The sequence below is a fragment of the Numenius arquata genome, chromosome Z, assembly GCF_964106895.1.
Source record: "Numenius arquata chromosome Z, bNumArq3.hap1.1, whole genome shotgun sequence".
NCBI lineage: Eukaryota > Metazoa > Chordata > Aves > Charadriiformes > Scolopacidae > Numenius > Numenius arquata.
Genome location: NC_133616.1, coordinates 25,035,337 through 25,307,641, shown reverse-complemented (window position 1 = coordinate 25,307,641; position 272,305 = coordinate 25,035,337). Strand labels below are relative to the sequence as shown.

General features: G+C 44.0%; 8 protein-coding genes across 13 annotated transcripts; 1 reads left to right on the top strand and 7 right to left on the bottom strand.

Annotated features, from left to right (window-relative positions):
* Positions 1-28,770: 28,770 nt before the first annotated feature.
* On the bottom strand, positions 28,771-41,368 carry MTX3 (metaxin 3). Of its 4 annotated transcripts, none has more exons than XM_074166064.1 (9): positions 41,236-41,368; positions 40,650-40,719; positions 39,047-39,123; positions 35,101-35,193; positions 33,873-34,055; positions 33,647-33,723; positions 32,619-32,776; positions 32,116-32,204; positions 28,771-30,695 (listed from the first exon to the last, which is right to left on the bottom strand). In XM_074166064.1, the coding sequence occupies exons 1-9, from the start codon at positions 41,314-41,316 to the stop codon at positions 30,585-30,587; spliced, it is 939 nt and encodes a 312-aa protein (XP_074022165.1). In that variant the 5' UTR covers positions 41,317-41,368; the 3' UTR covers positions 28,771-30,584. The 4 variants fall into 4 exon arrangements, with proteins under 4 accessions (XP_074022165.1, XP_074022166.1, XP_074022168.1 ...); XM_074166065.1 differs by having other exon boundaries at positions 28,771-30,721; positions 41,236-41,343; XM_074166067.1 differs by lacking the exon at positions 32,116-32,204 and having other exon boundaries at positions 28,776-30,695; positions 41,236-41,342.
* A 4,816-nt stretch (positions 41,369-46,184) lies between these two features.
* THBS4 (thrombospondin 4) lies at positions 46,185-85,244 on the top strand. Of its 2 annotated transcripts, XM_074166585.1 has the most exons (22): positions 46,185-46,272; positions 50,453-50,656; positions 54,743-54,990; positions 56,751-56,856; positions 61,673-61,755; positions 62,351-62,402; positions 63,743-63,915; positions 67,064-67,201; positions 67,834-67,911; positions 70,746-70,898; positions 72,273-72,377; positions 72,607-72,714; positions 74,150-74,309; positions 74,980-75,098; positions 75,663-75,715; positions 77,729-77,922; positions 78,224-78,402; positions 79,662-79,710; positions 79,810-80,006; positions 80,502-80,674; positions 82,914-83,053; positions 85,026-85,244. In XM_074166585.1, exons 1-22 carry the CDS (start codon positions 46,185-46,187, stop codon positions 85,085-85,087), a joined length of 2,862 nt encoding a protein of 953 aa, XP_074022686.1. In that variant the 3' UTR covers positions 85,088-85,244. The 2 variants fall into 2 exon arrangements, with proteins under 2 accessions (XP_074022686.1, XP_074022687.1); XM_074166586.1 differs by lacking the exons at positions 46,185-46,272; positions 54,743-54,990; positions 56,751-56,856 and adding exons at positions 55,980-56,003; positions 59,709-59,711 and having other exon boundaries at positions 50,539-50,656; positions 62,351-62,406; positions 63,780-63,915; positions 85,026-85,228.
* A 13,097-nt stretch (positions 85,245-98,341) lies between these two features.
* SERINC5 (serine incorporator 5) lies at positions 98,342-139,547 on the bottom strand. Its single transcript, XM_074166555.1, has 12 exons — positions 139,386-139,547; positions 126,332-126,499; positions 114,035-114,213; positions 113,648-113,730; positions 110,623-110,716; positions 108,832-109,043; positions 107,925-108,020; positions 104,880-105,006; positions 103,152-103,218; positions 100,250-100,289; positions 99,429-99,576; positions 98,342-99,129 (listed from the first exon to the last, which is right to left on the bottom strand). Exons 1-12 carry the CDS (start codon positions 139,410-139,412, stop codon positions 98,982-98,984), a joined length of 1,389 nt encoding a protein of 462 aa, XP_074022656.1. The 5' UTR covers positions 139,413-139,547; the 3' UTR covers positions 98,342-98,981.
* Positions 139,548-149,761: 10,214 nt separating this feature from the next.
* Positions 149,762-180,045, bottom strand: CDK7 (cyclin dependent kinase 7). 2 transcript variants are annotated; one of them, XM_074166063.1, is made up of 12 exons: positions 179,893-180,045; positions 179,571-179,630; positions 178,261-178,294; positions 167,701-167,768; positions 165,734-165,802; positions 164,021-164,131; positions 162,671-162,789; positions 161,531-161,630; positions 159,586-159,672; positions 155,570-155,719; positions 153,748-153,895; positions 149,762-150,285 (listed from the first exon to the last, which is right to left on the bottom strand). In XM_074166063.1, exons 1-12 carry the CDS (start codon positions 179,950-179,952, stop codon positions 150,269-150,271), a joined length of 1,023 nt encoding a protein of 340 aa, XP_074022164.1. In that variant the 5' UTR covers positions 179,953-180,045; the 3' UTR covers positions 149,762-150,268. The 2 variants fall into 2 exon arrangements, with proteins under 2 accessions (XP_074022164.1, XP_074022163.1); XM_074166062.1 differs by lacking the exon at positions 149,762-150,285 and adding an exon at positions 150,771-150,972 and having other exon boundaries at positions 179,893-180,038.
* An 890-nt stretch (positions 180,046-180,935) lies between these two features.
* On the bottom strand, positions 180,936-186,154 carry KGD4 (alpha-ketoglutarate dehydrogenase subunit 4). Its single transcript, XM_074166651.1, has 4 exons — positions 186,085-186,154; positions 185,209-185,272; positions 182,156-182,358; positions 180,936-181,209 (listed from the first exon to the last, which is right to left on the bottom strand). Exons 1-4 carry the CDS (start codon positions 186,121-186,123, stop codon positions 181,192-181,194), a joined length of 324 nt encoding a protein of 107 aa, XP_074022752.1. The 5' UTR covers positions 186,124-186,154; the 3' UTR covers positions 180,936-181,191.
* A 140-nt stretch (positions 186,155-186,294) lies between these two features.
* Positions 186,295-193,894, bottom strand: CENPH (centromere protein H). The gene is made up of 9 exons (XM_074166787.1): positions 193,761-193,894; positions 193,600-193,655; positions 192,870-192,918; positions 192,038-192,112; positions 191,303-191,359; positions 190,473-190,536; positions 190,136-190,187; positions 188,799-188,962; positions 186,295-187,211 (listed from the first exon to the last, which is right to left on the bottom strand). The coding sequence occupies exons 1-9, from the start codon at positions 193,871-193,873 to the stop codon at positions 187,119-187,121; spliced, it is 723 nt and encodes a 240-aa protein (XP_074022888.1). The 5' UTR covers positions 193,874-193,894; the 3' UTR covers positions 186,295-187,118.
* An 836-nt stretch (positions 193,895-194,730) lies between these two features.
* Positions 194,731-198,400, bottom strand: CCNB1 (cyclin B1). The gene is made up of 8 exons (XM_074166140.1): positions 198,380-198,400; positions 197,619-197,939; positions 197,219-197,401; positions 196,679-196,837; positions 196,066-196,302; positions 195,497-195,637; positions 195,128-195,238; positions 194,731-194,841 (listed from the first exon to the last, which is right to left on the bottom strand). Exons 1-8 carry the CDS (start codon positions 198,398-198,400, stop codon positions 194,731-194,733), a joined length of 1,284 nt encoding a protein of 427 aa, XP_074022241.1.
* A 2,345-nt stretch (positions 198,401-200,745) lies between these two features.
* On the bottom strand, positions 200,746-220,947 carry SLC30A5 (solute carrier family 30 member 5). The gene is made up of 16 exons (XM_074166296.1): positions 220,757-220,947; positions 220,375-220,497; positions 218,171-218,237; positions 216,770-216,855; positions 215,276-215,363; positions 213,487-213,574; positions 212,166-212,242; positions 210,915-211,085; positions 210,023-210,311; positions 209,438-209,646; positions 208,196-208,353; positions 207,416-207,545; positions 206,041-206,260; positions 204,433-204,659; positions 202,377-202,505; positions 200,746-201,759 (listed from the first exon to the last, which is right to left on the bottom strand). Exons 1-16 carry the CDS (start codon positions 220,828-220,830, stop codon positions 201,589-201,591), a joined length of 2,307 nt encoding a protein of 768 aa, XP_074022397.1. The 5' UTR covers positions 220,831-220,947; the 3' UTR covers positions 200,746-201,588.
* Between the last annotated feature and the right edge of the window lie 51,358 nt (positions 220,948-272,305).

The window sequence follows — 272,305 nt, the reverse complement described above, 5'->3', positions numbered from 1 at the left end:
GATGTTTGGAGTAGGAAGCACTGTGAGGAATCTGCGTGGCTTTGGAACAGTTTCTTCTTGCAGTGATTTAACACTGAGTTCCAGCTCTCCCACCAAGATGAGCCAGCTACTCCATAGCAGCCTGGATCAGATTCTAATCCTGCCACATCATCAGTCTAAAAAGGGAGAAAACAGCCTTATTGGATTGGCTAAGCTTTAAATTAAAATAGATGGAATGCTAAAATATTGCAAATGCTTAAGCAGTAAAGTGAGGACAGGATAAAAATGAATGATTTCAGAAACCAGCACTGAGAGAGAAAAAAGAGCTCTTAAAGAAACCCAAGAGCATAATATGTCATACCTACCATAAAGAAAAATAAGCACTAGGAAAAGGAAAACATATTATTATGAGGATAAAAGGAACTGTGTTAGAGTGATTGTCTGCAGACTACAACATCAAAATTAGACTAAATAATTTCTTTTCCCAGAACTTCAAAAGAGCTGTTTCCTCTACATGAGTAATGTGTTTACCAAATAATTTCTTGGGCTCTTCATTACTGTGCCATTGCAGAAAGGAGCTCTGATTTTTTTCTTGGAAGCCAGTATTTGCCCAAGTAACACCTGAGGCTTCCCATGAGCCATCAGTTTCTCCACTGTACATTAGTGGAGAAATCTGACAATCATAGTCTGGTAATGCTCATAGGCTTGTAGAAAGCTAATTAGTGTTTCCTCTTTGCATGTGTTCCCAAATGACTGACCTTTATAACATATAATACAGGTCGCTGTGAGCTAGGAATTCATGCTGGGAAGTTAAGGTGGATCCTCTAGCAGCATGGGGATGTAGCAGACTCAAACAGCCATCTCATTATAGTTCATGTGTTTATAGTAGTCAAATGAGAGCATTTAAAGGAAAACACTTAAATAACTAGTTCTAGAGACCACTGAATATCCCCTGCCTAGTAGAGCAGTCTTTGAAGTTAAGACATAAATAACCTGGATGGCTAAACTATACTTGATATGACTGGATAATCATTTGCATGTGCGTAGCAGCACAATGTGTGGATAGCTCTTGCTTTTAGAAAGCAATTTGAATGGGCTGATGCTTCTGAATCACATACCAACCAGTGAATAGCTGAGCCCAGAACAACAGCAAGAACGAAGGGGCAAATATGCTTGAACACCACTAGCTCCTGGTGTGGCCATCTAAGAAGACACACTGGAGGCTCAGAACAAGGAGAAACTGCCTGATGAATGGCTAGCGAAGACAGAGAGTGTCATAGTAAGCATGCTTAACCCAAAGTGGCTAGTCTGATTGAGTACTCTCCTAACTCCTTGTATTGCTGTTGTATTGGATTAGACTGCCCCAGGGTCCATGCTAAAACCTAGAACTGCTCATCTTTTTACCCCTGTGATGTGGCAAAACCTTGCAAGTGACAAGGCTCCTCTGAGTATGAGCCTCTTTGCACACATGGAGTGGGGGAAGCTTACTCACTTCTCTTTTCTACTTCTGCAAATATGCATCCCCTTTGTGAGCTCTATTCATTTTTTTCTTTCTTTCTTGGCTCTGAATTGTGCCAAGAAAGATGCTCTCCTGCTGCAAACCCCCTTCTGCCTTGCATCCTGCTGTGGTTTGCCCTTACTCTGTCGCATCCACCTAAGCTAAGCAAAGGCGGGAATAGACGAATAGGATCATGCAGACTTTCTCTGCCATGTCAGCTTTTAGTTGTTACCCATCTACTTGATCTAAGGGGTTGTTGTGGCGTTTTAAACTTCATTTCACTATCTCCATAATAGGAAGATATTCTGGCCATAATTTGTAATAAAGAGGAAAGGAGAATTTCAGTTTCACTTTTGAAACAACCAGCAATAAACATCTATCTGGATTCCCTATTGCTTCTTACACCAGCCTAATGGAGCCAAAATGTTCAAAATTATTACCTTCTCTTCCCCTGATCTCTTGCTCTGTGTTGTGGCCAGCAGGTAATGTGGTCTGCTGGGAAGTTGCTTTCTGAGCACAAGCAGGGAAAACTTGAGCCTGAAACGAAATGTTCCTGCAAACATTTGTACCATGGAAAGGGCATCAGCCCAGACTCACGTTATCTAGAATTTGTGTTAGAGTTAAGCACGGCTAGAAGTGTTAAGAACAGCATCTTGTATTTGTTGTATTTAGGACAAACGTAAATGTATACAGTGTCTAGATTTCAACCTTTTTTATTCCACTATTTGGGGGCATTTTGACCAAGCCTTTCTCTTTAGGAATGCTACAGCAAACTCAAGGTCTGTACCATCTCTTAGTTTGCTCCCTGCAGGAATGTTCCTTTCCCTCAGCCACCATCCGGTTGCTGGTTGGATTTCCTGCCTTTGCCCTTTGCTTTTTACATATTGAATCCCATCTGGTCATACACCTTAAAAATGTAATGTGTTAGTGTGCTAGTTGTCTTTATACCACGCAGAAGGTATAAACATAGGAGAAATACGTGACCTGGATTTATAAGCTGTCAGAGGGAGAAGATGACAAAGTACTGGAAAAAGATACATGCAGGCAAATAGATATGGAGTTATTCTGGGCCTAAAAGACACATGGTTGATAGCAAGTGGTCTCAAATTTCATTGAGGTAGTTTCAACTGATTTTTAAGGAGGATTGAAAGGACTAAGAAACAGGAAATTTTTGGCAATTCAGATTTTTCAGACCTGCAGAAGGTAGCAGAAATATAAGGGAGAAGGAACTTTTTTTTGCACTTAATGTATTTTAAAACCAGATTTTGTACTAGACTTGAGAAAGTGACAGACTGCTCAAGAGACTCTATAACGAGAAGATGCAGGGATTTCTCAGGAGGTCAAGTTCTGCCTTCTTACTGGTAATAAATGTATGGAAAGGCTAGATTTCATTGCATTTATATACCTAAATTTCACTGTGTCAGTCTGGCAACAAATAAAGCATATCCCACAAAAGGCTGTGCCAGAAAGATCACCAGTGAGTATTCCAGATACTATAAGATACTAGAAATAGAAGCAATAGAAATTGCAATTTTAAATCTGGATACCCTCTCAGATCCCTAGGCTTTATTGATAGACACCTAGTGGAAAACCTGGGAGATTACCGACACTGTGGTCTGGAATCTGCTGAGGAGTTTAACCATAGTACAACCTACTTCTTGATAATCATAGAATCATCTAAGTTGGAAGGGACCTTTAAGATCATCGAGTCCAACTGTTAACGTAGCACTGCCAGAACCACTGCTTAACCATGTCCCTAAGCACCACACTTACCCATCTTTCAAATACCTCCGGGGATGGTGATAATGACTGCAGATGTCCACATCAGACTGCAGATAACCACAATGTGATTTTATTGCATGGGAGACTGCACCAGTCCTGACACACTCTTAGCAGTGACACTTCAGGTTTCACCCATTTTGGATGTGCTCTTCCCTTCAGATATCAGTCATAAGCCCTAGGAATAGTAGTTAGCTTTTCTGGATGATGTGCATTTCTTTCACGTAATTCTAGTCCAGTGTCCTCAATTGTCTTCTGTGTTACAGATGTGATGGTTTTCCTTACCTAAATGTCATATGTATAGAGCTTCAGTCCCTTCTTGGTGTTAGAGAATTTCACTCCTTTGAAGAGTTTCTGAAGCCCCTGTGACACATTGATATTGTACACAAGCGAGATTCATGCCAAATGGGCAATATAAAACCTCTGCTCTATTGCACTAGTCCCAGTTAAATCTGTACAGACTTTGTACAAACCTAGCACGTATCTTGCCTTTGCAGCTTGTCAAGGGTTCTGCATCATCTTAGGTGAATTATCTGCCCCTCAAGCTATGGAGAAAAGTGACCTTAAGCTACTCCAGTCATGGGCTCAGGTTCATCTTCAGGAAAGTTTCTGAATTTCCTGTTATAATCCAGCTGCCATAAGCTTTGCTTTGAATATAAAATGGTATTGCAGATACCAAGCTATAGATGCCACCTCTCCTGAGGAGTTATGCTATTCAGCAGTGATCTCAAGAATGATGCACTGATGACCTTTGCTTGGGGTCTATTTCCTTTGCTTTGGTCTACTCCATCTTCCAGTGAGGTTACTCCTGTTTTTCTGGTGATGTGACGGACCTCACCTTTCACGGGCTTTTCATCACAGCTGCTTCTACCCTGTTCCCAGATTCAGAGCACCTGTTCCGTGTACATCTCAATGCTAAGAGAGTCAGATCCCAGGGCAAGTTCCCCTCATTACTGCTATGTGCTTACTTCAGACTACCTGCTTCACAGTTAGCAAAGACATTTCTGTTTATTTTTCTGAACTATGGGCACTTTTCTCATTTCTTTATAAGCACTTTATCGTGCCTTTGTGCCTTCCAGATAGTGTAAAGCTTGATATCTGGCATTTTATTTGTTCTCACTTCATTCAGAAGCCATTTCAATTAACTACTGGAACAGAACTATGCAGTGCTGAATCTTGTCTCTGCTATTGCAGTAACCTATCCCATTCTGTCCCCTCTCCCATCCCGCCACACTGTGAGGTTGACTTTTCCCCGTAGCTATTTGTGTTGGCACCCCAGGCAACAGCATTTTAGCCCCAACACTCTTTCCAGGTCAGGAACAGCAGGGAGTTTTCCTTCTGACTGCTTCTGATAGTTTCCTACAAGGTAGAAAGAAGAGAAGTGTGTGCTCTGAGCTCCCAAATGGGCATTGATTTACACATTTGGAGTTACAGGTCTAGACAGCCATTTGACTAATGACATTTTGAAAGTGCAAATATGCTTTTTTTTTTTTCTTTTTTTTTAACTCGACGTTCTGTCATCCTTCTCAAGCAACAGACAATCAAAATGTCTTGCAGGTGGGAGCTAGCTCCCATGGCCTCTGGGCATAATAGGTTAACTATTTTTTTTTCAGATCTAATGTTGAGAAAGCTGTGTTGTACCTCTTAACACAGCTTCAGGGGTGGGCGCTTTCAGGTCAAGTGCCCAGTTGTAACTTAAAGTGTTATTTACTGTCTGTATAGAAAATTAGTGTAAGAAGACTAAGTAAAAGACCCTGTTGAAAGGGGTGTAGGATTTTATTTTACAAATCTCTGTGTAACTTGCTTCTACCCACTGACACTCTCACACACACATTGTTCAAAGCAGCAGAACTTACAGACAAGTTTCCTGACTGTTTTCTTTCCCAGTTTTGGATATCTGTGCAGCTGTGGTCTGTTGTCCTGTTGGGAGAGCTGGAAGAAGAACGGCACGTGCACCAAGCTAGATTTCTGTTGTCATCCTCCTGGCACCAGAGCGTAGCTTTATCAGAGCACAGTCCCTCTGCTCTTGGTGTAAACAACACATTCTTCTGTGTTTACCAGTTTTATCGCTTACAGTCATGTCCTTAGCTGAGTACAGGCCATTCTTTTAACCCTCGCTTTTTTTTTTCTCATGCTTTCATACCAATTTTTCCACTTTACCTTAGAATTGTAATATTTCTGTTACAAATCTCTGCACCTTCCAGTAAGTATCAGGATAGCCTGGGGGTGGAGGTTTTCAAAGAATACCATATGGCAGGTTTTCTCACTAAGTGTAGTCCCGCATCACACACTAATGCCAATACAACTCCACTCTGGGTACCTCACTGGTACTTGTTTTCACAAAATATTGAGCAGCATTTTATATTCTTTAAGAAGCCATACATTCCTGATATTTGTGGAAGGTGCTAGGCCTGGAGGAGGATGGTCTATTCCAAGAAAAACAACTGAAAATTAATTTGGAGACATGTGCCAGTAGGAAGCCACACTTCAGGTTTGCTCATTTGCTCTGTACCTCCAGAATTGGATTCTCTGCTGCAGCTTCAGCCAGGATGTGAAACAGTCCATGACTGCCTTTGAGATGAGACCAGCCTGGGTTGAGACCAACAAAACTCATTCCACATGCATCACCCAACTGTCTCTGGAGGGACAGGCACGCTGTGCCATCTGCTGTCTCCAGCCCAGCAGAGGCACGCCAGTAATTTTCAGTAAACAGAAACGTTGGAGTGTACAGGGAGTAGTAATACTTTCAATCTGTTAGCAGAGCTTTCTTCGTTCTTTAAGATCTGTCCTTTTGGTTTCTTGCCTTAATCTTTTGGGAATCATCACTGGGCCTGTCTTTATTTAAAAACTGCTCCTGTTTCTGCTGGTATGTGTGTAGAAGCATATTTCTTTAACACTGAGCTCAAAAGATCTCATGGATAATCTGCTGAGCTTCCAGAGACTGTCATGATGAAGTCCTTGTGAGACATGTGCTCCAAAGACCTTACATAAAAGATACACATTTTTCTTTTATTATGAATAAAGGTTACAGAAGAAGGACTCTGACACTACGTATAATGTAAGTAAATAAATTACATACAAAAAAATTCTAGCAGTGTAGTTAATCTATGGTTTTGTATAAAAACATATTACCTTTATTAGCCCTAAAAACAAAATTAGAATCATCTGCAGGATTTTGCAGTGGTTCATTTAATTTCCTGTTTTCTGAGTTATTTGACTTCTAAATCATGATTGTTGAGGGGGATTAGGGGGGGCAAGCATCTACTGCTTTTCTTTGAAGATGATACAGGAAACTCGGGAAACTTAAATTTCAAAGATTAGCCAGTTCATAAGAGGAATTTATTTTACCAAGTCCACGTATTTTCCAAATAGTGAACTGACTCTTGACAGAGCTGTGGCGACCAGCAGCCTCCATCTGTTTTGAAAAAAAAAAGGAACAGATAATGTTCTTCCCATATGCTGAGGGCCAGGAAAAAGGCATATATAAAATGGTTGCGTAACACTGTCAGAAAATAGCCACCTGCCACCTTTAACATATCAAAATAGTTGAGGTTTTCTCCCCCCCACATTGCTTCCCAGTCCCGCCTCCACCCCAATGTAAAGAACAGGTCTTCACTGATGAGTTTTTGCCCATCAAAGCATTGCAACTGTTTTCCTTCCCACACCCCAAACCTAGAGCCAGAAACCTCCCCTTCAGGGAAACACGAGTATGCTGTTGGGGAGAAGTGAAGCCATCACGTTAGGCTCGCCCACAGAAACATCAGTAAGGGGTTTAGCTCCCAGCCTGCAGATCCTCAGCAGCTCTGCCCTGTCCCTGTGGAGTCCCTGGGCCCATATAGACCACAGTATCACTCCCATTACTGGACTCCAGCTAATATGCCTTCCTTTGGCTGCTGGAACGCCTCAAAAGGGAGGCAACAAAAATGCAGCAACACGAATGGGCCACATGTAGAAGCTAATCCTGATCACAGAATCTTCTTGGTTGGAAGGGACCTTTGAGATCATCGAGTCCAACCAACAAAACAAAACAAAACAACACAAAAAAAATGATGAGGGCTTTGAAAACATTCACATGGATTCCTCTTAACGGCCTGATGCAGCAGAGAAAAATCATGGTGTCCGTGCCACACATAGCCTTATTTCTGCGTCACCTGCTCCCAGGGCCCCATAACACAATCTTGTGATCCATCCAAGTTTCAGGGTTAGGAGGCAGGAGCACGAGCACAATCTCACAAACGCGATTCAGCTCCCCTCCAGCTGCTGAACAGTTTCAGCAACCACCACCTCTGAGCAAAATAAACCTTTTGCAGGCTAAAATCAGAAATTATCCAATGTGACCACCACTTGGGATGTCGAGGGAATACCCTAGCTTGCCCTATTCCACAAAAGCCACACTCCTGACTCAAAACACACCCTTCTGCAAGGCTCTGTCTTTGCTCCTGGGGAAGAAAAGCAGCCAAGGAAGACGAAGTCCCTGCAGAGAAAAGCTTTTATCTAACCTCAAAGGAAAGATGTCAGAGAGCAAAGGATTAATGAGCTCATTAGCAAACAACTTGCATGCTGCTACAGACAATAGCAATATCTGATTTCAGGCACTGAAACCTTTTGATTCCTCTCTTATTTGTAGGCCAGATCCCTCGAGCTATCTGCTTCCAGGACCAAGCCTTAATTGTACGGCTGAAATGCAGGCCTAGTGCATGCAGATGAACTGTAGTTTCACGAAAGCTGAGCCAGGGAAGCTGCAAGTGCCTCAGTGCTGGAAAGTCAGATAAGATGCTGTGACCAAAGTCCAAGCTTTTCTAAAACTGGGGCCAGAGAAGTGTCCTGAATTAATTTCAGCTTGCATTGGAGCAGACTAGCTGGAAAACCAACCCTCTCCATTTTACAGTTTCTATGGAGGTGGAACCACCACAACATTGTAAAGAGGTCCCAAAACCTAAATATTCTCCCTATTAAGAATACAGTGCCATATTTCTGCTTGAATTTATCACACCTCAACATCTGGCCATTAAATCTGCCTATACCATTCTCTGCCAGAATAATGACTCTTAACATCCTATTTCTGTGCCCTTGCAAGTATTCTTAGACTGTCAGCAAGCACATCCAAACCCCTCTTTTTTGCTAAGCTGCAAAATTTGAGCTCCTGTAGTCCTTTACTAGAAGGCATTTTCCGATCTGTTAATCATTCCTAGCTCTGCTCTGACAGCCTCTAATCCACCAGCATCCTTCTGCATCAGGAGCCAGCTGAGCACTCCAGGATTTGCACCAATGTCAAAGACAGACATGTGGCAACTTCTTTGCAGCTGGATGCAGGCCCGTTTTCTCGTCCTCCTTTGAGCCCTTGTGGGCCACATGTCACACAGGGAGCTCGCAGTTTGCTGAGTGTCTGCCATGACCCCCATCCTTCTGCAAACTGCTGGGATGAGCTCCCTTTTTCTGCAAACCTACTCTATGCTTTGCAATCTTCAATGGATGATTTGCCATTTAGCTGTATTTAAATGTACTCTGTTTGCTTACCCCACACAGTCAGCCTGTCTAGGTTCCACATGGTTATATCTTTATTTTGCACTCCTTTGCATTTGGGGGTATTTTTTACCATCTGTGCTGCTAACAGGCAGTGTGATAGAATATAAAAAGAGTATTAGTTATTCAGTCCAGGAACTGCAGGGAGGGTGACTACTCTTCAGCTCCTTCCTTCCCTTTTTTTTCTCTCTCTTGAAGCTGCTGCCATTTTGGCCAAGCATAAGGACTGTTACAAAGGAGGACAGTGTGTAGTAACGCAGATGGAGAAGGGGTTGCTATGGTTTAGAGTGAATGTGGACACAAGCCAGAGCCTCTCCTCAGCACTCGCCCCCACACAGTGCATGGACACAGCGGTGGCCACCTTACACAGCTGAAGCATTTGAGCTTCCTCTGCAGGTGCATGGGGGTATGTTTTAACCCAGGTGACTGGTTAGCCACAGCAACTAACCATGTGAACTCACCAGTGCTGTGCTCACCCAGGCTTTAGGAAGCCCCAATAGGTTGCCATGACTGCCGTGCTAACAACATCCGAGCCTGTCTCTGCAACTGGCTTAGCTTCAGTTGTGTGTTATATACTCAGAGGCCATTCTGGATTCAGAAATGCTTTATTTTTAAGCTACTAAACACCTTGCAGAATTGGAGTCTCTAAAGTATACCACAATGTCTTTTCTCATTTGCCATTTGACTACCAAAGGAATTAATTAGCATCAGCATGAGTGTAAGAACTGTGGAAAGCAGAATGAGCTACATGAACTTTCTCAAGTCTGTTCAGCTCCCAGAGAGAACTCATCAGAATTCATCCAAAATGTCATCCTTGGTTTGCTTCTTTCAGAAACCTATTATTCCTGTGTGTTTAAAATGATCCTGTGGATGTGCTGTTCATCTGAGCTAATTAAAGCCTGTAGATTAACAGGCACATTTTGCTCCTTTTTCTATCAACAAATGCTGGAGAGGTTATATGTGCAAAGATGTGTGGTAGATCTTGGGGTTGTACTATGACAACTTTATTTGTAATAAAATAGACAGATATAAGCTGGTACTGTTTATTGCAAAACTGATTTTAAGTATTGTTTTTTATTTTGATCTTTCAGTAATAACCTAATCATTTTAATTCCAGGAAGGAGTAAGGAGGAATATATTACATTCTCATCTTTTAAAATAGTTTCGGCCTTACACAACAGTTAATATTGAATATGTTAATGTTATCATTTGGTTTATTATCTCTTTCAAATATTTTTTAGCCAGCTCTTGATATAGTGTTTTTTATTAAAATCTCAAGAGTGTTGTGATTTAACCCCAGCCAGCAACTAAGCACTAGGCTCGCTGGACAGGCATTTATTATATCTCTGCCTTTTAAATCTCCAGTGACTGCCTAACTAAATCTATGGCTTTGAAAACCCACTCTTTATGCTGTGTAATGGGTTATCAAGCAAATGAACCCATGAAGAAATCTAGTCTGGAAGGTGTCACTGTATGCCCTATTCTCCTTTTTTATTGTTGTCACTACCTTCGTAACACATTAAAGACTGCAATAGTTTGAATGGAAATACTATTGGAATGGAATGGAAATGGCTATTTTAACAGCCAAACCTGGAATATTGCACAACCACATTTCTGTTGAGATTTAAGAAGACGTTTAATTTTTCTTGTGTTTAGGTATTGGTTCATCTGTGATTGTCTATTGTTATCTACAATTTGGCCTGCTGGCTGCAAGCCCTTTTGAAAACACAAGTATTGTTCTCTGCTTGGAGCATGGATCAGCAAAGGCTGTTCCCACAGTATATATTAAGACCATATTGGAATGAAACGTCTGCGTAACAAATTAGATTTATAGACAGATGGATAAGACAGGCAAATAGATGAATTGGGTAGAGATTCAGTCCCAGTTGACATATGTTGAATCAATATTAAAATAGCTGTGTTAAACCACAAGGCTTTTACACTGTGTATGTTGACAGGAGTTAATGGGTGGAGAACGAAAACAAGATTTTTCTAAAGCAAGGTAATGTCACGATTTTTTCAATTACAATCTGAGTACCCCAAAATGGACAGCATTTGCTATTTTAGAACATACAGTACTGGTGCAGGTTTGCCAGGTTATCCTGTAAATCCAGAGCAAACAGCTTATAAGCTCTGGACAAAAGGAGACTAATGTAAAGAAAATCCCGTTGCTCCTAAAACTGAGAGCAGCTGCTGTAATAGATGCAGGCCTTCTCCTTCCCGTGGGTGGGTGGCACGGGAGAGGGGGTGTTGAAAGAGGTATCCTGAGACAGGTTGGGCTGCTTGGCACCAGCCGTCAGAGGGAGACGCATTGCCATGAAATGACTGACACTACTACAAGCTCCTACCTCTTTTGGGATGTGACTCATTTAATCAGAAATTCCTGCTACTGCAACTTTATTCATGGCAGCAGGGCCCAGAGCATCTGCTAGGCTGGGGTCCTTTTGCACTAGGCATTACACAAAGTTATAGCAAATTATAGACCCTGGGACTGATGGCCCACTCCTATTGCATTCAAGAGGAACTTTATCTCTGGTGCCAGTAGGAACTCTAGCATACCTTTCCATATCAGCCCATGCATGTCCTTTGTAGTATAGATCTCAGGTTCAATGTATTGCCCGAGACTTGGTCTCAGTAAGGTGGGCAAAACCTGTGAGAAATAATGGGATCAGTAGCCGTGCTAAGGTAAAGAAAACAACTAAGGGGCAGGAAAAGAAGCAGTAGGTATCTGAAGATGAGTTTAAACCATTACCAGTACTTCTGCATTAACTTAATAAGCCTGTGAGGGATTTCCATCAGAAAAGACTTGGACCCCAATTATCACATTTTTCTAGGGTAAAAACAAACAAACAAACAAAAACCACAACCAACCAAACCAAAAAAACCCCAACCAACGTAAGAAGCTATGGGTCTTAAAGACCAGTTTTCTGGATTTGGGGATGCACAAATAAAATTAATTATCCATCATCTTAACCACACAAATTCAACACTGGTCAAATTATTCCTCTTTCCTCTTCCTCATGAATGTAAACCAGTTTTAAAAGCAGATGCACATTGCTATTTGAGTACTTTGCAAACATCTGGTGGTGATCAGAGGCCTCTGTGTCAGTTAATCCAACTCACAGCTGGATTAATTCTAAGAAAAATAAATATCTTCCATGGCTACTGGACTGTTGAGCCCCTGAGGAGCTGGGTAAGAGTGAGGAAGGTTAATTAAATTGCCTGTGTTATCAGTTGGCTGTACCTTACAAAAGGGACAGGCGTCCTGATCCCCCAGTCCTGTCCGAGTGAGGTGGCTGAAAGTGCCTTCATCTGGGCTTAAGCTGTCAGCAGGTGTCACACCAGAGGGCAGCTGGTGGTCTAGAAATCACTTCTGCCGTGCACTGTAGTATCATGTCCACCCTCGTGCAGAGCCAGGGAGTAAGTTTGGATCTTTAAAAGCAAAAGGGAGCTCAGCCCACCATATGAAGCACAATCATCTCCCACAGGAGAAGTGGATTTCTGAGGCCAGACAGAGACAAGCACTATCTGTTTTGAAGAACCAAGCCTGCAGTGGACAAGTGTGAAAAACAAGCTATGAGAGCTAACTACCCTACCTACAGCTGCCAGGTTTGAGCCTCTTCTGTGGATTGCACATCTTGGAGCAGAAGGGCTGGTTGGGTTGGAGGAGGGTGAGATCTCCACAGTCAGCAGTTATCAATATTAACCGCCATTTCAATGGTGACTTAATACTGTTACAACAGTGGCTCATCACCAGCTTCTCATTCTGTGTGAAGTGTTGGGATCCTAGAGGGTTGTTCAGGTCTGGTTTTATTCTGCCAGGGTAGAATTGGTATAGGAAGGGTCTTGAAAGGCCTCTCTTAGTTTATGATGTCAGCCTTAGCCCTTGTACCACCTCCAAGGAAGAAGATCAGAGCTGCTGCAGGTGATGGAAAACCTGCACCTTACAGCAGATGAAATAAAAAAGCAGCTCATTATTTTGATTATGGGGGAGAAAATGTGGAGCTGCTGTTAACTTTGCCCAAGTGGCTTATTTGGGTCTTCATCCAGTCAAGAAGCAACGCCAAGAGGAAATTCCAGCAGAAAAATCATGAGCTCCCTTTTTCAAGGCATCTTGAGTATATGACAATACTCTCACGCTATTTTTTGGGCTATTTTGTACTGGGAATACTTTTGAGATATAGTACTGTCAAATGAAGTACAGCACACAGAGCTGGTGAAAACTCCAAGCATAACAGAACAGCACACAGCCCAGCGTAGGTGGCATTGTACACAGGTATATGTATGTCTTCTTATTGTAGCAATTTCCAAACAGTGGGGTCGTGGAGCAGCTGGTTAGCTTAAGAGGTGATAATCTTTAAATGCTGAGGTAGATAGATAAGATTGACATGTAGCCATGTTGATTGGGAGGGGTCTTTGTGCCCTGTAAAATCTAAAATCTCATGTTTCTCACCATCTCCTCTAATTTAGCTTTCTATGGAGGGTTTTAACAATGTAAGAAGTAATTAGAAGTAAATATGGAGGTTTTCTCCATCTGCTCATATTTTAAATCCACAGTTGGTCAAGCCAAGCACACTGAATTTGCAATAGGTTTTACTCTTTGCCATGTGCAGCACAACTCATCTAAAGCCTCATCTAGGGAGAAGGTTTGCAGGAGGAGGCAGTGAAACTGCCATAGCACTGATCCCCAGACCCCACTGAGCCCTGCAGGGTGATGAACAGCGGGACAGAGCGTTTTCTGGCAATGGAGGCAGAGCATCTCTGTTGCAGGAGAGACTGGGGAGCTCTGGGCTGGGGATGGGGGAATGAATGCACTGGGTGCAGGGAGAGGGCTGCTGTGAGGCTCTGCGGCCACAGCCAGGCAGGGCAGGACAGGACACCACTGCGAGATCTGCCACCCCATCCTCCTTTGCTGCTGAAGAACCCACTAGCTCCACAGTTCAGCTGCAGTGGTGTCCAAAGCAATCCTGACATGGAAAAAAAAAAAAAAAAAGAGTATTTTCCTTTCCTTAGTTCAGTGTCCTGTCAGGTTAACTAGACTGGAAAGACAGGCTTGTCCTTATGAGTACTGGCCTGTATTTCTGTCAGAGAAATGATAAGGGCTTATAATGCAAAAGCATATACTTAAGATCACCTTATGAAAACACTTTGATTGCCTTTGCAGTTAGTGTTAACTTTCCAAAATTTCAAAAACTGCTGATGTTTGAGAAGTTTGATGTTCTTGCCTGCGGCAGGGACACAGCTGAGTGGTTTTGTTTAGGAGAAAGCAAAGGGTGTTTTTGTCAGAAAATGCTGAGTGTTTATACAACAGTCAGCCGTGCTTAGATAGCACATCTGCTTTTTCGGAGACTGGCAGAAATGCAGTCATAGCACCAATATTTTGTACCCAGAACAACTTGAAAAAGGGAAAAAAAAACCAAACCGCGAAGCTCTCCACCTGGAGGGAAAGGCTGCCTGACATAACCACTTGTCTCACAGGACAAGCCCCACTCCTGTCCACAGAACGGGGCAGCCTTCTGGGAACAGGGGAGCCTCCAGAACCCCTCTGTGGAGATTTCCCCAGCAGCATGAAGAAGAGACTAAGTAGACAACAGGGAATTCAAAATATTTGCCAAGAGCCCTTGGAAAGCTGGGCACTATCGGCTTCAGGTGTGGTGCCAGTCATTCTTTTTTCTTGACCGAGTAACATGAGCCTAAGGAAAGCATTACTGCTGTTTAAATAACAAGCATAACTTCAAATTGCTCTGAAACATCTCTGGTTTCCAAAGGACTGCAGTAGGAATATAGTTTCTGTATTCCTCAAGAAGTTGTCTTTCCACTTGATAAATTCTTCCTCTGTTTTTTTCCTTAACAGTTTCTTTATTGCACTTTTTCCTCTCTTTTTTTAGTCTGTACGCTGAGGCACGTCTAAATCACACCAGTGGTCTATATCATTTCCCACCAGAGCACAGTTAGCCCCAAGTCAGTTTAAGCCCAGGGTCCTGCAAGCGTACGCCAAGAGTGTGACCTGCCTCCTGATGCTGTGGACCAAAAGTCCCCACAAAAAACATCACAGAGTTAAATGTTTATTTGCCATCAGGCCACATTTCTCAGTCTGCATGGAAAAGGGTGTCTGGGGTCCTGTTTGACCTCCCAGCAAAGGTCTGATCCGGGGAGGATGGAGATCCCTGCCCAGTCCATGAAGAGAGTCAAGCGAATTGAGACATGCCTAAACTCCCAACCTGACAACCCATAAAGTGCATCCTCCTTAAAGTCACAGTGTTACCCAAGCCTCTCTGATACCACAGGGCCATCCAGATCGTGGAGCAGAGCCCTGCAGTGAACAGTGCACATTCTGGGCACAGAGCAGCAAAGTTCAGCAGGCAGCTGGGTCAGTGCTTAGGTGAACTGGGGCTTTTCTGGAAACAGCTCAGAAAAAAAGATTAATTTTTAATCTGATTCTCAGTCAGTAGGACATGCTCTCCCTAAGGAGAAATTGTGACATGTTATAATAGCACTCTCTGTGCACTCTCAGAAGCCCTGGGGACCTCACCTGGGGAAGGCAGCTCTGCAGTGGAGCACAAAAGTTGCCTTTGGTGTTTTTTTTTTTTAACCCCTGTGCTACCTAGGAGGTGATCTCTCTTTTCTTGAAGTGAACATTACCAGAAGCAGGAAGGCAAACTGGGAAGAAAACAGAGCAACACAGAGGCCACTGCTTATATCCCCCAGGAGGGAGCAAAACTGTGCAAACCCAGTGAATTTTAGCTGCCAATTTGTGAGAGCTTATCATGCTGGTTTTGAAATGCTGTGAGGCAGGGAGGGATGTCCACATCTCTGGAGGAACAGCCATGGAAACAGGAGACTCCGTCTCACAGAGATGCACCGGTGTGCAGTGGCTGAGTGGCCTGGATCTGCAGCAGGAAGGACTCCAGTATCTCACAGCCTGGGGTGCAGCTGTGTGCACAGCCCCAGCCTATAATTAAGCAGTGAGCTTTGGTTGTCCTCTCTCTGACAGTCACTTGACTATACCTCAGCTCCTCGCTGTGTGTGGTGTGTGTCTTGCAGCTCTCCGCCACACTGGGAGGTTGATATGGGTTTTCCAGGGCTGTCAATACTGGCTGTGTGTGCCACCATGGGTGTCATTTAGATGTCTCCACTGTCCATGGGGGATGAAGATTAGAACAGAGATGAGATGAAGGCAAGATGATATCTAGGAGCAACAACATCTAAAAACCCCCATTAAGAAGGATCTTAGCTGTGTGCTCAGCACCGCCCCACATGCTTAGCAAGCTGGACATAGACATACTGGCCCAAAAATTTCACCATGCACGAATCCCGCTGTTGTCATGAAGCCAGAATGTAAATCTGCATGATCATACCTATGCTCAGCATTTCAGTGGGAGGAAAGCCCAGGTTCACCTTGGTCTTTTTGATTTCCAGGGAGTAATGTGTTGGCCATTATGTCAAAGAATGTCCAGGGTTGCCTGCTGGTCTGGCCTGCTTAGCATCTGGGTGAGATCCACACTTTGAAATGGTTCTGCAGTGGGTTCACTCTCACCTGCCAGAGCTGCTCCAGCAAAAGAAGCTCAGTGTTTAGTAAGCAGCAGAGCATGGCTGCCTGAGGACTCTGCGCTGTCTTTTGGCCACGTACAGACTTCCTCAGGCGCTGCTGCCCCCCGGGCAGTGCCTCCACCTATCCTCCCTCCAGACTGGGAGCTGCTAGAGTTTCAAACTATTTCAGCTGGACTGCACCTGTGCAAGCTAGTAATACTTAGGTCAATAGCAATGATCCCATCACTTGTCATCTCTTGCAAATGAAATAGGAGAGTATCTGGATGAGAGCCCTCCAAGGATGACTTGCGTGCTGCAAGCTGTGGTGGCACTGGCTGACTCAGTAAAGTTGGCTTTGAAAGAGCCTGATGGGAGTGTGATGCAAGTGATGCCGTCTTTGACATGAGGCATGACAGAGAAGTCCTCACCGCTTATTGCTGTTCCCGTTTCAGGAGTGCCTTTCTGTCCATAGGAGTGAGTGTCTAGTAAAGCTTTTGCATCAGGATTTTAGCTTGGATTTACTGGCTGGGTTCCAATTCAGGCAGTTACCATCTACCTCTGCAAACTTTCCATGCTGTTTCAGTTGGCTACAGAATGATTTTTCATTTCATGTTCAAATCTGATTTAAATAGTTACTTCATACACTTGAACAATTCCTTTATTTCACACCCAGTGGTGGGTGAAAGGATGTTATGTAGCATATACTTGGATCCACTTTGGTGAAAGCTATTACCATCGCTACTGGAGCTGCAACACCGAACAAATCCATGCTGAAGGGAGCAAGCCAGCAAAACCGGAAAATACTTCATTGTAAAACATAGCGTAGGGCTTATGGGCTTATAGTGTCCTACTCAATACACCAGCAGCTCATGACAGAAATCTACAGTAACTCCAACACATTATTAATAGTAAATGTTTAGTTCTTGAAAAGGTTACTCATGCTTGTGCTAACCATAAGAAATGAGATCTCTCTCCACTGAAAACAAGGCAGTTAAGCACACAGATGAGTCTCTGCAAGTGGCCAAACCCCATTCTAGATGCCTGCAATTTCCTGACACTCTGAAAGGATGGACTCCTCCTCAGCTACTCGAATTACCTCATTTCACCAAGTAAACTTTTTTCTTCTTTTATATTCCAGTTGTTGAAATTCATTTGCCACCCTCTGCTCAGAACCCTATTTATCCTTTTCCTCCCACTTTTCAGAACTGTCATGGTTATCAGCTCAGCAATGTGCAATGTAGATTCTTGAGATCTGATGTCATCTTGCTTGGCATATGTTACACCCTCAAATAAGCTGTTGTGCTGAATAATGTACCATATGTATATCTCCCAGGTCCTCCCAGCATTGTGAAGGCTTATCAGGGCTCTGATTGTGTGCCACTTAAACCTTGTTTTTTGTCCTTGTTGTGTAGAGCTTCCAAGTCTGGTGTTACCAACAGAAATAAAATCCTCAGCTCACCCTCTCTTCTGTGCAGCATGCTGCTCTGCCTATCAAACCCTGAAAAGGTTCTGGGAAAAGCCTACTCTGATGATCTTTTAAAGAAAGAAATTGCTCTTGCTGATGTACGCCCACTTGTCCTTTAACACTTGAGGTGCTGCTTTGGGTGGGTTTTTTCTTGCGTGTGGTTTGTGTGCATGTAGGTTGGGAAGTGGAGCAAAAAGAAAACGCAGCAGTGAATTTCAGCCTTCCACAGGAAACTCAAGAGAAAGAGATTAAGACCCAAAATGGTCTTCCTATAGGGGTTCAAATGACACACTAGGAGGGGGCAGTGCAGATCTAGTTCAGCTCACCAGAGACAGTGTGGAGCCACTTCCTTGGAGGTTTTTTGGGACTTGGATGGACACAGCCCAGTCCAACTTAGCAACAGTCCTGCTCTGAGTGGGGAGGGACAAGAAACCTCCAGCAGCCCCTTCCAGCCAAGACTGTGGTGGTTCTGTGTGCCAGAGGCTGACCACCCTGATCTAGGAGGCTGCAGATCGTGATGTCAAGCCTGGGGGAAGGAGAGGAGAGTGACCCAGGATGGTCAGAGAAAGTAGGGTGGTACCACAGTGCTCCTGCTCCAGCTGTAGGCCATACCTGGGTTCCCTTGAAATGACCCTGCAGGAAATGGTCCCCACCTGGAGACAACAGAGCAGATAGCCACTCCTGCTGATGACCCCTTCCTCCCTTTCCCCAGAGGCTTGGGCATCCTGTCACAGACATCTCCCTGCAACCAGCCCTGAGTGGGGCTGCCTTGCCCACTGCACAGCACTCTCCCCACCAGCTGTGGGTACATCTGGGCTCCTCACGCCGAGCCAGGCGCACACCAAGCACCTGACACCTTTTCTGCCTTCTGAAAGAGCTGTACAAAGAGCTGACCCAGGATGCTTCTGTGGTGCAAGGGGCTGCAAGCGGTGTGACAGCACACCAAGTGCCTGCTCAGACAAAGCCTTTTATTTTAAATTATGAGGTCTCTAAAACATCCCATTTTCAGGGAAAATTCTGAAATGTCTTTTCTTGGAGGAACACAATAATGAGTAAAGTAGTGCTCTCTAAATGTTACTCATGGACAGAAACATCAGCTCTAATGACCCACCTTCATTTTTTGAGTTTAATGGTTTTCACATACATGTCATTGGCATCATGTGTATAAATTTAAAGATTTTGAAGCCATTAAAGGAAACTGGAGCCTGATCACCATTGTGGTATCTGCTTTGCAGTTAGCAAAACATTCTGTTTTTCCTGGATCCCATTTGCACCCTGGGAAAACACTAGGAACAGATGGTTTACTATCCAAGTTTTACAAGTGGTTCAAACAGGAGTAGGCACCCTGCCTGTTGCAAATGTTTATAGAGGTTAAGCATAATCAGCTCCTGCTAGTCCCTGCCAACTGCATTAATTAAGTTAGTGGTGAATATCAGGAAAAAGCCTAGGGAAATACAGTTTTATGAAGATATTACTTTAGCCTACACAGTATTTAAGATCACAGCTAAAGAGCTGACATATATGAAAGAGTGCCATGTCTAGAGCAGAGATTTTACTTTTCATGTTAGGTTATTTACCAATGCCAGTGACTGGCAAAATAAATCTTCAGTTTCATTTCACCCTGCAGATGGGAAAGGCTCTTACAACAGTTGCTGGTGAGAGGTACTCTATCTGGAGTGCTTTTTCATTAATGCTGATCTACTAGCACAGAGGGAGAAGTAATGGGAAGGTTTTATTTGCATAGTGGTTCTCTGGGGCAACTGAAAAGGTATCTGTCTTCGGTGTTCTTTCTTTTGGTCAATAACAGTTAAACTTCATACATCTCATTCTTTCTTTGAGAAGACAGTGTGAGAGAGATGCTATTCGAGATTTACAAAGCTCAAATTGATAAGGAAACCTAGGACCCCATCTTCTTTAACCACATTTGAAGTGCAAGCCAACAAGAAGGTCTGTGTTTGTTCTATGATTTTTATGTATATTTGATTTCTAGGTGTATTTTTCAAGTTCAGCAAGAGCTGTACATCAGCAGAGACCAACAGTCAGTAGAATATGCAGTCTAATAGTTTTCTTTGTTAGTCATCCAAAGTGAAAGTTCTAATGAGTAGAACACTCTCCCTTGCAGGTGAAATATTTTCATAGCTTCCTCTCAATACCTGAAAATGTGGAAGAGCTTCTTTATGCTGTTACAATCAGCATAACAGCTCATTTAGAAGCCCAAACAGATTTGCTCAGAAATCAGTACGACTCATGAAGTGTAAGGTATAGATTCTATTTCATTAGTCTGTAGGAATATTGACCTGGATGAAAAGATTTCACATTAAATAAATGCCACTAGCAAAGAGCATCCATGCTACAAATGGAGTTTTAAATTTGGAATTTGGAGAGAAGTGGTATAGTGGGCTGTAGGTTGCAAACAGGTTTTGTTACACAACCTTTATACTGTCTTTCTAAAATTAAACCATAGGTGTTAATAGTTATAAAATGCCCTATGTATGGTATATTGGTTGTTTATAGGGTTAGTGATTCAGCAGAAAAAAAAGCCACTTTTCTGTGTCAGTACTGAAATAATATGACACCTTGGTTTCCTTTTAGGAGACAAAGCCTAGGGCCTGATCAGCTGGCCTCATTTACATACAATGCATCTTTGTTTAATAAGTATTGAATTTTAATATAACTGAGAACTTGACTTTTGGAATCTGAACAGAATCAAAGTGCATTTACTGCTCGTATTGTGACAGCCAGCGTTTTATTTCCTGGGAAAATCTGCAGTCGCTCTGCTCAAGGCTTGCCGAGAGCCGAGACTAGTTGTTGTGACAAGGCATCATCAGGTTTGGCACTTCCACAGCAACTGAAGTTCTGCTCTTCTTTCCAAAGCCTTAAATACTTTAAAATACCTCTAGAAAAAAACACAGCTCTGCCTCATATGCTTAACTCCTCAGGAAGGCATTCGCAACTATATTCAGTTTTTGATGAAGGAAGAGGTTTGGAAAGGAAGGAAAATAAAATTCACTCATGCTCTAACACGATGTTATAACACTAATGTTATTTGAAGAAATTCAAAGGATGAGTATTAAATCATTATGAAGTAACAAGAGAAATGCTTCTGTCAAGAAATAATCCTTTTGTTTCTCTGTCTGAATCATTTTGTCAGAAGGCCCAGGTAATTCTTACCATTAAATGTTCCGGAGTAAAAAAAATTACTGTTCAACAAAACACAGAACACATGGTTTAGAATATCTACCTGATTGTTCTTTTGAGGAATCAGCCAAAATTTCAACTCTCTGGTACTCTGAGTACCTTTGTCTTGCGCCAAAGTATTTGGAAAAGAATACACTTTTAGCATGAAGTGCTATAGCACACCTTGGAAAAGTCAGGCGTGGGATTACAGGTTGCTCTAAGTGATGAACGTGCTATCAGGTCCTCATGCAGGATCCTTTCTTTGTATTTGTGTACATGCTGCTTGCTGCTCCAAGTCTTTCTTTGACACCAGGCTCCCAGTATGGTAGCCTTCTTCAGCTCTTGTTTTGTAACTTCTGTGGAGTGATACTGTAAGCTGTAAAACAACTCCTTTGCTTTCACCATTGATGGATGGATAAAGTGATTTCATCAGCAGCTAGGCCCTCTAAGGGCAGCTTGGGGGTCAGTCTCCAGCAGTGATGCAGCTGCACATCAGGCGGGGAGATACAGAGATCAACCTTTGGAAAACCTTGTCACATGGCCCAGTCTGTGGCTCAAATAGACATAACTAGGCATTAGAGACTCTTCTCTGTCTTGCTTCAGTGTACAAGTGCATCGGTGAGGAGATACCAAAATACAAGTAGAAACAGTGTAGATAAGTGCATGTGGTTTTGTAAGGATAATATCATGTGCTGCAGTTCCAAGAAATAATATTGTCCCTTTCAAAAAGCTTTCCTCAAGGTTTGTTCCTGACCAGTGATGTCAGAACTCATGTCACTTTTTTCTGAGGGTTAAACAAGAGAAGCACATCCATTCCTTTGCTAAATTGCTTAGTTCACTACATCCTCATCCGTATGGTAAAGGAGAGCCTATGACAATATCCTATTCTCCTTCCAAAAGTGAACACCCCACCAGGCACTGTGGGGTACCTTCCTGTGATACAGCTGTCAGGTGATTGGGAAGGTCCTGAAAAATGGTGAAGAGCAGAGGAGCACAAGCAGTTGCACAGCTTGGTCAAGCTATTCCGTCTATTCAGTGTTGATGTTTGACCTGTGACAGCACCACAGGCTTCTGCAAGAGTGCACCAGGAAAAAATTGATTTTGTGAAAACATGGGAGGGGAGAAAGTGGGGGCAAGTTAATATATCTGTCATCAGATGTAGTCAGAGGAAACAAGTAGGCAAATTAAATACAGCTATATCAAATTAAAATTACTCTATATCAATTTTTTCCAGGGTGTGCCACCTTCATAGGCTAAATTACCTAAATTTTTGCAGGAATTGTCTCAAACCAAGCCCCAGGGAGACATCTGGTAAATGTACACCTGAAGGAAGTATTACTAAAGCTGAAAACACACAAGAAAGTCATTAAAGCCTTAGACCACACTGAACTGACTGAAAGAGAATGCAAAGGATATTATTTTTAAGAACTAGCAGCTAATAGCTTAATGAAAATCAGATGGTTTGCATCCTGTGGGTAACTTCCAGGAGCATAGCCTATTTCATGTCATTCAAATGGTCTTTGGAAGAAACGTGGTCTGGTTTTGTTCTGTACCATCTCCCTTGTGGCAACACACAATTTCAATCGTGCTTAAACAGAGTAGCAGACGCAGTGAAACAATGTGGGCTCTAAGGTTGTCTAAAACCCTTCATGTAGCCTGACAATTCGGAGAGTAGATGTCATTCTGGCGCTTACTGTTTCTTTCTCCAGGTGTACAACTTGTGTTACAGGATATAAGACACTTCCCTCTATGCCAATGGACAATATTTTTACTCAAATGGTGAACAAAGCACCTCTCAAAACTGATTTTTCTTTTATGTCAGACTTTGCCAGGCACAAGAAACCAGCAGGCATGCAAGAATTCTGGGTGCCAGAACTGTGAGTTAGAAACTTGAGAGTGGAAAACAGAGTCTTACGCAGATGCGGGCAGGACTTTTCTACGAACACGTGCCCTTACTGTGAAGGAGGTAAGGAAATCTTACTTTACTCTGCCAGATAAAACAGCAAATTCATACTCTGCAAAGGTTTTCCAGGCTACAAATCACTTTAGAAACTTGGCATGTGCTTAAACCCAGCTCTGGAAACCAGCCCCTCGTATTTCTCTGGAACACCCACCTCTCCCTCAACCAGATGACTCAACGAGCACCCAGGAGCCTCCTTCCAGGAATCTGGCCCACTCAGAAACCCAGCAAAGATGCATTGGTAGTAGCCGGTGCAGAGGACTGACATCATCTTGATAAAAATATGAGAAGAAACTTCTTTACGGTGAGGGTGACAGAGCACCGGAACAGGCTGCCCAGGGGGGTTGTGGAGTCCCCTTCTCTGGAGATCTTCAAGACCCGCCTGGATGCAGCCCTGAGTAACATGCTCTGACATGCTCTGGGCAATCCTGCTTCGGCAGGGAAGTTGGACTAGATGATCTTTATGGTCCCTTCCAACTCTAAAAAATTCAGTGAAATTCAGTGAAAAGGGAAAATGCAGTGGGCAGATACTCTTAACAAAGTCTACACTGACCATTAAATGAAAGGCCCTAAAATTGCCATGGACTCCAACTGTCTTCCATTCCAACTGTCTTCTTTTCTGTTAGGAGAAGAGAAGAGACTTCTGCCCCCACTTTGCTGTCACTGATACCCCAGCTTCTCTTGTTTAAGCTGTGTGTCATGCCTGGTTCAGAGTCAGCGCTTGTCACAGCTATGGGTGAGTTCCTGACGCCCAAAGACAAAGACAGGGCATCTACCTTTGGCCAACCAGTCATTAAATCCCAGGGCAAAAGCTGTAAAAGCAGTGATGGGAGCATCCTGACATGTGTTGGAACTTCCCAAACCAAACCTGGTAAGCAATTACATGGGGAGTTGGCAGCTTTAGGTTCAGTCCTCCTCAGGCTGATGAGACAGCAGGAGAGCAAACTGGCACAATGCCAGCACCAAGACATGCCAACATAAGTCAGGGGCTTTCTACACTAAATTGACTTAAGTGTGCCTAAGTGTGACCTATGGCTGACCTGAGAGAAAGCTAAGCTGGTAATATTAGGAGAAATGTGGGTAATGCCCTACTCTTCCTGCCGTCTTTCACTGGGGATCTGTAATCCCGTCTGGCATTGTCCTCCCTGGACTCTTTGGTGGCATTTAGTGCCTGTAGGACAGGGCTGAAAACAGCACAGAGCCCTTAGAGATTGCTCTCAAGACCTGCCCGTTGCTGGAGGTGGTATCTAGCAGGTACTGTGCCTCCCACAAAATGTTCTTCAGGAAAAAAAAGTAAGCCTTCTGCCTGCTTCAATTCTTCTGAGCACGTCACTCTGTTGCTATGTTCTCCACAGTGGGTGCTGCCGATTGCCAACACCATTTCAACACTTAGTCTTCCCTCTGTGAAAACAGCTACCTGGCTCAGCTAAAATAAGGAGACCAGATAAACAGAATAATCCTCGTGATCTGCTAAGGAAGCAGATAGAACAGATGGGAAACTGCTTTCTTACTCCATGGAAGTCAGGGGGATTTCTGAGTTTTTCATATCCTGCACTGAGGGAACAGGACCTTTCACGGATTTTTGACAAAAATAAGGTATCTCTGCCCACTGCAGAAAAGCTTCTAATCCACTGGTTCGGACACTTCCCTAGAGCTGTGGAGCAGCCAAAATGGGTTCTCACATTCCTTAATTCACAGCAGAGAGCTGAAATCCCTCTCCCACATAATCAAAGAGTATCAGCTATTCCAGGGAAATTTGTGCCTGTTCTGTATCCATCAGTTCCCTTCCCCACTCTCCGAATTCCTATCTGGGTGCGAGCAATCTTTCCTACCCAAACCAGTACCTTTTTCAGAGAATCTATAGGTTTCAAAAATTTGCATTTTCCAACAGCAACAGTTTCAGCAGAGCATGTGTCACTGGCCGTGGAGGTGCTGCAGCCCTTCCTCTTCCCCAGGGCTGCTGCTGAACAGTGGAACCTGCTACTGGAGGAATTTCCGGAGATGTCTCTCACTGTGGTCACAACTAAGAGCAAAACTTGCTGGGAATTCCTGACCTCAACATATGCAGCCCATTTTCACCAAATACTGGTCTTGCCTTTTAACAATAAGAAAAGCTTTCTCCTTTTCCTTTTTTTTCCCTTTTTTTTTTTTTTTTTTGTGGGCTTGTAATAACTCTCAGAACACAAAGACACCCCATAGCTGGACTCCACATGAAAACCTAAAGACTTTCCCTTCAACATCTGACTCTTTAATCTATGGCATTCAAGTGTAAGTTAAATATAAATTGGAATAACTGATTGCAGGAATGGAAAAAACATTGAAGAAGGAGACTTAAGATTTAAAATAAAAACAACTAAAATGCATGGGGAAAAGAAAATCAGCCACGTTTGTTTGAAACAATTAACTAAATAAGCAATAATTATAAGTGCCAAAACCCTGTAAGAACATGGGTAGGCGATAACAGCTATGTTGAAGTCAGCAGAGAGTGATGCCTCAAAGGTAAGAGGGCAGACTCAGGGACACTGTTTGCAGCACAGTAAGGACAACAGCCTGTTTCTCAAATAGCGAAGGTCAGCTCCCGACACAGCCACTATTACCGCTTGCACAATTGTTGTTGTGCCAAGAGTAAATCAGCTGGCAGCAACTGATAGGTGGTCGTTCGCTGCAGCAAGTGACAACACAAGGGAAGCTGGACTCCCACCTCCACCACTCGAAGATTGCCTTGGGTAAGCCATAGCTCTGCCGAGACTCACACTGCCTTGTGTTCGCTCTCCCTCTCTCACCTCTGTGCTCTTGGAAACACAAACCGTGAGGCGTTTGTGTGAACTGGCAGGCTGCCTCGCCACTCTTGTCAAAACGGCTTGGCAAATTTGGGCTCAGCACCGGATGCCTACACAGGGACTGCTTCTACTTAATGAGCCCGCTTGATACCCAAGGCATGCAACTTCTCTGCATTCTTGGTTTAACTGAAGGACCAGGAACATTCTGTATTTTGATAACAGTAAATCACCAACAGACCCCACATGCAACACTTCAACATTGTAAAAATTTGGAACATTCATGTTGAAAAAAGCCCCATGTGGTTTTAGTGAGGGAATGAGCAAAAGGGAGCTGAACAGGGCTGAGGAACAACCTTGCGCCGTACTCTGATTTACTGCAAGATCTTACTTGCTGTGGAACTAAAGCTGTCCCATCATTGATTCCTGGTGTCTCACCTTAGTTTTTAATTACCCCCAGAAAATCTTGCTCAATCGGTCTTGCACTGAGGCAAACTGGCCAAGCACATTACAAGGAATTTCTTTATTTTTCAAAACCTGCAGCAAGTCATTGGATTTCCCCCACCTTTTGCCCACAAGAGCAGTACGTTGTGTCTAGTGAAGCAGAGTCCTTCACAGTCCCGAGTACTGTGAGACTGATAAATCTCTCAGACAACAGATCAGCGAGGGTGAAAGCAGATGCCCCTGATGCTTTTCCCTTGCTAACCTCTTCTTCCCTTCTCCTTCCCGGTTTCTCATTCCAACCTGATCTGATTTCACCTGGGACATGGGATCTGCTCCTAGGAGCTTTGCTCCAGATGGAAACAGCAAACCAGTGGGATACAGGGAACACTGGACCTCCTTTTTCCTTCCTTTGTTTTAACTCATCCCTGAGATGGTGCAAAAACTCACCTGCCTTCCTGGGAGCTGCCTCTGATACAGAGCTCTGCTCCAGAACAGGCTGCTCCTGGCCCTCCCCGTTGCTGGGCAGGTCTCTCAGTGCAAGGAGGAGACCATTACAGCACAGCTTGGCTTCTGCCCTGCTGCCCAGACCAAAGAGACAAGGACCCACAAGAGCATTAAGCTCCATGTCATCATCATTCCTGCATGGCTGTCACATAGGCTAAAATGCCTGGACCAGCCAGGTGGAAGAGAGTGGCTTTTCCACTGGCAGAGTTCGGGCTGAACGAGACGATGGCCAGACACCAAGTGGAAAGCTCTGGCTTTGGTGTTTGACCAGCTCAACCTTCTGCATGGCTCCTCAATACACCTGCCGCACTGAAGGGCCTGGTGCTGCGCCAGTGCTCTAGCGAGGGCACCAAAACCCATCACCTCCCTGGCAGTCGTTAGCACCAGGTGGGAGTGTGGAGCATTTTGCCAAATCAGGCTAACCATTAACTGCAGACAAAAACGATGTGTGAAACTGGACATTTCATTTTTTTATGCAGTGTCCTGTCAACACACTCTTTAAGTATGTTAGGGATTGGACAATTTGTTGCCAACAGCACAGAGCAGGCAGATTTGGGCTACGGCGTAGTTTGTCAGGCTAATGTAAAAAGCTGCTTGCAAAAAAGTACTATGAATGTACTATGAAAAGGTACTATGAATGGTTCCTGCTGCAATGCCAAGAATGATAGATACCAAGCAAGAGAGGACACATACTCGAGTGGGTCTGGAGAACATTTTAACTGTGAATCAAATACAATTGGGTGTTCTTCCTTAATGGAGTGCTAAGCTACATTAGCAGAAGTGATGTGACTTTGCCAATGCATAAGTGTATATAAAAGCCTAATGTAACAACATTTTCAGAGAGGGGAAAAAAACATTTTTAAAGCTATCTTGGAAATGTTAAGTAGACCGTATTTGTAGCAATACATTCATAACATTTTTCATCTTATTTCTTCAGGAATATACACATTCCTATAACCAGCTGAAAGGCACAGAATAGCCTTAAAAGTACCTGCAGATATGCTTTTACCGTGAGATTGCCTGGGAGCAGGGGTGTTAAATTTGCAACCTGGTGGAGTGGTTCACCCCACTTACAATTGGCAGCTTCCTCTACGAGGGACATGGTGGCAGGCTGGATGAGTTGCTCTGTTCCCGGCCACCACCTTCCAAAGGGAAAGCAGGGAGGAGGAGGAGGCCCACCAGCTGCCCAGACGTCGAGACTGCAGAGCAGCACCAGCTGCTCTGCGCAGGAACCAGGCTGCACACAACCGTCTCATGGCCCCACCACTGCTTCTTGGCCAGAAGGGCTGGCCCCTTGTCTTTGTGGACCACCCGCAACCTCCGGCGCTGGAGGAGAAGCCAACCACTGCAGCAGTGCTCACTCTGCAGCAGAGACAGGGACGTGAGGATTCCTTCACATTCAGCAGGCAGGCACATTTTCAGGACTTGATTCACTTCGCAAATTTAGGTATCTGAGATGCATTGCACCTAGATCCCACCCTCCTCCACTAGCCAGAGAAGGAGCTTTGACTACCTCAGAGGCAGGTAGCTACGCTTACTCAAACCCACCCCACCGTGGACAGCACTAATTGCTCAGCTTCAAAACTCAGGCACACAAAATGTGCAAGTAAAATAATGGGCAAGTCTGAGTTGTCAGGCCAGATGACACTTCCCACTTAGGAGTTTGGTTTTGAATTCACCTAGGTAAAAAGTGAAAAAAGGAAGAAAGTGCACAACTGTGCAACCTCACTGGTTGTCTGGGATGGTGTTTGCTGTGATCTCTAGCCCTGCTGTCATCTGCCATCCACTGAATGAAGTTACTTGGGCATTGCCTTGCCCAAGTTTTGCTGTCACACAGCTCACATTTCGTAAGATTAGAAAAGCTGTGCTTCCCCATTCCCCCCTTCCCAAATGCAGTTGTGTTGAAAGAAAGGATTGGTGCTGAAATGCTGTGATTAAAATTTAAAATCTGACCTCACAGATATGCTAAATTATTCCAATTTCTTGGTCTTGCACTCAGCAGTTTTTCATTTTCTTTTCTTGGTTTTGTTTTTTGTTTTTTGTTTTTTTATGGACAAGATAAACCTTTTCACAAGGAAAAAGAAAAAAGGTCAAAAAACCTGACATAATTTCCATAAACGACACTACCAAAACTCCACTAAAAATCCAAAATTTTAATCTTGGAACAATGACCTTTTTACAAAGATATTTTAAAGATTGAGTGTACATATTCACAAAAGCAACGAGCTAAGGCATATTGTCCATAGCCATGTTTATAAATTAAAGACTTTAAAAAGCCGTGTCACTTGACCTCATTTAAACCTTGTCAAGATACAGGCAGTAAAAAAATTTTAAATGCTAGACTTCCTTTTACATATAGTGGACTGTCGGTTTATACAATTATCATGAGTATGAGCTAGATTAATTTCAAATCACCGAAACAAATACTCTAGTAGGAGCATGAAGCTTAACCATTAAAGTGCTCATTAGAAACCCAACATTTCAATTACAATTAAGAAATGTTAAAGATATTACATTCCTTATGTATCGAGTCTGAAAGTACAGTATGTACACAATCTACAGTCTTGTCTTTATAAATAGGAAATAATTTATTTATATATCTCAAACATGACTAGCAGTTGAAGGGAAGCTGAAAGATTATTTCAATTTGGCCAGAAAAAGGAAAAAAAAACTCAGAACAGTCATCCCATACATACAGGTATCAGAATTCCGTATCCCAAGCACTGCCATTTTGGCCAATCTCTTTGACTAGACCTCTTCCATCCACTCACGAAACACCTGCCAGTACACTGCCAGTAGAGAATTACAGCATCTCTCTTCTCATGGAATTGCCTGGGTCTCTAGAACTGGCAAGGCTGCTGCTAAGAGAAAACATAATGAGACCTAAGTTCCTTAATTAAACAGAAGAAACGCACTGCAATGTATTACAGTTTGCAGAGATAAAAGAACTCTGAACTAGACTGTCAAACAATAAAAATTTGGATGGTTTTTATTTTAGTTTTTGAATTAACTGTAGTGCTTGTAAAAAAAATGAGACAAAATTAATTCAAAGGCATCTGTGACAAATTTAAAAGCCTCCATCAGCTTTCTTATAAAGCCCTAACCAGCTCTTTTCAATCCAGAGTCGCAATATGTTTGCTAGTCAAGTCTCTTGTCTGACAGGAGCTAATCAAATCTCTCCGTCTCACAATCAGTCCTCTGTGATTTTGACTTAAGAGTTTTGCAGCATGTAGTATTAAGCTGTGCACAGATTAAGCTTGTTCCACGCAGGTCTAATACCAGGTACCTCTGAAACGTTACCTTTGTACATCGTTGTACTTCCCACAGTGCACATGCTTTTCAATGATCCCCTTCAAAGAATAACATGACAAGTTTTCAACAATACAAACAATCTTAAAACACAAGACCCAAGAGTGTTCATGAAAGTACAATAAAAAATTATTTAACTTCCTCTCACTGCTTTTCATTTCTCAGCTGCCATGAAAGCCAACATTCTATTTTTTTTTCCCCCAGTCTTTTCACCGATTTTACAGCTGGACTTTGTAATTTTCAGACAGATACAAGAGTATACCCACTCACATACAGTAACATGATTACAGTAAAACCAAAGCCACAAAATAAAGTAACAGTGAACATTCCGTAAGCGGAATTTTAACTTTTGGTCAACACTTCTCCTAGGCTAAAAGCAAAAATATGCTGTACAAAATCACTTTAACATCTGCAAGAATAAGCCTCTTGTTTACTTTAGCCTCAGCTTAGTGTGTGGTCAGCCTGAACTATGCAATTTCTTAAAAGAACAGGTAGATAGGAGATTGTAAAGCTATATTTCTTCCCTAGTTGTACCCATTAGCAGATTCTTCCCTTGCAAAACAACATTCATGTGAAAAAATGTACTGTGGCGCTCAGAAGAGTTGAAGGCAAACAGATGTATATGGGCAACAAAAGCTGTCAAGGTGACAAACGATTCAATGGACTGCTTTCTTCTCCACCTGCAGCCAACTTGAGGGTTGTTAGCTTTCGAGGGGGATGCTGAGGACTCTTACGAAGGTTGTCGTCCATCTGCAGAGAAATAATGAGAGCCGGATCTGGCAAACAGTAGAATATAGATTATACAGTTAGTCTATTTGTCAGGGCTGCCATCCTTAATGCTGGTTTGGGGTATTTTTCACCCTGTTACTTCAGGCACAGCCAAAACTGATGCCTTGGTTCCTTTCCACTCCCAAATAAATGCTTGGGTTAGAGCTGCTATTCATTCCATTAGCATAGGGTGCATCAAACCCAGGGCAAATAGGTGTGCTTCTGCTCAAATCATTTCAGCAAGACTACTGAAGAAAGCAATATTGCTACCTTTGTCTAAGAGGTCAAAGTTTCAATTCTGTGCAGCAGCCAAGTGCAGCTAGAAAGCAGATCAAAAGTCAAACTGCCAACATCAATGGATGCTTTTGCATGTTCAGCAGCTTGAAAGAACAAATCTTTTTCAAATCAGAAATGTTCTGGAGGCACTGCACAAATTTAGATTAGTTTTCAGATTTCGGAAAGTATTTAATAAAGAACTTGTGATGAAACCTTTTCAAAGACAGGTTAAAATCAATCTCTAAATATAAAGATTTTACATTTTCATAGGAAATCAATCTAATGCCCTGTGCCTAATGTGGTATCAAAAAGAGTCTAGTTACTACAGAATAAACAGAATCACAGAAGACAGCACAGTGGAGATCTTCAGAGGTTGTCTAGTCCATCCCATTCCCTCAAGGTAGGATCAGCTTTACCTAAACCATGCCTGACAAATGTCTATGTAACCCATTCTTTAAAACTTCCACAGCCAGGCTTCAATACCACAAAAAGGAGATACAGTCAATACCTAATGCTACAGAAACTGATCAGAGTTAATGATCTATATCATACACTGATCTTTTTCAGGAAGAAATGCTTTCTATCCTTCTAGTTAAAGCATTCTGCCTGCATCAGAAGACTAATTCTTCACAAGTATTTTTCACATAAGTTTTATAGCTTTTGATATGTTGCCTTAGAAACAAGTATAAAGAAATAAAAGCTAGAAGTCGAACAAAGAGGACAAGGAGTGACTGTAGGTTAGTGACTACAGCATTCATCTGGGAGCAAGGAGAGCTGGTGATGGGCAGTAACTTGGAGGACCATTTCTGAGTTTTGATCAATACATTTGCATGTTCCTCTGCTGGAATGTACACTTGCAGAAAGATACCCTTCTTTTGTTTGTATGCACACTGTCAAGACAATGTTCTTTTGATGGTAAACAAAAATACTTTTTAAGTACAAGACTCCATTAGTTATTCCTTTCAAATGACTAATATTCCTCCCTCCTCTCTACACAAAGTAACCCACTAGAAGAGAAGCAATTAAAATGAAATGTCCACTGTATGGTTGCAGTTGCCATGCAAGAATATCTGTGAACAAGTAACCACAACGAAGCAGGAAAATTACAGACTGAAGCAAAAGTAACCTTTTCAATCAAGTTGGATTCCTTATTTACAAGCTGTGTGAGTTTCTGCAGATTAGCATCTGCTGTATCCTGTCCAGCTGGAGAATGGCCTGGAGAGTGAAGGCAGAAAGATGAAGAGTGAAAGGGTATTTACGAAAGCTTTTAAACCCCCAAAAAATAAACCCACACCGGAGAGAAAGTTCATGCAGTATTTTTATCCTCAGAAAAATTTCAGTGGAAAAGCCATTCCATGTGAGAAAAACAGGAGTGCTAAGCATGAGCCATATCACAGATACAGGTGTGTTTTGCCAATGATTGACAGTCTAAAATTGAGTATTAACACTTGCTTTTAATTTTCAATCCTTTCTGCACAACTGTGGAAATTTCTCTACTTAATTTCCCCACAAAATCTCTACCATAAACTACATAAAATCTAATTCTGCCTTGGCTCACAGACGGAATCCTGGAGTTCTAATTCAAACAAGGCTACACATGACAAAAAGGGGAAAAGAAATACAGCTTACCTGAGACAGTTAACCTGAAGTAGCAAGTTAAAATATCATCACAGAATCTACACAGATTGGGAAGCTGTTTCAAATGCTCTTGTAATTGTACTCTGGGGAAGCACACTTTATAAATCGGTGCAAGGAAACCAAACACAAAGGCATCCAAGGTGGTAGGCCTGAAAAGAGTGACAAAAAAAAATACCAAAGTGACTGAAGTAAGACATTAAGACACCCACAACGTAACCGTTTTCTGTGTATGTCAAATACAACCCAGGACAGAACACAGCTCTTCTGGCATTCCACCTTTTCATATCAATCTGGTAAATGCTTTGTACAAGCTATCTACTGATTTCAGCACCTCTAAACCAGAGACATGAGGCCAAGCTGAAACAGCAACTAATGGCACTAAAATCCAGTCACGCTGTCACATACACTGACAAACAAGCCACCGTAAAACACATTTCTGGCACCACAAAAGCCAAGCTGTATGCCAGGGGACTAGGATCCTCTCTCATGCAGTGGTCCAACTTCAGTGGCTGGAGCAACAGATCATCCTTTTTAGGATCTGTTGGCATTATGTTGTTGGCAAGACCTGCTTCCTGCTCTGTGCACACACCACAGGAAGAGGAGTGTTCCTGGAGCTATACCCTCCTTCCATGCAGGCAGTGGTAACACCTCAGGCTAAAAGCATTTTTTCTACATACAACCACAGGAGGTGACATTCAGTGGCTAGAAAAGCATTCTTAATGCTACACTAACTCATGAAGCACCCCACATTTTCTTAGAAGCTGTAGGCAGCATCTGCCTCTCTGTGGAAAAATACATGAGAAGGGAGACACCACATTGCCTTAGTTCAAAGATCTTGTGCCCTGTTTGCTCATTCAGATTTATCTGAAAAGCAGAATGAGAGACATGAAAATACCATGCAGCACTTTTAACATTCTGGCAGCTTAAAAAAAAAAAAAAAAAAAGTTAAAAAGTTTGTGTTCAGAGAGTCATGTGGTACCTGTTTCATTAGTCATTAAAAAAAAAAAAATTACACTCACGTATGTCCAAAGAAAAACTGGGAAGTCCCCAATCTCTTCGACAGGAGATTTAGGCACTCCTTGGCATCCCTGTATATCTGATGAGACACAAGACTGTCTAAGAGCCCTACGTGTGGCAAGGCTAACATGCACAGCATCGTTCATCATTTGATGCTGTGCTAGACTGTGTTTCACTTCTTGTCTTTGACAGCACCAACTTAGAAATTCTTTACTACACAACACACACCTGTGCTTCCACTTCAGTCAGACTGTAGAGTGGAGGCCCTCCCCTGGTCAGCAAGATCCTGTTCAGCGCTTCCCTGGACATCTTTCCAGGCAGATAAAACCTCAGTGGGAAGGCAATCCTTGAGGCAAACCATGGCTTTGTCACACTGCAGTAATTTTCAGCCTCAACCCAGAAAGTATGCAGCTGTATCAACACAAGGAAAAATATGACTAGAATTTAAGCAAAAATAGTAGACATCTCTTAAAATTTTTATGTGCAAGATCTCTGTCAGAGAAGCACAAGCACTGGGAATTACTATAATTTAAGGCAATGAGGCTCCAGAAAGAATTATACTAATCCTTTGAGTGTAGGAGTATATAATTAAGGCAATAGCTACCCTCCACCTAAAAAAAACCAACAAGTATAATACACAGACCTATATACACATGTATAAAATTACATACACACTCATGTTTATGTATGTGTATATATATGCACACACACACTGTACATAGAAAATACATTACAAAAAAAAGTTGGAGACATACAGGATCAGGTTTGACCTTTATAGAATTTTTTTTTAATTTTGTATAAATCTTAAAATATATTATGAAATGATGAATGCGAAACCCTGCGGGCCAGATGAAGAGGCTAGCCTATGGTAGCATCTGGTCAGAATATTTTTTCCTGTACAAACTGAAGCTAAAGTCATTCAAGAGATCCAATGTCTGGGGATTTTTATAGCTGTAATGTACTTACACTAAATTGGTGAGGGCATGGGGCTACATGTTATTTAGAAATGAAAAATGAAACTACTGATGGGTATTTTAATTTCTCAAAAGTTCTAACTGAACAGTTCAAAAGGCTTCCACAGTTGTGCACCACATATCAGACATACCACATCTTACTCCAAGCTTTTTCAAAATAATCAAATGAAACAAAAAACGGCTGCAATAAGCTGTTTTCAGGATACTGTTTCCCAAAAAGCATCTAAAAGAAAAAAAAACATCCCTAGGTGACCTTTTAAAATGTCTTTCATAAATTATTATTATTACTTCACACCCCACAAACACACACTTCTTTCATTTTCTAAAGTTCCTAGGCAGTATTTCCAAAATTGGACTAAAAAAGCAAATACATTCAAGCCAGGTCTATGGCTGAGAGACTTTAAAGTCTCTCCCACTGGGCGCCTCCTGCAGCATTCACTTCCAAAAATTCTGACCATTATAAGGTATTTCTCAATACTTACCAGAGCAGGAAGCAGCTTCTCTTCAAGCAGTGCAATATATGCCAGTGTATCAGCTCCTTGTTTTGCAGACAATTCATAATCAGCATTATATTTCTATAAATTTAAAAAAAAAAAAAAAATACTACAAATAGTATTACACAGAACTTCCCAAAAAGACAATCCAGTTGCTTCAAACTTAACAGCTATCAAGCTAGTAAATGTAACAGCATTTTTGGGACAGAAAGCATGCACTCACTAGAATTTAGTCCTTCAAGACAGCTACGTCAAACCTCTTAGCATTTCCCTTTTCCACTTTCCCATTCTCAGATTTCTGGGCTTCCCCTATGCCCAAAATAACTTGTGTCTCCTTCTCATTGCTTTCCAAGCAACTGCCCAGTGATACAGAGGCAATTTTTCAGTATTTAGGGATGTACCAAATTTCTAGCAAGCCTCCATCTGGCACTTAACCTGGTGTAAACATAAAAGAAAGGCAAGCATTTCCATCTTTTGCTTTTAATTACCATTCTAAAAGTTTAGAAACTGTATGCTACCAGTATAAGGGAGCAAATGCACAGCCAAATTAATGCACTTACAGCTGACCAAGCTTTTAATTCTGACACTGTACCCTTTTAAGGTACATTAACAAGGCTGATATGTGGTTTGTTTTTTTGGGGGGAGGGGAGATTTGCTTTATGAATTTAGAAACAAAAAGTCAGTGCTGACCCTAGATATCTGAAAAGAAAGCGTATTATTCATAGAATCATAGAATGGTTAGAGTTGGAAGGGACCTTAAAGATCATCGAGTTCCAACCTCCCTGCCATGGGCAGGGACACCTCCACTAGACCAGGTTGCTCAAAGCCCCATCCAGCCTGGCCTTAAACACTTCCAGGGATGGGGCATCCACAACCTCCCTGGGCAACCTGTTCCAGTGCCTCACCACCCTCACAGTAAAGAATTTCTTCCTAATATCTAATCTAAATCTCCCCTCTTCCAATTTAAAACCGTTACCCCTTGTCCTGTCACTACACTTCCTGACAAAGAGTCCCTCTCCAGCTCTCCTGTAGGCTCCCTTCAGATATTGGAAGGTTGTTATGACGTCTCCCCAGACCCTCTCTTCTCCAGGCTGAACAACCCCAGCTCTCAGTCTCTCCTCATAGGAGAGGTGCTCCAGCCCTCTGATCATCTTCGTGGCCCTCCGCTGGACCTGCTCCAACAGGTCCATGTCCTTCCTGTGTTGAGGACTCCAAAGCTGGACACAGTATTCCAGGTAGGGTCTCAACAGAGCAGAGTAGAGGGGTAGAATCACCTCCCGCGACCTGCTGGCCGCACTTCTCTTGATGCAGCCCAGGATGTGGTTGGCTTTCTGGGCACATTGCCGGCTCGTGTTGAGCTTCTCATCCACCAACACCCCCAAGTCCTTCTCCTCAGGGCTGCTCTCTAGCCATTCTCCGCCCAACCTGTATTTGTGCCTGGGATTGCCACATCCCAGGTGCAGGACCCTACACTTGGCTTGGTTGAACTTCATGCGGTTTGCACGAGCCCACCTCTCAAGCCTGTCCAGGTCCCTCTGGATGGCATCCCTTCCCTCCAGTGTGTTGACCGCGCCACCGAGCTTGGTGTCGTCGGCAAACTTGCTGAGGGTGCACTCTATCCCACTGTCCATGTCCCTGACAAAGATGTTGAACAGCACTGGTCCCAGTACCGACCCCTGAGGAACTCCACTCGTCACTGGCCACCAACTGGACATTGAACCATTGACACAACCCTTTGAGTGAGGCCATTCAGCCAGTTCCTTATCCACCAAGTGGTCCATCCATCAAACCCATGACGTTCCAATTTTGAGAACTGGATGTCGTGCGGGACAGTGTCAAACGCTTTGCATAAGTCCAGGTAGATGACGTCTGTTGCTCTGCCCTTGTCCACCAAGCCTGTGGCAGTATCGTAAAAGGCCACCAAATTTGTCAGGCACGATTTGCCCTTGGTGAAACCATGTTGGCTGTCTCCAACCACCTCATTATTTTCCATGTGTCTTAGCAGAGATTCCAGGAGGATCTGCTCCATGATCTTGCCAGGCACAGAGGTGAGGCTGACTGGCCTATAGTTCCCTGGGTCTTCCTTTTTTCCTTTTTTGAATATTGGGGTTATGTTCCCCTTTTTCCAGTCAGCGGGAACTTCACCAGATTGCCATGATTTCTCACATACGATGGAAAGTGGTTTAGCAACTTCATCTGCCAGCTCCCTCAGGACCCGTGGATGGATTTCGTCAGGTCCTGTGGACTTATGCACCTTCAGGTTCCTTAAGAGGTCTCAAACCTGATCTTCTCCTACTGTGGGCAGTTCTTCATTCGCAGAGCCCTCTGTTTTTGCCTTCCGTGACTTGGGCAGTGTGGTAAGAGCCCTTGCCAGTGAAGACTGAGGCAAAAAAGTTGTTCAGTAGCTCAGCCTTAACCATATCCTGGGAGGCCAGGTCTCCCATTTCCTTCCGGAGAGGGCCCACAACTTCCCTAGTCTTGCCTTTATCCCTGACATATCTGTAGAAGTTTTTCTTATTGTTTTTTATGTCCCTGGCTAGATGTAGTTCTGCCTGGGCTTTCGCTTGCCTGATCTGGTTCCTGGCCACTCGGACAGTTTCTTTATATTCTGGGCATTCTACCCGTCCCTGCTTCCACCCTCTATAGGCCTCCTTTTGGGTCCTGAGCTTGTCCAGCAGTTCCTTGTTCATCCACGCAGGCCTGCTGGCTATTTTGCCTGACTTCTTTTTTGGAATGCACCTCTCCTGAGCTTGGAGGAAGTGATCCTTGAATGCCAACCAGCTTTCTTGGGCCCCTCTCCCCTCCAGTTTTTTCTCCCAGACTACCCTGCCAATCAGATCTCTCAGGAGACCAAAGTCTGCTCTTCTGAAGTTCAGGTAGCTTGCTGCACACCCTCCTCGCTGCCCTATCAATCTTGAATTCTACCATTTCTTGGTCGCTGCAGCCGAGGCTACCCTTGAACTTCACACTCCTCACCAGCCCCTCCTTGCTGGCAAGGACAAGCTCCAGCACGGCTCCTTTCCTCATTATACTATATACTTTACACTTGAGTTATACTTTAACTTAAAGAGGGTTTTCTTTTCCAACATTAAGGGATCTTTGGTATTCAAATGGCTATGAAACTTCTGAATTTTAAAAGAACTCTCTAAAATCTCATCTCAAATGCACAGTTTTCAGATTCTGTTTTTCTCTCCCCAAAGATTTAAAGTTTCACTAACATGGCATTCATCTGATAATCTTCTTGACTAGGCAGAACCTGAATTGCTAATGTAAAGGCAAAACAGTGGGCTGGAGGACCATCTTAGAAATAAAAAGATGCTGCCATGCTTTATTAGACATCTTTGTAATTTGTGAAAAGAAATCATAGCTTTATTCTTTGTGAATAAAATGCTAAGAGATCTGCAAAAGGCAAGTAGAGTTGGCAACACAATAACATCATGTGCATCAATAAATGCTTGCAGACATTTTTACGCTACAAGCTATAGAAAAACTACATAGATTAAAAACAATGCTGTATGTATTATCCTTAAAAAAAAAAGGGCACTCGGAGACGATTACCTGCTTAAGCAGGTAAAATCACATGTCCCGAACTGTGATATCTGAGGTCTGCAAAGCCATAACATAACATTGATAAAAGTGTTATGATTAAGAGCAGGGTGCTCAGTGAGAAACTGCTCAATTAAGGCCAGTTTGTTGTCCTTCTCAATGAACAGTTTTCTCCTGGCTATTTTTAAATCTTTCACATAACTAACAATTAAACTTTCAAACAGCAATCTGCTATCCAGCATTTTGCAAGTCTCATGCATGTATGAAAAACAGGAAAGCTCTAGGTCTAAACTCAGTTCCAGGTTTTCAGAAGCCTCTATCAATGCATAAAGGGGACGTGTAGAATCACTACAAGGCAGGGAAAACAAATCTTAGGAAAGAGACCTACCTGCTTTCTTAAGAAGTTTAATATTTTTGCTGGCTGAGAAATAACAATGTCTTCTGATATCAGGACCGGCACATCTCCTAGAAGGCATAAATAATATAGTCAACAATGTATATGGATGAGTTCTAACACAACTAGAAAGCAATCAGTCACTTCATCTACTTTTCTTTTCTCCATAGCATGCTCTGATCTTCCAAATATGTATGCGTAAAGGATGCTTTACATAGCAGGCGAGTTCCATCAAGGTCACAAATACATTTAATGTATTGTGGCCTTCACTAACAACAATACATAAAAAGGGGCCCACATCAAATCAGACTGAAGCCAATGTCTTCCGCTAGATTTATGGTACTTTGAGAACCAGGCCACTGGATTTCAGACATTCATCTTAAAACAACAATTCCAACCCAGTCCAGCTGCCCTCTCAGCTCATTCACCTCTGGGCCTCTCCTTCCTTCTACTCCAGTTTTTCCCCTGCCCTTCCGCTCCAAATCCATTTTAACCACCTGTTTTCTCCAGCCTTGCTACAACTACTGCCCAAGCCACCACTGTATAACCATGAACTATTGCAGAACAAAGTGTTTCCCTTCTTCCAGAAGCTTACTGATCAGCCTTTACTAATCAGATTTTTATATCAAACACCGTAGAGTGTAAAATCTCTGTAAAGGACTATCTTATAGCCCCTTTGCAACATAATTGCCACACATAGTTGATACTTTAATAGTATTTAGCAGCGCAGTCATGTTAGACTATCAGCAACACTTACTATTTGGATTCTTTTTTAATGGATTTTATGTATTTTGGCTGTGAAGAAAGCCACTGAACTTTTGGCAAGTACACCCAGCTAGTTCTTGGTATTTTCTACTAAGAGAAAACAATACACTGAAAAGCAAGAATCAAAGGCACAACTTCTTGCATGGACACAATAATGCCTAAACTGATGATGTGGTAAGTGTAAATGACAGAGTACTTTAACGCTGCGGTGATTTTACCTCTCTGGAATACACCAAGACAATAACTTAAATGCTGAGCAAACAAATAAGCAATGATTAGAAGTATCCAACATGAAAAAGTCTGATACCTTATACTCAGCTTCTCTGGCAACTGGTTGTTAGTCAACCTCTAACTCAGCCCAGTACTAAACATCCCAGCTGGTCCAAGCTACACTCTCCAAGCTCACATTCCACTTCAAACTGTGCCAGCCCATTAAATCACAGAGAATTAAAAAACACCATTTCCATACATGAGTCTAGTTCCTACCATTATACATATGCAAAGTGCAAAAAGCTTAAAAATTTGCTTTCACTCCACCATCAGTTTAGACTGCCTGACAGAAACACTTGGCACCACAGCTTTGTTGACTGTCTGCTGTTTCACCCGTACACGTTTTAATAACGTGTTCTTTGAGGCACTTTATTTACATCTTCCATTATTTTACCCCCACAAATTCATCACCCTTGATCCTGTAAAGTCATTTATTGACATATCGTGAAAGCAGGCAGCCTTCACGGTGGTGGGTTACACTCATGAGCACAAAACCAACGCAAATGCAAAAACTGGACCCCGGTATGATTACAAGACTGAAAAAAAAATGCGAAGATGGTACCTTTCGGAGCTCTCCAAGAATTACTTATAGTATTCACTGTCAGGGGAGCACCAGAAAATTTGGCATAAGCCTGCAATAAAGATTGTGGGGAAAGAAATGCAGTCACCATGTGCAAGAAAAGCCTAAGACAGCACCTTAAAAGTTGTTTTATACAGCTTCGGACACTGAAGACCGACTAAAAGCAAATGCGCCTGCCAGCGCATTTGCTTTTAGTCCGTCTTCAGTGCCCTGATGCGTTTCTAGGACAAGCCGCCTGCCAAAGGCCGAGGCCCCGGAAGGCTCGACGCCCTCAGCAAGGGCAGCGGCCATCCCCGCGGCTCCGGGGGCCAGGGAGGGACGCCCGACACCGCGGCCAAGCGGCTCCCCGTGAGGAAAAGAGCCGGGGGGCCGCCGCCTCGCACCCCCGGCCCAGCGCGGCGGCGGCGGGCCCCTCACCCGGTACCGGCCCAACGCCTCAGGGCGACAAGGGCGGGCGCGCCCCTCAGCGGCGCCGCCTCGCCCGCGGGGAAGAGCAAGGCAAACCCCGGAGAGCTTTTCCTCCCTCCCTCCCTCCCTCCTGGGGCGGGTGGCAGCCGCCGGCCGTTACCATGACGGTTAGAGACTCCGGGTGCAGGGAGGGCAGCCCCCAATCGCCTCCCCAGCAGCTCAGCTCCATGGGAGCCGCCATCTTGTCCGCCGTTCACGCGCCGGCCCGGGAAGCGCGGCGCTGCTACCCTCGCATGGCGGCGCCCGAGCACCGCCGGCCGTCCCTCGGGAAGGGAGAAGGCGGCGGGAGGGGCCGGTGCCGTCCCCCGCGCCCATGTAAGGGTGTCCTGCCCTCCCGCGGATCCGCTGCCCGGGTTGCCCAGGGGCGAGGCGTCGCTGAGGGAAAAGGGCGCGAAGCCGCTGCCCGGTGAGGCAAGGCCGCCCGCCCTGAGGTGGGTGTTCCACCTTCCTGGTGAAACAGGGCGGCTTATGCTGCCGCATGGCTGAACCCCAGCCCCCTGGGCACCCTTGTTACACACGGAGCTGTGCTTTTCCACAGGAGCAAAAAAAATGCGGCTTTCGATCCCAGGTGGGGAGCAGTCGTCAGCATATTTGGCTTTAAAAAATAAGGCACTCTGATCATAGGGTACCGGTTCTGACCAGGTTATAATGATAACCCGCCCGTTCGGTGTGGTTGGGTTTTTTTTTTTGTTTGTTTTTGTTTTGTTTTGTTTTGTTTTTTGTTTTTTTTAGTTTTTTTACTGTGGACCTTTAGAGGCATCAGGTTGTCAGCTGTTTCATTTCAGCGTTCGTGCAGGCGTGCCAGAGCACAGCTAAATAGTAAGTTAAGTAAAATGTTTCCATCATTCCCACACAAGGAAAAATATCACATGCTGACTTAAAAAAAAAAAAAAAACAAAAAAAAACCAAACCAGATACCCCCTCCCCCGTCACCCCCCTTCCCAAAACAACCTGCACTGACTACCTTTATTCAGGTCTGTGCATAAAGAGACCAGAAGGGAACGGCAAAGCTCCATCTGTCCTCCCCCGTCCCCTCCTTCTACCCCCCTCCCTTCCCCCGTGGTTTCAGGTCTGCATGAAATTTGTGGCAGAAAGTGTCATGCTAAAAATCTATGACACCGATCTGAGATCATTCTTCTCCAGTTTCGGAGGAACATGGAAGAAGAAACGTATCTTTTTTTTTTTCCTCTGAAAAACACAACACTGGCAATGTTAACAGTAGGAGAAAATTGTTGGTTTGTTTTTGGTTTTGTTTTTTTTTTAATGGCTATATTACATTTATCCCTGGAATAAGGTACGTAAGTTACATATTTCTAAGGGCACTTTTCTCCTCTTTTCCTCCCTGCAAGGACTAGCTACCTTCTAGTCAGTCTGTCCAGGTACTTTGGCCTGTTCACTGTGTGATCACCTCGCTGAGATGTGCAAGCTCTGGAGGCAAGGGTAGCTCTTAACAGCTGTCACCTTAAACATCTGTTTCTATAAGGAGGATGAGCCAGCTTATGGCTGTTCTTAAGGCTGCAAGAAAGCTTAGGAGGTAAATAAGAGAGTAGACTTTCTTTGCATTGCCTTAGGGCCCAATTCATCTCTGTTCTGTTGTGGAGCCACAAGCAAAGATGGAAAAAAAGGCAACCTGCATCTTCCCTCCCCCACCCAAAAGCTCTTCAGGAACTTTTTCCTCTTGGTTGCCTGAGTGGAATTCCTATTAGTGTAAATGCAAAGTAAATAGGTGCATTGAGAATGGATATATGCCTTGACTTGAAAACCCGGGGCTTCGATTTGTGTTTCTGAAAAAGCAAAACTTCTGAAACCTGGGTTTGAAACCTTACGTTCTACAAAATTTTTATGAACATGTGGCAGGATCAAACCCAGAAGTATCAACATTAATATGGGAGGATGTGGGTTAGAGCTGATACTTCACTTGCATTAATACTTCTGTGTCTTAATTGCACATGAATCCTTATTTTTAATCATCCACATAATTGCATAACAGCGAGTCTCCGATGCATATTAGGAGCAAAATATGAAAGCTGAATTTAGGATCATGAATCTACTTCCCCTACCCCATTACTTGGAATTTGACCAATTACGGACACTTCTGTAAAGCAAAATACATAATGTTGGCAGCTTCTCTGTATTCTGCATGCTTAGAATTTTCTTGATTTATGTAAGGCAAGCAGAAAAATTATTTCAATGGTTGAGGTTTACTTGCAGATCCCATATAAAAAATTAAAGTCTTATATTTCTGTAGGACACTTCCTTACAAAATGATACTGGCTTTATGAAAATTTCTTGAAAACACAATGTCCAATAATCATGTTTTGATTCTTATCCAAGACATTAACCTCAAGTAAGTTAAGCTGGAGTTTGTGCTTCAGAGGATACACAAGAGTGAAAAGGCAATAGCTGGTATTCCATTTTTTTTACTGACAATGACAATTAGAAGGTCAAATAGCCCCTTCCAGACAGCAGATAAACATTATAATTTGTGAAAATCCCTTAAAGAAGGTTGTGCTTGAGCACAAAATCCCCTTCAGTCTGTAACATACTCCAATAATAAAACTCAGCACAGAAACGAAAACTGGAAAATTTGCAGTAACCTTTACATGTACTGGCTGAGTTCACCTAACACGGACTTAGGCTTCTTGTTTGTATACATTGTGGACTGGATCCCTTCTGCTATATTGTATTGTGCAGCACAGTCTGTTTGCCAATATTTCTTCCACGTGCATTCTTGGTGAATAAGCGGGAAGAATAAGCAGATGTAGAGCAAGAACTGAATATGGCCCTCACAAATTTAACACTAACTGGTATATAACGCTACAAGCAAGATCCTTCTCCCATGGGGTCCACCAGCATCAGTGCAAGAGACTCCTCTGTAGTTAAAGCAGAAGTGGAAAATGGTAATTAACATTATTTAATAAATATTTTTGACAGATAAGGGACTTTTTCAAGAAAACACTTGGTATCTTTTGATAAACTCACATCATTTACATAATAAAAGGTTGCAAATAATTGATGGTGTTCCTTCAGATAGGTGAAAGCAAAACTTTATTATCCTTTTATTCTTTTTTTTTAAAACCTGCTATAGTCACTGAATAATATGGAACTGTGAAGATTTTGCAGACCATGATACTTTTGTGTCGGGCATTTAAGTCTGTGTGTTCAAAGAATGCTCTTTGGTGATGAAGGGCTTCTGCTTATTAGATAGTAGAGCAACACCAGCGCTGCTCTATGCCCATGAATTGGCCTCCCCAGCATCTGTGCTGTCTCCGTCCTTTAGGCTGGGGACGAGTTTGGACTGTGACTTCTCCCCAGGGAGGTTGTGGCACCGTAATTCCTTCCTTCTTCCTTTTTTTGTTCCACGTCCTTGTCTCCTATTCTGCCCCCCTTCAGCCTCCCTCTTCCTCCCGGCTCCATAGTGCCCTGCACCCGCTGTTCTGTTTTCCTCACTCCAACCCTGCAGCTCTCTGCCAGCCTGCCGACACCACCGCCTCACCCTGCCGTCTCCACTGCAGGGGCAAGGACGGCGGGAGTGAAGCCGGGACACACTGGATGTGGGGGAGCACCCTCCGGCCTGCAGATAGCGTACGTGCCATCATGCAGGGAGGGCAACTAAAGGGCACGTGAATACAGGCCATCTGAAGGTATCTGAGAATCCCACCGGGCCTGTGTTGGAGAGGAGCCTGCTCCGGTGCTCCGTGCAGTGTTGGAGCTGCTGGGACAGAGCCTTTGCAGTCCCCAGCCCTGCAGCCTGCTGTGTCTTGCCTGGCATACAATGAGCCCCCCCAGGGGCCGTTCTCTGCCGTGCTCGTTAGCTGAATACACCAAGCCTGACGTAACTGAACATTAATCAACACCACTTTGCTCACCTAACGTAAAATTTCCCTCCTATTGTTGCCCTTCCTTTTATGACATAAATAATATCAGACAGCTGCAGCGATTCCAGCTGTGTGCTGGGTAGCAAGCTGTGAGCGGGCCAGCCAGGGCTTCCTGGGTTTCTTCTGATGTGACAGTGGTTCATCTGTGTGGATGAGGCACAGGACAAAGAGGGTTGGGAAGCCCACTGCGTGCTGTCAGCTCCTGAGTAGGAGAAGCGCCTCACAGCCCTTCGCCTGCCACAGGGTCCCGTGGGAGACCCTTCCTTTGCAAGCAGAAAGCACAGGGTGGGGGTGGGGGCCAGAGCGTGGTTTGATGTGGGCATGGAGCAAACTGGTTGCACAGCTGCTCAGCCCCAAAGGGGCTTGCTTGCTTGCTCCCATGCTTTCTGAACATCAGCAACCCAGAGGCTGGAATTTTCTGGACAAACAATGGGATAATGATGTCCTGGGGGCACACACAATGCTGAAAATTGTTGTAGTTGAAAGCAGATTTCTTTTTCTTTTTCTTTTTTTTTTTTTTTTTTTTTTAAACTGACTTTGGTTAAGCCACCAGGTTTGATGGTTTGTTAAGACAAGGAACCTTCTTCAGTAGCCTCGATCCAGTCAGTTGGATCCCTTCCGATGCTCCCCAGCTCTCTAAATGAAATGGAAGCGCAGATGATACGTTCCACTCTTTGCCAGTCAAGAATCCTCTAGAAACCCAGTTTTCCCCCGTTTGCAATCTGCACGGCCCCTTTTGGTGACACTCCTCAGTGAGGAAAAGGGGATGAGTTAAATTCCTACCGAGCCCACAGCATCCCCATCCGTTTTGAATTCAGTGCCATTAAACACGTTTCAGTGTCCAGGGCTCCAGCCGGGATCCCCCGACAGGTGCAGCTTTTGCTGGACCTCACCGAGATCTCCGGCTCTGCCCGGGCTCGGACACCCCCACCGACCCCGCTCCTTCCCGGCCCGGGCCCCTTCTGTCCCACCCCACACCTCGCCCGTGCCCCGCCGCGGCCCCCCGACGGCACGGCGCGGCCCCCGCCCGCCCCCAGGCCCGGGGCAGCCCCGGCCAATGGCCTGCCGCCCTCCCTCCCCGCACCGGGGGCCGCCTCCGTTAAACGGCGGGGCCCGGAGCAGAGAGGCGCGCCGTCCTCCGCCGCCCTGCCCGCCCCGGCCCGCGGCCGCCATGGGGTGCGAGCGCGGCGCCGCCCTGTTGCTCCTGCCACTCGCCCTGCAGCTCTGCCCTGGCCGCGCCGCCCCCCCCGCACCCCGAGGTAAGGGCACCCCCTCCCCACCGCCCCTGCTCCTCTTGGGCTGGCAAACTTTTCTTGCCCCTCTTCCATTCATAGGCGGGTTCGGGTTTGCAGCGCCCCGTCCCCTCCGCCGGGAGGGCAGGGAAGCGGGGCTGGGGAGGCGCCAGCTCCGCAGGTGCGAAGGGAGACGGACCTGGAGCTCCGGGAAGCGGTCGTGGAGCCCCGACCTGTGATTTGCCCCGCGGGAGCCCCCGCCTGTGGTTTGCCCCGGTTCGCGGTGGGAACCGGAGGAGGTCGCGGTGTAGCTGCTCCATCAATCACCACCCCCACCTCCCCCTAAAATCAGCAAAAAAGTGGCCTGGTTTTATATGGGTGCTGGTCGGTGTGTTGAACGTCTGAAGAGCACTTTTTGAGTTGCAAGTGTTCGTAAATGAGAAGTGAATTGCTAAGCTATGAAAACTCGTCGGGAAAACCCTACTTCATAAAGTGCATAAGAAAACGGGTACCTTCTAAATCCAGCATTACTTTGGCAATACTATGCACGTAGTAAGTCAGGCTGCTTCTACAGCATGCATGAAGTGAGGGGTATTGCTCTCCAGTAGCAGCTTGTGACTGGAACCAGCTCGGCCACTGAGTGCAGCATTAATGTAACTTGGTAACACTCCAGGAGCCTTAGAGCTGCTCCTGGTTCTCTCTGCATTTTTAACACTCTCCATTGTCTTCCGAAATTATGTTTGACACTTTAATCGGTTATTCCTTAGTGAAGCAGATCTAAAAGGGAGCCAATCAGATTAATTTAGCTGCATTTCCAAAAGCCTTTATTAAAGTCCTTCTTGATGTAAAAACATTTCAGAAAATTCTCATATTGAGAAGTAGGGTATTGCCATATTTTAAAGAAAAGAGGCAGACTTCTGGCTTGTTAGAGGTAGTGGCCAGTCAAAGACCCCACTGTCAACATGTGAAATTTTCACCTTCTTACCGTCAGTAAGAAATCATTGCAGGGGGTAGGGTTTCACTCCACGTGTCTAAACCATCATTAATTATCTTGAAAAGTGCTGAACAGCAGTGGAGCAGTGTTTAAATTTGAGGTTATTATGGTTAGCTGTGACTGGAGGAGAACCTTGGAGAGTGTCAAAAAGCTGGTGTGACGTGGCAGGGGAATTAAGGCAACGAAAGAGTCTTTTATTTTGAGCTCCATCCTCTGATGTGCCACTGATTTCATTCCTCTGTGCCTCCTCCTCTGATGGCTTCCTGTTGTGTCTTCTAGCTCCCATCTAAAGAGCCAGACTTGATGTTTTGGGGTAGATCTCCAAACAGTAGTTTGCCACTGTCTCAAGGTGTAGCTGATCCCTTGTTATTATTTTCATAGGACAGCAAGCAGCTCCCTTCTCAAAACCACAGAAAGCAGGTGGGGGAGAGAATTCTTGGTCTGTCTCATGCGTGGGCTCAGTTTAGCCCCGGTGGGTGTGCACACACACGCCTGTGCTCGGAGGCATGCCTGAGTCCTCGCTCTCGCTGCAGGGATTGAAACCAGCTGCTTGTGTCTTTCAGCTTCAGCAGTCCTTTTCTATCCATTTGTTTTCAAGTCTGCCTTTCCAGGGGGAGGAAAGAAAAAATGAGATTCTTCTGAAAATGAATTCTGAAATCCTTGTGGATCTTTTTTCTTCTTGTTCCTTCCAAACAAGCAATTGTCTGTGTAAGGTCTAAGAGCTGTCTCTCTCTGCCAACTCTACTAAGAATGTAAAATGAGTTTTCATAACCCTATTGCTCTTCTGCTAGCCACTTCTGCTGGCATGTGTGTAATTTCGCTAAAGGATGGATCTGGTCACGTACTGCGTCTACATGCTGGTCAGTGGAGATATTCCCAAGAGAGGGTTCAATAACATTATGTTGAAGGATCTGGTTGAGGCAACATGCTTTATGGAATGCAACTACCAAACCAATTTGAGCATTCATTTAAATGGGCAAATTTCAAAAACTTCAATAAATGTTTTCCATAAGGTTACACAGAAGTTTACCAAGAGTTCTCCCATATTTTTAAGTGTTTGACTCTAGCAGAGATTAATTAGTCTCACAGGAATTGATATAAAACCAGCCAATAGACCTAGAAGGACTGGCCAAAATATATAGCTATACTTTGTGCTGTCAAAGAGTTAAGTACTGTATTGTGGTGCTGTGGCTGAGAAGACTCAGCTGTGTTTTATGAATTATTATTTCCTGCAAAATGCTGTTGTACAGAGTTGTGAGTGGCATTTCAGTCTCTTGCTTGGGCAGTTGCTTTGCTCTCGGTGCACTAAATAAAATACCCAGCCTTTTTCCTCTGCTGTCTGGGTCACTGGTTTCAGGGTGAGCGGTGGTTGTCCTGGGATGCTGTAAATCTGAACTGAATGGAAAAAAAAAATGTCCCTTGGCGAGGTCCATCTCAGATACGTGTTTCTTAGTTGTTTGACAACAGTATTACAAGTACTTGCAAATCAAGGGCCTGATTCTTTTTCTACTGTGTCCTGAAAACTCTCAGTAGAGTCATGGGATTCTTGGACCCAGTACAAGTGCAGACTTAAGCGATGATCTGTATTTCAATGGTTTAATGAGATGAAGGGAAAAATCTCTTCATTTTTCTATTTTGGAAATGACATTAGTGTCTAGGTGAATGGATGCTCCAGGATGAGCAATGGAAGCAGCACAAATCCAGGCCCTACCTAATATAAGGGAACAGGGTTTCCCACACGGCTGTGTGTTGGTCTGTGTTCCCATGTCATTGTTCTCTGAGTGCTCCTTCAGTCTCCTCCTGCTTGTAGCGTATGGAAACACTGGATTGGTAGGATGGCTCTTAGTCAAGGATTGCAGTTTTGAGGTCATGCTGCATTGAAAAGACTCATCTGCAAAGTTCCACCATTTTTTGGCCTGGGAAACTAAACTTAGTGGTACAACTGAGGTCTTGAATCCAGGTAAGGTACAGCATGCTCTCATGTGCCATTGCTGTCTGCCTGGTGTTAGGGCTCTTCTCTGGTGCCAGCTCTAGAGTATTGTGCTGGGCTGAGAGGGAAAATATGGCCCGGCTATGATAGGCCTATGGAGTGGCAGTGGTATACAATGGTTAAATATACCCATATATTTAAATATCACCTGTGCATAGTCATTTATCAGACATTATTGGAAGGATATAATATATATACTGCTTTAATAGCAGTGGGTTGATATAGGAGATTATCAAGAAATCTAGTGGAATAGTTTACAGAGTTTGGAGACATCATGGATTTAGGAACATCTTGTTGTTTCAGTGCCATAAGGGGGATAGCTGACATACGTACTAGTATAATGTTACTCTTTGCTGATGCATTGTGCAAAAAATTAAAAGAAAAATTTGAGACAGCTTTCACTATGCCTTCAGGGTTTTTTTTTTTTGGTTGGTTGGTTTTTTTTTGTCAGGCCTGTCTTTCTTTGTTATCCATGCCAGAAGGGAAAGATGAGCCTTATTTATATAATGTATCTTCTGAGAAGTCAGTGAAGTGAGAAGGAGGTTATGAATATCATATTGCTTACCTGGCTTTTTAGCATTTTAATTGGCGCCCTGCAAATGCCATCAAAATGGTTCTTAGGATAAGTACACTAGAAATTTTTCTGAAAGTTTTGATACTGGATCCTCAGTCTGATTGAAATGTAAACACAAGCATCTGAATTTATGAAAGCAGAAACAGTTTAAAAAGCTTTCTGTTGAGGTGCATTCTCAGAAGAGAATTTTAGAGATCTATCTGAAAATATTTGAGTACCTCAATTTGAAGACTAGATATTTCTGTGTTAGTAGTTTATCGATAATTCCTTTTAAAAAAAAAAAAAAGTTGCTAAAAGATGATCAGTTGCAACAAAAGCTATATATATTGATAGAATCACAGAATGGTTTTGGTTGGAAGGGAACTTTAAAGATCATCTAGTCCGATCCCCCTGCCATGGGCACTAGATCAAGTTGCTTAATCTGCCCCTGCCAATGTTAGGGGAGTTGGAGTAGATGATCTTTAAAGACTATCCTCATATTGTGAATTTTCTTTTCATGTTATTTATTTTAGGTAGGACAACTTGGGTTCGTTTTAAAGTATCCATATGGAAATATCAAAGAGTCCACAATCTCCAATGGGTGGCTTCAGACTACATTCTTCTTTGCTTATTATTATATTTAAATTGTTGAAATTTGCTTATTTTTCAGTTTTTGACCTTCTTCCATATTCCAACAAGAGAGTGGTAACAAACTTCTTGCAACAAGCACTTGGTGATCCTATGCTGAATGAAGTATACTTGCTCTCAACTTTCAAACTGCAGCCAAAGAGCACAGCCACCATATTTGGCCTGTATTCATCAGCTGACAACAGCAAGTATTTTGAATTTACGGTAATGGGACGGATGAATAAAGGTGAGTTGTTTGCAGTAGGTTGGGGAAAACAAGTGTTGGATCCATAGTTATTGGTGTGTCACAGATGCATGTTTAAAGCTGTGTGATTAACTTTTGTGCTTGAGTCATTCCTGTCACCTGCTATCACCCCTTAGGACTCCACCTCGCAAGATAAAAGCGTTGGTAACATCCCCTGTCACGCCCCTTCTCTTTCCTTCCTGTCACTGCTCTCTCCTGCCCAGGGGAAGCTGACCTGACAATCAGCTGGTATCACCTCTCTGAGCAATGCTGAGAAAGGAGGGGAAAAAAAATGGAGTATGGAGAAAGGAGTCAATTTGGTTTTCTTTTTTTCTTTTTCCCCTTGGGACAATCACTGGTTCTTATTACTTAGGAATGTGAGGGACACACGCACATGCTGTCTCATGCATATGAAAGGCAGGTTCTTGTTCTGCTGACCCTGGAGGTTAGATGTGACTGTGCAAGACAAACATTCCTGGCACTTACAAGATCTTTTGGGTGAATTAAGGTGTTTGTTCTCCATTTATAAATCAATTAATTAGGAGTCAGAGTAGGAACTTCAGGAGACTTTTGGAAATGGAGGGCTTTCATTGCTCTCTAGAACAAATCTAGGATATATTGCAATTTTAAAGTTCAGTGAAAAATTATCGATTGATGTAAATTATTGTTGCTCCATTGACTTCACCAGTGCTATGATAATTTGCTGCTGCAAGTGATGTAATCGGGCAGCTGAGTCCAATATAGTGAGGAAACTCTACTGAAAAATTTCAATTTATACATAGGAAAATTATTCTATGTGCTGAAGAAAAGCACACCTTTTGCTTGGGAAATGTAGGGGAATGAGTTAGATAAAACATTGGTAGTTTTATCAGGTCTGCCAAAATCCTTCTGAGATCGGAAATCACAACTTCTGTGCTATGTGTTTGTTGGGGGTGGGTAAGATGTGGACACCTTATCAGTAGTTGTCATCCAATCTCTAACACTGATTTACCTAATTGTGAAATAAATGACAGATCACACATACTCCCTCTCTCCCTCTCACATGCGCACAATTATGTGTGTATATGTATACACACAAATATTTCTATATACATATGATTTTGAACACATCAAATGTTTCTCTGGATTTTAAAGAATACCTGCGTGCTTGATGGTTACTGATATGCTTAACCTAACAGATTTAAGAGGCTTTCTGGTGGAAGGTTACAGGGCTTCTTTTGGTTTGTCCTCAGTATGCTAGTGTTGTATTTGAGACATGTCTGTGACAGGATGGTAGCATATAGATAGGCAGCATGAAGAAAGTTGTCCTGTCAGTGACCAGCGTTGAGTAGATGGGGGCATCTCTAACCTACCTGTGTAAAGGACTGATTGAACAGAGGGAGGCTTTTTGCAGCAAGGCTGTTCCATGGAGGTCTCTTTGCCTCCTTATTACTTTAGTGCACCTTGTTTGAGGCATATGGCAGCGTGCAAGTAGTAGGCAGCGTTTTCACGTGTGATTACTCTGGAAGTGTCAAGCATCCCATATGGCTACTTCATGCGGTAAGTTAAATTGCATCTAGGAGATCGTCACATGAGATGAAATTATGGAGCGTGGGGGCTGTTTGTGATCTTCTAGAGACCGGAGATCATCACTTAAGAGGTGAGCCAATGTTGGCATCTAATAAAAATGCAGGGTCTAAATATCTACCACTTTGGAAGGGTGCATACATGCGTAGTGCTTCCTCTGCATGGTATTTCCACTTATGCACCCAAATCTGATCTAAGTATACCAAAGCAGTGCCACGTTTGAAAGCTGTGTTCCAAAGGGTTTGCTCATGTTCTGGTTTTGTTGTGGTATAGCTGATAGTAAAATATTCATGACACCTAAATGTTTTTAAAGCACAGGTCTGCTTTACTGAGTACCTGCTTAACTTGTTCTGGTTAGACCAATGTGCATTTCGGAGGAGAATAGCATCCATGGGTTTCTTACCCTTTTTGAACTATTCCTGTATGGAACAAATGGCGGTAGATGCATAGAAGTGATATAACAACAATTCTGTGAAGCAGTTCCTATACACTGACAGAATTAGTAGTTTCACTGAAAACCTTTTTCTTAAACAGGTGAGCCACTTACTCTCATGAGCGTCAGTGCAGAATATCCTAGCAGCAAACATGTAATGTAGGGGCTTGGATGAGTTAAATCTTACCAAGGCAGAGGCTGTGGTCCAGCAAAATCTCCCTTCAAAAGCCTACTCTAGTTTACCAGATGGATATTTGGCTTTGGCTGAGGCAAGAATACTTGATATTCCTTCCAAGCCAGACTGCTCCTTGTCCTAAAACTATTCTGGCAGGGTCCATTCTGGGCCCTGCCACCAACTCTTCTGTCTTTTTCTAGCTTACTGCTGCATTTGGTCACTCTGAATGCAGGGCCCAGATCCAAGGAGCTTGCTTTCATATAACCAGGTGTGCATAATATTCACATAAGTAAAATGCCTGCAACGTACTCTGTCTTGCCAGGTCTTAGAGTTTGCCAAGAAATGCTACCTTTCAGTAAGTTGCTGGTGACCTCATGCACCTTTGCGGAAATCTCAGCTCTGGCAGTGTTTTGACATAGACAGCAGTGAAAACATTCCTGATATTGATCGCAGCTGCCGAGATTTTAGCACTAGTGTCGACTTTAAAGATGGAGACATACCCCACCTTGTTCACGCTGGTATAAATCCGGATTCTTTTAATCATTAGACTGAGCACTTAGAAAAATACTGGGGAACATGTACCCAGTAACTGAGAAAGTCATTCACAAACAGAGGTATCGCAGCATCAAAGAGGATACACTAGTAATGGAGAGATGGGAAGATAATTTGTTAAATTAATAGAAATGGGATGCGTTCAGTAGGTGTTACTGGCTCTGAAGCTAATAACAGTTTTCCCCTCCACTATATCCACAATTTTTTATTGACCTCAGGTTAATGTAGGTGTTTCTTGAAGGTCAGAGTGTTTGTGAGCTCTCACTTGATGCAACAGTAGCAGCCCTCTCTGAACTGTGAACAGATGTTCACAGGAGCCAGCACTTAGCTGTTCAGGTGCCCAGCGTCTGTGCAGCTTGACTTCTCAATGCATGTAACTTATCATGAGGAAATAAGGGACATGAAGGTTGGCTATCAGCAGGATTTTTGAAACAAGGTCTATTTAACATTATAGAGTAGTCACACACTGGCTTGATGCACTTGGCTCATTGCTTCTGCAGATATGCATTCAGAGAGCCAGGGAGAGATTTTGTGGGGAGAACAAGCTAGCTGATCTAAGAGATTTAGCTTGCAGATCCTAGCTTACAGATCTAATTTCCTTAGGAAAGAGACATTTTTTCAATATTACGCAGCATGTAAGAGTTTTGTTTGTCTGCTCTTGTGTTTTTTGATGGTTCATTTTCGTTCATTTTACTTCATAAAATGAGAATTTGTTGCATGAATTATCAAGTAGGTCATTCACTAATGCCATAAAAAAGAGTTGAGAGGGGGCTTAGTCATCTTCAGGGGTGGAATATGTCTTTTCTGCATTATGCTTTGTTTTTACTTACTATTTGTTATGGAGAAATGTAGGTTATTGGCTTGGAATCATGCTTCCTTTGGTCGTTAATGATGCATTTGGGTACAATGTCAGACAGCTTCACCAAATGCAATATGCATCACTGAAACTGATTTTTCTAGTTGTACATTTCTGCTACAGAGTATTTCTAGGGCTCTCAGATACCTACTTGCCCAAGTGCTGAGTTCAGGCTGTCAGCCTTACCTTTACCACTTGCATTTTAGCAGGCTATGCCCTGTGAGGTGACGTTGGTGAAGCCAGTTAAAGCGGCCTGGACAATGCAGTGGAAAGCACCGTGCAGGCAGCAATGCTTTACAAATAGGCAGTCACTCAAGAGTCCTGGTAATCCTGCTCTGAGAATCGATGTCCCATTTATTGTTACCATATATATCTGCATATGGGATGCATTTGCAAAAGCTGACATGGAAAAATACCAGAGCAATTGTAAATTTCCATAGGATCTTCCCTGATCAGCCTTGGGTTATCTGCTACCCTCTGACAGTCCTTCTGTGTATTTTGTGCTAGTGGTGTTGCGCTATCTGAAGAGCGACGGGAGGCTGAACTCGGTGATCTTTAGCAACATCCAGCTGGCTGATGGCAAACCCCATGCTGTCATCTTGTGGCTGAGTGGCCTGCAGCAGGAATCAAGCACAATTGAGCTGTATCTGGACTGCCTGCAAGTAGGTGCCATTCAGGACCTGCCCAAAGCATTCTCAGCGCTGTCTCAGAGGTCGGCAGCAGTGGAGTTGCGCACTTTCCAGGAGAAGCCACAGGTGAGTGGGAAAAACTGGGAGCAGGCTGAGCACTTAGAGGGATCACCAAGGGGTCCTCTGGATCACTGACTGAATCCAAACCTCAGCCCTCGCAGCAGCCAAGCCCTGTACAATGCTGCTTTGGTAATACTTGAGTATTAACTTGTGAAATAAATGTAAAATAGAAGTTCCCTATGGAACAGGTGAAATCTTAGCTTTGTTTAACCCAGTGACAGTTATGTTGTCCCAAAGCAGTGTTGTTACCCAATGTGCAGATGCCAATATACACACAGAGTAGAGGTATTATCTATTTAAATAATTTCTGCAGAGATGGGTGCTAGGTGGTGATCCACAAAGCTAGCACAACAGCCTACAAACTCTTAAGAATATTTATGCAGTTCAAAACACAGAAATACACACCCTTAATTATAATTATTGTTTAGTACCTTATCTTAGCAGTTTCTATTCATTAGCACAGTCTCTCGCTTTCATTTAAAGTTACATACAAGATCCTTTAATTGGTGCGTGCATGCTCCAGCACCATGGTGGGGGGTAGTTCAGTTCAGTCTCTAATTGAGTTGGTGGTTGTGGTCTCCCACTGCCACCTTCACCTTTCCCCCAGTTACTGCAAATCTTTGTTGACTTTATGCTTTATGCAGCAGCTGAATGGTTTTCAACTGGTTTTGATGCCTCCTGTGGGGGGTTGTTCCCTTGTTATCAGCCGCCTGTTCTTCTTCAAGGGTATATTCATTAGCAAGGCATTTATTGTTTATACCAAGTGTCCAGTTTCACAGGGCCTTGTAACCTTTTTACAGCTCTTTGCTCTACCTTCTAAAATATATTTTACCTTTTTAAAAGTACATTCTATCTTCTTAAAGTACATCAGTTATGCTATTCACTGTAAACCCAATTTTTATCTTATTAAAAAAAAATAAATTAAAAATTACTGCCTCCTTCACATGAGTCTAGGTGTTTCTTGGGGACTGGACTTTTTGCAAGGACTGATGCAGTAAGGGCAGCTCTCCATCAGCTTCGTCGAGCTGCCAGTATGAGCAACCCTTGGCTGTATGTGTGGCTTTCCTCTTCATGGTAGGCCACGTGGACTAAAAAGACAAAAGAATGAGGGGACATTCACATGGTGCAATAGTCAAACCCCCATCTGTTTGACTACAATAGCTTTTCTTCCCCTGTCTGCCAGCCAGGGGTTGGCAGATAGCAGTCCAAGGTAAACAATATCTTCCACAAGCATCTTCCATCATCATTAACACAAAATATGCATTAGAAGGTTCAAAGGCCTTCTGCTCCCAAAGTTGCCCCCTTGCTTTGTTTCATTGCAGGCATGAAAATGAGTCCGTTTATATGGAGAATCACTAGGGTGCCCACATTTCTGACATGAATGTAAACCTGTTCAGGGGAGGGGATGAGGAAAGTCTGATTTGGATTCAGTTCAACAACAACAAAAATCATTCTTATATGCCACAGATATAAAAATATGTGAATTTCCTGGTATGTGAGATCATATGAATTGGAATAGTAAAAAAAAAAAAAAGGTTCAAAATAAAACCACAGGTATGTGAAAATCTGCAAGGCAAAGATTAGAGATTTTATTACAGTTCAGATGCTGATGGGTGGTCCTGAAGCGGATGGTGCAGGAGCTCTGCATGCTTAAGAAATGGACAACCTCTCTAAAAAATTAATTTACTTTGCCTGATATTCCACTTTTTTCCATTGTTGTACCAGAACTGTGAGCTCTTTGGTTTTATTTTTCCTTGTGAGTCCAGGATACCCTGGATGAGCTGAAGCTCGTAACTGGAGGAACACTTGCCCAAGTGGGGAACCTGCAGGATTGTTTTCTTCAACAAATTGAACCTATTCCTCAGTATGCTGGTAAGGACTGCAACTAGGAATTAAAATTGTTCCTTAGGATACCAGTGCAAAAAAGATAATGTTATGAATATTAAAAATGTGGAGAAGATCTATAGACAAGTAATAATAATTGTTTGACTGAATTTACAGCCATGATAACTTCCTGTAAATGTTTTAGAAATAGATCAGTTTGAAGATAAAACAGTCACTCCTGCTGGTGATAAAGCAATAAGCTGTTGTCCTAGAGAAGGAGGAGTCTGTGGTGATTAAAAGAGGCTTTTTAGTGTACTTTGGAAGACAAACTTCTGTGATTGTGATCTGTTTGTGTCAGCTTAGTAATATTTTAAGTATTCCTGTTGTAGACAGGAAGTAGTCCTAGATGTGATACACTGCTACTAGCTTTATGAAAATAGGTAGATGGATAGGGTACCAAGACCTATCGTTGTACTTATCCTCATGGCCGGTATTCACATTTTGTTGATCACTGGAGTATTCGGAGAGAGGAGGGACAAGGCACAAAGAAGGACACGGGAGGCTGCAGAGCATGTTGGAGCTACAGCTACAGAGGCTGAGGGTCTGCATAGGAAAAGCCATTGCAAGCCAGCCACTAGTCCTGCTGCAAGTTAGCCAAGGCTTTTGTCACCTGCTGGATGGGAAATCTGCTCCAAAACCAGTTCATTTTCTGCCTGTGCTAAGCATTGTGGAGACAGAGTGGGGAACAGGGAGGAAAGAAAGGAGCTGAGGTTACTGGGATTCCCACACATCTCCAGGGGTGGGGTGCAGTCACCTGTGATGGGTGAGGGTGCTCTCTAGCATGTCAACACAGCAAACCTGGGCTAGACTGACACATCTGTACCCCTTCTTAGTCCCTGTCGATCTGCCTTTCTGCTGCAGGTGTGAGGGGAAAAAAATGGGTTCAAACTGTGCATGCTGTATGTTAATATTATTGGGGGAAGGGAAGTGAGTATAAGATTTGAAATAGGATCCATGAGAAGTTGTTTCTCTCACACCCTTTCCTGTCCCTCCGTCAAACCCAGACCTACAGCATTGCTAGTTTTGATTAGAATAGAGACAAGATACACAAATTTTTTATGAGAGCATCCTGGGTACATGAATGCAGGCATCAGTGGTGTGCAGTGATAACAGTCTGTTTTGCCTTTTAGCTAGGTGAATTCTCAGTGGAATCCTTTAAGTGGAATTAGTATCATGTTAATAATAAAAAAACAACTCACATGAACATATTCAAAGCCTACATAGTAAAATCCACCAAAGGAAAAGGTGCAAATGTTCCAACAGCAATATTAACTCAGCTGCCTTGCACTTTATATATGCTTCACGATGGCCTTTTAGAGGAGCAATATATCAGGTAACCACACTTTTGCCTTTAGCCAGACAAAGATGGAATGCAAATGTTTAGCTGTATAGGGGTGTGAGACCTATGTATCTAGGTAAAAGCATGTGCTTTCATATTAATTAGAAAATCCTTGGGAGAGCTTTAGGCCTAAATAACTGTACATGGCTTTGACTGTGTGCCTGGTCATTGCTCACTGCTGTGGCAGCAGCATTCCCTCTGTGTTCGGTCTGTGAGGCTGAGACATCTAAGCAGTGTAGATGAGAATATGATGGTCAGGCAGAAGTTGAACATGTGCATTTGGAGCTTACTGTATGGGTAGGAAAATAGTGGAAGGTGCACTGGGTTTGGTAGATCAGATTAGTATGCTGCATGTAAGAATTAACACAAAATCATACAGGTCAGAAGGGATCTTTGGAGGTCATCTAGTTCCTGTAGGGTACCTGAACCTGGTGTAGTTTAAAAAAAAAAAAAAGCTACGTTGTGCTAGACCAAAGGTTCTCTTAACCTAGCTACTGTTAGAGACAGCATGCCAGTACAGACCCAAGGGCAAGAGTGGAGTTATGGTGTGGTTTTCCCTAAATACTTTACTGTTCTCCAGCAGGTCATGGTGTACAGAGCTCTTTACTTGGAGGTGGAATTTTCATGTTTTGTTCTCAATATGTGTTTCCTTCGATTAATCCGTCCAGTCAGTTTTGAATGCATGACTGAGAATGTCTCCTGGCAAGAAATCCATCATATGTCTGAGTAGATATCTCCTTCTGTTTACTTTGAACCTGCCTCTTCATAATTCCACATGCAACTTGTATATGCAGCTTCCTTGGTGGAGAATTATAGGCTGCCAGGAAACTGTTTTCTTGTCAACTATCATCCATACTTTAATCATGGCTGGATCTCTGGACAAGTAACCACAATCTCTCTGAATGACGCTTGAGGACTCTGACTTTGCTGGATGGGGGAAAGTGGGGTGCTTAAGCCAGTATTGCTCCCAAGAGAGCTAGAAGAAGTATCTATGAGGCCTTTCATGGTGACCTGCAGTTACACAAGCTAGTGTTTCTGCTTTGCCCTGCCTGGGCCAATTAGCTGTGCAGTGAAGCTGGTTGCCTGCTCTAAATCTAAGGACCTGAGCTGGAACAGGTTGTCTAAGGAAGTTGTGGATGCCCCATCATTGGAAGTGTTCAAAGTCAGGTTTGACAGGGCTTTGAGCAACCTGACCTAGTGAAAGATGTTCCTGCCATGGCAACGGGCTTGGACTAGATGATCTTCAAAGGTCTCTTCCAACTCAAACCATGCTGATTCCATACTGCAAGATCCTGGGAACAGAAAGACAGGGTAGCTCCCTGATATGACCTCAGGCTTACAGAGAATAAGCGCGTCAAGTGACATCAGTGCCCCATTGGACAATAATTCTTGAGATCTGTTTCTGAATTTAATTACTGCTGTGAAAGCCATTCTGTTGCTCAGGTTGTTACTGACTCAGAGTATAGGCCTAGGCACTAGCTGAACTGGGGAGATGCCTAAGTAGGTGGGGTGCAGATGAGACTAACCACATGGTAGGACCAGATAACTCTATAGCTTCAGGCTGTACCTTTTGCTTACTATGCTCCCTCCTGGGAAAAGTCACCCCACAATATACTGTGGACCAACAGCCCCCTGAAAAGCCTCTCTGAGTTCTTACCACAGATCCCCAGTCACTCTGCTGCAGGTGGGGCCTACCATAGGACTTGGCTTTAAATAGAAGAGGAAAAGAAAAAAGAACAACTACAGGAAGCCATCTGTTTAAGCTCTGCTGTTTAAATTTGCAAACAAGATGTGTAGTTCATAGCAGTTTAAGCTGTTTAGTCCACCTTAAAGTTTCACAGTCTGCAAAACTTAACTGTACAGAATAGATCTGGTTTTGATTTAGATGCCAGCCAACAAACAGCATCTGAAATCTTCAGAATTTTTTGCAGATCTCAACCAATAATGCCTAAACCATTCTTTGTTTAAAAAACCCAAGCAAAACAAGAACAGATGCCAGCATCTGTCCCATCAGCCTGCATGCCAAGTTCCACTATGGGATTCTGAAATACCCATGATACTAAGTCCCGTTGCCTCCTTTTTCCAAATAAAAATAAGACAAGGTTGGGACTAGAACAGAGACAGGTTCTGGAACAGGTGGTTCCCAAGTCTTTAAACTTGTTTGGTGTTTTGATGAGAATATCTGAAATGAAGAAAACGTAGTATATGAGGAGTGGGATGATTCCCACTAGAATGTTTGGAAACAGTTAGACATGCTTTGAAGTACAAAACAATGAGGTAAACATTAAGAAAAGCATTTTTCATATAAGCTTTCAATACTTGCAAAAGTAACACATGAATAAACCTCCCTGAAGCCACTGGGCACAATATCAAAATATCCTGCCTGCTTAGAACATAAAAGAGCATATATTTGTGAAATTTGTTTTGACATACAGACTTAGACAAGTAAACAAATAGCTGCTGGAGAGCTACAAACTCAGAAGTGAGCTACAAACAGAAACTACTATGACCTACTGTGCAAGACAGGCTGTCTGCTTCTCCTCTGTCAATAGGTCAAAACTAATGTTTCATTTAACAGATAAAGAGCATCATGTGAAGATCTTGGGTCAGTTCTGGTCCTTCCCTATGGCTCATTACAGATGTAACTTTTGGTCTTCTCTTAGAGGTCTTTAATTTGTTGCTTGGTATAGAGAACTGGCTTTGGTGTGAGTTCATAGAATGTTGAATAGATGTTTTGCGAGTCCATACAAATTCTGCACCCCTAGAAGCATATACAGCCATGAAACTTGTGTGCAGCTGCCTTTTGGAAGAAAAGCCAAATGACTATGGTGGGTATTAAAAGCACTGTTTTGGTCAGAGCAGGCCATCTTGATGCATGGTCGGAGCTGCACAGTGAGCTTGCTTAGAAAGCTGGGTAGCTTCACTTTGAAAAGTGTGCAGAAATCAGTTGTGGTGACATGGAATAAACTTATGGAGGGTGACTTCCCACTGTATGCACAGATACTTCATATCCCTGCCTTTCCCTCCTGTCCCAAATGGTTTATCACAAAATCCAGTCTTAAAATCCTAAGGTTTCACTTAGGGTTGCTGGTCTCAGGCTTGGGGGGAAGCAGTAATGCTGGCAGCATTAGTTGTCAGTGTTGTTAGGCCTAACTAGAGAACCTTGACGCTGAAATAATGGTAGAAAAATCACACTCTCTGTGGAGGGGTTTCTGCTTTGCATTTTTCTGTGGTATATGGTGGAGTTCAGTTCAGGAAAGCCTTGAGTTCACGCAAGCTACTCTATAAAAATTTGGAGCTAGGTACTGTGTTTGCTGTAAGGATTCCTACAGAGCTTAAGTAGCAGTAATGTCTGTCTTCCTCAGCTCTTCACTGTGTTTCCATCTTGTAGCTCAGAAAACACTATGACAAATTAAGGAAAGTTATGTGCATTGTACAGTCTTTTTCATTTCTGTTTCCCTGCAGGTGATTTTAATAGGCAGCTGATGGGTCAGATGATGCAGATGAACCAAATACTTGGAGATGTGAAAGACCTTCTCAGACAACAGGTACTGTATAAAGACTTCAGCATGAAGTATCCCGAATTTGCCACTTTTGATAGAGTCAGTGCAGAATTCACATAAGCAATAAATTCCTGTGTAGAGTTCATTGCCTCAGAGGCATGACACAGTGGAGAAGAAATAACCGTATAGGTCCTGTTACCCTGTGCTCGCTCTGGAGGGTTGAATGTGGGAGTGTAGGGGACTTGCTTATTCCGATCCAGAAAATCTAGTGCCTTTAGTGGAGAGGAACTAGAGTAGCCACCCTAGCCCACTGTGATAGAGGTAGGTCTGTTACACAGGACTGAAATTGCATTTGTCCCACTTGCTGGTGGGTGTCAGAATGGGAATTGCTGGTGGCGCATGCTTTTAGTTAAGCATGTCATTCTTAAAGATGCTGTTGTTGAAGGCTGAACTGAAGTACAACACTATCACTGTCCTTAATTTTATGGAGTACAAAGCGGATCTCATTTCAAGATAGGGTACCTAAGTTACGTGGTTTGAGTGGCATCTTGGGGGGAAAAATGATAATGGTTTTTCTGGCATCCAGGTGCAAACTGGACCTGTCTGTATCCAAATAATGTTTATTTTCTATAACCTTAAGGTCAAAGAAACAACTTTTCTGAGAAATACCATAGCTGAGTGCCAAGCATGTGGTAAGTATTCCTGTTATTGCTTGTAAAAGGCAGCCAGATGAGATGTATAGTTGTTTTAAAACTAATATTGATTGCATCAGCTTTATGTGGCTTCTAGGAAGTACTTTTAGAAAAAAATATTGTGTCCGAAGTTCTAGATGTATTGGATACAAATTTAAAATAGATTTTCATTAGAGAGAAAGCTTTCAGTTTCCATAGACCTGACAATCACCTACTGGAGGATAAAACCCTGCTAAACCAAGCAGTACCACTCATTCTGTACTGTCAGTTCTCTCTCTGTCACAAATCTGTGCCACATGTTCCTCGGGAGAGGGACATTGCCTGCCAGATGTCTCATGAGCAATCTTAGTAGAAGTACAAGGCAGGAATCATGTTCTGCTCTAGCTGGTATTGTCAGTCTGAGGAAGATCCTGTGCAGTCAACCTGAAAGCTGCCTGGTTCCGAGTAGGCATCATTCGGTTAACAGCAGTAGGACCCAAAATGTAGTCTCCATCTTTTCCCTAAATGAAAGAAATAAGTGGTCTTTCCCAAACGCCACTGCATGGCCCTCCTACACGACTGACAGTCAGGACACGCATGCACTCAGTATAAAACCTTAAACTCATCAGGCCTTCCAGTTGATTTCTTCTCCCAGTCTGTTTCAGCCTCATCAAAACTCAAGTTGAGCTCCAGCCAGGTTAACCTTTATTTGTAAGTGCCAAAGGAAAAGCCTTTAAATCCTGCAGTACTAAGGTTCATCACCTGCCAGAGTCTTGGAAAACCTTGCTTTTCCTCAGGGCTGGTCTCTGTGCGCCTAAGCCAGTGTACCTGCATATCCTGCTGCGTGTTTGTGGGCTGCCAGCTGCTGCTTCTTTATACCCCTTATTTGTAGACTGGCAGATAGGCTCTTGTGAAACCATGGCACTGTTTTTCTAACAAAGTGTTAGTTAGACTAACACTAACAGGTAGTGTTGCTGTTTTAGCCAAAGAAATGTCTTGTACCATCATGCTTGACTCCCTTGGGCCATCTGAGGTCACTGGCTCTCAGAGCCTCTTCCCTTGGCCAGCAGCAGATCTATGCTGGGACTAGCCTCGCAGGAGGGCTCCCATATGTAGCCAGGAGAAGCACATGGGCCTAACAAAATAGCCTTAATTTCCCCTGTCTGGGGACACAGCAAGCTGCTGGGCCGTTCCCAGCGTGAAGTCCCTTCAGCCACAGCACAGCTGGTAGCAGCGCAGTGCAGAAACACGAAGCCCCTGCTGCGCAGCCTCTTGGGGGTCTCTTCAGAGCGCTTGCCAGCTGAAAGCCATGATGGATGTTTCTTTCACTTGCTGAAACTGTTGTTCTTTTTGCATTAAAGGTTTGGGAACTGTGAATTTTCCGACTCAGCTGCCTAGGCGCAGTAAACCCAAATGCGAAGTTAATTCCTGCTTCAGGGGAGTCAGGTGTGTGGAGACAGCAGAGGGATTTCAGTGCGGCCCCTGCCCTGAAGGGCTGACGGGAAATGGAGTTACCTGCTCAGATATTGATGAGGTAAAATAGTGACTTTCATTGAATTGAGAAAAGGAAAAAAAAAAAAAAAAAGGCACTAAAAAGCAACTGTTTTATGCATACCAATGGGTTGCTGATGCTTGCTGTCTTCAGCATTTGCTGACTGCTTGCAAAGTGAATATTAATTCATTCTGAGTTGATTCTGCCTCCCTGTTTTGCTGTTGCTGCAACTTTATGAAGATTGTATGTGTGAAAACTTGAAATACCCTGGTGAGTTGAGAAGTCACTTAAAGGAGTTCAATGTTTGGAAAAAAACCAAAATAAAACCAAAACCAGCCAAAAGAAGCTTTTGATGTAGTTGTTTCTATTCCCCAAGAAGATGCAGTAGCTTCTGTTACAGGCAGAACTGCAGAAGCACTTCTTGTCAGTATGGGCTTTGTTTCTTTAAACTGTAGTGCTCCTGAACCGGCCTTGGAGACCAAAGTCTTCTCTTCAACCCAAACTGCAAGCCATACTTTTGGCCTTACCTTTAAAGTCTATCAAAGAAAAGAAACATTTGTTGTTATTGTTCCTTCTGCTGCTTGTGGTGAAAGCTGGTAATGTTGACTTAAATCTATTTTTTTCTTGTGGTATGTGTTAGAAATTCAGAGCTTGCTTGTATTGAGGACTGAGTTAATAAATTTACAATATCTTAAACAATTAAAACCTGTGTTAATTGGAATGTGACACTTAGTCAGAACACAAACAACAAAACCACTTAGAGCTTCACTGCATTTTTTCTGTGTGATTATTTTTGCCATTACTCTCTAGTGATTTTTGTGGAAAAGCACCTGGATGTAGTAGACCAAGGAACCAAGAGAATTAGGTCTTTAACTGTGCTTATGGATAACGCAGTACTACCAATGTACCTGCCTAGTGATGTAAAACAGCAAAAGCAATTCCTTTTTTTTCCCTCCTTAGCCAACAAGAGATGTGCTTTGACTGCTCTTTTGGTTTACTCCCTCCTGTAGGCCATTAGCAGAGAGGATGCAATGTGCCCAATTTGTGTCTGTCTGTGAAAAACACTGGGAAGAGAAAGTGGGTTGAGTGTGGTGGTTTCGTGAGTTGTAGGCGATGTCTTTTGTTTTGCCTCACATGGTGTGGACTGTGTCTGCTGCAACAGAAGGTGCAAGAAATGGAGATGAAGCTCTAAAATGTGAATGCAAGAGGTGAAGCTGAGACAGCTGTGGTGTGAGTTTCGTGCCACAGACAACTGTGGTGAGAGACGCAAGCCAATCCTAGGTGGAGCCCTCCAGTACAGATGGGTTCCACCTCCTGAGCCATACCCAGACTGAGGCAAAGTGTGGCAATAATCTCCTCCCTGCCGTTGGGAGGGTTGGAGCAACTCTACCCATAGCAGCAGTGGTGGGAAAGCAAATCAAGACTGCTCTGTAGCGGCCCATAATTAATGTGGTTTTCTGTGAGCAATCAGGCTCTGCCAGTGGAGATTCACGTGCCTTCATGTTCCTGCCACTGCTCCACATGGCAGACCTGATCTTGTATTAGAAACAGCGAGGAGATTTTGCCAAAATGGTGTCACAGAGGTGCAGTCTTGCTTGTGTGAGGTCTTTGTGTAAACACTGCTACTAAAATGCCACCTAGTCTGGTGCGGTTTGGTTCACCGATAAATATCACCTTTAACAGATGGATTTTCACTTATGGTTGTGCAGGGGGGAAAAGGAGATAATAAATGGCAATAGCTTTTCATTGTCTAATAAGAGGGGATGTGTCATATTATCTGTTTTCCTGAGTTGGCTAAGACTAAGAAGGAAAGTAATTTTTTTTTCAAAAGCTCTTTAGGAATCTGTTCTGGGAGAGCACCTTTCTACTGAGTAAACTATTTCTGTACTTCCTAATTACTGGCGTTTAAAAAGAAGTTCATGTACAAATTCTGATAAAGACAAATCTGGAAGCTTCCTCACTAAGAGGTGCCATTGTCTTTTCTGAGGCGGTTAGCATCTCTGCAATATGCTTGCTCCTTTATTCGTTACCAGTTTGAAGACATTACGTTCATATGCTGATGCCCTGTACCTTGGGAACTGCAGCTCTGTTCTGTCTACAGTGTACTTTGAGTGCCCTCTGCTGCCTACAGTAAAAAATCCACAGCAGATAAGGAGCAGAAAATGTCTGTCTGAGGTTTTACATTTTCCTTAGGCTAGTTGTGGGCCTACTTCTAACAAATCTCTCCATCAAACATGTTTTGATATTAAACATACCTTTTCTTTCTCCCTTGTGTGCGTGTTTGGTTACAAGTGGTATGTTTGTTTTAGGTGGGTATCTTCTGCCTTGTTCGCCCTCCATCTTGCAGATGTTTTGTTAGCGATGGAGGCGTGGGGGAAAAGGCATATTTTTAAAACTTTTTCTTTCTCATGTTTCTTATATACTGTTGTCTTTGACCCATATGCAGCATGATGGGATGTTGACGTTTTCAGTACTCTCACAAATATTAGCTAGCAGCTAGTGTTGGTGTTGGAGGGGCAGCAAACCGGGATGTTGTTCTCAAACTGGCGCCCACCAGGCCAGTGAAATGGGTCACAGCCATTCTGTAAAACCACATGAGGTAATGAAGCCAATGGTGCCTTCCGGCCAAGGGTGATGCTGTGGGCGTGTGGTATCTTTGGAGAAGTGCTGAGGGTTCTTTGTGGGCCTCTGGTCTAGAAACGTGTGGGTGCCACTGACACATCACTGCTTATCTTTAGGTCACTTCTGACTATGAGCTTTGCCCAAATTTAAATGAGGGGAAATGCTGCTGCCACTTCTGTGTGTACAAAACACAATTGCAGGACCATTCTGTGGGCTGGAGTTAGGCGGCTCTTCTGATACTGTGGTCTGGACCCTTCCAGGGGGCTCTCAGCCTCCGAGGGAGCGAAACCTGCCCAGCAAAAGGAAGGACTGGGCATCAACTACAGTCTATAGGGGAAGATGCAAATGTTAACTTGAATTGCTGAGATAGCTGAAGACCTACTGGAGTCAGAAATACCTGCAGAGCCTGTTTCCTCTGTAAGCCAGCTCTGAACAGAAGACATACAGACACTGCATGTAGCACTGCCTTTGACTGAGACATCTGTCCACATAGTTGGAGCCTTTTCTCATTCTGGAGAATGTTCCTGAAGCACGAACGTGTGCTCGGTTCATTTTTTTTTCTTTGCAGTGTCGTTACAACCCTTGCTTCCCTGGAGTGCGATGTGTGAACACTGCTCCAGGTTTCCGATGTGAGGCCTGTCCCCCAGGATATACAGGACAAACCGTGCAAGGGATAGGACTCAGCTATGCCAAGAGCAATAAGCAGGTAAGTGACGGCTTCCCTGCAGCAACTGCCATTGCAAGATGTTGGTTTATATCAATGCGTCTGTATCGTATTTTAGTTATATGTCAGTCATTCCATAATTGCCGTGTGCAGTTAGGCAGAGCTCAGGGTGCTTCAATTAGAAGATCTGAGTTGGGTTTGCTTGTCTTTAATGGGAGCATTAAGAGTCTAAGACTCAGGATGAGTATGGAGACAAGAAAAAATACTGTTGTCTTCATAGGTATCTCTGATCAGTTTTAAACGGGGCTCTGTTGATTTTTGTAAACTGGCTTTGAACTAGGAGAAGCATGATAGAAAAGGCTTATTTTACTGTAATTTTTTGCATGTTCCTGTAGCATCCTACAAGGGCAACATAGTTCTTGTCTTAAATCTTGTGGACAAACCAGAAGCCCATACTAAGATTGAATTTTTCTGTATCACACTGTCTCTTTGGGGTTGATATGTGTCTGGAGATCCATTGGAAAAGTAGCCTATAGGTATGTCTGCACCATTCTGAGAGCAATTTCAGGAGAGGCTATGGCTCTTTTCTAGACTTAAACTTTGGTGGCTTTTCTTCAGACTTGGATCTCTAATTGACATTGTTTTTATTACATGTTAATTTGTGTTATTGCTAGGTCTGCTTAGATATTGACGAATGTCAGAATGGTGGACTTGGACTCTGCGTTCCAAATTCCCATTGCATAAACACTTTGGTAAGGACCTTTTAATTTGTGGCTTTAAAAAAAAAGAAAAAGATTGTTTTAAAATTCTGTGAGGCTAGGATTTGATTTGTGGCTCTGACTGAAGAGCAGAACAATATAATTTGTTTGTTGGCTTCATCTAAACCAAAGAAACCTTTCCTCTTTCCCTGAATAATGCTAAAAAATATAATCAATACTTGCTTTGTGATTAACATGACTATCTGAGCTGTATATTACTTTCCCTGAGGAATGGCAGGAACTCTTCTCTCCACACCATCTGGTTACGTTTGTTCATGGGTATGTTATTGTGAGGAACCTGCTTTGAAAGATTAAACCTTTGCTTCCCCTCTTTTCCCACATGGGAACTGCTGCAGCAAGCTGTTCCCTGGGTACTACTCTTCTTATAGGTGTAATGCCTTCACTTCATAAGGGTATTTATATATTATCAGATGTCCTTCTCAATAAGTACAGCAAGGAGAGCTGCAGCTGGGACAAACGCTTTTAATACTGACACCCCTGGGTCCTTTTCTGCCAGGCAGCTCTCCAGCCACTCTTCCCAAGCCTGTAGCGCTGCATGGGGTTGTTGTGACCCAAGTGCAGGACCCGGCACTTGCCCTTGTTGAACCTCATCCCATTGGCCTTGGCCCGTTGATCCAGCCTGTCCAGATCCCTCTGTAGAGCCTGCCAATCCTCAAGCAGATCAACACTCCCGCCCAACTTGGTGTGATCTTGCAAACTTACTGAGGGTGCACTTGATCCCCTCATCCGGATCATTGATAAAGTTACTAAACAGAACCAGCCCCAATACTGAGCCCTGGGGAACACCACTTGTGACTGGCCACCAACTGGATTTAACTCTATTCACCACAACTCAGCCTCCCAACCAGTTTTTTACCCAGCAAGTAGAATGCCCGTCCAAGCCAAGAGCAGCCAGTTTCTCCAGGAGAATACTGTGAGAAACAGTGTCAAAGGCTTTACTAAAATTCAGGTAAACAAGACTTACAGCCTTTCACTCATCCACTAAGTGGGTCATCTTGTCATAGAAAGAGATCAGGTTGGGCAAGCAGGCCCTGTCTTTCTTCACCTGTTTGTCCTATATGTGCCACTTATTCCACAGTCAAATACTGTTCTGCTATAGCTAGCTATACAGAGCAGGCTTTCTCCGTAGCAAGAAAAGTGTTAAAAGTATCCTGCAGATGTAAAAATAGTCCTTTTTGTAGCTAGATTATTGTTGAGGCTAGCAGTAGTGTTCAAAGAGGTATGCTTTCCTTGTGAATAATCTTGTTTTTCTAGGACTGCTTTCACTGTTCGATATGTTTCTATCTTTTTTTTTTCCTTTCCTTTTTTTTTTTGTTTAATACCTAGAATACTTCTGTCACATGTTGTATCCTATTGCATGACTAGACATGACTAGTCCTCTTCAGGAGGCCATCAGGCGCTGTTTGCAGAGGGCAACAAGTGGCCTGCCATCTGTCAAAACAGAGCAGTGTGCGTTTTTTACTCCTGTCTCCCTTTAGAAACAGTTTGTTCTGGAAGTGCTGCCTTAAAGGTTATTTTAATGCATGCCAGGGCTTGATCTAGGACAGAATATACTGAGCAAATTTAGCAGACTCCAGAAGATATTACTCTGGCATCCGTTAGGAGACAGTGCACAGGCCTGTATGTTTTATATAGGCCATACCAGTTACGTGGCCCAGTGATTATTTTACTTTTCAATCATCTGTGTATCTTCATCTTCAGCCTGAAAGTATGCAGACAGCACAGAGTTAAATTTGGAATGAAGCTAGGAACAGAGGACAAAAATAATGCCCCATTGGGTAGTAAATGTATCTCTCTGTCATGGTGGACTGGGACGATCCTGACAGTTCCTCCAATAGGCTTTGCATGGGAAGATTGAAGTTTTGTGAAGCGCCTCAGTTTCACAAAGGGATGGATGCACAAGTTTTTCAGAGATTTGCCTGTTTCTGTTGCTTGACATGTAAAAATAGTTATTCTTTGTAAGGAAAAAATACTGTTTTCCATTAACTTTTATGTCATAAGTTGCAAATCTACAAGTATGTGAGATAGAGGAAAGAAAGCCACGTAAGACCCCATCTCATCAGCACTTATCCATTCATATCTCATGTAGTGATTGTCCCAGCACAAACTGAGATTCCTTGGCTTAGTTCCTTTGCGTTTGTTTACCCAAGAGTGGCACAACTATAAAATATATGTGTATGCATCTAGGTAAGCCACTGCGAAAGATTATGTGGATGTTCTTATTGCAATATAAATGAGGATGACTGTGTCTTCAACTCCTGAATTGTTTTATGAAGAACATCATTTAGCTCAAACTGGCTTAAAAGCATTTAAGTTAAAAAAAAAAAAAAATAGGGCGAAGACATGATGAACTTTCTTGTCTCTCTTTGATTAAAAGTTGTGCCCACTTGAGTTTATCTAAACTGATGGGTCTGCTTTACACTGAAATGAGAGCATCCAGTGTGGTTAAGCAGGTGCTGCTTAGTATTTTACACAAAGCTTTGTCTGCCTGGAAGCAGCTGAGAGTGATGCTGGCAGGGATAAGGCATCATGAAGAAGCTTTTGCTGCTACATGACTTTTGTCTGGCTTAACGAAAGACTGGTCTAAACAGGCAAGAGTTGAGCGTATTTTCCAGCATGTGCTGTGGAAACTGAACCTGCATTTCATGTAGAAAATAAAGTTTGCTCACAGTGCAAGAGGTCTCAATGGATGAAATACTACACTTGCACAGCACAAGCAGTGTGACATGAATGTTGCTCACGTGCTTGTTTTAATAGAAAAATGAGTCCTGTTAAAAGGCTGGCTAGTAACTTCTTGTTTTTTACAGGGATCTTACCACTGTGGCCAGTGCAAACCAGGATATACAGGAGACCAAGCCAGGGGATGCCAGGCTGAGAGGAGCTGCAGAAATCGAGCCCTCAATCCATGCAGCATCCATGCTCGTTGTATTGAGGAGAAGCGAGGAGAGGTGACATGTATTGTGAGTTCATAAAATCATGCATTTGTATAGTGAAAAATAGCCTTTTTTTAGGCTGGAAGTCAGAAAGTCTTTGTGGTCTTTATATAAAGTTGGGTGTTTTAACTAGATTGTGGCACACTGGCCCAGACCAGCTACGAAAATAATCAAACTGAGTCTGTCTTGCAATTGTTTCCTTCTTGCTTCTGTGTCTGTAAGACAGCCATTCTATTGTACCATATTTACTGTGTCTGTGTAATTAGATCTTTTGGGAATGGCTTTTATAGGCTTTCTACAGTCTCCTCAGAAAGTGCTGTCGAGTGTCACTCTACAGAAAACATCACAAGGGCAAATTCATCTCCTGGTGCTCAGCTACATAGCTGTGGGTAGGGATCCTCCCTACACAGCCAACGTGTCTGTACTTGCATACTGGTAGAGATGGTATTTTTCCAAGTGAGACCACAGATTCTAGGCACAGGTAGGCTTTACTGTGCTTCCCAGCCCTGGTAGCAGAGGAGCACCAAGTGGCATATGAACTTTTGTTGCAAGAGTCTAACTGAAGTGTATTACTTAGTTTTAACAGCTTGCAGGGGTATGCAAGAGGCTAATCCCGTGTCTTAAATTTGGATACAGTGCATGCTTCTGCTGGCACTTGCTTTATTCTCATTTTCAAGTACATCTGTTTCAAAGAAGAAGAATCTAGGATATTTTAAGCCTGTGCTGTAATGGGAAGATGCCTAGGTACTTGTGTTAGGCAAGTCCTCATTTTAAGGGGAGGCCAGAGTTTGGCATGCAGTTCTATGTCTGTATATTCAATGACAATACAAATAAGGCATTGGTTGAAGCAATCCAGATTTAATTGTCTAGGAGAAACTTGTGTACAGATGCACTTAATTTGCTGATGCAAACTTAGTAACTGTTAGCTCAGTTTTTTCTTAAAACTTGCTCTGGTTGCAGATATTTTCTAGAGATAGTGAACAAAACAGTCATCCCATCTAACCGTGGGCCCTTTGCTGAGATGCCAGCTGCATATTCTGCCTAGGTCCCCTCTTTTTTTTTTTTTTTTTTTCCATCTGCAGGTGAGGAACCAAAATTGATTCCTGACCAGCGTCTAAAAGAAATCTATAGCTCCCACTGAAATCATTAGGTGTTGCAGGCATACATTCCATTTAACACCAAGTCTTAGCTCTTTCTAGCTGTGTGTAGATATAGAGAGCTTGAAACAAGGATTTTCTTTCCACTTTGAGAGATGTTGAAGTATGCCTCATTGTACTTCAGTGTCTGTCCATGCCTTCTGTATGTTAGGGTTTTCAGGATGGATGTGGAGTTTCCATCTTGAATGTTGCTACAGTGGCTCGTTAACCTTTTGGTAGTACTACCATGGTGTTTCCTTGATAGTGTGGCATTGGCTGGGCTGGTGATGGTTATATTTGCGGAAAAGATGTTGACATTGATGGCTACCCTAATGAAGAACTCTTATGCTCTGCTGAAAACTGCAGAAAGGTAAGAAATTCTTTCTTAATCCTGTAATAATTCAGAGCATGAAAGGCTGAAGAGTGGAAGAAACATGACTACATGTATTAATCTTTTTGCAAGTTATCAAGTTCCTCTGGATAAATTGTATTTAATTTCATTAATTGATAAATTAAAACAATAATAGAAAAAGTCATTAAAATTGTGAAGACATCCAGTTTACCAATAGAAGACCAGACATGTCTCATTTTTTGCCTAGGACAATTGCAGATTTGTCCCAAACTCTGGACAGGAAGATGCTGATGGTGATGGGATTGGAGATGCTTGTGATGACGATGCAGATGGAGATGGCATTCCCAATGAGCAGGTGCTGTGTATAGATCAGGGTGCAGGGGTCTGTGCAAACAAAAGGGTTTCACTTTACTGCAATAGGCAGTGATTTTTGAAATCTGGCTTACTACTATTTGCCAGAGATTATCCCATACCCATCATTGTCTTTTATACAATAGTTGTTGTTATAAGATGTAAAAACCCCAGGCTGTCTCACCCAGCCTTAAATCCCGCAGTGTGTGCTCTACTGTTATATTTTAGCATTGAATTCTAGCGCTTTTTGTATACAGAACTTGTATTCTTCTGTCATGCTCTCTCATAGCATGGCCTTCAGGAACATTACTTGCATTAGCGTCTTTCTTTTTAAAGGGCAGGTTGACCTGACATCACATTCCATGAGGGATCCAAAACCCACAGAAATTAATGGTGTCTTGCCAATAACTTGAAAAAGCTTTGAATCATGTTTGCAAAGTAAAAGAGGTTTCCATGTGGGTACACTACTGCAGAACTTATCAGAGAATAAATTCAACCATAAAAGCTCTTTTGTGTTCACCCTGTATTCTTACGTGCCCACTGTTATTCTACATTAAGATCCTTCTGTGATATTGCTTAATGCACTCCCAAAGAAGACAAGAAGAACACTCTGTCCAGAGTACAAATGTCCTTGTGGGGCTAGGGCAGACTAGCAATCACAGAAGGTCTGTCTCAGGCTGTTTTGCCACAGAAGCCAATCCTGGTTGCTTGAAGCAACTTGCTTTATTACTGTTCTGTAAGAAAATACATTAAATTCTCCTTCAACTGTAAATCTATATGCAGGTTCAACACCTTTGCAATCAAGTAACTTCTGTATTGATGCTAAACCTCCATGTGTGCAAGAGGATGAGGCCATGGGTGTGCTAGACAGGAGAGTAACATTTACAACACTTTGAAATAAAATTTTCACCACGTGTGTCCTGATAGTCTTAGAGTGTCAATAGCAGCTTGATCGACGAAAAAACCCCAAACTTGTACCTTTCTTCATCAAAAAATCACGTTTTTACAAGTGTTTCAGCTTTGATTTGAATCTCTACCAGAAGGGGGCAACCGCCTTTCACCAAGAGCATCTACAAACAAACTCTGTCAGGATCTGTGAAGTGCAGCTTTTGAGAAGGACCATGTAAGAAAGCCAGGGCACCAAAACAGGTTACATCACCATGAGTGCTTCCCAAATGAGAATCAGAAATCAGACTTACAAATAAAGCTTTATGATACTGAAACTGTTTAGTGTTCCCGTGGTGTGATTCAAAGCAGAGCTTTGAGGGAGTCGGTGAAATTGCATCCAGAGATAATATTCACAGAAAATGTCAAACTGCTCACAGTAGTCATTTTTTGTGAAAGCAGGAATAAGTACAAGAGTTATATAAGTCCACTACAGTAAAAATTAAAGATTCAGGGCCCAGTTCATATCTGATTTGGATCTGTGTCTCTTGCAGGATAACTGTGTCTTGGCTCCCAATGTTAACCAGAGAAATGGTGACCAAGATATCTTTGGAGATGCTTGTGATAATTGCCGCAATGTCCTGAATAATGACCAGAGGGACACAGATGGTGATGGGAAAGGAGATGCTTGTGATGATGACATGGATGGAGATGGTTGGTAATTCTTCACTTCCAGCTTCTCTGGTGGTCTTGAAACTTGTTCAGAGTGTGCTGTGTGTTAGGAGATTTCCCATCATCAGCTGCACATTGTCTTTCTTTGTGAAACCTGTGTTTGGAATCCTTTTCATTTAGATTAATATATATCTTTTAGCCTCTGTTGGAAGCACTGAACACTGTGACAGATAAACCAAGCCACACTTCATGTCATTCAGTAATTTCTTAAAGGTGCAAACGTGTCCCAGAATACCCAGCTGCTGCCTGTCCCAGATGCCCAAAAGCTACAGAATGTATTATTTTCATTCCTGTAGCAGGCTTGAAAGCAGTTAAAAGATCACAACCCTTCAAACGTAATAATGAAAATTAAATGTCCCATCCTGTAAGCTGATACAGGAACAGGATACAGGAGCAGGACAGAATGAATTGTGTGTAATAAATGAAGTGTGTGTGGTGAGGTTGAAAGCTGATCTTTGGCAAGATGTTCCCAACTTCTATTAAATGAATGGATGCACATGTAAGAAAGATCTGCTGTGCAGGCTTATAATGTCATTGCAAGATGAAGTAGTTGCTGAAAAGTAATAGTGTCTTTATTGTTCTTGATGTTTATGTTGTCCAATAACAAATATGGGAATTGTCTTTAACTAACATCCAATCCACTTTTCGCTAGGTATTAAGAACCTTTTGGATAATTGCCAGAGGATCCCTAATGAGGACCAGGAGGACAAGGATAATGATGGTGTTGGTGATGCCTGTGACAGTTGCCCTACAGTCAGCAACCCAAACCAGGTTAGCAGGCAGAAGGAAAAAATACCCTCCTTTAGGGAGAGGGACTGCTAAGGTCCAAAAGGATGGAAGAAAATGAGGCAGCCCATGCAGCCACAGTGTTTATCTTTTAATAATAGGCATTCAGTAAAGTTTTATGGAGCTTCAGACTCTCCTGACTTTGAAAGGGGAGCCACCAGGTGTATTCTTATAGCTTGAAATGTTGTTAGCACCTCTGCCCTGCCAGTATCTTCCACTGTCATGCTCTGAAATGTGGGTGCGCTCCAGTCCCACAGAGTCCAATGTCAGACTGTACACAATGATGTGATTTAGTTATATTTGCTATTTCTTTAGTTACGGCAAAATCCTGGTGTCTTTATTTAGCAAAACTTTCACTGCTCCTAGGTGGGAAGTCAGCGACTCTTTTCATACATTTTGAATTCTGATTAAGACCCTTGTGACTAAGAAAAATGCTGGAAGCACTTTATTTTAATTGTATTCGATTTGGTTGCGTTTTGGTTTAATACTGCCATTTTAATAGATGTCCTCAGCAGCTGATACTGGAACTTTCTCTGTTTCCTTTTGCAGTCGGATGTTGACAATGACCTAGTTGGAGACTCCTGTGATACCAATCAGGACAGGTATGCTGTGTTGTGGCTTGTGACAGCAGCAGGGAAGTGGAAGAGGCTAGTCTTGAGCTGAAGCATGCTACTGATTCCTAGAGCTGTAATCCCTCAGACTAGCCTGGATTTAATTCCAGTACCTCTTCAAAGAGATGTTATTTCAAAAACAATGTTATGATTTATGAGCCTTGTTGGTTCACTTCCCTGTGGCAGTACAGTTATGGAGCCCTTCACCTTTAGCCCCACGTTCACACAGGCTTCCTGTGAGTTCCTGTGGAAGTGATATTCAGAGCAGTTCTCTGGCTGTAAAACCCAGAGCACTGCTCAGAGCTTCTTAGTGAGGTAACGTCTTTTTTTCTTTTCTTTATTTGTCATTCCATTTTTCTTTCTTTTTTTCTTTAGCAGAAATTTCACAGTTAAGGGCTGTTATGCTTTTCAGTAAGAAGCTAGTGTTTCAGAAACAGAATTTTATTATCAAATGTGAAACGTTTGCAGAAAAACCCCTTTGCTTTAGCACAGCAAGAGTGGCAAAGCTCCTCTGTGGCTTTTACATGCCCTGAGCACTCAGGGGAGCACGTCCCATGACAAACTGATAACACCTGGCTGGAAGCAACTTCTGCATAACCAGCTTTGGGGGTGGCAAGTCCCCTGCCCCATGCTCCTTACAGCAAGAGGAAAGGGATGTGATAAATCCTGTGCTGGCACAGCATTTCTCCAGCCGCAGACAGCTGCAGGGTCTCACCCCAGTGCCGCTGGTGGGTGCTGATGGCTGGGGCTTGGGAAGCCTGCTTCCCATCTCCACAAGGAGTGTTCCTGGTCTTGACCATTAGCTGCCAAGGCCCCCAGCTGGGAGCTGTTTTACTTTTAAGTGGCTTTTTTCCTGTTTTAAAAAAGCACATTTTCTTTTTTTCCTCAAACCTATCTAATGTGTATGAAGCATCGCCTGGTTAGAAACGCTGTACCTCTGCCTGAGGTTAATCTTGCAATAGATATAGGTGCATGGTCCTCATTGCATTTTATCTCAAGAACAGGCAGACATTAGCTGATCTGACCTAAAATTAAAGCACCTTTTCTAAGCAGGGAGAGCGAGGTGGGAATATGCATAGCTATAAGCTGCAGCACTGCCCTAATTTGGCTGCATGTCACTTCTGCTCCTTTTTGCTAGGCAAAAAGCTACTGAGGGGAAACATGCCTGTTTGTCACCAGAATCCATTTTGTTTACGGTGTGTGTACAAAAAAACCCTGACTTCAGGCCATTTTTTCGCACAGATGCCCTTAAATGTTGGTGTGGAAGAAACAATGCAGCCACCCCATAACTTCCCAGAGCCTTTCCTGTAGTCCATGTCCCTGTTCCTAGTGACTCTTCACTGTAACAGCTGATGCAGCCACGGGCTGGAGGGGTGTTTGGGAGCTACAGACTTTCTCCTCATTTTCTTACTGCACAGCTCCCCTGTGGGACTGCAATGTAACAAAACTTGCTGTGCAGGAGGGTGAAAGTTGTGCTTATTTTTAAACAAGTGTGATTTCAGGTGCTTATGCAGAGCCTCCTGCAAATTTTCATTCACGCTCACCACCTGCATGTTGATGAGCACCAAGACACTTGTGGACAACATGTGTGACAAGGGACACTACCTGTTGGACTCTTTCTGTCTCCTGGGTGCCTTTTGATTGGTGACTCTGCGCTTGTTGGATGTGCCTTACACGGCCTTTTGGAGTGGATGTTGTTTGGGATCCTGGGCTCTGGTATCTTTTCCCACTCCATGCAAGGCTTCTCTTTCTTTTCCTTATCTGAGTATTTTTATAGCTCGAGGCTTAGTCTTCACCTTCCTTCCACCTTGTCATACAGTCTCTGTTTTTTCCTCGTCTCCTAGCTGTTCAGCCACCTGAGTGACACCAGGTCGCGGTGCCCCACTGGTCACTTTCCAGCTCCAGGGATGTCTCCAGTGTGTTTCCTCCTTCAGGAGCCCGTGCTGTCACCCGTGCAGGGGCAGGAGCTGATGTTGCCATTTCTTTTTGTCTCTGTGCTTGCAGCGATGGTGATGGGCACCAGGACAGCACAGACAATTGCCCCACCATCATTAACAGCTCCCAGCTGGACACGGATAAGGATGGGTTGGGTGATGAGTGTGATGACGACGATGATAATGATGGCATTCCTGACCTCTTGCCCCCAGGCCCTGACAACTGCAGGCTGGTCCCCAACCCAGGGCAGGAAGATGACAATGGTAAGATGGGCCTTCAGGAGACATTTCGGTGCTTAGGTACTATACCTTTCCCCCAAAATTACACATGTGCACCGGGATCCGACACAGCCACCACGTGGGCATACACTCATCCCAGCAGGGCCCTCAACACACAGGGGCCCTTTAGCCAAGGCAGAGGCCCTCAGGTCCCCTCCTCTCGATAGCCCCTCAGCTATCGAGGCTGAAACTCCACTTGCTTCTCAGATACCTTGATCCAGGGGCTCAGCCAGATGTGGCTACTTGTTGCACCATAAATTTGCTTTCACTCCTCTGATGCATTCAGGTGATGGAGTCGGGGATATCTGCGAGTCTGATTTTGACCAGGATACTGTGATTGATCGGATCGATGTGTGCCCTGAGAATGCGGAGATCACCCTGACAGACTTCAGGGCCTATCAGACAGTGGTGCTGGACCCAGAAGGGGATGCACAGATTGATCCCAACTGGGTGGTTCTGAACCAGGTAAAAATACACCTGGTCTTTCTTACCTGTCTGAGAAAGATCATTTAAAAAACACAGTAAAACTGTCTCTGTAATTGCTGGAACTCTGGCAAACAAGTGAAAAGTGGAAGCTGTTGGCTGGTTGACTATTTAGAATCACAGAATCATAGAATTGTCTAGATTGGAAGGGACCTTTGAGATCATCTAGTCCAACCATCAACCTAACTCTGATAAAAAAACCAAAAGAAAACCATACGCACACCCTCTCCCCCCCCTTACTAAACTATGTCTCTAAGCACTATGTCAGCCCATCTTTTGAAAACCTCCAGGGATGGTGCCTCAACCACTTCCCTGGGCAGCCCATTCCAATGCTTAATAACCCTTTCAGTGTAAAAATTTTTCCTAATATCCAATCTGAACCTCCCCGAGCACAACTTGAGGCCATTTCCTCTTGCCTTTCCTATTTTACAGGAGCTATAATGAAGCAACTTTCTTTTAGCATACAGTAGCTTGAAGCTTGACACTCCTAATAATCTAAAATAACTGCAGGCTGGTCAGCTTGTTCTGGGTGGATTTCATTGCTGCCAAGAAGACCTGAGACTTTTGTGTCACGCTATTGAAATACTTCTGTAGCAAACGGTTTCATGAATCCTTCCCAGAATTTGAAAGTCTGACCTGGTTTATAGCAGAGCATTTACTCATAGATGGAGTCCAATAACTGTTATTTACACTAATGAATTTTAGCCTTCAGGAGGCTAATGTGTTCTGAGTCACAAGGAATGTGTAATTAACTCCCACTGCCAAAGTCTCTGCCAAGCCAGCTGAGATATATACACCTTCCTTAACCCAGTCCTGGCAGTCAGTTTAATCCCAAACTCCACTACCAAATTGTATGAGCTAAGCCTAGGCAAAGGTCTCTTCCCTCCCCAGATCTCTTTCCTGCCTGTCCCCTTCCCCAGTTGCATCGTCAGTTCTGGCCAGGTTCGGTGATTTCCAGAAGAAGACTGGGGTCAGCAAAGAAAGTATCAGGGTACCAGTATGGCCAATTCTGCAAAGGGAAAAGAAAAACTCTTCCTGAGTCAGGGCACACAAGCAGCCAAAACGTTAGTATTTGATTATAGTTCTCATTTTAATTCAGAGCTACAAGTGTTACAGACACGCTGTGAGCAAACAGAGGAGATGGATGAAGGGGGTGCTATAGAGGGAGGCCCGAAGAGTCTGCTAGGCTTAGCCAACCCAGCTCATCACACACGCTAACCACCCTGAATTTACTCTTACAGGGCATGGAAATTGTGCAGACTATGAATAGTGATCCTGGCCTTGCTGTTGGTATGTACCCTCTTCTGAGATTCAAGTTTCACAGCAGAAAACTCATAGTATGTGAACGCATTTTCTGCAGACCTGTTTTTAACCCGTGCGTATCCTCAGGTTACACAGCGTTCAACGGCGTTGACTTTGAGGGCACTTTTCATGTGAACACGGTGACAGATGATGACTACGCTGGCTTTATTTTTGGTTATCAGGACAGCTCTAGCTTTTACGTGGTAATGTGGAAACAGACCGAGCAGACATACTGGCAAGCAACTCCCTTCAGAGCTGTTGCAGAGCCCGGCATTCAGCTAAAGGTACTGGTCGTGGCTCCTAGCTGGGGACACAGTGGTCGCCACAGCCTGGCTATGCCACCTTGCTATATGTTGGCCATGCCTCCCCACCACCTGACTGCCGTGGGCTAAGCCGTTGCTCCCTGCACTGGCCAAGCCATCCCATGGCATGTCAGCCGTGCCCCTGACTGCTGTTCTCTCCCAGCGTCAAAAGGACTGTCAGGTGCCTGCCACACAGTCCTGATAAATGGCACCATTTCTTAAGGAACTTCATCTCCACTCTTGGCTCTGCTCATCAGCTGGAGCATTTAGTCTCTGCTCACGTTGTGCTCTGACTGTAACTGGTCAAATTGCCTCCTTCTCCTTGGTCCAGGTTGCTTTTCCAGGCAAGCAGTGGCTGTGCTTATGCAGAGAAGTTGGGGGCTTGTGAACAGGAGGGAGGGTGCTCCTGCAGACCTGCTGCCTGCTACAAAAAGACTTAGAGCTCCTGGAAGTGACATTTCTCTGTTATTTCTGCAGGCTGTGAAATCCAAGACAGGCCCTGGCGAGCATCTCCGCAACTCTCTGTGGCACACGGGGGACACCAATGATCAGGTCAGGCTGCTGTGGAAGGACCCCCGAAATGTAGGGTGGAAAGACAAAGTCTCCTACCGCTGGTTCTTGCAGCACAGACCCCAGATTGGTTATATCAGGTAAGAGAGGAAAGGGTAGATAAAGTCTGCCTAAACTCTTGTTTCACAACACCTAATTCAGATGATAATCTGAGGATTTATAATATGTCTGGGATTTGCACTGATGAAGCCTTATAACAGGTTGGATTTTTGAAATTCAGCCTGCAATTCTTTTCCTAGGAAAGACAATTGTTTGTAACGGAAGTTTTCTACCATCTGGCTGTTGTAACTGTGCCCTACTCCAATAAGCCCTGTTCTGGCTTTTAATACCTTGTTTTCCAAGCTACTACTGGCAACTGATCTGAAAAAATGCATTTCAAAATTTTTTAATTTTACTCTCTTTGGCATATTTTTGTTGGAATTATGATAGTTTACTTACATATTCCGGGATAACAGAATTAATAAAAGTTCTCCACTTAAAGGTTGTGATCCTAACTAAGATAAGTAATTAACCTGATGTGATAGATTTGAGATTACATAGCATATATTCAGAAAGTTTGTCGAAGTTTTGTAATGTTATGTTATCTATTCTTATTTTGGTGGGGTTTTTTGGGAGAAAAAAAGTTATTTGAAAAAAAAAAAAATCACTGTTAAGGAGGGAAGGTTTCACTCTGCAACATCCAGATCAGCAGGAGATCTTACTTGCAGATCAAGGTTGATGTTAAAATGCAAAAAGTAAACTGCTCGGGCATCATCATCTCAGGTTTTGCAACCTTGTAATAGTACAGAAATACAGGCAAAAATCAGTTTTCTTCAAAAAGTCACCACCTTGCAGTTGAGATGCAGAGCATTATCTTCAGCAGTAATTGGAGTGAGCATGCTTGACTTTATGCTAAAATGGATTAAGAACACTTATACTGTCAGTTATTGTGTCCCAGCCACAGGGCAGTAGTGAGTAGATCCTGGGTGGCAACCTTTCTTTAGACCAAGCTGTTTGTGAAGCTGCTTCATGAGTAAACATCTGCCCGCTGTTGCAGTCTCTCTAGCTCTCTAGGCCAAATTAATGCCCCTTGCAACTGGGAAAGTTAATGAAGTCAGTGTCACAAAATCCTTCAAAAACTAAAGGCAGCCAGGCCTAGAGCGAGCCTCTGCCAGCTCTCCATCCACATCTCGCTGTGGTCTGTTTAGGCCTGATGCCATAGACCATGATGTGTCTCGCAAAGGTTTTCTGAGGCTTCAAGGAAGCCTAGGAAAAAGTCACTTGAGCCAGCTTCTCCCATGGAAATTTGAAAGACAAGAAGTTCTATTCATTGTACAGATGCTTTTGAACTGCCTCAGCAAATCAGGAAATAAACTCGGGAACATAACAGGAATTGGTTTTGTTTTTTTCTTATTTTATGAAAAGACACAGGAACTTTCTTTCCCTTCACAACTCGCTGTTTCCTTCCATGTCAGAACAGCAGCATGTCCTCATGCAAAACAGAGCCCTCCGGGTTCATCATCCTCTAAGTCGCTTGTCCAGTACCCCAGGGGCTGTGGACTTGGTGTACATGGTGCTGCAACAGCTCAGCCAGCTCTAGCGTGGTCCCGCTCAGCCCTCACTACGGGGCACAGGCTGGGGAGCTGGCAGGGTGCAGCCATTCCCACAGCTATTGGGGAATTTGCTGATAGCTTTTCTAACAAGAAGTTGCTAAATCATCAAAACTGTTCCTGGAATTAATCATGTTCGCATTTTTAAAAGAAATCTCGCAGTCAAGCTTAAGATTCCAAATGGTCTGTTTGAAACTTTTCCTATTAAAAAAGAAAAAAAAAAAGGAAAAAAGTTAACTTCAAACTGTGTGAGACGATATCCATCTGGCCCTCTTCAGCCCGTCTAATCTGGTTCTCCCTTTCTCCTATAACCATCGACTGTAGAAATTTTCAAGAGTCAAACCTCTAAGCCTGACTGACTACAGGGGAAAAAAATCTAAGGCTTTTGTAGGATGTGTAAAAAAACAAACAAAAAAATAAAAAAAACCTAACAAAAAAAGGAAAAAAGAAACCAAACCAAAAAACAAAACAAAAACATACCCACAAACAAACAAAAAAACCCCAACCACCACCAAACCACCCACCCACCCTCCCTGCCCAGCTCTTGCCAGCGTGCAGCATTGCTCCAGCCCCAGCCCACAGAGGAGCTGTCTTAACTGCTGCTTCTCCCCTGGTCTAGGTGGGAGGATAGCATGTCCAAGGCTAGAGTCACCATGGATAATGAAATTAATTTTATGAATGTTGCAGTCCCAGAAAAGACATAACAGAACTTCTGTTTGCTTTCATTAAGGGCAAGATTCTATGAAGGCTCTGACCTAGTGGCAGACTCTGGTGTCACTATAGACACCACCATGCGTGGAGGACGGCTTGGAGTTTTCTGCTTCTCTCAGGAAAACATTATTTGGTCCAACCTGAAATATCGCTGCAATGGTAACGTTGCTTTTATGTCATTTTAGCTAACAGCTAGCAAGTGACCATGAAGAACAGGTAGTGTGGCTGTTGGATTAAGCCATTTTGCATCCTTTCCTTTGCTTTTCATTTACGAGTTATTCACAGCTGTGAAACACCTCCCCTGACACCAGCAGCACGTTGCAGCCCAGCCAGACGGGAGCTAACACCTCACAACCGCTCCTCCCAGGACAGCCACTCTGCTGCAGGGACTGTGCCAACTAAGTAGTATAGCTGTCATCAGAGAATTAGAAACGTTATTTAAAACCAACCAACCGTGAGAGCTGTACACGCACAATATACTGAGGCCATCATGTGTGTAGGATGCCTCGAGCTCCGAATACAAGGCGAAATAAATCTGGAGAGCCAGTGGGATCAGTCACCAGGTCTCAGTGTCACCCGTGTACTTGCTGGTTGCTCCTATCAGTGGTAGGAAGAGATGCCCTTCCTCCCATGGAGTCTCCCTTCTCAGGCTCTGTGGGAGCAGGCTGGCTCGCTCCTCTTGAGGTAAGAGCCTTGCAGCTTAGCCCTGATCTCCCGCTGTATAGAATAACGCAAACCTTGGTCGCTCACACAGAAGCTGATCACATCAGGGTATTTCTGCCCTGGCAGCTAGCTTGAAGTGGGGCTGGAGGGGCTGCCCCCCTTCTCTCAGCATCACCCCCACCTGACCAAGGCAGCCTTAGGAAAATAAGTTACCAGTCAAGTTGGAATAGTTTCCTTTTATGCTCTCGGTGGATCCAAGATGCCCATCCCAAGTCTGCAGTCGACACAGGCGCTGCACAGCTAGACCCTGGCTCTATGGCTGCTTCTGGTGATGGACCCTGGTTCTTGGGCACTTGGTACACCTAGGCTGGTGCTGGCAGGTCATGGTTAAACAGGGGAACTTCTAGACAGTGGTGCTTACAACTAAAAATTACTTTATAGGTCTCAAACAGTATGTAGTTTCCCAGAAAGCGTGTCTCAAAGCTGCCACTGAAGCCACAGATACTTTCCAGGCTGTGAGCAGGCAGTGGCTTTGCTGCAGGTGCTGCAGTAAGTCAGTGAAACCCACTCAAAGTGGGAACTGCCAAGTATCCCTGCTTTCATTTCAGACAAGTTCCTACATTTGCAGAAAAAGCTTGAAAAGAATTTTCAAGCCTCAAAAAAAGAAATTACCAACAAAAAGTGAAGGACTTAACCCTTTTTTCTATATACTGTGTGTATTTATATAGTTACTTCTTTTTTTCTAGTTTGGAGTTACCTCTCCTGCATCAGGGTGGACATAATCAGAGTAAAGCTGAGGTCACGCAGTTGAGCTTTGTTGCTGTGGCTCCATCTTTGGTCTCAGCTTTAGCTCTACGGTTCGCTCTGTGGCTCTCCAGATAAAATGTTCTGGGAGCTGGCAAAGGCACACCACAAGCTCAATGCTTCGGACAAACAGAACTGTAGTTACTCATGACATTGACCCATCTCCATTTCTGCCAATTCTGAAGTTTTTCTACGAGTTGCTGGTGGCCCTTGGGTTAACGTTTCTGTCCCTCCTTGTGGCATGGGAAACCCGTGACAGGGAAGTTAGATTAGGATATGTGAGAAATAGAGATGCTGACGCCAGAAACATGTCTGGGGCGCAGAGCGAGACAACCACCTTTTCTGCCTTTCTGGTCAGTGTTTATAAATAAAAACATAAGAGAGAAAGCCACAAAGCTTTTGGTTGGAAATGTAATTTGAAGATGGACAGTGCTGCGTTATGGGCTGGCACTGCAGCACTTGCTGTCTTGTTGGCCTCTCTGTGCTTTTCAGTGGTGTATAGCTAAAACTGAAAACACTCCCAGTTCATTCTTAGTGTTTAGACAAAGGGGAAAGCATGTTACCTTAAAAAAAAAAAACAAGAGTACATGGGTAATTCATTAATTTAAGTGCTCCTTGATTTTGTCAGAAGAGACTAAACTTTTGCATATTTTCCTGTTTTCAGACACCATCCCAGAGGACTTCCAAGAATTTCAAGCTCAGCAGTTTGGCGTTGGGGATATTTAAGAAGTAATGCCAAACTAACATTGCTATTGCAAACAATATATTTTAAATCCTTATATGATTGTTGTTGTAAGAGTGTACACCGCAGCTTGTTCTCATTGATGTGACTGTCAGACTTTTTTTTTTTTTTTTTGTATAAAAGTGAAAATTAAAAGGAGACAAAATAGACTGAGGCTCCATTTGTTTTCAAATTTGCCCTAAAAACTAGGGAGCAGCATGTAATGGAGTGACACTTGCTTAAAACATGCTCAGGAGAAGTTTGAATCTATTGCCATTTTGGATTCAGTATTAAACAGAGTGGGGTTGTCCCTCTGGAACCTGTCAGAAACAATAGGTCGCATCTGGGCATGAAGCGGTTGGGCGCTGCCTGGCCAAGCCAAGAGCTTCTTAATGCCTTTCTAGTCCTGCTAGGAAAAAGTTTTATCTCCTTTAGAGCAGCAAATTCCTTTGGAGACCTCGTTACCTCTGGCAGACCCTCCTTTAAGAGCTCTATTAGACTTCCCTGCCCTCCCACTCCCAGAAAACAATGACTAACGCTATCACATCCTGTAAAAGCAAAAAAGCTGACTGCAGGGCATTGCAGTCACGTCTTATGACTTGCACGTGACTAAAACCAAAAAAGACACATGGAGAGAAATGCAGAATCACCAACAGAGAGAAAATAATCCTGACTCACACACGCAAAGCTTGGCTTTGACCCGCTGTCCCCACTCAGAGCCGAGCTCTCTCAGCACGTACTGCAATCTTAGGAAAACAAGTCACCAAGTTAAAAACCCGAAACACTGAATTAAGCGTTAGTAGCTATGAAGAAGGGACGGGAAAACAAAAAGCCAAAAAAAATTGTGTCACAATGCACTCCATAATTTGAAGTATAGAAAGGTGTTGGATGCTGTGTGTGTTTCTACTTCATTCTTTTTGAAAATGGAGCTAGGAAAGGCAGGGAGGACATGCTCCAAGGACAGCTGAAGAGAAGGATATTGCAGCCTGTAGAATAATTACTTTAAAAAGGACAATGGGAAACAGTACTTCAGCCTGGGGGAAGGGAGAGGGAGGAAATACACAGAGGGGGAATACAGTGAGGGCTTTAAAAATCAGAAGTAGCCCTGAGAAAATGAACAGCCATGGCTCTTTCCCAGCACAAGAATACTGGGGAAATGCTGAGTTAAATTATCAGGTGAGAGCATCGAAACAGAAAACCTCAAGTTTCCTGTTCTCAGTACAATAAAAATACCCTTAAAATTTATGGCGCTATCAGAGGCTTGGGCTACAGGAAGAGGTTTCACCCCAGGCTTGTCCACCATTGTCAAGGCTTCTGGGAGCAGCACAGCCCTGGGACCTGTCCCACAAGGGGGAGTCCCACAGCAAAGGGCTTGATGCAGGAGCAGTCCTCTGGCACGGCTCTTCATCATGAAAGGTCCTCCAGGTTCAGTCCTCCTTTCCCCTTGGCATCACAAAACCCAATTCTACTCACCAGGTTTCCAACAGGGGCTAGTTACTTTGTAGCAACACAGAGGGTATAGTCAAATTATGCTTAAAAGATGAGAAAAACCCCACACAGTGGGTGCGCCATAGCTGGGGAAGGCCTGGCCTGCAGTGCATGCGTTTTGCACTGGGGGGACGTGTCTCACAGAATCACAGAATCACGTGGGGTTGGAAGGGACCTCTGGAGATCATCTGGTCCAACCCCCCTGCCAGAGCAGGTTCACCTAGAGCAGGTTGCACAGGAACTTGTCCAGGCAGGTTTTGAATGTCTCCAGAGACGGAGACTCCACCACCTCCCTGGGCAGCCTGTTCCAGTGCTCTGCCACCCTCACTGTAAGGAAGTTCCTCCTCACGTTTAGCTGGAACTTCATATGTTCAAGTTTGTGCCTGTTTCCTCTTGTCCTGTCACTGGGCACCACTGAGAGAAGACTGGCCCCATCCTCTTGACACCCACCCTTTAAGTATTTTTAGGTGTGGATGCAACAGGCCTGGCCCACCCTAACCTGCTTGCGGCTTGTGCTGGTCACAGCATGACAGCACACACCAGCTCCATCAGGCAACATGACCACAGCCAGCCTCTGAACCCCTGCCAGCCTCCAAAACCCCACTAGCCTCCAAATACCTCCCCTGCCCTCCCCCCGTCCGCTTGCCACCTCCAAGCTTGCCCATTTCCAGGCTCCCTCCCAGTCTACACCACAGCCATTGGCCACTGGAGGCTGGAAGATGAGCTACAGGCTCTGGCTCTCATGCTGTCAAAGGTGATTGCATGAAGCTGCTAGCTTCTAACCTCCCCCAACAGAAAACCTACTGCTTGCTCAACTGGTGGCTGCAGAAACCAGTCCAAGCCCAGCCAGCCAGAACTTTTGTTTCAGAGGGTGCTGTTGGACCTTACGCTGGGAGGCTGGAGCTCACTATGTCTGCTGTGTTGACACACCAACTGCCGGGAAGCCTGCAAATTCAGGAACAGGGAAGTCTGGCTGTTGCAGACCAAGATTAGCCACATGGTCATAGTCCAGCCTCGGGAAAACTCCCGCCCCTCATGTTTCCATCAGAGACCGTGCAGTCCCCGTGTGTGCGTTTAAACAAGCTCCTCTTGCACCACCACCTCTTTCTGGATTATTGTGCAACGCAGACAGAGCTCCATGTGTGGCCTCTGGCAAGTGAAGAGGCTGCAATCCCACATCTTTAAAACCGAGGATGTAGTTCTCTCCTGCCCCCGCCGCCTGCGCAGCTGGGCTGCGCTCAGCTGGAGCACCAGCTGCAACTGCTTTGGAGTTTAGAGTCCCGGGGCTCCTGCGAACCAGGGTTGAACGTCTCACCACAGGTTACCTCTTTCCTGTGTGCTAAAAACACCACAACAAACACACTTCAAATGCTTCTGTTCCCTGAAGTAGAATAGAATAGAATAGAGTATTTCAGTCGGAAGGGACCTACAGTGATCATCTAATCCAACTGCCTGACCACTTCAGGGCTGACCAGAAGTTAAAGCACGTTGTTAAGGGCATTGTCCAAATGCCTCTTAAACACTGACAGGCCTGGGGCATCGACCACCTCTCTAGGAAGCCTGTCCCAGTGTTTGACCACCCTCTTGGTAAAGAAATGCCTCCTCATGTCCAGTCTAAACCACCCCTGGTGCTGCTTTGAACCATTCCATGTATCCTGTCACTGGATCCCAGGGAGAAGAGCTCAGGACCTCCCTCTCACTTCCCCCCCTTCAGGAAGCTGGAAAGAGCTCCTTGTAGGACATACCTTCCAGCCCTCTCACCAGCTTTGTTGCCCTCCTCTGGACGCATTCAAGGACCTTCACATCCTTCTTAAATGGTGGGGTCCAGAACTGCACACAGCACTGCAGGTGAGGCTGCACCAACACTGAATACAGCGGGATAATCACCTCTTTTGACCAGCTGGGGATGCTGTGTCTGATGCACCCCAGGACGTGGTTTGCCCTCTTGGCTGCCAGGGCTCGCTGTGACTCCTATTGAGCCTGCTGCCCACGAGCACCCCCTGGTCCCTCTCTGCAGGGCTGCTCTCCAGGCACTCCTCTCCCAGTTTATACTTGTGCCTGGCATTACTGCATCCCAGCTGCAGGATCCAGCATTTGGACTTGTTAGATTTCATCCCGTTAATCATTGTCCAATGCTCCAATCTCTCTAGATCCCTCTGCAGGGCCTCCTGTCCCTCGAGAGAGTCAACAGCACCTCCCAGTTTGGTATCATCAGCAAACTTGCTAATGGGGCATTCAACTCCTGCATCCAGATTGCCGATAAATATATTGAACAGAACTGGCCCTAGAACTGAGCCCTGAGGAACACCGCTGGTGACCGGCCACCAGTGAGATGCAGCCCCCTTCACTACAACCCTTTGAGCCTGGCCATCGAGCCGGTTCTTCACCCAGCTCACTGTGAACCTGCTCATCTCCTGGTTTGACCATCTCTTGGTTTGAAACAGCAGAAGAGCACATCCTGCCAGGACCCCGCAGGGTGGGGTGAAGGCAGGGGTGGGCGGACCGGCGGGAGGCTGCTGAGCGAAGCCATTTGGCTCTCGCAGACCCTCAGCACTGCTCAGGAACTGCTCTCTGCCTTGTACCTCGGCCAAAAGGCACGGCCTCCCTGCTTTGTGCACCAGAGTTGTGCGGAGAGGAGCAGCTGCCACTCATTCAGCTCAGTCAGCAGTTTCTCATAACCACGAGGAACCGGTGTCCTGATGGGTCTGGTCAGTGCTAGGGCAGGGGTGCAACCAGCACCGGCAGCCAGAGCAAGGCAGAGCAGCCGGCAGGGGCTAGAACAGGACTCCATGACAGCCCAAACACAGATCGTGAGAAGCAAGAGACCAGGACCCACGGAGACGCAGCACTTCTGACTAGGTGTCAGATTCAGCAGCTGCCTGCTCCACCATCTGGGGAAATGAGGAAAAAAAAAAAAAAAAAAGATCAGAGACCCTTGTTTCAAACAACTGCACAGGCTGCAGTGCTATACTTGGCCTGGAAAATACTTCGTTTGCACTGTCAGAGGCATCTGATACATCTCAGAGGCCTGGGCTGGATTGTACAGAGCAGATGACACCACGGACAAATCTGTGCAACCTGCCATCTTCTGAGATCATGCTCCGGAGGAGTACAAAAATAACATGGACAGCGAAGCCATGTAATGTTCCACAGGCCAACATTTTTTTTGGTAAACACATACAAATGTAGTGAACAAAAAAGGTCAACCAACTTACTTTTACTGGCTCAGTAACTGCTTAGCTCATATATTGATATATATTTGAAGTTCCTCCTAGAATGAGTTGACTTTCAACTTTTATATATCACAACAATTCGCTTTAAATGTAAGAAAAACTTTATTGGTCCATTAAACATTAAATCTATAACAATACATTCACTCAGTATACAAAAGGAAGTATCTATAAAAACCATTAACATGCTTCAAAAAGGCAAAGCTGTTGACTATTTAACAATTAAGATCTCACAATTCTGAAGTTTTTACCAATCCTTAAAAGTCAAAATGTTACAGTTACTACAGATCACAACACACGCAGAAAATGTTAAATAAACTAGCAAACTGCCACTTCACTGGGCTACAGCTTAATAAAATAAAACCACACATACACACCAAAAAGCTCCCTTGAGATATTAAGGACCTTGAAAAAGACTAATTAAAAACCCCTCACCATTAAGAAAAAGTGTTTACATTTTGACTACTTTGCATCCAGTTTTCGAACATGGCATATACAAGACCAAACACCACCCACTGGTGGTAAACAAAAAGCTGACAGTGAACCTATATGTTCCTAGTAGGTATTTTCTCATCTTGTATATGACAAGTTGAACAATTTTCTCTCAAAGTTAATTCTCCTCTCTAAGTTTGCACAGATGTCCAACGACACCTAAGCACCTGGACATCTATCAGTAAGAGGAAAAATAGAGCTACAGTATCAGTAACAAGACATATATCCCCATAGGTTTCCAAAATTCTTCTTGGCTTCACAGCGAGGCTTCTTTGGCAAAAGCACGGTGGCAGCGATGAACCCCGCAGCTCTGGCGAGCAAAAGCCCTGGAAGCTTTTAAGCTGCTGGAGCAGTTTCAAAGCTGACGACTGTGGCGCTGAAGAACTTTGTGCAAACGGCTGTACGCTACAGCCCTGGCAGCTATCAGACACTGGCAATCGGGGGGAAGCCAACGTGGCTTATATCCGAAATAAATTCCAACTTAAAAAAAATACCATTATTGAACAGGTGTGGAATGAGTCAAAACCAGGTTTGAGAAAAAAAAAAAAACAAAACCAAAACTGGACTTAAGATCTACTTGCAACCTGCTGAGTTTATTTGGGCATTAGAAAGCAGCCGTCATGCCAGTCTCCCAAAGTTTCGTCTTCGCATCCTGGGCAGTGAGTATGCATCCCCATCCTGGGGCACTCCAGTGTTCTGCCGTCAGGATGTTGAAAAAGCAGAGACATACCAGTTCCCAAGCTACGTATATCCCATTACAAGCACAGAAAGCCAAAGCTTTCTAAGCACTTGACCCCTGGCATTCCCTCATGCAGTCATGTGAGACACTCAGTTCAAAGTACTGTTTACAAAACTGAAAACACAATGTAAAATGTCAGGGTGCTGATTATGTGTTTCCCTCCCACAAGAACTTGTAGGCCACTTCAGTAAACAAAGAAGCAGTTTTCACAGAGGAAAACTGATCCATATAAGAAATTACGATCCTTGACTTTGCTTCAACACTGCAAGTTGTCCTGCTATAAAAAGGCAAGGATCGACAAGACCTGGCAAAGAAGTCTTTGCTAGTTTCTAGCACCAAAGACATCCAGCTTGACTGGAAGCAGAATGGGAGCGAAGCAGGTTTGAATGCCTTTAAGAAACAAATCCAAGGAGAAGAAGGCAAATAAAAGGAGGAGGTACAGCCCACAAGCAAAAGACATTGCTTCTAAAGCCCAGAAGGAAAGATGAGAGCAAAATTTTAGCTGCAGATTATCTCATTCATCTAGCCACACAGGTGGTATTTTGCTTCATCAACTTATTTAGGAGAAAAGCCCAATAGTTTATAGCACAAATTCTTTATAGCATGCTTTGTGGATTATTTTGTTACCAATCTATTCAGAGATGCCAGTGACACTGTGGGCTGCTAGCCAAAGTTCAAGCAGCGCTATCTTGAGTTCCAAAATTTTCCCGATGCATTGGTCAACACCAGAGAACTGTTAAAAAACAGCTTTTTTCGCAAGTGCAATGGTTGCTTCATTAATAGCAACGTTCTAGCCCAGAACTGGCTGCACCAGTGGCTGATGAAGCAGTTACATGTGCATACCTTATAATCTCAAAGCGCTTCTAGATTTGTAAAAAGGTGCTAAAACACAAAATAAATAAATAAATAGACATGCAGTGTTTATGACCCTGTGAGGGGATAAAGCCCTCTCTCTGGACTACGCAGACATTAGCAACACTGAATTACCCGTTTCAGACAAAAGTGGCCCAACTCAGCCAGGATTTACCGAATTAGTTGGGCAAGTATGAGATTTTTCAATCTCATGGAAATGCTTGAAGTACAAAGCTAAGAGTATCACGGACGTGTAATAACTCTGATGTGTGATCACATTGGAGTTCCTTCGTTGGCATCCAGCTGCCAGGGCTGCCTGCACATTTTGAGGAACTATATGGTAAATAAACAGCAAACAAGCATAACCATCTGCCTTCCACACATTCTTCGTAAGGGTTTATGGTCTCATTTGTTAGTCCAGCTATTTGGATTCAGAGCCTTGCTCTGAATTCAGAGCCATCCTACTGATTTTACCCCAAACAAGAACCAGTCACGATTGTGGCTCTCGGTTGCCTTTATAAGAAAAACTAGAATTGTTCCAGTCTCAGACAGCAGTGCAGCAGAGAGGTTCTAAATAACCTTTCTTGTGATAGCAAACATGAAAAATGAGGAAAATGCCAATAAAATCGTTTCACCTTCGCAGCAGAACTAACTTCTGTTAACAAGGTCCCTTCCTCCAAGAATTCATTAAACGATAGCGTTGGTTTGAATTCAAGTTTAACTACAGGAAACTTAGTAGAGGACTTGTTACAAAGACAGGAAGAGTAGAGAACAACAGCTTCCTCACATCACACAGCCCCAAAATACTCAGAGCCAGAAATGCTGCACTGCTCACTTACGCCTGGGGACAAATTCAAAGAACAACTGTGGCACAAGGCGTAGACATTGCACAGCTAACCACCACCTCAAGCAGAGCAGTCACCGGCGCTTTCAGGTATAGGGACAGAAAGTTAACCCTTTACAGTTGAAATGTAAATGTCAGCAACAACTAGTCATTTATTTACCAAAGCATCAGGCTATTTGTGAGTTTTCCCAGTTCATCTTCCACTGTGCAGTAATAACCGATCAGCCTCATCCCCAGAGGTTTGTCAAGCACAGATTATTTGGTCTTCCACATGCACCACGGGTCTGACCGTCTCTTGTACACACCGGTGTAACGTACAAGGCAGCACCACCCAGTCACAGGCTCCGTCCAGGTTTTCCAGTTCCAGTGCCACCTGGATTATTAGCTGTCACAGCAGTGGGTATGAAGGCACTTCTGAATAAAAAGGTTTTAAAAGCTTATTAGCCTGAACTGTTTGGAATCTATGAACTGGGCACTGAATCCTAGACCTCAGTCAAGGATTTTACTAAGCGATTGCATGTGGAAGTTTACAGTACAGATTTTACAGCGAATGCTAAAGCTGTAACATTTGCCTGGCCAGTAGGAAGCCATGCCTCACTGAGGAACTAGAGGCTTTGCACACCCAGGTGCCACCAGTTACTGATTCCTTACAAAGGCCTGGAGATCCATATCTGGATCTTGGGCCACAGCATGGGCACACAGGTCCTCCAAGTTATTTTTGGGGTCTTTTCCCACAATGTTTGCTCAGAAGCAAAGCAGTGTATGTACATTCCCACCCAATGTACACCCACAGACTCAGATGCTTAAGGTCAAAAGTTGGTGGAAGGGAAGGAAGGAGCAACTCAGTGAGGCAAGTGCTGTGTATGAAGAATGGACTCATGCCTCACTGTGGACTTTCCTCTTACAACCCTGTTTCCTCTGTGCAAAACCTATCTCCATAAATACAAACTACAGAAAAGTGAGTACAAGGAGGTGCAGAAAGTCCCTATGCAGGCAGATAATGCCTACATAAAATAAGTGTTTTTGTAAACAAGCATGAACATCCATTGGCCAACGTAAGTATTAAGATTAGTCAGAGGAAAGGATGCAGCCAGAAACAGACGTATCAACTTCCGGCTTCGTGGCTGGTGCCATCATGAGAGTTTTGTCTTTTATGACAATGGGAAATTCTTCAATGACTATAGCCTGCTAGGTAGGGATGGGATCCACCTGCCTAGAAGAGACAGGACTGGACAGCTTGGTGAGGTGGGCTTTAAACTAAAGGACTCAGGGGGGCGGGACCCAAAGTGGCAACGCTCACACCACTGCAAGCAACTGAGGAAGAAGCCAGACCAACCAGAGCAGCGACAAATGGGTCACTCAAGCAAGCTTCGGATCAACAGAACCTGGTTCTTATAGGTACCTTCAACTACACAGACATTTGTTGGAAGAACTACACAGCAGCTCCTGGAACATATAGAGGACTGCTTCTTCATACGAGTGTTAGATGTGCCAACCAGGAATGAGGCTGGACTAGCTACTCACCAACCAAGAAAACCTGCTTTGACATATCTGTGTTAGCGATAGCCTTGGCAGCAATCACATTATTGCGGAGTTTGGGATCCTGCTGAGCATGTTGAAGGTTAGTAAAAAGACACAGTTTTTAGGTTTCAGAAGAGCAAACTTCAGCTTGCTCAGAGCTCAGCTGGCAGGGATTCTGTAGGAAGCTTCCATGGAGGATAAAGGAGACAGTGAGTGCTGGAAGTTTTTCAAGAACCCTCTCCTGGAAGCACAAAAACAGGCCATCCCCTTTAAAGGTAAGGGAAGTAGGTGGAGCAAGAGACCCCCTTGGCTTAACTGTGAGCTTCTCAAAACCAAAAGAGAAGCACACCAGAGATGGAAAAGCAGACCAATACCTGTGGAGAACTACAAGGGCATTGCGATGACCTGCAGAGATGCAGCTGGAAAAGAAAAAGCTCAGCTTGAATTGGAATAGGCCAGAGATGTCAAAAACTCCAGAAACAGAAGGAAAATACTGGCCCACTGTTAAATGGGAGACAATGCTGAAACAGCAGAGGTTCTCAACACTTTCTTCACCTCTGTCTTTACCAGCACTGTCAGGACCCAGGCCTTGGGAACAACAATCCAGGTTGATGCAAACACAGACCCACCACCAGCTGGTGTGTGAACTATTACAGGAGCTTGACCTCTACAAATCGATGGGCCATGACGATACCCACCTAAGTGTGTTAAGAGAACTGGCTGATGCTGTTGTGAGGCCGCTCTCCATAATCTTTGAGAAGCGATGGAGAGCAGGGGCCATCACAGAGGAGTGGAAAAAGGCTAACGTCACCCCCATCTACAAGAAGGGCTTAAAGGAGGGTCCAGTAAACTATAGGCCCATTAGTGTCACTTCAGTCCATGGGAAAGTTACAGGTCCAATCCTCCTGGGGGCTATCACAAGCTAAGTAAAGCAGGTGATTGGGAAAAGTCTGCACGTACTCATCAAGGGCAAATCATGCTTGACAAACCTGATCACCTTCTATGACAAAGTAACCTGCTTGGTTGATCCGGGGGACATTGTCTACCTGGATTTCTCCAAGGCTTTCCATATGGTTCCCCACAGCCTCCTCCTAGAGAAACTGATGCCTTACACTATAGACAATTGGTCTGTGGAGTGGGTGGGGAACTGGCTGACAGGCAGCACCCAGGGGGTGGTGGTAAATGGCTCAGACCGGCAACCTGTCACAAGTGGGGTTCCCCAGGGATCGATGTTGGGCCCAAAGCTGTTTAATATCTTCATAAGTGATCTAGATGATGGGATCAAGTGTACCCTGATGAAGTTTGCTGATGACACCAAACTGAGTGGGGAAGTAGACTCCTTGGAAGGGAGAGCCAACCTGCAGGAAGACCTGGATAGGGTGGAAGAGTGGGTGAACAAGAACCTAATGAAGTCAAAGACACGTGTAAGGTCTTGCACTTGGGAAAACATAATCCAGGAGCGCAGCACAGGCTGGGATCTACCCAGCTGGGGAGCAGCTCTGTGGCAAGGGACCTGGGGGTTCTGGTGGACAACAAACTCAAAAGGAGTGAACCGCGTGCTGCTGCGGCAAAGAAAGCCAACAGGATGCTGGGTTGCATCGGAGATAAAGAAGTCATTATCCCACTCTACTCAGCGCTTCTCAGGCCACACCTGGACCACTGTGTTCAGTTTTGGTCCCTGCTATGAAAAAAAGATGTGGACAGACTGGAGAGGGTCCAGAGAAGGGCCCTCAAAGGACTGGGAAGCCTGCCATATGAGGAAAGGCTGCGAGAACTGGCTTTGTTCAGCTTTGAGAAAAGAAGGCTTAGGAGAGACCTTATCAGCAGGTTCCAGTATTTAAAGGGTGGCTACAAAGAACATGGAGACTCCCTTTTTACAAGGAGTCACATGGAAAAGACGAGGGGTAATGGGTACAAGTTACTCCTGGGGAAATTCCAATTGGACGCAAAAGGAAAATTTTCCCCAATGAGAACAATCAGCCCTTGGAATAATCTCCCCAAGGAATTGGTGGATTCCTCAACATTGGACACTTAAGGTTCAGCTGGACAGGGTGCTGGGCCATTTTGTCTAGGTTGTGTTTTTGCCAAGAAAGGTTCGACCAGATGATCCTTGAGGTTCCTTCCAACCTGGTATTCTGGGATCATCCACACTTGTGATTGGGGTGCCTGCTATCAGAACCAGAGAACAGTTACCATTCCCTGCCTTATAACTTGACAAAGTGCATGCCTTCTTCTTTAGAGCTCCTTGTCCAGATTTTTGTTATAAAAAACATGCTTGGTTTCTCACAGTACAACACATACATCACTAGAAAGCAACTCCTGTGAGCCTCTATACTTCAGGGAACAGCATTCACCAAGAGCCTGGACTATCTCAACTGTAGCTCACAGCTCCAGCACTGGACTGAGATTGTTTGTTAGAATCACTGCTATGAGTTAGGTGGGACAACTGTTCGTCATCATTGCACAGCCCATAAGCTCTTATCTTAGAGATGGGACAGATAAAGGCTTCTAGATTGTGAATGCATTAACAAATTCCTTTCTCTGCTGCAGAAGGATCTGCGTGGCTGGACTCCAAATGCAGTCAGAGACACACTGACAGGCCCCCATGGTAGCAGAACTCTTGGCAAGATCAGAACCTCCCAGCAGAAGCAAAAGGAAATAAAAAAAAACAAACCTGCCTCCCACTCCGGAGCTATTTGTTGCTTTTCTAACTCAATGTCAAAGCTAAGCTTCAACTGCTTTCTTTCCCCTAGGTGCAATCAAGAAGAGCAGCAAGAAAGTCACCTCTGGACAGACTCCTCTTTCCCTCAGGTCTCATGACAGATGTATTTTGAGGCTCCTAATCACTGGGGTAGGTGGCAGAAGTATACAGGACTGCAGACCTGTAGATTTCGTTTGAGGTATGAGTGCATGCGGCTGGGAAGATCACACCCCTAGCAAGCTCCAAGCAGGAGAGAAGCCCTAGGATAATACAGCAACAAGCTAAAAATGGTAACGCACACAAGAGCAGAACTGGGATCTGTTATGTTAGGATTTCTAACCAGGTGTGCATTAGGCATCAATTATTGCAACAGAACAAATAAGGCATGCAGTTACTTTGGCCATCTCACTGGCCTCTAGGTTGTGCTTTTCTTTGCTTTGCAGAAAGCATTGGGTGAAGACTTAAGGCTCAGTCCTATGTCAAAAAAAGAACTGCTAAATCGGCTGATTGTGTTAATATCCTGCATATGACACACTGTATGTATGTATATATATAGAAAGAGAGAGAAGACAAAACCTCTGGGACTAGCATAAGTTATAAAGTCATCCCACTGGAATGTAGATAACTATAGTGGGTTCAACCTTATTCAGCACTTAGGGCATCTGAGCTGTTGTTCTACCACCAAATCATCTGCTTAAAGCAAATAAAAGTGATGTGGTATGGTTTAATATTGTCAAGTCAGTCATTTGTACTAAGGCAGCTGCTGTTACATTTGTGTCTTCTGGTTTTGTATTTCTGACTGCTTATCCCACTGCTTGGAATAGGAGTTCTCCAAAAGAAGTTTAGTCTCCATTAATGGACTGGTTGGCTAACTCCCTTCCCAACAGCAAAACATCAACAGAGGAGTATAAAAATATAGCAGTTAGAAAGAATACTTTCCAACCAACACACAGGCAGAAAAGGAAGATGATGTGCTATATATAGTCCTTTTCTGACCATCACTGCATTTAAAATATTATAAAATTAGTAATGGAAACATAACTGAAAATCCTGGGAGATCTTTAGACACAAGCTGAAACAGCAGGGCAGAAAAGTAAATGAGCACCCCACTTTTAAATTTAACAGCAATTGGCAGTGCTCTTGTAATATAGCATTTTCTCAACACCAAACATTCTGAATAAAGAATGTACCGTATCTTAAATCCCTGTGCAGTACACACAACTTGCAGTTTAAGTGAGCTGGCAAAGCAACGTTGGACAAAATTCAGAGTTTAAGAATTTGTGTGTAGAACTCCCCTTCTGTTAACAACTGGACCAGATCTGAATTGCATAAAATATTCAGGTGCCTTTTAAAGTTATAATAGAATAAATACTCTAATATCACTGGTACATTCCTTTCTCAATCTAGGTACACAATAACTTAATATATTTAATATTTAGATAAACAATTTTTAGTAGATGCTTTGGCAGTCAAATTCTTACATATTCTCTATTTCTACAGAAGTATTTAGTTATGTTTTTGGAAAAAATTATCTGGATACTACTTAGAGGAATTAGGTGCTGTACAAAACAGCAGTCCAAATCATCACTGCAAACTGTAAAAGACACAGTTAATAAAAGAATATAAAAAGGAATGCATATTTGCTATAAGATACCCAACATTCAAAGGAAGGAAGTAGATACATCTGCACCATGAGTTTTTCTTTTCTTGCAAATGAAGCCAGAGAAAGATTGTCAGTTATTTGAAAAGGATTTCACTTATTCCAGTTCATGCAACAACTGTGTTTCCTACACTCCACACATCAGCGTTACAAAGTTTTGGAACACTTTTATTCCCTTGGGCAATGCTTGTTCATGACAGTTAAAAAAGGTAAAAAGTCTTTGATCATTTGTCTAGTCTGACTAAAAAGTTACTAACTGGTACATTATGATAAGTGGGCAACAGGTGTTTCCTCATTACAAAATGACTGCTGTATTTTATGTGTAACAGGGAAAAAAAAAAAAAGAAAAAGGCAGAAGGACCTTCTGAGTGTTCACACTGAGAATTCTCTGGTTGGGCAACAGAGTGGAGCAATAAGAGTCCATAAGTACAGACAGACACAAACCCAACAGGAGACCATCTTAATCCAGAAGATGGACCAGGTTCCGGTGAAGAATTTTTCGATCTGAGCACTTTCGTAACTGTTAAGGAAAAAAAAAACAACAGCAATAAACTCACTATTTTTATCTCAGACTGTAGTATCCTCTCTTTTTCCAAGGGGGTGACTGACTTCAACTAGGTTAACCCAGAGACAAAGCAGGGGAGAGCAGCCCTTTATAGAGCTAGGTCTTTCTCAAAAATTGCCTGGGAAAGACTTGAAACATCTCTTCCAGCTTCTTAGTTAAGAAGAGGAGATACACTACTGGCAGAAGTTCCCGTTCATATCTCCCCATCAATGCAGATAGACATTAATTCCTCAGCTTTAAAGAAATACACTTACTGGAACCAATGAGTTACTGTCATCATCACGTAGAGCGAAGCCAAGAAGAAAACAAAGTGGAAGAAGGCATAACTGTACACTGTGCCTTTCTTCTCATCGTAAATCACAGTCTGGCCTCCCCTTTTTTCAATGCGTTCTTCAGCATCACCTGTAAGAGACAGGAAACAAGAAGGCCTTTGCAAATTTAATGAGAACTGAAAGCAGCAGCTGGCTTAATGAAGAACAGTGCAAAACATCTACGGTGTGATTTAGGAAAAGTGTGATGCAGAGCAACGCCTGAATATCCCTTGCCCTCAGAGCATGGGCCTAAAACCTTTAGTAAAAGAAGTTGGACTGCCACTGAAATCCTGCCTTCTATCAGCTTCCTGGCCTACTGACTAGTTTTTGAGCATTTGGGCCATTTAAATTGCTCTACCTGTACAATATTCTTCTGGGAAGTCCCAGCTGATAACCTTGATTGTACCACCTCTGCAAACAGGACACTCCCTTCCTAACTCACTCCTGCACTGCAGTCTCTGCAGAGCTGCTGAGCCAAAAATCCAGCAGTCAGTTCCACCCACAAGCACACCAAGAGCAGAGATTACTCTTTGTATGTTGCAGTAATTAAGTGTCCTTTAAGGAATTAACTAGCCTGTTGTTTTAAAACGGTATTGTTATATCCCTTGCTTCCTTCCCTAGCCTAACTTTGATTACTTCAGCTGCTCCAGTTTCACATGCTACAGAATGAGGCTACAAGCAGCTCTCCATCTGCAAATGTGTCCTTACTCTCTTGGCTTTGGTGTGAAAGCCACAAGTGAGGTAAACTGTGAAAATGTAATTACCGTCTCCGTCAGGCAGGCAGCAAAAGCAGCAACGAGCGACCTGTGGGACAGACAACAGGAAGGGTAAGAGTCCGTGCTACAGCAAAGAAGCAGAACAGTTGGTGAAGGAAGGTCTGTTTATGTCTACGTTACAGACACTAATTTAGAGAAGTCTGGTTTGTATTTCCAACCAGCATAAAACCCAAATTAGGATTTACCAAGCTGTTCATAACAGCAGTTCCTCCTAAGCTCCAGAAAAAACCTACTCAGTAAAATCTGGAGCTTAGATTAACCAGTCTTGAAGAATTACTTTATCCATTTTACATAACTCAAGGTCAAACACTGGTGCAAATAATCATGACAAAATTGTGTTCAGAGGGGCCTTGCTTCTTCAGACTTGTATCGAAGTGCTTTTTAAATAAAAAAATTCTCTACTAAAATGAAAGTATAAGTAACTTTTAAAACCCTGCTGCACAGGCTGGAAATCACAACTGCACAAGTCAGAAATGTACTTACCTTTGCAAGAATTTGCTGAAATGGAGCCAGAATGAGTACAAGCAGAACAAGTAAAAGCAGAAAGCTGGTTTTACTGCTTTAGTTAAATGAAGATTTTCCTTTTTTTAACTGATGGAAAAAGGAAAGCTGAAATGGACACTTCTTGTGTTGAGCAGTAATATAAATGGGAAAATGGTGCTGAGCATCCAATAAACATGTAAGTAAGTGCATTTTCTGCACGAGACCAGAGTACAAGTCAGCACTTTCTGTAGTGCATCATCAATATTATTTGCTCTGATAAAATCCTATTCTGAGATTTATTTTGGCTGTGGTCTGACCGAGATAATGAACCCTGTTAGGAAAATTCCCTTTCCTAACTCTTTTATCAATCAGTCTTTATAGCATGAAAGTGTATTAACTCTGTTAACATATATTAGTTCACAGTATAGACTGCAATGTCATAATGTAATGGAGTTTTACTGGAGACTGGTATTGTTCATGCTTAAGTAAAACAAAATAAAGGACAGCCCTGCCCTGGAAATAAGGACTTTCCTTCTTGGAAGCCTAGAGCTGTCCATGAACGATAAAAGGTACCCCTGGATAATCAAGACAATGCCAGCATTCTCGCCCCTCTAACACATCTTTGAAACCCTCCCAGCATCGTAGGTAAGTAATTATCACAAGACTAACTCCAGGGACATCTGGATCAATAGACAAGAAGCAAGAAAGCTTCAAAAAAAATAGTTGCTTTGCAAAGTTTTACTATGACTACTAAATGGTGGTGTGGGTGTTAGTTATTAGTCAAATGCTATACCTGAATGCTTCAAGGGTATAAGCACCCTGTGTAAAACCACATTCAGGGTCCCCCAATTTGGCAGGGACACTTCATGCGCAGGAATAAGTATTTACCCTTGTAATGCTGTACTTTGCATTCTAGCCTCTCCCCTTGGTCAGCACGTGCCTGTTGCAAGTTTTCTTAACACCCTCAAAAGTCAGATAGCAAGCCTTTAAGGTAAAGTGTCCAACAGAAACATCAAATGGCAGTTTTTACCCTGCGTGTGATTACGTGTACTCCCTGGATTCACAAACTCATTAGAAGCCAAGAAAGCTCACTCTTTTTTAAGAGACTGGCCGCAAGTTTAAATAAAACCCTTATTCCGTATCTCTTTCTACTGCTGTGCCAAGCCTCACCGACAGAGCCAGCCTGAGCTCCCCTCGGGCCACACTCTTGTTCTGAAGCAAATGCTGCCTTCCCTCAAGCTTTTTTTAATCAGTCGCAATTAAGCCCTTGCACACACAGAGTGATGCAATTAGCAACGCTGGCACACACACTACTAGCCCCTCGCAAGGCTCAGTTGTTTTCGGCACAGAGGCTGACAAACTCTCTGTGCACCACAAGCGGCTGCAGAGCTACGTTCATGCTCCCGCCCAGGAGACAAAAGGCCCTCTGCCGCAGGGAAGGCAATCAGAGTGCAATTAATTGCTCTTCACCAGCCATTTCTTTACATTCAGGTTCAGCGGCTCTTGTACCGCTCTCTAAAACCAAACGGTCTGGAAATAATCCCCTTGGCAAGCGCTGCGGCCGATGAGCCGGGCCTTCCCGGTGAGGGGGCGGCATGCAGTGTCCATGCTGTGCCAGCTGTCCCCCCCGGCCTGCCCGCAGCCCTTCGGGCAAGACCTCCTATGACCTCCTATGGTGTAACGCCGCAGGGTGGGCCCGATGGGCGGCTGGTTTCTCTCCAGTCCCTGTCCCAGCCTCCACCTCCTCAGCACAGGGCGGGAAGGCCCAGATCTTGCCCCCGTCACCAACTGTTACTGAGAAAAAAAAAAAAACCTCACTCGTTTCCCAGCGTTTCTGGGTGTTCCCAGGATAAGGCGGCCAAGAAACAGGCAGGTGGAATGAAGAAACCTGTACTGCTGAAACAGGGACAATAAATGCAATCCAAGATTAAATTATAGGCAAAAAGAAAGGAAGTACTTGTATGTGGAAATAAAAATAAGAGATAGGTACTCGGGATCATAGTCGGTTGCTATGAGAACAAAGGCAACCAGGACTGAAAATGCTCAAGAATGCCTCCGCTTCTTTATCTGATAGCTTCCCAGCAGACTTTTCCTTTAAATGAGAGGACACAGGCTTGTGTGGAGCACAACAAGATTTACAGGAAGTCTGCAAGACATTAAATAAACTGCAAGGGCAGCAAATTACTTCGGTACATAAAGGCACCTCCACGGGACCAGCAAGAGCTGCAGAAGCGTCAATGTGGACAAGAGTTCTAATGAGTCCATACCCAGAGAGGCACACAGCACGCAGGCTACCAACAAGCTTTTGTTTTCTCCTAATTACAGATTACTTAGCCATGAAAACAACAGCAAGAAAAGCAGATGAGGAAGCCTGCACAGAAATCCTGCGGGAGGAAGCAGAACTCACTTCAGTTTCAGGTGTTGCATATATTCCCCTCAGAGCCTCTGAGCTTGCACGTGTTGTTGAGGTCAAACTAGGAGGCAAAAGAAGACAGTGTCAAAACCCTCGGCGTAAGTATAAGCCCAACAGGGCAATTTTTCAACACCACAGCAAACGTAAATAGTCTACTCCCTTGTCTAAGCTAAGCATTTGCCCGGATATAGCATCAACACTGAGCATGTGAAACGTCTGTCCTGCACGAGTACAAACCAGCCTGACAGACAGCCACTGGCCAACTCAGACTGAATCATCAGCTTAAAAGTAGGTCACTCCTCAGAAGTGGTGAATTCATCACCATCAGACAGAAGCAAACAGCTAAGTGCTCCAATTTGCAATTCAAAAGAGGATCTCCCCGGCTGTGCAGAACCAATGCTTTTATATTAACTCCACAGCCACAACTTCGGCTCAGTATTTCTGTAAAGCCTTTGCCAGCAAAGTAACAGCTCACTGGCAGCAGCCAGTTTTCAAAAGTAAATTACCAACCACGATTGCCAGTGTACCAGTTGCTGGAAATCACTTCATTGCATGACTGTAGTTGTGTGTGGGGTACCCTTTCTAATTTCTTCTGATTAGAAACATTTCTTGCCCCCGTCTTCCCCTTTCAGCATCTGTAATGCAAAGTTCCCATTACCCACAGGGAGATGTGTGTTAATGCTTTGCTGTGCACACTGAGCCTTAGAAAGCAGTACTTCAAAACATTCCCCTTGAAGGCCTTCTTATCTTCCCAGCTACCTGATGCACTTCCCCTGCAGGCTATGTGAAGGTTGCCTGCATTCCAGAAACACTTTCCTGAGGCACTGGAAGTACTGTTCTAATGGGAACTAGACCCACGACACGAGATACATATATCTGATATAAGAATTAAATGGAACGCGTATGCATATTTGATAGCAGAAGAGCAGCTGTGGTACCTCCTCAGAAAGTCTCTCGGTTTCACTTCAAAATTATGAAGGAGTTTCCGTATGCGGATTTTAAGTCAGAAACAGAACCTGCTCAAAAACCCGCAGCAGACAGGTAGTGCTGTCTCCTGGCAACCCGCACAGCCAAAACAAGTGATACATCACCTTTCAATCATCAGCAACTCCCCCGCTCCCTGTCCCGGAGCATGACGTTATTTATTGATGTGAGCTGCAATAATATAAGGCGAGCATCACGACTATACGGGCACAAACAGATTTTTTTGGAGCAGGAAATTGCTGGCAAATCCTGATAGCGCTACTGTGCACATCACTTGTTCAAAGGAAGACCTAACCTCCCCCAAACAATTTTGTTTGTTTTAAAGACCCTCAAGCCACAGCCATAGCCTCTGCCAGGAGGCTATAGAAATTACAGATAGCTTTTTTAGATGGACATAACTGCACAGAGTTTTTCTTATAGGAAGAGTAAATACAGAATCAAAGCACCCTGAAACTGTTTGGGATCATGGACAGCTGGAAATTTTTTTCCCTCCACCTCTAGAAGTAAATTGCTCTATTTGGTTTTAATGAAAAACATTAGTTTCAAAAATTATCTTACCTTTTTTTTTTTAGCTAAAACATCTAACCATTCTGAAACTAAGGAGAATATGAACCTCCCAGCTCAGTTCTATCCTACTTCTCCCTGTTACTTTGTCTGCACGAGGCCTGCTCTAAGACTTTGCTAGTTGGCCCACAGCTTTGCATTTACAGAGAGGTAACTGCAAACCCCCAGACTTACCAAGAATATAAAATGCAGCCAAACAAAATGGTAGTACCCAGGCCAGTAACTAGGTTTTCATCTCTGTGCAGGCCTTGGCTAAATTCAGGGACGCAGATTGTGATGTTCTGATTGTTTTCATCCAGGACTTCACAAAACAAAAGAAACAAAGTGAACAATTAGCAAACCTCATTTCACTGCATTTTGAAGCAGTTTTCAGGCTGACAGTTTTCAGCAAAATATTTTTATTACTTCAGACACTGTGTAGGTACATTTCAGTGGTTTCTATCTATCTTTTAAGATCAGAAGAAAAAAATTATGTAAATCTGACCTGGCAGATTCTGTGTTTTGGGCAGAACAAAATAGCAACTTGGTAAGGTACTAAAATTTCTTGTTTGACCAGAGCAGACACAGACAAACAAGGAAAAATACTGTCTGGTGAAGTAAGAAATAATAAGTTGGAAGTTTACCAACACTTCACCCAGGACTACAGAGTCATATAACACTGAGATAGTACAGACCTGAGACCACAAATTTCTTTGACCGCAGGCGTGCCTTGGGGACAACTATGAAATGCATAGTCAGTGGAAAAAGGTGGTGTGTAGCCTGCCCTGTTCTCAGACTGATATACAGAAGACCAAAGAAAAGGAGATGCACCAGTTAAAGGCAGGTTTTATCTCAACAGCTACGAAAATACTACTTCTAGATCCCTGAAATGAAACCAGTTCAGTCCTAGATGTTCCAAGGTGCATCTGGCTTTTTGGTGTCTTCCTGGGGTCAAAGCAAAGCAGAGCAGTAGCCCACAGCATCACTTCCAAACAAGAGATTACAGCTGCACCTTATCTCAAATCAAATACTAGATGATCTCTAGAGGTCCCTTCCAACTCTGAAACTCTGAAAGAGCTTTCTGAGACAATGCTGTTTTAAGGCAAACTGTGTTCCCATCTTCTCCTTCCTTCCATCATCCACTCTGGGACAGCACAACTGTTTGTAGGGGCAGAGGGCAAAACACAGCAAAGGCTACACCCAGGTTAAAAATAAACTCCAAGTCAGTCCCCTGACCTGGTGGGGGAGGCCCTCCAGGGCTGCACAAACAGCAGAGACCGTGCAAAGGTGGGAGCAAAACAAGGAGTAACAAGCCTTTATAGAATCATAGAAGCATTTAGGTTGGAAAAGACCCTTAAAATTATATCAAGTCCAACCATTAACCTAACAACTGCCAAGTCCACCACTAAACCACGTCCCTAAGTGCCACATCTACACGTCTTTTAAACACCTCCAGGGATGGTGACTCAATCACTTCCTTGGGCACCTTCCTGTTCCAGTGCTTGACAACGCTTTTGATGAAGTAATTTTTCCTAATATCCAACCTAACCTCCCCTGGCACAACTTGAGGCTGTTTCCTCTTCTCCTCTAACTTGTTACCTGGGAGAAGAAACCAACCCCCACCTCTCTACAACCTCCTTCCAGGCAGCTGTGAGAGCGATAAGGTCTCCCCTCAGCCTCCAGACTAAACAACCCCACTTCCCTCTGCTCTAGACCCCGCAACCAGCTTTGCTGCTCTTCTTTGTACACACAAACAAATGTGCAGAATCCCCCACCTGCGTCCGTCAGGGACACATCCGCAGGAAAGCAGATCCACTCTTTGGCAGGCCTTTGAGCTAAGTCTGGCACCAAAAAGCTAAGGCATACTGTGATAAGCGTGGGTTCAAGCGTAGGTTTGCCCATTCCTTCTAAAGACATCTGAACGCTGGGTTTTGGGAGTTGCAAACAAACACTTGAAGCTTGCATTTTCTTCAAGCCTGGTTTGCAAGGTAGCTGATTTGCAGGATGGCCAATTTGGAAGTCCCTCCTTGAGGAATGAGTCAACATTAGGTAAGTTCACGGCAAATCAGAGTGACAGTGCATGGGACACCTTAGCAAGTGCCAATACCCCATACATTCTCCAGCACATGCCACTGCAAAAGCTGCACATGCCAGTATGCGGGTCCTTATCACACAGACAGGGGTGAAAGGAGCCTCTGTGAGAGCAGATGACAAACAAGACAGTTCTCTGGCTTGGGAAGACAAGGAGGAACATCTGATTCACGAGGTCTGAGAGAGTGTGTGTGATGCATACTCTGACAAATACAATAACCACACTTGCAATACAAAGAAGAAGAATCAGAGCATTCACTTGACTGCTGAAGGCTTTGACTGTAACAAGCATAAAATAGCACAAGACCAATGATTTAATATCATACACCACTTTCTTTCCCTTTTTTCTTCATTTTTTTTTTACAGTGTGCCAAGTCTTATGAGTAATTCAGATGCCTTCTAAATTAACTTCTATATTCGTTCAAAACCACAGCTTAAGCTCTGTAAGCAAATCTTCCATCTAAATACTGTCTGTTTTTCCGTCTTAGCTCTAGAATACATTTGTGTGTATGTGTCTGTGCATACACAAGTGTGACAGAGAGAGATTCTTTCCCCCATCTCTCCCCATTCTTCTTAGGAGGTGTCTGTAAAAACTTCTTCCTGCCAACAGACTTACTTTCCTCTAGTTATTGTTGTTTTAACTACTCAACGCTAAAAGTTGAGCAATAATAAAAAAGAGTTTTTTAGCATTACTAATTTGAACGAGAAAAGTATTCTGTAAGTGAAAAGAATGCTCCCTGTCCAAATAGGTGATTCTAATGGTTATGGAGGAAAAGGAAACAGTTTGAGCTGTGCTTGTAAAGTCTTGCTGTGGTTTTGTAGTGTAAAGAACTTAAAACTCTAGGGAGTTCCCTACTTGCAAAGCCAATGGTTAGAAGGCAAGTAGAGTCCAGGAACTCTGCTGAAGAAGAGCATCACCTCAAACAACTGCAACGTAACTAAGTATTTAAGGTACACGGAGAGTGTCAACTGCATGGTCTCTCTGCAGCACATTTATTTTAAGTATTTTGCAATTGCTTCTGCATACACCAGAACAGACCAAACCCAGCACACCTATATCCCTGAATTTGTTAATTCAGGTTTGCTAAATTCTTGCTTTTAATACATGGCACGACTAAAAGAATTTACATAAAGCATTAGATAACTTACTAGTTTCTGGTGGCTTGCTGGATAGTGCTGAGAAAGTGAGGTACATAACGTAGCAGCTGATAACTCCTGACTGCAGCAAACCAGAATGGGGCTGGCCTTTAAAAGAAAGAGGAAAAGAAGTTATTTTTGCAGACGTTTCAAAAAACTGAAAAATTCCTATCCCTTAGGAAACAGCACACTAGTATCTTTCAGAAGAGAAAAGTATCTTTTACCTTTTACTTAAAGCAGTTCATATGTCTTTGAGGCAGTTTAGATATATTTCCACTGGCATATAAAGAGAAAAGAGTCTGTCCTTTAGTTCTGCCAGCTATTTTAGAAAGGCATTAAAGACTACCACGTAAGTAAAGAATCACCCCCCTGCTCTCGCCAAAAGCACCAGCTTTCCAAAAGCTATTGACCAGCTGCCATGATAGTTTTATTTGCCTGTAAAATTTGTGTTGGAGTCACTCAGATTACTATTTCGAGGCCCAATGTATGCAAGATACTAACAGCACACATAAAATAAACCGAAGGATGAAATACTACTGTCAACTCCTCCAGACCCAAACTTTACAGGTGGTAAATCACAAGCAGTCAAAAGTAAATGGTACAACAGTGGTGAATGAGTTTGACAGCTATTACCTCAACTGCTAGCGCTGCAAGAGTCGTGTGAGCTCCACAACACGTTACCAGCCATCAGCACGTGAGCCTTCTTTACAGTATGACTGTCTGATGGGACGTGCAAAAGGTCTCACACCTGCAGTATTAGCAGCTGAGCTGATGACAGCACTTCACAGTGTAGATAAAGGGACAGGGGCAAGAGCTCTGAACTATCATGAGACTTTCTGCCCGAAACACGGCGCAGCCTCCAGACGCACAACTGTGGCAGCACCAGAAACCCAGGAAGAGAAGAGGTCAGTGGACTCACGATTCTGGACACAGGGCGATATGGCCACCAGCGACACAAAGAGGCACAGGCCACCGTTCACACCGATCAGGACCTTGTTGTACATGCAGCCCTCTGAGCGTGTGTAGAAAAGAGCCATGAGGACCAGGGCTGCCACAGCAACAGAGTACAAGATGAGAGTGACCAGGGCCAGCAAACCACTCCACATCTGCTTGTGGTTTGCACCTGCAGTCCTGGGGAGAGAGACAGACAAGTACGTTATCTTTGTCTTCCCTTCCCCAAAAAGTAAAATTCTAATAGCGGAATAGTTCATTCCGCAAACACAGAAGACAGTGCTTACTTTCCTGAAGCATGTGTACGTCACTACACCAACAGAGGCCCTTGCAAGGTTCCTCCCATGAAACAGAGGGAAACATTTCTTAGCATTAGTGTTTATCTTCAGTGTTATCTTGCCCAGCTGTTTCTGCAATTATAACCCAGTGTGACTCCCAGAACTCCTAGTCTCTTGGATCAGCCCCATCAGCGCATCTCAGCTCAATGCTTCAAGGATTTTCTCAGCAGGAACTCGGAGTCCCCCAGGCTCAGCTGGTGAGCGGCTCTCCTCACTCAAGGACGGCAAAGGCACGTTGTGTGGCATGGCCTCTCCTCTGCCCCTTGTGCTACATTGACAGTTTTACTACCCTTTTGCTCAAAAAGCCTTGTTTCCGTTTGGGTCTATCTCGTCAGTCTCCCTCAGCTAAAGCGTGGTCCATCTTGTTTTCCTCTCTTCACCTTCCAAACACCTCTTGCAAAGATCACTGGGTTTTTTAGGAGTAGTAACTAAAAGAGTTGTTTTGGCACAAAGGGACTTTTGGTGTATGGAAGGGTTTTTTTGGTGGTGGTGTTTCATTCTGTGGAAACATGACTTATTTTAAAAGAATATCTAAGGTAGAGTGTGCTAAAGTTAAATGCGACTGCTGGAAATCTTTCATCCATAGAAAAGCACCTACTGTAATTAGCAGTAACAATACCTGTGGTGTAAGGAGATCTCACCCCTACTCCCTGGAAAGAGGTATCTAACAAAGCCCAAAGGTTTGTTGTTAAAACTCTTTCTTAGCAGTCAGTATGCTAACTAGAACAAAAGAGGATTGCAAAGGTTCATAGAGGAAGAAATGAGACAGAAAGGGTGGAGGTAGGAGTTCCTGCATATACGTGGGAGGACAATTTAAATATTTTAAACTGATGAGAGGCTCAGGGCTAGGAAGGTAAGAGCAAACATGCTTAAACCAGAAATGAAGTCAATGCCAGAATGGGGTATATGTGGGTTCATAATGGAATCTTGCATATTTAGATGAAAGCAGAGAAGTTGAACAGAAAATAGCAGTTCTCATGTAGAGAAAAAAGAAATATTATGTGCATTAAGCTGACACAAAAAAGCAGAATTTACCGGTTTACATCACTGCACTCAGTTTCACTGTTACATTTTGCAACTCCAGTTTTATTCTCTTGCACCACTCTGTTTCTTAGCAGGCATATTTTCATATAAAATATAAAACAACTTAAAGTAAGAGATTTTTGATTCCCAACATGCTTGGAAGGCAAGCAACTCGGGTTAAGAATAAATAAGCAGAGTAGAAGTGAATAAGCAAGAAACATCTCTGCTGGGGAAGAAGAAAGTGGCTGAAGCAAAGATGAACAGCTCTAAAAACTGACATTAAAGTATCTTCTTTCAGAAAGTACACCCATGCTACTTTTAAATTCTTTGTTACAAGAAATGTATTGTTCAGGAGTCCACCAGAATTTTATGCAAATAACTACTTGCCCAACACATACCAATTTTTATTCCATTTGTGTGCGAACTCAACAAGCAGGATGAGCTGAATGGCAATGAAAAGGAAACCTCCTGTTGCTCCCACGTAGCGCCAGGCTGCAAGGCAGAGAGGCAGAAAATAGGTCAAACTGCAGTTGCCTTTCCCTTGAGATAAAATGGAATTATTGTCTATGCAGTGAAGCCATTACGTGGTTTGAATATCTCAAGCCCACAGATGCAGCAGGAGATGAGAGATTTCAGCTAAAAGTCCATCCCAGCTAACTCAAGATTAGCTTCCTGATAATTCAGGATGCAACCTGCTACACTTTCAAAGCAAGCCTGTTAGGACATTTACTGAGTTTCCCTAACCTAGAGGATTTTTGTGGAGCCTATGAGTTACTATATTCAGACAGAAAATACTGAAACCTTTATTCGTGAATGGCAGGAGGGAGGTGGTATGAAGGCATTTCAAAGGAATCTAAACCCTGAAATTGCAAGGTACTGGAAACCTGTACTAAAAAGGGCAATTTCATCCCTTACAGATTCCAGTACCACAGAAAAACAAAGGTGGGGCTTATCCATTTACAAGTGCTGTCCCCAGCCACTCCCAAGGAGACGGGAACAGCTGGTATTCACTGACTAGTTTTCAGACAGGTTATTTGACTACTTAACCATTGACCTACATAGACTATATTTGTGTAGCTGTTTGGATACTTGGGATAACAGATCTCTTATGTGCAACACCTGAAGCCTCTGAAGAAATACGGTTACCTATTAAAATGTTTAATTGTGCGTGCAGCTTGTGCTGCTGTGGAGGGCATGGCCTATAAATTACTTTGGGTGTGCAGCTGATTTCAGTGAAGAAGGCCAAAGAAGTGCATTAGCGAAGTTCAGCCATATCCTACCATTGTGTTTTCCTTTGGAAAAAAAACTTGTATAAGTGAAGTGGAGGAACAGACCAGTCAGGACACGTTATCCTTAGCAGATGATGTAGAGATTTATTTTTTTTCTACTGTGCCATAAGCTCATTATTTGAAAGTAAGCAAAAATGGCATTTGTCTGGTTTTACTAAATGTATTGCATGCACTGGATAAGCATGCTGTTCTTCAACAAACAAAACAAAAAAACAGAAGAAGTTAGCATGTAAAAAAAAGTATATAAAAATAGGCTGGGAACAAGGTTTCCATGTGTGTTTGGGAGAGGCAGAGTAGGAAAAAGCAGACCACCAGTGGAGTGAGCAATGAAATAGCCAGACTCTCAGGATCTCCCACTGCCACAGGCGGAACACTGTGGGCTGTTTTATGGATCCATCATAGATAAAGGTTAGCCTGGTCAGTGTGGATTTAACATTACAGCCCACACAAACCTCGTGCTTGCACGTAATACTCCTCCTCCACGATTAACAAACTGCTAAGCATGGGAAACATGGAAAGAGTTTTTTTTTAATTTTTTGAGAAAAACTAAGAAAGCTGGGACAATGCTCAAAAAGCAAAAAAAAAAAAAAAAAATAGTGCAAGTTTCTTGATTGAAGGAAAAAAAAAGGGGAAAAAGAAACCACACGATATGCAAATCATCTGTAAGTCTCAAATTCAGGGGCTGGCTGGAGGACAATTTAGTGGGACGTGCAGAATACAGCTTTATACAGAAAAGTGAAGAGCTAATTCGGTGAAGAAGGCTTGTTAGGCTGTATCTCCACCCTAGATTAGACTGCTGTTGAAAAACAGCACTCTGATCAGCACAAAAAGTTGTTTCCTCTTTTCCCCAAACACTTCATTTCTTGATGGCTTTTCACCGTGAAAAGGGTCGCTTGCAAAGATAACAGGCAGTCTCGCTTGCTCATGAGTACAATGCATTGCACTGCTACATCTTTCTAATCCAAGCAGCGATTAGATACTAAGGACAAGCACATACAGCCATCTGGTGACTTTGCAGAGGGATAAGAAGCCCTTCACTTCTGGGGCATCAGACTGAACCAGGACCAAACAGACAGCTAGTAAGACCAAGAAGCTGAATTATGCATATCAGTGGTTTACCTGAAGTGTTTTTTACCTTAGTTTCCCTAAGCACTGTGCTCAAAGTATGTCTGCCCACTCTCTTCTCTTCCCTCATGTTACTCCTTCCTCTTCCCCTTTTAAACACCCCGGCTAGAGGAGATTGGTGTTTAAAACACAGGCAACCACGCAAGATTTAGTGGACACAGGCAGCAGACACAACTGCTCCTTTGCATTACTTGATTCCATCCCTTTCCACCCACCCAGACTCAACAGCTTTAGGGTTTACAAGTACCTGGCAAACTGAAGAGCACAAACTCTTCTCGGTATTACCTGGATTTTTGCTCCTAGCCCACAAGAGGCCTGTGAAAAGTCGCTCCCCAGTGCCGGCATTTAAGCACTGGGCCAGTACCAGGATTCCAGTGCAGTGCCACGGTGTCTTCCAAAACTGTGAATGCTTCAGGCACGGCAGAGTGCTCAGCAGAGCACTCGCAACATGCCCCAAGAAGTCTAATTTTACCTTAATGCATTTACTCCACCAGCCTGAAAGCTAACAACACCCCAAATTCTTTTGCGGCTCTGCAGGTTTCCAGGCAGCCACCAGCAGTGCCCAGCAGGTCACCGTGCCCCCCTGAGCGCTGGCACCTCTCCACCACGCTGCACAGTCCCCGGCTGCTGTGCTACGGCAGGGCCACTTGCACAAGCCAAACTAACAGGCGACTCTGTGTTCTTGAGTGAACAATTTCTTGTGCACCATTACAGCTCTTAAAGAATTTGCAAGAAAGACAGCGCCGCAGTGGTATTTTTACCTATCCAGCTGGTTCTGCTCTTGGTCAGAAAAAAACCCATGCTCTTTACTGCACATTCACATGGAGACCACATGCTCTGTGCACAGAGTTCCCCCCAAAACAACTCCGAATATTCCTTTTGCACCTGGGCTATACTGGCTTTACTTCAAGAAACATGGCAATATTCACGTTGATCAGACCTTTAGGATCTGTAACCACGCACAAAGTAGCACAGAAGAAAGCACCATAACGAAACAAGAAAGACGTACCATTGAGGAAAGTGTCCTGATCAGGAATGAAGAAGGCTCCCGAGCACATTGCTGCCAGAAGTATGAGTTTAATAAGCCAGAATCTGGACAAAAGGAGGGGACAAAAAAAGAAATCATCTGGTTGTAATAGGAATTAGAGGTCTTCAACTTAAGTACCATGAGAAATCTCTATTTCAAGCCCAACAAGAGAAAAAAGAGCCTTTGAGGACTGATCGCCACTTTAGTTAGTTTTCACTTGATTGCATTACTTCTGACAAAAGCAGTAAAATCAACTTTTGTTTTGTTTTGTGTTTTTTTTTGCCTAGTACTACACCCAACTGGGAAGTAGGCAACACAAACCTGTAAAGAGAAGTGGAAATTAGTTAAACAAATCAAGCAAATACTCACCCATTATGAATGTATGCTCGGCAGCTTTTGCTGCTGTTAATTTTGATGGTGAACAAGAAGAAAAAAAAGAAGAAACAGGCCATTCCAAAACAGACTTTGTACACCGCAGAGTATCCCACCAACTTCTCGCACATCTCGCCTGCCTGAATACCCTTGCACATCTGTTTGTAGAAGGGAATCTGAAAAGCATAACACGTTACAAGCCGTCAGATAGGACACAGGGCTCCTCATAACCACGTATGTCTACGTCTACGTACCACCGATTTTTCACTGGCTCCATTTAACACTTTCACTTTTGATAGCCCTCAGCTTGGATTTAAGGGTTCAAGGGACGCAAAGAAATCTAAACCACAAGGGGCTGGAGTATTCCAGAGCCTCCACTCTCAACTCCTTCCAGATGCTTTGGGGTACAAGTCCACCTGCCTTTCCTTCATCTCTCTTGGCTTAAGCCACCCCTGCTCCTTACTGCTTATCCCCTCACTCTGGGACCCTCTCCCTTCTTCCCATGCTTTACAGCAAAGACTTTGATTGCTTCAGTATTAGCCACACCAGTGTTTTTACCAGCCGAAGGGGCATAAATGGGGCTGCAGGGCAGGAAGCTCTGGCTTGTGCTGCCCTTGGTGGAAAAGCAGACTGAAGCACACCCAAGAAGCACAAGGACAGCAAGCCCCCTCCCCTCCATCACACCCTGTGACAGGAAGTTGTGCCAGTTGCCCTGATTTTGTTTTATATTAACAAAGAGGCAGGAAAATTCCACCTTTCTCTTGACTCATTAAATATTTGCCTTTGAGGCCTTGCTCTTGCCGCAAGAGAAAAGCAAACAGCTGCACATTCTGGCTTCAGTTTCACCAGGCAGAGACAATGCTGCGCACTCAAAAAAGCAGGTCTATGTGGCCAGGACCCACTCCTGTGGGGTGCCTCTGTGCAGACACCACCCCCCGCTGCCAGGGAGCCATTCAGCTGCCCAGAAATACAGGCGTTTAATTAGAAAACCACTGTTCTTTTCAAAGAAAGAAGGGCCTCTCTGTATGCTCACAGCCCTCAGCTGAGGCTGGTGAGACCAGTCGAGCAACACGTCAAACCCTCTGGAGCTGATCACTGCTACCTGCACAGGTAACTGGAGAAGGCAGAAGACAATGTGTACCAGGACACAACATGCACAAATAAATAACTCAGGCAAAGGAAATGGGAACTGGGCTTCAGAAAGCGTTCAGCCAGGCCAGATTTTGCTTAGGAAAAATACACAAAGATTGTGGACAACACCATCCCTGAACATTTCCAAGAAATTGGCAAAGGTAGGAGTCTCTCCTTCCTTCAGCATGCAGGTCAGTACACGAAACCAGGACAGTGAGAGAACAAACAGGACCCAAGAGCAAGCGATCAGGCAGCGTTCCCAGCTGGGTAGAAAGCCATCTGAGATGCAGGAAAAAAGGAAGAAACATAAACTGCTGGCTTCCAGCCACCAGGCTCTGAAAGCCTGCTTCCCCCAGCAGGGCATGCAACCTCCTCTCCCCTGCCAGCAACTCAAGCCAGTCAGGAGCTCAACCACCCTCCTGGCAATTTCCCTAAAAGAGCAAATATTTTAGCAGCTCACAGCAACACTGTGTTGTTGTGCTAAGGGCAGCAAACCTAACTACGGTAGCAAGCTGATCCTAGGTGAGCTAGAACCAGCCCAGGAGATGAAAGGCAGGTCTCAATGCAGCTGCGTGGTGTTACAAGAACAGATTGAAGCTGGGCCATTCTGAGATGCTCTTTCAGAAGTAACTCAGAGATGAGTAGCCACTGTCTAAAAAGTTGGACGGTGAACAAGTAGCTGTGGCTAACTCGCATCCAAGAGTTTTTAGAGAGCTCCTAAGAAACTGTCCAGAGCATCAGCCATGCCCTTCATAGCTCTTGAAGGGCAATGAAACATCAGATCATGCAAATGTGCCAACATTCAAAACGAGCAAATGGATTGACTGGAATAATTAAGAGACCTATCAATGCCACACTGATGCCAGGGCAAGCCAAGGGGCCACAGCAGTGCCAGGCAAAGCAACTGGGCCATCAATTAATGCTTTCCAGTTCTTTGCCTAAAATAACCATCAGACAGCAGAGATTAAAAAGATGCATAACACTAAATTAACAGTATTTCTGAGAAAATGAGATATTTGTTTAATATAGATGATAGTACTGACCAAGGAGACAGATTTCTGTAAAATCTATACTTGGTACCAAGCAGCATTTTGCTTATGAGAGTTAGAGAACAAACCAAAAAAATACCATGGAACTTGATGAATCGACTAGCTAATTAAAAACAGGTCTCTGGGTAACTGTAAATGGGCATCTTTTTTAATTGCATAGGTTTGTACAGAGATCTGGATGGGATTTTTGACCCTATATGTTCTTTTCTCCATTTAGTAGTAATTTTCTTATGGATCTGGCTGAGAGAAAATGGATGGATTCACAAGAACAATAGCTCAGTTTGTGCCTACATAAGGAACAAAGGGCTCAGCCATCATGTAGAACGCACAACACCATGCAGTAATAAGTGAGTTCCACAGGAATAGTCCTGTGAGATTGAATGCCCTTTTTGGAGACCCATGATCCTGAAGGAACAAAACAAGAATAAACCCAAACTCTTGGGAACCCCAGTAGATAATAAACATAAGCACAATGCTGGGGACAAAACAGCTGATGTAATGAAAAGTGCATGTTTTCGTGAGAGGATGGTCTGCTGCTGGGAACAATTTATCAAGGCCTACGTGACTTCTCCACTGAAAGTTAAAAATGACTAATTTTTTATGTTTTAAAATTCTGTATCTCTGAAACATGTCCAGCTGCTGAGCAACCTGCCCAGCCTATGTGATTTACCAGACTTTCCATTTGCTGGGTAGTTTTGCCAGCTGCGAAAAGTCATGGATTAGTTATTTGCCAAGTTTGATATAGCGGAATATCTACTTTTAACCTTTAAAAGCAACGTAAGCTAAATTATTTGGTCTCTGCGTAGGGGACAAAACATTCTTGCTGCAGAAACTCAGTATGTGCTCAGATAACGTAAACACCTCGGTTGCTGCACAAGCGATGCTGTTATCGCAGCAGTGGGTAACTTTCCAAGCGCAGTGAAACCCTTTGAGACAATGGCAACATCGACAGAAACAGGGACAGGCTGCCCTGAACGCGTGTTCAACACACGGAGAGCTGCGGGTGCCTGAAATAAATGCAGTGCAAGAAGAAAGCCCACACGGCCACACCGTGTCCAGGCTCCGGCCGGCTGGGGCTTGGCCACCTCTGAGGCTGGGTCTGTCTGCACCCAAACGTGTGAATGCAGGAACAGAGGAAATAGCACCAGAGGGGGAACAGAAAGGAAGAAGTGTGTAGAAATGGGCCTGAAGAGCATGAAGGAGACTACTTTCGTCCGGATGTCCTCATCCAACAGAGGGAGAATGTGGCAGATGAACTTTGCTATGGAAATGGAGGAAGCATGAAAGAAAATACGTGTAGATGGGGAGACAAGGGCAAAAAACCCAGGTAAAACTGCCTGTTTTGAGCAGCTGAGAAACAGAATAGAAAACCAAAAAACAATCAGCCCAAAACACAAGCCATCTTTCATCTATGGCTAAATTCTTATCAGAAATAGGCAATGGGCATCTGCACTTAAAAAACTCATTTTTGGTAGCAAATTTGGGTTTTAACATCATACAATGCAGTTCAGGGCGATGATATAAAGCTGGCAGGGGAAACACACCTGAAAGCATGCTCTGCCAGAACATGTAACCATGTAGAACTGAAATGCTTTGACACAACTGAACTGCTTTTTACTGGTGTTTGTTTTCCTGAAAATATCTTTTTAATTTTTCATTTCATTATTTAAGTAGGATACAGATATTTTCAGGATGAAACCACTAGTTTTGAAACAGCTCTACCATTAAAAATTTAATTAAAAAAAAATCAAAACATTATTTCAAGAGACCAAAAAATTATTTCCCTTTTCTTCTCTCAATTATGCTTTGAAAGCCTGTGAAATGTAAAGTTTTGCTTCAACAGAACATTTATGAGTACAGCTGTACCTATTTTTCAAAAAACCAGAATAACTGAGAAAAAAAAAAAAACTGGATCAAGGCATAGAAACATTTCTTCAAGTTGGGTCCTGCTTTGCTTCAATTTTGGAACAGAGTCAAGTCTTTAAAGCATTTTGTGTAACTACATATTGGTCTTTTCTGTCTTTCTGTCCCGATCACTGGGGCTCTCATGTCTTGATGCACACTCTACCACTCTACCCTGCACACTCTGCACCTCTTTTGCCTTGATACACAACCTTGCTGCTCTGAAATCTATTCTACATGCTACTACTCAAAATATTTTCCTGGTCAAAACCACCCATTCCTTCCCTATGCCCTCTCTACTGACTCTTGCTTCTTGCCCAGAGATCAAACATAAACGCCTTCGTTTCTTTGCACATTTGTCAGAATTTAGCCCTTTGGGGGTCTCTCCCTTGGTGTCCTGTGGGCACAGGAACGGCTCAGGATATGGGGAAGAAGAGTGAAAACAACAGTGAACCTCCCTCCCCCTGCAAAAGACCCTGTTCAATTCTGAAGGCTCAGCACAAAATACAATGTCCTCAAAATGCTGCTGGTCAGATTAGGAGCCGAGGTTTTGAAACTCCACAGGTACTGTGTCCTCCCACTAAGACATGGTTTCATCTACCTGCCAGCTTTGGTGAGGATGTGGAAGTTGAGCTCCCTGAGACAGTGCCTCATTTTTCCAGCCATGTTGCAGGGCACAGAGCAGGTCCTCAGCTCTGGGCTGGCACCTGCAGAGTCTGGCACCTCAGGAACTCAAAACCTGTCCTAAACGTGTTTTAAGAGACAGAATGCATGACTGTGGGGGTAGATAAATACTGCAAAACAAAGACAAACATTTTTTAAAAGTTTCTGTTTAAGGTGTCCGTAAGAGATGTACATTTGCTGTTGCTTCCTCTCAAAATTACAATACATACTCTTAGAACTACTTTAGACCTGGGAATTTATAGCCAATCAACAAAAAAACCCCCTCACTGACAAGGGATAGATTCCTTTCACGGAACATCAGCATAAGTATTTGATCTCTAAACTGGTAAAGCAGACACACAGTTCCCTGCCAAGATTATGTCTCCATAAAAGACTGCACTAAAATATTAGATTTTAATTTTTTGTTTTAATACAAAATTTATAAAATTCTAATTAAAATTAATTAAAGTTCTCTCTCCTCTCAAGAAAGAGAGGGTGAGGTCCTAGAAGCATTATGCAAAGTGCCTGCTTACATTCTGGCTGCAGGAGCTAGGAGTGCTCCATGATCCATCCAAAAGGAAAGGAATCAGTAAGTGCCCAGCACTTTCAAAACACAGTTCATCATTGGTAAGTCTGAATAAATATTTTGAAGGTGCACTCTATTACAACTGGGCTGAATTAGCTTCAGGAGTCTTTGAACTTTTAACAGCCCCGAACATAATTATTAAATTAGAGAGCAGACAAAGAAAGCCTACTTTCAGATGGTCCATTTCCCCATTCAAAGACATCAAATGCTCTAAATTAAGAGAGTGATTATTTTTCCACTTCACACTAACAGCTACTCTTTGTGCCATTTCTTCCCACACTGAGCTTTCAAGACTATGAACTGGAAAAGAAATTTGGCAATACTGAAAAGCATGTTGTTGAAGGCTTCTTGAATCACTTTTCTGTTGGATAAAGAGCGAGTATTTTTTGTTAGGGATACAAGCTGCATTAAAACCACACTACTGATGGAAAATCACAGAATCACAGAATCTTAGTGGTTGGAAGGGACCTTTGAGATCATCGAGTCCAACCACATTAAAAAAAAAAAAAAAAACAAACAAAACACAAAAACACACAAACAAACAAAAAAACACAACACAAAACCAAACAAACAACAACACCCCCCCCAAAAAAAAAAAAAAAAAAAAAAAAAAAAAAAAAAAAAAAAGCAAGCAGCATCCATCAACTAAACCCCACACACAACACCCCACCACAAACCAACAATCCCGGGCACTAGAGCATGCCCTGAAGAGCCACGTCTACACGTTTCTTAAATACCTCCAGGGATGGTGACTCCACCACCTCCCTGGGCAGGCTGTTCCAGTGCTTGACCACTCTCTCAGTAAAGTAATTCTTCCTAATATCTAATCTAAACCTCCCCTGCCGCAACTTCAGACCATTTCCTCTGGTCCTGTCGTTATTCCCTTGGGAGAAGAGGCCAACCCCCGCCTCTCTACAGTTTCCTTTCAGGTAGTTGTAGAGGGCAATGAGGTCTCCCCTCAGCCTCCTCTTCTCCAAACTAAACATGCCCAGTTCCCTCAGCCTCTCCTCATATGACTTGTTCTCCAGACCCCTCACCAGCTTGGTGGCTCTCCTCTGGACACGCTCCAGCACTTCAATGTCTTTCCTGTAGTGAGGGGCCCAAAACTGAACACAGTACTCGAGGTGAGGCCTCACCAGTGCCGAGTACAGAGGCACGATGACTTCCCTGCTCCTGCTGGCCACGCTATTCCTGATACAGGCCAGGATGCCGTTGGCCTTCTTGGCTGCCTGGGCACACTGCTGGCTCATGTTAAGCCGGCTGTCCACTAACACTCCCAGGTCCTTTTCTGCCAGGCAGCTTTCCAGCCACTCTTCCCCAAGCCTGTAGCATTGCCTGGGGTTGTTGTGACCGAAATGCAGAACCCGGCACTTGGCCTTATTAAACCTCATCCCATTGGCCTTGGCCCATTGGTCCAACCTGTCCAGGTCCCTCTGTAGAGCCTGCCGACCCTCAAGCAGATCAACACTCCCACCTAGTTTGGTGTCATCCGCAAACTTACTGAGGGTGCACTCAATCCCCTTATCTAGATCATCAATGAAGATATTGAACAAGACTGGCCCCAAAACTGAGCCCTGAGGGACACCACTGATGACCGGCCGCCAACCAGATTTTGCTCCATTAATCACAACTCGCTGAGCACGGCCATCCAGCCAGTTTTTTATCCAGCGGAGGGTACACTTGTCTATGCCATGATTCTCCAGTTTCTCCAGGAGAATGCCGTGAGGGACGGTGTCAAAGGCCTTACCAAAGTCCAGGTAGACAACGTCCACAGCCTTCCCCTCATCGAGAAAGCGGGTCACATGGTCATAGAAAGAGATCAAGTTGGTCAGGCAGGACCTCCCTCTCATAAACCCATGCTGGCTGGCCCTGATCCCTTGGCTGCCCTGCACATGCCTTGAGAGCTCACTCAGGATGATCCTTTCCATGATCTTTCCCGGTACTGAGGTCAGGCTGACAGGCCTGTAGTTTCCAGGATCCTCCTTCCGGCCCTTCTTGTAGATGGGCGTCACATTGGCCACCCTCCAGTCATCTGGCACCTCTCCTGTTGACCAGGATTGTTGATAAATAATGGAGAGAGGCTTGGTAAGCTCTCTTGCCAGCTCCCTGAGAACCTTTGGGTGAATGCCATCCGGCCCCATAGACTTATGCGTGTCCAGGTGCATAAGCAAATCATTAACTACTTCCTCTTGGATTACAGGGGAGTTGTTCTGTTCTCCATTCTTATCTTCCAGCCCAAGAAGCTGAACACCCTGGGGGTAGCTGGTCTGACTATTAAAGACAGAGGTAAAGAAGGCATTAAGTATCTCAGCCTTCTCCTCATCCTTGGTTGCAAGGTTTCCCCCCGCATCCAGTAAGGGATGGACATTCTCTGTCACTCTCTTTTTGTTGATATATTTATAGAAACTTTTTTTGTTGTCCCTTATATTAATGGCCAGGTTGAGTTCTAGCTGGGCTTTTGCCTTCCTGATTTTTTCTCTGTATGACCTAACACAATCTCTGTACTCCTCCCGAGTTGCCTGTCCCCTCTTCCAAAGGTGGTAAACCTTCCTTTTTTCCTTAAGTCCCATCAAGAGCTCTTTGTTCATCCAGGCCGGCCATTTTCCCCGCCCTTTAATTTTGCGCTTCATGGGGACAGCCTGCTCCTGGGCCTTTAGGATTTCCCTCTTGAAGAGCGTCCAGCCTTCCTGGGCTCCTTTGTCTCTCAGGACTACCTCCCACGGGACTCTCCCAACCAGGGTTCTGAACAGGTTAAAGTCTGCCCACCGGAAGTCCAAGATGGAGGTTTTGTTAATCCCCTTCCTTACCTCACTATGAATGGAAAACTTAACCATTTCATGATCACTAAGCCCAAGACTGTCTCCGACCTCCACGTCCCCAACTAGCCCTTCTTTATTTGTGAACAGTAGGTCTAGCAAGGCACCTCCCCTGGTAGGCTTACCTACCATTTGTGTCAGGAAGTTATCCTCCATACACTCGAGGAACCTCCTAGCCTGCCTGCTCTCTGCTGTGTTATATTTCCAGCAGATGTCTGGTAAGTTGAAGTCCCCAACTAGAACAAGGGCTGGCGTTTGCGAGACTGCAGCCAGCCGCTTATAGAATACCTCATCAGCCTGCTCATCCTGGTTGGGTGGTCTATAGCAGACTCCCAGCACAAAATCACCTTTGTTAGCCTTCCCTTTCACCCTTACCCATAAACACTCCACTTCTTCATCACTGGAGTCTATCTCTATAGAGTCAAACAACTCCCTAATGTACAGAGCCACACCCCCCCCCCTCCTTCCTTGCCTATTCCTTCTGAAGAGCTTATAGCCACTTATTGCAGCATTCCAGTCATGACCATCGTCCCACCACGTTTCCGTGATGGCAACTATGTCATAGTTGTCCTGCCGCACCATGGCTTCCAGCTCATCCTGTTTGTTGCCCATGCTACGTGCATTAGCGTAGATGCACTTGACCTGGGCTACTGATTTCACCCCCATCTTTGGCCCTTGACACTCAGGTTCATTACCAGCAGGCCTGGTTTTATCCCCATCCCCCTTAACTTTCGGCTTAAAGCTCTGTCCGTGAGCTTTGTTAACTCTTAGCCTAGTACCCTTTTCCCCTTCTAGGAAAGGGTTTTCCCATTGTTCTCTAGCAGTAATTTCTAAACGTCTATCACCTTTCTCTGATGAAATGTCAGAGTGTGAGTCCTCACTAATGTGGCCTCCTTCAAACCGTGGCATGCTTTCCTCAGGCTTAATCTTGACAGGCCCAGTTATCTCCCCTTCCCCCCTCATATCTAGTTTAAAGACCGGTCAATGAGCCCTGCCAACTCCTGCCCCAAAATTCTTTTCCCCCTCTGGGACAGCTGTGTCTCACCTGACAATGGCATGCCAGGTGTCTCATATAGCCACCTATGTTCGAAAAACCCAAAGCCCTGCCTGTAACACCAGTCCCGGAGCCACAAGTTGATCTGTTGCCTCTTCCTATCAATTTCTTTATTCACAGTTGCCACTGGTGGGATAGAAGAGAAGACTACTTGTGTTCCTGACCCCTTGAGCTGCTGCCCTAAGGCTCTAAAATCTCTTTTAATTGATTTCAGCCTCCTCCTACCCATTTCATCACTACCCACCTGAAATACTAACAGGGGGTAATAATCAGAGGGGTTTACTAGGTCTGGGAGTTTGTTTGTCACATCCCTGACCCGAGCCCCAGGGAGGCAACAGACTTCCCTGTGTAGCGGGTCAGGGCGGCATATTGGTCCCTCTGCCCCCCTCAACAGAGAGTCACCCACAACTATGACCTTTCTCCTTTTCCTTTTGGAGCTAGTGGTGAAGTTGGGTCCGCTGTGACGTGTACTTTCTGTCTTCTCTAGTCTTGGTGTGCCATCCTCCTCTCCATCGGCCAGTTCCTCCTGCAGGACTCCATACCTGTTCTGCAGGGGTAACTGGGAAGCTGGGAGAGGTTGGGAGGGGACTCGCCTGTTTCCCCGAGCAGTGACCTGTTTCCATTCCTCCTTTTCTCTGAGATCCTCTCCTGTCGCTTGATGAGAAGAGGGGAGAGGGTCCTCCGATTTACACGGGGCCTCAACCTGTTCCCCTACTCTCAGGGAGTGCACCCACCAGTCAATTTCTCTTTCACACTCCCTGATGCTCCTCAGCCTCTCCACTTCATCCTTCAGCTGGGCCACCAGGTAGAGCAGATCATTCACCTGTTCACATCTTATACAGGTGTTGTCTCCGCTACCCTCCATTGCCAGCGCCAGGCTCCGGCACTCTCTGCACCCAGAGGCCTGCACACCCATATGTTTGCGTGGGGCCTCGCTCTGGGTACCCACAGCTTTCCTAAACATAGCCTTCGATCTGGTAGCAACCATAGCTGAGTCCCCAGGAGCGACTGACCTTACCGTGTACACCAGTAGAAGCACTGGGCCCGGCCGGTACACACACACCAGCTCCGGTTGCTCCCTCCGTGCTCTGTGGGCAGGGACTAGTCCCTGCCCTCCCTGACACCTTTTATCCCCTGGAGGTGGGATAAACCGGGGGTGGTGGCGGCTCCGCCCAGGCTCGCTCAGCAGCACCGCCCCCCCAGCTGACAGCCCCCAGGACAAGCAGGGGCCTTGTCCCGGCTTCAAAAAAAGCCCTAAAAAGAGCTTCTCGTCGGCCTTTTCCGCTACAGAACCCTTCCCCAGCGCAGTCTTACCTGCCCTGAAGCTGGTCTCCGTGGCAATGACCGTTTGGCACGTTGATGGGTCGTTTAAAATGACCGGGGGTGGTGGCGGCTCCGCCCAGGCTCGCTCAGCAGCACCGCCCCCCCAGCTGACAGCCCCCAGGACAAGCAGGGGCCTTGTCCCGGCTTCAAAAAAAGCCCTAAAAAGAGCTTCTCGTCGGCCTTTTCCGCTACAGAACCCTTCCCCAGCGCAGTCTTACCTGCCCTGAAGCTGGTCTCCGTGGCAATGACTTTATGAAATTTGGATATGAGCTTGTAATTTGTCTCCCACACTTGAGTTCCTTGGGTTATTCACTTTATTGCCAAGCTAAGCATCTAGTGAGTCAAAGTAATTCCTGGCAAGCAATTTCAGCACGCACACGTTGAACAGTTTTTAAGTCGTGGCTCACGGCAAGCACCATGTCTGTAGTGGGTGCTCTTACAGGGCTGCCAGCAACTTCTGGGTGCTGTGGGTAAGAAGGTGGATAACTCAATCAAAGCACTATATAAATGAAAGAAAATTAGGACAGAATACACAAAGAGGGTGCAATGGGAAGAAAGAAAGGTGACTGGCAGCAGAGCGCGGAAACCCTCAAACTAGCCCCGCTGTAAGCCCTCTGGTTCATCTGTCTTCCAGGCACAGGGTGGTACCACCAGCTTCTGGATCCAGGAGGCTGGGGAGGGAAGTCCTTCACAGACAACTGAAAGTCAAGCGCAGAAGGTAAGCAGGGCATCAGCTTGACCAGAAGCTGGTTAAATGAGGGCACAGCCCGAACTGTGCACCCAGCGGCACTCCCTCTTGGGAGAGCAACACAAAACAGCCAGGTGCCCACAGGCAGCAAGGGAAGCCTTCTGAACCTCCAGGGCAAGCGCATTCACAACCTCAAAGCAGGCCTGACACTGAGTTTGGTGCAGAAACTTGGTATTTAAGAATTGAGCAATCCAGCCATTGTTCCCTCTACTTGCAAACAGATTTCTCATCTTGTAGTTTGTAGAGGCCGAGAGAGAGGATTTGTAGTACCGAGAGCAACTTGGCTGGCTTAAGAAATCAAACCAAAGATGTGGTACAACAGGTCTAGTGTGTAACTGCAAGCAGGCTGGTGAGCATTTAGCTTAGGAAAATTATATTAAGACTCTAAAAGAAACTTCAGTTTTAAAATCTAGTTTTAGCCACAGCTCCCTTCATGCTTTTGAAGCTTTTTAATTAAAAAGACAATTAGAGATGAACAATATCTGCTGTGGTTAGAGGCCATGTGAACACGATGACTCAGCGCAGACTGAAGAAAACCCCTTGTAAAGGATCTGCAGCATTGTGCATTGCAGTAGTTTGTCACACAACACCAAGAACACAGAATTAAAGTTAAAAAGGCAACACTTGAAGAGTTATTTTCTAATTTGCTGCTTCTGCTACTAAACAAGTTGCCAGAGATGAACTCAACATTAGACTGAACTGATTTGTTCTACTACAGCATGTTCCCTAACAGCCTCTAGTGACACTACCCACACAGCAGACCTGGGACGGGCTCGCTGCAGCGCGTTTCCGCACAACGAAAGAGGAGGAAGGCTGCCAGTCCTGTGATCCTGGACTCTTCCTGTTGTGAAACACACTCGATGGGTGAGCAACTGACAGGAAGAGGCTGGGCATGGAAAATCATCCTGTCTGGGTTTGGAAGAGGATGGGTGGAGGGAACTGACCACCGCTATACATGAAGAGCGGTAGAAGGAGCCCCCTTTCCTTCCAGGGGCAGCGGTGGGTTCGGCTGTCTTACTTACGTGCGTTTTCATTTCGTTAGCTACTGTTGTTGACATCATGATGCAACAGATGACAGTCACCAGGATGAAGTAAAGCGCATACATGAAGCGGGTGCTGGTTGACTGCTTTATCTTGGGGCAGCATTTGCAGCACAAGGAACAAGCGGCAGTACCACAGCAGCAGGCCAACTGGAAAGCAAGACAAAAAACACAAGTCATTCTACCACCGCCTTTAGGCTTCTATTGCAAAAGTCAGACATGGAAGCTGGGAGACTTGTGTAAAACTCTAGAATTTCTTAAGTCCTCTCGTCCCAGCTGAGCAGCATTTACGTGGAAGCAGACTGTCTTGTTTATCAAAAGTCATTAGTTTTAGGCACATCAGTTTCTCGCTGTCCCACACGCTAAGGATAAGAGCGAAGAGGATAAGGAAGAACCATTCCCAATTCCTTAATCCTGCTCTTTGCTATCTCTGTGCAGCTCGTGGTCCTGACATGTTTCACCCAGCAGAACGGGCATTACAATGGCAAGGCTCTATTTCCTGCAATACATTCTCCCCCCTCCATAGTAAAAAAAACAAATCTGCACAAGAAGGGCACAGACCCCAAAACTGTTTGCTTTTAACACACAGACAAAACTACTCTGTTTCTAAGACAAGCTGGAGGTTTTGTTTTAAAACAAGCTGTACAGATCCATTGCAGTTCACCAGAACCGTACTGTCCTTTTTAATGTACCTCTTCTGGTACCCACACAGACGAAAATTTTTTTTTTTTTTTTTTTTTTTTTTTGTGAAACAGAACTTTTTATACTACTAAAGACTTTGAGGAAATTAAAGGGTGGAGGGAAAACTGTTTAAGCCATACTTTGGGATGGTTGTGCTGAAGGCTTTATAAACAGACAACAACTACAAAAAAAACCCCCAAACAAACTCAAAACAACAAACAAAAAACTACACTAACAGTTCTAGATATTTTGGGCAGTAGAGAAAAAATCTGGGAATACTCGGCTTACTGCAAACAAAGCAAAAGACAGCTGAGCTTGAAGGACCCAAAATACACCAGCACCATCTTGTACTGAAGAAAGCTAGAGAAGAAATGTAACTTCACAGTTATGTAGACACACTTTGTAAATGTGAAAGCTGTGATTCCCCATACAAGATGGCAAGGAAAAAAATCCAGAGCTGCAAGGAAAATAATACCAAATCACACTTCAGCTGATACTGGCTCCAATTTTTAAACATTATTAAAGACAAAATTCCTTATGTGCTTTAGTTCTTTTCTACTTCTTGGTGCAACTGAGAATCCACCAAGATAAAAACCAAGATGCATAGCAAAAAGCACATAATTGTCCTATTCAACATGGAAAAAGGTACTGAATAAATCCTGAAAGGGATCCAGCTGGATGCTCATTATTTCCTTGCTGTCGACAGTATTGTTAACTTTCAAAGAAGCTGCGTTCACCTTCCCTACCTTCTGCTTTTAGAAAAGCCATATGTAAAAATATAAATATAAGCCTTATCTTTATACATAAGGCAGCACTGTCCTTGGCCAGGCCCTTCCTTGCAATAGGCAACAGCTTCCTATGGCTCCCGTGCTTAACTCAGCAGGCAGCCAGCAGCAGGGAACCTCTCTTCCAGGTCTCATTGCTGCAGATCCGGAGCAACCTCACCCCTCAGCACTCCCACTTTTGAGGGGCTCCCTGTGGCTAGTGTGAGTGCAGGGGCGGTCTGCTGGCAGTACAGGGGCTCAAGCACACCAAGGATGCTTTTTCCTGGTGTTTCTTCAGCCCTCGGAGGGGCTGTGGGGATGTTCAGAGGACCCTCCTTGCTTTCTAGCAAGCAGTTGTACAAGATGGATGGGTTTTCTCAGCCCTTGCCAAGGGATTCAGAATGCACAAGTGGCACATTTGAGTCATCCAGGCAAACTTCACTCCCTTGTATGTGCCTTCGGGCACCAAACCACCCCGTGCCATTTTCCTCCCAGGTCACTTCTTCTTCTAGCATCAGTGACTGTCTGACCTGCAGAAAAGGGTTTCACGTGTGTGTTTGCAGACACACACAACTTCACGGGGTCTCACAACCAGACTGGTTGATGAAAGACCCCAAATCCTTTTGAAGAAGTGTCTTGAAAAGATTCCCAGCTTATCATTTCCTTGCCATGACTATCTGCTGCATCGTCCAAGCACAGGCTTCCTGCCTTCAGCCCCCACGGACAGGGGGGCTGAAAGTCACCTCGCCTTGCTCCACAATGGCTTTTCAGTTTGCAGAAGACACAGAAAGGGGACAGTCCAACCCTGCTCCTACTCTGCCCTTCACTGAGTTCACCGCCGGATCTCACGCCAGAGGAGAGGAGGGCTGCAAAGCACGCAGCTGCTAAAACTGCTGCTGCTGCGGAACAGAAATCCTCCCCAAAACACACAAAGCTCCCACTGTGGGCAATAAACAGAATGGGCTCATGTTGGCACCAAAGCTGGAAATTAAAAATACTACGTGTATAAACACATCATACAAGTATACTTTCAAAATAGAAGGCAGTGGTGAATGAATGGCAATTTTATTTTTCATATGTAGTGAAATCAAGTTAACTTTTACAGCTTCAACCACAAGTCCAAGAAATAGGGAAGCTATGGCAAGTTATCGATTCAGCAAACAAATGGAATAATAACATTTCAAAACAAAAACACACCAGAAAAGTATAATCCCTGCGCTTCAGAATTATGGACAAAAAAATTTAAAAGAGTAGGACTAAAGGTTCTTTCAATCTGTATCAGCCAGATCCAAAGTATCCATGATGAACTTCAACTGCTGGCCGTACTTACCATAATGTTAAAATCTATAGCACGGCAGTAAAAAAGTATGCAGCTTTGGCATTTTTAAGGGGAACAACATTTTCCTAAGCCAGGTGCTAGAGACCTCTGCCAGTGAAACTTCATCCATGTCCAGCAACGTGTCTGCTATTCCAGTCCTGGGTCCCTGGAGCTACTATTTAAGGCAACAAATACTTAAATAGAATATACAGCTCATTTATGCATTGTTTCACATTACTTAAAAAGATTTTAATGATAGTTTCTAATATTGAGCACATACCATATAAATTGGCAATATTTGTGAAAAATACCAGTGTTACCATCTTTTTCCAGATACACTTCTTTAAGCACTCTGAATAGTTGTGGAACCCATAGAAAGTTGGTCAGGTTATTCAGCCACAGTCCCAAATTTGGTGGTTGGTTGGGTTTTTTTAAACTCTGGTTATGACTAACTACATTCAAGGGTGGGCCGCAATCAAATAGGTGTTATCCAAAAATAAATGAACACAGTCTCTGTCCCAAGGAGTAAGATGCTGCCCGCAACCTTCTGACCAGAGGGGTTTCAAAGATGTTATCTTTGGGTGACAGGCTTCAAAGCCCATCTCTACAACAAGTTCTCTGTCAAAAGGCTGTGGCTGATGTACAGCTAAACTACATGGTCCCTGTGATGCCACGTGCTTTACCGTGGCCATGGCCCATCCTGCCTCGTCTCTGCCTTTGGACTGCAGCGAGAGCCTGCCCAGGGACTCGGGACCCACCGGTGCCAAAGAACACGATGGTAACAAATTCTTCCCGCGTTAAAAAAACAAACAGGCTTTGAAACAAAGCAAGTAAGGTCATAAATCTTTAACAGATTTAGCTTATCATTAAACAAAAGCTCCTCCAAAGGAGGGGTTGTACTGAAGGACGGCGCTGCGTGGTTTTGAGGACAAAGACAACCCAGACAGCCCAAGGTCTGTGATAGCTTCTGGCAGGCAGGCCTTGAAAACCCTCGTCTGGACCTGCAGAGCTCCTTTCAGATCTCCTGTGATCCTTCCTAGTCCTGGGTCCCCAAGAATCCAGTGCACCGGCACCCGAAAGCCAGGCCGCTGTGGCAGGACCCTGCTGCGCTGCAGCGGGTTCTGGCTTCCAGTCTTTCTCATCCAAGGGCCCCCACAGGTCAGGCAGCACATGCAGCACCCCCTGTATGAACACCACAGGCTGACAACAATTACAAGCACTACGTAAACATTCGTGCTCTTCACAGATGCCTGCGATCAGCCTCACACTAAGCCACCACCACGCCAGGTCTCCACAACGTTGGAGCCTCTTTCGGAGCCCCGGGAGGGTGCAGTGCCAGCCCGCCTGAGACCCCGAAACCTGACAACCTACTGCCGCTGAGAACGGGCTGCGCTGCGATTTGGCCTGCCTGGATGATGGCTGACTTGACGGGGCTTCACAGCAGCAGCTGTGGAAAGCTGCTTGGGAAATTCTTCTGTTAAATATATTCAAAGTGCGGTTTCACAGGCAGCTCTTCTGGTAGCCAGGCTGGCTTAACAGCCTTTCTCCTCGGCCGGTCACTCCCTCCCTCCCTCCTTCCTACCCTGGCACCAACCTTCAGTACCCCCGACAGCTGTTTCTGCTGCTGGGAGCGACCAAACAAAGCCAGAAGAAAACCTGCGAAGTCTTCAAATGGGCGAAGAAAAAAAAAAAAAATATTTTTTTAAATGTATTTATTATGATTTATTATGCAGCAGCAGAAACAGTTTTACCATTTCAAGTGAGGGCAGAGCGGGGAGAGCGGAGGTGAACGCCTCGCAGCACTCCAGCGTGCTTTGAGCCTTTTCTGAACAGACGTTTCAGTGGCATTTTCCTACCAACTCCTTCGATTTGAGTGCAGGGGAACAGTAATTTTTACATCCGCACAGTAAGGAGCAAAGGCAAGCAGAGTATATAACAGATTTACCCCAGTGCAAACCATTTTTCCAAGTACAGGCAAGCCTGGGCATATTTGCACCCTCCCGTCCCATGCCAGCCTGGGGAGTACCTACGGTTAACAAGAGTTAGACAAGCTAACAAAACGGGGTAAAAGCAGGTTTACCAACTTGTGCACGTGCTATCAGCTCCCGACAGCAAATACTCCACCAACATACACTTAACATCTGCCACACACTCAAGCCTCGATTTTTGCAAGCTGCGATCCGAAGTGATAAATCAGTGGAATGAGGTATGACGGTAACGTTAAGCACACATAACTGTTTACATACAAGACTGTGAAGTAAAGTCAATGCTTTTGTACAGACAGTTACATTTTTAGAAGGTATTTTCCAAAGACGTTTCCAAAAAAATCTCTAAGGTTCTAGAAAATATTTGGCGTAGCCATTAAATCAAAGTGAGGAGTTTCAGGATCTCTGCCCAAAATAGCGTATGGTATTTTTAAAATATACAAACCATAGGGAAATATCAAGCTTATCACAACAAAGCACTCTTCCTTTTGGGAGTCTTCAGCAGAAATGGTAAAAATCAAAGGGAAGAAGAGCACTTTAAAAAAAAAAAAAAAGGAAAAAAAAAAAGGTGCATACTTAAATAAAAGACAGATTTAGCAGCCTTTCACCTCCTCCCTCCCAACTGGCCACCCGGCCGGTGCGGCGAGGAGACCACATGCCTCCCGGCCTGTCCGCCGAGCACAGGAATGTGCCTTGCTGAAACTTCTTTTCACGGGGGCCTACAGCGGCTTAGTTTTTCATGCACTGCTTGATTACTTGACTACCAGCATTATCCGGGCCGCAAGATCTGCAGACAACGCGGTCACCGAGCTGTTAACGGCAACGCCTATCAAAAACGCGCCCCAACCCCTGCACTACGCTTGCACCTCCAGGCAGCGTCCCAGCAGGCTGGAAGAGCAAAGCAGCCACCCCTGCGTGAATTACTCCCTGAAGGGGCTACACACCTACCCTCGGACTTCTAGTTTTCAGGGAAGAGCCCCTGGCAAGCCACAACCCTTTTGTTAGGGTGCTGCTTCGTGAAAACAACAGATGCCTGATGCCAGCTGTCCCAAGCATTAGGAGCTGGGCTCAGGCTACTCTTCACAACCCCTGCTGTTACCCACACGCGTTTTGCAAAGGTTTCTTCAACATGATGCTGCCGTGGTTTGTCCCTGTGAAGTCATTAAATTCACCCAAGAGGCTCTATTTTGTCCTTTTCTCTGACTTAACCAGCTTCTCACTGCTTCTTCTGTAATACTCACTCACCACGTGGCTCAAGCCAAGAGGTTTTGCGACCGGCATACCACTTCATCAACTGACGACCCATTTTGGGGAGCACACCTCAGGCTCCGTGTGAACTGTGCATAATTAAAACCCACTTCCGAGGAGCGTCAGGCCAGCCCTGGCGCTGCCGCGACACCGCTCTCCGGAGAGGCTTTCCTGCCCCGAGCTGAGCTTCCAAAGCGAAGGGCTTGTGCCCGGCCCCACGGGGCCGAAGCACCACCCGGCACTGAGCAGCCCAAAAGCCAGGTGAGAAAAGCAGCCTCCAGGACAGCTACGCCGAGAGCCGAAATGGGGGAGAGCTGAAGTTAAGCTGAACTGAAGATGACGGGCCTCTGTCCCCGCGCTCAAACGTTACTCCGTGGTGACTCAGCTGAGCATTAGTGGATAACGTCACCGCAAAACGTCTAAATTACAGGCTGCCCAACTGCTCTTCTCCCGATGATTTTGGAAAAATCAAGACAATTTTTTTAGCCTGACCTGAGCCTCACAGTGTATCACACCACCCAGCTCCCCAGCTGTACAGCGATTTTCCTTTGGCTAGACCATCTGGATTTGACAGCAGTATGAGGTGGGCTGTCTGTCTCCCTGGCTACTTACATCTATCATTAAAAACAGAAAAAAAACACCCCACTTTTAATTTGTCTGCTGCAGTTTCCAGGCTGTTGGAGAGGTTTTCCTCACTAACTGAGACAGCCTTTTAATTACCTGGTCTTTTCTCCCTGATCATCAAAGGAGGAACCCAAACCATTTACCCTCAGACTCGTCTGAAGGCTTTAAGACTTTTCCTCCGGCAACCTAAGCTGTTCGGGTGGGGTTTTTTTCCTGCATCCCCTCAAATTTCCCCAGCCCCTCCTACAGAATCACGGCAGCATCATCAGCCCAGCAGGTCACCCCATTCCTCTCCCCCGTGCACAACTGGAGAGGGGGTAAGACCCTGCCCCGCAGCACCCCACGCTGTGGGAGCATCCTGCCCTCCCTGCACCTTGCACCTACAATCAGCCAACTGGCTGTACTTTATAAAATAAGTGTATTTTATTTGCACTGAGGTCATGCCATCTGGGTTACGCCACCTTCACTAGATCCCTCCACTCTGCCAGTCCTCCCATGACACCTCTGGGCTTTCAGCAGGAATTTTAAATATCCCCTCAAGTCACTGATGAAAACAGGCAACTGTTTTCAGTCCTGAAGCTCCTTTGCATTGATCCCTTGATGACCTTCACCAAAAGCAACCTCCACTGGGTGACAGGCTCAACTGTCCCTTCGTGTAGTTTCACATTTCATGGTTCTCTCATCTGCAGGTTGTTCCAGCTCATGCTGCAGCCACTTCTCTGCCTTTCAGAGCAGAGGAGCTACTAGCAGAGCAACTGCAAGATGAAAGACAAGTCAGCAATGGCAAAGTCTGACAATTTGAGGCCATCGCTTTCTACAGCCAGCAGATTTTCTCCAGGTTAGCTCTGATGTTGGAGACCAGGACTCTAGAGGCAGAATGGTACTTTTGATACTGAGTACAAGCAGACTTTAAGGCAGGGGTAAGAAGACATTAACACTTTGTGACAAAAGCCAATAAATTTATACCAAACACTAACTATTTCTTGCCATCTCTTGCGTACGCCATCTCTAATTGCTGGAAGTTCCAATCACTGAACTGCAAACATCAGTCCCAACATAGTTATCACTAATTAAAGCGATGATGAGATTGCTGGGTGTGTCAGGACTCACTCCCTTCAAAACAAACACGGAGCCACCTTCCCACAGCTGCTGTCACGGGTAAATGATACAGTCCCCACAGCTCTGGCTGGCTCGGTCCCTCACTGCCTCACGCTGCAGCACACGCAAATGTTGAAGCCTGTGTCTTGGGTGACCTAACAATGCAGTAGGTCAAAATTCAACCAGTGGAAAGGTCAATCCCAGTCTAAAAAATCTAGGAGGCCAGGCATTTAACATGTCAAAAAATATCAGAGCCCCTCACAGTTGAGAAAGAAATGGAAGTGCCATTAACCTGGGTATGAGAAGGACCTTGGAAGCAACTTAAGGTCCACGCGTCTTCACATGGCTAAACTGAGAACACCATCCAGCCTCACTGTGTGTGTGGGTGACAGCAATCGCCAGCTCCAGACGAGACCATCAGCTTCTACTGCAGTCCTAGCTCAGGCTTTCATTCGGCTGTTCCCCTGTGGTACAAGTATGTCTTGTACCTGCAACTGCGAGTGCTTCCATTGTAATGAAATTCTCAGTAACAGAAAAAACACCTCGGAATACCTATGCCTGCAAAAATTAAAAGCAGCAGTAGGATTTATAACCTTCTGCAGAAGGGTATCCCCTTGCCCTTAAAAGTGAAGGCACTGCTGTTATACTGCCTTCACTCCACAGCTGTAGAGCCAGGGTATTTAAGCTGTTTCTTTAAACCCACAATACAACCAACTTGCGGAATGTGAGAGGAAAAGGCTATGAAAAAATAAATTAGGCAGCAATGGGAAATTAAGCAGAAATGAGAAAGACTATCTTGTGCCTGGAATGAAAAAAAGTATCTTCTGCCTCTTTAACAGTGCCAGGGAAAGGACTCCAACCCTGCGGTGCAAAGTAAAATGATACAATACTTACAGGATCTCACTGTCTTTTGGTTGCTTTCCCTCCCTTTCTAATCACTTCTGGATCCAGCAGCAAATTTTATCCAGCTATGGTACACAGATGGGGGCCTCAAAAATACTACTTTGTTACAACATCCTTGAAAATAGGCAAAAGGTTTAGCAGAGAAAAATGATATCTCAACCCTGAGCAAGGAAAAAGCTGCAACACAAGTTCAGTATTTATTAGAATCGACGTAAGATACCAACCTCAATGGACAAAGCTGTAGAAAACGTGGCTTTGCTAATTCAGTTGTTCAGGCAACCGTTTGTTTAAAACAAAAATTCCATGTTTCTGCCAACAGGGAAAAAAGTCCTTCCCCAGTCTGTTTTTCCTAACTGCATTTAAAAAGTGGAGTAGACTAGAGTACTCCACATCAGACCCCAGACAGCTCATTTCATCTTCAGCCATGATTAACGGTGGAAAAGCAGCTGTGTGACAGGGGGAAGACCCACAGCTAAATTTCCCTCTTTTTTTTTTTTTTTTTTTTCTTTTTTCAACTGACTGGCTCAGGTTAAACACAATAATCCAAACCCTTCTCACCCAAGAAGACCATTTGCAGAAGGAAAGACGTGTCTTGGGGAGAAGGATGTGGAGCGGAGCCAGGAACGCCACCAGCACCATCCCACCGCGCTGCAGCACATCACACCACGCACGTGCCCCAGCATCCTCAGAGGACACAAACCCAGACCAGGATGACAGAGCCACCCTTTTCACCGTGCGATGAAAAGAGGAGACCAGGAGTATGATTGCAAGCCCCCTTCTCAACCTGCAGATGCAGACAGGCAGTGCCAGAGAGGCAGGCAGCTCCAGAGCGCACGGGGGGCTTCCTTCCCTTGTTCCAAAAGCGATGAGCCCCAGAAGTCATTGTCTGAGGCCAATCTTACCAATAAAACTTTCTTTTTTTCTTTTTTTATTAAATCCCTCGGAATAGGAGGTCTGGGTGTAAAATGAAAAGCTGATAGTCTTAACTTGCGGCACATCTTACTGCATTTACTACATCGTATGATTTCTAAGTGCAGAACAGTATTAAAGAAAGCACTCAAGATTTAACAGACCTACAAAAATAGCTTTATAAGCTTTAATAACTACCATTTCTAATTGAAAAATCCATCTTCTTGAATGACCCAGCTACAACATACTGCCCCCCAAAAATGAATGTCAACTATCTACATTACATTTATTTAACTCTGGAAAAAACATATTCATTGTAATAAAGATTTTCCGCAACAGCTGCTTTTCTTAACCATGATCTCAACTTTATTCTCTTGAGAATAACTACTGAAGAAAAGCCAAATGTAAAGTCCTGTTTCCTGTCAATTTAAGCAGATGTTTTTATGTAATCAAAAGCATTGTGAAGGCCTGAGCCAAACTGTATTCTCACTGCATTCTCAAAATAGGTCTTCCAATGAAACCTTAGCAAACGAAGAAACGTTCAGCAAATTTATTACAGCTCAGAAACCTAAAAATTGCAATTCTCTTCAAAACAGGGTTGTAAGTTGCCCAATAAAAATCCACTGCAGAAATTAAAGTTTATAAATGGCCAGGTTCCTTGAAAGCAAGTTCCCAGGGTGTACTTGGCAAGGATACAAGTCACACAGTAATGTTAATTGCGATTATTTTAAATAATTTTTGAGTGTAAAATCAGTATAACCAAAGTACACTGAACTTTGGCAGCTTGCTGCTGTATCCTTTAACAACAGGAATTTGGGCTGCGAAACCTGAATGTATTTATTCTGACAGGCACCATCAACTAGATGTTTAACGTGGTTTTGCCCAAAACCAAAAGTACCCATCGCTCATCCTCTACTCCACACCAGGAAAATCTGCTGGCATTACAAATGGAGAAAAAAAAATGGATAGGCAAGTGATGTTAATTCACAACGAAACTTTGATACCAGCTACAGACATCCACACATGAGAATTACACTTTCACAGCTCAGAAGGACAATATCAAAGTTCTCAGTCAGCTCTAGGAAAGCGGATCCACAGAAACATAGAGGCAGATATATAAGATATATACAGGGCAAAAATACTTCATACAAAAAAACCCCACCCCTTGGGATATCAAACCATTAAACTAGCTTATTTTAGGGGAAAAAGGAGGGACCCAACATCAGTGTTGTTTTTCAGGACTCGCATAAAGTTCCATCTTTCCTCAAGCACATCACCTCTGTTTCTGGGGGCAGGGCTAATTTCATCTTCAGGGGAATATTTAAGGAGAAGCCAAATTCCTTCTCGATTTTCCAGCTTGATTAACAGTACCATTAAAATGCCTGAGAGGGCTGGGTTGAGGGAGAAGGAAGAACTTCTATCCCTTTTGTTTTTCTTGTGTATTAATTTTGTTAAACAAACATCCCCTCATCAAGGTTGGAATAAATCAAGTCATGAAGGCAGAGACCATTTTTCCTTTTGAAAAAGTTACATTGTGTGCTATCGAGACTTTTTTTTATGCCATTTATCATCTTAACCTATAAAAAGTTTATCCACGCTAACTTTGCTGGTATAACTCTAGCAATATGCCATATTTAGCACAGATAAGTCTTACATCAAAAATAGTGCTTGAGCCAGCAGAATACATATCCCCAAGGCATTGCATAATTTTGGCGCTATGACTGCATCCACTTTAGGGCTTTTGCTTTGGCTCCAACATCACTAAGGAGTTCAGTTTATTTACAGACTCCGAAGTGCCACATCAGTGTCAGTAAAACACGTTACTGCCAGATATTACTACGCGGGGTAGAACCAGCGGCTTTAAGAGTGTCTCAAAGTTCGGTCACGCTGAGGCCATGCAACCACACAAGTCCCACAATGGTTTCACCCTCTTGGCATTGAGTTACTTCTCCAGGAGCTACACCACAAAAAGCAATGAAGATGCAAACAGCCACGAAACACTGCAGTAGCAGCACCCACTAACAGCACCTCGTTGAGCTGCTCCAAAACTTGTTCCACACCCTGCCAGAATGCACGTGAAGCAGCAAGTCAGGGACACCCCCTGCTTTACTGCTGTCCCCCACGACCGCCCAGGGTTGTCTGGCGAGGCGCAGGGGACCTCCCAGCAGACAGGCATGTGGAGGCACGCTCAGGGACCCTCCCGGCCCGTGGAAGATTGAAAGAACCGTAGCCAGAAGACCAAACCTAGGCTGGGATTTCAAGCTTCAGGGAAGATCTGAGATTTTTCCCAGGCGGTTCACACAAAAGCAAGACGTTCACACAATAATCAGGTGCTGAGGGTGGGCAGAGTGCCCAGTGAAGAAATACCAATAGAACTAGGGCTGTAAGGTGTTCAAATATGCAAAACAGGATTAATTGCTCACTGGCTAGTCTGTTGCAGAGAGGACAAGTGGTAACAGGTTTCTGTTGCAGCAGTGGAGATCTGGGAAAATGAAGGACAAAATAAAGCGCCTGGGGGAGATGCGGTCTACCACCAGGCTAGAGAGACAACTGGTAGGAACAGAAGTCCTTCCCTTGAGTGCAGCCAAGGAAGAGATCCAGACAGGGCCTCGCGACCACCCTTCTCCAATTCTACGGCCCTTCATCCATCAGAACGCACTCAACCAATTCCGTGGCAAGATGTGGAGCACCGATTCACCACCCCACGGATGCTGAAGGGCGCAGGTCCCGCACTGCCCTCCATCACCGCTTGCTCCCATCTCTCACTCTCTCTGCCAGCACCTCCACTTGCCAAACCCTTTCCACAAGCCAAATTTTAAAGGAGTTTGTGAAGGGGTCCGAGGAGTGCCAGGTGGCCAGTGGCTAGGAGAGAAGTCAAGACCACTCCACTTGTTATACTTACGGAGTCTCATCTCCCCACCGCCAGGCACCAACGGCAATTAAAATAACTGCCTCTCCTAGCTTTAAGTGACCTGTCACCCCTGTGGGAATTGCTCCTTGCAGCGCAGGTCTCCGGGAAGGCTCCCCTCCATGTCCCTGCCTTCCCCCGCATCCCACCGTCCCAACACAGCCCCCGGGGCGGACGCCCTGGTCAAAGCCATCCTCCGCTGCCCGGTCCTCCTCCCGCAGGAGGGGAATGGGGGAATTCACCCTGGGAGCTCCGCCAGGGCACCGGGATAAACACTTACAGTGCCGGGCTTCACCCGCAGACCCCCCCCGTTCCCCCTTCCGCAGCGCTGCTCTTATTTGAACGCCTCCATTCGCCGCGGCAGGAGGGGTCCGCTTCCCCGGGGGCGAAGGGGCAGCGGCGGGACGCGGCCCACCGGCCGGCCCCTCTCCCGTCCCAGGCTCTCCGTCCCCCGCGGCGTCCCCCGCCGCCACCCGGCCCCGCGGGGCGCTCCCCGGGGCCCCCCGCTCCCGGCAGATCCTCGCCCGCCCCGCCGCAGGGGAGGCTTGCGGGCCCCGCCGCCCGCACCTGCCGCCCCCCCCGCGCCCCAGCCCCTCACCTGGCCGGCGCAGCACGGGGCGGACATGCCGGCGGCGCGGCGGGGCCTGTCTCCCTTGCTGCCTCCCTCATGCGGCAGCGGGCAGGGCCGGGCTGGGGCTGGGCAGGGCAGCGGGCCGGGCGCCGCGGCGGCGGGCGGAGCGGTACCGGCACCGCCTCTGCCCGGGCCGCCGGCCGCGACGCCCTCCCCTCCTTCAGCCCGGCCCCGCCGCCCGGCTTCCGCTGTCGTCAGGCGGCGCGGGGCGGGGGGGACACACCGGCAGCCGCGGGGGCTCCGCCACCCGGTTGTTGCTGCCGGCAGCGGTGGACCTCGGCTGGCGGCCTGCCCCGCCGGAGCGGAGGGCCGCCCTCCCCGGGCCAGGGGACACCCTCCGCAGCTGGCGGCGGCCGCCCTCGCTCGCCCCAGCCGGCAGAAGCGGCGTTTCCAGCTACAGCTGCGGGATGCGGGGTGGATCCGTGCGGGACCACCCCCCCCCCCCCCCCCGCCCCCGGGCTGCCCTGCTGTCAAGGACAGCGCTGAGATCGCCGGCCTGCCCGTACACCCTCTGAAACACCTGTGTTTCAGCGGCTGGAATTTGACAAACTCGCTGAATAAGACAAATAAACATGATCGTAAAAAACCAGGAATTAAGTGTGAGTTTAACGCCGCAACGCACCAAACCCCGGGTTCAAGCGGTTTTTCCGAGTCCCACCTTCTCCACCTTCTCCGCCACCTTCGTGGAGAAGTGGTGCGCATCCCAAGGGCAGCTCCAGGGCTCTGCTGTCCTGTAAGGAGCCAAGGTCTTCCCCGGTGCTTCCGAAATCCTTTCTCCAGCATCCCTTGCTAGGAGCCAAGCGTAGTACTAGGTGGTCACTGAGGACTTCTCCGCTTCCTACACGATGACGGGATTTCTTTGCTATTGTGGACAAAACCACCAACAGCAGCAACGAGGGTCTGGGTGGAAAGGCTCCCCTGGCCTTGTCAGCTTTGTTGCCGCTGTGTGTCTGCACTATAATATTTAACATAACTATTCAGAACTTTATTTCTAGTCTTAAACTGCCCTCGCTTTAGGAATTGAGTGCAGCCAGAAGCTATCGGCCTGCACACAGGTACCTGCGCGCAGGTAATGTAACGTAGCTACACCCACCGAGAAGGAAAGCAGTATGGATTGCAGGATGCACTGCGTAAAACCGCTTCCTCTTTCCTCGTGTGTGCAAACAAACGGAAAGTTGATGCATTAGGAAGCAGATCATACGATGAATCAGCGTTACATAATTTGGTGTTATACTGGGGACCGAAGAGACCAGAGTTACCACAAGGGTGGTTTATAAAAAATGGAGATGTGCTTTATTTTTAATGGTGCTCTCGCACCTGCATATACTCAGCTAGAGACAGGGTATTTACTGCTGTCGTAAGATTAACTCTGTCAACCAGATGGTGATTTAGCTGCTAAGGACACCAGCTTGTGGGCATCCTGGAGGACCACACCAACGGCTCAGGCACCAATGCAGCTGACGCTCCTGCTCTGTAGCAGCAGCAAAAGCCCCAACCTCAGGTGGGTGAGGTCTCCTCACGTGAGGACTGGGGGTTGGGATCTCAGCACACCTTCTCTGATTTAGAGCACCCCAGAGCCCTGGGATGTGCACCTTCGCTTTTTGAGTGAAAAATCCATCACCAGAAAGGCTTGAACTTTCCTGCTGTGTTGCTGGCAAGCATCAAGCAGGCTAATAGCAAAGCAATGAGCAGATGTTACTGCATGAAAAGAACTGTCACTCTGAAACTGTCCATGCATTTAGAATAAGGTTTACCCATCAAATACATATTCTGAAATCAAAGAAGGCTGTTGTCTTGCCCTAATCTGATTTACTGGCCAGAAATCTTCAACCAGTAATTCCTCCCCCAAACTGTTCCTTTTGGCAGGGTAAAGAGTGCCTCTTTTGAAGAGATGCTAATTGTGATGTAGGGCTTTCAAGTGACGAGGAATCCATAGCATCAGTAGAGAAAGGCAAGACACTTTGGCCTTGCTCTGTATAAGGAATTTTACAAACACAGATTTACAGAGATTTAATGAGTTGGGCAGAATGGGAAGAAAGAGTGGCCCTGTAGGAAGTAGGACAGCCAAGGAGTACCCAGAACGGAGTTAAAACTCTGGTCTCAGTCCAGGTGCCGGGGAGCGAGGAACAAAGGAAAGCGCTCGGTTAGAAGTTGTAACCATGTGACACTTCCCAGAAAAAAACCTGCTGAGAAGCCACTGGTGCCCTGGAAGGAAGCCGCTCTCCTCACTCGGTGTGCAGGTGAGCAGAGCAGAGTAGCAGAACCTGAAGCCCCAGAAGCTTGTTGCTCCGAGCCACTTGCCTTCAGGCAGGCTGCAAAGCTCTGTCTGCAAGACATCCAGCCCTCTTTGATACCCACCAGTGACCTTCTGTGGCGCGTCAGCTTTTCTCAGGCCACCAGGAAAGGCATTACCCTTGGATCCCAACCGCAGTTTCACTTGCAGATGTTGCACCTTTACATGCACCCCCAACTTTACTCATTCCCAACTCATTTCTACATGGATTATTGTAGCAGAGCCAGAGGCTCTCACTGTCCCCCTTCACTCTGAGAAGAACGCGGTATTACTACCTCTACAGAGAACTCAAAAGATGTCAGTGGTGAAGCAGAAAGCTTTTTGGCAAAGCACAGGGAAATCATAACTTACCAGGAATGCTCAAGGACTCTGTGCTTCCCCAATACTCCCATAGTATGAACCAGCTCAGTGTACTTTAGGGTAAGAATATTAGAAATTGTGCTGTTTTGTTCACACCTTCTGAAATGAAGCTGCAACTTGGAATGCTACTTTCAATGTTCTGTAATTTCAAGATTTTTCAGTAATTAACGGATTTTGGTTTGTGCCAACTGGCAAAGAGAAGAGCACAAAAAGTCTGTATCCAATGAGAAGGAGAGATCTACCACTTGGCTGTTTTTCAGGTGAAATGAAATACAGAAAATCTTTGCAAATGTAAATGCAATTAGAAAGAAAACAAAACCAGATTGTTACACATCATGGTGGCCACTTACATAAAATTAGTTCATTTTTATAGTGTAAATTTAGACTTTATATGCCTGTTAAAATACAAAACATGTAAAATTGATTTTTAGGTAAATGTATGTCTTGCTCGAGCCTCATAATTAAACACCAGTCAAAAATGTGGTTATGGGAAGGAGGGGAAATGTCTATACACGTGCATGCATGTGTTCTTGAAAACCACCACTCAGATCCAAACTGAACCTCTTACCCAGCTAATGACCTAACTGCTGTGATGTTTGCTGGAATGGTTTCCTGTGGAAAAGGTTTCCCAGTAAAGGGGAACACCATGCAGAGGTGTGATCAGACAGTAAAAATAATTTATTTACCCCCTAGGAGTTTTACTGGTGTGCAACTGCAAAGACCATCCCCGTTCTTGTGGTCTAGGTGGCTGCAGGCCATAATAAACTCATGACTTCCTCAGGTGTTTTTTCCAAGTACGCACCAGCACCTGGAATACGGACCACTTCTCCCCAGGTCTTCCTAGGTAGCCAAGGGCTTCCAGAACCTTGGGACATCTTCTAGAAGTCAGCGTATCTAGGAATCAGGACCAGCACAGCACAGCACAGCACAGCTGTAGATCTGACAAGAACCAAGTGGGAGCAGCTCCGACAGACACCAAGGTACATCCTAAGCAGTCGCAGCATCCCAGAGGTGTATTAATCCTTGGCTCAGTGCAGGAAGCCCATGGGCAGGGCCCATTCCAGTATCTGCCAAGAGCACCAAGAATGGAGTTCTTGGCTGCTACACCTTACTGCTTTCCATCTCCAGTTGCTATTCTGCTTAAAAATAAATAAATACACGAACACATTACAATAATGGCTGCAAAGAGTCCAAGGACAGTTAGAAAACGAAGTAACTTTTATGCCATCTTTTGATGTTTGAGCTTTTAGGATCTAAGCTCTTAAAGCTGCTGTTAGCCTCTCTAGGGACTGGAGACCACATCTCCCAGCAGCAGCTTCCGAAAAAAGCGTTGGTTGGCTTGGGAGCTAGTTACAGACTTATGTACTGCCGTATTCACTACTGCTGTAATGGGATGATCGCACCTCCAAGGTTGTGTGTGGAGGGTGGAGGGAAGCACACAGAGCACCTTTAATAGCATCGAGTGCACTGAGTGACCTGCCAGTGCAAGGCAGGAGCAACCTGCAACTAGAGATCTCAGACAGGGTGTGTCGTGGTTTCGGCCGAACTTACTGAAACCAGACCGACAGATAGCCCTTCCCCCCCCCCCCCCCCCCCAAAGAGGAGAGAGGAAGGGAAAGAGATAAGGAGATTTAGAAGTTTAGAATGAACTAAAATACTTTAATGAAGAATTAATATTAAAATAAAAATAAAGAAGAAAATAATGAAATAGATACAATATATACAAAACCATATCAAGCTCCCAGGATGACAGTCACGTCACCGGCAGGCACTGGGGAAGTCCCAGACTGGACTCGGCGACGGATGGGAACTGGATTCCAGCTCTGGAGTCAGGAACACACGGATAGGGATCAAAGACAGATGGACAGACAGAGTCCTCTCTGGACGTCGGCCATCGCAGGAAGGGGGCTGACCCTTTGATCCCTCAGCTTTTATACTGAGCATGGGGCAGATGGGATGGAATACCCCAGTTGGTCGGGTTTGGGTCACCTGTCCTGTCCACTCCTCCCCACCGATGCGACCCCTCTACGTTTTTTCCGTTTCCGACCCTCTAAGGGGGCAAATAACAAAATTGGTTGCCCTTGGTTGTTATAGCAATAAGTATAAGCAAGGGCCTCCCTGCATACCATTCCTTGGCATGGAGCACAAACATTGGGCTTATCATTCTGGGAACGAGCAGTTTTCTCCACAATATGCCGTTACTTTCAGAGAGTTAGAGGAGGCCTAGCTAGGATGTAAAGTTACAGAACAGAAAATTGGTTCGGTTTTACTTCAAACCGGGACAGGGTGGAACAGAGATTGTCAGTGCATGTGGGGCCAGACACGCATATGCAACTGGTCATTCCAGAATATCAGGTTGGTCAAAATGCTAAAGGGTGGTATCTCCCACTATATCTTTATTAGTGTTCCATAATTCACATTAATCTTTTCTAGCTAGTAGTAGTAAAACAAAAAAAATCAAAAGGAAAAAAAAAAATCCATGCACTTAAGTAGTCACATTTGGTTAGATTCTGATCAAATGAAATGTTTTATATCACTTGTTGGACTTGAAATAAAGCATTTCATAGCATTTGAAGATTTCAGTATTAAAAACCCCACAAGGCTGGTAGTTCCAGGCAAATTTACTTAAAAAACCCTTTTGAGAATGATAGTTTAATAAATTGGTTGCTTAGTTGTTTTTTCACTCCAACGCTAATTGAAAGTGGATTAAAATTTGCATTGTATATCAAGGAAATGCACCAACGAAACCCTTCTGAGTAGATTAATTTTTGTAACCCGAGTACAAAAGAGTAATATTACACAGCTTTGCACTGAACTCTCCAGCTGATGCATTTGCGGGCTCTTTGTTGACCCTTTTTAGCACAATACTATGTACTACCAATTATAAATGTCGTTCTTTCTGATCTCTTGGCAACTGTACGCTGTGTAGTTTTCCGTGCCAAAGCCAGGTTTCTATTACACGATGTCTCAGGTGTCTTAATCACAGTTAATACCTTTACCTTACAAATAAGTGCCACAGACATTTGACTCAGGTGGGACTAAGGACACCTTGTGGTAGGAGAAAAGGAGACAGCAGCGTTCCCCAGCCCGTTTGTGCATTTCTGGCACTCAGGTAAGCAGCGGGGTGTCATCAGGTGCTGCCGCCAGGCACTAAGTCTCACTGGAGTTAGTGAGGGACAGATGGAGGAAGGGGAAGCCCGCGTGCCCCCACGTTACTAGGTAAGGTTAGTGTAAAGGGTCTTATTAAAGAAGTTCTGCGAGAACATGAAGTTGAGCAGGCTCAGGCTGTGTGCTGAGAGACAGACCAGTTCTCCGTCCTTACAAGGAGCTTCAAGCCGGCTGTGAGAGACAAGCGTTGGGTTACCGTCAGACAGTTGTTACCGCATCCGACCATCTGCCTTGTTTCTCTGTCAGACACTGCCTCTAGTGGCAGGGAAAACTGAACCGCTTGTAAATCAGCCTTTCAGCTTCTGCAGGTGTTTGGGAGACTGAAATTGGTTTCTACCATCACATATAGAGATACAAAACATGGTGGTACTGTCTTTCTGCACTGCTGGCTTCCTGAGGATGCAGATGTGAGAAAAATCAAAGGAAGCTCCTGAACCTATTGGGTAAGTTTCAAGTAGCAAAAAAATGACAGTATTACATTTGTCAGCCCACTAGTAGACATCTTCAGAATTGCCAGATTGCAACACTTTAATTATCTGTTAATTTTCTTTGTCAGTGAACTTCTTCCTTAAAAAAAAACACAAACCACCCAAGAAAGATATTAATTCACGGATGGCGTAAGTATTCTTTGAATGTACCTGCCTACCACCCTGTCCCAAACTGGAGTTTTCCCAAAGCCAAAGCTTGTAGCTCACGACCTGTTGACAAAGCTTAGTGTAACTGTCTGTCCCTGCTGAAGTAGGACGAATCTCTCTTAGCACACAATAAACCATATTCCACTAATGCTTTCCAATTAAGAGCGAAATGCCCTCTTCTCTTCCTCACTTCTCTGCATACCATTCTGTTCTTACCACAGTAGTGAATGCTGTTGGTATGAAGGTTTCTGGGCTCAATATGAGCCAACAGCACTAGAGGAAATGGTCACAACGCTGTCGGCCTCCGTGCCGACCACACAGCAAGCCTCCCAGAAAATACTGGCGCAGGACCTGCCTGCCTGTGGATTTGATTCTTTGGAAGGAAGAGACAGAACTCCGCCTGCCCCCTCCCCCCCAGCTCCCTGTCTTTTTATTTGAAAGAATAAAATAGAACTTTTCTGAGTAAGTTTCTCACAAATAGAAGGAAAAAAAAAAAAGAAGAAAATACTAGAATTGAACACAGAGATGATATGAACCTAGTTGAACAGCATCAAAACTAAGATTTTATTCCAGCTCTACTTGTGGAAGCCTGAACGTGAAAAGTTGGCATTACAAGGTGAATGAAGTCTGGCCAAGCGGAGTTCTCAAGCTAGCAAGCACAGAGCTGCTTCTGGAGTCTTCCCGCTGGTGGCTACAGGAGGAACAAATCTTATCCCCAGCAGGTCTTCAGGAAGGTAAGAATCAACAGAAGATTCTCCTAGGCAGTGCTGTATTTTGGAGCCAAAAAGAGACTGCACAGCCTTGCATGTCTTTTCCCCAGCCTCTCACGCTACTGGGTACCAGCAAGGTGTATGCCAAAACACAGCCTGCCAAAGGTGTTCAAAGCACCTGGTTACGCCTCCAAGGAGTTTCTCCACCACAACTCGACAAGCTAAATCCAGATCTATCCTTGTTTTAGCCTGTGATTTTGTTACAGTCATCTGGAAAGAATGAATACCTTACCTCAGAGACAAAGCTGATGCAGTTGAGTATGAAATGCAAGGGGGAACAGAGGGACTAAAAGACAAGCAAGCCCTCTTTGTAACAATCCCTCCCTTCTCTCTGAGAAGCAAATGAGTATTGAGAGTCATCACAGGTAAAGGAATAACTCCGTAAAGGAATAACTGCATTGGAGCACATGGAGCAGAAACATTCATGCACCAGAAGAGATGGCTGAGTAGGAGTTTAGCAAACAGCGTATTGAAGTACTGAGGCCTGAACAATAGGCCTTGAACTAAAGCTGACCACCAGATGAACCTCACAACCCAACAATATATCTAATAGGTATAGTATTAATTGTATGTGCAATGTATTACTGATCTATTTTAGTATGAATATATATATATTGATGCTAATCTATAAAGCTTTGCTGTAACCAGCAGAACAATCTTTCTTTATTTAGAGGATTGTTACTTGTTGAGAGATATGTGGACAAAGCCAAAATAGATAGAAAAACTCCCTTGAGTTTCTCCTTGAGCCCTGGCCAGGCTTTGGGTGGAATCCAACAGGGAGGGCGACACCAGATGTTTCTACATTTGAAGTTTTGAAAGATCTTTATTGTTTATTCAACTGTACAAAAGCAGGGCCCTCTTGCAGCGACTTTAGAGACCTCACTGCGTAGGACCCCCCCAATTGCCGGGAAAGGTTCTCCAAATCCTTGCTGCAACCGGGGCTCCCCAGCAACTGTGGATCTGGATGATGGTGAAGTATTAGGGCATTTGGTGATGTATTTTTCTTAATCACTACAGATAACCTTATGTAGTAATGATTGGGTGCACTACCTTGTTTTGCTTTACTCTTGCTATATTATTTCATGATTAGCTGCATTACCCTGCTTATTCTCTTTGCTACTTAAAACTAGAGTACAATAAGCTTATTGTTTTAACTAAGTGCATTACCTTATTTTCGTATTACCTTGAAACAGATGGTAAAATAAGCCTACACTTTTTGTCAGTGTCTGTGTCCTTTCTGTTGACCCTGTCAATTGGCAAAACACATACATGCATCAAGCCGAGAGAACAAGAACAGTCACAAAAGCCAAGAATGAACACAGGTAAAAAGCAAAGAACTGGCAGCGCTCCCTGGAGTGCTGAGAGCATCCCGGCTACACCATGGATAAGAGCATACCACAAATGTAAAGCAACAACTGTGTGTTACAACTCAACCTGGCTCTGAGCCTTCTTTGTCAAAACAAAAAGGCTGCAGGGATCTTGCAGTGTTGGCACCGATCAAGAACCAGGGAGACAAGATGAGGATGTGATGGCTAGCAGTCCTTGTTCTCCATGCCACCACAAGTAATCCTGGTATCTGTGAGAAAATGAAATCAGTTTTGTTTAAAACAGAGAGCACATTCCCCTTGTGTGTTGTGTGACCACAAACAATGAGTTTGGCTACATTTAGTGGCAAAGTGGGAGGATAAACAGTATTGGTACAACGGATAGAAGTTACTCAAGTTCCATTAGGTCCTGAGGTAAGAGCCATCAAGCCTGCAAAGAGGAGGTTCAGGAAGAAAGAGCAGTAATTCATGCAGTAACTCAATAATAAAAAGGTGGTAAGGGCAGAAGACCTGTCTCAACCCAAAAGAGAAGGCATTTAGATTATGTTCCAATTTGCACAACTGTACAATGAGGACCTCTGCAGAAGCATGCACATTGCAGGCTCAAGACAAACCAACCTTTACTGTTGTGGTTCTGAACAGAAGCCAAGTAGACTGCAGAAGCTGTATATTCTATGAGTTGGTGTGATAAAACACAGATTGTCAAAGTCAAAGCATGATTAAGCATGATATAAAGCTTACAAGGTATGCAAGTCACAAATTAAACAGTATTTAGATGACTAATTGCATATGGCTGCATAATAAGTTACAGTCACCAGAAGTCCCAAATATTCCTTTCAGACTTTTGACCTAAGTCACAAAAGTTAAATCAAACTATCCAAAAGCCTGAGATTAATATCGTGCTGATCCTTTTCTAATCTTATTGTGATGTACATAAACTTTATCTACGCGCACCACCACCATTAACAGCAAGGCAATTTTAGTCCCTCACACAGGCAGCTTCATTCATGAACTTAGCTGAAAACGAGACTTACTGTATACCCTCAATAGTATAGAACAGGCCTCAACCGTACCTGCAGTGCACAGCATGCCAAATGAATTGCGGTGTCGAAGCTGGAAGGGAACAGATCCTGAGCTTCTATTGTATAGAAGTATTGCTTTTTTTGAGCATCTGCTGTGGTAAACACATCTGGAAGCACATAAGGCCTTGGTCACAAAATACCCTCTCTTCAACCCCACCCTTACAGAGCACAGTATGATAGAATGTGCTCTGTCCATTCAAACACTGACTGCCCATCTCACTCAGTACCTACTCTACAACTTTTGCCAGCAGGAGCTTTGAGAATTGCTACTTGTTCTACCGGAAAAGGTTTCTTTCAGGGGAGGGTATCACCTGGGCATACGCAGCATTTGACAAGAAGGAAATGGTGTTACTCTCAAAGCAGAGCTGGCAGAATACTTAAATTGCCATTGCCTTGCAAACTCTATTTGTTAGATGCAATAGTTAGGATACTCACTGAAAAATCCAGTACTTGTTTCAGGGGCTGAAGGTTTCCAGGCCTTGAAGTCTAGTCAGAATGCTGCTCTAGGCAAGTTCAATGCAAAAAAGTTTACAGCACTCCTAACTCACTCTTCCCTATTCAGATAAGCTTATTTTTGTACGTATGCCTGTGAGAAGCGGGACTACTCAGTCCCCCAGCCTGCATTCAGGACGATGATGCTTGATTACACAGTCAATAAAAACTGCTGTAACTAATGTTATTTGAAAAACATTTTCTCGACACTGTCAATTAGATCTTAGTAAGAAACGGAAGTTTAATTTTCAACTGCCAACAACCAATACAGAACACAGGAGGATAATTGGGAGACTAGTAACTGTTCTCCCTTACAAGGCCAGCATACTTCACATTGGCTCAAGGTAGGAGTAAAATGAAGTAACACAGGAGCAAAGAGATGGGTGCTCTTCCTTTACAAGCATCAAAGTCTTCTGCTTGCCACGTACATTAAAAAACAGAAAGCTGAAAGCTGTTCACAGGTGGGAAAATGACAACGGCTCACCAGGTATCCCCGAGATCCAGCGCACAACAGGGGTGGGCATGCGGTTAAGCTGCATCAACAGCACCTGCTGGCTTGTTTCTCTCCAGTGCAGAAGTTTGGTTACCCAGCAGCCACTTTGCAACACAGCCATGCTGGAAATCAGGCAACAGAGCTGAGCCCAGCATCTGCACTATGAACCGCTCAACAGCCACAGGTTGACAGGAGGGCTGGTATAGTTTTCCCAGCTGCATCTCCCTCCATCTCATTGCAATCTTGAAGCTGTGAAGGAAACAGTATTTATATGCTCTCAGATAATTTCTCCTGGAAGACTGGAGTCTGAAAAAAAACCAACCACAACAACCCCAACACTTCACATTCAATCTGTGGATCATATTGTTTTCAATATAGTGGATGTGTCCTTGGAAAGTCTTAATGCATGCTGAAAGAGCACATGCAAACTCATTTGTTATTACATTGGCATATTAACTGGAACAAAAAAGCATCCTGCCCTCTCCTTATAGTGATACACTTTTTTCCAACATATATTATAGGGCTGGCATCTAAGCTCCAGGTGAGAAGGCTGTATTTGCAGTTTTCCTCTTTAGCGTGTGCAACTGTACAGAACAGCATGTGATTCAGCATAAAGGTTCTGCAAAATTAGTCTGTGTAAATCTGTAGCCAGCAAGCAGTTTTAACAGTTACTACCTCAAAGCATGAGTAAAAGTAATGAGACAGTAAAACAGAGAAAGGAATCTCCTTGTTTTGCTTAGAAATATTTTTATTAAAAAAAAAAAGTAGGGTTAATAAACCTCAGTTCCAGCAATAAAATATTAAAATCACATTTTACATATTAAAATATTACAAAATAACCATCCAGTGACTATTACAGCGTTTTTCAATGGTTGGGGCTTGGGCCATTTTCATCCACCATCCACAGCAATCAAAAAATCAATTTTTTTGGTAATCCTGAAAAGTGTAAATCACATTGTTACCACAGTAAAGGGGTTCGACCCCCTCCTCAAGGTTTTAGTATTCGTTTGACACTATTTTTGAGATACATTTACTCTGAGCTGGTTAATGCTGTTTGCTGCAGCAGTAAGTATGATGACTTTTTCCAATAAATCTATGAAAGAGTGCTACAATCAAAGCCCACTTGAATCAGTACATGTACTCCAAATGAGTCCCAAACTCTATAATTAGGTGTTAATTGCATTTGGGATACATGTAAGTACTTATCTTTGTTAGTATAAAAAGCTAGCCAGTTAATTCCACTTTTAAACCTAAGAGAGGCAAGCTATTCTAAGGCTTAACTCTGTCCCACCACACATACACTCTTCATGATTTTTCTTACATGCTGTCCCTACCCAGCAATAAGTTGTCTTCAGGAAGTAATGCCCCTTTCAGTCTCTGCTTCATTCTTTAACTGTGTCTTAGTTAGCATCAGCTGTAAATATGAGGGCAGCAGTACTTTTCTGATTCTGGTCCAGATCTTGTCCTCTCACTTCTTCATATGCTACTGATTTATAATGTAGGTAGAATAAGCCATAGCTGCCTTCTGGGGTGGATATGAAGCTTACCATGAAAGGATTCAACTGTTTCTGCCTTCCCTATAGGCAAAGGTCTCCTCTAAAATACACTGACACTGCATCACACCCATGAACTTTAAATGAATGCCCAAACAATACACATTCTTAACCTTAGATATGAACAGAATGTGTTTTTTTTTTTCAAGCCAAAGTAGAACAGTCCTGAAATTGACAGACTCCCTATGCTACATTAACTCAGGAAAAAGTTCAGTGCTGTATCTTTTATATTCTGTTTTGCAAACTTATGGCTCCAAAAAAATGCAGACTAATGCGACTAGAAACTGGTGTCCTGGGAAAGAAATGCTGGTTTTGATTAAATGTTTGCCAAAGTGGAGAAGATGGATAATGATGTCATCATAGCATCAGCATCTCCACATACCCCACTGATTAGAAATAAGTGGTAGCAATAGCTAAAAATAATGTATGTTTAATACTTTTCACAGACAGTCATCCGTCTAGGGATAGTTTTCTCCTGAGAGGTAGGCAGCTGTTTTTTGAAAAGTACAGTTGCTGCACATTGAAGTTTGGTGAACACGCCCCACAGCTACAGGGTTTTGTTCTTATGGAAAAGCAGCACTTACGGAAATGGCATAAATTATTTCTACTGGCAGCCAGACCCCAGTGCCAACATTTTATAAGAGGGTACCCATCAGGAATTACTTAGTCCATTCATCCAAGATCCAGAGTGCTACCTCAACATGGCTGAGGAAAAGAGAATATACTGTGCAAAATGAGAGCACAGGCCAGCCTAAGAATTTCAGGGATGCAACTCATTTTCCTTTGAAATTACTTTTGCACATTTCCACCCTCAATAGCAATAAAAGCATGCTGTGCTTCAAATTTTATTTAACCAAAGACTGTAGTATTGTTCTTCCAAACCAATATTCAGATTTTAACTTTAGGTGATAATGCCATGTAGAAGAATGTCAAATGAAATCCAGGGTAGCAGATTCGCTAGCTCTAATATCAGCTCTCTCCTTTAATGTTGGTTTGCACTAGGGAATCGACCTTGGAGACCCTCAGGTTCTGTAGCCCGGCTAAGACAATAACAGAGCATAATGGATTTTCTGATGTGCTCCAAGAAGCACTTAGTGGAAATGATACTGCTTTTTATACTGATGCTCAAATGCCTCAAAAAGTAATGCTGACTTCCTAAATGCCTTAGTTATAGCCAATCTCAAAACTCCTGGCATTTAACACACATCTGACTTCCTCTTCCCGAAGAAGAGTCTTTGGGAAAGATGTTAAAGCAATTAGTGTTCTAGCTTGATACACCTCTGGAAACTCTGCTTGCTGTCAAGTGCAAGACTTCACATGGTGAACTCACAGGACTGAAGGAAGCACTTTTTCCTCTTTCCTATCCTTTAGTTAAGAGGCATATTTTAGGGCACGTACTCCAAAACACTACACACAAACTCCCACATGGTGTTGCAAAAGGAGCTAAAAAGCTTTGGTTAATTACCTAAGCTGTGGTAACTTGACAAGTTCCCACATGTCAGTTAACCCATGGTACTATGGTCAGTAGAGAGCACGCAAGTAGTCAAACGATTAAGTTTTTCTTTGAGATTAGAATCTTAAAACAAATTTAATTTGACATGGACTGAGAAACAATAGGTCAAAGCACCTAAAAAGTTAAACTAATAATGTAGCTGTCTCTCTGAATTCAAAAGGAAATACACTTTCACGTAGGCATTTCCATTCCAAGAAGATACGCCTCCTGTATCAAAACAGAGCCTCATAACGGCAGTAACAAAAAGCTGATGCTAACCTGACAGCTGCTATCTGGCTTATTACAGCTATTATTTAAGACCAACTCCAAGTATAAGAACGAGTATTTGCCTCTGTACTGGACGGCCTGAGTAATTTAGTGTCAGGTGTATCTCGAGTCCTCAGAGTTTTTCTTGCCATGAAGGTATGAAGCACATGCTACTGTTTGGGGGAGACTGGAGACTCCATATATAACTTAGAACACCAAACTAAATCATTCTCACTCAAAAGCATTTATCCTAAACCACAAATCATTAAAGGGCTTCAGCTGGTGCTGGTGCCCAGGGATATAGTCCATTCAGAGAGCTTTTGTTCCGAAACATCAGAAGTACCACATTCTCCCTGAGCATGTAGCTCCTGTTTTAAAACAGATTAAACATTAAGTTACCTTGATCTACTCCTTCTGTTCTTTTCCTTTTTAAATTTAAAAGTGCATTTTGTTGCTCCTTTACAGCTTCTGCAGGACAGCTGGGTCTTGGCAGCTGATTTCCTGGAGTGGGTCCTGGTCGGTTACTGAAATACTTCTGTTTCAATGCCTTAATGACAATGGAAGAAAAATAATCAAGTGTCAGAACACCCTCTATACAGACATTATAATGAAATAAAGCACTTGCAATTATGACTTCAAAGCTACTTGGGCACTTTTATACTAGAAAGTGGCCTTCGGGCAAATCAAGATTTTTGTGTTCTCCATGACTACCACAGCACTTGGATTTGTAAGCTGAGAGATAATTGGGTACCGTTATTTTTAACTAGTGCCCAGACAACCTAACAAAACTCTAGACTAAGCTTTGTACAGGAGGTCTTGTAAAAACAGCAAGTTTCTGGATCTGAAAAGTTTCCATTATATATAGATAGATGAGACAAGAGGATAAAGAAGAAAGTAGGAATGAAGAAAGATTAAAAGAGTATCTCTGAAGCCTTGTTCAGATCCAGGACCTGGATACCACCTATTTTTCTAACTTTTACAACAGGTCTTCCCCCAAAACTTCTTTAACTGCGCTGTTTCTACACTGTAAAGCGTGAGAAAAACGTAGACTGAATTACAGCAGAAGACACACAAAGGAGCAGGGTTAATTTCATGCAGTGGAATTACATGGTCTATTTTGAATTTTAGGAATTCCACAGCTTCCATAAACTGTGGTTAAGGAAAAGAGGCTAAGCTGTCTGTTAGATAATCAGTACTCTTGCTTATGTCAGTTATAAGGTACTCAATGCCAGCTATAAATCAAGCCAATATAGTAAGTGCAGTATGTTTCCTGCCTTAAAGTGTGGCATTGTCAATAAAAATGCTACAAGAGAAAAATAGTATGTATTCAATATTCATGCCACCATCCTACAATACAAGCTGTAAAATAACTTAATCCATACAAACTTGTACAGAAAGTGTCCCAAGCATAGCAGGACTAATTATTTGGAAACGTATATTGAAATTTCTTAAAGATGATGGCCAAAAAAACCTAAATGTGCTCTGAAAAATCTTCCAGTAAAAAGATAAGTAACACATGCACTAATGTCCTGGATTGGGATCTGCCTTGTCTAACAAGCAATGAGGGAGTCTTGGCCTTAAGGGGACAGCTATTTCTTGCATGCTTCCCTAACAGTTTAAGGTGACAGAAAAAGAGTTTTGAAACTGTTAGCTGCTGTGTCTTCTTCACAGCAGAAATCGATATTCTGAACAAGAACATTCTGCAAGATTTTCAGAGTCATCCATTTCTCCCCATCAAGGAGTAGTGAAATCAAGATCAGTTTTACTCAATTGTAATGGAAAAGGATATTCAGATCAGAATGATGGTTTAAATCATCACAGAATTTCATGTTAAAAAAGAATCAAAAAACTTTAAATGAAATTGAAGAGGAGACTGGATGAATTAAGGATGAAAACCTTTCAAAACCAGGGAATGAGATATGCCATGTTAAAACATAAGTTTCAAGCTTTAAGTGACTGAATTTTGAATGTCAAATATAATGAGTCTGAAGACCATGACTCATACACCTTGTAGCTGTCTACCTTTGCTCTACATTGGGAATGGAGACAGTCAGTATTTTTCATGCCTTTCAGAGTTCTCTCTATAAAACACCAGAAAAATGTTTCTAGTATTTCTTAGACAGTTACATGACCTTCAATTTCAAACTCGGCTTGAAAGCATGTTTATCTGATATTAACAGTAGGGTAATGAACATTAGGACGTAACGGAAGTGTACTATACCTGAGTAGCTGTAACCCTTGTACATGGATTAAAAGTGAATAAGCCTTGCAGAAGACTAAGCAAATCATCACCAGCTGCACTGAAGATATGTTGAAGTGGCATTCCAGGGAAAGACTTAAAGGTCACATAATCTGGTAGACTTGTCATCCCCTACAAAGAGAAAAGTGGCATGTATGTTTTTCTAGTTAGAAAGAGTCCAGCTTTTCATAGAAGGGGAACTTCATGTGGCCATCTTTCAGGCGAATCAAATTATGTTTCAAAAAACCCTGCTAATACTTGGTCACTGATATGGTACAGAGGATCGTTACCTGCCCCAACCCTGTAGTGGGTGCCCTATTTGGTGGCTTTGCCCTGCCCATAGACACTGGATTCTCTGATGGAGGGAAGTACCTGTTCCCTTTTCCCTGCTTACTTTCACTAGAGAAATTCACAAAGACAAAAAAACAGGGAAGTTACTCTGCCTATTCCTCTTTGCTCACTGTCTCAGAAATACTGAGCACCATTTGAATGCAGCCAAAGCCTAAGCTGTCTCCCTACAATAAGAATTATCTCAAGCCCGGCAGGATACTCAGCCTGCATTGGAAGACAAGACTCTCCGCACCACCTGTGTTAAAAGTGCGCAGGCTTGCATGGAGAAATTAAAGTGCCTCATGGTTTCCCTGGTGGCAACACCTGCCTAAGAAACTTAACCAGCAGCTGGAAGCTACAGAAAAGGGAGTTTCTGAAACAAAAAATACATAAAGCTTTATATATTGACCAAGAAGACCGGGAAGATTTGGTCTGATTTGTATTCAAACAATGATACGTAAAATTCTTGAAGCCCAGACTTACGAATCTCATCAATTATTGAAACTGAGTATGATGCTAATGGAGATGTCACAAGTATCTCTACGTGCCCTTTCACAAACATACACTTAGCCAAATTAAGCAAGCATTATTGCAAATCTGTTACTGTGGATTACCTGGCTTGCAAATACAAGGTGAGATACCTTACAAATTTCAGAATGAGAAGCCCAGACCCTCACTTTAGGGTCTGGAATCTTGACTACAAAATCCAGCGGAAAATATAGACTGTCTTTTGGTCATCAACAGCTTATGTTGAAAGAGAAGTGCCCCAAGATGACTGAAGACCCTGGCTCTTCCCTGGCCAATCTCACAAATTTAGAGTTGGACATAGCTAGGTTGGTTATCAATCATGCTTTAGATGCCCCTGTGCAGATGAAGACTTATGGGGACATCATCCCAGTGAGACACTGTGGTGCCTACTAGTCAAAACGGATCCACTCAGAGGACATTTAATGTTAACAGGTTCTGGCCTTACAGGTACACCCAGCCCCACATGGTCCCTGCTATCACGAAAGGTCGTTTCTGCTGTGCTTGTTATCTTCCTACCTCTGTGAAGATGCAGCTATAGTTACCACCAAACCCTATTGTGCCCATGTAAGTTAAAAAGCCCCCTAGGCATCTTGAAACATGGAAAGCCTGTCTGGCCCTGGGCATTCCTGAACAGGCAATACAAAAAGTCCCAGCGTTGGTGTTACTGGCTCTTGCGAACATCACGCATTGTGCTGCACATTCTCCCATCTAAGGCAAAGGCCCAAGTGCCCTCCCTTGCCATTCCATCATCTGGAGCCTGGCAACCCCAGCCTTGCATTATCCAAACTTATCAAGAGATACAATTAGCACCACAAGGGGCTGGTCAGAAGCCACCAGTCCCTCTGAGGTGCTATAAAGGGCACAGCTTACCTGGACTTCCACCTAGTCGTAGATGTCACCGTCAACAATACATTGTGTTTGTAGTGCCTCATTGATACAGGTGCTCAAATTTTTGTCATCCATAGATCACACAGTGGAGGGGACCATTTCCCTTACATTGCAGTAGTCTGCAGGTTTGCAGGACCACGCATAGCTCTTCCTGTAGTCACTCACAGTGATGTATGATTTCCCTAATAGAGGTATGGCCCGAGGATCTCCAGTTTTGGGAGACTCTAACGTCTTAGATATGAACCTACTCAGAGACCAAACCTTCCATGGTGCTCAAGGAGATGTATGGTATCTTGATAATTCTGAACCAAACCACCCGCTAGTTCCAGTAAGTACCCCCCCTACCTCCAATGACCCACGTGGTTAACTTACAGTAACACCCTGTAAAACCATGAGCCCAAAGCCCCATCACGTACCTCCCTTCTCACGGGACTGGAAGAACGGGAAGCAGTTGCTTCGTTCACACCCAGACCCTGTTTAGCAGCCCCATCTGGCCAGTGTGCAAACCCCACAAATGGGTCTTGGCATCTGACTGTTGACTACTATGGCATACTCTGCTTCACGCAACAGCCCTAATAGCTGCTGAAGTACTCAGCACCCTTTGCCTTGCTTTGGACATTAAAGATATGTTTATTGGGACCAACACATCAGTGGATCAACGAGCAGCGTTGTATGCCTTTGTTAACCCCTTTGTAGCACACCCCTTGTACTTTCTCACTCTGTTGATATTGTACGCCTTTGGGCTAATGCTCCGATAGCTTTCTTAAGTGTAATACTATTTCCACATTTCTAAGTCTCTCTACTACTTCCCTTTCGAAACCTACCACATCATCCATACCCTTATCAGTATGAATTTATCTTTAATTTAATGGTTTTGCAACAAAAAGATTCACATCAACTATTGAAACAGACAAAGAAGCAGGCACAACAAACTTTAATAATCATAGCACTAGAGATCAAACAAACCCTGGAAAGTGCGTTGTTCAGATTTTTGTTGTTTTTTTTTTTTAAAAAGTCAAACACAGTTGGCAGGAACCCCTTTTAGGATTGCCTCCCACCCTTAGGGGGATGTGAAACATCCTAGTTCTTTACCTAGTTGTTATTTTGAGTTGTTTCTTAGTTGTTTTAGTTGTCATATTGAGGATTTGTACTTGGCTTTTGGCCTGCATGTTTTGATGGCTTCTTGGTGCGCCACCTACTGACTGTCTTGCCCCAATTTAACGTTCATCACTACATGACCAGACTCCTCTCCACACCTGAAACCCCAGTGATGTGGGCAATGTCAACATCAATCTTGGCCTTATGCTGCCATGGCAAGACCACCCTTTCCTCCACAGAGTCGCATAAGCAAGGAAACAAAATCTGGGGCTAATATTGCCTTACACACTTTCTCCTCCATATGGTGACCACACATCTTATATGCCTATAGGTCCATCTGGTGATTGTGCACTGCTTAAGGTAACCACTCACACAAAGGAAACATAGCACAGAGGGAGAGCAGGGGTGGGATGTGATGACTGGTTAGCAAGTCCAGAGTGTGATTCCACAACTCAACTACAAAAGAAGACAGTCTGATCAGGGAATTCAGGACTCCCCGTGCCCGTCAGTTGGTCCAAGTCACTCATCAGAAGTTAATCATTGCTTCCTGTCAGTCTGCCTGATAACCATGGTTAGGTACGTCGTTGTGTGCCCTGATGCTAAGTTTGGCCTGATATTGGTGAATTACTGAATTTACTGTCATCTCAACAGAGATAACTGTACTACTAATCTGTATTTGTTACAATACCATTTACTCTGAGATAAACCATTTACCCTTAAAGCTGCTGATCTGGTGCTTCTTACTGTATGCCAAAACCACAACCTATCCAGGCCAATTTAAGTCCCTACAAATTGTTCCTACTTCTGAAAGTGACTAAAGCCTTTCAAGTCAGAATAATTAATCAAGCATCTCAGGAACAATAGGCAATAACCATAACATCACACTGATACCCATGGGAAACTGGATACACACAGAAAGGAAACCAGGAAGTTTCATTACCATTGCTTAACGCTAACAACACTGCTAAATTGATCAAAGATTTGCCAAGAGAAACAATAAATCCCAGCTGCTTATCCTCTGCTTTGTGAGATCAGGCAACTGCCTTCTGAAAATCTACTCAAGTATTCTGGTATACCCTTAAATTTCATTTCAAAAGCTAAAGTAAAGAGTATCAAGTAAAACTAATGTCAGTCTGTTAAACAAAAGGACTTACAGGCCATTGTTCTTCTGTTGGAGTGCCCAGTGTTTCAAATATCCTTGTGAGCTGGTCAAGATCAGAGTCTCCAGGCAAGAAAGGAACCTAAAAGAAGGCAACAGCATTTGATTGAATTAACTTCCAAACTTCAACTCTGGAAAGGAGCTTTGATCCCTTTTTTGGAGTCATAATGCAGGGCAAAACATATTTGTATACCAACTGCCCACAAAGAGATATACTGAATAATTGAGGCTTTCTACAGATGTCCAGACAGATTCTGAAGGTTTCTTGCAACTCAGGCTTGATATCACTGACTTTATAGCAGAGAGCTAAACATCAGATTAAACCACCACATAACATAAAATAAGCCAAGAAAGGAAAGACTTTACATCCCAGTTGCCAGTTTAAAGTCTGATGGTCACAGTGATCTTTCCGTCATCTGCTCCCTGCAAGTTAAGTTTTATATATATTCAAAACATTTAAAGTGAATTGTAACTGGATGACACAAGCAGCAGTTACTACTGATGGAACAAGATCACAGCATGATAGAGAGTAGTTACCCACTAGGATAGAAACTGCCTAATCAGTGTCACATCTCATTTAAACTAGGCAGAAGACAGAAAAGGGGATATTTGCCCAGTTCGACTTGTACCTTGTGCATCAGGTACACAATGCAGTAAAAAGGGACTTTGTGACCACAGCAAAATTATGAATTAGAAGCAGCATTTAACTGAGTAGGACAGAAAGACTGTAATGAACATCCCTACTAGACAGTATACTGAATTCTCATGTCATGAAAACCCCTTGAACATAAACTGCTTTTGTAAAGCTCCCAGAAGTTGCATTGTCCCTCAACCCAGTATGCTCAGGAAGAAAAAGGACAGATATATTTAAAATTACCACATTTTCTGCTTTGTGAGAAATCAAATAATCAACAGAATTCAATAATTTATTTGCTTTCTGACCTTCCTTGAGTTTATCCAACTTTAGCAATTTTAATGCATATTTATGTACACATCACTAGTGGTGCTTAAAAAACCACTGTACATTTCCATTTCTGAACTGCCAACCAAATTGTACCAGCACACCTGTTTGTGTGTGTGATAAACCAAGGCAAAGGATTTCTTTTAAGGTGTTTTCAGACAGACCACTTCCCCAGTCTGGTTTACCACATGGCCACACAAACATTTAAAGTACAGCGCAAAAACCAAGGAGAAGCACTTACTCACGGATAATAAATTATACTGCAGGCTACTTCACACTTTCAGCTGTGTCTGTACCCCCCACCTCTTCACCTCACACTTTCATGTCCCCTCCAAAGAGCTGCATAATAAATGGTCTACTTCAGTATAACATACTTAAGGATCTGTGTACTGTACTCAGGAGTGGCACAGGATTAGCGTGATGTTAACCTTCACCTTCATTCCAGTACTGTCAACTAACCACAGCTTAGAACAAAATCAGTCTTCTGCTCATTACAAATACCTGCCCATTACAAATAAACCTACAATTAAGGTACTGGTGATAATTTTTACAGTTATTGGGGAACAACGTATAAGGGACAGAGTATGCATGTATCTGTGATGTCATATTTCTGGAACGATAGCAAATGAAAACCAATAGAAGCCTGTGCGAAAGGATAACACTCAGAGGACCGGAGGAGTCAGTTATCTACTCGTCCTTCCCCAAGGCAAGACTGAGACAGTCTGTTGCATTTTTTTTATCCAGCTGCTTTTAAAGACTTCCAATGATTGTGATGCTTATAGAACCTCAGTCTATTCCGAAACTTCACTTTCCCTACAGTTAGCAAGCTTTTGGAAGCTTTTCCCCCTCCTCCTCTTCTGCCTTTCCTAAATAGCCCACCTGCCTTCACCTGCTGCTGTTAGCAGAATAGAGGAAGCCCACACACAGAGTTGTAACGCACTGAAGAGCAAATACAAAATGCTTACATTTGAAGACTTACCCTGAGGAGCAATTCAGCTAAAATACAACCAACAGCCCACATATCGACACCAACACCATACATTCTAGCACCAAACAATAGTTCTGGGGCTCGGTACCACCTGAAAAGAAAACACATTTTGGGAAAACCACCTGGCTTTGCTCATGTCAAGTGCTGTACACTGCAGCCATATAAGAACTCCAAAGAGGATACTGCTCCTGCCTATATATTTTTCAGACACTGAAGAGCTGCACTCTACCCTGCAAAGTGTTTTGTTTAAGAAAGACTGAACAAAACTGTGCATTCCTCACCAAGGCGTCTCATAAAACCACAAATTAACTACAGTTTCAACTGAGCAGATTAACAAGCAACAGAACTGCAGATGTGCAAAGGAAAAAGTATTTAACAGGCAGATTTGCATGTTACAAACCAAAATTTTCTTTAAACTTTATGTTGAAGAAATTACAAAGATAGAAGTCCTTCCAGCTTCGAAAAATCTCCATACCAACAGACCCAAGTAGAGACCAGTTTTATGCAAAATGTACCCTGACAGCAGTTATTTAAAACAGCTACTTCCACTGCCTAAGAACAATCAAGTTCCATGCAATCATCTTATACATGCTGTATTTGAAACTGCTGTACCATTTCTGCCTTTTGAATAAAGCCAGCTCACCCTGTGTGGTTTTAGCATTACAGCAGACAAAAGGAAATACCTTGCGTATTTTAGAGTCCTGCTTTTTAAAGCACACCTTAAATAAACATGGCATAAATAACACTAATAAGTATTTGAATTGGCTCAAGCTTTTGTTTTGTAATAGATAATGTGACTAGCTACAAAAAATGATCCTAGGCTTCTTGATTAGGAGAAAGTAACAGCTGTGTTGCTCTGAAAGCCAGCAATAGGCAGATACGTATTATTTCCATGTGTTTCAAAAGAGTATCATATCCCAGAAAAACCACCATGGATGTGTATTCTAGCAGTTCTTACAGAAACTTTGCTAAACAATGACTTCTTCTGTTTTCTTTATGAGGCTCCTGCCATTAAAGCCATATCACATGACCTAGATGCCAAACTTTGAATACATTGATTTGACATATTTCAAGAGACACTGCAAAACAGCTACACAATCACTATGTAAGAAACAAAACAGAATGTCTTACCTTGTTACTACTTGATGTGTGTAAACTCTATTTGGACTTCCAAAAGATTTTGCCAAGCCAAAGTCAGCCAATTTTAAAACTCCATTTTCATCTAGTAACAAATTATTTGGTTTAAGATCCTGTCAGCACAGAAAGCAAAGAATAAATCTTGTCAGTGTTAATAAAAACAGACATGCAATGAACCTCCTGGCAGGTGTGCCGTAACAGTATTCTAAAATGTAGGCTTTTGATTCTACCGCAGGTCCACACTGTGAGGAAAAAAGTTAAAAAAACCCGGGAAATCAAGTATCTCATTGTACGTTAAAATCATAGTGAAATACATGCATTTGAATATTATCATATTTAAGCTGCAGAGTTTAAAAAACCACCTGCCTCTTGGAAGTTTTTAGCTTTGCTGCAGGAACAGCAGTTCTGTCTTAACTGCATAATTGCCAAATGAGTAATTTAAAAAATCTTGCAAAGGTTTCAAATAACTCCAGAAGTCATGGAAGAGATACAGTTTAGTACAGCAACAATGTGTTGTGGGCTGGCATCTGGCCAGCAGTGAAACACCCAAACAGCCATTTACTCACTCTGTTCTCATCCCATCCTACCCCTCTTCAGCAGGATAGGGGAGAACACAAGAGCAACAAAAGCAAGAAAACTCTGGAAGCAATATACAGACAATCTAACAGGTGAAGGAAAGAGGGAAAAAAACTCAAACAAAGAAGCGATGCAACGGAAATCATTCACCACCTTCCACAAGCAGATCGATGCCCAGCCAGTCTCTGAGCAACAGCCACCTTGGAACCAAAAACCCACCCTTCTTCTTCTTCTACCCCAGTTTTCATTTGAGCATGTTGTTACATGGCACGCAATATCCCTCTGGCCAGCTTGGGTCAGCTGTCCTAGCCGTGTCCCCTCCCAGCTTCTTGCCCACGCCCAGCCTACTGGCTGGGCTGAGGGCAGAGTGGGAAAAAGAGAAGACCGTTGACGGTGCCCAAACACTGTTCAGCAACAGCCAGAAACATTTGTGTGTTATGAACACTGTCTTAGCCACGAATCCAAAGCACGGCACCATATGGGCTGTTGTGAACAAAGTTAAATCCATCCCAGCCAGACCCAGTTCACAGTGCTAATCAAAATCACATGTAACTTGCAATGCTTTTATATAAATACCTAAATGATAACCACATCAGTAATTCTTAACATTTCTAGTACTGCTATTGTCTCTCCAAAACAGCTAGCACGAATGCTTATGGACTAAGAACGTCTGAACTTCAAAACTATCTTCATTAGACTTTAGACTCAAATTCTATCAAAAGTGACTTTTGCTACAGCATGGAGGCTGTCGATTTAGCACATGCTTACCCTGTGTAGAATCCAGTGCTGATGTAAATATTCTAATCCTTGAAGCGTCATCAACATATATGCCTTGATGTGGGATTGTGTCAACACAATACTAGTATCCTTTATAATAACCTGTGAAGTATTAGATTGATAGTAAAGCTTACCACAAAAGATTAACTTACTTTCATTCATCTCAAAAGTCATTTCATCAGTTAAGACAAAGTTCAAATTGGCAGTCGCATATTCTCTACTGTTCTCACCTTTTTTACAGAAAAATACCTCTACTCTGGAGATCAGAAATTGAAATGGAGACTCCAGATAATCTACATGAACTTTGCATAACCAGCAAATGAGAAAATGGAGGGGAAGAAATGAATTTATTATTTTATCTCAGTTCCATGTTGATACTCAAACTTGCAAGACAAAGATGTAGACATAAAAATGATAAATGTGTCAGTAAACTTGAAATTATGTTCCCACTTACTCCTCCTTTCTCTGAGCAACCTACGCATCTAATCTTTGTAAATTCAAGTTTCCTCTTCCACTCCCAAGAAGTCCAGCAGGTATGGCCAATTTACTATATTTTAACAAATCTACTTACATTTCCTACATTCTTTGATTTTTAACATTAAAATTCTATGTAAACATCCTGTTTGAAAGTATTTTCTACACTACTCCCCAGAAGTTGCTTGTTAATATTACTGTCTTGTTCAGTAATAGCCTTTCCTAAGCTTTAATTTGTTTGAGACTTACAAAACAGCTGTCTAAGACTACAGAAAATTTAATGTATGCAGCACATGACCAATCACAACAGGCTGCAGTCTCAAATGGTGGCCCGAGTGATACCACAATACAGTTAAATGCTCTGGACACCTCAGCATTATACAGTACAAGAATATTTCATTGATCTTTGTACGCCATACCTTTTCAACTCTACATGTTGCATATAAAAACCAGAATGAATCCTCTACAAAGTCTACTTATTACTTTAACTTCTATTAGCAAAAAAAAAAAAAATCTAACCTTTTCAGTCTTGCATTCATCTAGGTTTCAGCAAGACTGTCAATGTTTTCTTTTAGTATTTTAAATGCTAGCCCCAGTTCTTAACAGCACATGTGTAATGAGCTAGCTTAACCACATTAGTTTCAGTCCAGAGTCGGTCTAATGTGTACATGTACAGATCTGACATGAACTGCCATCTAGCACAGTATTCCAAAACAAAGAATCTTGAATCAAAATATCTCAAAGATTTCAGCAAACTGACTTAAGGTCTTGGAGAATGAAACATCTGTAAGATGCTGATAACAATTTGAAATTGTTAGATTTCAAACAATGGTTCAAGTGTGTGTGATTTTAGTAGCAGCTCATCACTTGGCACACTTTAGTATCACACTTTATTGAACATGTTCAATGATATTATGCTTAATAATTGCACTCCGAGATACTGATCTATGACTGAGGTTCTATGCCCTGACTGCAGTCCCAGAAAACTGACGTGGTAAACGTTATGTGTTTCTTGAAGATCATGCTGGGAAGTATTCAAAAGTAAAGGCATTATCAACTGAGAAGTCACAAAAACTGCCAAATTATTCAAACTACTTTTAAGACATGATCTTAATAGCTGACAGAATGAAAGTCACCTTTCTAATATGGGCAAATGTAAGCCTGTTAAAATAGTATTTTCAAAAACCATTTGAAGATACTGAAATAAAAGGTCTTTTAAAAAAATCTTACCTCAAGATCTGTTTCCATAAAATCAAATACCAAGCTAATATTGGACTTGTGTCCAAATGCATCTAGAAGCTGTAAAATAAAATACATTATGATGAAGCACACTCTCACACTTCCACTTTTCTAAAATTCTGCACCATTGTAGTCTGCGTGTGGATTTTCGGTTTGCTGAAATAGTTTAAGTTTTTCCCCTTGCAATACAAAAATTCTTACTAGTTTAGCTTCTTAACTCAGTCTCCAAAAAAAAATAATCCCCACTAAGAATGGTAATTAAATTTTACACAATTTCTCCTCATTCTTGGAGTCAGGAAAAAAAGAAAAAGAATTATCTTTACTATGTTAGCTGCAACAGATGATCTAATGCAGACCTTGTCCTCTCCACAAACTTCACTGTTCCACAAAACTCCTACCCTTTCTTGAGGCCAGACTAAGTTTTCCCATGGATTCAGCTCTGTGTATCTGCTTCCTGGAAGGATACGTTATGTAGAAATTCTAAGCATTAGGCTTCCTAACTTCCTTCCTACAGGCATGTATTCATCTTTGCAGTAAGCTTTCTAGGATAATATAAGCTTTTTGGAAAATGTGCAACCGGTTCTTTCTTAGGATGAAATTCTATAATGACAGAACCAGTTTCTAATTTGAGGTAACACAAGCATGATGCCAAGTAAGAACAATGGATCATCTATCGTGATGCACAGGAAGCTATGCTCTCCATGGTGTGCCTCGTGTCTTACTGCCTCAGTATGATGGTCATGTGAGTTATACAATTGCAAGACAGTTGTTTGCATAGTTCAGAACAGCAGTGACTGTGTTCATGCTTTTCCTCTGCAGAAGCCATGGTAACAGGAGACACTATGCAGGTTGGCCACTTTTTGTAGTTCATGCTGCTTACACTTCCAACATCAACAACAGCTTTATCTGTACTGCTAAGAGGGGTAAAACCTGCTTATGGACCTGCTGATCATGATTATGTCTAATTTCTTCTTGAACTGCTGATGCTATCTGCTTCTACAAGGCCTGTGGCAACAAATTCGAGACATTAACTACACACTGTGTCAAGTAGCACAATTTCCGCACTCCCACTTCCCCTGATGCAAATATGTTTTAAACACATCTCTTATTTCTAGTACTGTGAGGTTCTGCAAATATCTGTTCTGCATGCACTTTACCTAGCACTTCAGTTTTGTAGACCTCCCCATTCACAGCCTTCTCCTATCGAGAATGAGAAGTCACACTTTTTCATAAAAATGCTCCATCCCTTTGCCATTTCAGTTGTCTTTCTCTGCACAACCTCTAACTTCGATAGCTAAAGCAACCACTTTGAAAGTAAGTTCACAATCCAGAAGAGAACCATATTCCTACTCTGAAAAAGTTAAATAAAGCATCTGGAAAATTCATATTAGCTCTAATATTTATGGCAGAATTTCAAATTCACTAATAGTAATATTAAAATATCTTTGGCTCCAGCTGGGTATCTGTAGCTGGAAGTCAACCTAAATGCAACTGAAAAGATACACAAGTTTTACTCCTGCCAAAAGAGGCTTTAGGTATCAGATTAAAACCTAGTTAGCCACATGAACCCCACTTTCCTATAGCTTAAAACAGCCTGCTTTTGGCTCTCACCAGTTCCATGTGAAGCAATCAGTTAAATTCGGCACTGCACTCATTTGCAGGTCTACCAAAGAGATGCAAAAATTAAGTAATCTAAATTTCCGCAATTCTCCCCACTGTTAACATCCACTAACACCAGGCTAAAAAGTAAGAGGATTTCAAAAGAAATTACTTAGTCTTTTTTATTGAAATAGGTGTTTTGCTGTAATAATTGTTATACTGCCCATTTTGGGCTGGAAAAAATAGCTCAAATAAAATTAAGTAGTATCTCCATGACCCAATAAATGCTAAATTTCAGTTCAAATGTGAACCAAAAGAATTTGAGGAGTGATTCTAGAAGTGGCATTCATTTTACTTACACCAATGATATTCCTATGGCTTAGTTCCTGCAACAATTTTATCTCCCTGAGGGCTGTTCTGTTGATTCCTACAGCGAAAAAAAAATAGGAAAGAAGAAAAGGTAAGAGACAGAACAAAATTAAAAACTTTGGACTAAGCTACAAAGATACCTCTCATTCTGTTCCTCCCTGATGATTTACTACCACAAACTACTTTTGCACCACTCAACAGTTTGTTAAATGACAAGTACAATGCCATAGATCTACTTGCTGCAGAAGAAAAGTGGACATACAGTTTCTTCCACAGCAACTTAATTCTACACCACAGAAATCAGATTTAGATTATGAAGCAACATGTCCCCCTTTTGGCAAAAAGGGAAAGTTCTAGCAAAAGCCTAGAGAAAAAAAAAATCACCTTTTTCAGGGCTTTGTAAGCCTTGGTTTTATTTTAAAGAAAAATTGCACCTTGCAAAGATCAGTTCTTCAATGTGTCTCACTTCCAGGGGCAGGTACGCTGATAAATGTCATGAATATATCTCCTTTCTGACATAGCGCTATTTAATAAGGCAAGGAACATAAGCTTTTCTACATTCATGCTGTGGCATAAAAGGTACAGTGGCCAAAACCTGCTCACCCTTGCTTGAATCCTTTAATAGTCAGATTTTATAAAGTGAAAACCAGGGGGAGGATGGTGCACTTTGGCAGTCAAACTGACTTTACTGCATCAAACCATGATTCCTGCAGGGGAACAATTCCTCCTTCAAAAATGCTGGTATGTATGGCTTGTACAAAAACTGTCTGGCAAGCAAATGCTCCTGTGGTACGTTCTGCAGGAAGTTTCAGCTGTGCATGAGATGAAAAAACAGTGTTTTCCCAAGACTTGGGATGTGGTTCAATCTGTAAAACTCTAGCAAAGGTTTGGGCAAAGCTACATGGACTGTTTTACACTCCTGCTTTGCCTATTTTAATTACCTATTTTAGAATCAAGTTAACAGCGGCTGCTTTCAGGTTTGTAAAGCCTCTGATTCAAATAAAAGTACACCAGGTGTCCTGGTTCCCATGGGGATAGGGTTATCCTCCCCAGGATCTAGCAGGGACACAGGTATTCCAGCTCATGTGAGCCATGCCCGGGTGTAGCCGGGAGCTGGCCAGCGGGAAGGAGGGCAGAAGGTAGCTGCTGGGGAGTAGGCTGGGGCCTCCCGCGTCTGGTTGATGAGTGGTGGTATCGTAATGGTGGTTGTATATTCCTCCCTTAGTGTTATTGCTGTTGTTTTCTTGTTCCCTTTGCTGTTCTGTTAAATGGCTGTAGTGGGGGGGCCAAGAGAGTGGCTGCTGCATGGTTCTTTTGTTGCCATCGGAGGCCAAACCATGACAGTCCTTTTTGGTGCCCAATGCGGGGCACTTGGAGGGTTGAGATAAAGACAGATCTGACCAGAGCGTGTTAAAACAAATTTGTTATATGCGTTTATTATATTAGTAAATAGTTGCTGGTCACAACATTGCTTTGTTTGTTCTCACGGCTGGGTTATGGAAATTCTTACATGCTCTATGTACTCCCAGTGATGATGTTTATCACCTCTGGGAGAGGGATCAGGATGATAATTTTGCTGTCCTGTGTGACACCAACTTACAGCACCACTGTTCAGATGGTTATGTTGAGGCATTTATGTGGCACTGCCGTCCTGCCCATACCGCGGACACTGTCTCTCAGAATTTAATAATAATCACAGTCTATGGAGGAAGCAGGGGGGAATACTTTCTCCAGCTCTTTCACCCTGCTTTTCTCTTTTGTGCTGGGTATGCCAGTTTTTGAGAATTTTGAATACTCTTGGGACATGCAAGCCAGCTTGGTCCTACTACTAGGTCTCCTGAATGTGTTTCAGTTCTTGTTTAGGGTTAAGCAACTATTTAAGACTACCACCCAGGGATCTGCCCCAAGGCTGGATGGTAATGGGTGGCATGGGATTGGGTAAGGATGAAGGGGAAGGCTAACAAGGGAGATTTGGTGCTGGGAGTCTGCTATAGGCCACCCAACCAGGATGAGCAGGTTGACGAAGTATTCTATAAGTGGCTGGCTGAAGTCTTACAATCAACAGCCCTTGTTCTGGTTGGGCACTTCAACAAACTGGATATCTGCTAGAAATACAACACAGCAGAGAGCAGGCAGGCTAGGAGGTTCCTTGAGTGTATGGAAGATAACTTCCTGACACAACTGGTAGGTGAGCCAACCAGGGGAGGCGCCTCGCTAGACCTACTGTTCACAAAGAAGGACTGGTGGGAATGTGGTGGTCGGAGGCCATCTCGGGCTAAGTGATCATGAAACAGTCAAGTTTTCAATTCTTAGTGAGGTAAGGAAGAGAGTTAGCAAAACCTCCACCTTGGACTTCTGGAGGGTAGACTTTAGCCTGTTCAGAACTCTGGTTGGGAGAGTCCCCTGGGAGATAGTCCTGAGGGTTAAAGGCGTCCAGGAAGGCTGGACACTCTTCAGGAAGGAAATCTTAAAGGCCCAGGAGCAGGCTGTCCCCATGAGGCACAAGATTAAATGGTGGGGAAAATGGCCGGCTTGGTTGAACAAAAAGCTCTTGATGGGACTTAGGGAAAAAAGGAGGGTTTACCACCTTTGGAAGAAGGGACAGGCAGCTCAGGAGGAGTACAGAGATCTTGTTAGGTTATACAGAGAAAAAATTAGGAAGGCCAAAGGCCAGCTGGAACTCAACCTGGCCATTAATATAAGGGACAACAAAAAAAGTTTTTATAAATACATCAACAAAAGGAGAGCCAGGGAGAATCTCCATCCCTTACTGGATGCGGGGGGCAACACTGCAACCAAAGACAAGGAGAAGGCTGAGATACTTAATGCCTTCTTTGCCTCTGTCTTCAACGGTCAGCCCAGCTACTCCCAGGGTGTTCAGCCTTTTGAGCTGGAAGATAAGGATGGAGAACAGAACAACCCCCCCATAATCCAGGAGGAAGTAGTCAATGATCTGCTTATGCATTTAGACATGCATAAATCTATGGGGCCAGATGGGATTCACCCAAGGGTACTCAGGGAGCTGGTGGGAGAGCTCACCAAGCCCCTCTCCATCATCTATCAACAATCCTGGTCAACACGGGAGGTACCAGATGACTGGAGGGAGACTAACGTGACATCTATCTACAAGAAGGGCCAGAAAGAGGATCCGGGGAACTACAGGCCTGTCAGTCTGACCTCGGTACCAGGAAAGATCATGGAGAGGATCATCTTGAGTGAACTCTCACAGCAAGTGCAGGGCAGCCGAGCGATCAGGGCCAGCCAGCATGGGTTTATGAAAGGGAGATCCTGCTTAACCAACTTGATCTATGACCATGTGACCCACCTTCTCAATGCAGAGAAGGCTGTGGATGTTGTCTACCTGGATTTTGGTAAGACCTTTGACATCGTCCGCCACAGCGTTCTCCTGGAGAAGCTGGCGAATCATGGCATAGACAAGTGTACTCTTCACTGGGTAAAAAACTGGCTGGATAGCCATGCCCAGAGAGTTGTGATTAATGGGGTGAAATCCAGCTGGCGGCCAGTCACCAGTGGTGTCCCTCAGGGCTAGGTTTTGGGGCTGGTCTTGTTTAATACCTTTATTGATGATCTGGATAAGGGGATTGAGTGCACCCTCAGTAAGTTTGCAGATGACACCAAACTAGGTGGGAGTGTTGATCTGCTTGAGGGTAGGAAAGCTCTACAGAGGGACCTGAACAGGTTGGATCAATGGGCCAAGGCCCATGGAATGAGGTTTAATAGGGCCAAGTGCTGGGTCCTGCATTTTGGTCACAACAACCCCAGGCAACACTACAGGCTCGGGGAAGAGTGGCTGCCCAGCAGAAAAGGACTTGGGGGTGTTGGTGGACAGCCAGTTTAACATCAGCCAGCAGTGTGCCCAGGTGGCCGAGAATGCCAACAGCATCCTGGCCTGTATCAGGAATAGCGTGGCCAGCAGGAGTAGGGAAGTGATCACGCCTCTGTACTCAGCACTGGTGAGACCTCACCTTGAGTACTGTGTTCACTTCTGGGCCCCTCACTACAGGAAGGACACTGAAGTGCTGGAGCGTGTCCAGAGGAGTGCCACCAAGCTGGTGAGGGGTCTAGAGAACAAGTCATATGAGGAGAGGCTGAGGGAACTAGGCATGTTTAGTTTGGAGAAGAGGAGGCTGAGGGGGGACCTCATTGCCCTCTACAACTACCTGAAAGGAGAGGTGGGTTGTAGAGAGGTGGGTGTTGGCCTTTTCTCCCAAGTGAATAATGACAAGACCAGAGGAAATGGTATGAAGTTGTGGCAGGGGAGGTTTAGATTAGATATTAGGAAGAATTACTTTACTGAGAGAGTGGTCAGGCACTGGAATGGCCTGCCCAGGGAGGTGGTAGAGTCACCAACCCTGAAGGTATTTAAGAAACGTGTAGACGTGGCACTTCAGGGCATGCTCTAGTGCCTGAGACTGTTGGGTTGGGCGTTTTGTTTTGTGGGGTTTTTGGTGGGTTTGTTTTGTTGTTGATTTTTTTTTTTTTTGTGTATGGTTGGACTCGATGATCTCAAAGGTCCCTTCCAACCATGAAGATTCTGCGATTCTGTGATTGTGGGATATGCGAGAATATGGGCAGATATCTGGAGAGCTTTTCACCTGCAGTGGTTTGGGACTTCACCAGCAAACAACTACCGGACCCTGATAAAGTGATAGAATATTTGAAAGGAAAATGCTGTGGCTATTCCAGAGAGGCACAACTCATCACACTGTGCTGCGCCCTGGCCAGTATCTACCAAGCACTACTCAATATTGTGCAGCATCCTCAGGAGAAAGAGATGGAAACCAGGTGGACAGGCAGTGTGGCTACTGCCACTCCTGTGGCAGGCGCTGCTGCTACTCCAACCCTGGTGGCAGGCACTGCAACTGAACCAGAAAACCAACCCCTGCCTGTATCAGTCGCCCCTATCCAGAAGAAGAAATACAACAAGAAATCAGTTCGCTTAGTGAGGGATATTCAGGGCCATCACGAGAACAGGAGGAAGAGGCAGAACCAGAGATAATCACCTGACCCCTATCCCTGAGCGAGCTGTGGGATATGCAAAAGGATTTCAGCTGACTTCCAAGTGAGCACATTGTCACCTGGCTGCTCCAATGCTGGGATAACAGAGCCAGTAGCTTGGAATTGGAGGGTAGGGAAGCCAGGCAGCTGGGATCCCTGTCTAGGGAAGGGGGCATTGACAAGGCCATTGGGAAAACGACATGAGCCCTCAGCCTCTGGAGGCGACTCCTGTCAGGCAGGAAGGAAAGATACCCCTTCAGTGAAGATATGTTGTCCAAGCAAGTGGACCACCATGGAAAGAGGTATCCAGTACCTGAGGGAATTAGCCATGTGGGAGATGATTTATTATGATCTGGACAGTGCACAGTTACCCACAGATCCTGATGAGATCCAATGCACGAGGTCCATGTGGAAGAAGTTTGTATGGAGTGCACCATCATCATATGCCAACTCACTGGCAGGAATGGAATGGAAAGGCGAAGAGGGACCAACGGTGGATACGGTGGCTGCCCGACTTCGGCGGTATGAAGAAAGTCTCTCTTCCTCCCTCATCCCAGCTGTGGAGAAACTGTCCTGGAAGGTCCAGCAACTTGAAGAGAGTATGTCCTTCTCCCCACCTGTATGAGTCAGTATCTCAGCTGTTAGTTTCTCGACTCAAGAGAGCGAATACAGAGGGTGCACACCCTGTGGTTCTGCCTGCGTGACCACAGAGAGGACATGAGGAAGTGGGACAACTTAGTTCGATCCTATGAGCATGGGTACAGGAGTTGCAAGGAAGAACAACCACAAAAGGGGATCCCTCCAGGAAAAGTGCCGCCCCAGTTTCCAGTGGGCAGTTCCCCAGACAGAGTAGAAGGCCTGATCTTACTTCTGATCCTCTTGAAGGAACTTCCAAGTCATTTCTGCAAGAAGTGAGTAATGGATCTATGCCCAGGATTAGAGGGGCCCTGTCTCCAGCCAGGTCGGGGAAAGGGACAACCGGGGTTATTGGACGGTGTGGATTTGATGGCCTGGCACATCAGACCCACAGGAGTATAAGGCTGTAGTGGACACAGGTGCACAGTGTACCCTAATACCATCAAGCTATAGAGGGGCAGAACCTATTTGTATTTCTGAGGTGACAGGGGGATCCCAAGAGTTGACTGTACTGGAAGCTGAATTGAGCCTAACTGGGAATGAATGGCAAAAGCATCCCATTGTGACTGGCCCAGACGCTCCATGCATCCTTGGTATAGATTATCTCAGGAGAGGGTATTTTAAGGATCCGAAAGGCAGAATTTCAATACGAACTGGAGTCCAAGCCACCCAAGTGGTATACTACAATTGATACCGCTAATGCAGTCTTCTCAATCCCAACCCCAGCAGAGTGCAGGTCACAGTCTGCTTTCACTTGGAGGGGCGTCCAGTACACCTGGAATCGACTGCCCCAGGGGAAGAAACACAGCCCCACCATTTGCCATGGACTGATCCAGACTGCACTGGAACAGGGTGAAGTTCCAGAACATCTGCAGTACATTGACGACATCATCGTACGGGGCAACACAGCAGAAGTTTTTGAGAAGGGGAATGAAATAATTCGAATCCTTCTGAAAGCAGGTTTTGCCATAAAATGAAGTAAGTAAGGTCAAGGGACCTGCACAGGAGATCTGGTTTTTAGGAATAAAATGGCAAGATGGACGCTGTCAGATCCTAATGGACATGATCAATAAAATACCAGCTATGTCTCCACCAACTAGTAAAAAGGAAACACAAGCTTTCTTAGGCATTGTGGGGTTTTGGAGGATGCATATCCCAGATTACAGTCTGATTGCGAACCCTCTATATCAAGTAACCTAGAAGAAGAACGATTTTAAATGGGGTCCTGAGCAGCAACAAGCTTCTGAACAAATTAAACAGGAAATAGTCCATTCAGTAGCTCTGGGGCCAGTCCAGGCAGGACAAGATGTTAAAAATGTGCTCTATGCCACAGCCGGGGAGAACAGCCCCACCTGAAGCCTCTGGCAGAAAGCGCCAGGGGAGACACACGGTCGACCCCTAGGGTTTTGGAGTCGGGGATACAGAGAATCCAAAGCCCGCTATACTCCAGCAGAAAAGGAGATATTGGCAGCATATGAAGGGGTTTTGAGCTGCTTCGTAAGTGGTTGGTATGGAAGCACAGCTCCTCTTAGCACCTCAACTGCCACTGCTGGGCTAGATGTTCAAAGAAAGGGTCCCTGCTGCACATCATGCAAGTGATGCTACATGGAGTAAGTGGATTGCACTGATTACACAGCGAACTCGAATGGGAAACCCCTGTCACACAGGAATTCTGGAAGTGATCATGGACTGGCCAGAAGGCAAGGATTTTGGAATGTTACTGGAGGAGGCGACACGTGCAGAAGAAGTGCCGCTGTATAATAAACTACCAGAAAATGAGATACGCCCTGTTCACTGATGGGTCCTGCCGGATTGTGGGAAAGCATCGAAAGTGGAAGGCTGCCGTGTGGAGTCCTACAAGACAAGTTGCAGAAGCCACTGAAGGACAAGGTGAATCGAGCCAGTTTGCAGAGGTAAAAGCCATCCAGCTGGCTTTAGACATTGCCGAGCGGGAAAAATGGCTAGTACTTTATCTCTACACCGATTCATGGATGGTGGCAAATGCCTTGTGGGGGTGGTTACAGCAGTGGAAGCAGAGCAACTGGCAGCGCAGAGGCAAACCTATCTGGGCTGCTGAACCCTGGCAAGATACTGCTGCCCGGATAGACAACCTGGTTGTGAAAGTATGTCAGATGCCCAGGAAACCAAGAGCCAGGCCACTGAGGAACATCAGACCAACCAGCAGGTGCATGGGGCTGCTAAGATTGAAGTGGCTCAGGTGGATCTGGACTGGCAACATAAGGGTGAATTATTCATAGCTTGATGGGCCCATGACACCCGGCCATCAAGGAAGAGACACCACATATAGATGGGCTTGTGACCAAGGCGTGGATTTGACCATGGACACTATTGCACAGGTCATCCATGAATGTGAGATGTGCACTACAATCAAGCAAGCCAAGCGATTAAAGCCTCTCTGGTATGGAGGATGGCTGAAACATAAATATGGGAAGGCCTGGCAGATTGATTATATCACACACCCACAAACCCGTCAAGGCAAGTGCCATGTGCTCACAGTGGTGGAAGCAACGACGGGATGGCTGGAAACATACCATGTGATCCATGCCATCGCCCGGAACATCATCCTGGGCCTTGAAAAGCAAGTCCTGTGGTGACATGACACCCCAGAGAGAACCGAGTTGGACAAGGGGACTCATTTCCAAAACAGCCTCACTGACACCTGGGCCAAAAAGCATGGTACTGAATGGGTCTATCACATCCCCTATCACACACCAGCCTCTGGGAAGACAGAACGGTACAATGGACTGTTAAAAACTAAGAGCAACAGGGGGTGGAACTTTAAAACATGGGGATACGCATTTAGCAAAGGCTACCGGGCTAGATAACACCAGGGGATCTACCAATCGAGCTAGCCCTGCCCAGTCAAAACTTCCATGTACGGTGGAAGGAGATAAAGTCCCCATAATGCATATGAAGAATGTATTATGGAAGACCATCTGGGTTAGTCCTGCCTCACGCAAAGGCAAACCCAAATACTTTCACTCAAGGATCTGGGTGCACTTGGGGGGTGACACGGAAGGACGGTGAATTTCGATGTGTACCTCATGGGGACCTGATTTTGGGCAAAGAATAGTCAATGAATGAAATTATATGACGTTAATTGCTAAATGACCCTGCCACTGTGCATCCTCATTTCTATAACTGCTATTGGTTGTACTATAGTAAGAATCACCCAAACTAATGACAGATGGACTCTGATGAAAAACCAAAGTGCAACAATGAAGGGATCAGAACTGACCTCAGCAGCTGGTGCCCAGCAACTTCATCAAGATCAACATCTTCAACCCATGGACCGCGGGCATGAGCTGCACAGATACATCAGCTTCAAGCCCCGAAAACACAGCATGTGACAGTCCAACACCACACTGAGCCTGCCCTGAGAGACTGTTCTAATAGATGGAGCCCAAAGTCATTGATTAAATGAACTCAACAGACATTTCAGAGTGATGGCCCATAGACTAAGGACATTATATCTGTACGGATACATATGTACATATATATATATGACAGGAGAAAGTGATGGCATTTAATTGGAAACTCTAAGATCTGGGCATGACATAGATGGTATGGAATAAGGGGTGGATAATGTCCTGGTTCCGGTGGGGTTAGGGTTAATTCTCCCCAGGATCTAGCAGGGACACAGGTATTCCAGCCCATGCAAGCCATGCCCAGGGGGCAGTCAGGAAGTTGCTGCTGGGGAGCGGCCTGGAGTGTCCTGGGTCCGGTGGTATTGGAATCGTATCGGAATCGTGGTTCCTCTCTCACTGTTGTTGTTGTTTTCTTGATCCCTTTGCTGTTCTGTTAAACTGCCTTTGTCTCAACCCATGAGTTTTGCCTTTTTCTTTGAGTTTTGAGTTTTACCTTTTTCTTTGATTCTTCCCTCATGGCTATGGGGGTTAGGGGGAAGCCCTGAGGGAGCAGCTGCCACGTGGTTCTTTGTTGCCATCTGAGGCCAAACCACGACACCAGGTTATCAGATAGCACAAGGAAATCAGAAACGATCGTTATTTTTAATAACATCTTTGAACTATAACTATAAATTGTATAGGCCAAAAGTAATTACTATCCTTAAAGGATTTTAGCCCAGTGAAGGCCAGACGGATCACGACTCTGGCAGTCAGCTCAACTGTGAGACTCAGGGATGACTGCTCAGCTTCGCTTTAAAAACTCTTCCCTTAGGATGGAGAGTTGAGAGCAAAGATTCTTCAGTGGAAAGTTGGTAACCTGATGCAGGATCCCTGAAGGATAACAGCCTACACACATACAAAATTCTACTGCACCACACAGACTGTAAGAGAAGACCAGGATTATTGGGTTTTTACTTACAATATTCATGCCTAGAGGCACATGGCTGGTCAGAGCACATGATCAAAAGACATTGCTCTGTGGGCCCAATTTCCCAATATAAAACAAACCCACACAGAGGCAAGAGTTTTAAGATCTTGTTTTTGTTAACTTTTGTCTTACCATAGATCACTAAAATAGAACAAAGGAAATACCTGAAAACAGAGATAAATACTCTCACCTGTCTTAAATATGAAGGCACAGAGATGCATCAATACAATAAGATATTCCAAACAAGTGCTGTATGCTATATATATAGTATGCTATATTCATATTTGTACTACACTTAAATCAACAATATAGCCACTTATATATTCATATTTAGACATAAACTACGCACGCACATATCTCTGCTGCTTTTTTCTGTTCCTGCACCTTGGGAAGCAATCCCCTCACACCTAGCCTTACATTAAAAGAGTTGAACTCATTTCTCTCAGCCAAGTTATGGTGCAGGAAATCAGCGTACCAATTTACAAAACCAAAGCAAACAAAGCACAGCTTCAGCAGCATGAATTTGTTTTAAAACTCACCATCTTTAGCTTCTGACCTATGTCCCAGTTTAATCTGAAAAGAAATGTTTCATGTTATATAAGGTTAAGCCATCTGCCCCAATAGTAGGGGATACGTTCTTTAGTATTAGTCTTCTAAGACAGAATGAGTTTCAGTACCATTAAGTGCTCTACCAGCTAGGGTTAAGGTTGTTTTGGGGTTATTTTCCCCATAAAAAAAAATTAAAAAAAATTGTCTCAAGAGCATTAGCTTTTATAAATGCTTAAAAATACTCATGACAGCACTGAAAGCAGACATAATGCAAACTGGTGGCACAAAATGCTTCGTAGCCACAAAGCTTCATTATACCGCTAACGAGCCTCTCCCCAGGGAGAAATGAGGGCAAGGTAATTGACAGTTATCTTAGAATGATTCTAGTAAAATCAGCATGCTCTGTAAATTGGGCTGCCTTAAAATCCTTCTATCTCAATCATCTACTGCCCTGAAATTTTCAAGTCCAGAATCCTGCCACCGACATTTCCAGATTTTAAAAATTAAGAAAATATTCTGATACAAACAAGAATGCATTTTGTAACAGCTAGTGAGGGACTAGCTATGGAGCTACTAGCAGCAACCATATGGGAAAAGTATTATAATGCTAAAAGGGATTAATGTATCAAAGTTACTTACTATTGATATAGTTAGACTAGTCTAGTACAGTAGGCCCTTTAACTAACCAAAGCATTGTAATGTGCATTTTTCATCCACCAGAATGCACAGCTAATCACCCGTTTTTAACACAAAAACTTCCGGCAATGTCTTCAGATAGTATGAAGTGAAACACTTTCTGACAATATCGACATTTTCAACTTTTGTAGTGATGCAGATTAAGTTGCAGATCTAAGATCACTTTTGTTAAAAACTACCATAAATTCTAAAGAACTTAATCAGGAGTAACTTTCCTGGGCTTAAGGAAATGGGCCACAGCAGGAAGAAAGATTAAAAAAAAAAAAAAGCAACTATCAAGGACTAATGAAGTTTGGAAAAGTGTGCTTTTTTAAAAAAATAAATCTGTTTAACAAATAACTGAAATGTCAAGTTACAGACCAAGTAACCCTTCAGAAACTCAGAAATGTAGTAAGACTGAAGCTAGTGTCTCTTCTTGGGGGAAGGGCGGGGCAAGAAGGTATTAAAGGCAGATTAACTACATGATTTAAACAAAATACTCTAGAAACCAGAACATCTATCCCCCCACTACCCATTAGGTCGGTCAAAAAAAAAAAAAAAAAAGAATCATTAGGCAGGTCAAGAGCAACCAGACACTTGAATGGGAAAATATTCCGACACTCACCTTTTTAATAGCCACGATTCCGTTGGTGCTCTTATCCTTTGCTTTATAGACAGTAGCAAACTGCGGAGAAAGACAGAGGCCTGCATGACCGCCGGGGCAGCGCCGGCCGCCCAACCCCGCTCCTCAGGTCGCAGAGCCGCCCGACACGCGGCCTCGCCTCAGGAGGCGGCCACGGAGCCCCCGCCGCCCCGCCTCTGGCCCTATAATCCGCGCCTCACCGCCGGCGAAGACAAGACGGGGCCCGGGCCCGGCCGCCCCAGTTCCCCCTCCGGTCACACGCGGGCCACCACCGGGCCGCCTGACCGCCCCAACGGCCGCTCACCTGTCCCTCCCCCAAGAAGTCGAGCTTCTCATAGCGCCTGGCGCGGGCCCGCGCGTCCATGGCCACCACCGGGACTAGGCTGTCGGAAAAATAACGCGGCGCGGCCGGCGACTGGGCTTTAACAGCGCCGCGCGCCGCGCCGCTTCCGGCCCGCCGGCCTCACCCCGCCCCCTGCGCGCGCGGCCGGCGGCGCCTCGCGACAGCCGCCTTCCGGCCCCGGGGAGGGCGGGGGGAGCGCGGAGGCCGCAAATGAGGCCTGAAAAGCAGCGTTACGTTAGGCACAGCGCCCGGGTCAGGGGTATAACGGAACGGTAACTGGGCCCAGAGGGCTGTCTGCTGGAACAGCCGACGGTTTACGTTAGCCCGGAATAACCCGCCTCCAGCTCTGGAGGAAGGACATGGACCTGTCGGAGCGGGTCCAGAGGACGTCACAAAAATTATCAAGGGGCTGAAGCACCTCTCCCGTGGGGACGGGCTGAGAGAGCTGGGGTTATCCGGCCTGGAGAAGAGAAGGGGGCTTATAAGAAAGACGTGTTGGGCTTTTGACTAGGGCCTGTAGCAACAGGACAAGGGGTAGTGGCTTTAAACTAACAGAGGGAAGATTCAGACTAGATACAAGGAAGACATTTTTCACTATGAAGGTGGTGAAACACCGGAAGAGGTTCCCCAGAGAGGTGGCAGGTGTCCCATCCCTGGAAACATGCAAGGCCAGGTTGGACAGGGCTCTGAGCAGCCTGATGTAGTTGAAGATGCCCCTGCTTATTGCAGGGGGGTTGGAGTAGGTGACCTTTAAAGGTCCCTTCCAACCCAAACTATTCTATAATTCTATGATAACCTGTTTTTATTTCGCTCCCAACCTCAGATTCAGGGAAAATGGCTGCCATGCAACTGCCCGACCAAAGCTGTGCAACAGCTCAGAACACCCGCAAAGTCTTGATCATCTCTGAAAATACCTCAGTGTCCCTTTCCTGACCCTAAAATCATTCCTGATGAGACATCTGAATCTTTTTAAGTAGAAAAATAACATGACTGAGTTCTATTGTCAAGTTTGCAAATGGCTAATTAGAAAAATACTTTAATGGTGTGGACATCAAATATATTCAATTGCTAGTTAGCTGTCAACAGAAAATCCTTCTCAATCACAAATTAATACATAGTGTGTTGTGTCAACCTTCTCACCCTCACATGGATTTTTATTAAAGCTATTAGTGTACAATCATTTCTAATATTAAGAAACTGCCTTTATTGTGAACACAATATGTCATTCTTCAACGGTGGCCAATGAATTATCTTCCATGCTTATTCTGGGCCTCCACGCTGTAAAAGAAAAGCGGACAGCTGAATATATTCCACTAAAAGAACAGGAAATTGAGATCAAATCATCTTTTGCACTGTTATAGACACACATGCAGGAAAACTTGATTTCCTTTACTAACATTATGACGCTGTAGGTGTCCTTGTTAACAAAGCTATGCAAGTGTCTTTTCAATCTCATACCTGTCTCACAAGTTCTTCAAATTTTGTGCATTTCCCTTTTTAAGCATCAGTGCTTACGACTGAGAATCGTTACAGAACAAAAGCAGGTTTTTCTTGCCTGTCACGTACAATGCCATATTTACAAATACTGTGGAAAATATTTCTATCGAGTTTAATAAAATGTTTCCACTACTAGCAATAGTAGTGGAAGACTGTTCAAGGCCAGGCTGGATGGGGCTTTGAGCAGCCTGGTCTAGTGGGAGGTGTCCTCGCCCATGGCAGGGGGGTTGGAACTCTATGATCTTTAAGGTCCCTTCCAACTCTAACCGCTCTATGATTTTATGATTCTATGAAATACAAGAGTTACCTTACTAATCGGTAACTTAAAAAAACCAGTTTGAGAAACATTTTGGACTTCAGTCACCTGATAATAGCTTTCGCTGGTCTAAGAGCAGGCCCCTGGGCTCCTGTCCAGCATATCCGAATTACACATTAAACAGCTGTTACAAAACAGCTAGGGATGGCGATCAACGCAGGCTACGACTATGGCTAGATACCTGCGTGCCTGTTTGAAGCCTGCATCTCTCTACTCGGCAATACCACAAGCTACTAATTGGCGAGAGCTGTGTATTAAGAATCTGTAGCTTGGGTACTGCGCATCAAAGCCAGGAAAGCCGGGAGCGCATCCTCACCAAGAATTACAAGGCGATACTAGATTTCAAACTTTAAAGAAGGTGTAGAAATGCTGCGTAAATACAGACAATGCACACCAATAAACAAAACTTACTTGAATAAATTCAATCTCTTCATCTGACATAGCTTTCCTTCTGTATTTCTGAGGTAAGGTTCTTGCTAATTCAGAAGTGTCTGGTGTACTTTGTACTCTACTAACAGGTGGGGTGTTTTGAAAGGCCGGTGATCTGCCTCCTGCAGACTCCTGTGCTTTTGAAGCATGGAGAGGTGGCACGCTTGCTTGTAGAGATTCCTGTACTGAAACCCAGATTGCAAAACCATTGTAAAATTAGTTAAAGACCAGCCAATAAAAGTTACCAGTTATTGACAATTTTCTTCATGATAACAGACACTCCACTTCTCACCACCTGTTTTTATTGTTAGATACATCAAGAGCATAGTGAAAAAATTGCGACAGTAGAAGAAAGCATGTTTAAGTGGCAGAAATACTGGTGTAGAAACAGGATAAATCAGCATATATCCTAACAAAGGCCTTTTCACTGTACTTGCAGAAAAAGCATACAGTGTCATAAATGTACGGAGTCAATTATGTAGAAAGATAACAAAGACAAATAACTAAGATCCACTGAAATAATGTTTTTTTGCGTACTGCGACTGTAAAGACAAGTGAAAAAGAGGCAGAGGCTTACAGAAGGATAAAGCTCACAACTACAACATACCACAATACGCAATGCAGTGTTGTACTCATTTTTGATATTACAAAATGGATGATACCAGATTTTGTTAATGATGTGCAGAATGACCACCAAATATCAGGCACGAGCAATGTTAATGAAATGCAGAGACGAAGGAGTGCACAAAGTACTTTTGCAGGTGAGGAGCTAGGCTTAAGGAATTCACGTCAGACAAGGTGCCTTGAGGTTGAGGATAGGAGAAGAGATGACAAAAGGGCAGCATTGTCAAAGCCAGCGTTCTGAACCTTAGGTCTGTCGCACCGTGGCTGATTTTACAAGGGCAGTACACAATCACCCCTCTAGCCAGGACGGAGTCTCATCACAGTATGTTTACCTCATAAGCACTCAGACCTCCCAATATAAGGTTAAAACATCTGATAAAGCAGAAGGCTTCCACAGGAAGCCCCTCTCAGTGCTCCTGAAAAACGAGCAAGACAAATGCAACATCTAAACAGCTGGGACAGAGCGACTATATAGTTATAAAATAAGCAGCATCAAGACTGGGTGAGTCAAAGAATGCGAGGAGTTAAAATACCACGGCGTTACTTGCCTCTCTCCCTCCTGCCTCCAGCAACACCAGTAAGGACAAAGGAGAGGGGCCAGTTTTAGCCATAGTGAGTCTGAGTCAATGGCAGGATTGGGACTCCAAACACCTACCACAATGTGGTCAAACCACCATCGGTTAAAAAAAAAGAAAAAAAAAGCCACTACAGAGAGGCACATTCAGAAGTTCTCAGCCAGAAGACTGTATCTCAAAGTCCCAAGTTCTTCAGGTGGTTAAGGAACAATGGAAGATTCCAAACAGAGTGAGGAGGAAGACACCCCCCCATCAGAATGAGCATATTCTGAACGGGGGCAAAGTATTTTGTTTCAAGAAATAACATGCCTTATACATGAAAAAACAGGAAACAATTTCTCCAAATTTGTTTCATGTAATACAAAAAAGCCTAGAGATTTGCCAAGGATTTTCCTCTATTGCAAGTTTCAGTCTGAACTGTAGTTGGAGTAGATGCATTACAAACATCTCAAGTCAAGACTCAAAAGTACGAGACTTAACATTGCTGTTGCTTTAGCTCAGATACTGTCTCTACTACATTTTTCCCTTCCCTTTTTGAGACCATCATGCTGCAGTACTGATGAGGTAAAAGAATTTGCCTGGCCTTTCAAGCACAGACATCCCTAAAAGTTTAGTCTGTATCTGCAGAGCTCTGTTTGGCTACGCAGAAGCAACAGTCTGGTGCAGTAAAATACAGTTATTGCTTCAGCATTCAAGCAAGATGAGGTAGCTTGAAATTTACCAATGAGATGACACAACCTGATTAAGGTAAAAAAGTCTAACATATGTAAAAGATGTAGTCACAAAAGTCTTCCCACGCAGAGATAAACAAGAGGTAAGTAACATGTTTCCAAGCCTTCGATAAAGCAGTTCCCTGGCATGAGAAGTGGTGTGTTTGGCTGCCTGTGCACAATGTACAGAACTCCAACGAAGTCAGCACAGAAAATAGCTCTTGAAGAGTTCACAGCTAAGTCGGAAGTGGCAGTGGTGTCCACTGTAGACACTTTGTAATGTTAATGGATAAACTAAACTTAAAGCTAAATCACAAAAGTGATAATGCTGTTGCAAATAACGTGGTATGGTCTTTCTAAACAACTGCAAATAACATAGCAGAGCTTCTTAAGACCTTTCCTACTTTAGTTTCAAATGCTTTGTTGACTCAAAAGGAGTATTAAAACTATGTACCACTTACATAACTTTGATGTCTAACAGTATTGGGAATCCTACACATGTATAGGTATAAAAGACAATGTCAAAGATTGCAATGAAATTAATTTTTTCTCAGCATCAATTAGAAGCACAAGGAAATAATTTTTAAAATGTACAGTGGGATATAGCTCTCCCAGCTATAATAATAGTTTCAAATACCAGACATTGCATACGCCAACTACAAAAATAAGAGATGAGGAAAATGCAACAACATTTCTGGAAACATCACCGAATACCTGAGGCTCCTTCAAACTGACTTGGGCACCAACATTTCAGGCAAAACACACACACACAGAATCTTCTTGGTTGGAAGGGACCTTTGAGATCATCGAGTCCAACCACAAATACTAGTATTTGGAAAAATAAGACTTTACATGTTAAGTAGAAAAACAATACCGAAAATCTTCGTGGTTCTGTTTTGACCAAGAAATAAAAATATGCATGTATTATGTGTATTCCCACAGTTGTATAGAGTCTGAAAAGGAAAGTCAAAGAGTTGCCTTGAAACTAAAACAACTGTTTCAGAAATCCTCATCAAAATAAGTTGTGTTGCATAGCTGAAACAGAAAAATTGTGTGCTGCTTCTTATATAAAACAGTAAATGCAAAGAAACGTGGTGCAAATTTTATCTACAGATGAAATACTTACTTTTAGGTCTGGGGCTACTTTTTCTGTCTGGGAACTTAATTAACGGAGTATGCGGCTTGACTACCTAGAACAAGGCAGGGTAGCAGGAGAAACAAGGAGAGTAAAATATATTTCTAGACACACATTACCTTCACAATAATAAAATGGAACATACAACATATTAAAGAACCATTCCTATACTGCTGCCTTCTGTACCACCACTGACAAACTTACTGAAGTTATGTTTACTGCAGGAGAAATTTCACCTTTAAAGGCACACCTCTACCCTAATGTCCCGAGCAAGAACAAGCCCTCTCTTCCTTCTCTGAGAGCATTTTGTGCGTGCGGGCCCAAAATGCTACCATAGCCGCATGAATGCAATTATAAAATTTTACCACATGGAATTGCTAGCTGTGCTATGTACATATATGCCTGTACGTATTTGTTCAGCTAAGTTCCACTAAGAAGCAGCTATAAATGATAAAGCTTGGTAGTCGAAGCCGTGCTGCTTATTTTTGAAACGCGTCTTTTGAAGAAGACTCCGCGTCCCACCTTCACCTTGAAGAGGGATGGCTCAGAAAGGAGATGCCGGACAGTCCTCCCTTTGGAACAGCGCACAAAAGACTGCCGGCTACCCTGGAGCATCCGTTAGTACCAGAGAACCGGGCACCGGCACCAAATCACCGCCGACACCCGGCAGGACCCACCGCCCGCCTATTCCCCCACCCAGCCAAGGACACCGGCCTCCCCCGGCGCCGCCTCAGGCCCCGGCCGCCACAGGCCTCGGAGAGGCGAGATGAAGCGAAGCGAAGCGCAGCGAGGCGAAGAGAACCCCACTGCCCTCCCCGACCCCGGCCAAACCCCCTCCCCGGGGGCCTCCCGCCCGCCCGCCGTTACCTGAACGACCCTAGTGGCGGCCGCCATCTTACTGCCCATGGTGACCCCCCGCCGCCTCACGCCGCCGCCCGCGCCTGGGGGGCAGGGCCGGGCCACGCCCACAGCGGGCGTGACCACGCCCGCTGTGGGCGTGGCCTGGCGGTGAGACCGCTCGGAAATAAATCACGTTACCCCGTTTTCGGGTGGTTTTATTTTTATTTTTTTCCTTTTAAACGCCGGTGTTCGCTTAGCCCCTGTCAACACGTCGTGCGCTACAGCCTGCTCAGTTTTGCTTCAAACCCCGTGCAGCTGTCACTCCGGGAGCGTGTTTAAAATAACAATAATTAACAATAACAAAAAATAACAAATGACTAGAAGTCACCCTTTTTCACTTTTCCCGGCGTTTTCCTGGCATTTTCCCCGAGGGTTGCCGCGTTTTGCTACGTGGGGCGGCATGTGGGTCGCGTCTAAGGCGAGATGCTCTGCTGAGCTGATGAGCGGACGAGCACAGTCACAGGCAGCCGTTCACAGTTAAAAGTATAAACCTGTCCGTCTTTAAAAATTGCACATAGCGCTATAATAAGAAAAGAAAACAAACACAAAACCAAAACCAAATAACAACAAAAAACCACAAAACCCAAAGAAAGGCTTAGCGAGCTTCCCAATTCGGGCTTTTTTTCCGCAGGGGCAGAAAGGGCAGGGCCTCAGTTTAAGCCCACTTTGACATAAAGGCTTAAAATAGAGATATTATTATTCTTTTTGTATTTATATTTCTTATTTACTGCCTTTCTGAGCTCTTGGGACAGGACAGCTAAGTGGCCCTTTGGGCAGTTTCATCAGCTATGCGACCTGCTCAAACATTTCTGGCCTATCAGGAATTAAATTTCATTTCAAAGAGTCGTGCAGCCACGTTCTGAGTCTCTGGAGAGAGCAATAACTTTGCAGAGAGATATTTAAAATTCTTAAAGCATGCTTTAAGTGATGCCTATTCATCTATCAAAGCTGAGTACACGGGTTACATACACTGCATAAAATCACACTCCATTCCTCCTGATTCACATAAAATTGACATTTTTTTCAAGCCGTAGAACAATTGCCTTTAAAGATGGATCTTCTGCCCAGTCAACTCTGCTCGCAATTATGATATTCTGTAAGAAAGAAAGATTATTGGTTAAAAAAAAAGCCTTTAAAAAGGATTATTCCTACTAAAATCTCTCAAAAGCTGTTCTTAAATTTTTTATTTGTTAGCCCTTGAAACTCACAGCAGTGTTTGCAGTAGGCGGGATGGGGGGAAAGAGGAAAAAGGGAAGTATTGTTTTAAATCCTATTGTCAATACACAGGCAAAAAAACCTGTGGTGCTTTGCAATTGCTAGAGGTGCTCACACACCACCCCTGTTTCAAGCATAGGAATTGAGAGGTTTTTGTTTTGTTTTGTTTTTTAAAACCACATGAAATAAAGTTTGCCTTAAACACAAGATAACACAGTCACCATTCTCACCCTGCCATTCTGGATTGAAAATGGGAATTATTCAATTTAGGCAAAGAAGACTTGCTCTACTTACAGTTCAGGAGATTTTAGGAATACAAAGCCAGAAGATAATTCTAGGAATCTAATCTAAAAGCTGCTAAAATGCTTAATTTCTCATTCTCAATTTGAGATGTAACATTGTCATCAATGCAAACTATTAGTAGACATAGCGTGCAATACAAAAACATGTGGCTCTCCTTCTGTCCTTGTCATTCTTCCAATCATCCCAATTCACAGCACGGTTATATCCCATCTTCTACCTGAAGCGCTCCAATATGTTCTCTTTTCCCCAGTCTAAATTTTTTAAAAAAACTCTGCAAGTGCTTAACTGGCATTTTGTAGCCCGTTTGCAGATCAAATCAGGAGCGCTGCAGTTGCAATTCACAGTGCCTCCCATCTTTGTACCCAAGTCACTCATCTGTGGGGCCAGGCTCAGGACACCAGGACAAGTGACACGGTGAGAGGCCGCGGACCAGCCTGTGGCACAGCGGACATGACAGTAGCGCCCCTCCGAGCACAGGATGCTGCAGGAGGCCCTTCCACCCTACTCCCAATCCTGAGTTTTTTCTTCCTGACTTGCCGTGACTCCATACTGCAGATGACCTGCCAGCCAGCTGCACGGGCACAGACTAGTCAGCGCCATCTGGGACGTGGGAAACCAAAAGGCCGAAGGATACACCGCTCAAAGTCTTCGGAGACTGGCTGTGGTTGCCAGCCAAGGCGTCCCTTGTGCTGCCGTGGGGGACAGAAACAGAGGAGCCCATGCGCTGAGGAGGGGCAGACTGAGGAGCGGTTGGTCTGGCTCATGGGTATCATGGCATTAAGACCTATTTATTTTTCCCAACCAACTGATCTGGGGGAGGTATAGGGGTGACTCTCTGTGTAAGGAAATACAGCCACTGCTGTGACAGACATTCTTTGAGAAAATGTATTATTTTTGTACCTTTAAGGGAACAAAGGAATAAAGACAGATTGATAGATTGCCTCTCAGCTCTGTAAACAATTATTCCAAAGAAGTCTGACAATTTCATGGTTTTAGCCTTTAAAGCAATAGTTTTCCTTTCATAGAGCAGTTTTTCCATTACAATCGTTACTCAAAGTTTTTAGAAAACACAATTTTGTTTGAAGTTACATTTACCACGCACTACGTTATCTTGACTGTAATGCAAAGGGGCAAACTTGCTTCTAAAAGCTGCAACACATTACCTGGAGTACATTTTGAATTACTGTAGTAATGTCTCTCTCTTTTTTAAAGTTACGTTGTATCTTCTCCAGTATTTCGCTCTTATTCATCCTCGCTTGTTCCTCTTTTTGTTTTTTCTTCATGTCATGAATTTCCAGTAGTTTCTGTCTTCCAGCTTTTTTTAGTGCTGTTCCATTATTAGGAAAATGAAGTGTTAGGAAGTAGCTAGGTGAGCAGTAGAACTAAAGATGTGGTTTTTTTCCTCACAGACATCTAAGGCACTTCCACTGCAATAACCCTAACTTCACACTCCGTGCCTTCCCTCCAATACAGCTCAAGATACCCCTTTCTTCCAAGAGGCAACATGCTGTGGCTTCCTGGTATCAAAGTACACCGATTGGTTCCCTGGCTGCTAGGAAAAGGGAAAGTACTTTGTATGCTGTCTGCATTTCTGTCAGACATGGACATTGGAACATCTGTCCTATACCCCATCTTGGGTTGTCACAACTTTTATAGTCAGAGGTGTTTAAGACCATTTCCCTGTTTCAAATTTGATCAAAACCAAATTCCAAAGTCATACGAGGGACATATAGACAACACCAGTGACTATTTCTAGTTTTTTATAGGAAGCATGGCTGAAAACTAGACTGAATAAAACCATCTAGGGACAGTTCATACATTGAAAGAATGCTGACACAGCATTGCTTCCTGTATTTCTGAAGATACTGAGGATGTTTGTTTTTCCTATGAAGACAGGTTTTTCACGGTGTTTGTCCATTACTGTGAACATATACACCACTTCCTATGCATGAAACCAACAATAGTTGTCAAAACTGTTGGCAAGCCTGGTCATATGAGAATAGGAGCATTTATAAAACATATTAACCTTAGTAAAAGATTGACTTCACATCTAAATTTGACCCAGTTTAACAAGCCTACTGAATACCAACATATATACTACTGTGAGAGTTCTTTGTAAGTAAATCCTCTCCCCTGTTTTGCAAACATTTCATAAAGGTGCAGTCTGACAAAAAAAAAAAAATCCTTTAGGTGTTGTAGGATTGATTTAAATTACTAAATGATGTGTAATTTTCTGGGGAGCTTACACTAAATAAAACACCACTACATTCTTTTTTAGTATCTTCTTGCAGCTCTCATTCTAACATGTCAGCCTCATGCTCAAGTAGGCAACACACCAGCTCATTTTTACAGTGCTTCCTACTCTTTTCAAAAGTTTTATAACTGTGTTGAGAGTTTCACAGTTACTTCAGATGTAAGTTAATACAGCTACAAGAAAAACTTCCAAATAGGAACTGTGCATTCAAATATAAATCAAAGGCAATATAGTTAACACACTTACAGAGTCTTTTCATTTTAATGTCATTCAATTTCTGTTCTTTCTCACGTGCTTGCTGAAAGAAAGAAAAAATACGTATTTTTCTAGACTCTTGGCTCCAAAAAATATTGAAAGATGCTAATTCAATCAACAAAAGCAGTTAAGGGCAGCTCTAGAAGCAGACTTTCTTACATAGTCACTTTAAGTAATCATTTCAGTAATTTTAACACCAGTAGAAACCACACCCTTTGGGCTGCATATTTAGCTTCAAATGACTTGTGTAATCCTGTTACTTTCAAATTGGGCTCCTGCCCATGTTGAAGTTGGTACAACTGCAACAGAAGCTACAAGTGCCACTTACCTGCTGATATTCAAGTATGGTGTTGGTGAGCTTTACTATGTGTTTCAGAGTTTCCATGATTAGTCTAAGGAAGGAAACATAGTTGCATACCTTAAGACCATTAATATGAGTCAAAGGCAGTTATTTAGATTAGACAAAAAAACCCAATTTACCCCAACACCAAAATAAAGGATATTTCTGTTTCACTTCAATTTAACATTTCAAATCACAGAGCTTGGAAGGCATCCATGAAGCCCAGCCACTTGAAAATGGCCAAGAATTGAAGCTCTTGAATTATGGCACATGGCAGGGACATCACGGAGATGCAACGTTTTCACTTGTATTTCTGACAGAAACTAAGTTTCTCATATTATATTTCATATGTGTGCACCCGTTAATATTGGGCAAGAAATTAAAAGGTAATTTGAAACATGTTTGAAACTTTGAGTTCTTTTTCAAAAACATTAAGCTCCTACACGATTACTTAACAAAGGCAGCAAAGCAGAGGCAAGGCTGTTACAAGCCTGTAATATGTGCTCAACTATTATAAACACAGGTAACTCACACATTAAAGACAAAAAAAATTCTTGACTACAAACAGTTCTCACTAGTGAATCAAAAATTATCATCTCTGTAATGAAATGTTGGTTAATTCAGAGCCCAAATCCACCCTGGGTATAAGAGGTCTGTCTGTGCTGATTCTAGCCAGAAGGTGGTGGTTTATCATTCAGTCTAAACAAGAAGGAACCTGGATTTTAAAAAATGTACAACAAAGTAATGTAGAAACGTGTCACATTAAACTGTGTAAAGTCCATTCCTTTCTAGCCATCCTTTCCCCAAGAACACCTTACCGTGAGTCGTTATCATTTTGCTTCATTTTGTTTCTGAGGGCAACCATAAGTTGGTTCCTGCATATTGTGGGGGAAGAAACATATAACTGATGAGAACTGATAAGAAACTGAGAGAAGCAGATTTAGGTAAGTAACAGAAGAGATATTTTCAAGGTTCTATTTATGTCCACTTTCACATTGGAGGTATATATATAAAATACTCAGTACCTTTTTGATATCATACTTGTTAAATAACGGGGCTTAACTCTCAGGCCAATAAAGGTGCATTGATGATTATTTGTGGGAGTGACAACTCCTTTCTCTCTTGCCAAACATACTCAAGACACCATTAACCCCAGAGTCTACAGAAGGGAAGCTGGGCAAAGGTGGGAGTTCAAATGAACAGCCATGTCACACAGAGAGGTATAACACCTATCAGCTTCCACCTTTTCATAAATATTTGTAAAATACTGCCAAGAAATATGATTACTGGATTACTGGAAATATGATACAGCCAGACTTACACAATTTTGCAGGAAACTTTGGGTTTACGTGTTTCAACCTGTAATTTGTTTTTTCTTTATAGTACCTCCATCCACTTTCCTACTGGTTTAATGATACTAAAATCCCTCATGTTTGTAATACACACCATAACACTTTGAAATCCTGTTTTAATCAGAATTATGTATATGTACATGTATGTGTGCACACATAAACAAACAGAAAACCTCCAAATAAACAGGAAGAAAATTCTACCTTTGCAAGGCTAACGTTTTGTTCTGGAGAGAGACTTTTACTTCCTCCATATCTTGTTCCAAATTTTGTGTGGCACTGAAGGAAAAAAAAACCAACAAAACCAAAAACAAACAAACAACTCCAAACAGTGTGAAGATCACAAAAAATTTAAAAGTAATATCACATTTTAAACTTGCTCTCTACATTTCTAAAGTAAGACATGTAGACAATTCTTCCTTTAAACCACAAATTATTAAGGCCAGAGTTATTTTAGCATGTGGAACCATATTAGTGAATTCTAGCTATCACAAGGACTGCAAATTTAGAAGTCACATTAGATACAGAAATATACTAGAGACTGAGTAAAATACTTCTTCCCAATATTTTCTCTTAATTTCCTTTACTTTCACCAGACTCCTGCAAAGTTGCGATTGTTAATCCAGAGATCATAGAATGGTTTAGGTTGGAAGGGACTTTAAAATCACTGAGTTCCAACTCCCCTGCCATGGGCAGGGACACCTCCCACTAGACCAGGTTGCTCAAAGCCCCATCCAGCCTGGCTTTGAACACTTCCACGGCTGGGACATCCACAGCTTCCCTGGGCAACCTGTTCCAGTGTCTCACCACCCTCACAGTGAAACATTTCTTCCTAATATCTAATCTAAATCTACCCTCTTTCAGTTTGAAGTCATTACACCTTGTCCTATCACTACATACCCTTGTAAGAGATGTACTAAAGTTGCAAAATTTAGTAAAAGGGAGTAACTAGAAGAGAACCTCCAAGCTCAGGTCCTAACCCTTCTCCTCTTTGTTTTAAAATACATCAAAAATTTGAAGTTATCCACTGACATACCTGTCAATAAACTTTTGATCAGTGACTTGATAAAGGCAATTTTCTTTACCTATAAAGAAAGAACATCACGAAAAAAATCACAACAAAGATTTCTAGATACAATCCACAGAACATAGAGGATAAACAGCTCAATGCCTATACCAACAAGGTATTTCTTATTCCTACCTCTACGCCTCATCATCTCTTCCACTGTTAGTGAGACCACACTATCAATCAGCTGTATCAGAGAAATAATTAAGCTTTAAAATATTTCCATTTGGCACTTTTTAGACATGCCAGAGGCTGCCCGCAGCATTGCTCTATTACGGTTTGGTGGAAGAGGGCACAGGCAATGGAAATGCAACGGTAACAAGAAGAAACAGCATTGCTGACAAACACTTTGGCAGACTTTTGGTAAGGCTTCAGCACCAGTGATCAGATTCCTGAAAAACCGTCATCACTTGTCAGAGCATGTGAGGAGTCTACAGGGAAAACCTGAGAGGAGAAAGGGCGGCAGGCCACAGCCACACAGCAGTTCTGTCAGCGCTCAAACCTGTCTCCAAGAGCTGTCTGCAAACGCACCAAGATGCTCAGTCAAGAAAAACATTTCATTATGCTAACGAGTGCTTTTCATAAGTAATTTTAAAAAATATATATCCTTTAGCCACGTCATGTTCTTAATTGCTGTAACATCACGCCAAGAGGAAGCACTGGGGGTTGTTGGAGGGAGCTAGAGTCGGGATAAGCTTACTGGCATGAACCGCAGTGCTGTAATCCATGAGCTGCTGTTTCATCTGGTCCCTCAGGCTGCAGCAAAAGCAAAGGGACAACGGTCAGTCACAACCGCCGCTGAGGGGGCCCCGCCGCACCCACCGCCGCCCCAGCGGCTCCCCGGCGATCCCCAGCACTGACCGGAGCAGCCTGAGGACGTCCAGTTTCGCCTCCGGCTGGACCGCCGGCCAGACCTCCCCCTCAGCCTTGCCCTCGCCGGCCGCCGCGCCCGGCTCCCACTGCAGCAGCTCCATGGCGGCGCCTTCAAAACTCCCGCGCGCGGTCCTCAGCGGCCCGGCCGGCGATTGCTTCTGCCTTGGTGGGGCGGGGCTCCCCGGCATTCTGCATGCATCCGGCCAATCCCGAGCTTCTACGTCATGCCTATCGGCGTTTCGGCGCTCGGCCGCCAGGCGGGCGGTGCTGAGGGGGGTGGCGGTGCCGTGGTGGGAAGATGGCCCCGGGCTGAACTAGGGGACCGCGTCTGACAGGAGGTGCCTTGCCGGCGTCAGAAGCACATTTGCTCCTTGGTCACCCAAGCCCTCCCAGTAAATAAACCTTCACCTGCGGTGGGCAGGAGAGGGGAACAACAAGGCAGCCCCGTCACCCGGGTGTGTTTCAGTTAAAAAAACAGAAGGGAAGCAGGACTACAGTCTATTAAAAATAATTAAGAAAGAGGAGAGGGGGAGAGTGGTAGGCAAAGAACCATCATCACTTCTAAGTGAAGGCAGACAGAGCTCTCTGACCAGCATTCTCCTAGAGGTAAAGCTGATAGTATATTTATTTACCGTAACATGTTTTTATTAGTAACTAAGTTAATAGAGCTGCACTCTAGTCTGACTAATGTGGCTTCTCTGCCACTGCATTAGCAGACTGCCTGGAGGGGCAGCAGCCCTAGCAGGGCCTGCACCAGGGCTCCCATGGCACCTCTCAGGGCTGTTCACAGCCCCCAGGGAGACACCTCAGCTGTAGGACGAAGTCAACTGTACTATCACAGAGAACACAAGTAAAAGTTAAAAGTACTTTATTAGAGGGCCCAAACATGCAAATAAGATACATTATATACACAGTGACACATAGTCTCAATGATCTGCTTGAGTTGGAAGTGTGGGAGTTAGGTCTTTTTAATCAGAGGTTGTGCTAGATTCCATATGATGGAAGAGTTCAGCTGTTGAATGGCACTTATCTTGCCGTTTTTACTGCTGGCATATTTGTTCTTGATTGCCTGCAGAGAGATACAATTGATAAAGTTTACCCTGATCATAAATTCACACTATTCCAAGCTCATCTGAGGCTTGGTCGTCAAGCCAAGCCCATCTGAGCACACAAGACTAGTTCACAGCTGGCTCATGCTACTTTGGCCAGGCGAAAGATCTTCAGACTTCCCCACCTGGGGGGGCAGGTCTGATCAAAATTTGCCAGCAGTGGCTCAGCCACTAAGCCAGCTTCAGTGTGCCACTTATTGACACGTAATCACATATACTCCCCACCTGCACTGTTGAGGTTCTTACCATTTGCTTGGTGATGCCCTCGTTCACAAGAATTATGTTCTTTGCTAAGTGCTGCATAACTGGTAGAAGGTCATGCTCAGTGTAAGACGTGTAGTGCTGCAGAGTTGGTGTCTGAAAGAAAAGGAAGTCATTAGACAAGCCTACCAGAACAGTGCGAGTACCATGGGTTCTTTGTCTTCTGTTGGGCAAGTGTGGTCTCCTGTCTGACAGGGGAGGGTTAACAGTCACCGCCCTACTTCTGTCCCCTTGTAATGGACCACAGGGATGGGATACCACAATGGAAGCAGCAGGCCCAGAGTGGCCTTTTGAACCGGTGCACAGGCACATGGGAGTCCCAAACTAGGAGGTGTTCTGACAGAAAGGACTTACCCACTCACATCCATTAAGGAGTTTCAGAGCCAAACAGGAAGCAGCTGCTGCAGTCTTGGATGGAGGGAAGTGAACCATATCATAGTCCACAATGGACAACTCCATCAGGTACTTGGCCAGAGTGTGCTGCTCCAAGTCCACCTGCAGTAAGTCAGAGTCAAATATTGGCTATCTCCAATGTAAGATCACCCTGTAAAGCCTTTGTTTAGTCAAGCAGGAAGAAATACTTCCTTAGCACACATTTTCAGACCTATAGACTTGAAATTCAAGTGGTCTAATTACAGAGCAGTTCTGAACTGTATTAGGCTGATCATAGTCTTTCAGTGGCAGTCTAGCAGTCACCTGCAGTACCAGGCAGGCATTTTAATTCTGGTTTTGGGTGGGTTAGGCTCATGTGACTGAAACCAGATAAACAAGACCTGTTTCTACATGGGAGACAGGCCTCAACCAGGCTCAGTTGCTAAACTGATGGCAGCACTGAAATGTCTTCAGCCATTTTAACAAGCTGCTACAGTCAAGTACCGCATTTTACAGACGCTGCTTACAGTAACACTTGTTCTCAGCATTACCTCTGCAATCTTGGAAGCCCTCCTTAGGAAATGCGGAGGGACAGGGCGACCCAGAAAAAAGTCCAGGGCTCGCAAGATCTTCATCTCCATCTGGCAGATTTGGAATGTAGTGTAAGTGTGATCAGTTACATAGACAAAGTCTCCAACATGTGGGGGAAATATCTCTTCATATTTGCTGGCAATGAACATAGCTGTGATACCGACCAACTGCAACATCTTCTTGGAAACAGTGTTGTTCTGTAGTAAGAAGCAGTAGAGATTTATGTGAATAACTTAGCTCAGAACACAGCTTATCAAGGTAGCCAATGTAAGGTTTGTTTTATTACTTGATGTTCAGACTGGCATCATCTGTTGTTACCTATGTTGGCATCTGCAGGGGTATCAGAAGGCTTTGAGATCAATTGAGGGAGAGAAGTAAGCAGTTTTTATCTATCAAGTCACTATTCATAGCTGAGAGGGTTATGTGGTGCATACAATTCAACATCACATGTCCTCTGTTGGTCTATTTTAATAAGGGTAACATGTCTAACTATGTGTGGTGGTACTGATCAGTGCTCATTGTGTTTCAGGATAGGGGAAAAGCATTGGCCAGTGCCAGGTGAGAGACACTCACCTGCAGGAAGCAATCGATGATACCAACTGCCATATACAGCGTCTCCTGGTGGAGTCTGAATTTCATCTGTACTTGCACAAGCCAGTCCATTAGTATGGCGCGCATGTTCCCATTGATTTCCTGGCCAGCCAGGTATTTGGGTCTGACTGGTCTGTTTTCCTGTGTGGAAGGAATAGAGTAAGTAGACCTGTTGGCTTAGCTGGAGCATTTGCAATGCCTAGCCTCTGTCGCATCCTAAGGCTTATCAAGGAGTTCAGTACAGGCATAGCCCCGGGGTTTAGGCCACAGGGCACAAGGTCTGTTTACTAGAGATGGGCTAGAAGGAGGATGGTACTAGTACTACTAGTTGATTGCTCTAACAACCAACATCTGTTTATGTTATCAGCTCAGTTTAATCTTGCATTTTGAGTTGAGCGATCACTTACTAGTCCCTCAGGAAAATCCATAGGTGAAAATGAAGCTCCAAACCACACCTATAATGACAGGTTTAGTCTAAGTGTGAGCAGGTATCCCTTGCAGTTCTGACCTGCTCCTACCCACCTCAAGGTCTCTCAGATACTTGTAGATGTCCTTCACATAGTTGCTGCAGAGGTTTGGGTCACCGCCATCATCCACATCCACATCTTCCACATCGAGCAGGACATCGGAAAAAGCCTGACACAGCATGTCCTCTGACTGGGCACATCCAGATGTCTCCATGGGGGTTGGAGACTGAGGCTCCAGCTACAAGGAAGTTTGGGATCAGGGCAGGCAGCACCTCCCTCCGCAGCCCAGTATGGGCCAAGCACAGGCTCCCATGGGGCAAGCTTCACCAAAGCGCTGTGGAGGCTCAGGACCCCCATATTTCAGGGCACCGGGTGAGGTCGTGCCCGCCCTCCCCCCCGCCTCCTCCTCAGCCGAGCCCGGCGCTGGGGAGGGGGCACACGGACCCGAGCGGTACCTGGGAAGGCTCTAGCTGGGGCTCTGGGACCGGCAACGGCGGTTCCTCCTCCTTGACGACCTCCTTTAGCGTCTTCCTGGCAGCCACATTCTCCCGGGAGGTGGCGACCACGGGCTTGGTACCCGGCGCCCTCCTGCAGACCACCTCCGCCGCCGGCTTCTTGGCGGCAGCCCGCTTCTTCGTCTCGGCAACGCGGTTGCCGATGTCACTCAGGGCGGTGCGGGGCCGCAGTCCCATTTTGGAGGCGGCTACCGCCTCCCCGCGCTTAGCGGCAGGTAGCAGGCTACTCTTCGCCGCGGTGTCGGTCGCCACCCGAGCATTCTGTGGGGAGAGGGGAGGCGGTCAGCGGCACCGCCGCCGGGGGAGGCCAGGCCTGCACTGCTGCACCCCCGGAACCAGAGGGTTACGGACACAGGCCTGGGGGGTCGCATGGCTGCTCACTGCCCCCCGCCCCAAACCCGAGGGTCGAAGGGAACAGAGGAGGTGCCCTAGAAGAAGGAGAAGCGCGGACATACCCCACGGGGGTGGGTGGAAGAACTGGGGAGGGCCACCCTACTGCATCCCCCCGCGCCCGCGAAGCCGGAGGGTGTCTGGGCAGAGGGGATGGGAAGGAGGGAGCAGGACGCGGGAGGGCCGCCTGCCCCCCGCGCTTCCCCAGGTGAGGGCGAGCGGCGATCCCCCACCCGCGGCGCGACAGCCCCACCCCACTCGGCTGGGGTAGGCTCCCCCGCAGGTAGCGGCCGGCCCCGTCCCACACGTACCCTGCTAACTCTGAGCGCCATGGCGTAAGAGCAGCGGCAGCAGGAGTCAAGGCCGGAGTACGGGGCCCAGCCCAACTGCCGCGAGTTTAAACCTCTCAGCCGCGGCGGCTGATTGGCCGCCCGCTGCCTCGCTATTGGCTGCCGGCGGGCCCGCCCCAATGCGTTACCGTGGCGACGGACCAGAGGAGTTCGAAAAGGGGGCGGGGCCTGACCCACACGTGCGCGCCCCCGGGCAGGGGGTGGGCTCCACCCGCCACGGGGTCTCGGCCCCCACGGGCGTCCGCGCAGCCTGTCCCGCGGGTAGCGGGCAGGCCGGGCCGGCGCGGCGGCGAGCGGGCCCGACGGCCAGTTCCCGCCGCCGGCACCCGAGCGAGCCCGCACACCGAGCCCGGGTGGAGGCTGCCGGGCAGGGGAAATGGCCGGGACATAGCCGGGAAATACGGTTCTGGAGGAGTGTTCTCCAGCTGCCGACCTCAGATCAGTCCCTGCGCAGCCAGCTGGAGATGAAACCGGAGTGCTCCAGTCACACAGGCTTTTTCTTGACTTACCTTCCTGTTTACATCCCAGCTCATTTTTTAACCAGAAAAGTCAAGATGCGCTACGTTAAGACGTTACTGAAAAACCCATTTATTTTTTCACCATTACGTACACTACATATATTGCTTGCTGCTGGATGTACAGTACACAGCCGCAATTTGTTTTAAATCTTGGTTTCATCTTTGAAAGTGCTTTGTTGCGACTGCCTGCATGCGCACCAAGAGACCAGCCCAAGAACTGAGACTCCCCCCCGCCGCAGCACTTACCAAAATATGTATCAGTTGGCCTTTACCGACCATGATGTGAAAACCTGCCCTTACAGCACAGAGCTCTAATAGACCGTGCAGGGGTGGAAAGCCCAAAAACTTCCTTGGAGGACTTACTGCCAGATACAGGCTCTCGCTAAACCAATTTGGGACAGATGGCGCTTATTGCCCTTGTCTCCACCGTGGGCAGGTTCGCTCATGCCCGTGGAGTATCCAGGCATGAGCTGATCTTCATGGCCACGGTCATCTAACGTGGTCCCAGCCACCTCAGGTTGTTTCGGGTCCTGCTGCTGGCAGCTGAAGTACGAGATGAGCATCTGCTCAGAGAAAGCTGTGGTGAGCATGAAAGCTCTTCAATTACGTTAAGCTAACTAGATTTGAAAAGAATCACCCCCGTCTTCGCACCCACCTACCCCTACCCTGACGGGGCTAACGCTTGGTTTGTTGAAATGCCGTCAGCTCCTGTACAATCGCCTCAAACATGAGTGGCACATATCGATATTAATGGAAGCTTTTTCCTTGGAATGTTTTTCAGAACCAAGATGCCACCCGGCTTATAGGCTGAGTGTAATTGCAGCGCTTTTATTCCACTGACCTGAGCCTTCTGGAGGAGGCAAGGGGAGAAAACCACTGCCAGAGGCACAGAACAGAAGAAACCAGGATCAAGCTTTGGTTCTGCAGCGCTGGCCTGAGAACTAAGGGACTGTGATTTGTGCAGTCAGTCTTCAACCCTCCATGTAAAAGCAACGCAGGTTTCAGAGACTTTGTGACTGCAGTTTTTCAAGTCAGTCCTGTACTGCAGATAGTGTTTTAACAGCACCAGAGGAAGAGAATGGAATGCAAACTTGTTTAACAGTTACAAAAGAAACTCTGCAATTTGTATAAACAGGCTGATCAGGAGAGGAGCGGAATTGCTCAAGGACATTTCAAACGGCATAGCTGGTGAATCTGATCTGATTGTGTAACTGCTACATCACTCTATCCTCAAATTCCATCCTGGTCTTCATCATAATATTCAGGTACTGATCCTAACTAAAACAACAAGAAAACAGTACGACAAAGTAAGACTGCTGTTGTAGATGGATGTAGATGAAAGATGTATTCATCTTCATCATTCTTACGATGAAAGATGTACTCGTCTTCATCATTCTTGCTAACCACTGAACTGATCTGCTGAATTCCAAGGAAAATACTTAAGGGCTTCAGACAAGAAGACAAGGGGGCACAGGAAGACTGTAAACAGATGTCAGGGTAACTACCTCTGAGGGCATATGTTATTAACCCATTGACAGGTTTTCAGTAGACGGAGATTTGTTTTCTTCGCAGTATTAAGACCCCCAAGACGCATAATTATTTCTCAAACACACTCTTTCCGGTCAAGAAGTCTCAATTTACAGTTTGTTTCAGCAGCTTGCCAAGTCCCAGATTACCGTCACAGTTTAGCATTCTAAATCTGGACTGCTTCCTTGGGTAACACACAAAGGTACAGCTGGCTACAGTACACCCACAGCTGTGTTATGGTATTATGAAAAAAATGAAGTAAATAACAGAACAACGTATCTTGAAGAGGTGAAGTTTAGTAGAGTGCTAGGACGCTCACTGATGAATTACTTTGAGCTTCAAACTATTGCATTTGCAGTTACTCATACAAGTACAAAATATTTAGTTTACAGAATGTTTCTGTGATTCTGAGTCTTCCCAAGTAACAGAAAAGCGTCTGCAGTTTTTTTCCCCTCCCAATTTCTCACTGTTAACGTATGGATTTCTCTTCTTAAAAAATAATTTGATATAAATTTAAAATGGTAGCATTTATTTACTCTGATGCACTAAAATTAAGTTCAGAAAACAGATTTGTACGCCGAGACATAATATAAAAACTGTATATTTCTATTATCTAGGAAAATGTGCAAAAAACATTACTTCTTGTTGTTTTTTAATCCCCATAACAATCGTGTAACTTTTTTTTTCATTCAAAGAGTCTTCAAGCTATGTTTGAAAGAAAGAAAAATATTTTTCAGTTGATTTTGTTTGCATTCCAATATAAACTATTTCCATTTCCCACTGTTAACAGGAAATTATAATCATGATGCTCCATACTTAACAGAAAGTACGGAATATATCTGTACTCATCCACAAGTTGCAAGACTTCTGTTTAATAAACACCAAGTACAGTATTTACGATTTCCATTATTTTCACATATACATCAAATATTCAAGTCCATCTTATTTTCTTTATAAAAGCATCTTGATCCAATTTTAACAAAGATAGTATGTTTAAAAAAATTCAAATATATAGTACATTTGTTCCTGTACATGTATGTGCAAGATCTCCTGATAAAAAGTAATACGAATATGGAATCCTACAGCTTTTGCCTTTACACCTCCTTTGGTGAACACAACTTTGTATCACATGATGTAAGTACCATCTTTGTAGTATTTCATGGATTCCAGTTGCTGAGTCATTGCAAGGACATCCTGAAATCCTGTACTGAGTCCAGACATGTGTTGAAAATAAGCTTCCTTCTCCACTTGGACAGTTAGGTTGTTTACACCAGCATCTTTCAGAATAGCTGTAACCTGAATAGAACAGTGTGGTAAACATCAGTATTACACTTTATATGCATCTCACAGTAACCTGCAATATTCTGGCTCTGAAACACTGAAGTTAAAAAAAAAATGATCATGAGCAATTCAATTTTCTGGAAAGCGAAGACTGGCTTCAGAGGGTATGGCTTTGCAACACCTGCGTAATAAGTCATTTCTCAGAGTCTTGCATAAGGAAATAAGTATCTTTTTAAGGGAAAGAAAAATCTAAGGCAGACAGATATTAGTAAGCCAGTTACAAACCCGTGATTAGTATCCAGATATCCTTACTGTTTACTGCCTGTTGAGCAGCGTGAGATCCACCTCCTTCTCCTTTTCTCAGAGCAGACATAGCACCACTTTCACTAGTGAGAAAATCCCTCCCAGATTTTTTTGTTTTGTTTTGGCAGGTGTTTTAGCAAACAACTCTTGATGCAACTAATTCCAAGCTAGCAGGCAAAGGGAAGTACAGCAGTAGAGACCAGCTCTGAGATATTAACTAATAGCTACAAAAATAATCACAAACAGCAGCTTCAAAGTTCAGTCTATTGCTGAAAAAGGGATACCCAGTAAGAAATTAAACACTGGGTTCTAAAAACCTTGCACATTACCTGCTGAACAATTCTCTGTTCCATCACATCTGATACCACTTGCACATGTATTGTACCTGCCACAACACTTGCAGAATGACACCAAAAATGAGGATCTCTGTAGGATATGACTCCCTCTATTTTTTGGATCTGTAAAGAAATTACATTAGCACCAATTAATTTAAGCGCGCATTTTCAACCTGTATGTGTACATGGATACTGGTGGCAAATACTTCACAGGGTTAACAAAGCTGTACAGAAAAGCAGCTTTCCATCTAAGCTGTATAGAGAAATATGTAGTATTGAAAGGTCACCCCGCTACTACTGTCAAAGACTAGAAGCTAAAAGTCAAACTAAATGAAAAACCCAGCAGACCACAATGCTAAATAGGATGAGAAAAAACAATAATTTAGTGTACAGATCAAAATAACACCAATGGACCAACCAGAAAGCTGGGTGGGTATTTAACCATTTCTAGGGCACCTGTTACCTCACTATCCAGGATAAGCACTTATTTAGTTGCCAGATTAACTTAATTCAGAGACATAGTCTCTTCCCATAACTTAGCATTTTTTGAAATTGATCTTTGTACTGGATCTGGCTGGAATGGATTGATTTTTTCACAGCAGCCAGTACTGTGCCGTGATTTGGATTTGTGGCTAAAAAGGTGTTCATAACACACCAATGTTTCTGGCTGTTGCTGAACAGTGTTTGGGGACTGTCACGGTCTTCTCTTTTTCCCACTCTGCCATCAGCCCAGCCAGTAGGCTGGGGGTGGGCAAAAAGCTGAGAGGGGACGCAGCTGGGACAGCTGACCCAAGTTGGCCAGAGGGATATTGCATGCCATGTAACATGCTCAGCAATAAAAAAACTGGGGTAGAGGAAGAAGGGTGTTTTTTGGCTTCTAAGGTGGCTGTTGCTCGGAGACTGGCTGGGCCTCAATCTGCTTGTGGAAGCTAGTGCACTGTTTGTTCTTTTTCCTCTCTCCCTTTCACCCGTTAAACTGCCTTTATATTACTCCCAGATAGGTCTTGCTTTTGTTCTTCCTGTTGTCTCTCCTGTCCCACTGGCAGTGGTGGTGGTAAAGGTAGGAGCAAGCTGTGTGGATGCCTGGCTGTTGGCTGGGGTGAACCTACAGCAAGCATACTGTTTTACTGTGATGCATTTTTTAAAATGCTTTTCCTATTATCTTTTAATGAATTGCTGATTGTTTTTAAAAAGTACTTTCTTTGCCCTCTGTCTCCCAGAGTTGCCTTCTGTCTTGTCCCATGAAAAATCAAACCCCACTCTGCACCTCACCTTCCTTTCATTACACAAGTCTCTCCCAGCCAACTTGCATTTATTCTGTTCTTCCTCATGCAGATAAGAACACATCTCCCCCTCTACTAAGTGACAGGACACCATCAGGATAGGCCTCCTTGCCACCTCTAGTTGATGGCACCCTCAAAGAACATGTAACTAGTTATTTGACAGAGAGGAGTTCTCCACACTGAGGTCTGCACTATGAATCTAGGCAGGAACTTCAAATGAATCAACAGTGAACACCAAGTACAGACTCAAAGTAGATACCGTACTGCAGCAGACAGGAAGAGAATGGACTAGAATGAAAAAGTACTTAAAAAAACCAGCTTTTCTTCTGCCATCTCACCGACTGTGAGCCAGGATGCCCTTCATGATATGGGCAAGTAAGAGAACCTGCAATTACAGGCTCAAGATATAATCCTGTAGCCTGAACCGTACACATCAACTTTAAAAAGGGTGCAAGCTTTTGGGAATTGCTATGCTACTTTCTTAGTAGTAAGTACATTTCCCACAGTGTTACCATACTTCTCTGAAATCATGAGCTAGCCATAAAAGCAAAAAACAGTACAAGTTTTTTTCGCTGCAAAACAACTTTGAACAGTAAAACTCCTAATCCTGTCACATCTGTGCAAAACCAATTTAAAACAACTTGAGAGATGAAGTTGTTGAAGGCAACAGAAGATGTCAGACTGAACTACTTGAGTTTAATAATTATTAAAAACAGTTATAGATTTGTATGTTTATATATTTTAACATTTAGAATTGTAGCTCTGACCTTTTCTAGAGCAGCATGCAGATCTTTCTCCTGTTCTGGAGGTATCCTCAACAAAAGCACTTGACAGGCATCTTTCAATAGTGGGATAACACTAAGAAAAATCAATGTAGCAATAAAAAGAGAGCAGAGCGGATCAGCTATGAGCCATCCAAATTGCTGAATAAATATCGTGGATATGATAACACCAACACTGCCAAGAGTGTCTGCTAACACATGTAGAAACACACCTGAAAACAAAATAAAGTAATTATGTTGAACAGTTCTATTTAAAATGTATGCATATCTTCAATAGCAGAAAACCAGCATAGTTTACTAAATACAATAAATACCTGTCAAGCTAAACAGAGGCAACTATCTGCCTAACCAGGTGCAAAATTAAATAAAACATTTAGCTTTTCTAATGAATTACAAATCAATGTAAAAAAACCCCATTTTCACTCAAGAGTGCAATGATCTAGGCAGGCGTTTGCAGATTAAACCAAATGTGAATAGTCTTTAAATTGTTAGTGGGATTTGTACTATGTATCATTTAACTCCATATAGAGGGAGATCATTGATCCTTAACAGAGGATAAAAAGATCGATGTAAATGCTTTGGCCTGCTAATTTGGATATATTTTAATGTACTATTTGTTTTTTTGTATGCCAACTCTGCTCCAACTTTATAAGACTGTCTATCTGCTACTGCCAGGAGTAATCCTTTATGCTGCTTTAATAGTGCACAGCATTCTCAGCACACACTCAAAAGGCACAGAAAAATAACCTCTAACCATTTGTAAGATTAATGCTAGTTAAGTGTCAGGATTTGAAAGAATATTGAAATAGTTAAGAGTATGGGAACACTTCACAAAAGTACCAGACAACAGAATAGCCAACTGAATTAAGATGTAAAATATCCAATGAAATACAAGACTGGGAGCTAAAACCTTATGCTCTGACAAGCTTACGCAAAAAACTCATTCCTTTATAGATTTTGGTATAAGCCAGGCAGTAAGTAAATAACTACCTTCTAACTACTGGGGAAAAAATTCTAAGAAGTAGCTATGCTGAAATTTTATATATATTATCCTTCTCGGTTAGCTTCTGGTTTCAGATTTGAAAAAGAAAGTTTCAACTTTCCCATCTTACGACTCACAAACAGAAACATATTCTAAATTGCTGGCCTGCATTTGTTCTTCTGCTTCTTATCCCCTTCCCTGGTGTTTTTTACAACCAGCTGCCACATGATACCTAGAAGCACGGTAATATCTTTATAAGTAGAGACCTTGTACTTTCATTTTCAGATGGAACTTAGAACCGTGGACTTTAAAGCTCTTCAGTAAGGTTTACAATGTTTATTAATGTTAATGAAGGCTGTAGATTAATGCTTTTTATTGGTCCTTAGGTATTACCTGCAGCTAAGAAATCCACGCAAAGAAACATTTCAAGTTATGTTTCTTCCTGTTAAACGCATTAATGAAGAAACAGTGTGAGAAATTCTCATATACTACATTAAATGGCTGTCGGATCCCTTCTGGAGATTTTAAGCACACTGCACAGTACGGGGACTGATTCTGAAAATCTTCAAAGTCTGTTGGAAACCATTTACGATTCAGCAATTTGTACTTGCCTCTCATGTTGGTATTCATGCCTCCTCCGGAAGTCCCGTGGGAATGGCCATGGCTGTGCCCGTGGTCACCGTGGGAATGGCCATGCCCGTGGCTGTGCCCGTGGTGAGAATGGCTGTGATCGTGTGAGTGACAACCTCCCCGAGAAGCCCCGTGGGAGTGCGCGTGGCTAAAGGCACAGATACCAACAAGGTTTACGATCAGCCCTCCAACAGAGACTGGCTGTGAGAGGGAGAGAAGTTTTTAACGTTGCTATATCTTCCCAGGTGTTCAAATTTATTTTCTAGAACACGGTAATCAGAAACACTACACACCTAATAAAGGAAAACTGTGGAAGGATTATTCTAATGTGGATTCCTCATCATATTCCTTTCAGTATGCAAGCTGGTTTCAAATAAATTTTCTTCCCCTCTCAAAAAAATCCAATTTTCCCCAACCTTCCCAAAAACTCCACCAAATAACCACCACCAAAATGCAAAACCTAATATCCACAAATCAGGACAAGATAGCAAATGTAGTTTCAAGAAGGTGTGATTGATTTGATTTACTTTCAAAAAGAGATGAAGTGGTTTGAATACAAACTTTGCTTTGCTTTCATTGGCAGAAAAAATAGTAATTGTATATTATATCTGTGACGTGCACACACATCTAAAATTGTACTTAACTGAAGACAGCAACTACTGCTTTACTGGTTGAGTTGTGCTTTTTATCTGTCTGCCTATTTTTCTACTCTTCCCTTGGAAAACTAGCAAAGTGTTAAGAGTCATTCCAGCTAATAAAGGAGTTAAGGCAAGTCCAACTTGGGGGTTATTAGACCTTTCATTGGCTATGCAGACTTGCTCATGTAGAGGGGGTAACACCTCCTGCCCCCAAGAAACAAAATCAGCAGTGAAAATTGAGAAACTATTGAAGATTAAAAAGAAAAAAAAAAAAAACCAGGCCTCAATTCCAGCAATGCATACTTCTAAATGTGCCTACATAAAAATATTTTTCTAAGACTAATACAAAATCTTTTCTGTAATAATTAACATTGGTATACGTTAACAGCCAAACCAAATTTAGTTTTGTACAGATTACTTCCTTGATACTTTTTACTACAGAAAGAACACCATCTAAAAAGTTTAGAGCTATAACATCTTAGAAAAAAAAGCTCAACGTAACTGTTATAATTAAGTTGCATTCACCCCTATATTTTTGTATTTTAAAAAATAAAGGTTTTGGATTTTGTTTTGGAGTTTGGATTTTGAAATTAGAATATGTCAAAAAGTCAAGGCATGGCTTAGATCTCTTGAGTATGCTACTTTAGTCTACTTTTAAGATGAACATCAGTGAACAAGTAATTGCCAAATGACATTCAAACAGAATGACAAAACTTACAGTTAGCATATTTGTATCTATGTCAGGAGGATCCACCAGCCTGGCCACCGATTCCATGAAGACAAAGAAAGCAATTACCATCAGAAAGAGGCCATTAATAAATCCAGAGAGAATTTCTACACGTCCATACCTGAAAACAAACATAAGTACTTTTCAGAGTGGAAAAACAGGTATTCTGAACAAATTTCAAAATTACAATAAATAAAGTTATAATACATTTAATCTAGCATTAAGATTGCTTTGATTTTTTTTCCTTAATGCCACAAAATCATGCCTTAATTTCTGAGTTATTTATTTCTCACCAAGAGGTAGCTAGTTTGCAACTGTCCAAACACCGATAGTATAACGCTGTAATAACAGAAGCATTCTTTTATATATATACTGCATATTCAGGGCTTCAAACTGCGAGACTGCTATGCAGTGTAACCATAGAAAATTTTAACTATGTCAGCACAATTGAAATCCTCACATAAACACTGACTTTCAACATATATTTTTGTTTGACATACATACATATATGGAGTGAGGCAATTTCTACATAATATTCACAGCGATAAAGTTTGATTTGCAGAGAAAAATGAAAATTACATTTTAGACACTTTTTCGCTGGGGTAAGAGAGGAATAGCATAAACACAAATGGAACAGAAAAGAAACATAGTAAAAACCACACAGAAGCGTGCACCATTAAAACATCCTGAATGTACTTTTATAGCAGGGCATTTTAAAATGAGTAAGCAGAATAGTTTTCAGGTAGTCCTTAAAGAACCTAATATACATACCCATAGGAAAATATGCGAGTTGCTTTCCATCTTGTCATCAGAGCTGCAAAAAGCCCCATCACTAATGCAGAACAATCAAAAAGCATGTGAAATCCGTCAGAAATAAGACCAAGGCTATTGGTCCACACTCCATAAAAAAGCTCCACAAAAGTGAAAGCCTAAAACAAAAGAGAGAGAGTTTGAATTTTTCTTCTAACATTAACTTGTATCTGCCTTGGTAGCTAGCAGGAAACTCTTTTCATAGGACACTTCATAGTTTTCAAAGGTATTTTTCAAAGTATTTCTAGACCACATTCTTTCTCCTCCAATGAAACAAAATAAGTGATACATTCCAAGTCTACGAAAAGACATTTCTTAACCTACCCTCCCAAAAGCCCCAGACCTCAGAAAATAACCCTCTATAGGAGTAGATTTAAATTTTCATTTAGAATTTTAAAATAACCTTGTGCAGACAAAGTTTTAAGCATTTTGTCATTGAACAATGTAACAACTCTGATCTGATCCATTATTAGTGTAAAAGCAATGCTGCCTATACATCTGTTCTGTAAAAATTTTCTTCACCAATTATTTGACTGTTTAAATCTTGTGAATTAGTTTTGAGAAGGGTACACGAAGAAACATTTTTAATACATACATTTTCCCTGTCTGATTTACTATTAGTAATTAGTCTGCCTATAAACTTTCCTTCCCATCTTTCATATTCCATAATGGAATTCCTTAAAGTTATCATAGATACTTTAAGTTTTTCCCCCTATTTTCTTGGATAATTGCCAAAGAACAAAGACAGATCTTTGCAAATGAGGTTCTATCAATCTTGCTTACTGCATAATTTTTTATTCCTATTTAAGAGAGAAGCTAGAAATAAAACCAGCCTGCTCCAAAATAACACCCATCAGTCCCGCACTTACTAGTTTGTTGTCCTTATCCTTGAAGGCCTCATTAGTTTTAGCTTATCTGCTGGTAACATTAAGATACCTCAATCTTAAACCACCATCATACAAGTATTTACTTACTGGTACAAGTTCTAGTTACACACAGAACCAGTGCCTCACTGTGACAACAAAGTGACCTGCCCCTTACTTAAGATTAGCATAAGAATCTTTTATTTTAACATTCCATCTAATGAAACTACCAAGGATCACTTTAAAAACAATCAGTTATGGGAACTTTTAAAGAATAACTCTTCTTACTGTACTATACATGTACTACTGTGATTTGGTTTGAAAACAAACATTCACTTACCAGATTTAGGCACAAGAAATAGAAGATCTGCCTAGAATCGTACTCCTCAAGAATTTGTTTCAGTGACTCCTTAATAAACCGGGGTAACGACTGAGAGCTCTGCTGTAATGCATCACCCATGAAGTTATAGAGAGGAGTGCCTTCCGGGGAATAGCCAATAAGGGTACCCTTCTGCCCTTTCCTGGAGGGGGAGGACAGGATATTGGCAGCTGCAAGGAAAGTATTGAAGTTTTTGTTGCTGTTTCTAAGTTTCACAGCTATTTTATAATGTGATTTATCAGCAATCAAGGATCAGATGAAACTTGCAGGCAGCAAAGTGACTGTCAACTTCATCTTGAGGTTTATCATTAGATTTCATTGCTATCTAAGATTAGATTATCGCTTCCACAACAGAACAGATCTACCACATTCTCTTTTTTTTTTTTTTTGTAGTCAGGCAGTAAAAGAGCACAAAGGTACAGGACCTTTTTATTCCAAAGAATCCATAAAAGCTCATCCAAAAGAATTCTGCACAAATATATTTTTTGACTGGCTTCCCAGTCACACAGGCAATAGATTTATGTAAAGATAAATAAGAATACATACATAAAATGAAGAAGACTGCACTCACTACCACCCCTCCAGAAAGAACGTGCTCTGTGCTTTCACGGTGTGGTGGCTTGTTCATAGCTCGAAGCTGGTCTGTTATAGGATGTGTCCAAAAGTTGCCGAAAAGCAGTGCACTAACGAAAATAAGAAAGGATCCATATCGAGCACACGTGGAAGCTTCCATCTTGACAGAGCATATGGACTCCACGTAGAAATCCAGAATCACAACAAAAAAGATGACTGTCATGAAAGGCATGATGAGAGAAGACCAAGACTCTACTTTACTCTGCAACAAAAAATACATTTCAAACAAGATTGTTCACCACTAGAACTGTACAGACACCATTAAATCTAGTTCCCCTTCATTACAAGGGTTTTAACCGAGCCATCAAAACATAAATACTTTTATACTTTCAATTTATCATATAAAACCAACATTCCAGCTATAGAAAGACACATACAGCTAATATACACTACAGTACCTTATTTTAAATACTTTTGTGTGTTTAAAATCAATGCCATATGCAACACCATGCTTGCAATGGTCTTCTCTCCCTACCATGCAGGCATAACAAACATGCCTTTAAATTACAATAAGCTACTCCTTGGGAATAAGAGAGCCCTGTATTGACACAATCATTACTACTTGTGCAGTGTTAGTATATGAATCCTGGATACAATATGTCAGCTACAAAGATGAAATAAAGTTATCACACAAAAGAGGAAATTAAGGTATCATGCAGATATACATCAAAATATAGAGGAGAAATTTCAAACACCTTACTAGAAAACTAAAGATGGCATCTTCGCTAATTTTAAAGATTTAAATTGCACTTCACAATCAGAAGCATTACAAAAAAATTATTTATTTTTATACTTGCTATCTTACCTCTGTTGTCAGAGAGAGAACAACGACCCATGGGCACAACAGAAGGACAGAAACAAGATGAGACAAAGCTTGAAGACGCTTGGCTCCACCTACATCTACAGATAGTTTTCTGGAAGCCATGTGAAAACCAACCTTACAGCACAATGCCAGCACCAGCAGCAGTACTCCTCCCTAGAAACATAGAGGGATCCTGTTAACACTTCTTGAGAGCCAAACACCTCACTCCAAACAAAGTGGCACTTACGTGAAAAAAGATTAATAAGCTTTCCTTATGAACAAAAGCCAAAGACAGGGTATTTCCTTTAATTGTTACTCTAGTTAAAAACAGTAATATAGCATACATGCTTATACCTCAGCACTATTCACAACAGCCTAATATGACTTGAAGTTTAAAACTCTCAGTAGTGTCAATTAGCATACAGCAGCAGCAAATTGGTAGCAAACAGCACACAAGGAAGAAGAAAAGTCATACAAAACTGGGTTTCCCATCTTCCATTATTAAAAAAGTGTTGCAAGTATATGTAAACCCCAATAGTGTCATGTCACCTTGGCCTCTAATCCTTCATAACCTTTTCATTCACTTACCGTTAATTGCACCATACCATATTTCTTCACATTTTCTTTCAAAATTGTTCTATAAATTAATCACACACACCATCTCATCTCCCGCAGACCACACTTGCTTTGCGCACAGTGAACCAGTCTCTCTGACATTTGATTTATTTTTATATTAATACTTTATCAGCTGCTCCGTTTGGTTTTTTTTCCGGTTTTAGTCCTCAGTGCGGCCGCTTCAGCAACAAGACTAAGCTAACAGAACAAGTCAATCAGGCAGGACAATCCTGTACAGTAAGATTTTGATACTTAGTTATTCATGTCACCAATTATAATGGGATTATACTACTAAGAAGTATCAGAATCTGTGTCTTCAAATACAAGAGTCTAACGTAAAGAAAAGGCTGGGGAAAGATAAAGAAGCAGCAACAAAACACAGACCCCAAAAGTGAGGAAGAAATTTATTGTATGCAAAGCATTATGATCACCCAGAACACCAATGAGATGGAGTACTTTATGGAAGCTGCTCATACTCAATCTTAAGATCTGAAAACTACAGTGCTAGTTCAGTTCCAATATGGGGTGGGATGTTGAACTTTCTGATTTTGATTTAGGCTTGGATTAGCTCTGAGCTGGTGAAATTCTTACCTACAAAACTTAGATAAATATTAACCTATTAAAATATAAGTTCCTTACCTTGTGGTCTGCAACGCCCAGGAAAGCAATGATTGTATACAGAACATGTGTAAGAGCACTGTCATGATGACCCTCAGCTAAATAAAAAAAAAAATTAAGGAAGAGTCTCATTTGATGATTTTTTTTTTTAAACCAAAGAACAGGTAGATGTAGCAGAAGACCATGGGGAGCTGAAGGAAGTAAACTGAGCTTTAAGGTTTGTCAGATACTTAATGTTTAGGACAGATGAAAATATTTCCACAAAAAAAAAATAGTTAAAAATATTTGGAAAAAAATGAATATTTTAAAACATGAGAACATAGTCACTGTTAAATGCTAACATAAATCCTGTATCATGACTACTGTGCAATTTTAGCAACCAGACTTCAAAAAATATACCCACCACCATTAAAAATTAGATTGCTTTTCACTAAAAGCACTAAAATACTGTGTCTAAAATATGGTCTACATCTTTCCAATTTTTAAATATTTAAACTTTACAAAACAGAGAATAACTGAGAAGCACAATCCAGCAAAATCAAAATAACGATAGCTTTCGGGAAAACTACTAGGGGACACTTTAACAATGAATTTACTCCCTGAAAACTCAGTGGATTAATCAATACTATTCCTGAATTTGCATCTGTAATTCCATGTTTTCATCCGTCTTTGATAAAGTTTGCTTTCAACTTGTTTGTTTTTACTGCCCATCTTAGATGTACCACTTTTTGTCAGTACACTTCATTACGATAAGAAGGCCTGTTGAAAACTTACTTCAGCATCACTTTCAATTAACTCGGTGGCTTTGAAAGCTGTTAGCTAGCTTCTATTTGCAGTTTAAAGTCCGTTGTGGTTGGAGCTACTGCTATTTCATGTCACTTTTCAGCTTAGCAGATGAACTGAGATTACCACATTTACAAAAGCACAGAACAATCTTTCTGTATACACCAAAAAGACTGCAGGCCAATCAACTGTTTACTGCACACACTTAGGCTACAGACATTATCTAGGTTTTTTTTTTTTTAATTTGTGAGCTCATCAGAAAAAGCTTCTAGCAATTGTAAGTGGTCTGACATATGCAAATGGCAGGGAGCCTTTAACTACAACTTAAAATCTATGGTTGTGTTCTAAGTTACCAACAAAGTAATCAATGCCATTCATTCAGCCCTAAACATCAGTATTTAGATGTAAAAGTAAAATCTTGTGCTATATTACTCTTGAAAGCTAAGACTCCTATTAAAAAAAATACGCAAGCACATTTAATTCAGCACATTCAACTTCACAGTCTCTCTGCTCCAGTAATAAACAGGCACTTGCTCTTACACATAGCAAGAAAGGATACGATGCTCTGCTATTTTAGCCATGAGGTCATCATTATCAAAAAGCAGTAAGCAGATGACAGCTATGATGAAAAATGCAGCACCTCTTGTCTGTAAAGAAAACAAAACAACCCAAATATTTTTATAATACCCTGTAACAGAATAATGAAGATAAAGTCCGGGGACTCAGCTCCCTCTCCCCTTCCTGATCAATGTAAGCATATTATAGTTCAGTAAGAAAAACATGAGGAAAACCTCCTTTTTTTTTTTAAAAAAAAGTGACTTTGACAATATAATTTTATATTTATTCAATGTTTCCGATCTACCAGATAACTAAGGGCAAATCACCACTGTAACAAGACAGAAACCTGTATTTTAGGAAATTCAAGTGTGATTGCTTCCTTCTTCGTGGTGTGTTTCCGCCTGCCAGAATACTGGGCTACTTAAGCCTGATGATTTAATATTTTGCAGCACCAAGGAGCCAGAAACAAGATCTAGTGGACAAACTGTAGTATTTTGCCTTATGGGAGGTAAAGGCTAGAGCACTGTCCGAAGGCTCTGAGAAAGCAGGGCTCTGCAGTGCTTTTGTGAGGAAGGGAACAGAGGTAATCATGAAATCCCAGCTCCCAGAGCTTTCACCACCCTGACTTAAAACTCTGCAATTTTGGTATTCATCATCTTGGCAAAAGCCAAATACAGACATCACATTCTTGTTTCAAAAAGTCAGCTGATTTCTCTTTGCCACATTTCACTTCATGAAGCTGGAACACTCAGCAGACAGGGTCATTGTTCCCTCTTTCTGCTGCCTCAGACATGCAGCTTAACTGTCAAGCATGGCCCACTAAGATACAGATTGACAAAGGACCCCTCTGAAGCTCCTACATTTACCCTTTGGGTAGATGGATGAAGAGCTTCATGCTGGATGCCATAAGCATCTCAATTTCAGGGGGTGGCGTAGCGTGTCAGAGCAGATGGCTGTGCTACTCACTCTAAGGCCAGCCTAAAAATGATTAGGGGACTCCAGCAGCAATTATGAGACAGAGACTTCAAAACTCCCAGCCTGAGGCAGCGCCAAAGCCAGACTTTCTCTTAATGCAGCAAGTTCTCTAGCCTCAGGTATATGACATCCTAAGTTATCTTCCTCCAGTTATCACAGTTTTTGAGGGAAAGTGGCCCAGACTACTAGGTGCTGGGTTAAGGTTAATCCATTTAGGGCTGAATAGGCACAGTTAGAGAACACCTTGCAAAATTGTATGCAATGGGACTCAGACAAAGGATGTTTCAAGTGTAGATCTTTAAGTGAAAGACTGGGACCAAGTATTCAGCACATTCAGGCTCATGCAGACATTAAAGTCCTCAGAGAGCTTTTTGGCAGAAATAAACCAAAGTATGTGAAAAGCTACAGATGCCGAAGAGGGCAGGCAAGGACCTGGAGACTGTACTGCCAGACTTCTGTGCCTATACACCAGGACCACTACATGCACACATGTTCTTTTGTCAATTTGAACCAAAATCCCACTATAAAGAATACTGAAGTGCAAAAATCATTCTCAATGTTCCTTTCTGTCTACGAACAGTAAAAAACTTCTCAGATACCTGCTACGATGTCCAACAGCTTCACCCACTGTTTCTCTCTTCATGTCATATTTATTATTTCAAGTAGTACATCTTACCATTTCACCACTAATTAAACTAAAAAAAGCACAGTTTCTATGAACACAGGTCCGAAACACTGTTTGTTCTGGGTAAAGAAGTACTTGAATTTATAGCATTCAGTATTTTAAACATGTGGTAAAATAATTTTTTAAATACCTTTGCTGGTCCTCCACCTGAGCTCGTGAACAAGACACTAAGCAGTGATAGCACAACCACATCACTGTGCTCAAACAGCAACAATGTCCTGTAAAAAAGTGAAATAAATGCTTATGTCCTCTTACAAGGAGTTTACCTAAAAAGTTTGATATATATTATTTCAGCTAAAATTCAATGACACAGCAGTCAAAGATTTACCCTGTGATTTCAACAGCAAGTTTAAACAATTCAAAAGGATAAATGTAAACCTATTTGCCTTCACCAGCAATAGATCTTGCTGCAGACAGCTAGACATACCACAAAACAAAGAACTTCCTAACTCAAGGAACAGATTAAAATTATGCATTTATAGATTACTTTAAGTTGTACTTTCTTCTAGTAACACAAGAAGATACTAACTTGCTCAAGATGGAATTATTACTCCTATTACAATACCTCCTCTAAACCAAAGTTTCTGGCTCCCAGAATAAAAGAGGTCCTGTTGTGCCGTATCACATCCTGGTTATTGAACTGTTGGTGGTCTAGTAGTTTATGCAACCTCAAAACCTTTTAACTGCTGAAAAGAAGAAGTTCTAACTTGACACTATTCAGATGCAGAGGCTGACTAACAAACTATTTTGACAGCTGTCCAGAGCAGAACATGAAGGTAATAACCGCCATCAAGTTTACCAAATGCTTCTGCCACCTGCCGCGTAGCAATACAACCTGCTAGGGCCCATGTTACTGGTTTTGCTTAGGAAGACTGCTAGCATCCAGAAAGGTACTGCAGTACTTCTTAAAGAAATCCTATTGTTCTCAGGTATGCCTTCTCCCGTGTAGAGGATAAAATTTCAGCTTCATAAAATGTATCATTTAAGGCTTTACCTTCCTCTCTCTAATGAAAGATGCTTTCTAATACATTAACCTTCATTTTTGGAAGTCTAATGTTATTCTTCTATAGTTATTCACTGCTGCTAACAAACGGTACAAGTGATTTTACTTGGAGTATATGCACCAATGCTACCCAATTCCAACGCAGCACAGGCGTATGCTCAGATAAAGCAGTGCCCTGCAACAAATGCAGAAATTGATTCTAGTTACCTGGCACAGGAATACAAGCTGCTGTCACTAGCTGCCAAGCCACGGATTTCAAACAGGTAAATAAACAATTGGGGTTGCATAAATGAGACTAGGGAAATGATGAAAACTACCATCACTGAAACAGTCAGTGATCTTGTTGTATCGCTCACATCAATATTTTAAGCATAATATTTTAGTATCAAGAATTTCACTGGCATCTCGTCAGAGAATGAAGAAAATTACAAGTTTTACAGAAAATTATGTGTAGTTTTTCCCAAGCACAGGAGAGTTCACAAGAGAAAGCACAAAGATTCATCTAAAATTTCAAAAAATAAATCAAGAAGCTTGCATCATGGGCTGACAAACAAAAACCAAAAGAGCAAGGCAGGGAAAGATGACAAAAGAGAGCAAACATTCTTTACAGTAAATATTTACCTCAGTGGTCCACAAAGAGTAAGGCCAAAAAACCACAAGAGCGAAATGATACATCCCACAACAGCATGCTTAAAAATTTTGATCCACTACAAAAGAAAGGTATTTCATTATCATTTTCGCCACAGTTTCAAAATAAATACCTCATTATTAGCATTCATTTGGCATAGCAGTTGTAGAAATAGAGAGGAAAACATATGCTCTGTAAGTGGTGCAAAGTTCAGAATATGATTATCTTCTTACCTACTTTGCCAGGCAACTAAGGTTTGTTTGGACACATTACGAATTTTTCTTTTCTGCCACAGTACTAGATTCTATAATATAGCCTGAAATCTCTTTAATAAAATGCTTGAAAAACAGGCTGAAAAAAATGAAGTCCATTTATCTGTCAAAGGTGCTGTAGATTTTATAATCTACTGTATATTTATGATAAAAATACACAGAAATAGATAAGACACCCAAGATAAAGATACTAAGACCTTAAGTCTACACGTATTTATGCACGTTACGTTTTTTTCTTTCAGGAAGCAGGTTGTAATTCAGCTATTCAATACATTTTTAACTTTAAACACAAGTTTTTGAAGAAAGTGAGTCATTCCAGAAATACATTAAACAAGACAAAGTGCCTGTAACAAACATCAAATCTTCAAAATCCAGAATTTTAAAATTTTTAGCAATAGTGAAACCATAAATGTTCAGGTTTTTCTGAACAAAAAGATGCAATTTATTCCTGTTTACACTTTAAAATTCTGCCATACATGTCTAATCATGAAAGCAGCTGACATTTGAAACACTTCTGAGGCTATCCTTCAGATTCTCTCTACTTAGCACACACACTGGTAACATTCTGCGTGAATGAAGTTTTTGTGCACACAATTACATAAAACCAAGATGAATATGGAGCAGAGGAAGAAAATTTATTTCTTACAAAGCAGCAGGTTTCAACCTGGCCCTACTCTAACTTCTCGGGATATGAGAACTCAACCCGGGTCTGAAGAACAGTTAGATTAGCCCCTCATCACCACGCACCACACAGGAAGCACTCTTGGCATGGGGGACACGACTGCAGCATTTCAACATTCTGGCAGTTCAGAAACTGCCCTTCCAAACTGTAAAAGTCAGCTAAGCAGACTAAGCTCCTTTTGAAAATCCAGTCCTCAAAATAGATGCTTGTATGGAGCCAAGGACCAATCTTTTCATGATACTCTCAAAAGAAGCTGACAAAAGCTAAAAATGCTGATTGTTTTCTACAGCACGCTAGACACAAAGTTAGTTACACACTGCTGGAAATTGCAACCACATCTTCCAAGTGGAGTAGCCTTTGTTCCGCTTTCATTTTTGGCAAGGGCCACATGGTCAAGAACGTCCACAAAATGTAAATCACTATTATATATGCCAACTCACCTGACGCTTCGTTACTACTTTTCCAGAAGAAAATGGTTTTTGAAACAAAACCATAAAAAATGCAGACCTGTTAAAAGGAAGGACAAAGTTTTCTCTATTAGCGTACTAGCAGTCAGCTTTTTATTCAAACCAGCTCTAAATAAGTAGGTCTCTCATATCAGGTTCAGTTTACAAAATTACTTCCTCTCCATTTTTCATTAAAAGGCCACACTGGCCACACTCACTGGTTTTATTCTCCCTGCTGCATTACACGTCTCAGACATCAGTACAAAGGTGACAAAAAGCGAACTTCAGTTCTGGTCAATTTTAAGTTCTTCAGAGAACGGCTAATGAGAAATCTACCTGTGATTTACAAATATCAAAATAACTGACCTCAGAAGTTTTGAAGAGAAAGACTATGTTTTTTACTGGCAAGATACATACACGCAAAGGCTTATCCACATATGGAATGCCAAATACAGAGTCTTGTTAGAAATGGGAAGAAACAGCAGGCATCTTCCTCAACCAGGATCAAGAATAAGGAATGGGGAAAAAGACTATGGTGCTTGGGAACATGCAAGTGAGAAGCCCAGAAACATAAACAAATTTGAAATAAAAATGAGGTTCCAAATGTTCCAACTTTGTCAAGTTTGTTACAGAAATGCTCTTCCACATCATAACGGGTAAATACGATGCAGGATTGTGTCTGCAAAAGTTCTTCCTGTCTATTTGCTATCAGTTTCTACACTTTAGCTCTCAATCAGGGAAAAATAGCAGTTGAAGCTCACAAGAACTACAGGAATACAAATTTTAAGGAAAAAAGCTTGTCTTTTACACCCTTAAGAAAATTTGGATGAGCCTGAGTTTCCTATGATCAGTACTGTGATAATAAGATGAACTTCGAAATAGCAAAACCACTGAAGTTTCTTGAGGGTTGAGAGGCCTTACAGAGAGACTTGGCTAGACCAGAGAGCTTGGCAATGACCAACCACGTGGAATTTAACAAGAGCAAGTGCTGGATTCTTCACCTGGGATGGGGTAACTGTGGTTAAACACACAAATTCGGGGACAAGAGGCTGGAGAGCACCGCCACAGAAAGAGATCTGGGTTTGGGTTGATGGCAAGTTGAACATGAGTCAACAGTGTGCCCTGGCAGCCAACAGGGCCAACTGTGTCCTGAGGTACATCAAGCACAGCATAGCCAGCCAGTCAAGGGAGGGGACTGTCCGACTCTCCACTGCACTGGTACAGCCTCACCTCCACTGCTGTGGCAGTTTTGGGAGACTCAACGTAAGCAGGACATAAAACTGTTAGTGTGTCCAGAGAAGGGTGCCCAAGATGGTGAAAGGGCAAGACTTAGGAGGAGAAGATAAGGTCACTTGGGTTGTTCAGCCTGGAGAAGGGAAGGCTGAGGGGTCACCTCATGGCAGCCTGTGCCTTCCTCAAGGCGGGCAGTAAAGGGGGAGGTGCTGATCTCCTCTCTCTGGTGACCAGAGTAACAGAACACGAGGAGATGGAATGAATGGCAATGGTTTTAAGTTGGAGAAGGGGAGATTTAGAATAGATATTAGGAAAAAATTCTTTACCATGCAGGTGGTGGAACACTGGAACAGGTTGCCCAGGGAGGTGGTTGAGGCCCCTTCCCTTGAGATATTCAAGGTGAAGCTCGACGAGGCCCTGGGCAACCTGGTCTAGTTGGGGGTGTCCCTGCTGACTGCGGGGAGGTCGGACTAGATGACCTTTGGAGGTCCCTTCCGGCCTGGACCAATCTATGAATCTATGAAAGCTGTGTCAAGGGCAGTTCAGAGCGGACATTAGGAAAAGGTTCTTCACTGGGAGGGTAGTTGGTCACTGGTACAGGCTCCCCAGAGAACTGGTCATGGCATGACCCTGTCAGGGTTTAGGGAGTGCCTAGACAATGTTCTTAATCATACACTTCAGTTTTAGGTAGTCCTGTGAGGAGCAGGGAGTTGGACCTGATGATCCTTATGTGGGTCCCTTCCAACTTGAGATATTCTATGATTCTGAAATTATAGTGAGCAGAGATACGGAGGAAAAACACTCCTATGAACAGAGATATTTCCTGGATCCACTGCTATGCCTTCTCCTCCTCGATTAACCTATAATAACACAACGTAGGGTATAAGCTTGATGCTGACACAGAACGCTGCAGACAAAGCATGCTGTTTCGGTGGCAGCCAAGGCTTCACCCCCTGCGCACTCACCCCAGCTGCACTATGAAGATAAACTGCACGAGGTGGACCGCCTTCAGAAGGTCGTAAGCTTCGAAGAGCCCCACGGCTTTCAGGAACTTGGTGAAGCACAGCAGCACGATGTACCGAGTCAGCCTGAGAAAGGAGAGCGGGCAGTTCCCACCTGCGGCCACGCACACGGCCCAGGCCCAGGCCAGGCCCAGCCGGGCCCGCCTCCTCCCCGCCGGCCCTGCGCCTCAGGCGGAGGCCGCCGCTCCCGTAAGGCTTAAGAGCGATTCCCGCCGCTCCCCAGAGGGACAGAGAGCGACGGTCAGCCCCCCTTCGCGGGGCTGGCCCGATGTCCCCCTCGCCCAGCGGAGTGGCCGCTCCCTCCCATTCCCCCCGCCGCCGTTACCGGGCGCTGGGCACATCCACGGGCCCCAGCACGCCGCCGCCGGCCAAGACCTGCCCGCTGTACTTCTCCTCCATGCCGGGCCGGGGGAGCGGCCCTGCCAGGGGAGGTCTGCGAGTGCTCAGGCGCGGGGCGGCCCGCCTCCCCCGCAGCGGGGTCACTTCATCCTCCACGGCCGGCCGGCCGCCGCTGCGGGAGGGGAGGGAAGGGGAGAGGACGAGACGGGACGGGACTGAGGGGAGGCCGCCCGCCGGGCACTGCGCATGCGCCGGGCGCAGGCGCCTCTGCACGGGGGGCGGGACGGGCGGGGGTGTCCGCCATTAGTGGACCGCTGAGGCCGGGGGCTTGAGGGATCTGTGTTCGGCGGCGGTGTCTGTTTGCTGTGGGCCCTGTGTTGTGCCTGCCTTGGGTGTCCGGTGGGAAAAGAAACGTTGTGGTTTCGCACGGTGTTGTTTCGTAGAGGACTGTTCCCCCCCGCAATTAAGTGAGCTGCGGCTGTTGGTACGTGGCGCTGTGAGCCTGGCAGCGTTGCTCTGGGGAGGGGAGCCGAGGGGTGCCTGGGCCCAGGCGAGCGGGTGGCGAGTGAAACTGGGCATTGAAAATGGTAATAGGATCACAGAATGGTTTAGGTTGGAGATCATTTAATTCCAACCCCCCTGCCATGGGCAGGGACACCTCCCGCTAGACGAGGTTGCTCAAAGCCCCATCCAGCCTGGCCTTGAACACTTTCGGGCATGGGGCATCCACAGCTTCTCTGGGCAACCTGTTCCAGTGCCTCACCACCCTCACAGTAAAGAATTCCTTCCTAATACAAATCTACCCGTTTGCAGTTTTAAAACTTACCCCTTGTCCTCTACTGCAGTCACTGATAAAGAGCTCCTGTAGGCGCCCTTCAGGTACTGGAAGGTTGGAATATGGTCTCCTCTGAGCCTTCTCCAAGCTGAACAACCCCAACTCTCTCAGCCTGTCTCCATGGGAAAGGTGATCCAGCCCTCCGAGCATCTTCATGGCCCTCCTCTGGACTCATTCCAACAGGTCTATGTCCTTCTTACATGGGGGGCCCCAGAGCTCGATGCAGTACTCCAGGTGGAGTCCCACCAGAGTGGAGTAGAGGAGTAGAATCACCTCCTTCCGCCTGCTGGCCATGCTTCTTTTGTGCAGCCCAGGATATGGTTGGCCACCTGGGCTGTGAGTGCACATTGCCAGCTCATGTCCAGCTTTTCATCTACCAACACCAAAGCAAGTCTTTCTGTGACTTGCTTTCCCAACCCATACTTGGATTTTGTCCTTTACTTTTACTGTGCTTTAAAGGAGGTATGTCTGTCCTTAAACTCATACATGATACATGCAGCCTGCCTTATGGTAGTTTAATGTACAGTACCACAGAGTAAGCCTCTGCCAGGGCTCAGCAGGTTTAAGAGTTCCTGGTGCCCTGAAAATGGGGCTGCATCCTACCATCCAATATCAGAATTATACTGCAGCCGTTCTCGCTAATAAGATGGTATATACTGATAACTCATTTTCGAAACACACTGCTGGCAGGAATTGGATAGAACAGGTAGCAGGAATTGCCTGCACTGTATTATGTCACCCTTTTCCATCTGAAGAATATCTGTCCAATTTACGGAGCCTTGCAACTTGTTTCCATTAGAAGAGGTGAATTGTGGAATCGCACTTCCACGAAAAATATACTCAGTCTTTTAATTTCTCTCAGTACCATCGCTGCACATGCTTCATGGGTTGCTCTTTTTTTTTTGGCCATGCAATTCAGCAGTCTGGTGTGGTCCTAGTTTCCAAAAGGCATTTTGAATTACGTAGGTTGTTGGGATCAGAATTTTTGTTTCAGACCTATCAACTGAAATGGAGTCCACCCTGAGCAGCCTGGTGATACGGTGGATGGACCAGAAACCTTGACACATGTGCCTTGTGAATTGCCTGAGCACTTTCCTAGCTTTGAATAACCAGTTCTTGGTGCTGCTGCCTATGTCAGTGTTTACAATCAGCCTCCTTCCCTTGATGCCCCCACTTTTTGGACAAGGCATCAACATTACCATGTTTCTACCTAAGCCTGATCTTGCTTGCAGAGCCATTATATGGTAGTTCCTTCATGCATGCACTAGGTTGCTCAGGATTTTCCGGTAACACTCTCAAAGCTGGGAAGTCCTCCGCATTGGTGAGGTTTGCTATTTATCCTGGTGCCTGGCACCCAGCCGGTTTCACCCCACCTCCAGTGTACCAGTAAGATCTCTGCACAGGGATTGCTTCACTCAGAGGTAAAATGGAGCGACGTCCTGGATGATACACAAAGTGTGTTAACAGATCACGGAGGTGCTATGGAAGACCACAGCGGACTAAAATGTCTGGTTGAAACTAATGGGAAAATTGAGGCAGAAGGTTGGAAATGTTCATATGTGAGCTTGCAGCTTTTTTCCGCCCATGTATCAAACTCCCTGGTTTCGGGACATCCCAACATATGATTTTGGTCCTTAGTTCAGAACTGAGGGAGGACAAAGAAATCAGAAATCCACTGATGTGAGGGAGGTGGAGGGGGGCAGGAACGGTGCAGGGAAAAGGATTCAGATCAAGTGTCTCTGAGAGAGGAGAGTGGAGAGGTGAGAAGAAGAGGGGCTGTAACTAGTGGCCTTGCGTATTTCAAGTTTGCTCTTGCTAGCATCTTGTGTAGCATTATAAGTCTCAGCAATGGCCAGCTGAATGTTAGATTTCTCTGTAGTAACGAGCTTGGGTAGACTTTAACTGGGAAGAGGTGGAGGGATGGGAGCTCAGAGGAGAATGGCTGCTGGAAATGAAAATTTCAGAATTTCACTGGTCAGAAATCAAAGATTTTTATTTATTTTTTTTTAATTTGCAGATTTGCAAATTGTTCTCAGTGCTTGTGGGGGCCTCTGCATGGCAAGCATAAGCCTGTTAAAGAGAAATGCTGGCTCTGCTATTTCAGCCGCCTTGTGGAGACCCCTTAAAAGTTTAATCTACAGGTCCTACCTCCTGTCTAAAAGCCCCCAGTTCACAGCCTGAAGTTCCCTTGAAGCCCACGGATCAACCACAAGATGCTGATAATGTTTGTAGGCAGGGCAAAGGAAAAAAAAAAACAACCAAAAATCTATGTTTAGTTACATGCTGTGTGCGTTGTGTCCGGGAGATGGAGATGTTGGCAAACAGCACAAGGGGAGGACTACACAGCAGAGGCAAGGGTAGGTGGATGGCCCGGGAGCAGAGCAGGGAGACTCAGTGCTGTGGACGCAGGCAGAGAGGGTGAGGAACAACCCGCTGGGTCAGAGCCACACAGAAGGGGAAGGAGAAAAAGGCTAGAGAGAAGGAAAAGGGGAGAGCTGTCTGGGACCAAATTTGGGAGAAACACAAAAAAAAAGAAGTGTGAGTTAAATTACAGCATTGCAAAGACCAGAAGTGCAGTGATGGATCCTCAAAACTTTTTAAGGGTGGGAACATGTGGCGTGCTGGGACAGGCTGCTGCCCATCAGTGGCTTGCCTGCGACTCCTGGGTGGTGGCAGCATGCACAAGCCTTGTGTTGTTCAAACACTGGCCTCCACTTCACTCAGCTGGCCCCCGCTGAGCGCCTTCTCAACACCTGTCTCAAGCACCCATGCCTGGTGGCGTTCTGGGGCACCTGATGACACCTGGGGCTGCTGGTGGTGCTGGGTGTCCTGGGCTGGAGCGGTGGCAGGGCACCCCTGCCCAGGCCATGCATCCTGGCAGGAGCCCTGGCTCAAAAGAGCCCTCCAGGAGGACACTTGTCCTGCCTCACCTGTACATACAGAAGCACACCTAGGACATGTGCTTGCGTGGGTGTGGATCTGCCTGTGGTCTTGACATACTGGAAATCCACCCCTGCCTCATCATCCTAGTGCTGTGGTATTTGGTTTGGCCAAGAGGTGTCTTGGTGTCAGCATGCAGACTCTATTATGTGTGAAAACATACTGTGTCTCCACTGGTTGTGAAAATAACACGTTACCAGGCCCTGCCAGGGTCAGTGAGAGGGCTGTTAAAAGTGGATGTTCATATATTCAAGTGGAGCACCACTGCACATAGAGATGGCTACTGCCCTGCTGTAAAGACAGGGGGTGGGTAACTAAAAACGAAGAAAAAACACCTGGTGAAACTGTTTAGGATTGTTCAAGGGAATGGTGAAAATAAATTACTGTTAACTAGACTGAAGTTGGAGTCTGCAGAGACAGCTGAAGGAGAGAGAAACTAAAGTCTCAGAAAGAATAGACCCAAACCCAGAGACTTTATGATTGAAAAGAGAAGCCATAAGCAGGAAGATATGGGGTTCTTGAACAGGTTTTGAAAGGGCTCTTATTTAAACCCTGCAAAACCTGCAGAAATGGTGAGAAATCAAAACATAAATTCATGTATAAGCATTTATTGTTTCTTTTAGTTCTAAATGTGTGTTAAGCTAGTTTGTTGGGGTTTTTGGTTTCTTGGGTTTTTTTTTTGGGGGAGCCTTGCAAGGCCTGTGCTTCTGTTTGCTTAAAAACTGCATGTTTTTGAAGAGTTGAGTTGTGAAATCAGAGTATCTAAAAGCTTAGAGCTCTGGGGAAAAAGTGTAGTTGGAGTGTTAGCAGTGGTCTACAGTATCTGTGTTACTCCTCATTGAAAATATGATACGGTAAGGAGGACACATGCCTAAGATGTCCCTGTGAAGCAATAAACCCAATAATTGCTGCAACCTGGTGAGATCAAAGGAGACACAGAAGGGAAAGGCTGAGAGAAATTTGGGAGGATAATTTTTTTCATTTTTTTCCACTAAATGAGATCTTGGTGCAATTGAAGTAGAAAAGGACCTGTGCTGCTTTCTAAGCGATATGCCTCTTTTTTTCTGTTTCAAGATTACACTTAGCTATGGTAGATTTAAAAAAAAAAAAATAAAATTGTGCTCAGTGAAGAGCTGCAGCGTCATCTCAAGTTTGGGCTTTTTGAGTGTCAAGAAAGATCAAGCATTTTCCTTCTGGGTGGGAGGAAACACTGTGTGTGGGTACCACCGAAGGCAGGAGTTCTGCTGCGGAGCCGGGTGGACTCGGGTCTGGACTCTGTGGACTCGGGTCTGCGGGGAAGCACACTCAGGACGGTTGCAAATGTCCTGGTGGGGGAGCTCTGGCAGAGCCATGCTGCCGATGGGCATTTATTCCAAGTTGTGCTTATCATTAAGAGTTTTGTTTAGAAAATACCTTAATAGCTTTGTATTTATTGAGTAATGGTGACACAGATTATCTGTTCCAGGAAAAACTCACTGGGATTAACTAAATAATTGGAATGGCAGAAAATGTCTTTTCTTTCTGATTCGGCATGAGAGGACAGTGACTTTGCTAAGGCTTGGCTTCTGCATTTCTTCCTTCTGATTCTAACGCAAGCTGTGCACTTTTCATTTTTCAGCTAGTGAAGAACAGCTGAGCAGAGAGCGGCATTGCTGGGAAGCGTGCAGACATCGGTGGTCCACACATTTCAGTTCAGTCCTGATGCTAAACTGACCCACAGCCATTTGCAGAAAATTTCAGGCTTGGTGTCTGAGGAAGTGAGGAAAGGAGGGCAGCTGTCTCTGAAATAACGTCGTGACTTGGATTGCTGTGAATCTCTGTCTCTTCTTGCGCTGCTGTTGTATATCCGTGTATATCACTTAGTAAACTAGTGAAAGTACAGTGACAGAAGAGAAAGCAGCAAAAAAAAAAAGCCCCTGTTGTAGTAATTCACAGAAAATATGACTTATTGTGCCTTAAAAATAACCTTATTGTGACTTAAAAATAACTTTTTCCTCTTATAAAGCTCCAATATTAACTATGTAGCAGGCGTGAGAAGGGGAAAAAGGGCTGATAGAAAATCCGAAAAGCGACTGAAAATCAGGGTCACTCTAGAGGCTTTCGTGATTTCCTGTAATGTGACATAAGCCATCTATTGTGTTTTTGCTGGGAAATTTGTAGCTGAGGTCAATGTAGCAGAAAATAAAAGTCGAGAAAACGTACACAGGGTTGCTGTGCTGGAATGAGAGTTGCGTTCCTTATCAAACCGGTCACAGGGGATGGTGCCCGTTCAAATTTACATAAAACAAATGCTAAAGCATCTATTAGACTGTATTCTAGCATGTGTGTTGCTTCCTGTCAGTTTAATTTTGCGTTATCAGAAAGCCTTTGTTTGGATATAAGCAGCTTTTGTTACTCGGGCTCATTAACACAGGTCTCTGGCAATGGCTGTCCCTCCTCTCTCTGCTGCGGGCTGTCGGCACCGAGCAGCGGTGCTGGCTCTGGCCCCTCACCCTGTCTTCCCAGCGTGGTTCTGCTTCTGCCGTGCTCGGCACAGATGGGGCTGGTGGTGGGGATCTGGTTGGCTCCGGCACCTCCCGTCTGGAGGGCAGGGAGCCTCCTCAGCCCTGCTGCGTGCTCGGGTGCGTGGCCCCGCTGAGAGCTAGTCCGCTGCCTGACCTGGGTTTTCCCCGAGGAAAGCAAGAAGCCCCAGAGATGGGTCCTCCCTTCCATTGTCCCCCTTCAGGGCTTGGCCCTGTGATGGCAGCGATGCATGCGGGGAGCTGAGCATCTCCCAAGGTCGTGTATGTGGTTTGCTAAAAAGTTTAGTGGTGGGAACGTGTACAGCAAGGGCCAGCAAAGTGATGTAGTTTCCTAGGGAGCCGAGTCGGGGACTGAATCTCAGTCCTAGGCCAGTGGTTTAACCACAAGGTCAATTCCTCATTCATTACGACTTACTTAATAATAAAGCTGAAATAAATACTTGAAATTGTCTCAGAGAATTTTTTGCGATTTTCCAGTCAGAATTAATTAGGTGCTATGAGCAGAGCACCTGAACCATTAGAAATGATTCACTGCTTTCCTTCGTAAGGATGTAAATTAACACATGTTCTGTTTTGCTGACAGTGAATTCTGCATTAGGAAACTCGTGAAGCCTGGCTAGTGTGAGGAGAGACAAATGCATGATGCTAACTTTCCGCCCGAAAGCAGCAGCTTCATTTAACTCTCTTATTTTGTATTGTCTTCCCTCCCCTGTGACAGTCCTGAGTAACAAGGAACACATGCTGCTGAGAAGCTGAACCACACAAACCTCAATGCTTCAACAGCATTTTGCCTCAAATTTCTCCCCTCCCCAGCATGGCTGAAGGCAGCAATTACGGAGTTGCAATCACATGAACATTAGCAATAAAAACATTGTCCTCTTCAACCTCCTGGATGATATGGAGATAAAAATATTAATGGTCGGTCTACACCAGTCCACCTACGTTTTCTAGCACTAGTAGAAAATCGAAGAGAGCTGGTAATGCAGGCAGGGGAGATGATGGATACATGGTGAATTCAAGGTCTAAGCCCCCTGAACTGCTTCACTGCCCTCCTGCCTCCCCCCAGATACTGCCCAGGGGCTTAAAAAACAAGCCCCTGAGCATGTGTTAAAAAAAAAAAAAAAAAGTATAATAAAATGTGCTGTAAAAACCCTACATATGGGCTATGTTGTGGTAGACTGCGCCTCTCTGTATCTGGCTTTGTGCCGGTGTAAGCTGTGTACGGCCCATGAGTAAGCACTTGGACCTCAGGTTCCTGGCTGTGGAGGACTGCAGATGTACGGGCTTGAAACAACGTGGATGGTGGGCAAGCCCAGCCTTGGGAACAAGCCTGGCTCGATGTGTAACTCATAGTACAGGCGTATTCAGAAAGCTCTCCATGCTGACAGAGATAAATGGAAGCTGTAGGAAAGTGATGGAAAGCAGAGTTCAGACTACTCTCTGTGGGTGATATTCCTCTTCATGTTTTATTTCCAGTTATTTTAAAATTAAGCCATAAATTGAAGGCAGAATTCACATTACACATTCATCTCCTCTTCTGCAGGCCCCTGGGGGACAGCCGGTCTACTTTATCAGAATGCAGAGCGGAGGGTTTCTGACCATTGTTGAGCTCTTGGGTGTATGTATATGTACTGCTTGAACAGGCTGGTGTTTTCTTTTATGTTGTTCTGGGATATATCATGCTTTTTTCCCCATACAGTTACTTGTTAACATCCATACTGGTATTCCTCAGGTCTTGTTTTGACAAGATGTATATTAAGGCCTGATCCCTGGAGAACCAGGACTTGTTCTGAGGATATGTTTTTGCCCATATTGGAACACAGGGCTGAATAAAAGACTTTTCTGCGTTTAAAAAACATCGATATGAAAACAGGTAAGGTGAGGAGAAGATAAATTAAAAAAAGGCATTTTGAACAAAGGAACATTTTTATTGCCAAAACCATAGCTGTTAATGTTGTCTAGTATGTTGTCTAGAATGACTTTCTAACCACTGAATCATTAATTTAGCCTGAATAAAACTTCTCCCGTTATTGAGGCATTTAGGATGGTCTTAGTCTATGTGGATTATCTATTGACTGGTTGTTGGGTCAAACTTACACTGAGGACTTTTCCCTAGTGGGACACCAGTCTAGGTCTCTCCCTTCCATGTGGCTGCATATTTTCACAAAACTCTGGGCCAGAATGTCTCTAGGATCTCTACTGCTCTGTCCTTAGCTAAAGGCTGGCCAACAAGTGAAAACATCTTAGGAGGGGATGAATGCAAAGCCAATGAAATTACCTGTAGGCAATGCTTAGGAAATCAAGCTGGTAAAAAAGCACACATTCAGCAGCAGTGAACCTGTCTAGGAAACTGAGTGGTGAACACTCCTGGGTACCAGACTGAAGTTGTGAAATAGTTTGACTGGCTTCTGGCACATGTGGCTGTGGACAGTTGGGTTCCCTCAGGCTGTCTTGGAGGTATGGGTTTGGTTGTCACCCCAAGGAAACTCATCAGCATGACTACTTACAGCTAATTTTCCCTGTGAGATCTTGTGGGTTGGAGGCAGGGTGTGATGGAACGTGGCTGGCTGGCTGGCTTAAGGAGGGAGGTGTGTGGAGTTGCTGGGGGCCAAATGAGGCAGCTTCTCCTGGTGGTGTAGAAGGAAGGGAGTGGTAAGTCCTTGTTGGAGAAGCAACAGAAACGGAAACCAAAGGAAGAAATGCAGCAGAGGGGATCTCAAGGAAAGGAGCAGTTGAATTAAGATGGAGGTGCTCTGACGAACTAGTTCTTGTTTCTTTCTTTCCTAATCTGGTCCTGCCTACAGCTCTGAGCTCATGTTTTTGTACTCCCCAGCTTGCTCCATCTGCTCCCACTTGCTCTTTGGCAAGGCTTCGTGTTTTCATGGCTGGGCTACAGAGTACCAGGCTCTTTGGCACAGCTGGTGGCCAGCATCAAGGCTTGCATTGCATTCTGGCTTGGCAGGCTGTGCTTCCTCTCACTGCAAACCCTTTTGGCTTTTGCCACCCAGGCTTGTTCTTTCCTGATGGAATGTAGCCTCCCTCCACCAAGCTAATGGTGCAGCGTTACCTTCCCAGCAGCGAGAATTAGCCCTTGTAAGCAGCACTGCTTCCCTCTCAAATGGACCCAGAGGAGCCTGTGGTGCAAAGGCTACAAACATGTCCTTTCTTACCTGACAAGTGAAAACCCTCTTCTAACAGAGCTTTCTTGCCTTTTGGCAAGATGGGGGTCTAAGGCACTGCAGCTGTACTTCACACAACCCTCTACGGTTCTCTGATTGTTTCAGGCAGTATAAAACAGCAAGAAAGGACATGGCCAGCAAGACAGTTCCCCAGATAATTGTGGAAATATGTTTAATCTTACGTTGCTGTGAGCCCCTTGTTTGTTTCTTGATGCCAGTAGTCAGAACATTTATCATAGCTGCTCTGGATTATCTCAACATGCCATGATGTCAGGCAGGGTGAGAGTCTCCCTTTGAAGTGGCCTTTCTTTCAGTAGGTGGAATTAGCAAAGAAAAGGAGAAAGGATTTAGTCAAGGTTATTGGAACAGCCCGAGGTCACTGAGCTCACTTGGAGCGGATGCTCCTGCACAAACAGTTGCTTTGTGTGCACTGAGAGAGCAGCAGCCGATGGGTAGCCCTGCAGGATCACGGATGATGAAGGGCAAGATCTGACACTGATATCCACAAGTGTTGGGTCCACTGAAACCAACGGAGTGGTCTGTTGTGCCTGGTCTGGATTTGGTGGTGAGTGTAAAGGCAGATGGGATGTGAAAGAAGGAGATTACCAGAATTCATCAGGAAAAAGCACTGGGCTAAGCAGTTAGTCCATACTGGAGATGATCAGGCTGCTGTTTGTCTCCTAATTATTGGGATTATGATCTGAGGGAGATGTGATGGCTCAGTCCCTCCAGTGCAGCCTCTTACCAAGGGTCATTTTTCTCATGTCCAGAGCAGCTGGAAGCACTTGAAATGTGCCATGACATGGAGAGCTTGAGTCTTACAGCCATTAAAACCCAGCCATGGGACAGGCTGGAGGGATAGTGCTAGCTCTGCCTGTGCTCAGAGCTGGTCGGACACCAAGCAGCTCAGCCTGATCATGCTTTGGTGAGAGGCCCAGCCAGAGCGAGTGCGTGCTGCATGCATGTGGAAGGATTATTGCTCAGCTCAGCATCAGGCTAATGTGGCCACAGGCTTCCCATGATGGCTTGGCTCACATCTTCCCTTTGATCGACCCCACAGACATGTCAGATGTGTCTGGGATGATGCTGGTGCAAAACTGGCTTCAGCCTGGCAGCTCTGCAGATTCCCCCATGCAGATGGGGACATCGGAGGAGAAATGCACCCTCACTGAGGGGATATGTTGACCCTAAAGCCTCTGGAGATGCAGCTGCTGGAGAGACTTGAGGCTACAGAGGGGATGGAGCAAGGAAGGTGGCAGGGCTCAGAGCAGCATGGACATCTGAGCTGCCAGGAGAGAGAGATTTCAGCTTTTATGGCAGCCACGTTGCACTTAGGGGATCTGAGGAGAAGCCTGAGGATTTAAGTGGTACAACTAACTCGTCTTACAGCTTTGTGTCTTCTGCAGCATCAAGAGAGCAACGTGCCTTCGCCTGTATGTGTTCATGTCAGGAATTCTGGCATCAGTACCAATAATGGCCAAGACCCATCCTTTTTGTCCCTTTTCACCACAAAAAGAGGGTTGTTGTAGCCATGCAAAGTGCATTTGTGTCTGTATCCTTGCATCTTTCACCTGGACCGATGGGTTCATTTCAGCTAGAGATGTAGAAACATTGATTTCAAATAATTTTCATGGAAATGACAGCCTGGATAGAGGAAAGCTGCCATGGAGGGGTCCACTGAGGGGCTGGTGCCTGTCTGTCTTCACCCTTTATTGAAAGAAATCTACATAGAAAATCTACATGGGCAAGGGATATTTTGGATGTTCCTCATAAAAGAAAGCTTCACCCAAAGTTTGTGCTCGATTAGAAAGCCCAAGCCTTAGAGGCCAAGTGGCAGGAAGCCAGTGGCTCCTGGTGTTGTCTCTCCTTCCCTTGCTCTCTTAAATGGTCGTGTAGACCTCCTTAATGGAGAGCAGGTTTGGCTGGCGGCACATGGGTATCCTGGCACCAAAGGAGCTGAACTACATGGAGAAGCTTGCCCTGTTTGCAGCGTGCTGCCACATTGAGGTTGTGCTATGAGCTGGGCTGGGAGGTGCTGGTCTGGATGGAGAGGAGGGCCAGGAGTGAATCTGGGAGATGGAGCAGGTTTTGCTGCTGAATTCATGGAAGAGCCAACCCCATCCTACAGACTCATTTCCTTCTTTAGGAGCGCTCCTGTAAAGTGTAGTTCACTGAAGGGCATTATCCCATTTGCCCAAGTGTTTTGACACTGTTAGTTATTATCAGGTTTTATTGGTGCTCTTTGGGGTTTCGTTGGTTCGTGGAGACCAGTCCCTCAGGGTGTATGACAAGGGATATGAGACAGAAAAACAAGCAGCCTCATACTGCAAGGTCACGTTTCTTTACTGTAAACATGTGGAAATTCTTTGCTAAAAACAAAACATGGGAAAAGCAAACTTTGATGAAAACTAGATCAAGGAATGACTGAGCCCATATAGTTCATATGAAAATAAAAAAGTAATACTCAAACTAAAGAAAGCCAGGAGCTTTCTTGACTGTCTTGCAATGGTTGGGAACATTTTAATTGTGAAGGCAATCACAGTTTGTGTTTTTCTTGAGGCTTGCAAAATTCTAGCTAGCCTTTTTGTTCTCCTTTTTGCGTGTCTTTACACTTGTTTTTAGAGATTACCTCAGAAGAGCACACGTGTTACGAGAAAGATCAGTTATGAGAAAGATCTGGCTGGACAGAAATGAAGAATTTTCAGAATCTTTCCTGGAAGAAAAGGCATGTGATGTTGTCATTTTTCTAAATCGGGTAGTTTTGGACACTTGCAAACTACGCCTCAGGCTACTGGTTGCTCTGCAAATAAAAACACAGGACTATGTGCTGGGATATCGAGTTACCTGTTTTGCTGAACGCTGCATTGCACATTCAACTATTTAACAGGGACTGAATTCCTAGAGCCAACTTCCCATTTACATTACAGTCTCTTTGCCACCTTGGCAGTACAGTTGGATACCTATGCTGACCTACATAGAATCATAGAATCATAGAATGGTTAGAGTTGGAAGGGACCTTAAAGGTCATCGAGTTCCAACCCCCCTGCCATGGGCAGGGACACCTCCACTAGAGCAGGTTGCTCAAAGCCCCACACAAATGTATGCATGCGTTTATCCCTAAAATGCATACACATTACATCTATATCAAAATGAATTTTTTTACAAGTGAGTCCAGACAACAAGCATGAAACTTTTGTTTTACATGTGATGATTGTGGTGTTCTCCTCTTGACACCAGTGGAAGATTGGTCATGCGAAGAGTCAAGGGTCAGGCCCTTTTGTGGTATCTGTACTGTTAATAAAAAAATCCTAGTCTAAATCCTGTTCATATGGAAATCAATGGCAGTTCTGTCATTGATTCCAGGGCAATGAGGAGTTGGCCCAAAATTTCAATTTACACTACCTTCTTAATAGTTTTGTCTATTAAATTTAAATTGCCGGAGACTATAAGATAAACATTGGGGCTAAAAAAATGTAATAAAATGGTTTAATTTATTTCTGAGTCTATCAAACATTTGTGCTGATAGTATTTTTATGTCCTTAGTTTTCATTTTAAAATAAACAATATCACTGTGATGGGAGATCTCCTAATTTCCTGTTAATAGAGTTTAAATTGAAAAGCATTTTTCAATGGGAGAGCTGCCCATTTAAATTATGGATGGCAATTTTGTTCCATTTTTAAGCTCTTCTCTTCTGGCTGGAGATCCTTGAGTCATAAGACATTTATAGCTTCTTTAACAATACATAACAACAACAGAACTGACACTTCCCTATACCTATATAAAGATGTTAAAAGTATATTACATTTCTAACAGAGAAGGGCATAATCAACAAGTTACAAGAGGGAGTCCAATTCACCTGCAGCTCCTCACCAACCCTGAAACCCATCTCTCTCTCTTTCCCATGGTGGTGACACACACGTGTCAGCCTATGGCCAAACAGATGTCTGCATGAAACAAGAGTCCCAGGAGAGCCATGACCTTCAGTGAAGGGTGGACAGGAATGTCCCCATGACCCTGACTACGTATCAGACCTGTGGGAATTCCTGTCCAAAATCTTTTCAAGTCCCACCTAATTTAGAAGAGAGGGGAGGCAAAACTTGGGGACCAGGAGATGACACATGTCCAGTGTCCTGATGCTCTGAGATGGCCTGGGCTGTGCTGATGGGTCCCTGGGCAGGATAACTGTGTAGGCTAATACAGCAGTGGGACTGATACATATTCAAAATCTCTAGTTTAGGTGTATATACTTTATTTTTCCCTCTTTGGAATCAAACATATACATACATACATACATACATATACATATCCATATCTGTATCTGTATCCATACACATGTACGTATACGAGCTACGTGCTCAGTAAGAGGTAGGAATTTCTTGCTACTGATGGAGGTGTGGGGATAGCTGGTCGGCAGAGGGTTGGGAAGGGGAGGTAGTGGGCAGAGGTGTGGGGCAGAAAGGGCCCCACAGGGCTATGCTAAGCCACAGGCACAATAAGATCTGAGTGCGAGGTTCTAGCCCTGCTGAAGTAAATGGAAAATTTCACACTGGCTCTAGAGCCAATATTTCACCCAGTATAAGCAAGATATTAAAAAGGAACTGATTAGAAGGGAGAAACCCTGGTAACCAGTGACCATGGAAAGGAAAACAGGAAGAGTACATCACATCTTAATGAGGCTTTTGTTTAGCAACACACTTTATTCTCTTAGGGACTGATGTAGTGTAAGAGTGATTCCTTGACTCCAAATTTATCTGCTTTATTGGTTTTGTGTCACTGCCATAATTTTATTGATTTTTTTTTTAACAGCGATACTGTAAGAGGCCTCTGAAGCTCAAAACATATAGCGGGTAAACTCTTCTACATTCATTTTACTTTGCAAGTCAGGCTCCTATGTTTAAATTTGGTGTTTCAAGGTGCACTTTGAGTCTTGTTGTGGCTTTATAAATGGCCATTATGTGGGAATAGAAAAGGGAGAATTTTGTCCTCAAGGCTCATTTTTGATGTCCCTCTGATTTGAGATTATTACCACAGCGTGTTGCATCAGTCATGCTGGATATGCAGTAAATGACCTCGACTGTTAGGAAGCCATTAATCAACAAATCATCAACAAGATAAAACTTAGTGTCTCTTCTTGTGCCTTTGGATGTGAAGGACAGTGCCTGATTGTTCCCCAACCACTATAATCAGAAGAAAAATGCTGCTGGCTTCCTGGTGAGTTAGTGGGGTTTTGTTTTCCTGGTGCCACGTTTTCCTGGTGAGGATGTGAAGTCCTGTGGGCTGATATCAGGGGATGTTTTGCTGGCAGCTCACCCGTTGCCAAGGAAATTCAGAGGCTGGAATTTCTTGATTTTATGGATGTGAATGAGTTGTTTGGGAGAGGTTGCCTGGTGCCTCAAACTGAAGGCAAGTGCATAAGTGGCTTTGCTTGGAATAATGTTTTTTAAGCATGAAGACACTTAAAAACCCAGTGTAGTATGTGCTTCTGCTAAAGCATTTGAGGGTTATCATATCTCCCATTCTGAAGAGGTGCAGAGGGACAAGGGAGGCATGTTTTATCATCTTTGAGAGGGGGAAGATTAATATTTACAATCCATTGAGTTTTGGTGTTGCTGGTCCAGAGCACTGGCTGCTTCCATGATTCCGTTCATTACAGCTCCAAGCTCAGTTCAATTTTCCTGCCATATATGCTTGTATTTTAACTCTAGCTGAATTAGGTCTTAAAGTAAGTATTGGCTTTTGCAATGTTTCTGCTGCTTATGAGAATGCCTTAGTTAACATAGCAGATGTGTCTGATAGAAGAGGGAGAGTATCGGGAAAACTTGATTTGAACAGCCTTGAAATGTATTACTCAAGGCTGTAGCATGACCCAGTGACATGCACTCATCCCTGATGCATTTTTAAAACACTTGAGAGCCAAACTCTCAGCTGATGCAGCTTTGTGCAGCTCTTGCTTGGGTTTGCAGTTCATGTTGTCCATAAATATCTGCTCATCCATGCCAAACTCTAAAGCGGTCTCCTCTGTCCCTACTGATATCTTTGGATTTCATTCAGTACTGTACAGTGTAGAAGCGAGCCTCAGACACTGGCTTGCCTGTGCTCACAGCGCAATTCTTGGAGAAGCCAGACTCACCAGGTCACTGATCATCTCTACAACAGAGGGAATGCAGGGAGTTTGTCCTTTGTTTCCATCAGGAATATACTAACGAACATGTCACATTTTGTTTTCCAAGTACCTATGTCTCACTTCCCTTATGTAATGAAGTGATTTGCAATGAATGATATATATAATCCACTTTATTTGCTATTATATCATGCATTGCAAATGAGTTAGCAATTTTTAGGGCAGGGACTGTTGAACAGTTATGCATGTGCCTACTCTGTGTAACAGGATGGAGCATGATTTCTAAGGGTTACCACAGCAGATATTCATTCCCTTTTTCTGGTAAAGCTGGATGTCAAATCATAATATTTACTAAGGAGATACGACAGTTCATCCATACTTCTGTGCTGGAGACTTCTGAAACCAAAACCACAGCACCACTAGAACAAACACTCCCTATCTACGGGTGCTAATAAATCTACTTTTTTGCATTACTCACATTAAAACCATGACATCTAGTATACCTACTCACTGATGTTTATATCTGATGGCAATGAGGAGAGGGACAGTTAAGGTTTCCAATAGCAATTGTAGGGATCTGGTAATTCAGCTAAGTTACAGTTTTGCTAATGTGCTCCGTGACTGATGAAATTCTGCTGTAAATCAGTGAATCGCATATGTCTGTGAGTGCATGCATTAAAACAATAAAGGCTTGAGACAGTATTATTGGGTTGCTCTACAGGATGGTAAACCTAATTACTCCACAGACTGACATGGGAGCTCAAGGAGAGCAGTAGTAGGCAGAAAAACTAAATCTTGATCTTGCAAACACTTCTGCATGTGCTCAACCCTAAAGCTGTGTTTAGTTCTTTTGGTGTTAATGGCACTCCTCAAGGGCTTAGAGATGAGTTGATTTTTAAAAGCTTGCAGGTCTGTGGGCTAATAGCATCCCAGTATTGGACCATGGGAGAAGAAGGAAAAAAATGTATCGCAAAATGCGCTGTATTAATTCAACAAATGTATTTAAGTTTTAATTATTTATAACATTTCAGAGTATATTAGTAAATGTTCTGTAATGTATTGATAATAGTAATGAAGTCTGAGTAATTCAAGATCTAATTACATCATCTTGCTATTAAGTTGTGCTTAGAAGTAGAAGAGAAAGCACCAATATGAGTTCAAACAACAAAATATGATTCAGCAAAAAAGTGCTGGTTGCATTACATTTCTAAAACTTTCAGGAATCCTGAGTAATAAGTATCTCTGCTTGTCTTAATAGATGGGATTATTTAGCTAAGTTGGATAACTTGTTTACTCACAGTATATGTGGTCAGAGCAGCAGACTGTCCTATAATTTGTATTTAAAAAGGTATTCAGAACTCACCAAAACCCTCCCAAACCTGCTCCCCATCACTTTCTTAATGGAAGAGGCTTTGCTACCTTTCATGGACCAGGCTGGCACAGCAGGAACGAGACCTGACATACACACGGTGTTGTGGCATTGACTGCTGTAAAGGCTAGTGCTGGCACCAGCTGTGGTTTGGTAGGGACACTGCTGGTGGGTCCAAAGGGCTTGTGCTGGCTGGCCTGGGCCATGAATGCCATGAGGAAAAGGTCTCTGCCACAGCAAGCTGAGACCAGATCCCCGAGGACGCATTGTGGCTTCCCACTGAAGTATCGGGGTGGTGAAAAGGGCTGTCATCGCTGATGGACAGCTGTGTCTGAGATGGCTTCCTCTGCTCGTCTTGCATCACCTACTTTGTGGTGCTCTCCTTTACCTCCTTCCTGGTGCTCTCACAGAGAGATCACCAGCATGTACCCCTTATAAACAGATTGATAGACCATAAGGGATGATCATTAGGAAGATAAGACATCCCTAGCTCATTGGCAATTATTTTATGATATTTCTGATTAATGGTTCCATTTTAGCCATTTCAGTGCTCAGCAGTCTTCATTTGTTAGTGTTGATTATGGGAGTCCATGCCTTGCCTGAATCTTGAGTTATTTTGACCAACAAATATGAATTAAAATCAATAGAAATGTCATTAACATCCCAGTGCCGTGAAAGATAATATGACCATTTCTCATGCATTCAGTTTATTAAAATTTGCTAAAGTGTGAAATATGTATGACAAGTAATGATGTTTTAATCTTTCGCCAAGGTAACAATTGAAAGCTGATTGATTCCATTCAGTAATTATAAAATCAAAATGATGGAAGATTGTAATCAAGAAGGATTCTGTCTCATACTTTGTCACGCCTCCATGCAAGATAAAATTCTCATTTGTAACATCTCTTTTATCTGAAAAGAAATCAAACTCATATTTGCCCCAGTTTAAATCTCATGGCTAGTTAGATAATAAACTTTTTTTTTTAATTATTTTTTCACTCTAATGAGAAGATAAAAGCAGCCTGCACCCACCGATGGGTTATATCCTCATGTGTGCCATGGTACCTTATAAGCTCTTTCTCCATTTCCAGGTATCCTTACACAGGACAAGGCTGAGAGGATGACCACGTTGCATTGCTGGGGTGCTAGCAGTTATTTTGGTCTTTGTGAGATGGATGAACACCCAGTCCTTCCTCCTTCCCCTCCAAATAAAGCAATGCCAGCTTCTAAGCCAAACCATGGCTTCTCAGAGCCTGAGGGGCTCCATGAGTGATGGCTGGAGCCAGGCAGAGGGGTTCTGCCCTGCCAGAAGCATGATGTTCCACCAGCCACTCAACATATCACCTGCTGCTGAGACATCCCCGAGATGCAAGCCCTGAATGAGCCAGTCAACAGACTGAACCTCCAAAATGACCTATGAATGTTTTCCTTGAAGCACCTGAAAGAATTGAAACTCCACTCTCAGTTGGCGTCTCAGTGTAATAGCAAGGTCCAGTAAAAGGACAGGAGCTTGGGAGACCTTTGTTTCTGGCTCTGCCATTCATCTTCCGCACAACCTTAGGCAATTCCTTTCCCTTCTCTGTGCCTCCCCTTGCCTGCAGACCCCTCTTCTGAACTGCGTAATGGCAGTAGAGATGACTTATTGCATTGCCTTGGCTGGTTGGGTCTACACAAGTAAATAAACAATAAAGGCAGAATGGTGTAGTTTTTTAAGAAGATTCTGCTTGGGATGTTCTTGTCTTAACTAGAGACAGAAAAAAATTGTGGTATGTTGAGGTTCTCCACTTCTACTCTCTGCTTACCTTTGGTGGAAAGGGGAGTCTCACCAGCTGGGGCACACAAACAACAGTAGGTGGCGAGGCTCAACTTACCAGTGCAACTAGAGGGTTAATTATGAATGGTCTGAAACCCAAGCAAGGGGTCAAAATAAACCCAGCTTATCTCTTCACTTGCTTTAGACAGTAAGAGTAGTCTGTGGACCAGACAGGTACTCAGAGCTGTCCTGGAGCAGAAAGCAGTTTCCTTTCTGGACTGCTTGGTTTTGACAGGCTGGGGAAACATTCAGCTATTTGTAAGTGTAGAAGCACGTCTCTGTGAAACACTGGCAATTTTGGGTAGGCTGAGTGCTCTGCAATGAAATCCCAGATGCAGTGCAGTCGGTGGGTGGCCTCAGACAAATTTTAATGGGCTTTGGAATAGGGCCCAAGCATATCCCGAAGAATAGAATAAGGAAGCTTTGGTTTAGCCAAATCTCTAAGTATTTCCTTAATCATTGAAGTTAATTAGGCATATACTTGAGTCTTCTGCTGACCTGTACCTTAACTGCCAAGTAACAAATACTGACCTGCAGAGACTCTGCATAGAACAGGGATATGTCTTTTATATGCCCAAAGGGGACATACCATTTAAAACAGCAAATTTCTTTCATTTTTCTAGTGACATAGCAAAAGCAGAATTTGGCCCTGTGCTCCTTGGAAGAAGGAAATTTTCAATTAGTATGAGCTGCAGCTGCATCTTCTCACTGCAACATTTGGCATGATGCAGGTTAATGGCTGTCTGCTAGAAAAGAGGACTTCTCTATTTCAGCTGTCTTACAGGATTCTTGGCACCCTGATCATTAGAAGGGTTACTTTCTTTAACCATATTGCTGCAGGAATGCATCTTTTAAGTATCCTGCTGCATTATTTTGACACGACCTTCATATATTTTCAGCTTATAGTTTCTGGAATTCTTTTTCTCCTGATAAGAAGCAATGTTCCTGGGTGTGCTTTTTCTAACAAACCTTGATGGAAGATCAGGGGAAAAAAAAGCTAATATAACTGGTGGCTTGATAATTTCAGGATCAAAACAGTTTTTAAGCATTTATCTTCTTGCACTTCCTGATGAATCTGTTTGACCAAGCAGCTGGTGCATGAGATCTAGCTGGCAGCACACAGAACACATTAGGAAAACAAAGAGAATGTGAGATTAAACTGAAAAGAAGCAAGAGCAGCATTTCCTCACCGTTCTGCACGAAGGCAGAAGATGCTCTGAAAGGATATAGACTCAGTTTTCTTATTGGACCTATGGCCTCTCTCCCCCATCAGATTATTCAAAGGTAAATTTGCTTTTCACTCTCTCAGACAGACCATTTCCCCCTCACTGGTATACTTATTTATTAGTAACGTTATTTGTAAAATGATAACTTCATTGCCTGCACTGTTATGATGTTATCTCTATGTGCTTCTGTGAGAATGTAACAATGTCATGAAGAAAAATGATGTAAAAATGATGTGGGTACATAAAATGGAATTGACAAAATGTAATAAATCACTGCTGGGCTGAAGAACAGAGCTGCATGTGTAATGAAATACTTCAGCATTACATCATCGTTTATGTAACATCTGGCAGAGCCTTGTGTTTCAGTGTTACTTTGAATCAGGATCATTTTTTCTCTCTGAGAAAAGAGAAAAACAAGCCATTAGGTTTTTACACATAGAAAACTGGAAAAAAAAGAGAAAAAAAGAAACCCTTGAAATATCTGTTTAAGGTTCCCCTGAGAAGTTCTGCCATCCCTATCTTGATGCAAATAATATATTGCCTGAGATGCCTACGAAATAGTTAACATCCAAGCAGGACTTTTTCAGTTTTGTAAGACAAACAAGTCTTTAATGTGAAGGAGATTTTTTGAGGTTGCACAGTTACTTTGCCCAATTAAGAGTTTTTCTAATTTGCATCATTACACATACCCTGGGGCCAGATTTCTCGCAAAAAACCCGACGTGCAAACTATATGTACTTGAGTGTTTTCCACGGGGATTACTTTTTTTTTAAAGGGTAATTGAATTATCTTTCTGCTGTTGTGGACTCCCAATCCTGTCTCACACAGCACATATGGGTGCTCTTTCAGTGTGGACTCCTCCACCCCAGGCTGCCAGCAGTCTTCTTCATCCCTGGGGTGAATCACTGCATGCGTGTTCACCTGGAGTACCAGGCAGGACAACATGATGTGCTGCTGGTGTGATTGTTAGTTGGAATGTATTTAATTAGCTGTTGCAGTAAATGAAGTCAGAAATGGAGATCTCTGCTGAGAAAGTCTCTGGATGACGTCCTGACATGACTGAATTCAGCAGAAGTTTTGCTGTTAATTTCAAGGGGACTTGGCTTTTGCCTTACCCCTCTTGCCTCTGAAGCCCCCCAGGAGGTCCTGGTGTGGTGGTTGTGGTGCTCTTGGTGCTGCTGCAAGTGATGCAGGCTGCCAGCAGTGGTGATGCTCTCCTTCCCCAAACCTTTGGTGGGTGGCAGCTGCCTGGGACGCGGGAACGGGGCATTGGCAAGAACTCGCTGTATCCGAAAATACACTTTTTGCTTTCTTTTTTTCAATACTGTCCTGCTTGAGGAGGAAATGGGATAGGTTGACAAAGAGAAATCACTGTTTTCTTAGCTCCTTTTCAGTTAATCAAATATCATGCAGATAAGCCACTGTTACCATAATCTCTCTTCTCCTAGGGATTTTCGTGTGGTATATTTATCCAGCAGTACAGGTCTGGTGGATACATACACAAAGCTAGTTGTTACAGCTATTATACTCCCCCTCCATATTTTCCCCAGGTTGGTACAGAATGGTAGATCTTGATGCACTCTTGAGTAAAGTGCGATACAGGAGTTTGGTTTTTCATGGTGGAAAGGGCAAGGGGAAGTGGAGCAGTCCAGGTACAACAGTTACTGCTCTAGAAACCCAGCGCAGTGCAGGCTTCTGGAGTGCTTTCATCCTTTCTGAGCAATTGTTAGAGTTACTGAAAAGTTTGTTTTCTTCATTTATTAATAAAGCAGTGACTTCTATTGATTTTCGTTTGGAGGAGAGAGGTGCTGTAGAGCATGAATGGTGTTTCAAGCAGGACAGTATAAAATCGGCAAAGGCAAAAGAGGGAGGCAATGGCCATAGGATTGAGGTGTAAGATTTGGAGTCGAGATGTTTTATTCCTATTTCTGATTTTCCTGGAGGTGATCTTGGGAAAAGCAATCACTAGCAGGGCTGAAAGCTGGCCATGTGCAGGGCCACAATGACTCTTACTAGAAGCAGAGGCAGCAGTGGGACGTTTTATGATGAAAACCACTCTTTCCAGCACCTGAGCTTTTTGGATGAACATATTTTTCCCTTTCTTATGGGAGTGTCATGGCAATGTACGGCTGACCTAGGGATTTCCAAGGGGAAGGAGAAATATATTTACATCTCAGAGGCATGTCCATGACATTTTTGATTGTGGACATTGCAGGAGTGGAAGCAGACTGTTAAATCAGGGTAGTACTGGGCAGGGGCGGGGTAAGGTTTGAGAACAAGTTCTGGTAAAGGCTAAGCATGTCTCAGGGTGAAAATAGAGTTATGATGATGCCATCTCAACCAACTCCCTCTCCTGTGATGAAAAATGAATTGCTGTGACTTGAGTGATGGGCCTTTGCAGTGAGGAAGCAGTAGATGATGCCTCTCCACAGGGATTTCTGCAAGACACCAAGTGAGACCTCCAGTGAGCTTAACTGTTCCTTTGCCTTTACAGTTTGTACCTGTGCCCCTCATGCTATGTCACAGGCACAATTTAAACAGGGTAATAGAAGACTAAATTACCTAATGCTAGTAAGGTTCTTTCAGTCCCCTGGGAAGGACCACAAAAATATGAGCTGACAATGCAAGAATATCTATAAGCATCAATAAGAACTGGCTCTCAAGGAGAAAAGAAGAGTTCTTATTTGATAAAATATTGGCCGAATGGAAAGTGAGATTTTTTTCATCTTTGGTTGCTTCACTTTCTGCAGCCCTATCTGTGAGGAAATCTGGGTCCTCTCCTGGGCTGAGATGCTGTAGTCATACAGCAGTTTGGGATGTCCTGGTTTTAACCAGCAAAGTCCAAGGAAAAACATGCAGCTTGCTTTCTCTTCCATGCATAAACTCATTCCTCCAGTGGTCCAGTAGCCAGGAACATTGGCCGTTATCTTCATCCCTACCCTCATGGGATCAGAGCCCTGGTATTAGGGCATGCGTCCTTGTCAAAGACTGAGCTGTATGTCAGTAAAAAAGAATGAAAAGACCCTCTCTTTTGCTTTTGTTCTTTATTTTGCCCATGTCAAGGGCATGAGTGGGTGAGGAGCTGTTGCTCTTTTCTGTTTTCTCAGTATAATTGCCCTTGCCTTCCTTAAAAACCAGAGTGGGATCAGCCTCTTCCAAATAGATTGCCATACCCACTTTTATTTTGTCTTGGTGAAAGAGGCGATGCTGATCTAACTGATCTAACTTAAATTCCTGAACAATATGTGGGCACTAGTCTCTAATGGCCACAGATCATGTCTGATTCAGTGTATGCCAAGGCTCTCAGGCAGTTCCATTACTGTGCCAAGCAGGAAAGAGCATTTTACTCTTTAACGGATCAGTAACGTGCTGCAGATTTCGTCAAGCGCTAGGGCAGGTGCTAATACGTACCACTGGGACAAGAAATGAGTATGCCCAGTCTGCCAAGAAGATGATAGCATTTCTGGAGAAGTGAGAGCGGTCACTCCCGGGGGTGAGAGGGCTGGAAGGGGCCAAGGAGCAGTGGTGCCTCGGTGGGCAGAGTTGCCTGACCCGGCTTGCTCCTGCTGCTGGCCCAGGGGCGAGTCCCCTTGCCCCACAGTCACCAAGGTCCTGTGGGCTTTGCAGCAAGGGAAAGACACCCTTGTGACTTCACTCTGCGCTGGAAGAGGTTAAGCATGGGTTTTTCCGTTTCTGTCAGCTTCTGTCTGTAATAAGCTTTGCAGCCGTGCCACCTGTTGGGATCTACTTTACTCACATTTGCTTCTATGATGAATTGGCTCAAATTAAGGACAAGTTTAGGCTGGGATCCAGGCACCTCCAGGCTTGAAACCCTTAAAATGGATTCCTCTCCATGAAGCCAGTGCCCAGTGCATGGCTTGAGGTCCCCCTTACCCGCACCAGCACCTATGCTGAGCACGGGCAGCTGTCACCATCACTGCCACCACCATCCACCTCGACAAAGGGCTGCGAGTGACCGGCGTGGTGACACCAGCCTGCAGGCAGAGGGACAGTAACCAACCAGCCTTTGGCCATCGCTCAGCAATCAAAGCTTTGAATAATCTTAATGAGTTAATTCAGCACCTAGCAAATGTTTCCCTGCTGGCGTAACAGATGAAGGAGCAGTAATGGTTACAGGGAAAGAATTTTTTATGGGGATGCATAACAGTGTCGTTTCAGATTTGTTTCTTTTTACTTCTTGACAGCTGTTTAGCATTACACAGACGTACGTATCGATAATTTTTCCCATCATTTCTACAGCATGAAGCTGCACTTATTTCCCAGATCTTCTATTTAATTCAGCCAAGCAATATTCAATTACCTATTTAAGCAGGAGGCTGGGGACAAACAAGGCTGGACTGCAAGAAGAATCGATGGGTAAAATCACAGCTGTCTGTGGAAAAGTGCCTCCAGCAGGCTCTGCTCCGTGCCTCTCTTCCTCCCAATTTTGGGGAGCTATAGGGACAAGGGAAAGCAGGAGGGAGGCAAATCCTTCATAGATTCATAGATTGGTCCAGGCTGGAAGGGACCTCCAAAGGTCATCTAGTCCAAACTTCCCGCAGTCATCAGGGACACCTCCAACTAGATGAGGTTGCCCAGGGCCTCGTCAAGCTTCACCTTGAATGTCTCAAGGCAAGGGGCCTCAAACACCTCCCTGGGCAACCTGTTCCAGTGTTCCACCACCCTCAGAGTAAAGAACTTTTTCCTAATATCCAATCTAAATCTCCCCTTCTCCAACTTAAAACCATTGCCCCTTGTCCTGTCAGTGCAGGCCTTTGTAAACAGACCCTCCCCAGCCTTCCTGTAGGCCCCCCTCAGGTACTGGAAGGCCGCTATTAGGTCTCCCCGGAGCCTCCTCTTCTCCAGGCTGAACAACCCCAGCTCCCTCAGCCTGTCCTCAGAGCAGAGGTGCTCCAACCCCCTGATCATTTTTGTGGCCCTCCTCTGGACCCGCTCCATCAGGTCCATGTCCTTTCTATATTGAGGGCTCCAGACCTGCACACAGTACTCCAGGTGAGGTCTCACCGGAGCAGAGCAAAGTGGCAGAATCACCTCTCTGGATCTGCTGGCAACACTTCTTTTGATGCAGCCCAGGATGCGATTGGCCTTCTGGGCTGCAAGTGCACATTGCCTGCTCATGTCCAGCTTCTCAACCATCAGCACCCCCAAGTCCCTTCCCTCAGGGCTGCTTTCTAATACCTCATCCCCCAGTCTGTATTGATAGCCCAGGTCCAGGACCCTGCACTTGCTTTTGTTGAACCTCATGAGGTTCATCTGGGCCCACCTCTCCAGCCTGTCCAGGTCCCCCTGAATGACATCCCATCCCTCTGGTGTATCGACATCACCACACAGCTTGATGTCATCTGAAAACTTGCTGATGGTGCTCTCAATCCCTCTGTCTATGTCATTGATAAAAATGTTAAACAGTACTGGTCCCAGCACAGACCCTCCAGGGACACCACTTGTCACTGCTCCATCTGGATTTCAAGCCATTGAGTACCACCCTCTGGGTGCGACCATCCAGCCAATTCCTTATCCACTGAACAGTCCACCCATCAAATCCGTATCCCTCCAATTTGGCAAGCAGGATGTTGTGAGGGACTGTGTCAAAGGCCTTACTGAAGTCCAGATAGATCACGTCCATAGGTCGTTCCTTATCTACTGACCTAGTCACTCTATCATAGAAGACCACTAGGTTAGTCAGGCAGGACCTACCTCTAGTAAAGCCATGCTGGCTATCTTGAATCATCTCCGTGTCCTCTGTGTGCCCAAGCATGGCATCTAGAAGGATCTGTTCCATGATCTTCCCAGGCACGGAGGTGAGGCTGACAGGTCGGTAGTTCCCAGGGTCTTCCTTTCTACCCTGTTTAAAAATGGGTGTGATGTTTCCTCTCTTCCAGTCCACAGGGACTTCCCCTGACCGCCACAACTTTTCAAATATCATGGAAAGTGGCTTGGCAACTACCTCAGCTAGTTCCTTCAGGACTCTGGGGTGTATTTCATCAGGTCCCATGGACTTGTATATCTTCAGGTATATCATCATCTCCTACCCTTCATCTCCTACCGTGGCCTCTGCCCAGGCTCCCTGTTCTCACTAGGCTGATATTATTTGGCAGGACCCTTCTGGCAGGAGAAATATTAAAGTGCATAGCTATCATTGTCAGTTGGTAGGCTGAAGTTTGCTACCACCTCACCATGTCAGGTCTGTGCAAAATATTCGAAAAACTTCTGCTGCCTAATGCTGTTCCTGCCTTGTTTCTTCTCTGTGCTGATTATTCACAGAGACTTTTACTAAAGCTATTCTCCTATTCCTGATGGCACTTCCATTGTGTTTTATTTAATTCGAGCTGGTGATGTTTGGCTGACACATGCCAAATTATTTTTGACTTATTGCCGATGAGGTCAGAATCAGAACCATTTTTGAAAACAATAAGTTTGGGAGATGTAGTTTGGGTATTTTTTCCCTTTGTTCTCTGCTATTGGATGGTTTGCTTCCAATGTTCCTTCCCGCTGACTTCCAATAGAGGTTTCTTGCTTTATAAACAACTGGATTGATTTCCAATATGGACCTTTACTTCCTTGAAAAAAGATCTCAGGGGAAATCGGCAGTTCTCTCTGTATATATTTTCTTATTTGCATTTGCTTGGAGAAGTTTGGAACCCAGAGACAAGATTTACGTCAACAAATCCCTCTCCCTCTTATCCAATTTAGTTGTTTTAACATAATACAATCATTTTCTAAATCAAACTGATGGAGTGGTTCCTAAAGGCATTACACCAACTGTATATCTGGAATCATATTCGCCTTCTTTTATTGCATTAGCACCAGGCTTGAACTTTTCAAATTTGCATTGTGCTTTCCAGAAGTTCTCAGGATATTTGAAGCAGCTTATAGCTGGAGTCTGGTGTGTTTTAAACAGAGACTGGAGAGTGAATTATAGAGCAAAGCTTGTGTAGAGAGGAGATTTTATTTTCATGGAACAAGTAGAACGCAGAATGAGAAAGCAAGAGGAATATTGCATTTGCGGTGTGGTTTTGGAGGCACTGCAAAGTGGGTGCTCTGTTACAACACTGATTCTGTGTGTCTCTATAGACTCTCTAAAAGGTTTTATTTCTTCTATTTGAAGAAGATGCTAAGTAAGGGTCTGACATGCAGCAAAGGTGTATGAGCAGAGAGTGCCCAGGGGAATGCACATAGCACCTGGGAAGTAATGTGATGATGCTTCTGTGCTGGCTTTTGGCAAATATGTCTCTTGTTATGTGAACATTGTCTTTCGTTTTGCCATATGGGCTACCACTATCAGGCATCCTTCTCAAGATACCCTCGTAATACTAACGAGGGGAATTTTCAAAGACAAAAATTAGACTCTCATGCTCATCTGTGCTTTTGAATATTTCCTCCTTTGTTCTTGCATGGTTATTTCGGTGATAATTCTTGGTCACCCAGAGCAGGGGCTAGTTTGGAATAAACTGGCCAAAGCAAGCTAGGCAGAAAATTAGCCCAAGAACATACAGTGCAGGTGTGAGGGGAAGAAGAAAGCTCAGATGACATCAGTTCAGGCAAAGTACTGAGTTCCCCAAGCCATGGGATGGAGAGGTACATCGGTGCAGCGACCCGCTATGTGAACAGGACTGGGATACCTCTGGTCCCTGGGGAGTTTGTTTGAAACCTTCCCAGTTTCTCAGCGCTTGGGACATAGTTAAACCACAGCCCAGCTGACTCCTTGCATGCTACTGAGATCTGATTGTCACTTAGATGATGAAAATTCCAACTTGCTCATAACTGGATGCCTCAGGGCTCTGTTAAAAGGTTGCAGAAGTATTTGATTCCAGTCTTGTGTCATTTGGTACTTCTCCCCACTTCCCACAGCTAATCCTTGTGTAAGTTGCATCCCCTTCACACATGCTGACAGACAAACGGGTACAAAGAAGGCTGTTAGGGCACATTACTGGTTTCAAGAAATCACCTTGTAGAAGAGGATTAAGTCAGTAGTGGAGCAGTGAGGGGTACTTGCAATTCCAATTCCTGTACAATGAGTCTGGCCCAGTTAAAAAGCATTCTTTTCCACTCCCCTCCTCCTCCAAAATGTCACAACCAGCTATTGGACAATAGCTTAACATCTAAAAAATTAATATCAGGTTTATGAATAATGAATTTGCATAAGATAGCTGACAGCTAGAGAGTGTTCTCTGTTTTAAGTGCAAACCTTACATTTTAATACATAAATAAAATAATAATAATAAAATCCATTTTGGGGTGTGTACTGGAATTCTTGAAACAAGATTACTCCAAAACTAGTTCAAGATTACTCACAACTAGTTCAAGAAGGAAAAGCAGAAGGGTCATCGTTGTGGGTGACTCTCTATTGAAGGGGGCAGAGGGACCAATATGCCGTCCTGACCCGCTTCACAGGGAAGTCTGCTGCCTCCCTGGGGCACGGGTCAGGGACGTGTTGGACAAAGTTCCTGCTCTAGTCAACCCTTCTGACTATTACCCCCTTGTAGTTTTTCAGGTAGGCAGTGATGATGTATATAATACATCCAGGAAATTAAAAACAATCATAAAGGACTTTAAGACACTGGGAAAACTGGTTGAGGGATCAGGGGCACAGGTAATTTTTTCAGCAATACCCTTAGTTGCAGGAGGAAATCCTGAAAGAAATAAAAAGGCAACTGCGATAAACAAGTGGCTCAGAAACTGGTGCCATCACCGAAATTTCGGGTATTCTGAACTCAGGGAATTTTATATGGCACCGAGTCGGATAGCAACAGATGGAGTACACCTGTCTCAGAAGGGGAGAAAGATACTGGCAAGTGAGTTGGCGGGGCTTGTTGAAAGGGCTTTAAACTAGGATCGAAGGGGGAGGGGGTTAAGCGTAGGTTGAGCAGAAAAAAACTCAAAGAGAGCCTTCAACCTGCCATCTCAGCTAATAAGTCGGCCCCTTTAGGCACCCAGCTGAAGTGCCTTTACACAAATGCACGCAGCATGGGGAACAAACAAGAGGAGTTAGAGATGTGCGCACGCCTCCAGGGCTACGACATTATTGGCATCACCGAGACGTGGTGGGATGGCTCTTACGACTGGAGTGTTCGAATGGAAGGTTACAAGCTCTTCAGGAAGGACAGGCTGGGCAGAAGGGGAGGGGGTGTTGCCCTCTATGTCAAGGACCAGCTGGAATGTATGGAGCTTCACCTGGGGATGGGTGAAGACAAGACAGAGAGCTTATGGGTCAGGATTAAAGGGAGCACGGGGGCAGGTGATGTTACAGTAGGAGTCTGCTACAGGCCACCAGATCAAAGTGACAGCGAGGATGTGGCCCTCTACAAACAGATAGGGGCAGCATCGCGCTCACACGCTCTGGTCCTCATGGGGGACTTCAACCACCCCGACATCTGTTGGAAGGACAACACAGCAGAGCACAGGAAATCCAGGAAGTTCTTAGAATGTGTCGACGACAACTTTCTTCTGCAAATAATAGAGGAACCAACGAGGAAAGGAGCAGTGCTGGACCTTGTCCTCACCAACAAGGAGGGGCTGGTCGGGAATGTCAAGTTCAAGGGTAGCCTCGGCTGCAGTGACCATGAGATGATAGAATTCAAGATTCATAAGGCAGCAAGGAGGGTGCGCAGCAAGCTGGCTACCCTGGACTTCAAAAGAGCAGACTTTGATCTCCTGAGAGATCTGATTGGTAAGGTAGCGTGGGAAAAAGAACTGGAAGGGAGAGGGGCCCAAAAAAGCTGGGTGGTATTTAAGGATTGCCTCCTCCAAGCTCAGGAGAGGTGCATCCCAAAAAAGAAGAAATCGGGCAAAATAGCCAGTAGGCCAGCGTGGATGAACAAGGAACTGCTGGACAAACTCAGGACCAAAAAGGAGGCCTATAGAGGGTGGAAGCAGGGAAAGGTAGACTGGGAAGAATACAGAGAAGCTGTCCGAGACACCAGAAACCTGATCAGGCAAGCGAAAGCCCAGGCAGAACTAAATCTAGCCAGGGATGTGAAAAATAACAAGAAGAACTTCTATAGATATATCAGGGATAAAAATAAGACGAGGGAAGCTGTGGGTCCCCTCCGGAAGGAAACGGGAGACCTGGTCACCCAGGATGTGGATAAGGCTGAGCTACTGAATGACTTCTTTGCCTCAGTCTTCACTGGCAAGGGCCCTAACCACACTGCCCAAGTCACGGAGGGCAAGAACAGGGGCTCTGGGAATGAAGAAGCACCCACAGTACAAGAAGACGAGGTTCGAGACCTCTTAAAGAACCTGAAGGTGCATAAGTCCATGGGACCTGATGAAATCCATCCACGGGTCCTGAGAGAACTGGCGGACGAAGTTGCTAAGCCCCTCTCCATCATATTTGAGAAATCGTGGCAGTCTGGTGAAGTTCCCACTGACTGGAAAAAAGGGAACATAACTCCAATATTCAAAAAAGGAAACAAAGAAGACCCGGGAAACTACAGGCCGGTCAGTCTCACCTCTGTGCCTGGCAAGATCATGGAGCAGATCCTCCTGAAATCCTTGCTAAGGCACATGGAGAATAAAGAAGTGATTGGAAACAGCCAACATGGCTTCACCAAGGGCAAATCGTGCCTGACAAATTTGGTGGCCTTTTACAATACTGCCACAGACTTGGTAGACAAGGGCAGAGCGACTGACGTCATCTACCTGGACTTATGCAAAGCATTTGACACTGTCCCGCACGACATCCTGGTCTCAAAATTGGAAACTCATGGATTCGATGGATGGACCACTCGGTGGATAGGGAACTGGCTGGATGGCCGCATCCAAAGGGTTACAATCAATGGCTCAATGTCCAGGTGGCGGCCAGTAACGAGTGGTGTTCCGCAGGGGTCGGTACTGGGACCAGTACTGTTTAACATCTTTGTCGGTGACATGGACAGTGGGATAGAGTGCACCCTCAGCAAATTTGCTGATGACACCAAGCTCGGTGGCGCAGTTGACACGCTGGAGGGAAGGGATGCCATCCAGAGGGACCTAGACAGGCTGGAGAGGTGGGCTCGTGCAAATTGCATGAAGTTCAACCAAGCCAAGTGCAGGGTCCTGCACCTGGGACGTGGCAACCCCAGGCACAAATACAAGTTGGGTGGAGAATGGCTGGAGAGCAGCCCCGAGGAGAAGGACTTGGGAGTGCTTATGGATGAGAAGCTCAACATGAGCAGGCAGTGTGCACTGGCAGCCCAGAGAGCCAACCGTGTCCTGGGCTGCATCAGGAGAAGTGTGGCCAGCAGGTCTCGCGAGGTGATTCTGCCCCTCTACTCTGCGCTCGTGAGACCCCTCCTGGAGTACTGTGTCCAGCTTTGGAGTCCTCAACACAGAAAGGACATGGACCTGTTGGAACGGGTCCAGCGGAGGGCCACGAGGATGATCAGAGGGATGGAGCACCTCTCCTATGAAGACAGACTGAGAGAGCTGGGGTTGTTCAGCCTGGAGAAGAGAAGGCTCCGGGGAGACCTTATAACAGCCTATCAATACCTGAAGGGAGCCTACAGAAGAGCTGAAGAGGGACTCTTTGTCAGGAAGAGTGGTGACAGGACAAGGGGCAATGGTTTTAAATTGGAAGAGAAGAGATTTAGATTAGATATAAGGAAGAAATTCTTTACAGTGAGGGTGGTGAGGCACTGGAACAGGTTGCCCAGGGAAGTTGTGGATGCCCCATCCCTGGAAGTGTTCAAGGCCAGGCTGGATGGGGCTTTAAGCAACCTGCTCTAGTGAGAGGTGTCCCTGCCCATGGCAGGGGGGTTGGAACTAGATGATCTTTAAGGTCCTTTCCAACTCTAGCCATTCTATGATTCTATGATTCTAAAAAAAAGGAAGTTCACTCCCTACAAATGGCACTTACGTTAACTTCTGGGCTCCCGGTATAGACATGTAAAAAGAGGTTCTTGGTATTTTTCCTGCAGGGCAGATCCTTCCAGGTGTGGCAGGCATTCCTGGGAGATATGAAATAGCCTCGTGCCCACTTGAAGAATCAAGTAAAACCGTGTGCTGGCCTGTGGCCAGGATTTTTGGTGGTCAGGGGATAATTTCGGTTGGTTTGGTGACCCCTTCATAAATCCACTGAAGGGAAAGGTGTGCTCAGTGGTGGATGATCAGGAAAGGCACCCAGCCTGGGTCCTGTTGGCAATAGATGTTCATGACACGGGTGGTTTCGGGTCCACTGATATTTTTGCCCCTTTTGCCCTGCTCTCCCTACAGTGGGGTTTAGCTCCTCTCTCTGGAGTAAGGGTTGGACATCCTGTACTCTCCTGCAAAAAGAAGTTAACCACTGCTAAATTTGTACGCAGTGCACTACATTTTTCCAAAAAATGAGAAGCTTGTGGTATGGCAGAAGTGTGTGGTCTGACGGAAGCAGTTCTCGCTGACAGTGCAGTAAGCCTGGCCCCACAGACGGCTGCAACACCTTCTCTGAGATGTTAATTGTTATTAAGAGTGTTTAAAACATCCTCTCAGTGCTTGCCATTGACTGCCCACATGAGCAATTTTACTTACAGCCCAATCTTTCCTTTACTATTGATTATATTAGGAAAGAGATGAAAAATATGAAACCAGTGTTGCAGAGAATAGGTCAGTTTATTAAGGCTCCCTCTCCAAATTGGCTGTTTTAAAATTCAATAGATGAACATAAAAAGCTGATCTTAGTGAGAAAAAGCCTTCACGCAATTTGTTCCCTCCGCTTTTTATTGTCGGGCTTTGCAGGGAAACCACGAAGCAGAAGTATGCTTGACCTCTTGCCAAATGATTAGTAGCATATTTTTACCTCAGATAATCACATTTTGTCACCATTTCAAACTGCAACAAATTGTCATTATCTCCCAGATGTATTTCCCCTTGCCATATATTATCAATGTAGTATTTCTCCATGCGTTATCAAGCAGCTTTTAGATCAATACTGTAACACGTGGTGCTCAGGGTTAATGCAACTTACAAATATTGAAGGGGCTCACAGCGTTGTCGTTTTGAGGAATCCCTCTCTCCTCAGGGGCAGTCCTGTGCAGGCATGCTAGTGTGTGGCCAGCGTGTGGCCACTGACCGAACACAAGGGGACACCCACCATGGCATGGCGCTCACAGCCATCAGCAGTGGCAGGGGAAAGACTGCTGGGGACATTTTATAATTTGAATAGTCTTGATGGAGAAAGATAATAGAAATACCTGAAGCGTAGTATCCCTCACCTGCGCTTTTTCACGCATTTCCCTTCCTGTGCTGGACGTCATGGATAATTGAATGGTCAGATCTGATGGCAAAATCCCAGGGAGGGTTATGATAAAGCTGCATAGGGAAGGAAGGATTGTCTTCCTGCCCTGGGGTATGATTCTCCTTGCTCGCAGAGGAACAACCCACTGATTGCTTTCCAGTCACACACCACCACCAACCTACACCTAATCGGCTGTCTGCTCTCCTCTGGGTTTATTTCAACCCTAAATGAATTTTCAAGGTGATAGTATGGTCCTAAGAGAATTGGTACATCAGTACATCTACTGCAGTAGGACTGAAATGCAGAGATTTGGGAGAGCACTGTTCATACCCAACACCTGGATGACAGCCTGTGTGGCACAAATGCCAGGTCAGATTTGTGCCTTTTATGAGAAAACTTGATATTCAGCACATATGCGATGCACCCAGATAATCAGTTGTGTGGACACAGGAAGGGAAGCATGCCTTCTCTGTCTCTGCTCTCCAGCCTGAACTCCTGCAGCACCTTCCTTTGACTTACATTGTAATGTCACCTCTAATGTCAGTGGGTTTTAACTCAATAGTTAAATCTGCCCCAAGAAATCAGCAGTGAGCTGTCCTAACTTGATTTCCCTAACCTGGGGACCTCATTCACTGCCGTCTTCCCAGCACATAGATTTTCAGATGTCCTTGTTCCTTTAATGCAGTTATGAAAGGACGCTGTTTTGTATAACCTTACAGATCTGCTGACAGGGTAGAGAAGAAACGCAGCACAAGCCAAATTTTGTCATTTCTTCTCTAGTCAGAAAATAATTTACCAGTAGAGGGCCCTCTCATTTTTTGTATTTTTTTTTAAACTTTGCCAAAGTTATCATGAGATTTAGAAAAGGGATAGAGAAGGTATGAAACTGTCCATGTCTCCAGAGTTTAGGGAAGAGGTGGGCTTGAGGTGGGCTCTGGCTCTTTGAGTGTGCCAGGGGCCTTGTTTGTCCATGTAGGCCAGCTCAGGGAGGAGTGGGGCAGTTCTTGGACGTAGGACCCATGCTCTCCTAGAGCCAGGGATAAGGCAGCTTGTGAGACTTGAATAGAGGGCAGGATTTTGGAAAACACATTGTGGGGGGAATCTTTCCAAACCTGACCTGGCTCCAGCCAGCATCCTGGGGTGGGGACAGCAAAGCACAAGTCCCGTGGAGTGTCAAGGGAGGGTGACAGAGAGGGGTGGCTGCTGCCAGCAGCTCATCCAGCAGAGCCAAGTGACCCAGTGAGCAGCAGTAGGTGCCCTGGAGGGGTGGGAGGAGCAGAGATGTCCCCTGTGGCCCCCTGGGAAGATGCCCTGGACCCACTGCTTCTGGGGCTGCCCCCCTTCACAGCAGGCAGGGCACCAAGGCTGGCATGGGATATCCTCTCTTCCCTACCCTGAGCCCTTTGATGCAAACCCAACACTCAGCCCCTCCAGCCCTTTGCAACACCTTCACTGTCACAGTAAACACTAATGCTAACACACAGGAAATACTACATACCGTCCCAGAGGAAGGTTATGTTGTGACAAGCTTTTATTACTGGAAGTTATATTTTTGCCCCTTGTTGGTGTGGTGGGAAGGCTGTTTCCCTTGCCTTCCCTGCTTCTGACAGCTCTTCATGCTCTTGGTTGTGCAGTTGAGATATGCTGTTTATAGTATATAAAGCACTGCATGTGATTTTGCTGTAAAAATAACTTTATAAAAATCCCATGAGGCAGTGGCCACTGGGATCCTGTTCTGATCCAGCTGTTGTCCTTTTGTAACTTAAACATTTCTATTTGCTAATAATGTATATAGTGAAAGAAATGCATATGTACATGCACACGTACATGAATGTGATTCCAAATGATTACAGGGTTAATAATCTGTGTGAATATATATGAATCTGTTTGAAAATAAGCTGTATGAACTCTCTATAAGAACATCTGTTTTGTGTCTTATGAAATGCAGTGATTCTTCCAGTGGTAGAAGATGGGTTATTTATTATTTCAACTGAGTTCTTTAAAATACAGGGCACATATAAAATCAAGAGCAAAAGTAGCGTTTCCAAAGGGTTTGCACAGATCACATTGTTTACTCTTCATCTTCATAGCGTAGACAATCTCCCACTTCTCTCCTCTTTATACTTTTGGTACATGTGAAACTATTTCCTGAGTGGAGGCAAATGACTGGAGTTTAATTTATCAATTAATTTGATATTTGAGGAAAAAAATAATCTCATTTTACTATTTTTATTTATGAAATGTGAAAAACAATGAGATTAACTGGATTTTTTTGTGACGTTATAAGTTGCCCTATCAGAGCCTTATAACCTCAGAGTCTTATAGCCTCAGCTGTATAAACACATGTGAGCTCTGTCTAGGACATAACTAGGCCTAAATGCTCTGAACTTTTGGAGGTGGTGGTCAGCCCTGGACCAGTTGCTGGCTGAACAGTGAGAGTGGGAGGTCTGGGGCCTTTTCTGGCTGTCAGAGCTGGTGTAGGTGAGAGCACCACAATTTCTGGGTTTCTTCTCTGGACACCCCTGTGAGATAGCAGCTCTGCTTGCATAGGCAGAGGATGAGTCACAGAACAGGCTGAGCAGTTTATCTCCAGGAAGTTTGTGGCTGAGCTGAACTCATGTCTCTAATGCCCCAAAACAGTCTTCAAGCTACTCGGCGGTCCTGAAACTCTATGTGGTGCCAAAGACATGATTACTGGAAGCCTACAGCCTGTCTAATCACCACTGTGGCTTGGAAGCACTGTATTTCCATGGACAATATGATCGAAATAAAGTCCCTTCACGGCTGCTTGGTGCATCTGGGCATTTTGGGTGCACACCACACCAGAAGTAGCAAGTTCCTGCCATGGAAAGGTGCTTCCCTCCAGCGAGGGAAGAGGAGTACCTGGGGGCAACAGCTCCGGGCAATTAAGCTCGCGCCACCTTTGCTATAGTGTGGCGGTGTCTGCTTCATCAGGAAGATCACTTCTCATTTGGGGTGAAATTTGCTGCCTTTGATGCCTTGAAAAAATGCCGCACCAGAGTGTAAGCATTTCCAGAGGGTAGGCACAGCTGAGGTGGCTGCACTTGGGCTGAGCCCACCCTTAGCAGATGGATGCCTGCTGAGAGCTGGGGGCTCAGCTGGGGCTGGATGCAGCTCACAACAGAACCCAGCAAGAGAAGCTCCTCTTTCCAGTACCGGCTGAGGCCTGATACCAGTGTGTGTCCCACATGGGTGTTTGCTGAGCCACAGGCTCTGCCTCTTATCACAACACCAGCTATCAGAAAGCGTTCTGTGCAATTTTGTTTGGGTGGCTGACACAGGTGTTTCTGTACCGGTCACGGCGATAAACCTGTCGCCTGTCTGCTGGGGATGTGTCATGCTCTTTGCTCTTTCTCCAAAAGATCTGGATCTCTCCCTCTCCCTCTTTCTCTTTCTCCCAGTCTAAACCAAGATTTTTAATGAAAGTATAGATCTGATATTTTTTCCCTTAACCTACAAATTGCAATTCAAGAATAAAACAAATCTACCATGAGAAGAACAGTTCTTAAAATAATAGTTTCCTTTGGATAACTGATAGCAAACCCTTCATATACTACATATATATTTGGTGCTTTTATATAGTAGTATCAAGGAGGGGGAGAGCAAATGCTATTCAGGCAACCCCCCTTTTTCCCCATGTCCCTTTTCCTTGGGGACTGCACAGCAAGGTACACCCCACCACGGCAGCTCTAGCAGTGTTAGCTCCTCCTCCCACCCCTGTCCCACCGGCACGTTTGTCCCTGCTGCATCTTTCACATCCATCCATCTTCACAATCAGAAGCTTGGGGTGCATCCCTCACCAGCTGCTTCAGGAACACCGGGCGGGTGGTGGAGCAACAACCACCCGGAGCGAGAGAACTACAGGCATGGGAAGTTGCAAATAATGTGGTTAATTACTTTGGCTACTTAGCAGCTGAATGCTATGATGATTAGTAGATAATGTTAGAAATCAGGCCCTGGTGATTTGGCTGCTGGATCCTCAGCTTGCCTGGGCTGGTGCAGCTGTACATAGGCTGGGAGGGCACACTGATTATAAAATATATACTAGCCCCGGATCAGCTACAAACCTCATATGGAAAATAAAGGCAAGAGGTATCATGTTTGTGTGGATATGTGGTTTTAAGAATGAATGGCAGTTGTCAGGCCAGGAACCATCCCAGATCTTGGAGATGGCAATGCCAACACCCAATCGCCTAGAACAAAATTTGGGATCAGTACAGGTAAGCAGATAGAGTTGATGTCTTTGAATGAAGGGAGCGTAGACGTCAGCCTAATCTCCCTGCTCTGTAGTGGTTTTCTAAGTGACTGTCTGCTGTTGTGCGTACTACTACTGCCAATGGAGGAAGATCAAGTCCATTCAAGTGATACCCGCCTTAACCAAACAGTGACAAATGAAGACCAAGTCAAAGCACACACACCATTTTTAGAGATGTCACTGGATGAAAGTTGACCCTGGTCAGAGTGTCTCAATAGATCTGCAGCTGCACTTTAACAGGCCTGTTGGGGAATGGGATGTGAGCTTTGGAGGTTTCATCCAGCCAATACTGGTCTTTGTTGCAGCATTTACAGTGTCTTAAAGGAAAATTCCAGTGATTTTTCAAAGCTCTAGCCAGTTATTGAAAGCAGTGGAATTGCCTTTGGAAAAAAATTAATGTTGTATTTATGAGACTGATCATCAATCAGGCAAAGAAAGAAAGAAGAAATCCCAACAACCCAGGAAAGCAAATGGTGATAAAGATCCCAGATAAAGTCACTCTTCTCAGCAGGCAGCAAGCCTGAGGAACTAAAATGGAAAGTCCTTCTCATTGATTTCACTGGAAAAAGTAATTGACTTTGAACTATTTGAATAAGTTGCAATCTGTATTTAATTTCTTGTCCAAGGAAGAGAATGTAATTTTGTTTTTCTTGTGGCTCCTATTAGCTTTAATATCAGTTGCATAGCTGAATCCCTTGCATCAAGCTCCAAATTTACCCCTGAAGTCAGTGTGCTTAGGACTGAAACAAAAATCAGCCTTTCATCTCTGAGTTGCTTAAAGGATCATGCCCTAATACCACACTTATTAATTCAAAATCTCTCTTGTCTGTACATGCACAAATGGAGCTGACTATTCAGAGGAAAGGCAGAGAAAGTGTAAAGACTGTAATTTAACTATTAGACATTAATGCAGCCTATTAACTGGAAATATTCTTAACAGTTCTAGCAAACATACACACTTTTGCCCTTGTATTGCCTGAATGGAGAGATTCAGCACTTCAGTCTGTCAAGGTCACAGATCCAAACTGCTGACTTTCTTGCAGGGCCACAATACCTTCTGAATAACATACATGCAGTGTTAGATTTGTCGCCACAAATTCCAATGTGAACAGGCATCTGCATTCATCTGACCCCTGAGGTTGCCCAGAGAAGCCACAATGGAATTTCCTCATACGGATGAGTTTGGATTAGTCCCATATTGGAACAAACATCTGAAGACAAAGGCGCGGTGCTTGAGTTTGTGCAGCATGTTTTGCAGTTCCAGTATGAAGGATGTGATTGGATCCTGCAGACCTTCTTGAAATAAAAACCTTACACATGCAGTTGCTGTCCACATTATGTGGGTGCATACAAGCTGTCTGTAAGAAGTACTGTCTTCTTTACTTGTCACATTGACTTGTTTAGCCAAAGATTACTTGGAGGAGAAAGCAGTTTTGATAATTAAACTCTAATGATTTACACTGGCAGTTTGGAGACATTACCCTTTCAATCACAAACAAAAACAAGAAGATCAGAAAGCTCATCTAGAAAGACATCTTTATGGAAATATAATGACACTTCTTAAGTCAAGGCTCCAGAGAGCAGTGTGTGCTAGAAAGGATGCAAGCGTTAAACCCAAACCCCCTTGAAAGATCCTTTAAAATTCCAGAAAAGTGTAAACAGACCATTGTGTGAACAAGGATTGGGGGTCATTTGTTTGCATTTATTGGCCTTTGTTCTAAAAACTAAGGGACGAAGTCAACCGTGACTGTGTTTCTTTGAACAGGGAGAAGTTTGAGGTGCGGGCAGGAGATGTGGCCATGGGTCCCCCTCAAGGTGCCCTCTTTACGTAGGACAGAATGTCCCTCCCATGCTCATAGTTTCACTATTATAAAAGCCTAAGGGAAACTGGAAAATCAGATGATAAATCTATTTTAAAATGATGCTATACTATTTTTAAATGCCTCTCCTTTTTAAGAGAAAGAAAAAGAAGAAATGTGATCCAAAGACACATATTCTCTTGCTTCCCAAGAGAATATGTCTCTGTCTTTTTGTGTGCAGAGCAGGGAATCAGAAGAAAAACATTTTTTTTTTTCCAGAAGTGTTTTTATTTTGCTGGTACATTCTTGTATATTTCTGATAAAAATAGAAGACAGACAAAAGTATTGTTGTACACCACTGTATAACATGGGGTTAGTATATCCAGAGGAGCCCAGTCTCTGCCCTGATCAACCTGCAGAAACAACCTGGTTGAAGGTGCTTGTGTCTGACTGGGTCAGCCCAATATTCTGTGCTGTTCTTCATTGTGTTTATCTTCCTCTTGTTTTTTATGGCAATGGACATACAGATTTGCTTTGCTTAGATCAAATTCTGACAGCTTAATGTTGTTCCTAGAAGGACATTCTTGTACCAGTGGAGGACCAGTTCTGGTCTTACTTTTTGCCTTTTCTTCCTGGTTCATACCCTCTTATTTTACCACTGATTATGTATTCAATCCATCCAATTGTGTCATCATGTTTATCCCCAAACTGTTTTTCTCCATTTTTCTGGGCTTATCCCAGGAACTTTCAAGAACTTCTTTTCTGTAGCCCCATTGAAGGTTTTACAAGCCACTTTGCACCAAATTCTGCTGCAGGTTCATGGAATTTTTCTTTTCCCTAGTTACAGACATTTTATTTATATTTTGGTACTATAAGCTGTCACAGACTGTTTTGTTTGAGAACACGACCCTTATCCCCAACCAAGACAACAATTTTGCTATCAATATTTGTTCTGGTTTGAGGACCTGTGAAGATCATAGCAGAAAGGGCAATCTGAAAAGTTGTAGCGATGCTCCACTGTAAAGGTCAAGCCTATATGTAGTGCACTGGATGGATGATGTACAGCACAGTAGGGGCTCTGTCTGAGTAACTGAGTAATGAACTAAACCCAGAGGTAAATTTTGGACACAAAGGTCCAAGGTGGTGTACCTGAGTTTGATTTTGATCAGCATTACCAATTTTACTTAAGAATCATTCAGGCTGCCTAGAACACCATGGCCTTCCAGCATAGCTTGTTTTTCAAAACAAGCTCTAAACCTCTCCTGAGAGCTAAGGCAAATTTGGATCCAGCCATTATGGTAAGCAGATAAGACTTGCCAGAAGGACTTACCTTTATGGTAAGTCTGGGTAATCCTCTCTTCCACAACAAGGGCATCTTCCTGACTTTGAGGTTTCATCAGAGGTCATGATGCAAAGTTAGTTCCCCGTGCACCATCGCCTCTGTCTAAAAGGGTCCAGGCACAAGGCAGGTTTTACTATTAATTTTCAGTGCACAGTTAAGGTCTTGTCTGAAGCTTTTGGTGCTGCTCACTGAACACTGTTGCTTTGATGGCAAGCAGATGATACTAGTGGTCCATGGCTTTAGTCCTTCACAGCAGAGAAGGAGAAAGCTGTATAAATGTCTGACTGTACATTGCTAGAATGACATATGCTGTTCCTTGAAGTCTAACCTGTTTTCTGTCTTCTTCAATGTATTCATGAAACATTTCCTTTTTATGGCACATACGTTATCACACTATCTCAGCACTTGAGCATCTGAGCTGTGTTTATCCTCACAGCCTGCTGTGAATAGGGAAGGATTTTTACCCTTACATTTTTTGAAGAGTGAAGAATTGCCAGGAAGGTATTAAGTGACTTGATGAAGATCACAGAGCTATTGCAGGCCAGGAAATCCTAAATCCAAACCTCATATGATAATAATTATACAATCCTTCCTCTGAGACTGTGTAAAGAGACACTTTCTAGCAGTGGGGGACAGCCTTACCAACAGACTGATAACACACGAATGTGTTTGCCTTGTGGGCCCCATGTGACTTGGCAGAGCCCTTGGGCAGTGCTTCCAGCTCTCAAACAGAGCCATTCAGTGGAAGGAAACCTATATTTTCTACATGTTGCTGCTCCTGAGGAAATGTGGTTGGAAACCATAAGCAGCAGCCAGAGCTTTGGTGTGTTTTCACTAGACTATTTGTAGACATAGGTGTGAGACGTAGGCGTTTTCTGTGCATTGCATCGTATTTGCTGGCTGCACTTCTATCACCTCCCGATGACCCTGAAGCAGCAAACAAAGGTGCACTTGTTCATACCTCTCTCATTGGGAAGCAGCAGAAGGGGTCACCGATTTGAACAGTGACAAGCGTCTGATTTCCAGAGCTGGCTTCAGAAAACATAGCTCTAACCAAGATTTTCCGACACACTCCGTGGATGGGAGGACAAATTTTCCTACGAGGCTCAGCTGTGAAGATGTAGCATATGTAGGTGGTTGGCTTCTTTCGTCCGACATTTTATTCACAAGTCTTCTAATCCAGTTGCCTTTTTTCCCTTTTAATATTTGGAAAGCCCATGGGCTGGGAATGGACTTACAGGTCTGGGATAGTGGTTGGCCGTGGGGAAGTCGTATGGAGTTAGGGTGACTATAATTCTGAGATCTGTCCTAAACCTCATGTTATTTAACATTTTTATCAATAACCCTTCTTCCAAAGGTAAAATGGCCTTTGTTTAAAATTTTATACCACCACAAGGATTAGCGGAGGCTGCCACAAGGAGTAGTAATTGCTGCTGAGAACAGCACACTCAGAAGAAGGGCAGCCATTTAAACCAAGTAAGTTTCAGTGTGTTAAAATGGAGTCATACACCAAAGACAGAGGGCTGCTGTCCTTTCTTACCAAATGGGACACCTCAGACAACAGCTTTGACCTGGGAGAAGTTAAGAAGTGACTCCCACCCCAGGGACTTTGTCCTCTGAAAAGAAGGTTATGGAGAAGCTGCTCCCACCAGGCTCACCTCATTTCGGTGCGTGCAGAATCTGGGATGAAAGCATTTGCTGTCCTTATTATCTGTCAGAGAGGTGATTTACTTGTGGTAACAATTCTGTGGTGAGAGACTGGTAGCTATTAAAAGAGTATTAATGTGGCGGAGAAAGGCATAACTGACTGGAGCCATAGTGCAGAGTGGGTGGTATTTCTGGAGTAAACTATGGAGGCAGGAGATTTAGTTTCTGTTTCCTAATGTTTTCATACTAAGACTGGATGTCCAGACAGACCAAAGTGTCTCAATGAAACCAAAACCAGCTGTTCTATGGCCCGATGCAGCTGTGGGGCTCTATGGGGTAATGAAGTGAAGTGTAGGATCTGCTGACCTTGAGGATCTCAGGGACTCATCAGGTAATGCAATGAAACCTGCCCAGCATCCTTTGTAGAGCAGATGGTCCATGTTAAATCGGAGCAAAGCTTTTTTAAAAACTGAGTTGTCCCTGGCCCTGGTCAGAGAAATCCTCTGAAGAACAATGGCTTGGTTCGTACTCCAGCAGCTGCTCAAACATCCCCTCCGCCAGATGTGGCAGCCACAGGGGGCTGTGCTGTCACCCTGCTCTGCCCTGCAGGGACGCGCCGCCCCGTCCCTGTAGGTGGCAGCTCCCCGTGTCAGGCTGCTGGGACTGCTGCACTGCTTCCACCTCTGAACGGAGCCTTCTCAAGAAATAATCTGGTATCTTTATCAGTTAAACTTGTTATGTTTGTAATTTAATGAAGCCCATTTTGAGACTGGCATATATATGAGGTCAGTTTCTTTATCACTTTTATTTCTAAGAAACACATACATAAGTAACATCAAATAAGAGATTTCTTTTACACCTGTCCTTATACACAGATGGGTAGAAAACAATAACGTTTAGAAATAAACATCCCCACATGGATAGTGCAAACAAGATTTACACTGCAGGCACAAAAGAAGCTGTTTTAAGTATTTCACCACCTAGCAATTAGAGGAGATTAATAAGCGTGCAGCAGGGGCCAGGCTGTCAGTCGGTCATCAGCGAGACCCTCCAGAAACAACTTCTTGAAGAGAAGAGCTGAAAACATGACCAGAGCCTCTGGTCAGGGGCGAGCACAGGTTGATGGCTGTGCCCAGAGTGTGAGATGGCTCAGTGTGCAGGTCCTCTGCCAGGAGGAGGGCTGCTGGCACAGGGCGACACTGGCTGCTGAGGATAGTGTGAGGGACATGTCACTGCATTTGACAGGAGCTAGAGATAAGACAGACATGTAATTCAACACAATTTCAGTCTGGTATTTACCTAAGTAATTTGCTTTTTGCAATTATGCCCAACGCTGTTGGTTAGCTGGGGCTGTCTCTGAGGCTGGCGATGCTCCAGTCCTTGGGGCAACCGTGAGACACCCACGTTTTCATTTTCCGACTGCAGACCAATGTGCTAGCAGGTAAAAGCAGGGCTGTCCAGGAGAGCAGGCACGTGGTGCTGCCTTATCCCTTTCTGAGAAGTTTTAACAATGCCTAGTTCAGACAGTTGTTCTGGACCACAGGTAGGTATTTAAATTTGTGTTGGTATGGCAGCTCCACCCTCTTGTTTGTCTTTCTGTGCAAATCCTGTCCTCTCGTCTTCTTGAGGTGCATTTGGCTTTGCCAGTGACTGATTGCTATCTGCTGGGCTTTCTGGGCTCCCCAGTTCAAGAAGGACAGGGAACTGCTGGAGAGGGTACAGCAGAGGGCTGCAAAGATGATTAGAGGCCTGGAGCATCTCTCTTATGAGGAAAGGCTGAGGCACTTGGGTCTGTTTAGTCTAGAGAAGAGAAGGCTGAGGGGGGAATCTGATCAATGCCTACAAATACTTAAAGGGTGGGTGTCAAAGGGATGTGGCCGTTGTTTTTTCAGTGGTGCCCAGTGACAGGACAAGAGGAAATGGGCACAAACTTGAACATAAGAAGTTCCATCTAAACATGAGGAGGAACTTCTTCACTTTGAGGGTGGCAGAGCACTGGAACAGGTTGCCCAAGGAGGCGGTAGAGTCTCCATCTCTGGAGACATTCCAAACCCGCCTGGACACGTTCTTGTGCAACTTGCTCTAGATGGACCTGCACTGGCAGGGGGGTTGGAAGAGATGATCTCCAGAGGTCCCTTCCAACCCCATATCATTTTGTGATTCTGTGAATATTTCCCTCACTTCTCCCAGCAGGTATTGCAAATGGGCACTGAAGAGGTCCCGAGGCACCTGAAATTTCCGCAGGTGATTTATTTGTTCCTGCACATGCTCTGGGTTTGTAAAGATCACAGGAAAGAGTGTTTTCTCTCCTAAAGAAGGAGTCCAAGGAGCAACACATTCAGAGCCAGGGCAGTCATTGGCACATGGTTTCTGACACCATTGATGGCCTGGAGCATCCTTGTTTCCTTTGAAATGAAATATTCTAGGTGTGGCAACTGGTACAGTGCAGCACAGGGCCACCCGGGGGGCACATGGGAGGGCTGGTGCCCAGGCCCCCAGCCAAAGCATCGCAGCAGGCTTGCCACCTCTGCAGGCTGCCCCAGAGGTGGCTGTCCCTGCCTGGAGCTTCCCACCACCTCCGCAGCCGTGGCCTTTGGATACGGCACTCCGTCTCTCAGGCAGGCAGCACCCTGAAGACTGCCTTTGGAATAAGGCTTATCAGTCATTTCATGATGGATATTCCCCTCTGCATAAAGTGAGGAGTCATATTTATTCTCTTTTTACTGGTGCCTTTAACTTTTAAATGGAATGGAAAAGAATTTGGTTTTATATGGCTCCTCTCGCACTTCCCTATTCTGAAGCACTTTTACGAAGCACTTAAGTTAGGATATAGTGCTGGTAATGCAGTGACTGTGGGCAAATGGGGCAGTCTGAACAGCACCGTATATCACCGCACCCACCTCCACTGGATGTGATATGCACACTATTTGATCTTTTTTAATAGCTATTCCGTACCTGCCCTTGATTTTGACCGACTAAATCCAAGCTATTAAATCTGTGCCTTGGTACTTTTTTTAACACCTTCTTAAAAGGGAATTTAGCACTTGTAAAAGTTGCCAGATTAGGGCAGGTTTATGGAATATGCAGTTTTATCCCCCAATAATGAAGCCAAGGCATCCAGAGCTTCAAGGGGTTTGTAAGAAGCATCAAATCAGCAGCCAAACTCTCCTGAGCTTCGTCTATCTGTAGGGCTTCTCTGGAAAGACTGGCCTACCTTGGTGTCCTTTTGTTGTAGATAGTGCTATTCCCAGTGATAAAGAAACGGGCTTTTTCCTTGCAGGAGATAACTTGCGAAAAAAACCTCTGACAACTGTGTGTCCTTGCAGACAGCTTTATTTACCTGGAAAGTTCTGCGACACTTGCATGTCAGGGAGGTGTGCAGGTGGCTGCTGGTGCCCAGTGCCGGGGACCGGGATGTTGACACCGACAGCAGGGAAGCACAGGGCAGGTCCCCAGTTATCAGAGCTGCCTCAACCAGCCAGCCTCTGCAGAAGCAAACAAGGTTTTACCCAGCTTTTTAACCCGTTCAGTCCTTCAGAGCAGTAGGCGGTGCCTTCTCACTGAATATGAGCTGAGGCTGTAGCAGCTGCATAAAGCTTTGAGATATTATCCATACAAAAATACTGCCCTACGAGTTTATTAATAGCCAAGTTTCCTAGATGCAGTGCTCCATACCAGGTTGTAGCTCTCGTGATCATTCATTTTTTGTCCTCCCATTCTTGCCTTTACAGTGAAATAGTAAACAGTTATTTCCATATCCCAGAATCTTCCCATTAGTCTTCATTAATGATTATTTCTGTCATTTTCAAGCTGGTTCTGTAAAAATTATACATGTATAATTGACCAAACCCCTCTCTCATTTCCTCTTAGGCAACATTATTGATGATAACTGAGAACAGAATCCTACTGAAGTGTGAGCAAGAGCTGAATTTGGCTCAAAGGCTACACCGTACTAAAAGCTTTCCTGCTCTCTTATAGGTTGTAACCAATATGTTTACTAGAAGAAATCATGAGGTCATAAAATGAGGTATCTTACCTCTGGAAAACCATCAGGAGAACATGTAACAGCTAGAGCTGAAAGAAAAAATAATTTTAAAAGTAAAATAAACCCAAAATCTTTAGGGCTGTTATAAAATGAGACACACACTGTATTCCAGCACAAACCACTAATGGTTAAATTCTTTTCTCAGATTCTCATAAATCAGAGTAGCCCCACTGACTTTAATAGAGTTATGCTGAAATTACACTGGTGTAGTCAGCTCATTTTGGCCCTACAAACTTGGCATTTGTCATTGTACATCTGATCCAAACCCTGTGGAATCCCTTGGGAATCTTTGTATTCAGATAATGGGATTTGGATCAGATGGTATAAGTTTAATATGAATCATAATTAGGTCAATTTAGTATTTGTATGACTTATAATATGCAAGAGAGCCACATGAGCCAGCTGGAGCATGGGTCTTGTTGCTTAGGAATGAAAGTGAAACCATGAAGTCTTTTACTTAGTCCACCTAATTGCAATCAGATGGTAACTACTTTAAGTAATTACCTAACCAGAGCAAGCTTGGGGTGTTGACCTCATATGATGGGTTTTGTCTGCTGCTAGGTCTCCAGAGAAGTGATTCTCCTTTTTCACTTCTTATAAGTCTTGGACATTCATAACACTCACTTTGTAATGTTGATGTTGTTAATTGCTTTTAATATTTTGTATGCTATAGGAACAGTGTTATCTTCCCTACTATGTTTGCTTAGTTCATTATGTTCTGTGCATGTAGTGGGCAAGAGGACCCAGAGGTCATGAACCCAGTTTCTGCCTTCTGCCCCCATTTACATTGGAGTTGCATTAACAGAATTTGATGAACTTTAATGAAATTATTCTTGATTTATAGCAATGCAGCATAAATGCAGGACTGAGTTTTACTGTAGTTCTGTTGATCTGCTAGAATGACATTGCTCATAGTGAGGATGAGAGGGAGCTGTGGTTGACATATATATATGTATATTTACATAATGATTCTTTAAAATGTCTGTTCATATTCAAAAGGAAAAAATTATTCTGTGTTCATCAGGGATTTTCTGGAGATGTTATACTGGTGTTGATGGCGGCAAAATTTAGCGTAGTGTACTGCATGCTTGGAAGTGAAACAACACACAACCAATACATGCATCCCTTTTCCAAAATCCTCTTGCTGTAGAAAGTGTCTGTCGCCTTCTGTATCAATGAAAGGAAAACAGCTAACTGCCAATTTGTATAAAGAGAAGAAGCCTTTCTTCTAGTCTTCATCTAAGACACAAGCAGATGAGGGAAAGGGATGCTTTTGTATCAATATCACATAAAGGGTAATGAAATTGGAAATAGATTCATGATTTATTCTTCCTTCAGCAGCACACTTAAGTATACGGGAAAATTGGCTTTCAGTATATACAGTAGCTGCTTACATAGCATGACTAAAGAAAGGCCCTGTGAATATGAAAAGTCCCAGATGAATGAGGCCTGAAATGGAAAACCTCTATGGCTATAACAGAGGATTGTGTGCCTTCCCAGTAATTTGTCAACACTTCCATTTGATCTTTGGCTAGCAGACGCATTGATTTAGTAGGCTGCAAAGGCCCCTTTCTCCACCTGCCTTCTAAACCGATAGAAATCATTGTGTTGCAACCATCCCTTTTTTCTAGGTGTCAAGTGGGAAAGCCATCACCTGGGGAGTGGGAAGAAGCGGTGGTGTAAATCCCGTGCAAGGTTCCAAATCACTGACTACGCTGGAGAAAATACAAAGCGCGTCTCTTGGCTGCAGGAGAATGGTTTTGCTCTAGCGAGGAGGAGGGTGCTCTTCATCGGTTGGGCGCGGGAGAGCATTTGCTAGCAGAGGAGAGCAGGACCTAGAGAGCGCAGCCCCCTTAGGGAGGGGACAGCCATGTTTCCGACACCTTGGTTCCCCCCTCTTCGAAGTGAACAACCCCAGACTACAGTCACGCTTCTTCAGCCCTCGCTGCTTGTTAGGGTGGGTGGCCACCATCTTCCCAAGACCTTGGTGCTTGTGACTCGGAACAGGAAAACAGCTGAAATCTCGAAATGCTGCGGGAGACGGGAAGGGCTTGTTTCTCAACCTGATTGGAGATGGTACCGGCCTGCTCGAGGTGTGGTGTTTCGATGCCAACATGTGCGATGGAGGAGCAGGCTTCGGTCTGGAAACCACACAAGCTCTTTGTGAGGCCCCAGCGTATAACCAGGTGTGTGGTGCAATTTCTTTTCCACATTAATATTCCTTGGGCAGGCCCTGGAACTGTATCTGTTTCTTAGATCTCTCCAGTTAATGAAATGGCCAAATACAATCATCTGGCAATAGAAATCCACTTCAGCAATACAAACAAAAAAAGACCCTAATTTACATTTGTACCAATACCATTAATGTAAATTGGTTATTAGCTATTTATGCTAAAAAGCTGTAATACAAAGCATAAAGGTAGTTTTATTAACTACATTTTGCCCTGTGAAATCCATGCTAGAAGGCACTATTTGCAATCAGTGATTTTCTTTTCTCAGGCAATATGGCATTTGCTTCACCTAATTAACATATTTATAAACAAATTACTACCCCCTTTTCTGCACTTTGCATTTTATAACACATCACTGCTATGAAGTTAATAGGACAGCCGTGTGCAATGCTTTTGTAATTCAATTGCAATGTTGGATTGTTCTTTACCTATCATTCTCATGTATATGTAGGAAGGGGTAATTAAAGAAAAAATGGCATTTACAAACAATTATAATGCAGGAATAACAAGGAGGGAAATGGGTTTCAATCATAGCTTTTTAATAGGAATGTGGGGGGGGATGGGAATAGCAGGCAAATGGAGCTGCACCTGATCTGCCCTTCTGGTTTTAGTCTCTTCATGCATCTGGGGAAAATTTTCTGGGGTGTCTGGGCCAGATGTTCTTTTATGTAGTGCTGCAATGCCCATGCTGACGGAAGGGAGAGTGGGACTGGAACTGGCAATTTCATTCACGTATAAAACGTGGCCTCCTTGATTTCCAGCCCAGCCACTTCAGTGCTGTCCTGCACTGCCCGGGTCCCCTTCCGAGCCTCCCCGCAGCACTTGCTCGGGCATTGGTCCCCTGCCCCACCAGTCAGGCACACAGGCAGCAATGGCAAGAGTAAGGGGTGAGGTACGACTGCTGGAAAGGAGAGAGGGAAGATGGGAAATGGCATGCTATTTGGAGAGAAGTCCAGAGGTACTGCATGCACATGCAAAGAGGACCCCCCCCCAGTGATGCTGTGTCAGTGCAGAGTGAAAGGCTTCATGAGCCGCCCGGTTCCAGACATCCCAATTAATGATATCACTAAGGCTAAACTTGGATGGGGTTTTCTTTTGGCGGCAGAGCCAGCTCAGCAACTCTGACCTCCCGTTCTCCTCATCTCAGTGCTCTTGTCCAGCAGGGGGTCACAAAACCAGCCCCCCCCAAATGCAACCCAGCAGAATGAACTAACTTCATTCAGGTTGGTCCCACCATCCAGTTGTGCCCACCCCACCCTGGTGCAGCTGAGGGGCTGTGTGAGGGCTGGGATCCCCAGCAGGAGGAAGAAGAGGGAAGGAGGAGGAAGGAGTGGCTGGGACTGGCACTGACACCAGGAGTGGCAGCCCACCTGTTGGGCAGAAATGACTTTTACTGCCCACTATGAGTGATGGACAGTCGTAGTGACGGCCGGATCCAAGGGAGGTCACAGTCTAGATCTCTGGTGGACTTGAATATCCATGGATGTTGCAAAATTGGGAATCAGGGGGACACAGCGAGGTCTGAGGGCTGTGCTGTGTGGGCATACTTGCCAAAAGGCTCCCAGGTGGCAGGATGCTGGGGTGCTCAGGTCTTGGTGCTCCTGGACACAGCCCCTTCCCCATGAGCGAGCACCTGTGTGTGCCTTCTGCTCTGGCCCGTCACCATGGCAGGCATCAGGGGCAGAGGCACTTCTCCGTTCCTGGACGTCGATTCCTTTGGAGGAGCGATTTTTAGCAAGCAAATAGTGCTGGGGTGTGATTTGAGGTTATCAGATGAGCCTGTCAGTCACCTACCTCTTTCAGGGTTAGCACTTTCAGGCTTCCAAACCATGCCTTCTGGTTTGGCTTGACCACCACGTGAGCGCAGCTTCAGTCAGGTCTTCGGGTTCCTTGCTCACCATAACCCCTGTTTGACTGAAGCTCCTTTGAGAAAGGCAGGAACGAGAGAGTTGAAGGGTGCATGCTTTTCCTTTTCCAGAAATTAAAAGATTTTTTAATTCAAACAAACCTGCAATCTTCCTAAGAGCAACTGTGAATTTGGAGGTCATTTATACTATTTCTTATTTCTGTAAAGAACACAGTCTGAAGAATGAAAATAACTTCAGTTTAATGAATTCACCTATTTCAGTGGAATTTCAATCTTTCACATTGGTATTAAAAGTTAGCATTAAATTATATTCTTAAATTATAGTGTCATCTAACCCAGCTATGTCTGATCTCTAACAGGCTGTTAGTTATTTTAAGGCAAATTAGGTAGTTTGGAAAAGAGGGAGGTAAATCTATTTTCTGCGCAAAGAGATTTATAAAGTTGTGGCTAAATAATAGCTAGCAACTAGCTTCTGTGCATAGGAATATTTTTAACCCCAAGAACACTGGCATTCTGCATGCAAGAATGTACAGGAGACTCTGAGCATATATATTCCATGACATAAAATTGTCTGGTGCTCCAGTTATTCTCGTGAGGAAGAGCACTAGACTACTTTTTTGTTGTGAGTGGATATCAGAGGCTCTTCGGTTGTTTGTGTTCGGTGACCCTGCAGTAGGTTTTTCTTAGAGGGTTGATGTTGGTAGCTGGGAAGGGAGTGCCATGCTCTCCTCTGGCCACCTGGTTCAGAGTCAAAACACTAGTGGCTCTGGCTACGGGGTAGAGCGTGAAAAACAAGTTAATAATTGACCTATGCTCTTTGTTTTTCATTCTTAGGACTACAGACATTGAAATGATAATATCTGTTTTTAAAAAAAACCTTTTTACAATAAATAGAATGTTTTTTACATCTCATGTTAAAAATAACAGCAGGAATGGTAGGTCAAGGAATGGGTGATTTGCTGTCTATTTTTAACGAGCGCTCTTTAAAGAAGGAGAGATCAGATACTGCTAGGGAAGATCACGCAGCATTCAGAAAACTTTGTGAATCACCCGCGATAGGCTGCGGCTGCCATTCTTTGTATGACTTTCCAAGTTCACATAAAGGTTAC

Bases quoted from the DNA above. Each gene is read 5' to 3' on its own strand.
- MTX3 (XM_074166064.1), bottom strand. From the start codon at position 41,316: ATGGCGGCTCCCATGGAGCTGAGCTGCTGGGGAGGCGATTGGGGGCTG. The intron at 33,724-33,872 runs GTGTGTGTTGTG...GTGTCTCATCAG, and splicing joins TGACTGAAGTGGAAGCACAG to ATATACAGGGATGCCAAGGA. The intron at 32,205-32,618 runs GTAAGCTGTATT...TTCACTCTCCAG, and splicing joins CTTCAGGTTAACTGTCTCAG to GCCATTCTCCAGCTGGACAG.
- THBS4 (XM_074166585.1), top strand. From the start codon at position 46,185: ATGGGGTGCGAGCGCGGCGCCGCCCTGTTGCTCCTGCCACTCGCCCTG. The intron at 74,310-74,979 runs GTTGGTAATTCT...ACTTTTCGCTAG, and splicing joins TGATGACATGGATGGAGATG to GTATTAAGAACCTTTTGGAT. The intron at 79,711-79,809 runs GTATGTACCCTC...GCGTATCCTCAG, and splicing joins TGATCCTGGCCTTGCTGTTG to GTTACACAGCGTTCAACGGC.
- SERINC5 (XM_074166555.1), bottom strand. From the start codon at position 139,412: ATGTCCGCCCCGTGCTGCGCCGGCCAG. The intron at 110,717-113,647 runs GTACGTCTTTCT...TCTGCCTTGCAG, and splicing joins TCAGGACACTTTCCTCAATG to CCTGGCGCTACGTGGGAGCA. The intron at 100,290-103,151 runs GTGAGTTCTGCT...TCTGTCCCACAG, and splicing joins ATGCAACACCTGAAACTGAA to GTCGCTCGTTGCTGCTTTTG.
- CDK7 (XM_074166062.1), bottom strand. From the start codon at position 179,952: ATGGACGCGCGGGCCCGCGCCAGGCGCTATGAGAAGCTCGACTTCTTG. The intron at 178,295-179,570 runs GTGAGTGTCGGA...ATTTCTTTTCAG, and splicing joins GAATCGTGGCTATTAAAAAG to ATTAAACTGGGACATAGGTC. The intron at 150,973-153,747 runs GTAACTTAATGT...TACACTTTTCAG, and splicing joins AACAGAAGGAGTAGATCAAG to GATTACCAAAAAAATTGATT.
- KGD4 (XM_074166651.1), bottom strand. From the start codon at position 186,123: ATGGGCAGTAAGATGGCGGCCGCCACTAGGGTCGTTCAG. The intron at 185,273-186,084 runs GTAACGGCGGGC...GCCTTGTTCTAG, and splicing joins CCGCCACTAGGGTCGTTCAG to GTAGTCAAGCCGCATACTCC. The intron at 182,359-185,208 runs GTAAGTATTTCA...TCTGGGTTTCAG, and splicing joins AAGTAGCCCCAGACCTAAAA to TACAGGAATCTCTACAAGCA.
- CENPH (XM_074166787.1), bottom strand. From the start codon at position 193,873: ATGGAGCTGCTGCAGTGGGAGCCGGGCGCGGCGGCCGGCGAGGGCAAG. The intron at 192,919-193,599 runs GTAAGCTTATCC...CTTTCTTTATAG, and splicing joins CAGCACTGCGGTTCATGCCA to GTAAAGAAAATTGCCTTTAT. The intron at 190,188-190,472 runs GTAAGTGGCACT...TCTTTCTTTCAG, and splicing joins CCATACTTGAATATCAGCAG to CAAGCACGTGAGAAAGAACA.
- CCNB1 (XM_074166140.1), bottom strand. From the start codon at position 198,400: ATGGCGCTCAGAGTTAGCAGG. The intron at 197,940-198,379 runs GTACGTGTGGGA...CTCTCCCCACAG, and splicing joins TGGCGCTCAGAGTTAGCAGG to AATGCTCGGGTGGCGACCGA. The intron at 196,838-197,218 runs GTGGGTAGGAGC...CCTTCCACACAG, and splicing joins AGTATCTGAGAGACCTTGAG to GAAAACAGACCAGTCAGACC.
- SLC30A5 (XM_074166296.1), bottom strand. From the start codon at position 220,830: ATGGAGGAGAAGTACAGCGGGCAGGTCTTGGCCGGCGGCGGCGTGCTG. The intron at 218,238-220,374 runs GTGAGTGCGCAG...TCCTTTTAACAG, and splicing joins ATCTTCATAGTGCAGCTGGG to GTCTGCATTTTTTATGGTTT. The intron at 202,506-204,432 runs GTCAGAGCTACA...ATTTCTTTACAG, and splicing joins TGCATGCTGCTCTAGAAAAG to ATCCAAAAAATAGAGGGAGT.